Source organism: Pelobates fuscus, chromosome 9, assembly GCF_036172605.1.
Source record: "Pelobates fuscus isolate aPelFus1 chromosome 9, aPelFus1.pri, whole genome shotgun sequence".
NCBI lineage: Eukaryota > Metazoa > Chordata > Amphibia > Anura > Pelobatidae > Pelobates > Pelobates fuscus.
This window is the reverse complement of record NC_086325.1, coordinates 172,355,634-172,643,991: the sequence shown is the minus strand read 5'-3', so window position 1 is coordinate 172,643,991 and position 288,358 is coordinate 172,355,634. Positions and strand designations below refer to the sequence as shown.

Sequence of the window (288,358 nt, the reverse complement as noted above, 5' to 3'; positions counted from 1 at the left end):
ATCAGAATAAATGTGGTTACTGAATATCGTGCAAGAATAGTTAACAAAGTTAAATCGTTGCCCGTCGGCTAAACCGATACAATGCTAAACCGATACAATGCTAAACCGATACAATGCTAAACCGATACAATGCTAAACCGATACAATGCTAAACCGATACAATGCTAAACCGATACAATGCTAAACCGATACAATGCTAAACCGATACAATGCTAAACCGATACAATGCTAAACCGATACAATGCTAAACCGATACAATGCTAAACCGATACAATGCTAAACCGATACAATGCTAAACCGATACAATGCTAAACCGATACAATGCTAAACCGATACAATGCTAAACCGATACAATGCTAAACCGATACAATGCTAAACCGATACAATGCTAAACCGATACAATGCTAAACCGATACAATGCTAAACCGATACAATGCTAAACCGATACAATGCTAAACCGATACAATGCTAAACCGATACAATGCTAAACCGATACAATGCTAAACCGATACAATGCTAAACCGATACAATGCTAAACCGATACAATGCTAAACCGATACAATGCTAAACCGATACAATGTAACCATTCTGAGATAACTAGGTGAAAATTGATATCCCTACGTGTGGTTACAAATAAGGGTATATCAAATACAATGTTACAAAGTACAGAGATTTTCAATAATACCACCTTGGAGAGAAAACCGTGATTGCTGGTGGAACGAAAAAGTGCTTCCTATTTTAATAAATAATTAGACTAGCAAGATAACTAGAGATATATAAAGAAAAAAGCCCTCATCGTCTGAATGGCAATGACAGTTTTAAAAGGTATAACTCAGGGCACAAGCTAGGCATGGTTCCAAAAGTACAGATGATTCATGTTTAGTAAATTTCTTGTCCCTGAGTGCCCCTGACGCGCGTTTCGACCACAACTCATCAGAGGGGAACTTTAGAATGTAATTTAGAAGAACTTACGCACACTGAGTTCTAAACACATTTATTTTAATTTAAAGACACATTACTGGGAGTATTATTACTGTGGGGCTCTGTTATACACTCAGACACATTACTGGGAGTATTATTGCTGTGGAGCTCTGTTATACACTCAGACACATTACTGGGAGTATTATTGCTGTGGAGCTCTGTTATACACTAAGACACATTACTGGGAGTATTATTACTGTGGAGCTCTGTTATACACTCAGACACATTACTGGGAGTATTATTGCTGTGGAGCTCTGTTATACACTCAGACACATTACTGGGAGTATTATTGCTGTGGGGCTCTGTTATACACTCAGACACATTACTGGGAGTATTATTGCTGTGGAGCTCTGTTATACACTCAGACACATTACTGGGAGTATTATTGCTGTGGAGCTCTGTTATACACTCAGACACATTACTGGGAGTATTATTGCTGTGGAGCTCTGTTATACACTCAGACACATTACTGGGAGTATTATTGCTGTGGGGCTCTGTTATACACTCAGACACATTACTGGGAGTATTATTGCTGTGGAGCTCTGTTATACACTCAGACACATTACTGGGAGTATTATTGCTGTGGAGCTCTGTTATACACTCAGACACATTACTGGGAGTATTATTGCTGTGGAGCTCTGTTATACACTCAGACACATTACTGGGAGTATTATTACTGTGGAGCTCTGTTATACACTCAGACACATTACTGGGAGCATTATTACTGTGGAGCTCTGTTATACACTCAGACACATTACTGGGAGTATTATTGCTGTGGAGCTCTGTTATACACTCAGACACATTACTGGGAGCATTATTGCTGTGGGGCTCTGTTATACACTCAGACACATTACTGGGAGTATTATTGCTGTGGAGCTCTGTTATACACTCAGACACATTACTGGGAGTATTATTACTGTGGAGCTCTGTTATACACTCAGACACATTACTGGGAGTATTATTGCTGTGGAGCTCTGTTATACACTCAGACACATTACTGGGAGTATTGTTGATGTGGAGCTCTGTTATACACTCAGACACATTACTGGGAGTATTATAGCCGGGGAGCTCTGTTATACACTCAGACACATTACTGGGAGCATTATTGCTGTGGGGCTCTGTTATACACTCAGACACATTACTGGGAGTATTGTTGATGTGGAGCTCTGTTATACACTCAGACACATTACTGGGAGTATTATAGCCGGGGAGCTCTGTTATACACTCAGACACATTACTGGGAGCATTATTGCTGTGGGGCTCTGTTATACACTCAGACACATTACTGGGAGTATTGTTGATGTGGAGCTCTGTTATACACTCAGACACATTACTGGGAGTATTATTGCTGTGGAGCTCTGTTATACACTCAGACATTACTGGGAGTATTATTGCTGTGGAGCTCTGTTATACACACAGACACATTACTGGGAGTATTATTGTGTGGAGCTCTGTTATACACTCAGACACATTACTGGGAGTATTGTTGATGTGGAGCTCTGTTATACACTCAGACACATTACTGGGAGTATTATAGCCGGGGAGCTCTGTTATACACTCAGACACATTACTGGGAGCATTATTGCTGTGGGGCTCTGTTATACACTCAGACACATTACTGGGAGTATTGTTGATGTGGAGCTCTGTTATACACTCAGACACATTACTGGGAGTATTATTGCTGTGGAGCTCTGTTATACACTCAGACATTACTGGGAGTATTATTGCTGTGGAGCTCTGTTATACACACAGACACATTACTGGGAGTATTATTGTGTGGAGCTCTGTTATACACTCAGACACATTACTGGGAGTATTATTGCTGTGGAGCTCTGTTATACACTCAGACACATTACTGGGAGTATTATTGCTGTGGAGCTCTGTTATACACTCAGACACATTACTGGGAGTATTATTGCTGTGGGGCTCTGTTATACACTCAGACACATTACTGGGAGTATTATTGCTGTGGGGCTCTGTTATACACTCAGACACATTACTGGGAGTATTGTTGATGTGGAGCTCTGTTATACACTCAGACACATTACTGGGAGTATTATTGCTGTGGGGCTCTGTTATACACTCAGACACATTACTGGGAGTATTATTACTGTGGAGGTCTGTTATACAAACACATTACTGGGAGTATTATTGCTGTGGAGCTCTGTTATACACTCAGACATTACTGGGAGTATTATTGCTGTGGAGCTCTGTTATACACACAGACACATTACTGGGAGTATTATTGTGTGGAGCTCTGTTATACACTCAGACACATTACTGGGAGTATTATTGCTGTGGAGCTCTGTTATACACTCAGACACATTACTGGGAGTATTATTGCTGTGGAGCTCTGTTATACACTCAGACACATTACTGGGAGTATTATTGCTGTGGGGCTCTGTTATACACTCAGACACATTACTGGGAGTATTATTGTGTGGAGCTCTGTTATACACTCAGACACATTACTGGGAGTATTATTGCTGTGGAGCTCTGTTATACACTCAGACACATTACTGGGAGTATTATTGCTGTGGAGCTCTGTTATACACTCAGACACATTACTGGGAGTATTATTGCTGTGGAGGTCTGTTACACACTCAGACACATTACTGGGAGTATTATTACTGTGGGACTCTGTTATACACTCAGACACATTACTGGGAGTATTATTGCTGTGGAGGTCTGTTACACACTCAGACACATTACTGGGAGTATTATTGCTGTGGGACTCTGTTATACACTCAGACACATTACTGGGAGTATTATTGCTGTGGAGGTCTGTTACACACTCAGACACATTACTGGGAGTATTATTGCTGTGGGACTCTGTTATACACTCAGACACATTACTGGGAGTATTATTGCTGTGGAGGTCTGTTACACACTCAGACACATTACTGGGAGTATTATTGCTGTGGGACTCTGTTATACACTCAGACACATTACTGGGAGTATTATTACTGTGGAGCTCTGTTATACACTCAGACACATTACTGGGAGTATTATTGCTGTGGAGCTCAGTTATACACTCAGACACATTACTGGGAGTATTATTGCTGTGGGGCTCTGTTATACACTCAGACACATTACTGGGAGTATTATTGCTGTGGAGCTCTGTTATACACTCAGACACATTACTGGGAGTATTATTGCTGTGGAGCTCTGTTATACACACAGACACATTACTGGGAGTATTATTGCTGTGGAGCTCTGTTATACACACAGACACATTACTGGGAGTATTATTGCTGTGGGGCTCTGTTATACACACAGACACATTACTGGGAGTATTATTGCTGTGGAGCTCTGTTATACACTCAGACACATTACTGGGAGTATGATTGCTGTGGAGCTCTGTTATACACACAGACACATTACTGGGAGTATTATTGCTGTGGAGCTCTGTTATACACTCAGACACATTACTGGGAGTATTATTGCTGTGGAGCTCTGTTATACACACAGACACTTACTGGGAGTATTATTGCTGTGGGGCTCTGTTATACACTCAGACACATTACTGGGAGTATTATTGCTGTGGAGCTCTGTTATACACTCAGACACATTACTGGGAGTATTATTGCTGTGGAGCTCTGCTATACACTCAGACACATTACTGGGAGTATTATTGCTGTGGAGCTCTGTTATACACTCAGACACATTACTGAGAGTATTATTGCTGTGGAGCTCTGTTATACACTCAGCCACATTACTGGGAGTATTATTGCTGTGGGGCTCTGTTATACACTCAGACACATTACTGAGAGTATTATTGCTGTGGAGCTCTGTTATACACTCAGACACATTACTGAGAGTATTATTGCTGTGGAGCTCTGTTATACACTCAGCCACATTACTGGGAGTATTATTGCTGTGGAGCTCTGTTATACACTCAGACACATTACTGGGAGTATTATTGCTGTGGAGCTCTGGTATACACTCAGACACATTACTGGGAGTATTATTGCTGTGGGGCTCTGTTATACACTCAGACACATTACTGGGAGTATGATTACTATGGAGCTCTGTTATACACTCAGACACATTACTGGGAGTATTATTGCTGTGGAGCTCTGTTATACACTCAGACACATTACTGGGAGTATTATTGCTGTGGGGCTCTGTTATACACTCAGACACATTACTGGGAGTATTATTGCTGTGGAGCTCTGTTATACACTCAGACACATTACTGGGAGTATTATTGCTGTGGAGCTCTGTTATACACACAGACACATTACTGGGAGTATTATTGCTGTGGAGCTCTGTTATACACACAGACACATTACTGGGAGTATTATTGCTGTGGGGCTCTGTTATACACACAGACACATTACTGGGAGTATTATTGCTGTGGAGCTCTGTTATACACTCAGACACATTACTGGGAGTATGATTGCTGTGGAGCTCTGTTATACACACAGACACATTACTGGGAGTATTATTGCTGTGGAGCTCTGTTATACACTCAGACACATTACTGGGAGTATTATTGCTGTGGAGCTCTGTTATACACACAGACACTTACTGGGAGTATTATTGCTGTGGGGCTCTGTTATACACTCAGACACATTACTGGGAGTATTATTGCTGTGGAGCTCTGTTATACACTCAGACACATTACTGGGAGTATTATTGCTGTGGGGCTCTGTTATACACTCAGACACATTACTGGGAGTATTATTGCTGTGGAGCTCTGTTATACACTCAGACACATTACTGGGAGTATTATTGCTGTGGAGCTCTGTTATACCCTCAGACACATTACTGGGAGTATTATTGCTGTGGGGCTCTGTTATACACTCAGCCACATTACTGGGAGTATTATAGCCGGGGAGCTCTGTTATACACTCAGACACATTACTGGGAGTATTATTGCTGTGGAGCTCTGTTATACCCTCAGACACATTACTGGGAGTATTATTACTGTGGGGCTCTGTTATACACTCAGACACATTACTGGGAGTATTATTGATGTGGAGCTCTGTTATACACTCAGACACATTACTGGGAGTATTATTGCTGTGGAGCTCTGTTATACCCTCAGACACATTACTGGGAGTATTATTGCTGTGGAGCTCTGTTATACACTCAGACACATTACTGGGAGTATTATTGCTGTGGAGCTCTGTTATACACTCAGACACATTACTGGGAGTATTATTGCTGTGGGGCTCTGTTATACACTCAGACACATTACTGGGAGTATTATTGATGTGGAGCTCTGTTATACACTCAGACACATTACTGGGAGTATTATTGCTGTGGAGCTCTGTTATACCCTCAGACACATTACTGGGAGTATTATTGCTATGGGGCTCTGTTACACATTCAGACACATTACTGGGAGTATTATGGCTGTGGAGCTCCGTTATACACTCAGACACATTACTGGGAGTATTATTGCTGTGGAGCTCTGTTATACACTCAGACACATTACTGGGAGTATTATTGCTGTGGAGATCTGTTATACACTCAGACACATTACTGGGACTATTATTACTGTGGAGCTCTGTTATACACTCAGACACATTACTGGGAGTATTATTGCTGTGGAGCTCTGTTATACACTCAGACACATTACTGGGAGTATTATTGCTGGGGAGCTCTGTTTTACACTCAGACACATTACTGGGAGTATTATTGCTGTGGGGCTCTGTTATACACTCAGACACATTACTGGGAGTATTATTGTGTGGAGCTCTGTTATACACGCAGACACATTACTTGGAGTGTTATTGCTGTGGAGCTCTGTTAGATCTTCACACATTACTGGCAGTATTATTGCTGTGGAGCTCTGTTATACACTCACACATTACTGGGAGTATAATTGCTGTGGAGCTTTGTTAAATCACATTACTCTGCGTATTGTTGCTGTGGAGCTCTGTTACTGGGAGTATTATTGCTGTTGAGCTCTGTAACTGGGAGTGTAGCGGAGTAGTAGTATTATCCAAGGTATCTCCGCTGGTAGACAGGATAAGCAGATCCAAAACAGGCAAAATGCAGGTAGCGTAGTTACAATCCCTTCCTCCCAAGAACTAGATGACACATAGCTTGGAGTTCAACTGAGGTTTTTAATTACTGGAACAGTATTTATGAGGTTGCAGATGTACAGGGTTTCCCAAGTCCCAATGCAGGGATTGTCCAGTAGGGGACTACATGGGGGACTGGGTTTTACACCTACAATACCCATCATACATTGCTGTACCAAGGAGATACTTATCCCAGAATGCATTGCTAATGGGAGTATCCCTTGGTACAGAGGAACACAGTTTTTATATTAACCCCTTAAGGACCGGTGACGGTTCAGGATCGTCATCGGCATTTTACCGTTGCCGACCGCTGACGGTCTTGAACCGTCACAGCGGTCTTATGTACTTACCCGATCGCCGTCGTTCCCCCGGCGGTGATCGGCGTTGGTCCCGGTGTGGAGAGACTGCCTGCAGCCCAGACAGTCTCCCCATGGCGGATTAGGACCCCTGTGGCCATGTGATCGCCCAATAGGGCGACCACATGGTCGCAATAGGTGTCCTAGTCTCTGCCTGCAGGGGGACTGTCTGTGCTGACAGGCAGTCTCCCTGCCAGTGTAAAATCATAAAAAAAATTAAAGTTAATGTTAATTAAAATATATATATATTATATATATATATATGACATATAGGCATATTATATCTATATAATATATGTCTATATATCATATATATAATGTCATGCCAAGTGTATTTCTATATTAATATGTACATATATTAATATAAAAATACACGTATAATTAAACTACACACGTGTATATATATAATATATATAATAACTATATATATTGTATATATATATTATTATAAAATACAAATAATAAGTAATTTAAATTAAATTAAAAAATTTAAAAATAATAATAAAAAATTAAAAAAGAACTATATATCTATATGAAATTTTATTCTAATTGTATTTTGATATTAATATATATTGTGTCGAAACCGACCTCGCCACGTGTCCTTGGAGGGGGCTGATTGCCCGCCTCTTGCCTTTGGACTATGGACCAGACTTTATGGGAATGTGATACCCCAGATAGCTATACCATGGAGCCTATTCATATAATGAAAGACTATGGGAAAGACTTTAGCTCCATGGCAATTGTACTGTGTGAATAGGATCTGCGCGCTATTCGGTAGTTTTGTGCGCTCAGATCCCAGCTATCTGGGGATATGTGAAATGTCTGTGTGTTATGGATAAAAAGTAACTTTCTGTATTTTAAAGTGTTTTATGTCTTTCTGTAACCATGTGGTTAATGGAGTCTGTCTCTGTGCTGGGAGGTAATTGGATTACTTCTCCAGCACAGAGAAGGCCCTGGAAAGCTAGGGGTTTTAAAAGATACTTTACTAACTTTTGAACCCCTGGTCTGATCCATTGTGCTGGACAAGCCATGCGGTCAAGCAGGAAGTTAATTCTTATTTGTGTTGATTGGTTAAGAGAATGTGCGGGTGGAGCTTAATATGGGAGGAGTTATGTGCCTATATAAGGAGCCTGCACTATTGTCCGGGGCTCAGAACTTGCTGTATTTTGGTGACGCTAGTCCCTCTGAGTCCCGATCGGTGATCCAATAAAGAATCTCTTCCTTCCTGAAGAAACCTGTGTCCATCTCTCTGTGCTTGGCTTCCGTCAGTTTCTCCGGTATCAGTTAATGGAGTCTGCCTTTAGTCCTGGGTAATTGGATTACTTCTCCAATTAACTCCAGGGCAGAAGGGAGGAAACCAGGGTGCATTGTGGGGATGTTTTTCAGCCAGCCAGAAAGGAACAAAAGATACTTTTAGTAACTTTTGAACCCCTGGTGGGATTCATGCCATTTTTAAATATGTTGTTCCCCTGAATGGATTGATTGTGGATATGTATTTTTATGTGAATGTGATGTATGGTTTTAAAGTTATGAAAGTTGTGTAAAAGTATATTTTACTCTGTATGCATAATGGGATTATGTGTCACACTAAGGGGAGGGGATGTGTGGGAGGTAACATCTATGTCATTGGTTCTTTTATGCCTCCCCCTGGGTGTGGCCTGTATGTGTGAGTTGGAAATAAAAGCCAGGCTGGATGAGCCAGTCCTCAGTTCCTGTTTAACCCTCAAAATGAAGTGTCGTCTCGTTCTTGGGGGGAATTGGATTGTAAGCTGACTGCCAGGAGTGTAAGTGGATTGTATGCTTTTCTTGTTCAGCTGTTCCAGTTCGGAGTGTTATCTTGTATCCAGTTCGGGAGTTTGGTGTTCTGCAGTAGCTGTGCCTGTCTCTCAAAAAGGGGATTATCGCCTAACCTGGGTTTTATCCTCTTGTAAGCGAAATGGTCCGTTACATATATATATATTTATATCAAAATACACTTAGAACAAAATTGTATATATATCTATGTATATATAAATAAATAATAATAATACAAAATATACATATGTCCATATACAAAATTACATAAATAATTATATAAATATACACGTAGACTTCAAATATATAAATATGCATATATATTTAAATTCTACATGCGTATTTATGTAATATTTTTACATAATTAAGTAATTTTATTGATTGCAATTTGAGGGACCTTGCTGCCAACCCAGGACGAAAGACCGGAGAATTTAATTTGCTAGCACTGTATTTTACCCTGTAACTTTCTATGACACCCTAAAACCTGTACATGGAGGGTACTGTTTTACTCAGGAGACTTCGCTGAACACAAATATTAGTGATTCAAAACAGTAAAAAATATCACAGCCATGATATTGTCAGTGAAAGTGACTTTTTTTGCATTTTTTACACCCAAACAGCACTTCTACTGATGATATAATTGTTGTGATACGCTTTCCTGTTTTGAAACATTAATATTTGTGTTCAGAAAAGTCTCCCGAGTATCACAGTACCCCCCATGTACAGGTTTTATAGCGTTTTTGAAAGTTACAGGGTCAAATATATGGGTCACATATTTTTACGTTGAAAATGGCCAGGTTGGTTACGTTGCCTTTGAGAGCGTATGTGTAGCAGTACTTACCCTCTCCAGGGGCCGGCCGGGGTCCTCTCTTCTCGCCGCGCGCGGTCCTGCTCCTGCACGAGCCGCGCGCGGCTCATCCCAAGATGAGATCAGTCGGGCGGGCAGTGACCGCGAGAAGCGGTCACGTGTCCCGCCTGACACTAAGAGCGCGCTGCGCGTTTCGGGCGCGCTCTTAAAGGGACAGTGGGAGACAAAATTAGAATCAGTCTCCCATTGGCCCCTGTCATGCCACGTTCCCCATACACTCACGTTTTGGGGGCGTGGATATGACAGGGGCCAATCAAAGTGAACATTAGGGTATTTATACTCGCCTGTTTCCTTTGCACCTTGCCCTATCGTGGTTTCTGTCCAGTTCCCTTTAGTGCTTGTATCGTGCAGTTGTTTTTTTGGTGCTTGACCTTGGCTTTGTTCCTGACTCCGCTCTCTCTTTATCCTTGCTTGTTTATCCGCCGGTTTGCTCTCCTGTGCACCAGTCCCTGGCTTGTTCTACTTTACGCTGTCTCTCCGTTCCCTTGACCTCGGCTTGTTCTGGACTCTGTCTTTTCTTGTACTCGTCTAGTCCGGCCATTCTAAGGTCCGGTAAGACGAATCCTGCTTTCTTGTCTCTTGACTATCTGGACTATTCCTGCGTGTTGGGGTATATTACCGTGACAGTATGGTAGCCCAGGAATGAGAATTACTCCCATGATGGCATACCATTTGCAAAAGAAGACAACCCAAGGTATTGCAAATGGGGTATGTCCAGTCTTTTTTAGTAGCCACTTAGTCACAAACACTGGCCAAAATTAGCGTTCAATTTAGTTTTTTACTTTTTTCACACACAAACAAATATGAACGCTAACTTTGGCCAGTGTTTGTGACTAAGTGGCTACTAAAAAACACTGGACATACCCCATAACCACATATTGAATACCCTGGGTTGTCTACTTTAAAAAAAATATGTACATGTGGGGTGTTTTTCAGAGATTTATGACAGATAATAGTGTTACAATGTCACTATTGATAAATTTAAAAATTGTATGTTTTGAAACCGCTATATCCCACTTGTACTTATTGCCCTATAACTTGCAAAAAAGCATGTAAACACTGGGTATTTTTAAACTCAGGACAACATTTTTAATCTATTTAGCAGTTTTTTTTCATTCGCTTTTGTAGATGAATAAATGATTTTTCAAGTAAAAGTCAAAAAACATGTATTTTTTTAAATTTTGTATCATATTTTTTTATTTTATTTTAATTAAATTACATGAGATTATATAAATAATGGTATGTAAAGAAAGCCCTTTTTGTCCTGAAAAAAACAATATATAATTTGTATGGGAACAGTAAATGAGAGAGCGGAAAATTACAGCTAAACACAACCACCACAAAAGTGTAAAAAGATGCCTGGTCGCAAATGTACAACATCGCAAAAACAGTCCAGTCCTTAAGGGGTTAAAATCCGTAACTAACATAATATTTATGCTATACAGATAGTTAACCATTTATTACATAGCTGGGACCTGGGCGCACAGTTAAGTGAACTTGCGCTCAGATCCCAGCACAGACAACCGAACGCCGTTCAGTTTCCCTTATCAGGACCAATTCGTTTAAACGATTGCCTGAACTGAGGGAATGAAAGTCCCGAAACCGGTAAACTCCCGAACGGCTCGGAAGTCCAGCAGGGCTTGTGTTGTCGAGTAGCCGATTTTAGTTCCAGGCACTCGACGACAAAACCCCGCTGGCTTTCCGCGAACAAAGATGGCCGCCACCTCGTGTTCGGTACACGAATGGCGGCTACCTGCAACAAACCGCAATTAGCTTTGACACAATGTTGCAAAGTACCTAATTGGAGACACACGACCGTCTATGGGTGGTCTCCCATTCGGTACTTTGCTTAACTCACGAACAGTGCGGTGATTTACTGTTCGTGGATACTCAGGTTTAACATTAGCGGTATTCGAGTGCTGTAACACACGAATGCCGCATACATTTCAGAATACAAAACATAGCAGGAAAATTATACCATTCATCTTAAAACTACAATTTAGATTTGCCACAGGGAGTATTATTGTTGTGGAGCTCTGTTATTAGGAGTATTATTGCTGTGGAGCTCTGTAACTAAGAGTATTGTTGCTGTGGTGCTTTGTTACTGGGAGTATTATTGCTGTGGTGCTCTGTTATTAGGAGTATTATTGCTGTGGAGCTCTGTTACCGGGAGTATTATTGCTGTGGTGCTCTGTTACTGGGAGTATTATTGCTGTGGAGCTCTGTTACTGGGGGTATTATTGCTGTGGAGCTCTGTTAATAGGAGTATTAATGTTGTGGAGCTCTGTTACTGGGAGTATTATTGATGTGGAGCCCTGTTACGGGGGTATTATTGCTGTGGAGCTCTGTTACTGGGAGTATTATTGCTGGGGAGCTCTGTTACGGGGGGATTTTTGCTGTGGAGCTCTGTTACTGGGAGTATTATTGCTGTGGAGCTCTGTTACTGGGGGTATTATTACTGTGGAGCTCTGTTACTGGGAGTATTGTTGCTGTGGAGCTCTGTTATTAGGAGTATTATTGCTGTGGAGCTCTGTAACTGGGAGTATTATTGCTGTGGAGCTCTGTTACTGTGGGTATTATTGCTGTGGAGCTCTGTTACTGGGGGTATTATTGCTGTGGAGCTCTGTTACTTGGAGTATTATTGCTGTGGAGCTCTGTTACTGGTGGTATTATTGCTGTGGAGCTCTGTTACTGGGGGTATAATTGCTGTGGAGCTATGCTACTGGGAGTATTATTGCTGTGGAGCTCTGTTACTGGGGGTATTATTGCCGTGGAGCTCTGTTACTGGGAGTATTATTGCCGTGGAGCTCTGTTACTGGGAGTATTATTGCTGTGGAGCTCTGTTACTGGGAGAATTGTTGCTGTGGAGCTCTGTTATTAGGAGTATTATTGCTGTGGAGCTCTGTTACTGTGGGTATTATTGCTGTGGAGCTCTGTTACTGGGGGTATTATTGCTGTGGAGCTCTGTTACTGGGAGTATTATTGCTGTGGAGCTCTGTTACTGTGGGTATTATTGCTGTGGAGCTCTGTTACTGGGGGTATTATTGCTGTGGAGCTCTTACTGGGGGTATTATTCCTGTGAGCTCTGTTACTGGTGGTATTATTGCTGTGAAGCTCTCTTACTGGCAGTATTATTGCTGTGGAGCTCTGTTACTGGCGGTATTATTGCTGTGAAGCTCTGTTACTGGGAGTAGTATTGCTGTGGAGCTCTGTTACTGGGGGTATTATTGCTGTGGAGCTCTGTTACTGGGAGTATTATTGTTGTGGAGCTCTGTTACTGTGGGTATTATTGCTGTGGATCTCTGTTACTGGGGGTATTATTGCTGTGGAGCTCTGTTACTGGGAGTATTATTGCTGTGGAGCTCTGTTACTGGGAGTATTATTATTGCTGTGGAGCTCTGTTACTATAAGTATTATTGCTGTGGAGCTCTGTTACTGAGGGTATTATTGCTCTGGAGCTCTAATACTGGGAGTATTATTGATGTGGAGCTCTGTTACTATGAGTATTATTGCTGTGGAGCTCTGTTACTAGGAGTATTATTGCTGTGGAGCCCTGTTACTGGGGGTATTATTGCTGTGGAGCTCTGTTACTGGGAGTATTGTTGTTGTGGAGCTCTGTTACTATGAGTATGATTTCTGTGGAGCTCTGTTACTGAGAGTATTATTGCTGTGGAGCTCTGTTACTATGAGTATTATTGCTGTGGAGCTCTGTTGCTGGGAGTATTATTGCTGTGGAGCTCTGTTACTATGAGTATTATTGCTGTGGAGCTCTGTTACTGGGAGTATTATTGCTGTGGAGCTCTGTTCCTATGAGTATTATTGCTGTGGAGCTCTGTTACTGGGAGTATTGTTGCTGTGGAGCTCTGTTATTATGAGTATTATTGCTGTGGAGCTCTGTAACTGGGAGTATTATTGCTGTGGAGCTCTGTTACTGTGGGTATTATTGCCGTGGAGCTCTGTTACTGGGGGTATTATTTCTGTGGAGCTCTGTTACTTGGAGTATTATTGCTGTGGAGCTCTGTTACTGGTGGTATTATTGCTGTGGAGCTCTGTTACTGGGAGTATTATTGCTGTGGAGCTCTGTTACTGGGAGTATAATTGCTGTGGAGCTATGCTACTGGGGGTATTATTGCCGTGGAGCTCTGTTACTGGGAGTATTATTGCTGTGGAGCTCTGTTACTGGGAGTATTATTGCTGTGGAGCTCTGTTACTGGGGTATTATTGCTGTGGAGCTCTGTTACTGGGAGCATTATTGCCGTGGAGCTCTGTTATTAGGAGTATTATTGCTGTGGAGCTCTGTTACTGGGAGTATTATTGCTGTGGAGCTCTGTTACTGGGAGTATTATTGCTATGGAGCTCTGTTACTATGAGTATTATTGCTGTGGAGCTCTGTTACTGGGAGTATTATTGATGTGGAGCTCTGTTACTGGGAGTATTATTGCTGTGGAGCTCTGTTACTATGAGTATTATTGCTGTGGAGCTCTGTTACTGGGGGTATTATTGCTGTGGGGCTCTGTTACTGGGCGTATTATTGCTGTGGAGCTCTGTTTTGGGAGTATTATTGCTGTGGAGCTCTGTTACTATGAGTATTATTGTTGTGGAGCTCTGTTACTGGGGTATTTTTGCTGTGGAGCTCTGTTACTGAGGGTATTATTGCTGTGGAGCTCTGTTACCATGAGTATTATTTCTGTGGAGCTCTGTTACTGGGAGTATTATTGCTGTGGTTCTCTGTTACTGGGGGTATTATTGCTGTGGAGCTCTGTTACTGGGGGTATTATTGATGTGGAGCTCTGTTACTGTGAGTATTATTGTTGTGGAGCTCTGTTACTGGGAGTATTATTGCTGTGCTGCTCTGTTACTGTGAGTATTATTGCTGTGGAGCTCTGTTACTATGAGTATTATTGCTGTGGAGCTCTGTTACTGGGAGTATGATTGCTGTGGAGCTCTGTTACTGGGGGTATTATTGCTGTGGAGCTCTGTTACTGGGGGTATTATTGCTGTGGAGCTCTGTTACTGGGAGTATTATTGATGTGGAGCTCTGTTACTGGGAGTATGATTGCTGTGGAGCTCTGTTACTGGGGGTATTATTGCTGTGGAGCTCTGTTACTGGGAGTATTATTGCTGTGGTGCTCTGTTACTGGGAGTATTATTGCTGTTGAGCTCTGTTACTGGGAGTATGATTGCTGTGGAGCTCTGTTACTGGGGGTATTATTGCTGTGGAGCTCTGTTACTGGGAGTATTATTGATGTGGAGCTCTGTTGCTGGTAGTATTATTGCTGTGGAGCTCTGTTACTGGGAGTATGATTGCTGTGGAGCTCTGTTACTGGGGGTATTATTGCTGTGGAGCTCTGTTACTGGGGGTATTATTGCTGTGGAGCTCTGTTACTATGTGTATTATTGCTGTGGAGCTCTTTTACTGGGAGTATTGTTGCTGTGGAGCTCTCTTACTGGGGGTATAATTGCTGTGGAGCTCTGTTACTGGGAGTATTATTGCTGTGGAGCTCTGTCACTGGGAGTATTATTGCTGTGGAGCTCTGTTACTGTGGGTATTATTGTAACGGATCACCTGGCACCCCGACTGGATACCTCCGTTAAAGGATGCTCCTACCGCTTCCTGAGGACTACAAGCACTCTGGCAGACACCACAATCACCGAATCCGAGAAACCTTTTAAATTCTCCCAAGCATATGAATGCTGTAGACCATTGAATAGGAACCATACGAATAGGCTTGTACTCCTAGCAGTCAACTGGAACAGCATGCAATAAATCCTTCCCCCAATAATGAGACGACACATCACTTTGAGGGTAAAACAGGAACTCTGGACTGGCTCATCCAGCCTGGCTTTTATTTCCAACTCACACATACAGGCCACACCCAGGGGGAGGCATAAAAGAACCAATGACATAGATGTTACCTCCCACACATCCCCTCCCCTTAGTGTGACACATAATCCCATTATGCATACAGTGTAAAATATACTTTTACACAACTTTCATAACTTTAAAACCATACATCACATTCACATAAAAATACATATCCACAATCAATCCATTCAGGGGAACAACATATTTAAAAATGGCATGAATCCCACCAGGGGTTCAAAAGTTACTAAAAGTATCTTTTGTTCCTTTCTGGCTGGCTGAAAAACATCCCCACAATGCACCCTGGTTTCCTCCCTTCTGCCCTGGAGTTAATTGGAGAAGTAATCCAATTACCCAGGACTAAAGGCAGACTCCATTAACTGATACCGGAGAAACTGACGGAAGCCAAGCACAGAGAGATGGACACAGGTTTCTTCAGGAAGGAAGAGATTCTTTATTGGATCACCGATCGGGACTCAGAGGGACTAGCGTCACCAAAATACAGCAAGTTCTGAGCCCCGGACAATAGTGCAGGCTCCTTATATAGGCACATAACTCCTCCCATATTAAGCTCCACCCGCACATTCTCTTAACCAATCAACACAAATAAGAATTAACTTCCTGCTTGACCGCATGGCTTGTCCAGCACAATGGAGGAGGGGGAATACTACATCCTGTATTCTTGCACATGCTCCGTACACTACTGATCGTATCTTGCCTCGTGCAACCAACTGATCGATACGTCAGCATATGCACGTACACATGCCACGTGGTAATCTCGGCCTACTAAATTTATTTTTACCGAGATTCCACCACATTCCCCCCTTTGATGCCTCTTGATATTTCACAATTACTTGAGGCATCACTTAACCTTGGTTTGCATACACCGCAAGTTACCATGAACCAGACCAGACTTATCTTATGATGTGAATCTTCAACACTCATCTTCCTGCATTGGTTCTCCCTGATCTAAAGCCTTATACTTATAAATCGCCATTATCTGTGCAGCAGCCTTCCTCTCTGCTATATTTTCTATCAGGCTTTGCACAGACCTAACTACTAAGGGTATAAGACACGGCAGGAGTAGGCACAACATTAAAATCAGTAGGACTCCACCTACCACTGCCTTAAGCCCTCCAAACCACTCGTACCAGCTACCAAACCAACTACTTGGATTATACCCTTTCCATACCTGAGTAGGCACATGCGCTAGTTTAACCATATGGCTAGTAAGCTCAGCTATTGCTTGCCCTTCGTCATCTATTTGAAGACAGCAATTGCTCAGGTTAAACTTCCCACATACACCTCCCTCTACTGCCAAAAGGTAATCCAAGGCTAATCTATTTTGGTAGACTGCTGTCCTCATCCTGGTGTTATGCTTCGCTAGAAGATTGAGCGCTTGTGATGTCTCGTTAGTAATAATCTCAACCACCGCCTGTAATCTTATAATACGGTTTAACATATAAATAGGGGTTCTGTAACCAAAGGTACCATCCTCAGCCCACGTGGCTGGCCCATAATAATCTATGATACGCTGGGGAGGCCATTCATTATCTTCCCAGGTGCCTATCTCTATGGGTCCCCTTTTCTTCCTATGATTCACATCATACACTTTAACACCTAAAGTCTCACCTGTTTCAATCGGTAACAAGAAGAAGGATGGTTTGAGCATACCCAACACACATGCCCCTTCCCAGTCCTGTGGCAACTCCGAATAGGCTTTCTTACCACAGATCCAGTACAAATTTGCTGGGGCTCTCCAGGTAGATGTGATGGATAAATCAAACCACACATCCTTTAAATTGGCGTATCTAGCAAACGGGTTAGATGGTTCTGAGACATTTGAAGCCGACCACCAAGTTGTATTCTTTGTATCATCATCATAAGCTTTTTGCCCTAGACAAGTTAATTCTCCTACAGAAGTATTATACATTATTCCTTTCCTTGCTATGCAAACATAACCTATGATGGAGGTCTTTAATCTCCACTCAGATTTACCTCTAACACTCATATGATAATCGGCTTGTGTAGATATTAGTTGGTCAACTGCCTCAGAACCGGACATTACCTCCTTTGCTTCCCAAGGCCATTGGTCTCCCATGTTAGTACCTCCACACACATAGCAGTTGGTAACATTAAGACTACCGGCAATACTTTCAGCTAAGTCAATGAACAGGTTTTTAGCATTATGGGGGATCTTATTATCTATACTCATCTCTTCATAAAAGGAATGGTATACTTGATGAGTTTGGGAGGATACCGTATCAGTCTCTATCCCTATGAACAATACTGTCCCAGGATCTAAACCCGTCCCGTATATTTGAAACCCAAATAAATTGCCATATTTGTCTAAGAACTTATCGGGGTTATTTATAAGTATATGGATGGGATTACATTCCATAGACTTACAATATGGGCTAGTCGGCAACTTAGTCACTATCATGTCTTTGTCTACTGTCTGTCCCCAAGTCGCCCACCCCACACAAGACCAATATGGGCAGAAGTTATAGTCTTTATTTGGGCATCTAGGACTCACATATTTATTTTTGCTACTGGGACAAATATATTTATCATTAGACCCATACGTCCTCTCCCATCTAAGATCCCCACATACATTCCACGGCTTTCTACCACTCGATATCGCTTTACATGCATCAAATAGCAGAACACCCGAAGAATGTACGGATTCTAACACCGTCTTATTAATTAGGGTCCCCTGAGGATCTCCATTCCTGAGAGTCAACCAAATTGTACGAGGTTGATACTCCGGACTGAAGCACTTAGGTTCTCCTACTCCTAAATGGCACACACTATAGTCTATATTTAGGTATCTACATCTCGATACATCTCCTTTACACTCGTATTGTGAATACCAAACTAGGGTTTGGGAAATATGGTTACCTGTTCTCGTAGTCTTAATGCATACCTCACAGCTAGGAGTGTCGGTACCTCTACCTTCCTGAATATAAAAACACATATAAATAAACACTATCAAAAACACATCTTTCGCCGTCATCCTCAGTCTTCGTCCGTGCGAAGGCACCTCAGCTTCCAGGATGTAAGGGCTGCAGGGAATGGAGTTCTGCTCGTCTTCACAGGAGTCCCTTCGAGACTTTCCCTGGCTTATAAACTATACGTCGGTGGGCGGACAGGCTTTATTATGGCCTTCTCACTCACGCACCAAATCCCAAAAATAATAAAATTTGTAATCCACAATAGTTCCTCGTTACTCCGACTGAGTAGTGCGTTTTAACCGGATCTTGCAGGGATTCTCTGGATCTGCTGTAACTTGCCAAGAATCGACTGCTGCTGGTTTAACCCTGGAGTGATGTATCCACGGAGTCACTTCGGCTACTTTTATCGCTGTAGGGGTAGACAAAAGAACAACATAAGGACCTCTCCACTTGGGCCCTAACGGTACATTATTCCACTCTTTAATCCACACTTGATCTCCTGGATGATAACTATGAACAGGGGGATAAATATTCACAGGTAATCTATCTTGTACCCATTTCTGTACCTCCTCCATAGTCTTACCCAACTCTACAACCTGCTGCCGGGTAATTCCTTCTCCCAACTGACTCAAATCCCCCCTTAAGTTACCAAGTACGGGAGGTGGTCGCCCATACATGATTTCAAAAGGAGAGAGGCCCATCCTTCTGGTAGGGGTACTGCGGATTCGCAATAGAGCTATGGGTAAAAGAACGTTCCACTTAAGTTGGGTTTCCTGACACATTTTAGCCAACTGGTTCTTAATAGTTCTATTCATTCTCTCTACCTTACCAGAGCTCTGGGGTCTATATGCAGTATGAAGCCTCCACTTTATACCAAGCATATGAGTCAGTTGTTGTAGGCACTGATGAACAAAAGCTGGACCATTGTCCGATCCTATAGAACAGGGTAGTCCATATCGGGGTATTATTTCTCGTAGCAGGAATCTCACAACTTCTCCTGCTTTCTCTGTACGAGTAGGACATGCTTCTACCCAGCCTGAATAGGTGCACACAATTACCAGCAGGTAACGATGTCCACCCGATTTAGGCATCACTGTAAAGTCTATTTGTAGATCGGACATGGGGAGTCCCCCCATAAACTGGACTCCTGGTGGCTTTACTGGTCCTTGTCTTGCATTATTTTTAGCACACGTTACACATCTTCGTACAATGGCCTGAGTCAAGTTGGACAATCTTGGTATGTAGAAATGTTTTCTGAGAGATTCTTCAGTACTGTTTCTCCCAGAATGTGTCCCGTTATGATAATTTTGGACAATTTCTACCGCTAGTGATGCTGGTATGACTATTCTTCCATCTTCTAGCTGATACCATTTGTTCTCCAAATACTTTCCTGGTTCAGTCTTTAACCACTCCTCTTCTTGAGCTGTATAAACTGGAGTCCATTGGGACAGTGGAGTTGGTATAAGAGCAGCTATATGCCCCACATACTCCTGTCTTCCTGATTCAGCAGCACGCTTAGCTGCACTATCTGCCATCCGATTTCCCTTAGTTACATCACCATCTCCTCTCAGATGCGCTCGACAATGTATGATACCGACTTCTTTCGGCTCCCACACTGCTTCCAATAGTTGTAAGATTTCAGCTGCGTATTTGATTTCTTTGCCTTCTGAATTCAGTAGTCCTCTTTCTTTATACAAAGCTCCGTGGGCATGAGTGGTTAAAAACGCATATTTGGAGTCCGTGTAGATGTTTACTCTTAAACCTTCAGCCAATTGTAACGCTCGTGTCAGTGCTATCAATTCTGCCTTTTGTGCTGATGTTCCTTTCGCCAGTGGCCGAGCTTCTATCACCTTGTCTATTGTTGTCACTGCATATCCTGCATAGCGGATCCCTTCTTTCACATAACTACTGCCGTCGGTATAATATTGAACATCGGGGTTCTGGATGGGAAAATCACGAAGATCTGGTCTACTTGAGAATACTTCATCCATTACTTCCAAACAATCATGTTGACTTTCAGTAGGTTGTGGCAAAAGGGTAGCTGGATTCAAGGTGTTTACAGTCTCTAAATGCACTCTTGGGTTTTCACACAACATTGCTTGATACTTGGTCATACGGCTGTTACTAAACCAATGATTTCCTTTGTAATCCAACAACGTCTGTACTGCATGTGGGACTCGTACATAAAGTTCTTGACCCAGAGTGAGTTTATCGGCTTCAGCTACTAGCAGGGCGGCTGCAGCTACGGCTCTTAGACAAGGTGGAAGTCCGCTGGCCACTGCATCCAATTGCTTAGACATGTAGGCAACAGGTCTTTGCCATGATCCCAAGTACTGTGTCAATACTCCCACAGCCATTCTTCTTTGCTCGTGTACATACAGGTAGAATGGTCGTGTGTGATCAGGTAGACCTAATGCTGGGGCACTCATCAAAGCCTTCTTCACATCTTCAAATGCCGTTTGCTGTTCTTGGGTCCATAAGAAGGGGTCGTGCTCTGTACCTTTGATAGCTGCGTACAGAGGTTTTGCCAGTATCGCGTAGCTGGGAATCCATATCCTACAGAAGCCTGCTGCCCCCAAGAATTCTCGCACTTGTCTTCTATTCTTGGGTATTGGTATTTGGCAGACAGCTTCTTTTCTCTCTGGCCCCATAATTCTTTGACCTTCAGAGATATGGAATCCCAGATATTTGACAGTTGGCAAACACAACTGAGCCTTCTTTCTAGACACCTTGTATCCTGCCTTCCAGAGAATGTGTAGTAGATCGTGCGTTGCTTGCTGACAGATTTCTTTTGTAACTGCTGCTATCAACAAGTCATCTACATATTGTAACAATACACACTCTCCTGGGATGGACTCGAAATCCAGTAGATCTTGACTTAGGGCTGAACCAAATAGGGTAGGTGAATTTTTAAACCCTTGGGGCAGTCTTGTCCAAGTCATTTGGCGTTTTGAGCCCGTTACAGCGTTCTCCCATTGGAAAGCGAAAATACATTGACTTTCTGCGGCAATTCGGAGGCAAAAGAAGGCATCTTTGAGATCTAAGACTGTAAAGTAGGTAGCCCCGCCCGGAATTAAAGCAAGCAGGTTATATGGATTGGGTACAACTGGATGTATACTAACAACCGCATCATTGACTGCTCTCAAGTCCTGCACAGGTCGATACTCATCTGTACCAGGCTTTTGAACAGGCAGCAATGGGGTGTTCCAGGGGGAAGTACAGAATTTTAGGATACCATACCGTATGAACTTATCCAGATAGGATTGGATGTTCTTCTTAGCCTTCTGCGGGATGTGGTATTGTCTTAGGCTCACTGGATAAACCCCAAGTTTTAGTTCAATTTTTATAGGTGGAATATTGCGGGCCAGTCCTGGTGGGTTGTTCTCTGCCCAAACTCCTGGTATGTTAAATAATGTCTCATCACTCCTAGGGTTTTGGCTAGTCAACACTGTATAAAGTCGCCACTCTTCTTCCTTTGGTACGGATAATGTCATGATACCTGAAGGTCCATTAAACTTTAAGGATGTTGTTCCATTTGGTAGGAACGTAATCTGCGCTTGTAATTTTGATAGCATATCACGTCCCAGCAATTGGACTGGACATTCAGGCATATAAAGGAATTGATGTCTTACTACGTGGCCTCCCAATGTACAGAGTCGACTTTTAAGAACCGGTTTTTCAGCACTTCTTCCAGTTGCTCCTATCACAGTAATAGTCCTTCCAGATGGAGGAGCAACTAGATTAGTCACCACTGAATGTTCAGCACCAGTGTCGATCATGAACGCACTCCTTTTTCCCCCTATTGATACATCGACCATAGGCTCCGCTCGACCAAGGGGGATGGAGCCCGGTCGGTATCAATAGTCCTCCATGACCGTGTCAGCCAATCCCACAAAGTCCCTACCTTCTCTATCGCGGGACCTTTGCGCTGCTGGAATATACCTGTCTTCCCTAACACTTCCTCTGTTCCCATTACTCCCTCTATTACCATTACTCCCTCCGGGGCCTCCTCTACCTCTCGCTCTGCCTCTAAAGTTTCCGTAACCTGTCCTAGGTCTGTCTCTCTCACACTGTTCTCTTCGAGGACACTCATTCTCCAATGCCCTTCTTCCCTACAGTATGCGCACTGATTTCTACTTAGAGGTTCCTCATTCCATCTACTATCGCCTCTATCTGGGCCCCGTCTATCTACGCCTGCGATCGCTACCGCTAGCATATCAGCCTTTTTACGCATCTTGCGCTCTTCCTCTTTCTTACTTTCTGTTTCCCTATTCATATAAACCTTATTCGCTACCTCCATTAGTTGGGTGATTGACATACCTGCAAACCCTTCTAACTTTTGTAGCTTGCGCTTAATATCTCCGTAAGCTTGGCTGACAAAGGCGGAGTTCACCATTCGGGAATTGTCTGCGTCTTCCGGATTAAAGGGGGTATACAAGCGGTATGCCTCCAATAATCGGTCATAAAAGACACTGGGCGCTTCATCACTTTTCTGAATCACCTCAACTGTCTTTGACATGTTAATAGCTTTCTTTCCTCCGGCTTTCATGCCAGCAATTATAGCGTCTCTATAGGCTCTGAGTTGAACCATATCAGCACCATTTACATTCCAATCGGGATCGGTGTTGGGATAATGTGTTGCGGCCCATGCTGATGGATTGGCTTGGTTTAAAGTACGGGCTTTATCCTCTAGTGCTTTAATGGCCGCTTGGTTAATCCTTGTCCTTTCCTCATTGTTGAATAAAGTCATTAATAACTGCTGGCAATCAGCCCATGTCGGGTTATGTGTCTGTACTATTGAGGTGAACAGATCAGTCATAGCTTGTGGTTTCTCAGTATACGAGGAATTGTGGGTCTTCCAATTTAAGAGATCGGTTGTCGTGAATGGGACATATACAAAGACTGGGTCAGCATGTGCCATTTGGCCTGCGGCATCGATATAGGCTGACCCAGGATTCAGACGAAGAGGCATCTGATAGTGTTTTAATTGTTGGGCACCGGTCAACTGTCGGGTCTGTATGGGGCTACGTGGAGGGGCGTCAGTCATAGGTTCCAGTCGGGGAGAAATAGGGTATGGGGATGTGGGAGCTTGGTTTTGGGAAAAGGTTGTAAATAAAACACTTCGAGCCGAGCTAGATGAAGCTTGACCGGAAGTCTGAAGTGGCGCCAAATCAGGATATTCGTTTTTAATGGGGGTTGGTTCTGATTCCGGAAGGGGAGATTTAGTACGAGGGGGGGTGGATCCTGTACTGGAGGAGGAAGCGGAAGTGGATGGGGGTAATGAGGGGAGGGTTGCAGGACTTCCTGCATTTGCGTCACTTCTTCTTAACGGAAAGTAAGGGGGCGGCAAAGGGATCTCGGACTCAGGGGGCGTGTCCAAAATGGGCCTAACACCAGTCCTAGTGGACGAACAAGTCCTAGCTACCATGAGGCGACATTGCTCCTCGTGGCATGTCCGGAGCCATTTTGGCGAGTCATTTACGGCCTGTCTCCAACAATCAATATAAGGAAACTGGCCGTAAAGTTCAGGCCTACCTGATACAGCCACGTGTAAGCGCTGTACCAGAGTTGGATCCAAACTGCCACGTGGCGGCCATGCCGCAACCAAAGTGGGCCACTCCCTAGTACACAAAGTGACCAAACGTACAGGAGACATTTTAACCCCAAAATCACATGTCTTGAATCCCTTTTTAAAATTCTTCACCATACAACCTAAGGGATCCGGAATCGTTGACTGCGACGCACCCATACTTAACAATGGAACGTCGTCGACAACGAATACTATACACGCGTACTATTCAACAGTCACACCCGTTTCCTCTGGCAACAGCACCACGTGGTACGGTTACCAAGTGAAACGTACACAATAACACAATAAACACTCAGGGAATTCCCGTACACACACAGCTGTTACACCAGTCACTAGATAATCAATATTATGCCCTTTGGCGTAACTATACAGTCACCCACGCTATAATTCTCTATATACGAATTACCCGTCTATAACACACCCAGTAACATCGTCTTTTACAAATAGCGGTTACAGTACGGTTAGCATAGGTCAAAGCACAAGTTAAGGTCACAATACAATTATTAGTGGTTATGGTGTTAAACATGCAATGGACGACAATGATTAGTACTTATATACAGTGTCAGTAAATATACAGGGTTATGGTACCGTGCACTATAATACAGCAACACACTATTAACACTCTCGCTAGACGGCTGAGCTCGCGCTATCTAACAAGATATACACTTTACTAAACAATCTTTATCACATTTACAATTCCCAACTAAACTATTGGCCAGTACCTTGAATGGACTACCTAAAAACAATCTACATACGTTTTGGTTAGCCACACTGCCCAATCACCATATATAGCGAGCTAGAGGACCGAATTTACACAGACGCCTCTTAGTCGCACTATCAAAAGTCTAGTGGGTACCAAATTTACACGCCTTCCCACTTAGCCCAGATAGGATGAGAGCTAGCGAACCGAATTTACACAGACGCCGCTTAGTCTCCCGGTCCCTCCGACCTAGCGAACAAAATATACACCCTAGAACGCTAGTCTAGACAAGACACCGGTGTCCGGCTAGGGCTATTTACACCAGAGCCCCGCCTGACTAACAAAATCAAACGGTCTGACTAAAGAGCGTTCGATCGAGCGGTGCGCCTTCGCTCCTTCCCTCCGACAGAGGGGGCAGATACACAGATTCAAACCCCTTTGGGCCTACCGCACAATCGGTATACCCCTAGTGGGTCCTGCCGTCTAAAACAGCAGTTGTCTTACCTCCTCGTTCCTGAACCTGAGTTCACACTCATCGACGGGGACACCCCAGCACTTCTCACGTAGAGGCCGATGATCTCCTGGACAACAGACCAGTGGCGCCGAGACGAAGGGAGGTCCACGCAGAAGTTCAGGGGTGCAGCCGTAGAGAACGTGGGCAAAGATAGACCGTCTCACGCCTCTGCCTCTCAGCTACCGTTGAACGATGAGCTTCCCGGCCAATGCACCAAATGATACCGGAGAAACTGACGGAAGCCAAGCACAGAGAGATGGACACAGGTTTCTTCAGGAAGGAAGAGATTCTTTATTGGATCACCGATCGGGACTCAGAGGGACTAGCGTCACCAAAATACAGCAAGTTCTGAGCCCCGGACAATAGTGCAGGCTCCTTATATAGGCACATAACTCCTCCCATATTAAGCTCCACCCGCACATTCTCTTAACCAATCAACACAAATAAGAATTAACTTCCTGCTTGACCGCATGGCTTGTCCAGCACAATGGAGGAGGGGGAATACTACATCCTGTATTCTTGCACATGCTCCGTACACTACTGATCGTATCTTGCCTCGTGCAACCAACTGATCGATACGTCAGCATATGCACGTACACATGCCACGTGGTAATCTCGGCCTACTAAATTTATTTTTACCGAGATTCCACCACATAACCACATGGTTGCAAAACAACATAAAACACTTTAAAATACATAAAGTCACATTTACACATAACACACAGACATTTCACCTATCCCCAGATAGCTGGGATCTGCACGCACAAAACTACCGAATAGCGCGCAGATCCTACTCATACAGTACAATTGCCATGGAGCTAAAGTCTTTCCCATAGTCTTTCATTATATGAATAGGCTCCATGGTATGGCTATCTGGGGTATCACATTCCCATAAAGTCTGGTCCATAGTCCAAAGGCAAGAGGCGGCCAATCAGCCCCCTCCAAGGACACGTGGCGAGGTCGGTTTCGCCACAATTATTGCTTTGGAGCTCTGTTACTGGGAGTATTGTTGCTGTGGAGCTCTTACTGGGGGTATTATTGCTGTGGAGCTCTGTTACTGGGAGTATTATTGCTGTGGGGCTCTGTTATTAGGAATATTATTGCTGTGGAGCTCTGTTACTGGGAGTATTATTGCTGTGGAGCTCTGTTACTGGGAGTATTATTGCTGTGGAGCTCTGTTACTGTGGGTATTATTGCTGTGGAGCTCTGTTACTGGGAGTATTGTTGCTGTGGAGCTCTTACTGGGGGTATTATTGCTGTGGAGCTCTGTTACTGGGGGTATTATTGTTGTGGAGCTCTGTTACTGGGAGTATTGTTGCTGTGGAGCTCTGTTACTGGGGGTATTATTGCTGTGGAGCTCTGTTACTGTGGGTATTATTGCTGTGGAGCTCTGTTACTGGGAGTATTATTGTTGTGGAGCTCTGTTACTGGGAGTATTATTGCTGTGGAGCTCTGTTACTGGGAGTATTATTGCTGTGGAGCTCTGTTACTGGGAGTATTATTGTTGTGGAGCTCTGTTGCTGGGAGTATTATTGTTGTGGAGCTCTGTTACTGGGAGTATTATTGCTGTGGAGCTCTGTTACTGGGAGTATTATTGCTGTGGAGCTCTGTACTGGGAGTATTATTGCTGTGGAGCTCTGTTACTGGGAGTATTATTGTTGTGGAGCTCTGTTACTGGGAGTATTATTGCTGTGGAGCTCTGTTACTGGGGTAATTATTGCTGTGGAGCTCTGTTACTGGGGGTATTATTGCTGTGGAGCTCTGTTACTGGGAGTATTATTGCTGTGGGGCTCTGTTATTAGGAATATTATTGCTGTGGAGCTCTGTTACTGTGGGTATTATTGCTGTGGAGCTCTGTTACTGGGAGTATTGTTGCTGTGGAGCTCTTACTGGGGGTATTATTGCTGTGGAGCTCTGTTACTGGGAGTATGATTGCTGTGGAGCTCTGTTACTGGGAGTATTATTGCTGTGGAGCTCTGTTACTGGGGGTATTATTGTTGTGGAGCTATGTTACTGGGAGTATTGTTGCTGTGGAGCTCTGTTACTGGGGGTATTATTGCTGTGGAGCTCTGTTACTGTGGGTATTATTGTTGTGGAGCTCTGTTACTGGGAGTATTATTGGAGCTCTGTTACTGGGAGTATTATTGCTGTGGAGCTCTGTTACTTGGAGTATTATTGCTGTGGAGCTCTGTTACTGGGAGTATTATTGTTGTGGAGCTCTGTTACTGGGAGTATTATTGCTGTGGAGCTCTGTTACTGGGAGTATTATTGTTGTGAAGCTCTGTTACTGGGAGTATTATTGGAGCTATGTTACTGGGAGTATTATTGCTGTGGAGCTCTGTTACTGGGAGTATTATTTGTTGTGGAGCTCTGTTACTGGGAGTATTATTGCTGTGGAGCTCTGTTACTGGGAGTATTATTGCTGTGGAGCTCTGTTACTGGGAGTATTATTGCTGTGGAGCTCTGTTACTGGGGGTATGATTGCTGTGGAGCTCTGTTACTGGGGTATTATTGCTGTGGAGCTCTGTTACTGGGAGTATTATTGCTGTGGAGCTCTGTTACTGGGGGTATTATTGCTGTGGAGCTCTGTTACTGGGAGTATTATTGTTGTGGAGCTCTGTTACTGGGAGTATTATTGCTGTGGAGCTCTGTTACTGGGGGTATTATTGCTGTGGAGCTCTGTTACTGGGGGTATTATTGCTGTGGAGCTCTGTTACAATTAGTATTATTGCTGTGTAGCTCTGTTACTGGGGTATTATTGCTGTGGAGCTCTGTTACTGGGAGTATTATTGCTGTGGAGCTCTGTTACTGGGAGTATTATTGCTGTGGAGCTCTGTTACTGGGGGTATTATTGCTGTGGAGCTCTGTTACTGGGAGTATTATTGTTGTGGAGCTCTGTTACTGGGAGTATTATTGCTGTGGAGCTCTGTTACAATGAGTATTTTTTGCTGTGTAGCTCTGTTACTGGGGTATTATTGCTGTGGAGCTCTGTTACTGGGGGTATTATTGCTGTGGAGCTCTGTTACTGGGAGTATTATTGCTGTGGAGCTCTGTTACTGGGGGTATTATTGCTGTGGAGCTCTGTTACTGGGGGTATTATTGCTGTGGAGCTCTGTTACTGGGGGTATTATTGCTGTGGAGCTCTGTTACTGGGAGTATTATTGCTGTGGAGCTCTGTTACTGGGAGTATTATTGCTGTGGAGCTCTGTTACTGGGGGTATTATTGCTGTGGAGCTCTGTTACTGGGAGTATTATTGCTGTGGAGCTCTGTTACTGGGGGTATTATTGCTGTGGAGCTCTGTTACTGGGAGTATTATTGCTGTGGAGCTCTGTTACTGGGGGTATTATTGCTGTGGAGCTCTGTTACTGGGAGTATTATTGCTGTGGAGCTCTGTTACTGGGAGTATTATTGCTGTGGAGCTCTGTTACTGGGGGTATTATTGCTGTGGAGCTCTGTTACTGGGGGTATTATTGCTGTGGAGCTCTGTTACTGGGAGTATTATTGCTGTGGAGCTCTGTTACTGGGAGTATTATTGCTGTGGAGCTCTGTTACTGGGGGTATTATTGCTGTGGAGCTCTGTTACTGGGAGTATTATTGCTGTGTAGCTCTGTTACTGGGGGTATTATTGCTGTGGAGCTCTGTTACTGGGAGTATTATTGCTGTGGAGCTCTGTTACTGGGGGTATTATTGCTGTGGAGCTCTGTTACTGGGAGTATTATTGCTGTGGAGCTCTGTTACTATGAGTATTATTGCTGTGGAGCTCTGTTACTGGGAGTATGATTGTTGTGGAGCTCTGTTACTGGGAGTATTATTGCTGTGGAGCTCTGTTACTGGGAGTATTATTGCTGTGGAGCTCTGTTACTGGGGGTATTATTGCTGTGGAGCTCTGTTACTGGGAGTATTATTGCTGTGGAGCTCTGTTACTGGGGGTATTATTGCTGTGGAGCTCTGTTACTATGAGTATTATTGCTGTGGAGCTCTGTTACTGGGAGTATTATTGCTGTGGAGCTCTGTTACTGGGAGTATTATTGCTGTGGAGCTCTGTACTGGGAGTATTATTGCTGTGGAGCTCTGTTACTGGGAGTATTATTGTTGTGGAGCTCTGTTACTGGGAGTATTATTGCTGTGGAGCTCTGTTACTGGGGTAATTATTGCTGTGGAGCTCTGTTACTGGGGGTATTATTGCTGTGGAGCTCTGTTACTGGGAGTATTATTGCTGTGGGGCTCTGTTATTAGGAATATTATTGCTGTGGAGCTCTGTTACTGTGGGTATTATTGCTGTGGAGCTCTGTTACTGGGAGTATTGTTGCTGTGGAGCTCTTACTGGGGGTATTATTGCTGTGGAGCTCTGTTACTGGGAGTATGATTGCTGTGGAGCTCTGTTACTGGGAGTATTATTGCTGTGGAGCTCTGTTACTGGGGGTATTATTGTTGTGGAGCTATGTTACTGGGAGTATTGTTGCTGTGGAGCTCTGTTACTGGGGGTATTATTGCTGTGGAGCTCTGTTACTGTGGGTATTATTGTTGTGGAGCTCTGTTACTGGGAGTATTATTGGAGCTCTGTTACTGGGAGTATTATTGCTGTGGAGCTCTGTTACTTGGAGTATTATTGCTGTGGAGCTCTGTTACTGGGAGTATTATTGTTGTGGAGCTCTGTTACTGGGAGTATTATTGCTGTGGAGCTCTGTTACTGGGAGTATTATTGTTGTGAAGCTCTGTTACTGGGAGTATTATTGGAGCTATGTTACTGGGAGTATTATTGCTGTGGAGCTCTGTTACTGGGAGTATTATTTGTTGTGGAGCTCTGTTACTGGGAGTATTATTGCTGTGGAGCTCTGTTACTGGGAGTATTATTGCTGTGGAGCTCTGTTACTGGGAGTATTATTGCTGTGGAGCTCTGTTACTGGGGGTATGATTGCTGTGGAGCTCTGTTACTGGGGTATTATTGCTGTGGAGCTCTGTTACTGGGAGTATTATTGCTGTGGAGCTCTGTTACTGGGGGTATTATTGCTGTGGAGCTCTGTTACTGGGAGTATTATTGTTGTGGAGCTCTGTTACTGGGAGTATTATTGCTGTGGAGCTCTGTTACTGGGGGTATTATTGCTGTGGAGCTCTGTTACTGGGGGTATTATTGCTGTGGAGCTCTGTTACAATTAGTATTATTGCTGTGTAGCTCTGTTACTGGGGTATTATTGCTGTGGAGCTCTGTTACTGGGAGTATTATTGCTGTGGAGCTCTGTTACTGGGAGTATTATTGCTGTGGAGCTCTGTTACTGGGGGTATTATTGCTGTGGAGCTCTGTTACTGGGAGTATTATTGTTGTGGAGCTCTGTTACTGGGAGTATTATTGCTGTGGAGCTCTGTTACAATGAGTATTTTTTGCTGTGTAGCTCTGTTACTGGGGTATTATTGCTGTGGAGCTCTGTTACTGGGGGTATTATTGCTGTGGAGCTCTGTTACTGGGAGTATTATTGCTGTGGAGCTCTGTTACTGGGGGTATTATTGCTGTGGAGCTCTGTTACTGGGGGTATTATTGCTGTGGAGCTCTGTTACTGGGGGTATTATTGCTGTGGAGCTCTGTTACTGGGAGTATTATTGCTGTGGAGCTCTGTTACTGGGAGTATTATTGCTGTGGAGCTCTGTTACTGGGGGTATTATTGCTGTGGAGCTCTGTTACTGGGAGTATTATTGCTGTGGAGCTCTGTTACTGGGGGTATTATTGCTGTGGAGCTCTGTTACTGGGAGTATTATTGCTGTGGAGCTCTGTTACTGGGGGTATTATTGCTGTGGAGCTCTGTTACTGGGAGTATTATTGCTGTGGAGCTCTGTTACTGGGAGTATTATTGCTGTGGAGCTCTGTTACTGGGGGTATTATTGCTGTGGAGCTCTGTTACTGGGGGTATTATTGCTGTGGAGCTCTGTTACTGGGAGTATTATTGCTGTGGAGCTCTGTTACTGGGAGTATTATTGCTGTGGAGCTCTGTTACTGGGGGTATTATTGCTGTGGAGCTCTGTTACTGGGAGTATTATTGCTGTGTAGCTCTGTTACTGGGGGTATTATTGCTGTGGAGCTCTGTTACTGGGAGTATTATTGCTGTGGAGCTCTGTTACTGGGGGTATTATTGCTGTGGAGCTCTGTTACTGGGAGTATTATTGCTGTGGAGCTCTGTTACTATGAGTATTATTGCTGTGGAGCTCTGTTACTGGGAGTATGATTGTTGTGGAGCTCTGTTACTGGGAGTATTATTGCTGTGGAGCTCTGTTACTGGGAGTATTATTGCTGTGGAGCTCTGTTACTGGGGGTATTATTGCTGTGGAGCTCTGTTACTGGGAGTATTATTGCTGTGGAGCTCTGTTACTGGGGGTATTATTGCTGTGGAGCTCTGTTACTATGAGTATTATTGCTGTGGAGCTCTGTTACTGGGAGTATTATTGCTGTGGAGCTCTGTTACTGGGAGTATTATTGCTGTGGAGCTCTGTTACTGGGGGTATTATTGCTGTGGAGCTCTGTTACTATGAGTATTATTGCTGTGGAGCTCTGTTACTGGGAGTATTATTGCTGTGGAGCTCTGTTACTGGGAGTATGATTGCTGTGGAGCTCTGTTACTATGAGTATTATTGCTGTGGAGCTCTGTTACTGGGAGTATTATTGCTGTGGAGCTCTGTTACTGGGAGTATTATTGCTGTGGAGCTCTGTTACTGGGAGTATTATTGCTGTGGAGCTCTGTTACTGGGGGTATTATTGCTGTGGAGCTCTGTTACTATGAGTATTATTGCTGTGGAGCTCTGTTACTGGGAGTATTATTGCTGTGGAGCTCTGTTAGTGGGAGTATTATTGCTGTGGAGCTCTGTTACTGGGAGTATTATTGCTGTGGAGCTCTGTTACTGGGGGTATTATTGCTGTGGAGCTCTGTTACTGGGAGTATTATTGCTGTGGAGCTCTGTTAGTGGGAGTATTATTGCTGTGGAGCTCTGTTACTGGGAGTATTATTGCTGTGGAGCTCTGTTACTGGGGGTATTATTGCTGTGGAGCTCTGTTACTATGAGTATTATTGCTGTGGAGCTTTGTTACTGGGAGTATTATTGCTGTGGAGCTCTGTTACTGGGAGTATGATTGCTGTGGAGCTCTGTTACTGGGGGTATTATTGCTGTGGAGCTCTGTTACTGGGAGTATTATTGCTGTGGAGCTCTGTTACTGGGAGTATTATTGCTGTGGAGCTCTGTTACTATGAGTATTATTGCTGTGGAGCTCTGTTACTGGGAGTATTATTGCTGTGGAGCTCTGTTACTATGAGTATTATTGCTGTGGAGCTCTGTTACTGGGAGTATTATTGCTGTGGAGCTCTGTTACTGGGAGTATTATTGCTGTGGAGCTCTGTTACTGGGAGTATGATTGTTGTGGAGCTCTGTTACTGGGAGTATTATTGCTGTGGAGCTCTGTTACTGGGAGTATTATTGCTGTGGAGCTCTGTTACTGGGGGTATTATTGCTGTGGAGCTCTGTTACTGGGAGTATTATTGCTGTGGAGCTCTGTTACTGGGGGTATTATTGCTGTGGAGCTCTGTTACTATGAGTATTATTGCTGTGGAGCTCTGTTACTGGGAGTATTATTGCTGTGGAGCTCTGTTACTGGGAGTATTATTGCTGTGGAGCTCTGTTACTGGGAGTATTATTGCTGTGGAGCTCTGTTACTGGGGGTATTATTGCTGTGGAGCTCTGTTACTATGAGTATTATTGCTGTGGAGCTCTGTTACTGGGAGTATTATTGCTGTGGAGCTCTGTTACTGGGAGTATGATTGCTGTGGAGCTCTGTTACTATGAGTATTATTGCTGTGGAGCTCTGTTACTGGGAGTATTATTGCTGTGGAGCTCTGTTACTGGGAGTATTATTGCTGTGGAGCTCTGTTACTGGGAGTATTATTGCTGTGGAGCTCTGTTACTGGGGGTATTATTGCTGTGGAGCTCTGTTACTATGAGTATTATTGCTGTGGAGCTCTGTTACTGGGAGTATTATTGCTGTGGAGCTCTGTTACTGGGAGTATTATTGCTGTGGAGCTCTGTTACTGGGGGTATTATTGCTGTGGAGCTCTGTTACTATGAGTATTATTGCTGTGGAGCTTTGTTACTGGGAGTATTATTGCTGTGGAGCTCTGTTACTGGGAGTATGATTGCTGTGGAGCTCTGCTACTGGGGGTATTATTGCTGTGGAGCTCTGTTACTGGGGGTATTATTGCTGTGGAGCTCTTTTACTGGGAGTATTATTGCTGTGGAGCTCTGTTACTGGGAGTATTATTGCTGTGGAGCTCTGTTACTGGGAGTATTATTGCTGTGGAGCTCTGTTACTGGGGGTATTATTGCTGTGGAGCTCTGTTACTGGGAGTATTATTGCTGTGGAGCTCTGTTACTGGGGGTATTATTGCTGTGGAGCTCTGTTACTGGGAGTATTATTGCTGTGGAGCTCTGTTACTGGGAGTATTATTGCTGTGGAGCTCTGTTACTGGGGGTATTATTGCTGTGGAGCTCTGTTACTGGGGGTATTATTGCTGTGGAGCTCTGTTACTGGGAGTATTATTGCTGTGGAGCTCTGTTACTGGGGGTATTATTGCTGTGGAGCTCTGTTACTGGGAGTATTATTGCTGTGGAGCTCTGTTACTGGGAGTATGATTGCTGTGGAGCTCTGTTACTGGGGGTATTATTGCTGTGGAGCTCTGTTACTGGGGGTATTATTGCTGTGGAGCTCTGTTACTGGGAGTATTATTGCTGTGGAGCTCTGTTACTGGGAGTATGATTGCTGTGGAGCTCTGTTACTGGGGGTATTATTGCTGTGGAGCTCTGTTACTGGGGGTATTATTGCTGTGGAGCTCTGTTACTGGGAGTATTATTGCTGTGGAGCTCTGTTACTGGGGGTATTATTGCTGTGGAGCTCTGTTACTGGGAGTATTATTGCTGTGTAGCTCTGTTACTGGGAGTATGATTGCTGTGGAGCTCTGTTACTGGGGGTATTATTGCTGTGGAGCTCTGTTAGATTCTCCCCATGTCCTGTTTCTGTGTTTTCTAACCTGCAATGTGTTGGAATCGCCAGCAGGTGGCGCGGTTACAGAAAGAGGAACCCGCCTCTTTCCAATGACGTTTTGTTTATACAGCCAATAGGAACGCTGGAAGTTGCAGTCACGTGACATGTAGCTGCTGAGAGTCACATGATGACAGACAGAAGCGGCAAGATGGCGGATAGATCACTTCTGTTTCTCTTCAGCTTCCTCTGGCCATGGCTGCCGCTCACAGCCTCCACCCAGCAGGTCCCCGTCCTCCTGTGGTCCAGCGAGAGGTAACTGCAGGGGCTGGAGACAGGGGGGCAATGGGGGTCTTAATATCCAACAGGGGGGCAGGAGAGAGAGAGGGGCCAATGGGGGTCTTAATACCCAACAGGGGGGCAGGAGAGAGAGAGGGGCCAATGGGGGTCTTAATACCCAACAGGGGGCAGGAGAGAGAGGGGGTAATGGGGGTCTTAATATCCAACAGGGGGGCAGGAGAGAGAGAGGGGCCAATGGGGGTCTTAATACCCAACAGGGGGCAGGAGAGAGAGGGGGTAATGGGGGTCTTAATATCCAACAGGGGGGCAGGAGAGAGAGAGGGGCCAATGGGGGTCTTAATACCCAACAGGGGGCAGGAGAGAGAGGGGGTAATGGGGGTCTTAATATCCAACAGGGGGGCAGGAGAGAGAGGGGCCAATGGGGGTCTTAATACCCAACAGGGGGGCAGGAGAGAGAGGGGCCAATGGGGGTCTTAATACCCCACAAGGGGCAGGAGAGAGAGGGGCATTGGGGGTCTTAATATCCAACAGGGGGGCAGGAGAGAGAGGGCCCAATGGGGGTCTTAATACCCAACAGGGGGCAGGAGAGAGAGGGGGTAATGGGGGTCTTAATATCCAACAGGGGGGCAGGAGAGAGAGAGGGGCCAATGGGGGTCTTAATACCCAACAGGGGGCAGGAGAGAGAGGGGGTAATGGGGGTCTTAATATCCAACAGGGGGGCAGGAGAGAGAGGGGCCAATGGGGGTCTTAATAGCCCACAAGGGGCAGGAGAGAGAGGGGCATTGGGGGTCTTAATATCCAACAGGGGGGCAGGAGAGAGAGGGGCCAATGGGGGTCTTAATACCCAACAGGGGGCAGGAGAGAGAGGGGGTAATGGGGGTCTTAATATCCAACAGGGGGCAGGAGAGAGAGGGGCCAATGGGGGTCTTAATACCCAACAGGGGGCAGGAGAGAGAGAGAGGCGATGGGGGTCTTAATACCCAACAGGGGGCAGGAGAGAGAGGAGGTAATGGGGGTATTAATACCCAACAGGGGGCAGGAGAGAGAGGAGGTAATGGGGGTATTAATACCCAACAGGGGGGCAGGAGAGAGAGGGGGTAATGGGGTCTTAATACCCAACAGGGGGCAGGAGAGAGAGGGGCCAATGGGGGTCTTAATACCCAACAGGGGGCAGGAGAGAGAGGGGTCAATGGGGGTCTTAATACCCAACAGGGGGCAGGAGAGAGAGGGGCCAATGGGGGTCTTAATACCCAACAGTGGGCATCAGAGAGAGGGGCAATGGGGGTCTTAATACCCAACAGGGGGGCAGGAGAGAGAGGGGGCAATGGGGGTCTTGATACCCCACAGGGGGCAGAAGAGAGAGGGGCAATGGGAGTCTTAATACCCAACAGGGGGCAGGAGAGAGAGGGGCAATGGGGGTCTTAATACCCAACAGGGGGCAGGAGAGAGAGGAGGTAATGGGGGTATTAATACCCAACAGGGGGGCAGGAGAGAGAGGGGGTAATGGGGTCTTAATACCCAACAGGGGGCAGGAGAGAGAGGGGCCAATGGGGGTCTTAATACCCAACAGGGGGCAGGAGAGAGAGGGGTCAATGGGGGTCTTAATACCCAACAGGGGGCAGGAGAGAGAGGGGCCAATGGGGGTCTTAATACCCAACAGTGGGCATCAGAGAGAGGGGCAATGGGGGTCTTAATACCCAACAGGGGGGCAGGAGAGAGAGGGGGCAATGGGGGTCTTGATACCCCACAGGGGGCAGAAGAGAGAGGGGCAATGGGAGTCTTAATACCCAACAGGGGGCAGGAGAGAGAGGGGCAATGGGGGTCTTAATACCCAACAGGGGGGCAGGTAGAGTGGGGCAATGGGTTTCTTTATAACCAGCAGTAGCGAGGGGTGATGGGGGTCTTTATACCCAGCAGGGGGGCAATGGGAGTCTATAATACACTGTGCTGGTAAATAGGGAACTCCTTACACCATAACCTTATAGATGCAGTTATAATACACTGTGAGCAGGGAGACATGGGACCTCCTTACACCATAACCTTATAGCTGCAGTTATAATACACTGTGAGCAGGGAGACATGGGACCTCCTTACACCATAACCTTATAGCTGCAGTTATAATACACTGTGAGCAGGGAGACATGGGACCTCCTTACACCATAACCTTATAGCTGCAGTTATAATACACTGTGTGCGGGGAGACAGGGGACCTCCTTACACCATAACCTTATAGCTGCAGTTATAATACACTGTGTGCGGGGAGACAGAGGACCTCCTTACACCATAACCTTATAGCTGCAGTTATAATACACTGTGAGCAGGGAGACATGGGACCTCCTTACACAATAACCTTATAGCTGCAGTTATAATACACTGTGTGCGGGGAGACAGGGGACCTCCTTACACCATAACCTTATAGCTGCAGTTATAATACACTGTGTGCGGGGAGACAGAAGACCCCCTTACACCAGCAGTCCCTGCCTCTGGTCAGGAGGTTCTGGTTATCTCAACATGCAGGACAGTGTCAATTGACTCAGAGCACTTAGTGCTGACTGCTTACTTTGCCAAGGATCTTCTGCCACCATAATCACAGTGGGTGATGGTGTTTACAATGTTCCTTAAAGTTACTGGGCTGTCTTTGTGAACTGTAATCAGAATATTGTGTGTTTCTTTGGATGTCCTACACCGTAATCTGATTGGATGCATAATATGGGTACTTTCTCCCAGCACTGTGTGTTTGTATAATCATATATTTCTTTGTGCATTTAAATGTATCTTTATAGCTCATTGTGGATGTCACAGCCTAGTGCACATCGAGGGCATGTTACCACGGATATTGAACTCGGCCAGTATCTGGACCCGGCGCTAGTCACTGGCCCACGGAATGTTCTGCTCTTTCTTCAGGAGAAGGTATGGGCGGGTTAGCATTAAAGAAATAACCTACGGTTTGAATTCTCTGACCTTACTGTGCAGACACATGGTATTCTGCTATGTTTAGGCTAGCAGTGCTCAAAATGCAAATCCCTTCAATAAATTCTTCGTTTTTTTTGTTGTCAATTTTTTATTTTATTTATTGAGATGATAGCAAATAACATATGTCAAGAAAGACTAGAATGTGACAAAACAAATGGTGAATAGAAAAGAACATAATGGGAAAGGCCTGGCTGGTAGAGGAGAAAATCTAATTTTATATTGAGTAAATTGGGAAGAATAAACAAATGTGCGAGTATGCAAGCAAATAGTTAACAGAAGAACATCCCAACAAGGACAACCGTACTAAAAGAAAGTGGCACTGCATTGAACGCTAGCCTGGACCATCCGATTCCAAATCTGCAGGATGAAGACCGGCCTATAACCGTGCAGTCCCATGTAGCTCAGATTAACCTGCTGCAGCCCTGCTCCCATCTTCCACCAGGTTTCCAAAGCAGTAGCTGCAATTTTGGGGGGCAGTGGAAAAGGAATTTACACATTTCCGGGCCCAAGTCTTACTCCAAACCCCAACAGGCCCAGTCCAGTGTTTTCTGCTCCCAATATACATGTAGTAGTAGAATTTGTCTGCATTAGCCAGGTAGGGAGAGCTTTCTGCTTGCCATCAGACCTAGTGAAAGTCCGCACTGTAGAATTACTCACAGTTGTAGTGATTGGTTGCTACAATACTTTTTTGCCTACTCAGTTGAGGAGACTGCATTCTGTTTTGCGTGGCTGCCAATCGAGACGGGAAACCAGTGAAAATGAGGTCCAGTTTGGACATCGTAGTCCGTGTGTGTCATCTCTGGTTTCCCCTATACCATCTTGAAATTGACAAGGCCCCGTCAAGACTATAAGATGCAGGTATATCAGTCGAAAGGGAGATCAATTTGCTAGCGCCGAACAGTTGGGTAAGTCGCCAAGAGAGCGGCCGTCGTTCCCACGCCAGCCCTTTCATGATCCGGGCAATTAGTTTGAGCACCGCATGAAATGTGGTGTCATCAGGTTCAGGGAAGAGCCCTCTCTCAGCTAGATGCTTTAATTTTTTAACCCACGCCGGGCACAGGAGCTCGCTCAACATGCGTCTGCACCTCTTGGATGTCAGGCCCATCCCCCATAAATTCTTACTTTAACCACCTTCTTCACTAAGCAGAGTTCCTTGAGAATGTTTGGCCAATTCATTTCTTCCTCTTTATTTTATTTTTTTTCTTTCAGTTAGACAATTTTTGAGAGGGTTTTATTCACAAACAAGTCACTTCTGTCTGGTAGGGTTAGTCAACTCTGAAACCATTCATTTCTCCCAACCCCCACTACATTCAAGATCTAACTTCCTCTTTTTGTGATTTTGTCAGTTAGGTTAGTGACAGATTTGTAAAGTGAAATTCTAACATGCATTACCTAGAATCACCATTAATTTCTGACCTTGCTGTATAAGAATAATTATAAGTGGTTGTAGAGAGTGGTCTAGTAATAATTGGTGAACTCTTTTGCCAGAGGTGCTAAAGCAGCATTGTCACTCCTAGAATGCCCCACCTCCCCCCAAGGTGACATTCCTGTAATGGGGGGTGCAGCATTTTAACCTGAAAGGTTCTATGGAAACACAGAAGTGTTTTTTTTTTTTTTTCATTCTATATTGCTTGTTTACTATGTCATGTGTGCATGGTATGACTCCAATTCCTACCATCCATCAAGTTAGCTCTGGTGGAAAATATTACGTTGGAGCGAACAGAAAGTGACGCGTCCAGGTATAGAGCACTTTGATTTCTGTATTTTGTTGGAATTTCAGTAAAAATTACTTTCTGGGTGGGTTATAAATATTATGCATGGAAAAATGTAAAACGAACTCTACAAAAAATACACTAAAATCACAGAAATAACGAAAATCTGCTGAACATTAATTTTTTGGGGTGTTTAATAATCCTTCATTTAACCTCCTCCTAGTGGGCACATCTTTACATATCTGGTTCCTTGTTGGAGCCTGGGGGTTGTGCCTGTACATCTTATTTCTGTATTTCATTTTCTTAATATGTTTCTTTTTTGTGGCAGCTGAGCATTGAGGACTTCACGGCATTTGGGGGAGTTTATGGAAACAAGCAGGACAGTGCTTTTCCAAACCTTGAGGTCAGTGTCTATTTGTGGCTGTATGTACATCGCTTTTAGTGTTGCATCTTCTGAAAACACTAAATGTAGCTAATGGTGGGGCTTTCACAATTAATAGGAAGGGTGGGGGTGACATTGACAAGGAAAAGTGTCAGTTTCAGATATAGAGGTTAATAGATTGAGGGTCTCGTAGCCTTGATAGGTGAGGGCTAGCGATATGGGAAGAGGAGCAAATACACCACATTCACACAAACACATTGCTGCATTCACTTACAGAACTGTCCCCAGCATTCATCCACACCGACACTTCACACAAACACATTGCTGCATTCATCCACACCGACACTTCACACAAACACATTGCTGCATTCATCCACACCGACACTTCACACAAACACATTGCTGCATTCATCCACACCGACACTTCACACAAACACATCGCTGCATTCATCCACACTGACACTTCACACAAACACATCGCTGCATTCATCCACACCGACACTTCACACAAACACATTGCTGCATTCATCCACACCGACACTTCACACAAACACATCGCTGCATTCATCCACACCGACACTTCACACAAACACATCGCTGCATTCATCCACACCGACACTTCACACAAACACATCGCTGCATTCATCCACACCGACACTTCACACAAACACATCGCTGCATTCATCCACACCGACACTTCACACAAACACATCGCTGCATTCATCCACACTGACACTTCACACAAACACATCGCTGCATTCATCCACACTGACACATCACACACATGTCCTCTCACAGTGGCTTTCTATTTACCCGGGGGGTTCGTTGTGTATTTTTACTGCAGCACAATCCATGTTCAATTGTTTTTTAGAGCATTATGGAATCCTCTCCATCTTCCCTGGTTCTCCCAGCAGTGGATTGGTATGCGGCTAACATCCTCTCCACCTATCTGAAAGAGAAGATTGGGGTCAGTCCTCTGCATGTTGATCAGTCCACACTACTAGAGCTAAAATTAAACGAAAGTATTCCATCTCTGCTTGTGGTCAGGTTGCCATATGCTAATAGGTAAGGATGCCGAGGGAAATTAGGGACATGAATTTTGCATTTAATAGACTGTTGCATTGTGATCTTTTTCATGCTTCTCATACACAGCGTTTAAAGATACTCTGTATCAATATATCACAATATACAGAGCGCCGACACACCATATAAAGATATTCCACACTCTGTATCAATATATCACAATATACAGAGCGCCGACACACCGTATAAAGATATTCCACACTCTGTATCAATATATCACAATATACAGAGCGCTGAGACACCGTATAAAGATATTCCACACTCTGTATCAATATATCACAATATACAGAGCGCTGAGACACCGTATAAAGATATTCCACACTCTGTATCAATATATCACAATATACAGAGCGCCGACACACCATATAAAGATATTCCACACTCTGTATCAATATATCACAATATACAGAGCGCCGACACACCATATAAAGATATTCCACACTCTGTATCAATATATCACAATATACAGAGCGCCGACACACCGTATAAAGTTATTCCACACTCTGTATCAATATATCACAATATACAGAGTGCCGACACACCGTATAAAGTTATTCCACACTCTGTATCAATATATCACAATATACAGAGCGCCGACACACCGTATAAAGATATTCCACACTCTGTATCAATATATCACAATATACAGAGCGCCGACACACCGTATAAAGATATTCCACACTCTGTATCAATATATCACAATATACAGAGCGCCGACACACCGTATAAAGATATTCCACACTCTGTATCAATATATCACAATATACAGAGCGCCGACACACCGTATAAAGATATTCCACACTCTGTATCAATATATCACAATATACAGAGCGCCGACACACCGTATAAAGATATTCCACACTCTGTATCAATATATCACAATATACAGAGCGCCGACACACCGTATAAAGATATTCCACACTCTGTATCAACATATCACAATATACAGAGCGCTGATACCCTGCATATACAAGGTGTTCCTTGGTATTAGAGTGGACCGATTGCCAGAAATTGCATGTTAGTGTGAGATATTGCCCCATAATTTTTATGTTTACATTTTATTAAAATGTGAGAATGAATGTGCAGATTTAATGAACATATTGTCTTTTGTAGTGCTGGAATAATGACTGCTAAAGATGTCCTGAGAGCCAATGGTAAGCTTTACATCGTATATGTCTTAGTGATGTAGCTTCCAGTTTGGGAGGTTTTTCAAAATCCAAGGGTTTCTAGGGCAGCTGTGAACTGGTTCCTTCTCGAATTGCTAACTCAGAACTTCCACTTATCATTTTCTTTGTCCATATTTTGATGCTATTCATAGCCCGAATGTTAAACCTCTCAGTTATCGATAATTTAACTATTTGCTTTTGTCAAAGATGTAAATGTGAACACCAAAGCTTAGTATCCCTATTTTGGATTTACTGTAGATGTTTACATGTTTCTGGATCTCTTCTTGCAGATGAGGTGATTGGTCAGGTCCTGAGCACGCTGAAATCTGAGGGTGTTCCCTATACTGCAATACTGACAGCACTCCGACCATCACGGGTAGGTCTGGTGTAAATTTAAGGGACTCTAAGCACAAAAACAACTTGAAAGGTTACACCAACCAAAATTTGCGTTTTCTTAAAAATATAAAAAACTGTTTTTGTAGTAGCCCTTTCTATGGTGGTTTGCCAAAAACAAAACTATTCATATCAACTTGTTCTACATTGTCCTATTTATTCTCCTTTAGAACTTTACTAAGGGAAGAGAATTGGAGGACATACATTAGGTTCTGTGTATCTGTAACTCTGGGGGATTGGAGGGTGTACATTAGGTTCTGTGTATCTGTAACCCTGGGGGATTGGAGGACATACATTAGGTTCTGTGTATCTGTAACTCTGGGGATTGGAGGACATACATTAGGTTCTGTGTATCTGTAACTCTGGGGGATTGGAGGGTGTACATTAGGTTCTGTGTATCTGTAACCCTGGGGGATTGGAGGGTGTACATTAGGTTCTGTGTATCTGTAACCCTGGGGGATTGGAGGGTGTACATTAGATTCTGTGTATCTGTAACTCTGGGGGATTGGGGGGTGTACATTAGGTTCTGTGTATCTGTAACTCTGGGGATTGGAGGGTGTACATTAGGTTCGGTGTATCTGTAACTCTGGGGGATTGGGGGGTGTACATTAGGTTCTGTGTATCTGTAACTCTGGGGGATTGGAGGGTGTACATTAGGTTCTGTGTATCTGTAACTCTGGGGATTGGAGGGTGTACATTAGGTTCTGTGTATCTGTAACTCTGGGGATTGGAGGGTGTACATTAGGTTCGGTGTATCTGTAACTCTGGGGATTGGAGGGTGTACATTAGGTTCGGTGTATCTGTAACTCTGGGGATTGGAGGGTGTACATTAGGTTCGGTGTATCTGTAACTCTGGGGGATTGGGGGGTGTACATTAGGTTCTGTGTATCTGTAACTCTGGGGGATTGGAGGGTGTACATTAGGTTCTGTGTATCTGTAACTCTGGGGGATTGGAGGGTGTACATTAGATTCGGTGTATCTGTAACTCTGGGGGATTGGAGGGTGTACATTAGATTCTGTGTATCTGTAACTCTAGGGGATTGGAGGGTGTACATTAGATTCTGTGTATCTGTAACTCTGGGGGATTGGAGGGTGTACATTAGATTCGGTGTATCTGTAACTCTGGGGGATTGGAGGGTGTACATTAGGTTCTGTGTATCTGTAACTCTGGGGGATTGGAGGGTGTACATTAGGTTCTGTGTATCTGTAACTCTGGGGGATTGGAGGGTGTACATTAGGTTCTGTGTATCTGTAACTCTGGGGGATTGGAGGGTGTACATTAGATTCGGTGTATCTGTAACTCTGGGGGTTTGGAGGGTGTACATTAGATTCTGTGTATCTGTAACTCTAGGGGACTGGAGGGTGTACATTAGGTTCTGTGTATCTGTAACTCTGGGGGATTGGAGGGTGTACATTAGATTCGGTGTATCTGTAACTCTGGGGGATTGGAGGGTGTACATTAGGTTCTGTGTATCTGTAACTCTGGGGGATTGGAGGGTGTACATTAGATTCTGTGTATCTGTAACTCTGGGGGATTGGAGGATGTACATTAGGTTCTGTGTATCTGTAACTCTGGGGGATTGGAGGGTGTACATTAGGTTCTGTGTATCTGTAACTCTGGGGGATTGGAGGGTGTACATTAGGTTCTGTGTATCTGTAACCCTGGGGGATTGGAGGACATACATTAGATTCTGTGTATCTGTAACCCTGGGGGATTGGAGGGTGTACATTAGGTTCTGTGTATCTAACTCTGGGGGATTGGAGGGTGTACATTAGGTTCTGTGTATCTAACTCTGGGGGATTGGAGGGTGTACATTAGGTTTTGTGTATCTTTATCTTCTTAAGCAATTTGTCACTGTAGCAGAATCCCTTTTTGGCTGTTCCATCTATTGTTTTATTGTTGGCACTGCAGAGGTTTTTCATTTGCCTGGAATACACAGATTTACATTGCACCATCTATGGCCATACTTTGTTCGGTATACGAACAAAGTACCGAACAACCGGACCACCCTGATGTACAGTATTCATGTAATTTACCTCCCTGATCGCTTCTCCTATTCCCTTTTGTTCATACGAACACGCTGCTATATTCCCTGGGAGGCCGCCATTTTGGCAGCCGAACACGTGGTGGCGGCCATCTTAAACCCACGAACAGCAGTGTTTGGTCGTCGAGTGTCTGGAACTCAAAACGGACACTCGACTAGCCAAACACCGCTAAGACCTCCAGGGCGGCAGAAACTACCGAAAGAAACCCACGAACGGCCCGTCGTTCGGTAGGATGAATCCCACGAACTAGGGGATTCATCCGGTTACCAACTCCATTATGTGTGGTATAGCCTTTCGGGACTTTTGGGGCACGAATAGAGACCGACCACAGGGCCAGATCTCATGGAACTATTTTCGGCTTCTTTACCCATGCGGTCGGTCAAAACTTTACCTTCCTATAACTCCCGAACCCCTGGTCTGATCTGGGTGATTTTTGGATATGTTTCTCACCCAGATCAGGGGTACCATATTTAAAGGTAAATCACACATATTTGGGGTACATCTAGAAAGTGGGGAAAAGTATGTATATTATAATTGTATTATCTGTAAAGCTAAGTGGAGGAGATGTGTGGGAGGTAACGTCTATATGATTGGTGTAATGTGTAATTGATGTGAATCCCTCCCTTGCCTGGGAGGATCTCATAAAAGCAGGAATGTTGCCATTAAACTTCAGTTCTACTCCTGATACTGTGTGTCGTCCAGTGATTGGGAAAGGTGATGGGATACTATTGGATTTTATTGCTGATTGTGCTGGATATTCTCTTGGATTTACTACTTGTTCCTGCATCCTCTTAATATATTGGTGGAGTTAAGCTGTGGAAAATCAGCTCTCTGCTACAGTCACGTTTACTTGAAGCCTTATTAGATGGATATGCCTACGTCTAGACAATCTAACATTCATTATTACTGCTGTAAACTGAATGTGTTAATAGCATGTTTTATTTAAGGCACACTGCTTGACCATGAATGACCCTTAACGTGGCCATTGTGGATATGGTATTGTGAACCTCTGTAATTATCGGTTATTGTCTGTCTTATATCCAGGTGATCCAGGAATCTGCATTTGCTGTGGGTAATTTGGGTCGACAGCTACTTGAGACAGCACAGCAAAACAATAGCTACCCCCCCGTGTTCTTTAATGGTTCAGATAACACTCCGTGCATCCTATTCTGGGCCACCAATATTTCTGTTGTAGTGAATGGTTCGAGGCTGGACCTGACAAACAGGACATTTATGACAAAGGATGTAGATGTGACTGATTCCCACTGCAACACTAGCAGTGCCAAGTAAGTGATCGGCGTTGATCTGTTTAAAATAAGGTAGTGAAGTAAGGGCTGTGTATTACTCACACCTTCATGTCCACACCCGTGACCATAGCATGTGATTTAGTAAATGTCATGGAGTGGCCCCTTCGTCTTTAATACACATTTTTTTTTTCCTTTTCAGGCTGGTGCTGAAGTACAATAATGCTGTTGGGAGTAACACTTTGACATTATCGTAAGTGCTGGGGGTGGTAAATTGTGGGCTTATTGTATGCATTTTGTGTTTTTTTTTTTTTTTTTACTTTCTATATTCAAACAGGAAATTGTTCAGCTGTTTATTAAAAGGTTTTTGCGTGGAAGTGGGTAAATAGATCTGATACAGCACAATGTTCTTTACTTTGTCATGGGAGGGTGAGAGGTTAGCCATAACACACTGTTCATTAGACAGGGGTTGGTAGCTGTAGCGGAGAGGCAGTATAATCCACAAGATATCCGCTGGTAGGAACACAGGCAATAATCAGCATAGGCAGGTACAGCATACAATATTCCAGGTAGCGTAATAAGAATCCTTCCCTCCCAAGAACTAGACGAGACATAGGCTGGGAGTCAACTGAGTGCTTTATTCACAGGTCACAGTATTTATGGGATTCCCCATGCAAGGGGTTTCCCTACTGACATTGCATGGGTTGTACAGTAGGGGACTACATGGGGAACTTAGCAACCTGGACATTTCTCCCACAATACACTGCTGCACGAGAGGGACACTCCCACCAGAATATACAGTTAAGTGGATTATCCCCTCGTGCAGCAGAACCAATATTTCACATAAAAATATACAATTTCCACAATATTCGTCTGATTTCAATGAATGGACGTTCGGTAGATAGCTGGGGTCTGAGCGCACGTTTCGTGAAAGTGTCGCTCATATCCCAGCTTAAATAACCGAACGCCGCACGAAATACATATATTTTCTAAGTTGCCTTCAAACTACCGAATGACTATGTAGAAACACATTACCGAAGGACCGGGGCTCCCGAACGGCTTGGAAGTCCAGTGGTATTCGTGCCGTCGAGTAGTTCCAGGCGCTCGATGACCAAGTACCGCTGAACTTAACAAAGGATCCAAAATGGCCGACCGCCGCGTGGTCGGTAGCCGAACGACGGCCACCCTGAATCCTCTTAATTGCAACAATGTTGCAATCCTTAATGGGCGCCACACGACCTCCTGTGTGTGGTCTCCATTCGGTAGTTTGTTCGTTTCACGAAGGGTGTTGAAATTCACTGTTTGTGAAACGATTACATGAATGCTGGCGGTTTTCGTATGCCGGCAGCATATGAACGCTAGGATTCCTTTGAACACCGAATACATACGCTTGGTTCTTAAAGGTATATACACGTATGCATAACATTACATATACATAAAGGACAATGAACAGTGGCTGGATTTGCCACAGTAGCCATTATACGCTGTTCATTAGGCGGGGGGGTTTGTAGCCATTATACGCTGTTCATTAGGCGGGGGGTTTGTAGCCATTACACGCTGTTCATTAGGCGGGGGGTTTGTAGCCATGACACGCTGTTCATTAGGCGGGGGGTTTGTAGCCATGACACGCTGTTCATTAGGCGGGGGGTTTGTAGCCGTGACACGCTGTTCATTAGGCGGGGGGTTGTAGCCATGACACGCTGTTCATTAGGCTGGGGGTTTGTAGCCATGACACGCTGTTCATTAGGCTGGGGGTTTGTAGCCATGACACGCTGTTCATTAGGCTGGGGGTTTGTAGCCATGACACGCTGTTCATTAGGCGGGGGGTTTGTAGCCATGACACGCTGTTCATTAGGCGGGGGGGTTTGTAGCCATGACACGCTGTTCATTAGACGAGGGTTGGTAGCCATGACACGCTGTTCATTAGGCGGGGGGTTTGTAGCCATGACACGCTGTTCATTAGACGAGGGTTGGTAGCCATGACACGCTGTTCATTAGACGAGGGTTGGTAGCCATGACACGCTGTTCATTAGACGAGGGTTGGTAGCCATGACACGCTGTTCATTAGGCGGGGGGTTTGTAGCCATGTCACGCTGTTCATTAGGCGGGGGGTTTGTAGCCATGACACGCTGTTCATTAGGCTGGGGGTTTGTAGCCATGACACGCTGTTCATTAGGCGGGGGGTTTGTAGCCATGACACGCTGTTCATTAGGCGGGGGGGTTTGTAGCCATGACACGCTGTTCATTAGGCAGGGGGGTTTGTAGCCATGACACGCTGTTCATTAGGCGGGGGGTTTGTAGCCATGACACGCTGTTCATTAGGCGGGGGGTTTGTAGCCATGACACGCTGTTCATTAGACGAGGGTTGGTAGCCATGACACGCTGTTCATTAGACGAGGGTTGGTAGCCATGACACGCTGTTCATTAGACGAGGGTTGGTAGCCATGACACGCTGTTCATTAGGCGGGGGGTTTGTAGCCATGACACGCTGTTCATTAGACGAGGGTTGGTAGCCATGACACGCTGTTCATTAGACGAGGGTTGGTAGCCATGACACGCTGTTCATTAGACGAGGGTTGGTAGCCATGACATGCTGTTCATTAGACGAGGGTTGGTAGCCATGACACGCTGTTCATTAGACGAGGGTTGGTAGCCATGACACGCTGTTCATTAGGCGGGGGGTTTGTAGCCATGACACGCTGTTCATTAGACGAGGGTTGGTAGCCATGACACGCTGTTCATTAGACTAGGGTTGGTAGCCATGACACGCTGTACATTAGGCGGGGGGGTTTGTAGCCATGACACGCTGTTCATTAGGCGGGGGGTTTGTAGCCATGACACGCTGTTCATTAGGCGGGGGGGTTTGTAGCCATGACACGCTGTTCATTAGGCGGGGGGTTTGTAGCCATGACACGCTGTTCATTAGACGAGGGTTGGTAGCCATGACACGCTGTTCATTAGACGAGGGTTGGTAGCCATGACACGCTGTTCATTAGACGAGGGTTGGTAGCCATGACACGCTGTTCATTAGACTAGGGTTGGTAGCCATGACACGCTGTTCATTAGACTAGGGTTGGTAGCCATGACACGCTGTTCATTAGACTAGGGTTGGTAGCCATGACACGCTGTTCATTAGGCGGGGGGTTTCTAGCCATGACACGCTGTTCATTAGGCGGGGGGTTTGTAGCCATGACACGCTGTTCATTAGGCGGGGGGGTTTGTAGCCATGACACGCTGTTCATTAGGCGGGGGGTTTGTAGCCATGACACACTGTTCATTAGACGAGGGTTGGTAGCCATGACACGCTGTTCATTAGACGAGGGTTGGTAGCCATGACACGCTGTTCATTAGACGAGGGTTGGTAGCCATGACACGCTGTTCATTAGACGAGGGTTGGTAGCCATGACACGCTGTTCATTAGACTAGGGTTGGTAGCCATGACACGCTGTTCATTAGGCGGGGTGTTTGTAGCCATGACACGCTGTTCATTAGGCGGGGTGTTTGTAGCCATGACACGCTGTTCATTAGGCGGGGGGGTTTGTAGCCATGACACGCTGTTCATTAGGCGGGGGGTTTGTAGCCATGACACGCTGTTCATTAGACGAGGGTTGGTAGCCATGACACGCTGTTCATTAGACGAGGGTTGGTAGCCATGACACGCTGTTCATTAGACGGGGGGTTTGTAGCCATGACACGCTGTTCATTAGACGAGGGTTGGTAGCCATGACACGCTGTTCATTAGACTAGGGTTGGTAGCCATGACACGCTGTTCATTAGACTAGGGTTGGTAGCCATGACACGCTGTTCATTAGACGAGGGTTGGTAGCCATGACACGCTGTTCATTAGACGAGGGTTGGTAGCCATGACACGCTGTTCATTAGGCGGGGGTTGGTGGCCATGACACGCTGTTCATTAGGCGGGGGGTTTGTAGCCATGACACGCTGTTCATTAGGCGGGGGGGTTGTAGCCATGACACGCTGTTCATTAGGCGGGGGGTTTGTAGCCATGACACGCTGTTCATTAGGCGGGGGGGTTTGTAGCCATGACACGCTGTTCATTAGGCGGGGGGTTTGTAGCCATGACACGCTGTTCATTAGACGAGGGTTGGTAGCCATGACACGCTGTTCATTAGACGAGGGTTGGTAGCCATGACACGCTGTTCATTAGGCGGGGGGTTTGTAGCCATGACACGCTGTTCATTAGACGGGGGGTTTGTAGCCATGACACGCTGTTCATTAGACGAGGGTTGGTAGCCATGATACGCTGTTCATTAGACGGGGGGTTTGTAGCCATGACACGCTGTTCATTAGACGAGGGTTGGTAGCCATGACACGCTGTTCATTAGACTAGGGTTGGTAGCCATGACACGCTGTTCATTAGACGAGGGTTGGTAGCCATGACACGCTGTTCATTAGGCGGGGGTTGGTGGCCATGACACGCTGTTCATTAGGCGGGGGGTTTGTAGCCATGACACGCTGTTCATTAGGCGGGGGGTTTGTAGCCATGACACGCTGTTCATTAGACGAGGGTTGGTAGCCATGACACGCTGTTCATTAGACGAGGGTTGGTAGCCATGACACGCTGTTCATTAGACGAGGGTTGGTAGCCATGACACGCTGTTCATTAGACGAGGGTTGGTAGCCATGACACGCTGTTCATTAGACGAGGGTTGGTAGCCATGACACGCTGTTCATTAGACGAGGGTTGGTAGCCATGACACGCTGTTCATTAGACGAGGGTTTGTAGCCATGACACGCTGTTCATTAGACGGGGGGTTTGTAGCCATGACACGCTGTTCATTAGGCGAGGGTTGGTAGCCATGACACGCTGTTCATTAGACGAGGGTTGGTGGCCATGACACGCTGTTCATTAGACGAGGGTTGGTAGCCATGACACGCTGTTCATTAGACGAGGGTTTGTAGCCATGACACGCTGTTCATTAGACGGGGGGTTTGTAGCCATGACACGCTGTTCATTAGACGAGGGTTGGTAGCCATGACACGCTGTTCATTAGGCGGGGGGGTTTGTAGCCATGACACGCTGTTCATTAGACGAGGGTTGGTAGCCATGACACGCTGTTCATTAGGCGGGGGGGTTTGTAGCCATGACACGCTGTTCATTAGACGAGGGTTGGTAGCCATGACACGCTGTTCATTAGACGAGGGTTGGTAGCCATGACACGCTGTTCATTAGACGAGGGTTTGTAGCCATGACACGCTGTTCATTAGACGAGGGTTGGTAGCCATGACACGCTGTTCATTAGACGAGGCTTGGTAGCCATGACACGCTGTTCATCATAATAAAAATTAAGTCCATATTAGTCCAGTACAAATACTGCATACTCAGGATATTTATACAATATAATTTTACACATTTTCAAAAATTAAAAAAAGATCCTCAGCCATGTGTCCTAATTTCTGAAATCCACAAAAAAGGAAGCCACACTCTTACTTATAGAACCTAGGTGCTCCTAATTTCTGGAGACCTCATTGTAAAACCTGATTTCTCTGCCAAGCCTGGTCCTCCCGATGCATTCTGTCTTTCGCAAAGTGCTCATGGGATATGTCCGGCAGTAATGAGGACAGAGTATTCTATACAGATAATGCGTGTAGTCCTCAAACGACAGCTTCTCGATGTCTCTCAATTATTCTTTAGAGAAGCGCATGTGTTGCAAGCACAGTGCGTTCCTATGAGTGGCATTCGATGAGCTCATGGACATTAATTGTCACGTGATTACATCAGAACCACCTCTACTGGAAGCTGGTCAATGGAAACATTGCTATTCTACAATACACCATGTTTTACATTGCAAGGTTCAAACTATATTCATTGAGATTGCATGGTCTTGAGTGTCTTTCGTGGTCTTATAAATGAAAGAAATGGATTGTCAATGTGAAGACCTAATACTCAATACAGAAGGTCCAGCAGTTGGTACCTGCTGTAGACTTCATTGGCATGTGTATGTATATCAATGATTAAATCCAGTGTGAGATTTCACATTCTGGTGCACCTTGATTGTCTTCTGCCATAATCTGTGTTTCTATATTTCTCTACAGCTTCCAATTTTCCAGCCGCTTTTACTCGGTGTCTGGTCGCTTCTGGTTCACATTGAACCAAGTGCAGATAGATTACAACAGCCAGAATGCTACCTTCCTGGCTCCGCAAGTCACCGCGCCCAGCAATTATTCTTTCCACTGCCAGTATGTCAATGACAATGCGTTGTACGGTGGTCTTCTTGTGAGCAACACCAGCAAAGCATCCACTTCCTCCAACTGGAATCTGGAGATGGTTGACTTCCAGGTATGTGTGTGTGTGTGTGTGTGTGTGTGTGTGTAGCGGAGTAGTAGTATTATCCACGGTATCTCCGCTGGTAGACAGGATGAAGCAGGTAAAATGCAGGTAGCGTACTTAAAATCCTTTTCTCCCAAAAACTAGACGACCCATAGCTTGGATGTTAAAACACTGGCATCTCACCAGGCTGAGTCACACTCTTTAATGATTACAGCTTACTTTAAAAGCACAGACCTCCGCAGGGGGGTCTGCATTCCACACAATACACTTCCCAGGCAGGAGGGGGTTTGGTTACAGATAGCCATCTCCTGCCTTAGGAGATACCAAGCAGTACACAGGGATACACTTTACATCATATTACATTCGGGGGGGGGTTACACTTTAAGTGGCTGGTTTGGCCACAGATAGGAATAGCAATGCAGTAATAGCAATATATATTCAAGTACATTCTGTAAGTGGCGAGGTTTGCCACAATATGTGTGTGTGTATATAATTTTATTTTTTGTGCTAGGTGTTTTGTAAATGGGTAGATGTTCAAAGTCGCACAGTCTGGTAATTGTTTTATTTATTTTTGTTGTGTAAATTTTCCTTCCCAGATCCAGGCTTTCAATGTGACAGGCATGAAATTTTCTTATGCAAGTGACTGTGCCAGTTTCTTCTCCCCTGGAATCTGGATGGGTCTCATCACAACACTGCTGTTCGTCTTTATTCTTACCTTTGGACTGCACATGGTCATGAATTTGAAGACTATGGATCGGTTTGATGACCCGAAGGGCCCAACAATATCTGTTCCCCAGACAGAGTGATACTGAGCTTAGCCCATTCATTGAAACCTTTTCATATCTTCTATCATCAGCTCCTCCTCTCCTCTAAGCCTTTATCATAATGAATGTTGATGTCTTGTGATCTTGATTTGAGAGTTGTGTATCTTTGCTTAAAGTACTGTAAATTGTAAGAATTTTGTTTTATAGTAGCTACATCTATTGAAAACACTGCTGATACGGAGTTAGTTTAAAGGGGTAATTATTCCACATTGCTAAGGGGTGTAAACATCAGGCAATGTTTATTATTAAAATATCTGCTTCTTCAGGAATAGCATTGGGAAGGAGCGTCACATCCACCATAAATGACCGAATAGAGGAAAACCGAATTCCCACTCTGCCCCCACGTTACTCTATGAAGCTGCCATCGCATGCTAGTTTGCTGGAAGTTATATTTAATGGGCTATTGGATATATAAGTAGCGATTGACTGATTCTTTATGTGTATATATGGTGTCACTTGGCGTAAAGTAATTTATTTGTTTGAACCTTTGTAGCTGTCAGTATGTGTAAAGTGGGAGCATTTTCATACATTTTACCTTTCTGCTGTAAACCATTCACTGTAATAAACATGTTCTACAAATATGATATTACTTGTGATATCCCCAGATTTAATCTGTTTACACATACAAATGATGAAAGCGTGAAATTATATTACGGAAGGAAAACATTACGTCATTGGAATTCTATTCTTTCTCAGTGCAACGTTTTATGGAATTTAAAAAATTACTTTTGAAAAATTTTGTATGGGCTGTTTCCAAATAGTGAAAAATGATATGGGAGTAAAAAAAATGATATGGGCAGGAAATATTCCAGGTAAGGTATATTACATAAAGCCCAGCGTGACACTTTCTGATAGGAAGTTATCTTTTCCGCACATAAGCACTTTCCGTTCATTGCAGGACCTATCACGGCTAGTAGGAACGAGTGTATAGTATAGGACAGCATAGTAATGGATGGGAAATGTCCGGGGACAGTATAGTAATGGATGGGAAATGTCCGGGGACAGTATAGTAATGGATGGGAAACGCCATGGGGGCAGTATAGTAATGGATGGGAAATGTCCCAGGGGCAGTATAGTAATGGATGGGAAATGTCCCAGGGGTAGTATAGTAATGGATGGGAAATGTCCCAGGGGTAGTATAGTAATGGATGGGAAATGCCCCAGGGGCAGTATAGTAATGGATGGGAAATGTCCCAGGGGCAGTATAGTAATGGATGGGAAATGTTCCAGGGGCAGCATAGTAATGGATGGGAAATGCCCCAGGGGCAGTATAGTAATGGATGGGAAATGTCCCAGGGGTAGTATAGTAATGGATGGGAAATGCCCCAGGGGCAGTATAGTAATGGATGGGAAATGTCCCAGGGGCAGTATAGTAATGGATGGGAAATGTCCCAGGGGCAGTATAGTAATGGATGGGAAATGTCCCAGGGGCAGTATAGTAATGGATGGGGAAATGTCCCAGGGGCAGTATAGTAATGGATGGGAAATGTCCCAGGGGCAGTATAGTAATGGATGGGGAAATGTCCCAGGGGCAGTATAGTAATGGATGGGGAAATGTCCCAGGGGCAGTATAGTAATGGATGGGAAATGTCCCAGGGGTAGTATAGTAATGGATGGGAAATGTCCCAGGGGCAGTATAGTAATGGATGGGAAATGTCCCAGGGGCAGCATAGTAATGGATGGGAAATGTCCCAGGGGCAGCATAGTAATGGATGGGAAATGCCCCAGGGGCAGTATAGTAATGGATGGGAAACGCCATAGGGGCAGTATAGTAATGGATGGGAAACGCCATAGGGGCAGTATAGTAATGGATGGGAAACGCCATAGGGGCAGCATAGTAATGGATGGGAAATGTCCGGGGGCAGTATAGTAATGGATGGGAAATGTCCCAGGGGCAGCATAGTAATGGATGGGAAATGTCCCAGGGGCAGCATAGTAATGGATGGGGAAATGTCCCAGGGGCAGTATAGTAATGGATGGGGAAATGTCCCAGGGGCAGTATAGTAATGGATGGAAAATGTCCCAGGGGCAGTATAGTAATGGATGGGAAATGTCCCAGGGGCAGTATAGTAATGGATGGGGAAATGTCCCAGGGGCAGTATAGTAATGGATGGGGAAATGTCCCAGGGGCAGTATAGTAATGGATGGGAAATGTCCCAGGGGCACTATAGTAATGGATGGGAAATGTCCCAGGGACAGTATAGTAATGGATGGGAAATGTCCCAGGGACAGTATGTGACGAAACCAATCTCGCCACATTGTATTGGAGGAGCCTGGTTGCCTGCCTGCTGCCTTTGGACTATGGCCCTGGGAGATTGGGCCCTTTACAAACAGTATTCGGCCCTAACAGAGTGCATGTCACTCATTCTGGCCCTTTAAATACAGTGGGGCCATTCGGTGCTTGCCCTGTGTGAGCAGTGATACCCCCCAGATGGCTATGCCATGGAGCCTATTCATATAATGAAAGACTATGGGAAAGACTTTGGCTCCATGGCAATTAAACTGTATTTGTGTGGTCTGCGTGCCATTCACCTAATAATGTGCACGCAGACCTGAGCTATCTGGGGATATGTTAAATGTCTGTGTTTAATGTATAAAATGTGACTTTATGTATTTTAAAGAGTTTGATGTTGTTTTGCAACCATGTGGTTAATGGAGTCTGCCTCTAGTCCTGGATAATTAGATTCCTTCTCCAATTATCTCCAGGGCAGAAGGGAGGAAGCCAGGATGCATTGTGGGGATGTTTTACTTTTACTGTTTGAGCCAGGGGGAATAAAAGATACTTTTACTAACTTTTGAACCCCTGGTCTGATTCATGCAATTTTTTAATATGTTGTTCCCCTGAATGGATTGATTGAGGATATGTATTTTTATGTGAATGTGATGTATGGTTTTAAAGTTATGAAAGTTATGTAAAAGTATATTTTGAACTGTATGCATAATGGGATTATGTGTCACACTAAGGGGAGGGGATGTGTGGGATGTAACATCTATGTGATTGGTTATTTTATGCCTCCCCCTGGGTGTGGCCTGTATGTGTACTCATGTAATAAAAACCAGGCTGGGTGCCCCAGCACTTGAGACCACTGCTTGACCCTCAACACGGAGCCTTGTCTCGTTCTTGGGGGGATTCACTGTATGCTGTTGGAGATCGATTGCTAGGAGTGTAAGCTGATGTCTGCTTTTCCTGTTCGTCTGCTAGCAGCTATTTGTGAGGTTCCAGCTTGAAGTGCTATTTTGTATCCAGTTCTGGAGTTTGGTGTTCTGCAGTAGCTGTGCCTGTCTCTCAGAAAGGGGCATATCGCCTAAACGAATTTTAACCCCTTGTCTGCTGAAACGGTCCGTTACACAGTATAGTAATGGATGGGGAAATGTCCCAGGGACAGTATAGTAATGGATGGGAAATGTCCCAGGGGCAGTATAGTAATGGATGGGAAATGTCCCAGGGGCAGTATAGTAATGGATGGGAAATGTCCCAGGGGCAGTATAGTAATGGATGGAAAAATGTCCAGGGGCAGTAGTAATGGATGGGAAATGTCCCAGGGGCAGTATAGTAATGGATGTGAAATCTCCTAAGGGCAATATAGTAAAGGATGGGAAATATCCTAGGGGGAGTATAGTAAGAGGGACATTGTAACGGATCGCCTGGCACCCCGACTGGGTACCTGCAATAAATCCTCCCCCAATAATGAGACGACACTTCACTTTGAGGGTTAAACAGGAACTCTGGACCCACACATCCCCTCCCCTTAGTGTGACACATAATCCCATTATTCATATAGTTTAAAATATACTTTTTACACAATATTTATAACTTCAAAACCATACATCACATTCACATAAAAATACATATCCACACTCAATCCATTCAGGGGAACAACATATTAAAAAAATGGCATGAATCAGACCAGGGGTTCAAAAGTTAGTAAAGTATCTTTTAAAACCCCTGCCAGCATGTCTTTCCAGCTCAGACCGGTTTTACAGAGCCTTCTCTCCTGGAGAAGTAATCCAATTACCTCCCAGGACAGAGACAGACTCCATTGAGCACATGGGGACACAAAGACAGTAAAACACTTTAAAATACATAAAGTCACCTTTTACACATAACACACAGACATTTCACATATCCCCAGATAGCTGGGATCTGAGCGCACAAAACTACCGAATAGCACGCAGATCCTATTCACACAGTTCAATTGCCATGGAGCCGAAGTCTTTAACTACACGAATGGGCTCCATGGCATAGCTATCTGGGTTAACACATTCACATAAAGTCTGGTCCATAGTCCAAAGGCAAGAGGCGGGCAAGCAGCCCCCTCCAAGGACACGTGGCGAGGTCGGTTTTGCCACACTTCTCCCCTTTACCCCCCAGACTAACAGGGTATCTGACCTCCTGCCGGTCAGTGCCCTGGTTAGTCCAGCAACCCACCCACAAAACAGAAACAGCAGTACAGCCCACCCACAATAACTGGTTACTACACCTGGGTAGAGGTGTCTCACCACGGCTGTGTGGGGGACTGGTAGTCTGCCTTGGTGGGTTGCTGAGTGGGCAGAGACCAGCGGTACTCTTCCCTGGTGCCAGCGCTACCACTGAAGTAGCCTGATTGGAGCCTGGTTGTGGGAGGGGGAGACCGACCTTCTCCCCTCTGGGTACACAGCTCTGGGGCTGGGGGACAGGACTGACCGTCCCTACCCCTTGTGCTGCAAGTGCAGAGACTACGGTCCCATCTGCACTGCTGGGGGGTGTAACATCTCCCCTTGGTGGGTTAGGCTGCCGCTGGAGAGAGGGTGTAACAAGCTCCTCTCTCTGGACTGTCAACTGCCGCTGGGGAGAGGGGTTAGCAGGCTCCTCTCCCTGACACTCTCTCTGCTGGTGGAGAGGGGGACCAGCTGTCTCCCCTTTCATTATTTTGTCCTGCTGCTGGGGTGCGAGACTGACGGTCTCAGCTCCCTGCAGGACACACTGCCGCTGGGGAGGAAGGACGACACCTTCAGCTCCCTGGGGTACACACTGTCGATGGGGAGGAAGGATTGCACCCTCAGCTCCCTGGGGTACATACTGCTGCCGGGGAGGAAGGATTGCACCCTCAGCTCCCTGGGGTACACACTGCCGCTGGGGAGCAAGGACGACACCTTCGGCTCCCTGGGTTACACACTGCCGCTGGGGAGGACGGACGACACCATCAGCTCCCTGGGGTACACACTGCCGCTGGGGAGGAAGGACGGCACCTCCAGCTCCCTGGGGTACACACTGCCGCTGGGGAGGAAGGACGGCACCTTCAGCTCCCTGGGATACACACTGCCGCTGGGGAGGAAGGACGGCACCTTCAGCTCCCTGGGGTACATACTGTTGCCGGGGAGGAAGGACTGCACCTTCAGCTCCCTGGGATACAATCTGCCGCTGGGGAGGAAGGACTGCACCTTCAGCTCCCTGGGACTTACTCGGCTGCTGGGGAGGAAGGACGGCACCTTCAGCTCCCTGGGATACACACTGCCGCTGGGGAGGAAGGACGACACCTTTGGCTCCCTGTAACTTGCTCTGCCGCTGGGGAGGAAGGATGGCACCTTTGGCTCCCTGTAACTCACACTGCCGCTGGGGAAGAAGGATTGCACCTTCAGCTCCCTGGGGTACACACTGCCGCTGGGGAGGAAGGATTGCACCTTCAGCTCCCTGGGGTACACACTGCCGCTGGGGAGGAAGGATTGCACCCTCAGCTCCCTGGGGTACATACTGCTGCCGGGGAGGAAGGATTGCACCCTCAGCTCCCTGGGGTACACACTGCCGCTGGGGAGCAAGGACGACACCTTCAGCTCCCTGGGGTACACACTGCTGCCGGGGAGGAAGGACTGCACCTTCTGCTCCCTGGGATACAATCTGCCGCTGGGGAGGAAGGACTGCACCTTCAGCTCCCTGGGACTTACTCGGCTGCTGGGGAGGAAGGACGGTACCTTCAGCTCCCTGGGATACACACTGCCGCTGGGGAGGAAGGATGGCACCTTTGGCTCCCTGTAACTCACACTGCCGCTGGGGAGGAAGGACGGCACCTTCAGCTCCCTGGGATACACACTGCCGCTGGGGAGGAAGGATTGCACCTTCAGCTCCCTGGGGTACACACTGCCGCTGGGAAGGAAGGACGGCACCTCCAGCTCCCTGGGATACACACTGCCGCTGGGGAGGAAGGATTGCACCTTCAGCTCCCTGGGGTACACACTGCCGCTGGGGAGGAAGGACGGCACCTCCAGCTCCCTGGGATACACACTGCCGCTGGGGAGGAAGGACGACGCCATCAGCTCCCTGGGATATACACTGCCGCTGGGGAGGAAGGATTGCACCTTCCGCTCCCTGGGGTACACACTGCCGCTGGGGAGGAAGGATTGCACCTTCCGCTCCCTGGGGTACACACTGCCACTGGGGAGGAAGGATTGCACCTTCAGCTCCCTGGGGTACACACTGCCGCTGGGGAGGAAGGATTGCACCTTCAGCTCCCTGGGGTACACACTGCCGCTGGGGAGGAAGGACGGCACCTCCAGCTCCCTGGGATACACACTGCCGCTGGGGAGGAAGGACGGCACCTTCAGCTCCCTGGGATACACACTGCCGCTGGGGAGGAAGGACGGCACCTTCAGCTCCCTGGGATACACACTGCCGCTGGGGAGGAAGGATTGCACCTTCAGCTCCCTGGGGTACACACTGCCACTGGGGAGGAAGGACGGCACCTCCAGCTCCCTGGGATACACACTGCCGCTGGGGAGGAAGGATTGCACCTTCAGCTCCCTGGGATACACACTGCCGCTGGGGAGGAAGGACGGCACCTCCAGCTCCCTGGGATACACACTGCCGCTGGGGAGGAAGGATTGCACCTTCAGCTCCCTGTGATACAATCTGCCCCTGGGGAGGAAGGACGGAACCTTTAGCTCCCTGTGATACAATCTGCCGCTGGGGAGGAAGGACGGCACCTTTAGCTCCCTGGGACTTACTCTGCCGCTGGGGATACTCTCCGTCCATCCTTGAGTTTCGCTTAGCCATGACCTGGTTCCAGATCCCCTGGAATATCTCCATGGATACATAACCCCCATACTGGGCCACTCGCTGCCTTACCTCGGCCAGCCCATAATCTTCAGCGTCAGAGCCTTCCATACTTGTCTGCTCCAAGTCGCTGGATACCTCTGCTGCCAGGGGCGCTGCACGAGTGCTAACATTGCCCTCAATTTGTAACTCCAAGGAATTGGTGTTCTGTAGCTGTCCTTCTGGCTGTAGGAACGATCCCGCCGCTTGCCACCAATTGTAACGGACCGTTTAACCCACAAGAGGATAAAACCCAGTTTAGGCGATATCCCCCTTTTTCATAGACCAGCAGCTACAGCAATCACCAATCTCCCGAACTGCAAACTGTACGAATTCTGGAAACTCCTGAACTGGAAACACACGAACCCTGGAATCAGCCGAACAGGAAAAGCATACAATCCGCTTACACTCCTGGCAGTCAGCATACAATCCAATTCCCCCAAAAACGAGACGACACATCGGTTTGAGGGTCAAGCAGAATCTGAGGTCTGGAACACCCAGCCTGCTTTTTATTACAGTTGTGCACATACAGGACACACCCAGGGGGAGGCATAAAACAACCAATCAAGTAATAGAACAACCCACACATCCCCTCCCCTCAGATAAGCAGTTAACATAATTTATTACATATAGTAAAAATACAGTTTCCACACATACTCTGTAGCTTTAAAACCATACATCACATTCACATAAAAACACATACCCACAATCAATCCATTCAGGGGAACAACATATTAAAAAATGGCATGAATCAGACCAGGGGTTCAAAAGTTAGTAAAAGTATCTTTTGTTCCCCCTGGCTGGCAGTATTTTAATCTGGCTCAAACAGTAAAAGTAAAACATCCCCACAATGCATCATGGCTTCCTCCCTTCTGCCCTGGAGATAATTGGAGAAGTAATCCAATTATCTCCCAGGTCAAAGACAAAACTCCATTACACATGTCGGGACCTAAATACAGGATTATGTTTTAAAATATATAAAGTTACTTTTTATACATTAAACACAGACATGTTACATATCCCCAGATAGCTCAGGTCTGGGTGCACATTATTAGGTGAATGGCACCCAGACCACACGAATACAGTTTAATCGTCATGGAGCTAAAGTCTTTCCCATAGTCTTTCATTATATGAATAGGCTCCATGGCATAGCTATTTGGGGGTATCACTGCTCACACAGGGCAAGTACCGAATGGCTCCACTGTATTTAAAGGGCCAGAATGAGTGACATGCACTCTGTTAGGGCCGAATACTGTTTGTAAAGGGCCCAATCTCCCAGGGACCATAATCACATGGCAAGAGGCTGGCAAGCAGTCCTCTCCAGGCCCAAGTGGCGAAGTCGGTTTCGCCACACAGATATACAGCAACTACTGTAGACAACAATCCACCGAACCGGAGAAGCATACGAATGCTCTCAAACATACGAATGCTGTAAACAGCCGAATAGGAAAATCCATACGAATAGGTTTACACTCCTAGCAGTCGAAGTGGAACAGCATACAATAAATCCCCCCCCAAGAACGAGACAAGGCTCCGTTTTGGGGGTCAAGCAGGAACAGACAGAGCTGTGGGTTTATTGTTCTTATAAAACACGTAATATGCGGTTTTTGTCAATCTTTCTTTTATTGAGGCATGTGATTATGGTGGTACAGAATAAAAGGAGGGAGACTTGCAGGGATTATACAGGTTATAGACATCATTACACATTGCAATATCTCCTAAGATTAACAACCTCGTTTTATATTTTATAAACATGCTTAAAACAGGCGATTAATTGTTATACTTAAATAAAAGTTTAAACAAGCTGAGAATTAACATCTGGCTTAACAACATGCAGATCTCGAGGATCAACAATAAGGTAGCTGCCCGAGCCCAAGATTATGACAAATGAAAAGACTGCAGAGTGACATGCATAGAGACAACGTGAATGGTAGGGCCATAAGCACTTATTAAGAAATTGCAAGTTTAGTTAGTCTAGCTAATATAGTATAAGGGTCGATTTGGACATCATGCTGTGTGAGTTACTAAAATTAAAAAGATTATCAATGGACTAAACCACTTCGTCTACCCCAGCTTCGGCTGAGTGAGGATGATTAGACTGATAAGGTTAAGTTGGTAGCATGAGAAGGGGCAAATACCACCAATGGTCTGCCACACAGGCTAGTCCTCAACATGTCCAGTGACAGGGGGCCAGATCTGGACCCAGAGTCCCGCTTGCTTCCGATGCCTTTAAGCCGCTGACCAGAGTCTCTGTTATGGCTATGCTGCTTTCGAGGGCCGCCCGTCCTCTGCCTGAGGCCTTGATGGATGCTGGTCTCCGCCATCTTGTGTGCGGGTCCAGGCTGCATGTCGGTGCTTGTGTGGAGAGCTGGTAAGCGTGGACCTTGCATCCGCAATTTCTCTGGACTTTAATGCTGCTTAATAATGTGGGTCGTGAAGTTCAGGCAACCCTGTGTACCGTGCCAGGTCGTTTCTGTTGTCGGCTTCATGCGATCACCGCTCTCGTGGCCTCCGCCATCTTGGCCGCGTGTCTGAGGCCTGCATGGTGGTCTGCTAGCGCCTCCGCGTGTAGCTTAAAGCATGGACCGGGATCACCCCCCGGTCCAGTGGGGGGGGGGGAACAGGACCGGGTCCGCCGTTGCGCTTTGTGTGCTCCGGGCTCCGTTGGGCAGGATAGTGGAGCGGCGGCCGTCCACTCCACTCACCGCCAGGCAGGCACCCGCTGGTTGCTGCAGGGTACCCCTCCTCCGGGGGACTAGAACTCCGCGAGCAAGCCTCTCCCCGGCTCCGGTAGCCCGTGTGCTTTGCGGGTCGAGGTTGGTGGTCGCTGATTTCAGTTTAATTAACGATTTTCAAGTTAAATTGATTATCTCGTGCGGGAGCTGTGCTTGCCTGCGACTGCTAGGCTCGGCGGCCCGGCCCCGCCCCCCGTAATATACGCTTTAATATACAATGAACACTGTAACGGACCGTTTCACTTACAAGAGGATAAAACCCAGTTTAGGCGATAATCCCCTTTTAGAGAGACAGGCACAGCTACTGCAGAACACCAAACTCCCGAACTGGATACAAGATAACACTCCGAACTGGAACAGCTGAACAAGAAAAGCATACAATCCGCTTACACTCCTGGCAGTCAGCTTACAATCCAATTCCCCCCAAGAACGAGACGACACTTCATTTTGAGGGTTAAACAGGAACTCTGGACTGGCTCATCCAGCCTGGCTTTTATTTCCAACTCACACATACAGGCCACACCCAGGGGGAGGCATAAAATAACCAATGACATAGATGTTACCTCCCACACATCCCCTCCCCTTAGTGTGACACATAATCCCATTATGCATACAGTGTAAAATATACTTTTACACAACTTTCATAACTTTACAACCATACATCACATTCACATAAAAATACATATCCACAATCAATCCATTCAGGGGAACAACATATTAAAAAATGGCATGAATCCGACCAGGGGTTCAAAAGTTACTAAAAGTATCTTTTGTCCCTCCTGGCTGGCAGAAAAACATCCCCACAATGCACCCTGGTTTCCTCCCTTCTGCCTTGGAGTTAATTGGAGAAGTAATCCAATTATCCAGGACTACAGGCAGACTCCATTAACCACATGGTTGCAAAATGACATAAAACACTTTAAAATACATAAAGTCACATTTACACATAACACACAGACATTTCACCTATCCCCAGATAGCTGGGATCTGAGCGCATAAAACTACCGAATAGCGCGCAGATCCTACTCACACAGTACAATTGCCATGGAGCTAAAGTCTTTCCCATAGTCTTTCATTATATGAATAGGCTCCATGGTATAGCTATCTGGGGTATCACATTCACATAAAGTCTGGTCCATAGTCGAAAGGCAGCAGGCGGGCAACCAGGCTTCTCCAGTTCACAGTGGCGAAGTTGGTTTCGCCACAAACACTCCCATTCATTCCAGCAAAATCCTCCTCTCTGCCTGTGATATAATTACTGAACACAATGGGCTAACGTAACAGGCAGGAAAATACACAGTTTTACACAATATTCATAACTTTAAAAGTATACATCACATAAATTGGTCCAGTGGTTCAAAAGTTAGTTGGAAATCCCTTTTTAAACCACTGACCATGGCTTTTCCAGCCCAAACAAGTTCCATAGAGTCCTCTATCCTGGAGATAATTGACTTAACTGGGTGTGGTAAGCCAACTATGTCCAGGCACAGAAAATGTATCTATTCACAACAACAGCAAAAATACACAAAAATACATAACTCCTATTATACTGAACAGAACCCCTATCCCCATATGGCTTGGATCTGAGCGCTCAATCTATCCAAACAGCGCTCAGATCCCACAAACACAGTCACATCGCCATGGGGTTTAAGTTTAGCATGGGCTGATGAGAGGCACAATAGTCATAAGGCAGGAGGCTGGCAATCAGGCGTCTCCATAACTCAGTGGCGAGGTTAGTTTTGCCAAAAGCATTTATTATATATGAGTACTGAAATAATAACATTATTAGTATTATTATTATTATTAATAATAACACTATAATAATCATTTATAATATATGAAGGCTGATATAATAAAATAATAATAATAATAATAATATAATACATTATTAAATACAATGGTTGATATAATAACATTAATAATAATAATAATAATAATAAATAATATAATGTATTATATATGAGAACTAAAATAATAACATTACTAAGAATAATCAATATATAATAATTTGTTATATTTAGACTGATAGAATAATAATGATATAATTTATCTTGTATTTAGACTGATAACATTAATAATAATGATATAATTAGTTATATTTAGACTGATAGAATAACATTAATACTAATAATAATATATGTGATATTTAGATTTATTTAATAATAATAATAATAATAATAATAATAATAATAATAATATATGTGATATTTAGATTTATTTAATAATAATAATAATAATAATAATAATAATAATAATAATATAAATGATTTATTATCACTGGGCCCATCCCTCCATCCCATCCTGGGGAAGATGCTGCTGCTGCCGCCGCGGAGTGATACCGTTTGGGCCGAATCACCCATGTACCCCACCCTGTCTATCACTGAGTGTCTGGGCCGGTTCTGACTCCGGGGGATGTAGTTGGAGTGAGGGCCCCTTCCTGTCCATGTGGGGCCCCGGCAAAGCGTCATGTCTGACCCGGTGTGAGGGCAATCCTGGAAGGGACTATTTGCCGTCGCGGATGCAGACAGGGCGGTGTTGTGCGCCATCTTTGGTCCATTCAGCTGGAGGAACCAGGAGCAGAGAGGATGGATGAGGAATATGATGTGATCGTGCTGGGCACCGGCCTGACAGTGAGTGGGGCCCCCGGGGGCCAGGCTGCACAGTGCTGGGTGATACAGTGTGTGTAGAGGGACACAGTGCTGGGTGATACAGTGTGTGTAGAGGGATGCAGTGCTGGGTGATACAGTGTGTGTAGAGGGATGCAGTGCTGGGTGATACAGTGTGTGTAGAGGGATACAGTGCTGGGTGATACAGTGTGTGTAGAGGGATGCAGTGCTGGGTGATACAATGTGTGTAGAGGGATACAGTGCTGGGTGATACAGTGTGTGTAGAGGGATAGAGTGCTGGGTGATACAGTGTGTGTAGAGGGATACAGTGCTGGGTGATACAGTGTGTGTAGAGGGATACAGTGCTGGGTGATACAGTGTGTGTAGAGGGATGCAGTGCTGGGTGATACAGTGTGTGTAGAGGGATACAGTGCTGGGTGATACAGTGTGTGTAGAGGGATACAGTGCTGGGTGATACAGTGTGTGTAGATGGATACAGTGCTGGGTGATACAGTGTGTGTAGAGGGATACAGTGCTGGGTGATACAGTGTGTGTAGATGGATACAGTGCTGGGTGATACAGTGTGTGTAGAGGGATACAGTGCTGGGTGATACAGTGTGTGTAGAGGGATGCAGTGCTGGGTGATACAGTGTGTGTAGAGGGATACAGTGCTGGGTGATACAGTGTGTGTAGAGGGATAGAGTGCTGGGTGATACAGTGTGTGTAGAGGGATACAGTGCTGGGTGATACAGTGTGTGTAGAGGGATAGAGTGCTGGGTGATACAGTGTGTGTAGAGGGATACAGTGCTGGGTGATACAGTGTGTGTAGAGGGATGCAGTGCTGGGTGATACAGTGTGTGTAGAGGGATACAGTGCTGGGTGATACAGTGTGTGTAGAGGGATACAGTGCTGGGTGATACAGTGCTGGGTGATACAGTGTGTGTAGAGGGACACAGTGCTGGGTGATACAGTGTGTGTAGAGGGATACAGTGCTGGGTGATACAGTGTGTGTAGATGGATACAGTGCTGGGTGATACAGTGTGTGTAGAGGGACACAGTGCTGGGTGATACAGTGTGTGTAGAGGGATACAGTGCTGGGTGATACAGTGTGTGTAGAGGGATACAGTGCTGGGTGATACAGTGTGTGTAGAGGGATGCAGTGCTGGGTGATACAGTGTGTGTAGAGGGATACAGTGCTGGGTGATACAGTGTGTGTAGAGGGATACAGTGCTGGGTGATACAGTGTGTGTAGAGGGATGCAGTGCTGGGTGATACAGTGTGTGTAGAGGGATAGAGTGCTGGGTGATACAGTGTGTGTAGAGGGATACAGTGCTGGGTGATACAGTGTGTGTAGAGGGACACAGTGCTGGGTGATACAGTGTGTGTAGAGGGATGCAGTGCTGGGTGATACAGTGTGTGTAGAGGGATACAGTGCTGGGTGATACAGTGTGTGTAGAGGGATACAGTGCTGGGTGATACAGTGTGTGTAGAGGGATGCAGTGCTGGGTGATACAGTGTGTGTAGAGGGATGCAGTGCTGGGTGATACAGTGTGTGTAGAGGGATACAGTGCTGGGTGATACAGTGTGTGTAGAGGGATGCAGTGCTGGGTGATACAGTGTGTGTAGAGGGACACAGTGCTGGGTGATACAGTGTGTGTAGAGGGATGCAGTGCTGGGTGATACAGTGTGTGTAGAGGGATACAGTGCTGGGTGATACAGTGTGTGTAGAGGGATGCAGTGCTGGGTGATACAATGTGTGTAGAGGGATACAGTGCTGGGTGATACAGTGTGTGTAGAGGGATAGAGTGCTGGGTGATACAGTGTGTGTAGATGGATACAGTGCTGGGTGATACAGTGTGTGTAGAGGGATACAGTGCTGGGTGATACAGTGTGTGTAGAGGGATGCAGTGCTCGGTGATACAGTGTGTGTAGAGGGATACAGTGCTGGGTGATACAGTGTGTGTAGAGGGATGCAGTGCTGGGTGATACAGTGTGTGTAGAGGGATGCAGTGCTGGGTGATACAGTGTGTGTAGAGGGATACAGTGCTGGGTGATACAGTGTGTGTAGAGGGATGCAGTGCTGGGTGATACAATGTGTGTAGAGGGATACAGTGCTGGGTGATACAGTGTGTGTAGAGGGATAGAGTGCTGGGTGATACAGTGTGTGTAGATGGATACAGTGCTGGGTGATACAGTGTGTGTAGAGGGATACAGTGCTGGGTGATACAGTGTGTGTAGAGGGATGCAGTGCTGGGTGATACAGTGTGTGTAGAGGGATACAGTGCTGGGTGATACAGTGTGTGTAGAGGGATACAGTGCTGGGTGATACAGTGCTGGGTGATACAGTGTGTGTAGAGGGATACAGTGCTGGGTGATACAGTGTGTGTAGAGGGATACAGTGCTGGGTGATACAGTGTGTGTAGAGGGATGCAGTGCTGGGTGATACAGTGTGTGTAGATGGATACAGTGCTGGGTGATACAGTGTGTGTAGAGGGATACAGTGCTGGGTGATACAGTGTGTGTAGATGGATACAGTGCTGGGTGATACAGTGTGTGTAGAGGGATGCAGTGCTGGGTGATACAGTGTGTGTAGAGGGATACAGTGCTGGGTGATACAGTGTGTGTAGAGGGATACAGTGCTGGGTGATACAGTGTGTGTAGAGGGACACAGTGCTGGGTGATACAGTGTGTGTAGAGGGATAGAGTGCTGGGTGATACAGTGTGTGTAGAGGGATAGAGTGCTGGGTGATACAGTGTGTGTAGAGGGATACAGTGCTGGGTGATACAGTGTGTGTAGATGGATACAGTGCTGGGTGATACAGTGTGTGTAGAGGGATACAGTGCTGGGTGATACAGTGTGTGTAGAGGGATACAGTGCTGGGTGATACAGTGTGTGTAGAGGGATACAGTGCTGGGTGATACAGTGTGTGTAGAGGGATACAGTGCTGGGTGATACAGTGTGTGTAGAGGGATGCAGTGCTGGGTGATACAGTGTGTGTAGAGGGATGCAGTGCTGGGTGATACAGTGTGTGTAGAGGGATGCAGTGCTGGGTGATACAGTGTGTGTAGAGGGATACAGTGCTGGGTGATACAGTGTGTGTAGAGGGATGCAGTGCTGGGTGATACAGTGTGTGTAGAGGGATGCAGTGCTGGGTGATACAGTGTGTGTAGAGGGATGCAGTGCTGGGTGATACAGTGTGTGTAGAGGGATACAGTGCTGGGTGATACAGTGTGTGTAGAGGGATGCAGTGCTGGGTGATACAATGTGTGTAGAGGGATACAGTGCTGGGTGATACAGTGTGTGTAGAGGGATAGAGTGCTGGGTGATACAGTGTGTGTAGATGGATACAGTGCTGGGTGATACAGTGTGTGTAGAGGGATACAGTGCTGGGTGATACAGTGTGTGTAGAGGGATGCAGTGCTCGGTGATACAGTGTGTGTAGAGGGATACAGTGCTGGGTGATACAGTGTGTGTAGAGGGATGCAGTGCTGGGTGATACAGTGTGTGTAGAGGGATGCAGTGCTGGGTGATACAGTGTGTGTAGAGGGATACAGTGCTGGGTGATACAGTGTGTGTAGAGGGATGCAGTGCTGGGTGATACAATGTGTGTAGAGGGATACAGTGCTGGGTGATACAGTGTGTGTAGAGGGATAGAGTGCTGGGTGATACAGTGTGTGTAGATGGATACAGTGCTGGGTGATACAGTGTGTGTAGAGGGATACAGTGCTGGGTGATACAGTGTGTGTAGAGGGATGCAGTGCTGGGTGATACAGTGTGTGTAGAGGGATACAGTGCTGGGTGATACAGTGTGTGTAGAGGGATACAGTGCTGGGTGATACAGTGCTGGGTGATACAGTGTGTGTAGAGGGATACAGTGCTGGGTGATACAGTGTGTGTAGAGGGATACAGTGCTGGGTGATACAGTGTGTGTAGAGGGATGCAGTGCTGGGTGATACAGTGTGTGTAGATGGATACAGTGCTGGGTGATACAGTGTGTGTAGAGGGATACAGTGCTGGGTGATACAGTGTGTGTAGATGGATACAGTGCTGGGTGATACAGTGTGTGTAGAGGGATGCAGTGCTGGGTGATACAGTGTGTGTAGAGGGATACAGTGCTGGGTGATACAGTGTGTGTAGAGGGATACAGTGCTGGGTGATACAGTGTGTGTAGAGGGACACAGTGCTGGGTGATACAGTGTGTGTAGAGGGATAGAGTGCTGGGTGATACAGTGTGTGTAGAGGGATAGAGTGCTGGGTGATACAGTGTGTGTAGAGGGATACAGTGCTGGGTGATACAGTGTGTGTAGATGGATACAGTGCTGGGTGATACAGTGTGTGTAGAGGGATACAGTGCTGGGTGATACAGTGTGTGTAGAGGGATACAGTGCTGGGTGATACAGTGTGTGTAGAGGGATACAGTGCTGGGTGATACAGTGTGTGTAGAGGGATACAGTGCTGGGTGATACAGTGTGTGTAGAGGGATGCAGTGCTGGGTGATACAGTGTGTGTAGAGGGATGCAGTGCTGGGTGATACAGTGTGTGTAGAGGGATGCAGTGCTGGGTGATACAGTGTGTGTAGAGGGATGCAGTGCTGGGTGATACAGTGTGTGTAGAGGGATACAGTGCTGGGTGATACAGTGTGTGTAGAGGGATGCAGTGCTGGGTGATACAATGTGTGTAGAGGGATACAGTGCTGGGTGATACAGTGTGTGTAGAGGGATAGAGTGCTGGGTGATACAGTGTGTGTAGATGGATACAGTGCTGGGTGATACAGTGTGTGTAGAGGGATACAGTGCTGGGTGATACAGTGTGTGTAGAGGGATGCAGTGCTGGGTAATACAGTGTGTGTAGAGGGATACAGTGCTGGGTGATACAGTGTGTGTAGAGGGATACAGTGCTGGGTGATACAGTGCTGGGTGATACAGTGTGTGTAGAGGGATACAGTGCTGGGTGATACAGTGTGTGTAGAGGGATACAGTGCTGGGTGATACAGTGTGTGTAGAGGGATGCAGTGCTGGGTGATACAGTGTGTGTAGATGGATACAGTGCTGGGTGATACAGTGTGTGTAGAGGGATACAGTGCTGGGTGATACAGTGTGTGTAGATGGATACAGTGCTGGGTGATACAGTGTGTGTAGAGGGATGCAGTGCTGGGTGATACAGTGTGTGTAGAGGGATACAGTGCTGGGTGATACAGTGTGTGTAGAGGGATACAGTGCTGGGTGATACAGTGTGTGTAGAGGGACACAGTGCTGGGTGATACAGTGTGTGTAGAGGGATGCAGTGCTGGGTGATACAGTGTGTGTAGAGGGATACAGTGCTGGGTGATACAGTGTGTGTAGAGGGATACAGTGCTGGGTGATACAGTGTGTGTAGAGGGATGCAGTGCTGGGTGATACAGTGTGTGTAGAGGGATAGAGTGCTGGGTGATACAGTGTGTGTAGAGGGATACAGTGCTGGGTGATACAGTGTGTGTAGAGGGACACAGTGCTGGGTGATACAGTGTGTGTAGAGGGATGCAGTGCTGGGTGATACAGTGTGTGTAGAGGGATACAGTGCTGGGTGATACAGTGTGTGTAGAGGGATACAGTGCTGGGTGATACAGTGTGTGTAGAGGGATGCAGTGCTGGGTGATACAGTGTGTGTAGAGGGATGCAGTGCTGGGTGATACAGTGTGTGTAGAGGGATACAGTGCTGGGTGATACAGTGTGTGTAGAGGGATGCAGTGCTGGGTGATACAGTGTGTGTAGAGGGACACAGTGCTGGGTGATACAGTGTGTGTAGAGGGATGCAGTGCTGGGTGATACAGTGTGTGTAGAGGGATACAGTGCTGGGTGATACAGTGTGTGTAGAGGGATGCAGTGCTGGGTGATACAATGTGTGTAGAGGGATACAGTGCTGGGTGATACAGTGTGTGTAGAGGGATAGAGTGCTGGGTGATACAGTGTGTGTAGATGGATACAGTGCTGGGTGATACAGTGTGTGTAGAGGGATACAGTGCTGGGTGATACAGTGTGTGTAGAGGGATGCAGTGCTCGGTGATACAGTGTGTGTAGAGGGATACAGTGCTGGGTGATACAGTGTGTGTAGAGGGATGCAGTGCTGGGTGATACAGTGTGTGTAGAGGGATGCAGTGCTGGGTGATACAGTGTGTGTAGAGGGATACAGTGCTGGGTGATACAGTGTGTGTAGAGGGATGCAGTGCTGGGTGATACAATGTGTGTAGAGGGATACAGTGCTGGGTGATACAGTGTGTGTAGAGGGATAGAGTGCTGGGTGATACAGTGTGTGTAGATGGATACAGTGCTGGGTGATACAGTGTGTGTAGAGGGATACAGTGCTGGGTGATACAGTGTGTGTAGAGGGATGCAGTGCTGGGTGATACAGTGTGTGTAGAGGGATACAGTGCTGGGTGATACAGTGTGTGTAGAGGGATACAGTGCTGGGTGATACAGTGCTGGGTGATACAGTGTGTGTAGAGGGATACAGTGCTGGGTGATACAGTGTGTGTAGAGGGATACAGTGCTGGGTGATACAGTGTGTGTAGAGGGATGCAGTGCTGGGTGATACAGTGTGTGTAGATGGATACAGTGCTGGGTGATACAGTGTGTGTAGAGGGATACAGTGCTGGGTGATACAGTGTGTGTAGATGGATACAGTGCTGGGTGATACAGTGTGTGTAGAGGGATGCAGTGCTGGGTGATACAGTGTGTGTAGAGGGATACAGTGCTGGGTGATACAGTGTGTGTAGAGGGATACAGTGCTGGGTGATACAGTGTGTGTAGAGGGACACAGTGCTGGGTGATACAGTGTGTGTAGAGGGATAGAGTGCTGGGTGATACAGTGTGTGTAGAGGGATAGAGTGCTGGGTGATACAGTGTGTGTAGAGGGATACAGTGCTGGGTGATACAGTGTGTGTAGATGGATACAGTGCTGGGTGATACAGTGTGTGTAGAGGGATACAGTGCTGGGTGATACAGTGTGTGTAGAGGGATACAGTGCTGGGTGATACAGTGTGTGTAGAGGGATACAGTGCTGGGTGATACAGTGTGTGTAGAGGGATACAGTGCTGGGTGATACAGTGTGTGTAGAGGGATGCAGTGCTGGGTGATACAGTGTGTGTAGAGGGATGCAGTGCTGGGTGATACAGTGTGTGTAGAGGGATGCAGTGCTGGGTGATACAGTGTGTGTAGAGGGATACAGTGCTGGGTGATACAGTGTGTGTAGAGGGATGCAGTGCTGGGTGATACAGTGTGTGTAGAGGGATGCAGTGCTGGGTGATACAGTGTGTGTAGAGGGATGCAGTGCTGGGTGATACAGTGTGTGTAGAGGGATACAGTGCTGGGTGATACAGTGTGTGTAGAGGGATGCAGTGCTGGGTGATACAATGTGTGTAGAGGGATACAGTGCTGGGTGATACAGTGTGTGTAGAGGGATAGAGTGCTGGGTGATACAGTGTGTGTAGATGGATACAGTGCTGGGTGATACAGTGTGTGTAGAGGGATACAGTGCTGGGTGATACAGTGTGTGTAGAGGGATGCAGTGCTCGGTGATACAGTGTGTGTAGAGGGATACAGTGCTGGGTGATACAGTGTGTGTAGAGGGATGCAGTGCTGGGTGATACAGTGTGTGTAGAGGGATGCAGTGCTGGGTGATACAGTGTGTGTAGAGGGATACAGTGCTGGGTGATACAGTGTGTGTAGAGGGATGCAGTGCTGGGTGATACAATGTGTGTAGAGGGATACAGTGCTGGGTGATACAGTGTGTGTAGAGGGATAGAGTGCTGGGTGATACAGTGTGTGTAGATGGATACAGTGCTGGGTGATACAGTGTGTGTAGAGGGATACAGTGCTGGGTGATACAGTGTGTGTAGAGGGATGCAGTGCTGGGTGATACAGTGTGTGTAGAGGGATACAGTGCTGGGTGATACAGTGTGTGTAGAGGGATACAGTGCTGGGTGATACAGTGCTGGGTGATACAGTGTGTGTAGAGGGATACAGTGCTGGGTGATACAGTGTGTGTAGAGGGATACAGTGCTGGGTGATACAGTGTGTGTAGAGGGATGCAGTGCTGGGTGATACAGTGTGTGTAGATGGATACAGTGCTGGGTGATACAGTGTGTGTAGAGGGATACAGTGCTGGGTGATACAGTGTGTGTAGATGGATACAGTGCTGGGTGATACAGTGTGTGTAGAGGGATGCAGTGCTGGGTGATACAGTGTGTGTAGAGGGATACAGTGCTGGGTGATACAGTGTGTGTAGAGGGATACAGTGCTGGGTGATACAGTGTGTGTAGAGGGACACAGTGCTGGGTGATACAGTGTGTGTAGAGGGATAGAGTGCTGGGTGATACAGTGTGTGTAGAGGGATAGAGTGCTGGGTGATACAGTGTGTGTAGAGGGATACAGTGCTGGGTGATACAGTGTGTGTAGATGGATACAGTGCTGGGTGATACAGTGTGTGTAGAGGGATACAGTGCTGGGTGATACAGTGTGTGTAGAGGGATACAGTGCTGGGTGATACAGTGTGTGTAGAGGGATACAGTGCTGGGTGATACAGTGTGTGTAGAGGGATACAGTGCTGGGTGATACAGTGTGTGTAGAGGGATGCAGTGCTGGGTGATACAGTGTGTGTAGAGGGATGCAGTGCTGGGTGATACAGTGTGTGTAGAGGGATGCAGTGCTGGGTGATACAGTGTGTGTAGAGGGATGCAGTGCTGGGTGATACAGTGTGTGTAGAGGGATACAGTGCTGGGTGATACAGTGTGTGTAGAGGGATGCAGTGCTGGGTGATACAATGTGTGTAGAGGGATACAGTGCTGGGTGATACAGTGTGTGTAGAGGGATAGAGTGCTGGGTGATACAGTGTGTGTAGATGGATACAGTGCTGGGTGATACAGTGTGTGTAGAGGGATACAGTGCTGGGTGATACAGTGTGTGTAGAGGGATGCAGTGCTGGGTAATACAGTGTGTGTAGAGGGATACAGTGCTGGGTGATACAGTGTGTGTAGAGGGATACAGTGCTGGGTGATACAGTGCTGGGTGATACAGTGTGTGTAGAGGGATACAGTGCTGGGTGATACAGTGTGTGTAGAGGGATACAGTGCTGGGTGATACAGTGTGTGTAGAGGGATGCAGTGCTGGGTGATACAGTGTGTGTAGATGGATACAGTGCTGGGTGATACAGTGTGTGTAGAGGGATACAGTGCTGGGTGATACAGTGTGTGTAGATGGATACAGTGCTGGGTGATACAGTGTGTGTAGAGGGATGCAGTGCTGGGTGATACAGTGTGTGTAGAGGGATACAGTGCTGGGTGATACAGTGTGTGTAGAGGGATACAGTGCTGGGTGATACAGTGTGTGTAGAGGGACACAGTGCTGGGTGATACAGTGTGTGTAGAGGGATAGAGTGCTGGGTGATACAGTGTGTGTAGAGGGATAGAGTGCTGGGTGATACAGTGTGTGTAGAGGGATACAGTGCTGGGTGATACAGTGTGTGTAGATGGATACAGTGCTGGGTGATACAGTGTGTGTAGAGGGATACAGTGCTGGGTGATACAGTGTGTGTAGAGGGATACAGTGCTGGGTGATACAGTGTGTGTAGAGGGATACAGTGCTGGGTGATACAGTGTGTGTAGAGGGATACAGTGCTGGGTGATACAGTGTGTGTAGAGGGATGCAGTGCTGGGTGATACAGTGTGTGTAGAGGGATGCAGTGCTGGGTGATACAGTGTGTGTAGAGGGATGCAGTGCTGGGTGATACAGTGTGTGTAGAGGGATACAGTGCTGGGTGATACAGTGTGTGTAGAGGGATGCAGTGCTGGGTGATACAGTGTGTGTAGAGGGATGCAGTGCTGGGTGATACAGTGTGTGTAGAGGGATGCAGTGCTGGGTGATACAGTGTGTGTAGAGGGATACAGTGCTGGGTGATACAGTGTGTGTAGAGGGATGCAGTGCTGGGTGATACAATGTGTGTAGAGGGATACAGTGCTGGGTGATACAGTGTGTGTAGAGGGATAGAGTGCTGGGTGATACAGTGTGTGTAGATGGATACAGTGCTGGGTGATACAGTGTGTGTAGAGGGATACAGTGCTGGGTGATACAGTGTGTGTAGAGGGATGCAGTGCTCGGTGATACAGTGTGTGTAGAGGGATACAGTGCTGGGTGATACAGTGTGTGTAGAGGGATGCAGTGCTGGGTGATACAGTGTGTGTAGAGGGATGCAGTGCTGGGTGATACAGTGTGTGTAGAGGGATACAGTGCTGGGTGATACAGTGTGTGTAGAGGGATGCAGTGCTGGGTGATACAATGTGTGTAGAGGGATACAGTGCTGGGTGATACAGTGTGTGTAGAGGGATAGAGTGCTGGGTGATACAGTGTGTGTAGATGGATACAGTGCTGGGTGATACAGTGTGTGTAGAGGGATACAGTGCTGGGTGATACAGTGTGTGTAGAGGGATGCAGTGCTGGGTGATACAGTGTGTGTAGAGGGATACAGTGCTGGGTGATACAGTGTGTGTAGAGGGATACAGTGCTGGGTGATACAGTGCTGGGTGATACAGTGTGTGTAGAGGGATACAGTGCTGGGTGATACAGTGTGTGTAGAGGGATACAGTGCTGGGTGATACAGTGTGTGTAGAGGGATGCAGTGCTGGGTGATACAGTGTGTGTAGATGGATACAGTGCTGGGTGATACAGTGTGTGTAGAGGGATACAGTGCTGGGTGATACAGTGTGTGTAGATGGATACAGTGCTGGGTGATACAGTGTGTGTAGAGGGATGCAGTGCTGGGTGATACAGTGTGTGTAGAGGGATACAGTGCTGGGTGATACAGTGTGTGTAGAGGGATACAGTGCTGGGTGATACAGTGTGTGTAGAGGGACACAGTGCTGGGTGATACAGTGTGTGTAGAGGGATAGAGTGCTGGGTGATACAGTGTGTGTAGAGGGATAGAGTGCTGGGTGATACAGTGTGTGTAGAGGGATACAGTGCTGGGTGATACAGTGTGTGTAGATGGATACAGTGCTGGGTGATACAGTGTGTGTAGAGAGATACAGTGCTGGGTGATACAGTGTGTGTAGAGGGATACAGTGCTGGGTGATACAGTGTGTGTAGAGGGATACAGTGCTGGGTGATACAGTGTGTGTAGAGGGATACAGTGCTGGGTGATACAGTGTGTGTAGAGGGATGCAGTGCTGGGTGATACAGTGTGTGTAGAGGGATGCAGTGCTGGGTGATACAGTGTGTGTAGAGGGATGCAGTGCTGGGTGATACAGTGTGTGTAGAGGGATGCAGTGCTGGGTGATACAGTGTGTGTAGAGGGATACAGTGCTGGGTGATACAGTGTGTGTAGAGGGATGCAGTGCTGGGTGATACAATGTGTGTAGAGGGATACAGTGCTGGGTGATACAGTGTGTGTAGAGGGATAGAGTGCTGGGTGATACAGTGTGTGTAGATGGATACAGTGCTGGGTGATACAGTGTGTGTAGAGGGATACAGTGCTGGGTGATACAGTGTGTGTAGAGGGATGCAGTGCTCGGTGATACAGTGTGTGTAGAGGGATACAGTGCTGGGTGATACAGTGTGTGTAGAGGGATGCAGTGCTGGGTGATACAGTGTGTGTAGAGGGATGCAGTGCTGGGTGATACAGTGTGTGTAGAGGGATACAGTGCTGGGTGATACAGTGTGTGTAGAGGGATGCAGTGCTGGGTGATACAATGTGTGTAGAGGGATACAGTGCTGGGTGATACAGTGTGTGTAGAGGGATAGAGTGCTGGGTGATACAGTGTGTGTAGATGGATACAGTGCTGGGTGATACAGTGTGTGTAGAGGGATACAGTGCTGGGTGATACAGTGTGTGTAGAGGGATGCAGTGCTGGGTGATACAGTGTGTGTAGAGGGATACAGTGCTGGGTGATACAGTGTGTGTAGAGGGATACAGTGCTGGGTGATACAGTGCTGGGTGATACAGTGTGTGTAGAGGGATACAGTGCTGGGTGATACAGTGTGTGTAGAGGGATACAGTGCTGGGTGATACAGTGTGTGTAGAGGGATGCAGTGCTGGGTGATACAGTGTGTGTAGATGGATACAGTGCTGGGTGATACAGTGTGTGTAGAGGGATACAGTGCTGGGTGATACAGTGTGTGTAGATGGATACAGTGCTGGGTGATACAGTGTGTGTAGAGGGATGCAGTGCTGGGTGATACAGTGTGTGTAGAGGGATACAGTGCTGGGTGATACAGTGTGTGTAGAGGGATACAGTGCTGGGTGATACAGTGTGTGTAGAGGGACACAGTGCTGGGTGATACAGTGTGTGTAGAGGGATAGAGTGCTGGGTGATACAGTGTGTGTAGAGGGATAGAGTGCTGGGTGATACAGTGTGTGTAGAGGGATACAGTGCTGGGTGATACAGTGTGTGTAGATGGATACAGTGCTGGGTGATACAGTGTGTGTAGAGGGATACAGTGCTGGGTGATACAGTGTGTGTAGAGGGATACAGTGCTGGGTGATACAGTGTGTGTAGAGGGATACAGTGCTGGGTGATACAGTGTGTGTAGAGGGATACAGTGCTGGGTGATACAGTGTGTGTAGAGGGATGCAGTGCTGGGTGATACAGTGTGTGTAGAGGGATGCAGTGCTGGGTGATACAGTGTGTGTAGAGGGATGCAGTGCTGGGTGATACAGTGTGTGTAGAGGGATACAGTGCTGGGTGATACAGTGTGTGTAGAGGGATGCAGTGCTGGGTGATACAGTGTGTGTAGAGGGATGCAGTGCTGGGTGATACAGTGTGTGTAGAGGGATGCAGTGCTGGGTGATACAGTGTGTGTAGAGGGATACAGTGCTGGGTGATACAGTGTGTGTAGAGGGATGCAGTGCTGGGTGATACAATGTGTGTAGAGGGATACAGTGCTGGGTGATACAGTGTGTGTAGAGGGATAGAGTGCTGGGTGATACAGTGTGTGTAGATGGATACAGTGCTGGGTGATACAGTGTGTGTAGAGGGATACAGTGCTGGGTGATACAGTGTGTGTAGAGGGATGCAGTGCTCGGTGATACAGTGTGTGTAGAGGGATACAGTGCTGGGTGATACAGTGTGTGTAGAGGGATGCAGTGCTGGGTGATACAGTGTGTGTAGAGGGATGCAGTGCTGGGTGATACAGTGTGTGTAGAGGGATACAGTGCTGGGTGATACAGTGTGTGTAGAGGGATGCAGTGCTGGGTGATACAATGTGTGTAGAGGGATACAGTGCTGGGTGATACAGTGTGTGTAGAGGGATAGAGTGCTGGGTGATACAGTGTGTGTAGATGGATACAGTGCTGGGTGATACAGTGTGTGTAGAGGGATACAGTGCTGGGTGATACAGTGTGTGTAGAGGGATGCAGTGCTGGGTGATACAGTGTGTGTAGAGGGATACAGTGCTGGGTGATACAGTGTGTGTAGAGGGATACAGTGCTGGGTGATACAGTGCTGGGTGATACAGTGTGTGTAGAGGGATACAGTGCTGGGTGATACAGTGTGTGTAGAGGGATACAGTGCTGGGTGATACAGTGTGTGTAGAGGGATGCAGTGCTGGGTGATACAGTGTGTGTAGATGGATACAGTGCTGGGTGATACAGTGTGTGTAGAGGGATACAGTGCTGGGTGATACAGTGTGTGTAGATGGATACAGTGCTGGGTGATACAGTGTGTGTAGAGGGATGCAGTGCTGGGTGATACAGTGTGTGTAGAGGGATACAGTGCTGGGTGATACAGTGTGTGTAGAGGGATACAGTGCTGGGTGATACAGTGTGTGTAGAGGGACACAGTGCTGGGTGATACAGTGTGTGTAGAGGGATAGAGTGCTGGGTGATACAGTGTGTGTAGAGGGATAGAGTGCTGGGTGATACAGTGTGTGTAGAGGGATACAGTGCTGGGTGATACAGTGTGTGTAGATGGATACAGTGCTGGGTGATACAGTGTGTGTAGAGGGATACAGTGCTGGGTGATACAGTGTGTGTAGAGGGATACAGTGCTGGGTGATACAGTGTGTGTAGAGGGATACAGTGCTGGGTGATACAGTGTGTGTAGAGGGATACAGTGCTGGGTGATACAGTGTGTGTAGAGGGATGCAGTGCTGGGTGATACAGTGTGTGTAGAGGGATGCAGTGCTGGGTGATACAGTGTGTGTAGAGGGATGCAGTGCTGGGTGATACAGTGTGTGTAGATGGATACAGTGCTGGGTGATACAGTGTGTGTAGAGGGATACAGTGCTGGGTGATACAGTGTGTGTAGAGGGATGCAGTGCTGGGTGATACAGTGTGTGTAGAGGGACACAGTGCTGGGTGATACAGTGTGTGTAGAGGGATACAGTGCTGGGTGATACAGTGCTGGGTGATACAGTGTGTGTAGAGGGATACAGTGCTGGGTGATACAGTGTGTGTAGAGGGATGCAGTGCTGGGTGATACAGTGTGTGTAGAGGGATGCAGTGCTGGGTGATACAGTGTGTGTAGAGGGATACAGTGCTGGGTGATACAGTGTGTGTAGAGGGATACAGTGCTGGGTGATACAGTGTGTGTAGAGGGATGCAGTGCTGGGTGATACAGTGTGTGTAGAGGGATGCAGTGCTGGGTGATACAGTGTGTGTAGAGGGATGCAGTGCTGGGTGATACAGTGTGTGTAGAGGGATGCAGTGCTGGGTGATACAGTGTGTGTAGAGGGATACAGTGCTGGGTGATACAGTGTGTGTAGAGGGATGCAGTGCTGGGTGATACAGTGTGTGTAGAGGGATGCAGTGCTGGGTGATACAGTGTGTGTAGAGGGATGCAGTGCTGGGTGATACAGTGTGTGTAGAGGGATACAGTGCTGGGTGATACAGTGTGTGTAGAGGGATGCAGTGCTGGGTGATACAATGTGTGTAGAGGGATACAGTGCTGGGTGATACAGTGTGTGTAGAGGGATAGAGTGCTGGGTGATACAGTGTGTGTAGATGGATACAGTGCTGGGTGATACAGTGTGTGTAGAGGGATACAGTGCTGGGTGATACAGTGTGTGTAGAGGGATGCAGTGCTCGGTGATACAGTGTGTGTAGAGGGATACAGTGCTGGGTGATACAGTGTGTGTAGATGGATACAGTGCTGGGTGATACAGTGTGTGTAGAGGGATACAGTGCTGGGTGATACAGTGTGTGTAGAGGGATACAGTGCTGGGTGATACAGTGTGTGTAGAGGGATACAGTGCTGGGTGATACAGTGCTGGGTGATACAGTGTGTGTAGAGGGATACAGTGCTGGGTGATACAGTGTGTGTAGAGGGATACAGTGCTGGGTGATACAGTGTGTGTAGAGGGATGCAGTGCTGAGTGATACAGTGTGTGTAGATGGATACAGTGCTGGGTGATACAGTGTGTGTAGAGGGATACAGTGCTGGGTGATACAGTGTGTGTAGAGGGATACAGTGCTGGGTGATACAGTGCTGGGTGATACAGGGGGTGTAGAGGGATACAGTGCTGGGTGATACAGTGTGTGTAGAGGGATACAGTGCTGGGTGATACAGTGTGTGTAGAGGGATGCAGTGCTGGGTGATACAGTGTGTGTAGATGGATACAGTGCTGGGTGATACAGTGTGTGTAGAGGGATACAGTGCTGGGTGATACAGTGTGTGTAGATGGATACAGTGCTGGGTGATACAGTGTGTGTAGAGGGATGCAGTGCTGGGTGATACAGTGTGTGTAGAGGGATACAGTGCTGGGTGATACAGTGTGTGTAGAGGGATACAGTGCTGGGTGATACAGTGTGTGTAGAGGGACACAGTGCTGGGTGATACAGTGTGTGTAGAGGGATAGAGTGCTGGGTGATACAGTGTGTGTAGAGGGATAGAGTGCTGGGTGATACAGTGTGTGTAGAGGGATACAGTGCTGGGTGATACAGTGTGTGTAGATGGATACAGTGCTGGGTGATACAGTGTGTGTAGAGGGATACAGTGCTGGGTGATACAGTGTGTGTAGAGGGATACAGTGCTGGGTGATACAGTGTGTGTAGAGGGATACAGTGCTGGGTGATACAGTGTGTGTAGAGGGATACAGTGCTGGGTGATACAGTGTGTGTAGAGGGATGCAGTGCTGGGTGATACAGTGTGTGTAGAGGGATGCAGTGCTGGGTGATACAGTGTGTGTAGAGGGATGCAGTGCTGGGTGATACAGTGTGTGTAGATGGATACAGTGCTGGGTGATACAGTGTGTGTAGAGGGATACAGTGCTGGGTGATACAGTGTGTGTAGAGGGATACAGTGCTGGGTGATACAGTGTGTGTAGAGGGATGCAGTGCTGGGTGATACAGTGTGTGTAGAGGGATACAGTGCTGGGTGATACAGTGTGTGTAGAGGGATGCAGTGCTGGGTGATACAGTGTGTGTAGATGGATACAGTGCTGGGTGATACAGTGTGTGTAGAGGGATACAGTGCTGGGTGATACAGTGTGTGTAGAGGGACACAGTGCTGGGTGATACAGTGTGTGTAGAGGGATACAGTGCTGGGTGATACAGTGTGTGTAGAGGGATACAGTGCTGGGTGATACAGTGTGTGTAGATGGATACAGTGCTGGGTGATACAGTGTGTGTAGATGGATACAGTGCTGGGTGATACAGTGTGTGTAGAGGGATACAGTGCTGGGTGATACAGTGTGTGTAGAGGGATACAGTGCTGGGTGATACAGTGTGTGTAGAGGGATACAGTGCTGGGTGATACAGTGTGTGTAGAGGGATGCAGTGCTGGGTGATACAGTGTGTGTAGAGGGATACAGTGCTGGGTGATACAGTGTGTGTAGAGGGATACAGTGCTGGGTGATACAGTGTGTGTAGAGGGATACAGTGCTGGGTGATACAGTGTGTGTAGAGGGATGCAGTGCTGGGTGATACAGTGTGTGTAGATGGATACAGTGCTGGGTGATACAGTGTGTGTAGAGGGATACAGTGCTGGGTGATACAGTGTGTGTAGAGGGATACAGTGCTGGGTGATACAGTGTGTGTAGATGGATACAGTGCTGGGTGATACAGTGTGTGTAGATGGATACAGTGCTGGGTGATACAGTGTGTGTAGAGGGATACAGTGCTGGGTGATACAGTGTGTGTAGAGGGATACAGTGCTGGGTGATACAGTGTGTGTAGAGGGATACAGTGCTGGGTGATACAGTGTGTGTAGAGGGATACAGTGCTGGGTGATACAGTGTGTGTAGAGGGATACAGTGCTGGGTGATACAGTGTGTGTAGAGGGATGCAGTGCTGGGTGATACAGTGTGTGTAGATGCATACAGTGCTGGGTGATACAGTGTGTGTAGAGGGATGCAGTGCTGGGTGATACAGTGTGTGTAGAGGGATACAGTGCTGGGTGATACAGTGTGTGTAGAGGGATACAGTGCTGGGTGATACAGTGTGTGTAGAGGGATGCAGTGCTGGGTGATACAGTGTGTGTAGAGGGATACAGTGCTGGGTGATACAGTGTGTGTAGAGGGATACAGTGCTGGGTGATACAGTGTGTGTAGAGGGATGCAGTGCTGGGTGATACAGTGTGTGTAGAGGGATGCAGTGCTGGGTGATACAGTGTGTGTAGAGGGATACAGTGCTGGGTGATACCGTGTGTGTAGAGGGATGCAGTGCTGGGTGATACAGTGTGTGTAGAGGGATACAGTGCTGGGTGATACAGTGTGTGTAGAGGGATGCAGTGCTGGGTGATACAGTGTGTGTAGATGCATACAGTGCTGGGTGATACAGTGTGTGTAGAGGGATGCAGTGCTGGGTGATACAGTGTGTGTAGAGGGATGCAGTGCTGGGTGATACAGTGTGTGTAGATGCATACAGTGCTGGGTGATAGTGTGTGTAGAGGGATACAGTGCTGGGTGATACAGTGTGTGTAGAGGGATGCAGTGCTGGGTGATACAGTGTGTGTAGATGCATACAGTGCTGGGTGATACAGTGTGTGTAGAGGGATGCAGTGCTGGGTGATACAGTGTGTGTAGAGGGATGCAGTGCTGGGTGATACAGTGTGTGTAGAGGGATACATTGCTGGGTGATACAGTGCTGGGTGATACAGTGTGTGTAGAGGGATGCAGTGCTGGGTGATACAGTGTGTGTAGAGGGATGCAGTGCTGGGTGATACAGTGTGTGTAGAGGGATGCAGTGCTGGGTGATACAGTGTGTGTAGAGGGATACATTGCTGGGTGATACAGTGCTGGGTGATACAGTGTGTGTAGAGGGATGCAGTGCTGGGTGATACAGTGTGTGTAGAGGGATGCAGTGCTGGGTGATACAGTGTGTGTAGATGGATACAGTGCTGGGTGATACAGTGTGTGTAGAGGGATACAGTGCTGGGTGATACAGTGTGTGTAGAGGGACACAGTGCTGGGTGATACAGTGTGTGTAGAGGGATACAGTGCTGGGTGATACAGTGTGTGTAGAGGGATACAGTGCTGGGTGATACAGTGTGTGTAGATGGATACAGTGCTGGGTGATACAGTGTGTGTAGATGGATACAGTGCTGGGTGATACAGTGTGTGTAGAGGGATACAGTGCTGGGTGATACAGTGTGTGTAGAGGGATACAGTGCTGGGTGATACAGTGTGTGTAGAGGGATGCAGTGCTGGGTGATGCAGTGCTGGGTGATACAGTGTGTGTAGAGGGATACAGTGCTGGGTGATAGTGTGTGTAGAGGGATACAGTGCTGGGGGATACAGTGTGTGTAGAGGGATACAGTGCTGGGGGATACAGTGTGTGTAGAGGGATACAGTGCTGGGGGATACAGTGTGTGTAGAGGGATGCAGTGCTGGGTGATACAGTGTGTGTAGAGGGATGCAGTGCTGGGTGATACAGTGTGTGTAGAGGGATGCAGTGCTGGGTGATACAGTGTGTGTAGAGGGACACAGTGCTGGGTGATACAGTGTGTCTAGAGGGATACAGTGCTGGGGGATACAGTGTGTGTAGAGGGATACAGTGCTGGGTGATACAGTGTGTGTAGATGGATACAGTGCTGGGTGATACAGTGTGTGTAGAGGGATGCAGTGCTGGGTGATACAGTGTGTGTAGAGGGATACAGTGCTGGGTGATACAGTGTGTGTAGAGGGACACAGTGCTGGGTGATACAGTGTGTGTAGAGGGACACAGTGCTGGGTGATACAGTGTGTGTAGAGGGATGCAGTGCTGGGTGATACAGTGTGTGTAGAGGGATACAGTGCTGGGTGATACAGTGTGTGTAGAGGGATACAGTGCTGGGTGATACAGTGTGTGTAGAGGGATACAGTGCTGGGTGATACAGTGTGTGTAGAGGGATGCAGTGCTGGGTGATGCAGTGCTGGGTGATACAGTGTGTGTAGAGGGATACAGTGTGTGTAGAGAGATACAGTGCTGGGTGATAGTGTATGTAGCGGGATGCAGTGCTGGATATGGTCGAGGTGTATCTGTACACGTTGTGTATATGGTGGAGGTGTGTTGTAACGGACCGTTTCACTTACAAGAGGATAAAACCCAGTTTAGGCGATATCCCCCTTTCCCATAGACCAGCAGCTACTGCAAGCACCAATCTCCCGGACTGCAAACTGTACAAATCTTCCAACTCCCGAACTGGAAACACACGAACCCTGGAATCAGCCGAACAGGAAAAGCATACAATCCAATTCCCCCAAAAACGAGACGACACATCGGTTTGAGGGTCAAGCAGAATCTCAGGTCTGGAACACCCAGCCTGCTTTTTATTACAGTTGTGCACATACAGGACACACCCAGGGGGAGGCATATAACAACCAATCAAGTAATAGTACAACCCACACATCCCCTCCCCTCAGATAAGCAATTAACATAATTACTACATACAATAAAAATACAGTTTCCACACATACTCTGTAACTTTAAAACCATACATCACATTCACATAAAAATACATATCCACAATCAATCCATTCAGGGGAACAACATATTAAAAAATGGCATGAATCAGACCAGGGGTTCAAAAGTTTGTAAAAGTATCTTTTGTTCCCCCTGGCTGGCAGTATTTTAATCTGGTCACACTGTAAAAGTAAAAACATCCCCACAATGCATCCTTGTTTCCTCCCTTCTGCCCTGGAGATAATTGGAGAAGTAATCCAATTATCTCCCAGGTCAAAGACAAAACTCCATTACACATGTGGGGACCTAAATACAGGATTATGTTTTAAAATATATAAAGTTACTTTTCATACATTAAACACAGACATGTAACATATCCCCAGATAGCTCAGGTCTGCGTGCACATTATTAGGTGAATGGCACGCAGACCACACAAATACAGTTTAATTGCCATGGAGCCAAAGTCTTTCCCATAGTCTTTCATTATATGAATAGGCTCCACGGCATAGCTATCTGGGGGTATCACTGCTCACACAGGGCAAGTACCGAATGGCCCCACTGTGTTTAAAGGGCCAGAATGAGTGACATGCACTCTGTTAGGGCCGAATACGTTTTGTAAAAGGGCCCAATCTCCCAGGGCCATAGTCCAAAGGCAAGAGGCGGGCAAGCAGCCCCCTCCAAGGACACGTGGCGAGGTCGGTTTCGCCACACTTCTCCCCTTTACCCCCCAAACTAACAGGGTATCTGACTTCCTGCCGGTCAGTGCCCTGGTTAGTCCAGCAACCCACCCACAAAACAGAAACAGCAGTACAGCCCACCCACAATAACTGGTTACTACACCTGGGTAGAGGAGAACTTTGTCCAGGTGTCTCACCACGGCTGTGTGGGGGACTGGTAGTCTGCCTTGGTGGGTTGCTGAGTGGGCAGAGACCAGCGGTACTCTGCCCTGGTGCCAGCGCTACCACTGAAGTAGCCTGATTGGAGCCTGGTTGTGGGAGGGAGAGACCGACCTTCTCCCCTCTGGGTACACAGCTCTGTGGCTGGGGGACAGGACCGACCATCCCTACCCCTTGTGCTGCAAGTGCAGAGACTACGGTCCCATCTGCACTGTTGGGGGGTGTAACATCTCCCCTTGGTGGGTTAGGCTGCCGCTGGAGAGAGGGTGTAACAAGCTCCTCTCTCTGGACTGTCAACTGCCGCTGGGGAGAGGGGTTAACAGGCTCCTCTCCCTGACACTCTCTCTGCTGGTGGAGAGGGGGACCAGCTGTCTCCCCTTTCATTATTTTGTCCTGCTGCTGGGGTGTGAGACTGACGGTCTCTGCTCCCTGCAGGACACACTGCCGCTGGGGAGGAAGGACGACACCTTCAGCTCCCTGGGGTACACACTGTCGCTGGGGAGGAAGGATTGCACCCTCAGCTCCCTGGGGTACACACTGTCGCTGGGGAGGAAGGATTGCACCCTCAGCTCCCTGGGGTACATCCTGCTGCCGGGGAGGAAGGATTGCACCCTCAGTTCTTTGGGGTACACGCTGCCGCTGGGGAGGAAGGACGACACCTTCGGCTCCCTGGGTTACACACTGCCGCTGGGGAGGACGGACGACACCATCAGCTCCCTGGGGTACACACTGCCGCTGGGGAGGAAGGACGGCACCTTCAGCTCCCTGGGATACACACTGCCGCTGGGGAGGAAGGATTGCACCTTCAGCTCCCTGGGGTACACACTGCCGCTGGGGAGGAAGGACGGCACCTTCAGCTCCCTGGGGTACACACTGCCGCTGGGGAGGAAGGACGGCACCTTCAGCTCCCTGGGATACACACTGCCGCTGGGGAGGAAGGATTGCACCTTCAGCTCCCTGGGGTACACACTGCCGCTGGGGAGGAAGGATTGCACCTTCAGCTCCCTGGGATACACACTGCCGCTGGGGAGGAAGGACGACACCTTCAGCTCCCTGGGATACACACTGCCGCTGGGGAGGAAGGACGACACCTTCAGCTCCCTGGGATACACACTGCCGCTGGGGAGGAAGGACGGCACCTTTGGCTCCCTGGGGTACACACTGCCGCTGGGGAGGAAGGACGGCACCTTCTGCTCCCTGGGACACACTGCCGCTGGGGAGGAAGGATTGCACCTTCAGCTCCCTGGGGTACACACTGCCACTGGGGAGGAAGGACGACACCTTCAGCTCCCTGGGATACACACTGCCGCTGGGGAGGAAGGATTGCACCTTCAGCTCCCTGGGACACACACTGCCGCTGGGGAGGAAGGACGGCACCTTTAGCTCCCTGGGACTTACTCTGCCGCTGGGGAGGAAGGACGGCACCTTTAGCTCCCTGGGTTACACACTGCCCCCTCAGGGGAAGACGGCTAACCTCCTCGGATGCAGCCTCTACTCTGCTGCTGTAACACTCTTTCCGCTAAGCATACTCTCCGTCCATCCTTGAGTTTCGCTTAGCCATGACCTGGTTCCAGATCCCCTGTAATATCTCCATGGATACATAACCCCCATACTGGGCCACTCGCTGCCTCACCTCGGCCAGCCCATAATCTTCAGCGTCAGAGCCTTCCATACTTGTCTGCTCCAAGTCGCTGGATACCTCTGCTGCCAGGGGCGCTGCACGAGTGCTAACGTTGCCCTCAATTTGTAACTCCAAGGAATTGGTGTTCTGTAGCTGTCCTTCTGGCTGTAGGAACGATCCCGCCGCTTGCCACCAATTGTAACGGACCGTTTCACTTACAAGAGGATAAAACCCAGATTAGGCGATATCCCCCTTTCCCATAGACCAGCAGCTACTGCAAGCACCAATCTCCCGGACTGCAAACTGTACAAATCTTCCAACTCCCGAACTGGAAACACACGAACCCTGGAATCAGCCGAACAGGAAAAGCATACAATCCGCTTACACTCCTGGCAGTCAGCATACAATCCAATTCCCCCAAAAACGAGACGACACATCGGTTTGAGGGTCAAGCAGAATCTCAGGTCTGGAACACCCAGCCTGCTTTTTATTACAGTTGTGCACATACAGGACACACCCAGGGGGAGGCATAAAACAACCAATCAAGTAATAGTAGAGCCCACACATCCCCTCCCCTCAGATAAGCAATTAACATAATTACTACATACAGTAAAAATACAGTTTCCACACATACTCTGTAACTTTAAAACCATACATCACATTCACATAAAAATACATATCCACAATCAATCCATTCAGGGGAACAACATATTAAAAAATGGCATGAATCAGACCAGGGGTTCAAAAGTTAGTAAAAGTATCTTTTGTTCGCCCTGGCTGGCAGTATTTTAATCTGGTCGCACAGTAAAAGTAAAAACATCCCCACAATGCATCCTGGTTTCCTCCCTTCTGCCCTGGAGATAATTGGAGAAGTAATCCAATTATCTCCCAGGTCAAAGACAAAACTCCATTACACATGTGGGGACCTAAATACAGGATTATGTTTTAAATATATAAAGTTACTTTTCATACATTAAACACAGACATGTAACATATCCCCAGATAGCTCAGGTCTGCGTGCACATTATTAGGTAAATGGCACGCAGACCACACAAATACAGTTTAATTGCCATGGAGCCAAAGTCTTTCCCATAGTCTTTCATTATATGAATAGGCTCCATGGCATAGCTATCTGGGGGTATCACTGCTCACACAGGGTAAGTACCGAATGGCCCCACTGTGTTTAAAGGGCCAGAATGAGTGACATGCACTCTGTTAGGACCGAATACGTTTTGTAAAAGGGCCCAATCTCCCAGGGCCATAGTCCAAAGGCAAGAGGCGGGCAAGCAGCCCCCTCCAAGGACACATGGCGAGGTCGGTTTCGCCACATGTGTCTGTACACGTTGTTGTGTAAATGGTGGAGGTGTGTCTGTACACGTTGTTGTGTATATGGTGGAGGTGTGACTGTACACGTTGTTGTGTAAACGGTGGAGGTGTGTCTGTACACGTTGTTGTGTAAACGGTGGAGGTGTGTCTGTACACGTTGTTGTGTAAATGGTGGAGGTGTGTCTGTACACGTTGTTGTGTATATGGTGGAGGTGTATCTATCAGGGCCGCCATCAGGGGGTGACAACCGTGACGGTTGTGACAACCGTGACGGTTGTCACGGGCCCGACGGTCCTGGGGGACACGTGGCGAGGTCGGTTTCGCCACATGTGTCTGTACACGTTGTTGTGTAAATGGTGGAGGTGTGTCTGTACACGTTGTTGTGTATATGGTGGAGGTGTGACTGTACACGTTGTTGTGTAAACGGTGGAGGTGTGTCTGTACACGTTGTTGTGTAAACGGTGGAGGTGTGTCTGTACACGTTGTTGTGTAAATGGTGGAGGTGTGTCTGTACACGTTGTTGTGTATATGGTGGAGGTGTATCTATCAGGGCCGCCATCAGGGGGTGACAACCGTGACGGTTGTGACAACCGTGACGGTTGTCACGGGCCCGACGGTCCTGGGGGGCCCGGACTGCTTTGGCAGTCCAGGGCCCCACAATTACACTCTGCACATATATATAGCGATCATCGCTATATATATGTGCAGCCGCGGGCCCCCCCCGGCTCCCTGTATTTGCAGAGGGGGCCCAGCGGACTGCAGGAGCACTTTCCAGCATTTGCCTGTCTCTAACTCCCGCGAGATGTGCGGTCGGTAGAGCGTTGCCATGGGTTACCATGGCAACGCTCCGCGCGACGCGCAAACCACGTCTCGCGGGAGTTAGAAACAGGGAAATGCTGGAAAGTGCTCCTGCAGTCTGCTGGGCCCCCTCTGCAAATACAGGGAGCCGGGGGGGGGGGGGGGCAGAATGCCATCGGACCACCAAGGATCAAAGAATCTTCCCCACTCCCTGAACCAGGTAAGAAACAGGGAGGGGGGAATAACTTTCATTGCATTACATTCATACACTAGTAAACACACTAACACACACACACTGCATTCATTACACTGACACACACACTGCATTCATTACACTAACATACACACTGCATCCACTACACTAACACACACAATGCATTCACTACACTAACACACACACTGCATCCACTACACTAACACACACAATGCATTCACTACACTAACACACACACTGCATCCACTACACTAACACACACAATGCATTCACTACACTAACACACACACTGCATCCACTACACTAACACACACAATGCATTCACTACACTAACACACACACTGCATCCACAACACTAACATACACACTGCATTCACTACACTAACACACACACTGCATTCACTACACTAACATACACACTGCATTCACTACACTAACACACACTGCATCCACAACACTAACATACACACTGCATCCACTACACTAACATACACACTGCATTCACTACACTGACACACACACTGCATCCACTACACTAACATACACACTGCATTCACTACACTAACACACACTGCATCCACAACACTAACATACACACTGCATCCACAACACTAACATACACACTGCATCCACTACACTAACATATACACTGCATTCACTACACTGACACACACTGCATCCACTACACTAACACACACACTGCATCCACTACACTAACACACACACTGCATCCACTACACTAACATACACACTGCATCCACAACACTAACATACACACTGCATCCACACCACTAACACACACACACTGCATCCACTACACTAACACACACACTGCATCCACAACACTAACATACACACTGCATCCACTACACTAACATACACTGCATCCACAACACTAACATACACACTGCATCCACAACACTAACATACACACTGCATCCACTACACTAACATATACACTGCATTCACTACACTGACACACACTGCATCCACTACACTAACACACACACTGCATCCACTACACTAACACACACACTGCATCCACTACACTAACATACACACTGCATCCACAACACTAACATACACACTGCATCCACACCACTAACACACACACACTGCATCCACTACACTAACACACACACTGCATCCACAACACTAACATACACACTGCATCCACTACACTAACATACACACTGCATTCACTACACTGACACACACACTGCATCCACTACACTAACACACACACTGCATCCACAACACTAACATACACACTGCATTCACTACACTGACACACACACTGCATCCACTACACTAACACACACACTGCATCCACAACACTAACATACACACTGCATTCACTACACTAACACACACACTGCATTCACTACACTAACACACACTCTGCATTCAGTACCCTAACACACACTGCATTCATTACCCTAACACACACACTGCATTCACTACACTAACACACACACTGCATCCACTACATTAACACACACACTGCATCCACTACACTAACACACACTGCATCCACTACACTAACACACACACTGTATTCACTAAACTGACACACACACTGCATTCACTACCCTAACACACACACTGCAGTCATTACACTAACACACACTGCATCCACTACACTAACACACACACTGCATCCACTACACTAACACACATACTGCATCCACAACACTAACATACACACTGCATTCACTACACTGACACACACACACTGCATCCACTACACTAACACACACACACACTGCATCCACAACACTAACATACACACTGCATTCACTACACTAACACACACACTGCATTCACTACACTAACACACACTCTGCATTCACTACCCTAACACACACACTGCAGTCATTACACTAACACACACAATGCATTCACTACACTAACACACACTGCATCCACTACACTAACACACACACTGCATCCACTACACTAACACACACACACACACACACTGCATCCACAACACTAACATACACACTGCATCCACAACACTAACATACACACTGCATTCACTACACTAACACACACACTGCATTCACTACACTAACACACACACTGCATCCTCTACATTAACACACACACTGCATCCACTACACTAACACACACTGCATCCACTACACTAACACACACACTGTATTCACTACACTGACACACACTCTGCATCCACTACACTAACACACACTGCATTCACTACACTAACACACACTGCATCTACTAAACACAATGTATTCACTACACTAACACACTGCATTCACTACACTGACAACCCACACTGCATCCACTACACTGACACACACACTGCATCCACTACACTAACACACACACTGCATTCACTACACTAACACACACACTGCATTCAATACACTAACACACACACTGCATCCACTACATCAACACACTCACTGCATCCACTACACTAACACACACTGCATCCACTACACTAACACACACACTGTATTCACTACACTGACACACACTCTGCATCCACTACACTAACACACACACTGCATCCACTACACTAACACACACACTGTATTCACTACACTGACACACACTCTGCATCCACTACACTAACACACACACTGCATTCACTACACTAACACACACTGCATCTACTAAACACACTGTATTCACTACACTAACACACTGTATTCACTACACTGACACACACTCTGCATTCACTACACTGACACACTCTGCATTAACTATACACACAGCATCCACTACACAAACATCCTGTATTCACAGTACACACACTACATCCACCACACATTTAAACATTCTGCATTCACTATACAGAGACACTGCATCTAAAACACACACTACATCCACTAAACACATTGCATCTAGTACACACAAAAACTACATCCACTACACAAACACACTACATCCACTACACACACTGCATCCGCTACACAAACACAGACTCTGCATTCACTGCACAAACAGTATCTAATACACACAAACACTACATCCATTACACACATTCTAATTCACTTCCACTATACACACCACATTCAGTCCTGCATCATTGTCTGCGGACTAGGTAAGAGTCCTGTGGGCGGACTCGTGGGCGGGCCTGGGGGGATGGGGCGGGCCGGGGGGATGGGGCGGGGGGGCCCAGACCTTGTGCTTTGTCAGGGGCCCCAAAATTTCTGGTGGCGGCCCTGGTATCTATACACGTTGTGTTTGTGGTGGAGGTGTATCTGTACACATTGTTGTGTATATGGTGGAGGTGTGTCTGTACACATTGTTGTGTATATGGTGGAGGTGTGTCTGTACACGTTGTTGTGTTTATGGTGGAGGTGTGTCTGTACACGTTGTTGTGTTTATGGTGGAGGTGTGTCTGTACACGTTGTTGTGTTTATGGTGGAGGTGTGTCTGTACACATTGTTGTGTATATGGTGGAGGTGTGTCTGTACACGTTGTTGTGTTTATGGTGGAGGTGTGTCTGTACACATTGTTGTGTATATGGTGGAGGTGTATCTGTACACGTTGTGTATATGGTGGAGGTATATCTGTACACTTTTTTGTGTATACGGTGGAGGTGTATTTGTACACGTTGTTGTGTATCTGTGATGATGAGAATAGGCACCTGGTGATGAGAATAGGTACCTGGATCTCTCTATCTCTCTCTCTATATATATTTAGACAGTGGGTCGCTGGGTGTTAACAATGAATGCTAAGGATCTAGAGATTGATATTTGCCATTTCTGTTCTAGGAATGTATTCTGTCGGGAATTATGTCGGTAAATGGGAAAAAAGTTCTGCACATGGACAGGAATCCTTATTATGGGGGTGAGAGCTCATCGATTACCCCCCTGGAAGAGGTACATTTCACAGACGCACTTATTAGCCATTTGCTCTATCAATAAGCCCAACTCATGAAATAAAGCAGAAATGATTCAATGTCTGAAGCAGAAGCAAGACCTCTAACCAACATTGTAAACAAATTGTTTGGATTCCAGGCCAGAACGGCACAGCTTGGAATATTTCTCATAGAATGGAGATGTTGGCCAGTTGACTGTTTTGTCATATGTTTGGTAGTTCCCTTTTTATTTCACAAATGTCCTGGTTTGATGTATAAAGATCTATCATATAGATCTTTGAAATATACAATAAATGGGCAAAACTATGTGGGCCCTGCTATCATTGAGTTCAGGTGTTTGAGCCTCAGCCATTGCTAACAGGTGTATAAATGCCATCAACAAACACTGGCAGTACAGTGGGCCTTACTGAGGAGCTCAGTGACGTCACGTGTGACACTGTCACAGAATGTCACATTTGCCACAAGTCAGGTTATTTTTTTAGTATTTTTTTTTTAATTCTTTATTTTGGTTGTGCAAGCATTACATCAAACTTGAGTAGCCACGACAGCTATATCAAGCTACATAACAGTAACAGTTGAAAACAATATCATGGCATAGGAGGTACTGCACATTTTTTTTTTAAAAGGAGAGCATGTGATAAAAAGAGAAAGAAAAACTCAGCGTGACAACATCTTATTTATCTTAGGTTAGTGCCGTAGGCCAGTGGTAATGGGCCTAGTGAGCGTCCCATGTGAGTCTTAAAGTGCGGCTTTGCTTGGTCTGCTTTCTTGTTAGTTGGGACTGGTGAGTCTGTGCTGTTAAAGTGTGGGAAACAGCCTAGGTATGCCAACTGGTGTGGTCCGGCGTTGTGCCGTCAGTGGGGGCGAGTGTAAGGCCCAGAGTTGTGTAGGCTTGCAAGATAAAAGAAAAATAATAAAAAGAAGAGGTACAGAACGAAATCTAGTGTATAAACAAGCACGTCAGTTAAAGTAGGGCATTTCGGTGGAGGATCTTTATGGCTTAGGAGCCAGCTCCGTGTAGTGAGGCTGAGATATGTTGGGAGCTGTTTGGAGCTGGGGGGGGGGGGGGGGTAAGGTGGTATATAGGAGCCAATTGCCCGGGTTATTCCCAGTGTCTATAGTGGGTGCCTATTATCCCTTTAAATAAGTAGTCAGAGCATATGAAACATATGAAACATGGGAGATAGGTGTGGGAAGTAAATAACAACATATAAAACATAGGTATACAGCCGGCAGCCGGTAGTTCAGGTCTTTTTCCCGGCGGCACCATCACTGGTCAGAACAAACGGGATGACATTTGCCGGATCCCAAGCCGTTGTTTTCGGAGGGGTTGCAAGTCCAAGTTTAGCCACCACAGTGTCCATCTCTGCTATGTCTTTGACCCGCTGTTCAGTGCCCTGGTGTTGTATTATAAGCACATGAGCTGGTCCCCATCGGTATGGTATCTCTGAGTAATGCAGCATGGTATCTTCTGAACTATCAGAGTAGTCATCGAAGTCGGCAAAGTCGGCCGCCATCTTGGGTCCCGCCGCGCCATGCGGCCTCCGCAAGAGATCGCCTATATCGGCAGATTGCCTGGGCCGATCTGGTCGCAGTTTTTTCGTTTTCTTCCCCATTAGTGTTGGGGTGTCGTCTGGCCTTCTGTCAGTGCCAGTGGCAGTGTTTTCGGGCTGAATTTGGGGCTTTCGGGTTCCTGCTTGCCGGAGCACTGTGAGTGTGCGACCGTTCAGGTTAAGCGTTGGCTCCGCCCCCCTTTTTAGTATTTTTTTAGTTATTTAGAGCTCTTTAAATAATTGATCACTTCTTTGCCATGGACATCTATGTCATTTAGCAATCTCTGGTTTTTACTACAATCTTTTTCCAGTGCCGGGGAGGCCATCATGAACTCACACAGACACAGTGTGTGTTCAGTGACCTCAAAAGATATATTGCATATCACACATTATATTGTATTCATTAACAGGATGTGCAGGGTGTGTTTTTATTCTTTATCCAATCAGATAGTTACACCTGGTCTTAATGTATAGAGAGGGTAGTAAAAGGGGGGTGATTATTTTGGACTTTACTGCAGTTACTAGGCAGATCAGCAGTTTGAGGGGCGGTGTGGGTAGGGGGCAGGAAAGAAGGTATAAAGTCCAAACTTGTAAATAACAAACACCCTCTATACATTGAACAGAACTTATGTTGTTAGTCCAGGGGATTATTTACTAAATGTCGCTAAACAAGTCAGATACCTTTAATTCCTCTCACAATACTAACACTATCACCATCTTACCTCAGCAGGGCGTGAAACCAGTTAAGCATTCCCTACATGTAACCTCTCAAGTACAATGCCCATCGTAAAGTACGTATGGATGCCATGGTGTGTCTTACTACAGTCAGTATTGTACTGTGCTCATATAGTTATGTACTAGCAAAACCATTAACAGATTTGTAACGGCACCCCCAGGCATAAAAGGGGTTAACCCGCCGTTTAGAAGATCTTCCCCTTCCAGAGACACAGGCACAGCTACCGCAGAACCCCAAACTCCCGAACAGGATACAAAGTAGCATTCCAAACTCCCGAACTGGAACCTCACGAATAGCTGCTAGCAGCTGAACAGGAAAAGCACCCTAGCGGCTTACACTCCTGGCAATCAGTCTCTAACAGCATACAGTAAATCCCCCCAAGAACGAGACAAAGCTCCATGCTGAGGGCCAAGCAGTGAACAGACAGAGCTGTGGGTTTATTGTTCTTATATACACATTAGTACCACCCACAGGGTTTTGGAAAACAACCAATAAACACGTACAATACACTCAGACACTCCCACACAAAATCCTCCCCTCTGCCTGTGATACAATTACCTTACACAATGGGTTAATGTAATTATCACAGGCAGAGAAATACAGTTTTTCCACATTATTCATAACTTTAAAAGTATACATCACATTCACATAAAACTTACATTTTCAGCATACTCCAAATACAAACATATGTCAAAATCATCCAAATTGGTCCATTGGTTCAAAAGATAGATCGAAGTCCTTTGTGACCAAATGAAGCATGGCTTTTCTGCCCAAAACCAGTTCCACAGAGTCTTCTATCCTGGAGATAATTGGGAGGTAATCCAATTATCTCCAAGGGCAGAGGCAAAACTCCATTGAACACATGGTAACAAAAGACAATAAAATACATAAAAATATATAACTGTGCAGCTATTGCATAAAACAGGTACATTCAACATATCCCCAGATATTTTAGTTCTGAGCGCACATTATTACTGAATGGCGCTCAGATCTCATACATACAGTTCAATTGCCATGGAGCCAAAGTCTTTCACATAGTCTTTTGTTATACGAATGGGCTTCATGGCATAGCTATCCTGGGTATCACTATTCAAATAGGGCAAGTACCGGCTTTCGTGTCTTTGCAGGGGAAAATCAAGCATTTGAACATGGGGCCGTAGTCTAAAGGCAGCAGGCTGGCAACCACACTCCACCAATGCACAGTGGCGAGATTGGTCTCGTCACAAGATTTATTTAACCGATCATTGTTAACAGGAGTAGTCCCAGAAGATTGGAAGTTAGTGAAGGTTGTGCCCATTCACAAGAAAGGTAGTAGGGAGGAGTCGGGCAACTATAGGCCAGTAAGCCTTACTTCAGTAGTGGGGAAAGTAATGGAAACTATGTTAAAGGATAGGATTTTTGGGGGGCGGGGCCGGACCGCCATGCTAACTGGTCGCATGCCGGAGGGACTCCGGAGACACCGGGCCTCTTAGGCTACAAAGAGCAAGACTATGCAACAAAAGTGAACTCACGATATGCCCATGGCTGTGTGAGAGGTAGCGTACCCCGAGATCAGGAGTTTTGTACCCCCTGGGGAGCACACGAAGCTTCGGGGACCTCGGGGGGGAGAGCGAGGTGGACGGCCGCTGCCTGGTCTCCCCTCACGGCTACCACATGCCAAATGCCTGGGTTGCCAGCCGGTCCCGTTACCCCCCCCCGGACCGGGGGGGTCATCCCGGTCCCCACTGGAGAGGGCCCAAGCTGTGGGGCGTCTGAGGGACACAGCAAACTTAAGGCCTACCTCACAAAATGGCTGCGGCTCGCTGCACTTTGCCATCTACTGCCGCACCATGGAGATCCTGAGGCCATGGTGGAACAAATTGAGGCAGGGCATCTGAAAGATCCACTGACCACCTCTGTCTGGAGGAGAGAGATCCCCCGCCCGAACTGGACGCCCAATGCTGAGCGGGAAGCGAGCGACGATCCCAAGCTGTGGGGGACCTCCATACCACCCACACGCAGGACAAGTGTGATGCTCCACTGGACATTATGCCTGTCAAAGGTAGGAGACCCACCTCAATCGGCAGAGCACCTGAGACACCCAGATGGACTGGAAGGTCCCTACTACCCCCATCAGGCATCTGAACTGCCGGGCTACCAAACAAGTGTCTCAGTGGACCAAGCACAGAGACACTCAAAACCCACAGCACGCGGACTTTACCAGAAACAGCAGCCTCAGGTCCATAACCAGCAGCCTAAGACCTAGTGCGCCCGATAATAAATTGCAGCCAAATATTCTCTCCCCTGCAATTACCCTACACCTGCCTTGCATAGACCATAACAGCGGTATAGGGGTTAACTCAACCCCAGTGGTCATATATAAGCTTGTTTACTCAATTGCCTATCATACACAATAATTTACATGTCTATTGCTTCATAAATGTGACTACTAACTGACATCACATGTATGTTTTAGCTAGTTTGAGCAAGTACAACAACACATTGTCTTATAGTGATGTTCTCTCACACCATCAGCATCCTACACAACAAAGTGGTAGTTAGTCAGCTATGTTAAGCATGTACTAAATATGTTCCTACCCTTATGTCTCCACTTACTTATAAAACATTGTGCACGTAACCAAGAATACCCCACTGTTATCTATGTTGTACCCACGCATGAGGACTGCCGTTGGGGCACCTCCCGTGTATGTTATATTGAATCGCACTGCAAAAAAAAAAAAAAAAGGATAGGATTGTTGAACATCTAAAATCACATGGATTTCAAGATCAGAGACAACATGGGTTTACTTCAGGGAGATCATGCCAAACTAATCTTACTGATTTGTTTTGATTGGGTAACTAAAATAATGGATTAGGGTGGTGCAGTAGACATTGCTTACCTAGATTTCAGTAAGGCTTTTGACACTGTCGCACATAGAAGGCTTATCAATAAACTGCAATCTTTAAGTTTGGGTTCCAATATTGTTGAATGGGTAAGGCAGTGGCTGAGTGACAGGCAACAGAGAGTTGTAGTCGATGGAGTATATTCAAAGCATGGGCTTGTCACCAGTGGGGTACCTCAGGGATCTGTACTTGGACCCATTCTCTTTAATATTTTTATTAGTGATATTGCAGAAGGTCTTGATGGTAAGGTATGTCTTTTTGCCGATGATACTAATATATGTAACAGGGTTGATATTCCAGTAGAGATAAACCAAATGGCAAATGATTAAGGTAAACTAGAAAAATGGTCAGAGTTGTGGCAACTGACATTTAATGTGGATAAGTGCAAGATAATGCATCTTGGACGTAAAAACCCAAGGGCAGAGTACAGAATATTTGATAGAGTCCTAACCTCAACATCTGAGGAAAGGGATTTAGGGGTGATTATTTCTGATGACTTAAAGGTAGGCAGACAATGTAATAGAGCAGCAGGAAATGCTAGCAGAATGCTTGGTTGTATAGGGAGAGGTATTAGCAGTAGAAAGAGGGAAGTGCTCATGCCATTGTACAGAACACTGGTGAGACCTCACTTGGAGTATTGTACGCAGTAATGGAGAACCTATCTCCAGAAGGATATCGATACTTTAGAGAGAGTTCAGAGAATGGCTACTAAACTGGTTCATGGATTGCAGGATAAAACTTACAAGGAAAGATTAAAGGATCTTAACATGTATAGCTTGGAGGAAAGACGATATTATAGAAACATTTAAATACATAAAGTAAAGGAGGAGACTATATTTAAAAGAAGAAAAATTACCACAACAAGAGGACATAGTCTTAAATTAGAGGGGCAAAGGTTTAAAAATAATATCAGGAAGTATTACTTTACTGAGAGGGTAGTGGATGCATGGAATAGCCTTCCAGCTGAAGTGGTAGAGGTTAACACAGGAGTTTAAGCATGCGTGGGATAGGCATAAGGCTATCCTAACTATAAGATAAGTCCAGGGACTAATGAAAGTATTTAGAAAATTGGGCAGACTAGATGGGTCGAATGGTTCTTATCTGCGGTCACAGTCCATGTTTCTATTCTGCAACACTTTTATTCCAGAAGTTTGGTCCTTAAGGGGTTAACCAACTTTATACAGGTTTGGTAGTGGTGGACATTCTGCCACAGATCTTCAATGTTCAAACATTGTGTTACTAAAGAAGATCTGTGAGAATAGCCATCAAATTAAGCACTCCATAATCACAACAAAATATATTAAAACTAACATAAACCTCTAAAATAGACACCTTTAACCCCTTAAGGATCAAACTTCTGGAATAAAAGGGAATCATGACATGTCACACATGTCATGTGTCCTTAAGGGGTTAAGACAATTTATAGCACTACATATAACAAAATGTATATTAAAAATATGTGTATGTACTATATATATAGGAAGAGAAAGATTAGACTAGGCATGCAAAAAACAAGACCAATACTAATCCTATCACCCTTCTTTGTATAAACTAAACAGGGCTAAGAGCCTTGATTAAAAACACAAACTGTATTGAATCCTAATCAATAAAGTTTATATTTTTAATCAAGGCACCTAGCCTAATACCTGTTAAGTTAATTCAAACAATGGTAATATGATTAGTATTGGTCTTGTTTTTTGCATGCCTAGTCTAATCTTTCTCTGCATCTTCATTTTGGGTTATATATATATGGGTTATATATATATATTTTTTTGTAAATATGATTTTTATTGTTGGCAAAGCATATATACTGTAACAAACTGATCTAGGAGAAAATGTCGGGATCCCGCGGGCGGCTGCGAGGGGAGGCTACACTCCGCTCGCAGTACTCACCCTCCCGCCGTCCGCGGTCCCCTCCTCCTCGTGGGCTCGGCGAGCGGCATCCTTCCAGCCTCGGATGCCGCCCGCGTCTTCCTCCACGTCCCCCAGCGGCAGCATGCATGACGCTGCACGCTGGGAGACCGCCCAATGTATTACACGCCGGGGTCAGTCACCTGACCCGGCGTTAAAGGCACAGTGCCTCAATCACAGTGGGAGGTCTAGATACCTCCCACGTGTGATTGTTAATTCTGATTGGAAATTATCCAATCAGAATTAACCTTATGGTTTAAATACTTACCTTTCCTGTTCCTCCCTGCCCTGTTGTGGTCTTTGCTTGCTAGTATTGCTACTGAACTTGTGTTTCTGGTTACGTACTCTCTGGCTTGTTAATCTGACTTTGTGACTTTCTCCTACCCTTTGACCTCGGCTTGTTTCTTGTTATTCTGTCTTCTGGTTCCCCTTACTCGGCTTGTCTCCTGACTATTCTTTGTGTTCTTAGCCCGGCCACTCTAAGGTCCGGTACTGCACCTTTTCTGTGTGTGTGTGTGTGTTAGCGTGTTGGGTTCCCAGAATCGTGACAGAAAGACGCGCAGGTCTCAGGTATGTGTTCATGCAACAATGCCAATGGTATAACAACATTTTACGGGCTCGCAGGCTCCAATAGTAGTGGGTTCCCTTTCGGTTCTCTTGCCCCCTCCGACTCCTTCCCTTGGCTATTACCCTATCCAGTCCCGCTGTCTCTTGTGAATTCCCGTGTCTCTCTTGCTACAAGTCGTCTATCCAGGGTAGGTTGTTTCGTCGGTTGGCAAGCTAGGGAGCTCTATATAAGCAACCGTAAGGTGTTTGCGGTCGTAGTATTGTTCCCATGCGTGATTTATGATCCCTTTACCGGGTCGTGGGCTAGTGTCGTACTATGGAACGTCATTGGCTCTTCGGGGGAACGTCACGTCGAAAAGATGTCTAATGTGTGCGTTTCGCATCCGTTAGTTGTAATGCGTTACCTGAGTATTGTGTGCTCAGTCCTCCATAGTTTTTTTTTTGTTTTTTTTTTGGTGTCTCCCCTTTCCAGGGATCTCTTCCCCTTCGTTTCTGCCTGCTAGTAGCTCGTGTCAGCTGTTATCGTCTTCTAGTTTGTACTGTCATTATTGGCCCCCCTTCGAGCAAAGCCTAATGTTGCCATGTGTATTCGTGACTAACAATTGTGTGATTGCTCATTGGGGTTCCAAGTGAGGCTATGAGGTTATTAGGTTAAGTGTGGGTGGTCGATGGGTCCCTTAGGTATGGGTTATATATATATATATATATATATATATATGGGTTATATATATGTTAAGGCTGTGGTCTGGAATTGTGGAAGGGGTTACCCCGCTATTTACCCAGTCAACGCCACTTACCTGGCCGTTGCTGCTCAATTAATCCTTAGCTAGGTGATCAAGACACTTCCGGTTCCGGTTCCTGACTGAGCGGCAAAATTATACTGGGATCAGTTCCCCAACTCCTCATCGATCTCCACAATGAGGACAAACCATTTTTTTCTCAGGCCTTGTTCGGCCACAATTGTAGATTATGCTAGCGTTAGTGTACCTATAATCTTAATTTTATTAATGACAGGAGGCGAGTATAAGACTTTCTTTACTTAAGCTTCACAGCAGCACTTTTTTACATAGTAACAGGGTAACCAATCAGAAAAAAGATAACAAGGTATAAATGTCCCTCCCCGTAATGTCACTTCCTCTTTCTGGCTGCGAACAAACAGGAACAGCAAACTGTAAATGAACCAGATGAGAGTTTCAGAATGCCAGACGAGAAAGTTGATGCTTGAGAGGGAACAGGAACATAAACATGTCTTCTTTGGAAAGCTGAGATGATGCTTGAGATGGAACAGCAACTAGACTTTTCCTCTTGAGGGAGCTTTACGCTGAAACGAGAGAGCAGAGTTGAAACCAAGGATTAATCCGTGAATTGGACTTCTAAAATTATATCATCCAGTAGTTAGAAATCATATATTATAGCCCGTCTCCAAACCTAGCCTTAATCTATCCACCCATAGGGTGTAACCATTTGCCCCCCCATAGCAGAAAGACATTGTGTATTTACTCTTGTCGTAGATAAACTTACCTACAGAGGCGACCCTAGAGGGGGAAAAAATGACAGTGAAGGGTGGGAAATACTCGCCTCCGGTCATTAATAAAATTAAGATTATAGGTACACTAAAGCTAGCATAATCTACAATTTTATGACATGACAGGAGGCTTCGTATTTGCTGTTTTAACGCTCCCCGAGAAGGGCTAAGGAAGCGTGCACAGCCGGACGAAAATAGAAGTTGCGGAACGTCTGTTCCCGGGACCAGTCTGCTGAGTGAAGAATGTCCCGAAGTGAGGCTCCAGCATTGAATGCCCCCGGTGCTGCTGCTCCTCTGATGGAGTGGGCTCCGAAGGAGGCTTCAATCCCGGCCAGGGAGAGCAACCACCTAACCCATCGGGCAAGGGTCATGGTTGACACCGGATTATGTGGTCGGACGTATGAGACCAATAGTTGGCTGGAGGAGGTTGAACGGAGAGTGGAGGTGAGTAATAAATAACGAGAGAGAAGTTATACCACACACAATTTTGGATGGTTAGGGAAATAAGGGTAAAAAACCGAAGAGGAGTTTGATTTTGTCCGTCTGGACACGGAGAAGGTGACACCTTCTGGGGAAAAGTTGATAGCGTCATGGTCAAATGCTTGAACATCCGACACTCGTCGGAAGGACACTAAGCAAAGTAACAGGGTGAATTTCGCTGAGAGTTGATGAAGAGAGAGATCTTCGTTGCTCGGCCAAGTTTCTAGGAAACAAAACATTAACGTCCCATAGATGGGGGTATTTCGGTGTTGGGGGGCGAGCCGTTTTAATGCCCTGCAATAGTCTACAAACCAGCGGGTCCTGGCCAACTGGAGCTCTGTGTAGAGGAACATGGGCTGCCGAGATTGCCGACCGGGCAACGTTGATGGATCGGTAGGTTCGGCCTAGGTCGAACAGATGCAAGAGGAAATTCAATATGAACTGTCTTGGGGCTGTAAGGGGATCGGTATTCCGTTCCAGGCACCAATTGCACCAAGCACCCCAGGAGGAAAGGTAGCATCTTCTGGTTCCAGGGGCCCAAGAATCCCAGAGGAGTTCCTTAGATCTCTGCGATAACTCTCCAAAATTCCAGGATCCCCTGAAAGAGTGCAAGCCACTAAGTGGAGGTGGCCTTGTATTATCATCGGATGAGGGTTACCTTGAGGGTCCTCTAGAAGGTTGGGCCACGGTGGGAGAAGGAGGGGATGTTGGCAGGAGAGGTCCAGGAGATCTGGGAACCATGCTTGGCCCTGCCAGAGCTGGGTGAGTAGTACCAGCGAGACCTGTTGTCTGCGAATCGGGAGAAGGATTCTTGGAATCATCGCAAACGGAGGGAAGGCGTAGGCTCCCGTCATCGGCCACTTCTGAAGGAAGGCATCTACTGCCGAGCATTCTGGGTCTGGTAGCCAGCTGAAGAAACGTGGGACCTTAAAATTCGTCCGGGAGGCGAACAGGTCCAGAATAAACGGGCCCCTGAGTTTGGACACGAGGAAGAAAACTGATCTGTGTAGGCGCCAGTCGCTGCCGTCTCTTCAATGTCGGGAGAACCAATCTGCGGTAATGTTCGTCTCCCCCGGGAGATATTCTGCCTGAAGCGTTATGTTGCGTTGGAAACAGAAATTGTAAATGCCCTTTGTCCCTTCGGATAGGGTGCGAGATCTGGCCCCGGCCAATTTGTTGATGTATTGGACAGCTGAGATATTGTCCATTCGAAGGAGAATACAACAGTCTAAGAGGGGATTGGCCAGACTGCGGATTGCAAATGAGCCTGCGATTAACTCCAGACAATTGATGTGGAGAAAGTGTTCTGCAGCGGTCCATGGTCCCCCGGTGAAGGTTGTATGACAAGTTGCGCCCCAGCCTTGGAGGCTTGCGTCTGATTCCACCACAAAGTCCAGAGTGGGGCCGAAAATTGCTTTGCCGTTCCAGGCAGACATGTGGCGGAGCCACCAGTAGAGTTCCTCCCTCACCTCGGCAGTGATCGGGACCCTCTGGTCATCTGAAGGATGGGTCTGGAGGAATTGAGCTTTCAATCATTGCATGGCCCGATAGTGAAGGGGGCCTGGGTAGATTGCCTGAATGGAAGCAGAAAGCAGGCCTACAATCCGAGCTAAACCCCTGAGAGGTAGATCCACTTGTCGAAGTGTCTTGCGTAGTTCCTTCCTGATCGCAGTTAACTTGGATTGAGGAATGCGAAGAACACAGGTGGAGGAGTCGTTCTCGAAGCCGAGAAATTGTATGATTTGGGATGGATACAGTGATGATTTCACTTGGTTGATGACAAACCCCAAGGATTCGATCAATGAGGATGTGTAGTTCGTCTGTGATCGCAGTCTGGATGCGTCGTCGCAGAGTAGTAAGAGGTCGTCGAGGTAGATTAAGCAGCGAATGCCCCTTGCTTGAAAATGTGCGGTGACTGGCTTGAGCAGTTTGGTGAAGCACCACGGAGCGGAACTCAGGCCGAATGGAAGGCAGGTGAATTGGAAAATCCGGTGGTGCCAAAGAAAGCGGAGAAAACGTCGACTGGATGGATGTACTGGTACGGAGAGGTAAGCATCCTTGAGGTCGAGTCGGGTGAACCAATCGCCTGGTCAGAGAATGTCTCTGAGGAGATGTATCCCTTCCATTTTTAAATGCCTGTATATCACAAAGGTATTCAATTAGCGAAGGTTGATTACCGGGTGGAATTCCCCTGACTTCTTTTTGACCAAGAAGATGGAACTTAGAAAACCTTAGAAAACCTTCGTCGTGTGAAGCGAGTTGAATCGCTTCTTTGGTTAGTAGGGAACGTAGTTCTGAATCGAGAAGGACTTCATTAGCCAGTAGTAGAATTCTTGCCAGGGGCCCCAGGATATCTAACATCTTGTCGTGGGTGAGGCGGAGACTGCGTTCGATGCCCTTTTTTGGGTCACGGACAGATCTGGCTAGATATGTGTACAGCAGCGTATCAAACTCTGGGGTCATAGAGACCTTGTCCGGCATAGTAGGCCTAGGACATTCGGCTCTTAGGCGCTTGCGGACCTCCCGGTCTAGGGGTCTCCTGATCCAGAAATGGATATACTGGGAGAGATGGTTTGGGAGTGACCATTCTGAAGACCGAGGATATCTGATCTTTCGCGGGTCAAACACGGGTTGACCAAGCGTATCCAGAAAGGATTCAGCGTCCCCTGAAGGATTCAATTTGGGTACTGTATCCTCAGTCGTGGGGTCTCCCATGATATCTTGAGGGAAAGGTGCTCCTCTGAAAGATGTCTCAGGCCAGTTCTCTTCGTCTTCTGAAGAGTGGCCAGTTTGCCATTCATCTAGAATGGCCAAGGGGTGTAAGTCGAAAGAGTCCTCCTCCTCTTCCAACAGAGTAGGTTGTACGGAGTGTTTCTCTTTGGCGTCCGCCTGTTTGGGGCGTTTCGCTGGTTCTTTTCCCTTGCGTTTGAGTGGTTCTGGCCCATCCCCTTTCCAATATCGTTTATTGGGTTTGGAAGGGTTCCTTTTTGTGGAATCGGAATCATCCGCATCTTCATCAGAAGGCGGGGGCCAGGGCCGGCGCTTCCTATAAGGCGAACTAGGCAGCCGCCTAGGGCGCCATATAGGAGGGGGCGCCCTGCGCCCCCATCGCCGGCCCTTTAAATGCTGCAGCCGCCTGAGCGCTCTATAGGGTCAAAATACTAACTTGCATATATAGTGTTAAAAGCCCTGTTTGGGTCACCAACACACCCCTTCCCCTCTAAAAAAAGTAAACTTACCTTTATTCCAGTTCAGCCGGTGCTGGCTCAGCCCATGCTCTGCCCCTTGGTTGAGATCTCAGCCTTTCCATTGCTTTCTCATAGGAAAGCATTGGGAAGCTAATGCGCACGCATGTTAAAACGCTGCTTACGCCAATTAGCATGTACTCATAGAGATGTGTTGAATCAATGCATCTCTGTTGGGAAAGTTCAGCGCCTCCATGCAGAGCATGGAGACACTGAACATCAGTGCTGCTCATTGCCTATCACTGACCCAGGAAGCACATCTAGTGGCCTTCTGAGTGACTGCCACTGGAGGTGTCCCTAGTCAGCAATGTAAGCACTTTTCTCTGAAAAGGCAGGGTTTACATTAAAATGCCTGCAGAGACTGACTATACACACCAGAACAACTAAATTAAGCTGTAGTTGTTTTGGTGACTATAGTAGTTGGTACAGCCATGCTACACAAACACACATAAATACTACCCTAAAAAAAACATACTCTTAATCCACGGATCCTGATACAACACACAAAAATACACATATAAATACATATATTAGCTTACACCAGGGCTCACAGTGAATAGTGTGCATTCACTTTACATGCACATATAATCAAATACACAGTACATCTACACTAGCATGTGTACCAGCATAGATATTAATATGTAAGGGGCCCAGGTCCTAGTTTTGCCCGGGGGCCCGAGGCACTGTCAGTCCACCCCTGATCCCTACACACACAGAAACACAACATGCTTTCCTTACACACAGAGAAACACACAATGCATCCATTACACACACACACACACACACACACAATGCAACCCTTACACATAAAGACAATGCATAATTTGCACCCCTTACAGACACACACGCTGCATCCCTTACACACACATGCAAACACACATTGCTTCTCTTACACATAGAAACACAATGCATCTCTTACACACACTCAACGCACCCCTTACAGACACACACACTGCATCCCTTACATACACAGAAACACACTTTGCATCCCTTAAGCATACAAACACGGATTCACACAATGCATCCCTTACACATAACGAGAAACACACAATACATCCCTTATACACAAACACACACTGCTTTCTATCCCTTACACAAAAACACACTGCTTCCACTACACACAAACACACTGTATCACCTACACAAACTGGTATCCCTATACACTACATTCCATAAGCACACATATTAGATCCTCTACCATAACACATCCCCTACACACTCCACTTCTTGTGAGCGAACATATAGGTGGACCTTATGGGCATACTCACCGTCAGGCCCTGGGGCCCAGACCTTGAGCTATGTAAGGAGCCCCAAAAAATGGAGCTGCTTCCCGTTCTCCCAGAACATTGAATTTTGTGACCACAGTTACAAACAGCCTCCAGAGATCCTGTTCTACACCAGACCAGTGGAGCCAGACTGCAGCCAAAGCCCATCACCATCCTCATCTGGTTGTAAGTAGGCAATCTAGTATATTATTAGTGACACTAATCTCTAATTTACCTCACATTAAAGGGACACTTTAGTCCCCAGAACAACTGCAGCTTAATGAAGCGGTTCTGGTGTCTATAGCTGGTCCCTGCAGGCTTTTTAATGTAAACACACACTGTGTGCAGCACTGGCGTTAGTTCATATTGCAGATCATATGGGTAGGGCATTGTGATGTCACTGGGGGGCGGCAAATCTTTCTTTTGCCTAGGGCGGCAAAAATCCTTGCACCGGCCCTGGCGGGGGCTCAGAGATTTTAAGATAATTTCTAGTGAAGCGGCAACAACCGCATTTATAATTGCTTGCAAGTTTTGATCTTGGTTTGAAGCCTCCATAGCAATAGTGTTGGTACCTATGGGGCAGAATAGGCCAGCATTAAAACGTAAGGCCGTCTTTGTATATCACAATATTTTAAAATTCCACAGTGCAAGCTATAATTGGGGGTCACCCAGTATAAATAACCTCCGGGAGTAATTATTCAAACCCGGTGGCACAGGAAAAGCGGGCCAATCATGGGCTGTATAACTTAACAGCAATCATAAATCATATTTAGGGATTTACCCTTAAAAAACTCACAGTATTAATGTGATAAAATATTTGGCTGAATGATATTGGGGGTTTCTCCCAACAGTATTGAAGTAGTTTAACATGTATTCAATAATATTATTTGGTCAATGTGGTATTTTCAATTCACCACCAGGGGGAGTTAGTATATGCCATAACTCTCATGGAACTGATATTACAGTGTGAAACATCTCTATGGTGAGTAGAGAAGTAAAATCTACTCTGTGAGGGAAGATTTTCCTGGGGGTATGAACAAGAGCATAAGATGAGGAGTTTTAAACTTTATTATTCATATATTTGTTTTAAAACATTGCAATCCTGCCGCGATGAGCGGTAAAATGGCCGCCGTGCGGTTAGAATGGGCGCCGATCGCGGTTCCAAGATGGCCGGCGTGCGCACTCAGGGCCGTTGGAGGCGTTCTCCACGGCCCAGAAAGCCCGGGAAAAACGGGGCAGAGTATGCCGACCACAATCCGGACTAAATGAGGTACAAAATTAAATAAAATACACAGAAAATAAACGGAACTGGCAAAAATGACAGTTAAAGGAACACTATAGTCACCTAAATTACTTTAGCTAAATAAAGCAGTTTTAGTGTATAGATCATTCCCCTGCAATTTCACTGCTCAATTCACTGTCATTTAGGAGTTAAATCACTTTGTTTCTGTTTATGCAGCCCTAGCCACACCTCCCCTGGCTATGATTGACAGAGCCTGCATGAAAAAAAAAACTGGTTTCACTTTCAAACAGATGTAATTTACCTTAAATAATTGTATCTCAATCTCTAAATTAAACTTTAATCACATACAGGAGGCTCTTGCAGGGTCTAGCAAGCTATTAACATAGCAGGGGATAAGAGAATCTTAATTAAACAGAACTTGCAATAAAGAAAGCCTAAATAGGGCTCTCTTTACAGGAAGTGTTTATGGAAGGCTGTGCAAGTCACATGCAGGGAGGTGTGACTAGGGTTCATAAACAAAGGGATTTAACTCCTAAATGGCAGAGGATTGAGCAGTGAGGCTGCAGGGGCATGTTCTATACACCAAAACTGCTTCATTAAGCTAAAGTTGTTCAGGTGACTATAGTGTCCCTTTAAAAATTAGGTAATAGGAAAAAAAGAGACAGTAAATAGGTATGGACAAAATAAGTTGAGAGAATTTTTTAGCAAGATTAAATAAGGTAGCAAAAACACCTTAGTTATAAGATACAAAATAAGATCGATAAAATATGAGAGAAACAGATAGGAAAAATAAAAGAATAAACCACAGAAACCCACAGAAACTAGGAGACAGTGGCACTCTGACCTGTACTGGTGTGAAGCAGCAAAGAAAGAGGAAGTGACATCACGGGGAGGGGACTTTTATACCTTGTTATCTTTTTTCTGATTGGTTACCCTGTTACTATGTAAAAAAGTGCTGCTGTGAAGCTTAAGTAAAGAAAGTCTTAAGCAAATACAAAGCCTCCTGTCATGTCATAAAATCAGCAAACATCAGGGACTCCAACTGCATTACTCCTCCGATCCCAAGGACCTTATCACAGGTCCGAAGCTCCATCAAATATTGTAAGTAACCCGGTTTTTATTTGGACTCGTTCAGCCTTTTAGTATATCCCATATTATGTTCTGCCACATTTGGCCTCTTTAACATTCACGGCCATATTTGGCCATTTCATCATGAATCTTGTTTGCTGTAAGGCCCTTGATTGGCCAAATCAAATGTTAGTCATTTCCCAAGTGCAGGCCTTATTAGGTAGTAGGTATGGAGAAGGTTAGTAAGTAAAGCAGGAATGCAGAGTTCTTCAGGCAAGTCTGGAGCAGGTTGGTATGGAGCAGGTTTGAAGCCAAGAAGGTAAGTCCACAGGTTAGTTCACAGGAGCCAGGATTTGAGGTGTTTCAGGTAAATCAACAGCTTCAATGTAAAAGCGATGTGGTGAATTGGGCGTCACCTTTTAGACTGACTGCGTACCCCGTTACCTCTCACACAGACTGACTGCGTACCCCGTTATCTCTCACACAGACTGACTGTGTACCCATTGTCTCTCACACAGACTGACTGCGTACCCCGTTATCTCTCACACAGACCGACTGTGTACTTCGTTATCTCATACACAGACTGACTGCGTACCCTGTTATCTCACACAGAGACTGACTGCGTACCCCTTTATCTCACACACAGACTGACTGTGTACCCGTTATCTCACACACAGTCTGCGTACCCCGTTATCTCACACACAGACTGCGTACCCCGTTATCTCTCACACAGACTGACTGCGTACCCTGTTATCTCTCACACAGACCGACTGTGTACTTCGTTATCTCATACACAGACTGACTGCGTACCCTGTTATCTCACACACAGACTGACTGCGTACCCCGTTATCTCTCACACAGACTGACTGTGTACCCATTGTCTCTCACACAGACTGACTGCGTACCTCGTTGTCTCTCACACAAAAACTGACTGCGTAACTCGTTATCTTACACACAGACTGATTGCGTACCCCTTATCTCTCACACAGACTGCATACCTCGTTATCTCACACACAGACTGACTGTGTACCCTGTTAGTGATGAACTAAAACTCGTCACAGGTTCTTGGAGGGGCATACTTGCCAGCCTCTTGCCCTGTGACTATGGCCCCTGTAAGGAACTTTGGGTTAAAGACGCTCTATGATTGGGCGGGCGGGGCCGGACCGCCATGCTGCATAGTAGCATGGAAGAACAGCTCCCATAATTTTAAGACCTTTTGGTTCACAAATGCTGCAAAACCCCTATATGACACTGAGAAGAGACAGGTTAATGCACGGTGGGGTGCTGGTCCCGAAGTTCGGCCCGAACGTGGAAATATTAACGCTCTATGATTGCGGCCTATCCAGGTGGTGAGTGAGGTGGACGGCCGCTGCCCTGCTATCCTGCCTGCAACAAGCTGGACCCTTAGAACTTCAGAGACGCCGGCCCTGTTCCCCCCTTTGGACCAGTGGGTGTCAGCCCGGTCCACGCTGGTGCGCTGCTGTCGGCCTGGACGGTTGGTGGACTTACCCACATCGCAAGGTGGCTGCCGAACCTGCCACAAAACACAGGCAGGTGCTGGAGATGGCGGTCAATGTCTTCTGCACACAATTCTGGGCGATCCTACCTGATAGAAACATACAGATCAAGTGGCCCAGATCAGAACGCAGCTATCTGGCGCTGAGGCCCATTTATTGGATGACGCAGCTTCCATCATCAACGAGCCACTGGCTGAAGTGACCCCCACAACTGGGTTATACCTCTTCCTCTGCCGACCCTTGGCAACTTACCACCAGGGGAGAATCTGCTCCTGCATGAAATAGGCTCTACCACAGCATCAAGCGACAACCTACACCCGGAGTGGACTTGTGCCTGACACTTTCTGCCTCAAGCTGGCGTTACAAAAGCGGCAAAATGGCTCACACTGAGGAGACAGATCCGTGTCTGCATCTTGGGACTGTGATGGGGGTGAGATCCCTACCTGACCCTAACAGATCTGTAACATGGTCCATCTTTCCCTCCAGCTATTAACCTGTCTCGGGCTGTCTGTGGGGTTCAGGGGTCTATCCTTCATATGGCATGCTCTTAACAGTTTTTTCTATGCCATGTTTAACAGCTTTCTATAAGTAATGCCCAGATCTTCAACATGTTTTTCTAGCATACTTTAAAGGACCACTCTAGGCACCCAGACGACTTCAGCTTAATGAAGTGGTCTGGGTGCCAGGTACCTCTAGGATTAACCCTTTTTTTTATAAACATAGCAGTTTCAGAGAAACTGCTATGTTTATAATGAGGGTTAATCCAGCCTCCAAATCCTCTAGTGGCTGTCTCACTGACAGCCGCTAGAGGCGCTTGCGTGATTCTCACTGTGAAAATCACAGTGAGAGCACGCAAGCGTCCATAGGAAAGCATTATGAATGCTTTCCTATGCGACCGGCTGAATGCGAGCGCGGCTCCTGCCGCGCATGCGCATTCAGCCGATGACGTCGCGATCAAGATGGAGAGGAGGAGGAAAGCTCCCCGCCCGGCGCTGGAAAAAGAGGTAAGTTTAACCCCTTCCTCTCTCCAGAGCCCGGCGGGAGGGGGTCCCTGAGGGTGGGGGCACCCTCAGGGTACTCTAGTGCCAGGAAAACGAGTATGTTTTCCTGGCACTAGAGTGGTCCTTTAATATAAAAAAAATGTGCAGTCTATCTGAATGTCACTGTTCCAAAAACCTGTTTTATATATGCTTGTGAACGCTGTTGTGGCTTACCAAGCTTTCTGTTATCAATTGAACACCATAAATAAAGAATATATAAAAAAAAAAAAGACTCTGATTGGGCCTCTTGTATTATTATTATTATTATTATTATTGCAATTTATATAGCGCCAACAGATTCCGTAGCGCTTTACAATATTATGAGAGGGGATTTAACTCTAAATAGGACAATTACAAATAAACTTACAGGAACAATAGGTTGAAGAGGACCCTGCTCGATCGAGCTTACATTCTATAGGAGGTGGGGTGTAAAACACATTAGGACAGGAATTTGCAATCAAATAAGGTGGACTGCCCTTTAGGAGAGGGCAAGAGACAGGTATGTGAGGTATTGGTTAGTCTTGGAGGCCATAAGCTTTCCTAAAGAGATGTTTTTGCAAGACTAGGGGTGAGTCTGATGGCGGTAGGCAGGCTATTCCATAGGAAGGGAGCCGCCCGCGAGAAGTCCTGCAAGCGCGAGTTGGCCGTACGAGTGCGGACAACGGACAGGAGGTGGTCACGGGCAGAGCGGAGAGACCGAGAAGGGACATACCTATGGATCTGTGAGGAGATATAAGAGGGGCTAGAGTTGTTCAGTGCTTTATAGGTGTGAGTTAGTACCTTGAATTGACTCCTATAGCATATAGGAAGCCAATGTAAGGACTGGCAGAGGGGTGAGGTGTGAGAGAAACGACTAGAGAGGAAAATCAGTCTAGCAGCAGCGTTCATTACGGACTGTAGGGGTGCAGTACGGCTTTTGGGAAGACCAATCAGGAGAGGGTTACAGTAATCCATGCGGGAAATTACTAGAGCATGGACAAGCTCCTTGGTAGTATCTGGTGCAAGAAAGGGGCGGATGCGGGCTATGTTTTTAAGATGGAGTCTACAGGATTTGGCAACATGCTGGATGTGAGGCTCAAAGGTGAGACCAGAGTCAAGTATGACGCCAAGACAGCGCGCTTGCAAGGATGGACTGATGTTGGTACCACAAACTTGAAGGGAGAGCGAAAGAGGAGGATCAGTATTAGGAGGAGGAAAGACAAGGAGCTCAGTTTTTGATAGATTGAGTTTCAGAAAGCGGGAGGACATCCAGTCAGAGATGGAAGAAAGGCAAGCAGTGACACGTTGCAGGACGGCAGGGGAGAGGTCCGGGGAGGTAAGATATAGCTGGGTGTCATCAGCGTACAGGTGGTAGTGGAATCCAAAAGAGGTAATACGTTTGCAGAGAGACATTGTAAAGAGAAAATAGAAGGGGACCAAGGACGGAGCCTTGGGGGACTCCAACCGAGACAGGGCGAGGGGAGGAGGTATCATTAGAAAAGGAGACACTGAATGAGCGTTGGGAGAGATAACAGGCTCTGTTCGTGCAATTGGGACTATTTGGTTAGTTTATCGAACAGCCGCACGAACTGAAGACCACCCTGGAGCTTGTTAAGCTTAATTGATACATTATTGCAATTTCCACCGCAGTGGTCTAAGTGTTCGTTTGGGTGGCCGCAATTCCTATGGACGACCACTAGGTGGCGGCCATCTTGTTCGCATGGAAAAAAACGTGAATAGACTTCAGGGGGACTTAGCCGCGAATGCCCTGGAACTATTTTCGGCATGAAAACTTTGCGGTTCCCGTCGGTCCTCCAGCGGCACTTAGCTGCGATTCTATGGAACTATTTTCAGCTATGGGACCATGCCCGCAGTTGGTAAAAATTATGACTTCCTTAAAATTTCTGAACCTCTGAACTGATCTGGGTGATTTTTTGATATGTTGGTCACCCAGATCAGGACTATCAGGGGATTTAACTTTTATGGGGATTTTATGTTTTTGAAGGTATTTTTAGGGTTTTGTAAAAATGTTTGTTTTTTTGTGTTTGGAGATAATTGAGTTTAGTATAGTGTTTAACTCAATTATCTCCTAAGTAAAGGGGAAGGCTCATTCTTTGACTGAAGAAATGGTTTTATTAGAGTCCATACAGATGTTCAAACAGCTGCTAGATGCATACTTGCAAAAACAGAATATTCAAGGATATAATCTCTCAATGTAGGGTAATAACTGCTTGATCCAAGGATAAATCTGACTGCCATTCAGGGGTCAAGAAGGATTTTTTTTCCCTAGCTTGTTGACAAATTGTGCTTCAAACTGGGTTTTTTTGCCTTCTTTTGGATCAACAGCAAAAAACAAATGTGAGGAAGGCTAAACTCGATGGACGCAAGTCTCTTTTCAGCTATGTAACTATGTAACTATGTAACTCTGTTATTATTGGGTTGTCAGTTTGTGTGCCTGTCCCCATTAAGGTCCAGGGTGGTCTTTATGGGGACTGTCCTTTCATGCGGACTGTCATAAAAGGACAGTGTGGCTACCATTAAACCATTCCTGCTTAACCCTCAACACATAGCCTGGTCTCGTGATTGTAGGGAACCTGCTATACAGCTATACCACTAGCTCTTATAAGAGCTTCACAGCTATACTCTCTTGGAGGAGAGGCATTTCCACTGAATCCCTGGATCCTAGAGTTTGGTCCAGGACGGGAAGGGACGGCTAGACCCCAACCAACTGCGGCGGTTCGTGGGGTCTAAGATGCTTATGGTGTCCGGTGCGGTGCTTATGGTACTCAGAGTCAGCTAGGAAGCATCGATTGGCAGAGGTACCCAGTCAGGGTGCCAAGTGATCCGTTACACCGTTATCTCACACAGACTGACTGCGTACCCCGTTATCTCACACACAGACTGACTGCGTACCGCGTTATCTCATACACAGACTGACTGCGTACCCCGTTATATCTCACACAGACTAATTGTGTACCCTGTTTTCTCAACACAGACTGATTGCTAATTGTGTACCTGTATTTAATTTCAGCTCTATAAAAGATTTGATATTACTGACGGACCTTCTGACAGCATGGGGAGGGGGCGTGACTGGAATGTGGATCTGATCCCTAAATTTCTCATGGCAAACGGTGAGTAAGTTTAGTTAATGTGTGTGTGTGTGTACTATATAGCTCTGGGTGTATTTAAAGTGTCACTATATATCTCAGTGTGTATATAAAGTATCACTATATAGCTCTGGGTGTATATAAAGTGTCACTATATAGCTCTGGGTGTATATAAAGTGTCACTATATAGCTCAGTGTGTATATAAAGTATCACTATATAGCTCTGGGTGTAAATCGAGTATCACTATATAGCTCTAAGTGTATATGAAGTGTCACTATATAGCTCTGGGTGTATATAAAGTATCACTATATAGCTCTGGGTATATATAAAGTGTCACTATATAGCTCAGTGTGTATATGAAGTGTCACTATATAGCTCTGGGTGTATATAAAGTATCACTATATAGCTCAGTGTGTATATAAAGTATCACTATATAGCTCAGTGTGTATATAAAGTATCACTATATAGCTCAGTGTGTATATAAAGTGTCACTATATAGCTCTGGGTGTATATAAAGTGTCACTATATAGCTCTGGGTGTATATAAAGTATCACTATATAGCTCAGTGTGTATATAAAGTATCACTATATAGCTCAGTGTGTATATAAAGTATCACTATATAGCTCAGTGCGTATATAAAGTATCACTATATAGCTCTAAGTGTATATGAAGTGTCACTATATACAGTTGTAATCATAATTATTCAACCCCCATTGAAAATCTGTTTTTTTTGGTCAAGATTTACAGACTTTCAGCTGTTTGCAATGAACAAATCAATCAAAAGCTATTGAAATAGCATAACACAACAAATGCTTCAAGTGGGTTTCCCAAATTCAACTGGAAATGTAACTTATAATGACTTCTCCAGTCTCAAAATTATTCAAACCTGTAACGGACCATTTCAGCATAAAAGGGAATACAATCCGTTTAGGCAATAATCCCCTTTTCTCAGAAAGGCACAGCTACTGCAGAACATCAAAACTCCCGAATTGGATATAGGTGAATACATCAAACTCCCGAACTGCATACCAGGGAATAAGATAGCACCTTTCAAACTGGAACCTCACGAATAGCTGCTAGCAGATGAATAGGAAAAGCATACATCAGCTTACACTCCTAGCAATCAATCTCCAACAGCATACAGTGAATCCCCCCAAGGACGAGACAAGGCTCCGTGTTGAGGGTCAAGCAGTGGTCTCAGGTGATGGCACACCCAGCCTGGTTTTTATTACAAGTGTACACATACAGGCCACACCCAGGGGGAGGCATAAAATAACCAATAGTATCACGGGTGCAACCCACACATGCCCTCCCCTTAGTGTGACACATAATCCCATTATACATACAGTAAAAATACAGTTTCCACACATACTCTGTAACTTTAAAACCATACATCACATTCACATAAAAATACATATCATCAATCAATCCATTCAGGGGAACAACATATTAAAAAATGGCATGAATCAGACCAGGGGTTCAAAAGTTAGTAAAAGTATCTTTTGTTCCCCCTGGCTGGCAGAAAAAACATCCCCACAATGCATCCTGGTTTCCTCCCTTCTGCCCTGGAGATAATTGGAGAAGTAATCCAATTATCTCCCAGGTCAAAGACAAAACTCCATTACACATGTGGGGACCTAAATACAGGAATATGGTTTAAAATATATAAAGTCACTTTTATTACACCAAACACAGACATGTTACATATCCCCAGATAGCTCAGGTCTGGGTGCACATTATTAGGCGAATGGCACCCAGACCACACGAATACAGTTTAATCGCCATGGAGCCAAAGTCTTTAATCACACGAATAGGCTCCATGGCATAGCTATCTGGGTTACCACAGTTCACATAGAAATACCGAAGGTATGGCTGTTCAGCTACATCCTCACGAATGGGAACCAGGAGACGGACGGCTCAGCAGTGTTTGTGCAGATAAGTGTCCGTTTATAGTACCATAGTTTAGGTGCCGAACACTGTTTTTAAAGGGCCCAATATCCCAGGACCATAGTCCAAAGGCAGCAGGCGGGCAACCAGGCTCCTCCAATGCAATGTGGCGAGATTGGTCTCGTCACATCTCTCCCCCTTTCCAAAAAGACTAACAGGGTACCTGATCTCCTGCCGGTCAGTGCCCTTGTTAGTCCAGCAGCCCACCCACAAAGCAGAAAAAACAGTACAGCCCACCCAAAATAAATGGTTACTACACCTGGGTAGAGGAGAAACTTGTCCAGGTGCCTCACCACGGCTGTGTAGGGGACTGGTAGGCTGCCTTGGTGGGTTGCTGTGTGGGCAGAGACCAGCGGTACTCTGTCCTGGTGCCAGCACTACCACCGGAGTAGTCTGGTTGGAGCCTGGTTGCTGGAGACGGACTGTCTCCCCCTTGGATACACAGCTCTGTCGTGGGGGGGTAGGACCGACCATCCCTACCCCCTGTGTGGTAAGTGCAGAGACCCTGGTCCCATCTGCACCGGTGGGGGCCTTACAGTCTCCCCCTGGTACGTTAAGCTGTTGCTGGGGAGAGGGGGTAACAAGCTCCTCTCCCGATAGAACACTCTGCCGCTGGGGAATGGAGCCTGAGCTCTCTATTCCCTGCCCATTAATGATCCGCCGCTGGGGAGAGGTGGTAACAAGCTCCTCTCCCATACATACTTCCAGTCTTTGCGGAGGGAGACCGACTGTCTCTCCTCCCAATACAGAGTCCTGCTGCTGGGGAAAGGAGACTGGGCTCTCTATTCCCTGCTGGATATTCTGCCGCTGGGGACTGGAGACTGGGCTCCCAATTCCCTGCAATTCACACTGCCGCTGGGGAATGGAGACTGGGCTCCCAATTCCCAATAAATCACGCTGCTGCTGGGGGGTAGGACCAACTACCTCTGCCCCTGTAACTCAGCCTGCCGCTGGGGAATGGAGACTGGGCTCCCAATTCCCTGCAGGACCGGTGGAGAGACCTCGGTCCCATCTCTACCGGCCACCTGGGGTTCTTCCCAGTAAATCTCTACAATATCTTCCCAGCGGAAGGGGTCTGGATCTGGGTCTGTCACCTTACTGTCCTGCTGAGCCTTCCCAATGAAGTGGAAGAGATCTCGGTAGTTTTGCTCCAGTTCCCACTCCAGGGTTGCTAGGTGAGCCAGGTCTTGCTCTACCTCATGGGGGTCATCCCACTCATGCCTAGCCTCCCTCTCATAGAAAATGTCCTGCAGTCTGGTTTGCGCAGGGCTCCCGAAGCCAGGCTCTGCAAAGGACTCCCATAACAAGCCAGGACCATCAAATTCTTCTCCCTCTGGCTTGTCATGTTCGGCTGTCCAGGGTATATACTGTGCCATATACCACCAGAGCGCCTGGTAGGCATCCTCCAGCCATAGCTCCTGCCATACCCGGTGCTCTAGTTCCTTCACCCATCCCTTCAGGGGCTGCTCTCCCAGGAAGGGCATCCGCAGTGCCAGTCGTGTCTGCCATCGCTGCTCTTCACTGGGGAGACTCTTGCCCCGCTGGTACTGTACATTATCCAGGGCCTGGTACCAAATGCCTTTCCTCAATGCATCCCGGTCATCCATGTCACCCTCCTCGTATAACACTGCTGGTTCCATCCTGGTGCTGTCAGGGTCGCTGTACTCAGACATGCGTTGCCCTCAAATTGTAAATCCAAAGAAATGGTGTTCTGTAGCTGTCCTTCCGGCTGTAGGAACGATCCCACCGCTGACACCAATTGTAACGGACCGTTTCAGCATAAAAGGGAATAAAATCCGTTTAGGCGATAATCCCCTTTTCTCAGAAAGGCACAGCTACTGCAGAACATCAAAACTCCCGAATTGGATATAGGTGAATACATCAAACTCCCGAACTGCATACCAGGGAATAAGATAGCACCTTTCAAACTGGAACCTCACGAATAGCTGCTAGCAGACGAATAGGAAAAGCATACATCAGCTTACACTCCTAGCAGTCAATCCCCAACAGCATACAGTGAATCCCCCCAAGGACGAGACAAGGCTCCGTGTTGAGGGTCAAGCAGTGGTCTCAGGTGATGGCACACCCAGCCTGGTTTTTATTACAAGTGTACACATACAGGCCACACCCAGGGGGAGGCATAAAATAACCAATAGTATCACGGGTGCAACCCACACATCCCCTCCCCTTAGTGTGACACATAATCCCATTATACATACAGTAAAAATACAGTTTCCACACATACTCTGTAACTTTAAAACCATACATCACATTCACATAAAAATACATATCCTCAATCAATCCATTCAGGGGAACAACATATTAAAAAATGGCATGAATCAGACCAGGGGTTCAAAAGTTAGTAAAAGTATCTTTTGTTCCCCCTGGCTTGCAGAAAAAACATCCCCACAATGCATCCTGGTTTCCTCCCTTCTGCCCTGGAGATAATTGGAGAAGTAATCCGATTATCTCCCAGGTCAAAGACAAAACTCCATTACACATGTGGGGACCTAAATACAGGAATATGGTTTAAAATATATAAAGTCACTTTTATTACACCAAACACAGACATGTTACATATCCCCAGATAGCTCAGGTCTGGGTGCACATTATTAGGTGAATGGCACCCAGACCACACGAATACAGTTTAATCGCCATAGAGCCAAAGTCTTGAATCACACGAATAGGCTCCATGGCATAGCTATCTGGGTTACCACAGTTCACATAGAAATACCGAAGGTATGGCTGTTCAGCTACATCCTCACGAATGGGAACCAGGAGACGGACGGCTCAGCAGTGTTCGTGCAGATAAGTGTCCGTTTATAGTACCATAGTTTAGGTGCCGAACACTGTTTTTAAAGGGCCCAATATCCCAGGACCATAGTCCAAAGGCAGCAGGCGGGCAACCAGGCTCCTCCAATGCAATGTGGCGAGATTGGTCTCGTCACAAAACCCTTCATGGGAAACATCTTCAAGACTTAGTAAGGTACCCTTTTGCTGTTATGAACTGCTGCAAACAACATGCATTGCCAGACACCATGAGCAATGGCCTCCAGTTTAGTAATGTTCCTGGGTTTCCATGCTGCAACTGCCTTCTTCAAATCCCAAATTTTCTATGGGGCTCAAGTAAGGTGACTGTTATGGACACTGTAGAATTTTCCAGGACTAGTTCTGTAACCAAGCCTTAGTGGAGTTTGAGGTATACTTTAGATCAGCTCGCGTCTTGGGACCGCTAGTGTGCGGCCCAGATGCAGTCCGGGCTGCCGGAAGGCAGGGAGCCCTTTACATACTGTGCTCCTCCTGGACATCTCCCTTGTGCGCCTGGATATGATGTCATCCCAGCATCGGCATCACTGCTGGGCATGCGAGGGACCTGTGCTTGAAGAGCACAAAGATAGATCCCAGCCCAGCAGCAATCGCTAGCCATCAGGGACAGAGAATCCACTCCAGCCCTCCCAGAGCATGGTAGACAGTCTGGGTGGACCTCTTAAGTACTTGTGTATGTTTTATCAGTGATTTTGTTTTGTGGGGACCCGGGGGGTGGTCTGTGTATATGTCTGTGATTGTGGGTGTGTATATCTGTGATTATGTGTTTGTATGTATGTGATTGTGTGTATAGGTCTGTGATTTTATGTGTGTGGATCTGTGATAATGTGTGTATGTATGTGATTGTGTGTATAGGTTTGAGATTTTTAGGTGTGCGTGGATCTGTGATTGTGTGTGTGTACAGGGAGTGCAGAATTATTAGGCAAATGAGTATTTTGACCACATCATCCTCTTTATGCATGTTGTCTTACTCCAAGCTGTATAGGCTCGAAAGCCTACTACCAATTAAGCATATTAGGTGATGTGCATCTCTCTAATGAGAAGGGGTGTGGTCTAATGACATCAACACCCTATATCAGGTGTGCATAATTATTAGGCAACTTCCTTTCCTTTGGCAAAATGGGTCAAAAGAAGGACTTGACAGGCTCAGAAAAGTCAAAAATAGTGAGATATCTTGCAGAGGGATGCAGCACTCTTAAAATTGCAAAGCTTCTGAAGCGTGATCATCGAACAATCAAGCGTTTCATTCAAAATAGTCAACAGGGTCGCAAGAAGCGTGTGTAAAAACCAAGGCGCAAAATAACTGCCCATGAACTGAGAAAAGTCAAGCATGCAGCTGCCAAGATGCCACTTGCCACCAGTTTGGCCATATTTCAGAGCTGCAACATCACTGGAGTGCCCAAAAGCACAAGGTGTGCAATACTCAGAGACATGGCCAAGGTAAGAAAGGCTGAAAGACGACCACCACTGAACAAGACACACAAGCTGAAACGTCAAGACTGGGCCAAGAAATATCTCAAGACTGATTTTTCTAAGGTTTTATGGACTGATGAAATGAGAGTGAGTCTTGATGGGCCAGATGGATGGGCCCGTGGCTGGATTGGTAAAGGGCAGAGAGCTCCAGTCCGACTCAGAAGCCAGCAAGGTGGAGGTGGAGTACTGGTTTGGGCTGGTATCATCAAAGATGAGCTTGTGGGGCCTTTTCGGGTTGAGGATGGAGTCAAGCTCAACTCCCAGTCCTACTGCCAGTTTCTGGAAGACACCTTCTTCAAGCAGTGGTACAGGAAGAAGTCTGCATCCTTCAAGAAAAACATGATTTTCATGCAGGACAATGCTCCATCACACGCGTCCAAGTACTCCACAGCGTGGCTGGCAAGAAAGGGTATAAAAGAAGAAAATCTAATGACATGGCCTCCTTGTTCACCTGATCTGAACCCCATTGAGAACCTGTGGTCCATCATCAAATGTGAGATTTACAAGGAGGGAAAACAGTACACCTCTCTGAACAGTGTCTGGGAGGCTGTGGTTGCTTCTGCATGCAATGTTGATGGTGAACAGATCAAAACACTGACAGAATCCATGGATGGCAGGCTTTTGAGTGTCCTTGCAAAGAAAGGTGGCTATATTGGTCACTGATTTGTTTTTGTTTTGTTTTTGAATGTCAGAAATGTATATTTGTGAATGTTGAGATGTTATATTGGTTTCACTGGTAAAAATAAATAATTGAAATGGGTATATATTTGTTTTTTGTTAAGTTGCCTAATAATTATGCACAGTAATAGTCACCTGCACACACAGATATCCCCCTAAAATAGCTAAAACTAAAAACAAACTAAAAACTACTTCCAAAAATATTCAGCTTTGATATTAATGAGTTTTTTGGGTTCATTGAGAACATGGTTGTTGTTCAATAATAAAATGAATCCTCAAAAATACAACTTGCCTAATAATTCTGCACTCCCTGTATATATGTGATTGTGTGTATATCTGTGATGATGTGTTTGTATGTGATTGTGTGTATAGGTCTGTGATTGTGTGTGTCTGTGTGGGTCTGTAATTGTGTATGTTTGGATTGTGATTATATGTGTATGTATGTGATTGTGTGTATAGATCTGTCATTTTATGTGTGTGGATCTGTGATAATGTGTGTATGTATGTGATTGTGTGTATAGGTTTGAGATTTTTATGTGTGCGTGGATCTGTGATTTGTTTGTGTGTATTTCTGTGATTGTGTGTATATCTGTGATGATGTGTTTGTATGTGATTGTGTGTATAGGTCTGTGATTGTGTGTGTGTGGGTCTGTGATTGTGTGTATAAGTCTGTGAGTGTATGTATGTGACTGTGTGTATAGGTGTGTGATTTTGTGTGTCTGTGTGGGTCTGTAATTGTGTATGTTTGGATTGTGATTATGTGTGTATGTATGTGATTGTGTGTATAGATCTGTAATTTTATGTGTGTGTGGGTCTTTGATTATGTGTGTATGTATGTGATTGTGTGGATTGGTAGAGAAATATTCAGTTCCAGATGGTCTGCAGCTGCAGAGCCTCTCACCCTAAATATTGTCACCAAAATGACACTCCAGTGGTGTCTGGGGCTTAACCCCTATTTAATGTACGGAAAAATTTAGAAAATCCTCATTTAAAACAGAACAAAAAAACTGATTTAAATGTAGATATAATCTGGATATTAGTAGAAAGCTATTCACAGTAGTTAGCCTTTCTTGAAACCAAATAGTAGATGAGTCAGGGTGAGTACAAAAGCAAATTTGCTTTTCTCTGACTGAAAATTAACTCAAAAGAATCCCTTTTTGTTTAGGCTTTATTCAGAGTTGGCCAAGTAAGGGGGCATTCAAATGGTTAATTTGTAGTCTGATTAGCAAGGTAGAGGGAGAAAATATATTTTCTATAGTGAATGTTCAGTCCGGTATGTGAACATGATAGGTAGGAGGCTAGGCTGATGATAATCTTAGATGGTTGATATTTGCCTTCAAGCATATACTAAGTAGTTATGTAATGGCTGTAAGCAGCACTTGTTAAAAACTGGCTGAAAGATAATGCAGCATAGAAATAAGGTAAAGCCTCTCTCCCCGGTAAGCTTGCTAGACAGTCAGAGTATGAAAAAGAAAACGGAAACGTTGTGTGCTAATAAAATTCCATGCTTAGATGTGCATGGTATAATACACCAATATGATAGTGAGTGCCCTGTGAATTAAAAAAAGTTGCCCGACGCGCGTTTCGGTGCACTACATGTGCACCTTCGTCAGGGGTCACCGCAGTTTTTTGTTCTGTTTTGAATGAGGATATTCTACATTTCTCCTTGATTGTGTGGATTGGTGTGTGGATCTGAGATTGTATGTGTTTGTGATAGTGTGCGTATGTATGTGTTTGCATCTGTGTGTATGTATGTGATTGTGTGTGTGTAGCGGATACCATCTGGCTGTACCTCTCCTAGACAAACTGACCTGGAAAAATGATCTGTGAGCAATCACAGACATCCCCAAGCCGATCCGTGCTGGGTGCTTGTGGGCAAGGGGGAGCAGTGTAGCGGATACCATTTGGCTGTCCCTCACATTTTCATTTGGCAATAATATGTTCTTTTGTTTTCATTGTGTGCAAGCAAATTGTGACTAAGCATTCGTCTGGTTGTTCAGTAGAAAGCCCTGGAGACTAAAGTGAATCACCCCGTTCGACATACGAACAATCTACCGAACAACCAGACCACCCCTGAGAGAAGTGTGGCCCCAATTTACCTCCCCAGCCGTCTTTATTGCCATCTAATTAAAAAATGTATTTCCTGGGTGGCCTCCATTCGGCATACGAACACGTGGCGGTGGCCATCTTGCCATACGAACGCCCAGCGGTCGAGTGTCGAGTGTCTGGAACCCAAATCGGAAACTCGACCACGCGAACACCGCTGAGACCCCCAGACTTCCATCTCTGTGGGAGGAAACACACGAACGGCCTGACGTTCGGTAAAAAGAATCCCACAAACAATGGGATTCATACGAATACAAGCACAGCCCATTCTATTCAGTATGTTTGACTTTTATTCCACGAACAGAGGCCGACTGTTTTCGGCTACTGCCTCGTGTGCGGTCGGTTAAACAAACACATTCCCGAACCCCTGATCCGATCTGGGTGAGTTTTGAGTATGGGTGTAGGATTTAGGGGTGTATCTTATGTATTTGGGGTACATCCAGAAAATGGTGAAAAGTGTGGTTTGTAACCTGTATATGATTGGTTACTGTATAATTTTCTGTGGGTGTCTCCCTTGCATGGGAGAGATGCATAAAAGCAGGGTATGTGGCATTAAACATGAGTTCTGCTCCTGATACTGTGTGTCGTCCAGTTATTGGGAATGGTGGTGGGATATTCCTGGATTATTTACTACTGATGCTGTTTTTCCTGTGTTAAAGCGGCACTGTCATGCCGAATCCCGTTTTTTTTTTTTTTAACCCCCCTCCTGCCTTCACTACATCCAACTGACCCCTTAGTCAACATCAAATGCCCCTAAGCCCCCCACATTACCTATTTTTTATTCTTTATCTTCTGCCCCGATCTTTATTCAGGGCGCCGCCATCTTTGTGTGGGTAGGTGAAGTCCCTGTGGGACACGTCATCTGCCCACACTAGACAGACTGTGAGATTCCCGCACATGCCCAGTGAAACACCTGGACATGCGAACGGGAATTTCACCTATTCATTCATTCATCAGACAGATGAATGAATAGAAAAAATCAAACGAACAAACACCGAATATCAGTGTTCATTTGTTTGTTCGGTTTATTACAAGGAGGGAGCTACCAGCGTGCAGCTCCTTCCTTGTAATATGTAAAGACAGAAGCGGCAGGGAGCAGTGCTCCCCACCACTTAATAAGCCCCCCCAGGTCCCCCTCTCACTCTATGGGGGTCAATATGACCCCCATAATAGCATAAGGGAGATTAAAATCTCCCCAATGCCCCTACTCGCTATACCGCAAGTAGGGGCATGTCCACTAAACAGTGAGCAGCCTGTGGCTGCTCACTGTAAAAAAAAATGGTAATAAGGGGGGGGGACCTACTGTCCTCCCCCGCTGGCCCCCACTGCTGGGCGGCGGGTGGGGGCCATAATGGTAATGAGGGGGGGACCTACTGTCCTCCCCTCCCAGCTCCCACCCCTGGGCGGCGGGTGGGGGCCATAATGGTAATAAGGGGGGGGACCTACTGTCCTCCCCCCCGGCCCCCACCCCTGGGCGGCGGGTGGGGGCCATAATGGTAATAGGGGGGGGACTTACTGTTGTCCCCCCCGGCCCCCACCCCTGGGCGGCGGGTGGGGGCCATAATGATAATGGGGGGAGACCTACTTTCCTCCCCCCGCCCCCACCCCTGCGCGGCGGGTGGGGGCACTAAGTCAATTCCACCCCCCCATCAAGGTGACTAGGGGTCCCCAAGCCCCTAGTCACCCACCCCCCACCCAAATAAAAATGCCCCTACCTACCCCCCTCACCCTAAAAAATAGTGAGGGGGGAATAAAATTGCTAACCTGTAAAGTAAAATTAAACTTACCATTCAACGTCTTCTTTTTTCTAAAATCTTCATTTTTCAGCCCCAAAAAAGGCCAAATAAAAAACCATCATACCCGTCGAACTAAAAATAAAAAGAAAAAACCCGAGCGCAAAAAAAATAATCCATCTTCACCCATGGAGGGCTCCACGCAGACTGGGCTCCGCAGGGCGGGGCAAGGCTTATAAAGCCTTGCCCCGCCCTGCAATTAGGCTAAGAACACTCTGATTGGTGGTTTTAAGCCAATCAGAGTGCTCTTTGTCATTTTACAAGCGTGGGAAAGTTCTTTGGAATTTTCCCACGCTTGTAAAATGACACAGAGCACTGTGATTGGATGGCTTGAAATCCATCCAATCACAGTGCTCTGTGTCATTTTACACAGCGTGGGAAAGTTCTTTGGAATTTTCCCACGCTGTGTAAAATGACACAGAGCACTGTGATTGGATGGATTTCAAGCCATCCAATCACAGTGCTCTGTGTCATTTTACAAGCGTGGGACAGTTCTTTGGAATTTTCCCACGCTTGTAAAATGACACAGAGCACTGTGATTGGATGGATTTCAAGCCATCCAATCACAGTGCTCTGTGTCATTTTACACAGCGTGGGAAAGTTCTTTGGAATTTTCCCACGCTTGTAAAATGACACAGAGCACTGTGATTGGATGGCTTGAAATCCATCCAATCACAGTGCTCTGTGTCATTTTACACACTTTCCCACGCTGTGTAAAATGACACAGAGCACTGTGATTGGATGGATTTCCAGCCATCCAATCACAGTGCTCTGTGTCATTTTACAAGCGTGGGAAAGTTCTTTGGAATTTTCCCAGCTGTGTAAAATGACAAAGAGCACTCTGATTGGCTTAAACTCACCAAGCCTTCCCCCGCCCTGCGGAGCTCAGTCTGCACGGAGCCCTCCATGGGTGAAGATGGATTATTTTTTTTGCGCTCGGGTTTTTTATTTTATTTTTAGTTCGACGGGTATGATGGTTTTTTATTTGGCCTTTTTTGGGGCTGAAATATGAAGATTTTAGAAAAAAGAAGACGTTGAATGGTAAGTTTAATTTTACTTTACAGGTTAGCAATTTTATTCCCCCCTCACTATTTTTTAGAGTGAGGGGGGTCGGTAGGGGCATTTTTATTTGGGTGGGGGGTGGGTGACTAGGGGCTTGGGGACCCCTAGTCACCTTGATGGGGGGGTGGGGGGGGAATTGACTTAGTGCCCCCACCCGCCGCGCAGGGGAGGGGGCGGGGGGAGGACAGTAGGTCGTCCCCCCATTATCATTATGGCCCCCACCCGCCGCCCAGGGGTGGGGGCCGGGGTGGGGAGGACAGTAGGTCCCCCCCCCCTTATTACCATTATGGCCCCCACCCGCCGCCCAGGGGTGGGGGCCGGGGGGGAGGACAGTAGGTCCCCCCCCATTGTAAGTAATGGCCCCCACCCACCGCGCAGGGGTGGGGGCCGGGGGGGAGGACAGTAGGTCCCCCCCCCTTATTGTTTTATTAGGGCCCCCAGCCACCGCGCAGGGGTGGGGGCCAGGGGGGAGGACAGTAGGTCCCCCCCTTATTGTTTTATTAGGGCCCCCACCCAGCGCGCAGGGGTGGGGTCAGGGGGGAGGACAGTAGGTCCCCCCCTTATTGTTTTATTAGGGTCCCCACCCACCGCGCAGGGGTGGGGGCCGGGGGGGAGGACAGTAGGTCCCCCCCTTATTGTTTTATTAGGGCCCCCACCCACCGCGCAGGGGTGGGGGCCAGGGGGGGAGGACAGTAGGTCCCCGCCTTATTGTTTTATTAGGGCCCCCACCCACCGCGCAGGGGTAGGGGCCAGGGGGGGAGGACAGTAGGTCCCCCCCTTATTATTTTATTAGGGCCCCCACCCACTGCGCAGGGGTGGGGGCCAGGGGGGAGGACAGTAGTTCCCCCCATCTTTATTTAGGGCCCCCACCCACCGCGCAGGAGTGGGGGCAGGACACCAGCCGTGCAGGGGGGGAGGGGTTATTAGGTTTTTTGATTTTTTTACAGTGAGCAGCTATAGGCTGCTCACTGCTTACTACACATGCCCCTACTCGCAATATAGCGAATAGGGGCATATTATTTACTAATACTAAGTAATCTTTACTTAGTATTAGTAAATTTGGCTGAAAGACCAATTTAGGTCTTTCAGCCTTTTAGTAAATAGCTCCCTGATACCGTGGGAATTAGGGGGTTATCTACTAAGCGGCTGCAAGATGCAGCCGCGGCAATGAATAGGATCGGAGTTTCATTCATTAGAATGAAATTCCGATACGAACAAAGTACCGAATTGCATCCTAACACGAATGGAGAAACTCTTCTCATTTTGTTAGGATGCAATTCGGCAGTTTTGCCGGCGTTCTGTCTAAGTGACAGGACGTTCGGCAATACTGACAGGAAGCATTGTGGGAACAGGGGGGGAAGCTAGGGATCATGGGAAAATTGCTCTTACCAGCGGAAATGAAGCACACTTTGCTCCTCCGCTGGTCAGAGCTGGTCAAGAGGAGGAATCCTCCATAAGGCAAAGAGTCCCTACTTTGTCTTATGATTTTAAAGAAAACTAAAGAAGACAGGAAGAAAAGAATAACAGATCCCGAGAGAGGGGGAGAAGAGGAAGAGATTGAGGAAAGGTAAGTTCGGCATGACAGTGCCGCTTTAAACCCTTGTTCCTGAAATACTATTGGATTATTAGCGGAGAAAGCCTATGGGAAACGAGTGCTCCGCAACATTGTTTGGCAGCGGCGGGACCCACAAAGGAACAAGTACCAAGGAAAGCAGCAATACAAATTAATTGTGGATGGAGATTGACTACTCTGTTCTCAAGCGGTCCACGTTAAAAGACCTTCTGGAAGCAAGGGGTATTCCAGCAAGCTACAAGAAAAAGGCAGTGCTTGTCTCAGAAGTGATGGCGGAATACCGTATTAAGGGCGGTTCGGTTCCCAAACGGAGTGGTTCGGCAGACGAACAGGAACAATCAGAGTTTCAAAGACCGCTACAATTTAGGCTGTCACTTTATGGGGAAATTCCACCGGCGGACATAATCTCCAGAACAATGACTGAAGTTCAGGAGTTTGTGCTACGACAAAGAAACCAGCAAACCCCAGAAAGAAACCCAGCAATGACTACGATCCAAGAGGGTAAGCCTAAGATACTCTACCAGGCTTTCAAAAACAAAAATGTAGAGGCAGAGGAAGACATAGATGCATTCCTCCAGGACTTTGAAAGACTGTGTGCCCTACATAAAATCAGTGCAGAGGATTGGGTCCCCATCCTAGCAGGTCGGATAACCGAGAGAGCAGTGGAGGCGTATCGCACTGTACCCGACGAAGAAATTCGCAACTACAGTCGGGTAAAAGAAGTAATCTTGGCCCGGTATGCCATCACATCCGAGGCGTACTGGAGGCGGTTCAGGGAGCTGAGGAAGGCGGAAAAAGTCTTGCGCGTTGAATGGGCTTGTCGACTGCACCAGGCAGCCTTAGGATGGGTACGAGCTAACCAAGCACGGTCCATGGAGGACCTATTACAAATGTTATTGTTGGAGCAATTTTATGACGGGGTCCCAACAGATGTTCAGGAATGGGTAAGAGACCCCACGTCCCTCACCGAAGCGGCCAGGAAAGGTGATGACTATATGGATGCTTGCAGGCAACAGAAAACTGTGCCAGCCAGTACTGCAGTGGGGACTACCTACCCCACCAGCTCAGCTGCACCTCCTCGGCAGCTTCCACCACCCTAACCAGCCACCTCACAGCAGCGGTTCCGCCAGCCCAGCACTGTACAGTGCCACCAATGCCAAAAATGGGGCCAGTACAAAAGAGACTGCCCGCAACTTCGAGACAGAACCACATGGATCCGACCCGGTCCACCACCACCACCACAAGCAGCAGCGCATTATTATCAAACCGAAACACCAACACCATATGCTGCAACCGTACCCAACCCAGTAGTCGAACAATGGGAGGTACTACATGAGGTGGATCCACTCCAAGCAGATGCCGATAACCGCCAACACCATCGACAGGTCGTACACCTGGAGGGGAAGGCGGTGCAGGGACTACGCGATTCGGGAGCAACCATTACGCTGGTAAAGAGCCATCTTGTCCGCGAAGTAGCTAAGACCAACCGGACAGTGGCCATTAGGGTAGCTGGGGGAGCAGTATATCGGCTACATACAGCAAGGGTACATTTTAATTGGGGAGCGGGGTCTGGAAATGTGGAGGTGGGGTTGATGCCACAGTTCACAAACAAAACAAAACTCTTAAGAGTTTGAAAGGTGTCTAGGCGCTTCAAGTTCTTTAAAGGGTGTGTATAGCTACAGGTGTTCCCAATCACCTTAAAAATATACAAAACAAAACTGGTAATAGTAACACTACCACATCAATACAACACCCAATGTGGCACTTATAGATAATATATATAATAATACTTCCGAGCAATCCTGTCTTGTGGTAAAAAAAACAGCTTCCTCTCATAGAATCTACAAGAAATAAATTATACAGTACATAGTGAAACCTGTATGGTAACAATATAAAACAGGAAAATATGACGTTTTCACTCACAAGTGTAGAGGCCCATATAGCGGTTCTAGACATGATCAGGGAGGCAGGCTTAACGTTGAAGCCTGCCAAGTGTAATATAGGGATGGCCGAGGTCCAATAACTCGGACATAGAGTAGGCTGTGGGAAGCAAAAACCTTAGCCAGCGAAGGTAGAGGCCGTAGCCCAGTGGCCAAATCCCAGGACTAAGACGAGGCCCTCTAGACCTTATCTAGCTTTTTTACTATAGGAAGTTTGTCCCCAACTATAGCGCCCTGGCCAAGCCCCTTACTGACCTTACCCAAAAGAACCTTCCCCGCCAAGTAACCTGGACCACGGAGTGTGAGCAGGAATTCCAACAGTTGAAAAATGCACTTATAAATGCCCCTGTCTTGGCAGCTCCCAATCCAACTTAACGTTTTCTTGTTCACACAGACGCTTCTATATTTGGATTGGGGGCAGTACTGAGCCAAGTCGGGGCCAATGGCGGAGAACATCCCGTAGCTTACATCAGTTGGAAGCTGTTACCAATGGAAGTAAGCTACGCCACCATCAAGAAGGAATGCCTGGCTGTGGTATGGGCCCTGAAAAAGTTGCAACCCTACTTGTATGGACAGCCCTTTTCTTTGCTCACGGATCACAACGCTTTGGTCTGCCTAAACCGGGTGGCTGTGGACAATGCCCGGCTGCTACACTGGAGTTTGGTGCTGCAGCCATTTGACTTCAACATCCAGTACCGCCTGGGAAAACAGAACTGAAATGCTGATGGGTTGTCTAGACAAACTGACCTGGAAAAATGATCTGTGAGCAATCCCAGACATCCCCAAGCCGATCCGTGCTGGATGCTTGTGGGCAAGGGGGAGCAGTGTAGCGGATACCATTTGGCTGTCCCTCACATTTTCATTTGGCAACAATATGTTCTTTTGATTTTATTGTGTGCAAGAAAATTGTGACTAAGCATTCGTCTGGTTGTTCGGTAGAAAGCCCTGGAGACTAAAGTGAATCACCCCGTTTGACATACGAACATACTACCGAACAACCAGACCACCCCTGAGAGAAGTGTGGCCCCAATTTACCTCCCCAGCCGTCTTTATTGCCATCTAATTGAAAAAGATACGAACATACGGTGTATTTCCTGGGTGGCTGCCATTCGGCATATGAACACCCAGCGGTGTTTGGTCGTCTCTGTGCGAGGAAACACACGAGCAGCCCGAAGTTCGGTAAAATTAATACCACGAACAAGGGGATTCATACGAATACAAGCACAGCCCATTCTATTCAGTATTTCCGTGACTTTTACTCCACAAACAGAGACTGACCGCAAGGCCAAAATACATGGAACTGTTTCGTGTGCGGTAATTCCCGAACCCCTGATCCGATCTAGGTGATTTTTTAGTATGTTGCTCACCCAGATCAGGGCTACCAGGGGATGTAGGATTTAGGGGTGTATCCTATGTATTTGGGGTACATCCAGAAAACGGGGAAAAGTGTGTGCTGAATAATTGGATTATCTGTCAGGCTGAGGGGAGGAGATGTGTGGGTTGTAACTTATGTATGATTGTTTACTGTATCATTTTCTGTGGGTGTCTCCCTTGCATGGGAGAGATGCATATACGCAGGGTATGTGGAATAAAACATCAGTTCTGCTCCTGATACTGTGTGCCGTCCAGTTATTGGGAAAGGTGATGGGATATTCCTGGATTATTTTATTTATTACTGCTGCTGTTTTTCCTGTGTTAAACCCTTGTTCCTGAAATACTATTGGATTACCAGCGGAGAAAGCCTATGGGAAACTAGTTCTCCGCAACAGTGTGTATATCTGTGATTGTGTGTGTGGGTCTGTGATTGTATGTGTGTGTATGTCTGTCTGTGTGTGTACATCTTTGATTATGTGTGTATGTATGTGACTGTGTGCATAGATCTGTAATTGTGTGTGTGTGTGTGTGTACAACTGTGATTATTAGGTCTGTGATTGTGTGTGTGTATATTTGTGATTGTGTGTATAGGTCTGTGATTGTATGTGTGTGTTTTTGATTGTGTGTATAGGTCTGTCATTCTATGTGTGTGGGTCTGTGATTGTGTGTATATATTTGTGATTGTGCATATAGGTTTGTGATTTTGTGTGTGTGTCTGTGATTGTGTGTGTATAGGTTTGTGATTGTGTGTGTATCTGTGGTTATGTGTGCATATGTATATACATGTGTATGTGTTTAAGGATAACAGATTAGGACGCTATCTACTAAATATGGCAATCCCACATAAGGATCACAAATAAGGGAGTTATCTACTAAACAACTGAAATATTTCAACGTTTTATTACTTATTTACATTATCTATATTATATGCTTGATGTGTGGCCCAAGACAATTCCTCTGCACTCAATGTGGCCCAGGTAAGTCAAAAGGTTGGACACCCATGTTTTAGATCATTATCTTGTTGAAGGTCCAATAACGCCCAAGCTTCAGCTTCCTCACAGACGGCATGATGTTGTGACAAAGCCCCATCTTTCTTTGTCCCAGTTATTTTTCCCTGCATTCGGTAGACTAATCTACCGAATACCGACCACCCCCTGGCTCATTTAACTTCAAAGAACCCACAAACTTAAGTGCTCTCTCTGTATGGCCGCCATTCGGATAACCGAACAACACGTGTGCTGTAAAATGGCGATCATCTTGTCTCACGAAAGCAGGCAGCGGAACCTGGTCGTCGAGTATTTGGAACTCTAATGCAGACACTCGACCCCGTGAACACCGGTGATTTGGTACGAACACCTGCTTCCTTCCACTACAAGCCATGAGAGTGCTGTTCGGTAGGATTGTTCGCACGAACAAGGCGAACAATTGCTACCTATGAGCCAGGGGAACCGTTAGGTATTTCTTTCGTTTTGGGACTCCCGAAAGTGATTGACCGCTACCACTTTTCTCATGGAACTATTTTGGGCAGACTCCACATGTGTGGTCAGTCAAAACTTTACCCCGGTGGCTATATTCATGGGATCTGAGTGCTATTTGGACACTTTGGGCGCTCAAATCCAGGCTATCCAGGGATATAGGATTTGTGGTATATGTATTTTGGGGTATTTTATGTTTTATGATTTGTACCTATAGTGCCTGGGAGATAATTAGTTTAAGCAAAGTACACTAAATTATCTCCCAGACACAGAGACTCCGAGGCATGTTGTGGGAGTGTTTTATTATGTCTTTCCTTCAGACACCATGCTGGTGGGTCTGTGTGAATAAGTGGGCCATTTGGCTAGAATAAAGCATTACAGTGGTACCCTTTATCAAATCTCGACTGATGTTTGGGTATGCGAACGGCGAACCGATTGATTTCTCCCACGACCGTAGGATTTTGAGAGAGTACGAACCAGCGTACTATGCGAACAGGCTATAATCACTTAAGCCTCTAGCATTTTGGGAGCATGCAAACGAACGGAGTATACGAAATACAAGGAGTTAGTTAAAGATGTCTTCTCCTAGGATTTCCAGATACTTCAATTAATCCATCTTGCCTTCCACACGCTACAGATTTCCAGTGTCAGAGGATGCAAAGCAGCCCAAGAGCATCACTGAGCCAGCACCATACTTAACTGTAGGCAGTGTTCTTTTCAGCGTATGCTTCATTCTTCTTCCAGAGATGCTGCTGATCCATTAGGCTGAAAAGTTCCAGTTTTGTTTAATTGCTCCAAAGAACAGAATCCCAAAATTTCTGTGGCTTATTTATATGAATTTGAGTGTATTGGAGCTGACTTTTCTTGTGCTTTTGGGTCCGTAGTGGTGTACATCTTGGAGTTCTGGCATGGAAACCTTCTGCTTTTAGTAAGGGGTAGGATAATTTTGATTACAACTGTAGCTCTAGGTGTATATAAAATATCAATAAACGGTTCTGGTTTACAAGAGTTAGGGCATGCTAGTAAAAAGCATGCCGGTTATAGGTTGATAAAGGCAGCTTCACTCTTGAGAGATATGCCAATGTTCTCACATAATGTGCGTGCTGTCATTCATAGTGTTTGATATCAGCTTAGATTCCTGAACTCCCATCATGCTGATCCTGGGAATTGGCCAGTAATGTAAAAAATATTTACAGTCTGATTCTATTTCTTCTCTTGTTTTTAGGCCAACTTGTCAGGATGCTGCTATATACTGAGGTGACTCGTTATCTGGACTTTAAGGTCGTGGAAGGAAGTTTTGTGTACAAGGGTGGCAAGATCTACAAGGTTCCTTCCACAGAGACAGAAGCTCTGGCTTCCAGTAAGCGCCACTGAAAAACCTCACATTCCATCCAGCCTACATACACCTTTTCCACAAGGACATGTGAAATCCAGCCTACATACACCTGTTCCACGATGACATGTAAAATCCAGCCTACATACACCTGTTCCACGATGACATGTGAAATCCAGCCTACATACACCTGTTCCACGATGACATGTAAAATCCAGCCTACATACACCTGTTCCACAAGGACATGTGACATCCAGCCTACATACACCTGTTCCACAAGGACATGTGAAATCCAGCCTACATACACCTGTTCCACGATGACATGTAAAATCCAGCCTACATACACCTGTTCCACAAGGACATGTGACATCCAGCCTACATACACCTGTTCCACAAGGACATGTGACATCCAGCCTACATACACCTGTTCCACAAGGACATGTGAAATCCAGCCTACATACACCTGTTCCACGATGACATGTAAAATCCAGCCTACATACACCTGTTCCACGATGACATGTGAAATCCAGCCTACATACACCTGTTCCACGATGACATGTAAAATCCAGCCTACATACACCTGTTCCACGATGACATGTAAAATCCAGCCTACATACACCTGTTCCACGATGACATGTAAAATCCAGCCTACATACACCTGTTCCACGATGACATGTAAAATCCAGCTTACATACACCTGTTCCACAGGGACATGTGACATCAAAACTACATACACCTGTTCCACAGGGACATGTGACATCCAGCTTACATACACCTGTTTCACAATAACATGTCACATCCTGCCTACACAGGCATGCAGTCACATATACACACACACACAGGCAGTCAAACACACACAGGCAGTCCCTCTCAAACACATGCCCAGACATACACGGACAGTGACACACACACACAGTTACTTATTTCCATTATGGGGTGGAAGACAGGAGTGGATGCAGTGCAACTCCTATAGTCTAGTTGTTGGGGAAGCAGGAACTCCTTCCTGTTGCCATGGTGCCCTGTGCAGCTGCACAGCTCGCACACCCCTGTCAAATATAAACACCTGTTTCCTAGATTTCACACAGCTTTCCTATATAGACACCTGCTTCCTAGATTTCACACACCTGTCCCATATACACACCTGCTTCCTAGATTTCACACACCTGTCCCATATAGACACCTGCTTCCTAGATTTCACACACCTGTCCCATATAGACACCTGCTTCCTAGATTTCCCACACCTCTCCCATATAGACACCTGCTTCCTAGATTTCACACACCTGTCCCATATACACACCTGCTTCCTAGATTTTACACACCTTTCCCATATAGACACCTGCTTCCTAGATTTCACACACCTGTCCCATATAGACACCTGCTTCCTAGATTTCACACACCTGTCCCATATAGACACCTGCTTCCTAGATTTCACACCCCTGTCCCATATAGACACCTGCTTCCTAGATTTCACACACGTGTCCCATATAGACACCTGCTTCCTAGATTTCACACACCTTTCCTATATAGACACCTGCTTCCTAGATTTCACACACATGTCCCATATAGACACCTGCTTCCTAGATTTCACACACCTGTCCCATATAGACACCTGCTTCCTAGATTTCCCACACCTCTCCCATATAGACACCTGCTTCCTAGATTTCACACACCTGTCCCATATAGACACCTGCTTCCTAGATTTCACACACCTCTCCCATATAGACACCTGCTTCCTAGATTTCACACACCTGTCCCATATAGACACCTGCTTCCTAGATTTCACACACCTGTCCCATATAGACACCTGCTTCCTAGATTTCACACACCTGTCCCATATAGACACCTGCTTCCTAGATTTCACACACCTGTCCCATATAGACACCTGCTTCCTAGATTCCACACACCTTTCCCATATAGACACCTGCTTCCTAGATATTACACCCCTGTCCCATATAGACACCTGCTTCCTAGATTTCACACACCTCTCCCATATAGACACCTGCTTCCTAGATTTCACACACATGTCCCATATAGACACCTGCTTCCTAGATTTCACACCCCTGTCCCATATAGACACCTGCTTCCTAGATTTCACACACCTGTCCCATATAGACACCTGCTTCCTAGATTTCACACACCTGTCCCATATAGACACCTGCTTCCTAGATTTCACACACCTGTCCCATATAGACACCTGCTTCCTAGATTTCCCACACCTCTCCCATATAGACACCTGCTTCCTAGATTTCACACACCTCTCCCATATAGACACCTGCTTCCTAGATTTCACACACCTGTCCCATATAGACACCTGCTTCCTAGATTTCCCACACCTCTCCCATATAGACACCTGCTTCCTAGATTTCACACACCTGTCCCATATAGACACCTGCTTCCTAGATTTCACACACCTGTCCCATATAGACACCTGCTTCCTAGATTTCACACACCTCTCCCATATAGACACCTGCTTCCTAGATATTACACCCCTGTCCCATATAGACACCTGCTTCCTAGATTTCACACACCTGTCCCATATAGACACCTGCTTCCTAGATTTCACACACCTGTCCCATATAGACACCTGCTTCCTAGATTTCCCACACCTCTCCCATATAGACACCTGCTTCCTAGATTTCACACACCTCTCCCATATAGACACCTGCTTCCTAGATTTCACACACCTGTCCCATATAGACACCTGCTTCCTAGATTTCACACACCTGTCCCATATAGACACCTGCTTCCTAGATTTCACACACATGTCCCATATAGACACCTGCTTCCTAGATTTCCCACACCCCTGTCCCATATAGACACCTGCTTCCTAGATTTCACACACCTCTCCCATATAGACACCTGCTTCCTAGATTTCACACACCTGTCCAATATAGACACCTGCTTCCTAGATTTCACACACCTGTCCCATATAGACACCTGCTTCCTAGATTTCACACACCTTTCCCATATAGACACCTGCTTCCTAGATTTCACACACCTTTCCCATATAGACACCTGCTTCCTAGATTTCACACACCTGTCCCATATAGACACCTGCTTCCTAGATTTCACACACCTGTCCCATATAGACACCTGCTTCCTAGATTTCCCACACCTCTCCCATATAGACACCTGCTTCCTAGATTTCACACACCTCTCCCATATAGACACCTGCTTCCTAGATTTCACACACCTGTCCCATATAGACACCTGCTTCCTAGATTTCACACACCTGTCCCATATAGACACCTGCTTCCTAGATTTCACATCCCTGTCCCATATAGACACCTGCTTCCTAGATTTCCCACACCCCTGTCCCATATAGACACCTGCTTCCTAGATTTCACACACCTCTCCCATATAGACACCTGCTTCCTAGATTTCACACACCTGTCCAATATAGACACCTGCTTCCTAGATTTCACACACCTGTCCCATATAGACACCTGCTTCCTAGATTTCACACACCTTTCCCATATAGACACCTGCTTCCTAGATTTCACACACCTTTCCCATATAGACACCTGCTTCCTAGATTTCACACACCTGTCCCATATAGACACCTGCTTCCTAGATTTCACACACGTGTCCCATATAGACACCTGCTTCCTAGATTTCACACACCTTTCCTATATAGACACCTGCTTCCTAGATTTCACACACATGTCCCATATAGACACCTGCTTCCTAGATTTCACACACCTGTCCCATATAGACACCTGCTTCCTAGATTTCACACACCTGTCCCATATAGACACCTGCTTCCTAGATTTCACACACCTGTCCCATATAGACACCTGCTTCCTAGATTTCACACACATGTCCCATATAGACACCTGCTTCCTAGATTTCACACCCCTGTCCCATATAGACACCTGCTTCCTAGATTTCACATCCCTGTCCCATATAGACACCTGCTTCCTAGATTTCCCACACCTCTCCCATATAGACACCTGCTTCCTAGATTTCACACACCTCTCCCATATAGACACCTGCTTCCTAGATTTCACACACCTGTCCCATATACACACCTGCTTCCTAGATTTCACACACCTGTCCCATATAGACACCTGCTTCCTAGATTTCACACACATGTCCCATATAGACACCTGCTTCCTAGATTTCACACACATGTCCCATATAGACACCTGCTTCCTAGATTTCACACACATGTCCCATATAGACACCTGCTTCCTAGATTTCACATCCCTGTCCCATATAGACACCTGCTTCCTAGATTTCCCACACCTCTCCCATATAGACACCTGCTTCCTAGATTTCACACACCTCTCCCATATAGACACCTGCTTCCTAGATTTTACACACCTGTCCCATATAGACACCTGCTTCCTAGATTTCACACACGTGTCCCATATAGACACCTGCTCCCTAGATTTCACACACCTGTCCCATATAGACACCTGCTTCCTAGATTTCACACACATGTCCCATATAGACACCTGCTTCCTAGATTTCACATCCCTGTCCCATATAGACACCTGCTTCCTAGATTTCACACACCTTTCCCATATAGACACCTGCTTCCTAGATTTCACACACGTGTCCCATATAGACACCTGCTTCCTAGATTTCACACACCTGTCCCATATAGACACCTGCTTCCTAGATTTCACACACCTCTCCCATATAGACACCTGCTTCCTAGATTTCACACACCTCTCCCATATAGACACCTGCTTCCTAGATTTCACACACCTGTCCAATATAGACACCTGCTTCCTAGATTTCACACCCCTGTCCCATATATACACCTGCTTCCTAGATTTCACACACCTGTCCCATATAGACACCTGCTTCCTAGATTTCACACACCTGTCCCATATATACACATGCTATCTAGATTTCACACACCTCTCCCATATAGACACCTGCTTCCTAGATTTCACACACCTGTCCAATATAGACACCTGCTTCCTAGATTTCACACACCTGTCCCATATAGACACCTGCTTCCTAGATTTCACACACCTCTCCCATATAGACACCTGCTTCCTAGATTTCACACCCCTGTCCCATATATACACCTGCTTCCTAGATTTCACACACCTGTCCCATATAGACACCTGCTTCCTAGATTCCACACACCTTTTCTATATAGACACCTGCTTCCTAGATTTCACACACATGTCCAATATAGACACCTGCTTCCTAGATTTCACACCCATGTGCCATATAAACACCTTCCTAGATTTCACACACCTTTCCCATATAGACACCTGCTTCCTAGATTTCACACACCTGTCCCATATAGACACCTGCTTCCTAGATTTCACACACCTTTCCCATATAGACACCTGCTTCCTAAATTTCACACACGTGTCCCATATAGACACCTGCTTCCTAGATTTCACACACCTGTCCCATATAGACACCTGCTTCCTAGATTTCACACACCTTTCCCATATAGACACCTGCTTCCTAGATTCCACACACCTGTCCCATATAGACACCTGCTTCCTAGATTTCACACACCTGTCCCATATAGACACCTGCTTCCTAGATTTCACACACCTTTCCCATATAGACACCTGCTTCCTAGATTTCACACACGTGTCCCATATAGACACCTGCTTCCTAGATTCCACACACCTTTTCTATATAGACACCTGCTTCCTAGATTTCACACACATGTCCCATATAGACACCTGCTTCCTAGATTTCACATCCCTGTCCCATATAGACACCTGCTTCCTAGATTTCACACCCCTTTCCCATATAGACACCTGCTTCCTAGATTTCACACACCTGTCCCATATAGACACCTGCTTCCTAGATTTCCCACACCTCTCCCATATAGACACCTGCTTCCTAGATTTCACACACCTCTCCCATATAGACACCTGCTTCCTAGATTTCACACACCTGTCCCATATAGACACCTGCTTCCTAGATTTCACACACCTGTCCCATATAGACACCTGCTTCCTAGATTTCACACACCTGTCCCATATAGACACCTGCTTCCTAGATTTCACACACCTGTCCCATATAGACACCTGCTTCCTAGATTTCACACACCTGTCCCATATAGACACCTGCTTCCTAGATTTCACACACCTGTCCCATATAGACACCTGCTTCCTAGATTTCACACACCTGTCCCATATAGACACCTGCTTCCTAGATTTCCCACACCTGTCCCATATAGACACCTGCTTCCTAGATTTCACACACCTGTCCCATATAGACACCTGCTTCCTAGATTTCACATCCCTGTCCCATATAGACACCTGCTTCCTAGATTTCCCACACCTCTCCCATATAGACACCTGCTTCCTAGATTTCACACACCTCTCCCATATAGACACCTGCTTCCTAGATTTCACACACCTGTCCCATATAGACACCTGCTTCCTAGATTTCACACACCTGTCCCATATAGACACCTGCTTCCTAGATTTCACACACCTGTCCCATATAGACACCTGCTTCCTAGATTTCACACACCTGTCCCATATAGACACCTGCTTCCTAGATTTCACACCCCTGTCCCATATAGACACCTGCTTCCTAGATTTCACACACCTGTCCCATATAGACACCTGCTTCCTAGATTTCACACACCTTTCCCATATAGACACCTGCTTCCTAGATTTCACACACGTGTCCCATATAGACACCTGCTTCCTAGATTTCACACACCTGTCCCATATAGACACCTGCTTCCTAGATTTCACACACCTTTCCCATATAGACACCTGCTTCCTAGATTCCACACACCTGTCCCATATAGACACCTGCTTCCTAGATTTCACACACCTGTCCCATATAGACACCTGCTTCCTAGATTTCACACACCTTTCCCATATAGACACCTGCTTCCTAGATTTCACACACGTGTCCCATATAGACACCTGCTTCCTAGATTCCACACACCTTTTCTATATAGACACCTGCTTCCTAGATTTCACACACATGTCCCATATAGACACCTGCTTCCTAGATTTCACATCCCTGTCCCATATAGACACCTGCTTCCTAGATTTCACACCCCTTTCCCATATAGACACCTGCTTCCTAGATTTCACACACCTGTCCCATATAGACACCTGCTTCCTAGATTTCCCACACCTCTCCCATATAGACACCTGCTTCCTAGATTTCACACACCTCTCCCATATAGACACCTGCTTCCTAGATTTCACACACCTGTCCCATATAGACACCTGCTTCCTAGATTTCACACACCTGTCCCATATAGACACCTGCTTCCTAGATTTCACACACCTGTCCCATATAGACACCTGCTTCCTAGATTTCACACACCTGTCCCATATAGACACCTGCTTCCTAGATTTCACACACCTGTCCCATATAGACACCTGCTTCCTAGATTTCACACACCTGTCCCATATAGACACCTGCTTCCTAGATTTCACACACCTGTCCCATATAGACACCTGCTTCCTAGATTTCCCACACCTGTCCCATATAGACACCTGCTTCCTAGATTTCACACACCTGTCCCATATAGACACCTGCTTCCTAGATTTCACATCCCTGTCCCATATAGACACCTGCTTCCTAGATTTCCCACACCTCTCCCATATAGACACCTGCTTCCTAGATTTCACACACCTCTCCCATATAGACACCTGCTTCCTAGATTTCACACACCTGTCCCATATAGACACCTGCTTCCTAGATTTCACACACCTGTCCCATATAGACACCTGCTTCCTAGATTTCACACACCTGTCCCATATAGACACCTGCTTCCTAGATTTCACACACCTGTCCCATATAGACACCTGCTTCCTAGATTTCACACACCTGTCCCATATAGACACCTGCTTCCTAGATTTCACACACCTGTCCCATATAGACACCTGCTTCCTAGATTTCACACACCTGTCACATATAGAAACCTGTGTTGAACTGTTTGTTTCAGACTTCTACTTTATTACATATCCCAATATTATGTAACTATCTACTTGTCACAGACCTCATGGGCATGTTCGAAAAACGGCGTTTCAGAAAATTCCTCGTATTTGTGGCCAACTTTGATGAGAACGACCCCAAAACATTTGAGGGTGTTGATCCAAAAAGTAGCACGATGCGTGACGTGTACAAGAAATTTGACCTGGGACAGGATGTCGTTGACTTTACTGGACACGCACTGGCTCTGTATCGGACTGATGAGTATGCATCTTTTAATGCATGCACAAAAACCCTAACTGTAATGTGTCTGAGTGGATAGCATATATTTGTGTAAAGTGTTAGTGTGTAAGTCTTTTGAGGGTCAGTTTGTGGACCAATATTTTCACCCATCTCTTTGTCATGGTCATAGCTCAGTGATTATTACTAAGTGTGTTGGTGAGGTAATGAGATTACCAACAACAACTACCACAATAGGGGACATAGTTTTAAATTAGAGGGGCAAAGGTTTAAAAATAATAACAAGGAACACCGAGCTGCAGCAGCAGATTGCGGAAGTAGCGTGGAGCAGCCTTGGCTTGGTTTTGTCTGGCTATGAAGTGCTTTTTGAAAAGTGTTGATGGAAGACATGATCCCATTCCTCTTTCCGATGGTGTTGAAGTTATTCTTGGGAGAGCACCACAAACTTGTATAACCGACAGGAAATGTTCTAAAGAACAAGTTGAGCTTGTGGCGAATTTTGAGAAACGAGTGCTACGTGTCAAACAGCTTGCAGGAAACCCAACAATGGTTGGAGAAGTAAGGCTGAAGAAGGGGGAGAGTGCGTTGATGAAAGAAGATCAGGTTCTTCTCATGGTAAATCCCCTTCACCCTTACACTATGGTCTTTGAAGAAGACAATACCAAGGGACCAACTACCTCTAGGAAATCCAGAGCAGCTGCTAAAGTTACCAAGCCTCCAGCTCATACTGGATCTCCAAGGAAGACAATAGTAGATTTCTTTGGTGCCTCTGCATCTGAAAGTCAAAAAAGGCGTCCTCGAGGTGAAGAAAATTCCAAACCTGTCAGCAAGAAGCCAAAGTATCAAGAAAATGCTTCAGAGGCTACAGAAAAGCAAGAAGATTCAGACGATGAAGAGGAGATTGCTAAGAAACTGAAAGACCTGCAGGAGACTGCTGCCAAGGCCAACACGACAAAAATAAGTACGAGCCAGACATCGTCTGAAGTATCGAGAGGAAATCCATGCAGCAAGGATTCCTGGGAGGAACACGGAAAACTTCTGGTGTTTAGCAAGAAAGGTGTTCAGGCCTCTTCCAAGATTGCGGGGTTTGACATTGATGGAACAATAATTACTACCAAGTCAGGAAAAGTCTTCCCCACCAGCCCTAATGATTGGAGAATTTTATATCCAGAGGTGCCAAGAAAATTGAAAGAGCTTCTGGTTGAAGGGTATAAGGTGGTCTTCATTACTAATCAGATGGGAATTAGCCGTGGTAAACTGCGCCCCGAAGTTTTTAAAGCCAAAGCTGAAGCAATTTTAGATAAATTGGGAATTCCTGTACAGATCTTTGTTGCAGCAGGTATGGGAATGTACCATAAACCTGTGACTGGAATGTGGGATTACCTGTGTGAAAAGGGTAATGATGGGATCCCTGTACAGAAGGAAGACTGTCTTTATGTGGGAGATGCTGCTGGACGTCCTGCAAACTGGGCTCCTGACCGCAAAAAGAAAGATTTCTCCTTCAGCGACCGTCTGTTTGCATTGAATATTGGATTAAAGTTCTCAACACCAGAAGAGTTTTTCTTGGGCTGGAAGACTGCTCCGTTTCAGTTACCTAATTTTGATCCGAGGACTTTAGATCCAAATGCACCACTGCACGATCCAGCTGCTCGTCTGGTTTCCCCATCTACAGAAGTGGTAGTCACAGTTGGTTGTCCTGCAGCTGGAAAGTCCAAATTTGTAAAAGATTACCTTGTTCCAAAGGGTTACGTTTGTGTCAACAGGGATACACTTGGGACTTGGCAAAAATGTGTGGCCGGCTATGAAGAGGCTTTGAGAAATGGAAAGAGCGTAGTCGTTGATAACACAAATCCTGACCTGGAGTCTCGCAGCAGATACATCAATTGTGCGAAAAATGCTGGCGTACCGGTGAGGTGTTTTGAGTTAACAACCACGGTAGAGCAGGCGAAGCACAACAACCGGTTCCGAGAGATGAGTCAGAAGGGACACGTATCTGTGAATGATATGGTCATCAACAGCTACAAGAGTAAGTTCGTAGCACCCTCTGTGAGTGAAGGCTTCAGTGAAATTGTGAAAATCCATTTTGTGCCCCGTTTTAAGGATGCGTTGAAAGAATCTTTGTATCGCCAATTCTCAGAGGGCTGAGAGTTCAAACCCCCCATGTATTTCAAAAATGTTTGTGTTGCCACTCAGAAATACTGTGCTAAAATGTGAACAGTAATCAAAGTCAAATCTATCCACGCAGCAGTAGGACAAAAACAAACAAAATTATTGTAATAAATAGAATGTCTTTCCAAGACATATAATCTTCCTATAGTGGTGATATCAATTCTTCTATAAATAATTTAAGGAGACACTCCAGGTAAACACTTATTTTATCTTTTTAATACATTCCCAAAACGCACGTTTCCGTTGAAATAAATCCTGTTAAAAGGTAATAGTTTATGCCACTCACAGCTTTTCTCTTGGTCCAATCTACCGCTCTTCTGCCAAAATCTTCATACAATATGCTGCATCACAAGCCAATGCTGTTGCTCCCATTGAGATTATTTGGACAGCACACTTGGTTTCAGTTGGAAGCTTTACCAGTGTGCTGTATATGCACTTATTGATCCTATAGAAACCAGTGATGTTGGCATGCCTATCAGTGAGTGTATTTCTATGCTGCCGGGCTCTGGTGTTCACTCAAGGCAAAGGGTAAAGCAAATCCCGAGTCGCATACTAAGTAACTTTATTCATGATTCCATTTTCGAGTCTGCATAATTTCCTTATGTAAGCCCCCCTCTTTTTTTTATATCTTCATCTGACATTGGAATCTAATTATTAACTCTTTGAGTACTAGGTTGTTATTTTGCATTGTCACCTAATAAACTGTACCGTTATAAACCAAAAAAAAAAGATTAAAAAAAAATGATAATATCAAGAAGTATTACTTTACTGAGAGGGTAGTGGATGCCTGGAATAGCCTTCCAGCTGAAGTGGTAGAGGTTAACACAATGAAGGAGTTTAAGCATGCGTGGGATAGGCATAAGGCTATCCTACAAAGAAAAAATAGGCGCTTGCTATAGTGTTTAACAAAAAATAAATACAGGCAGCAGTAAACAATTCAAGGATTCCCAGACCTTGTGAGTGGATAAAATGCAAGAAAAAAACAGAGTAAACCACACCCAAGGTGTATGTACAGAATATTATACGTAAATAGATCTTCAAGGAGTTATACACAATTGGCCTCAAAGATAAAGACATGCATCTCTGCATACTGCACTTTATTTGAAGCATCCGTGGTGACCACACCATTATACATCCTTAGATGGGGATTGTTCCGTCCATGCACAACACAGCAGAGCTCCAAGTTAGCTCAAACAAATGTGAGTGGAAGTGACACAAGACTATCTACCACATATACATTGTATATACTGTACTGCACTATTATTTTTGTCTTTATCTTTGAGGGCAATTGTGTATAAGTCCTTGAAGACCTATGTAAGTATAATATTCTGTACATACACCTTTGTATGCGGTTTACTCTGTTTTTTTTTTCTTGCATAAGGCTATCCTAGCTTAAAGATAAGGCCAGGAACTAATGAGAGTATTTAGGAAATTGGGCAGACTAGATGGGCCAAATGGTTCTTATCTGCCATCACATTGTATGTTTCTAAGGCACACTGATTGGACGGGGTTGAGGGAAGGTACATCTTATCACGAAGGATCAAAGGACAGAAGTAGTGATTGTTAACAGGTGGGTCACAATGTTGTGTTTGTGGAATGTCAACGAAAGCTGTCATGGACAGGCATACTGCAGAGACAGCTATCAGAGACAGGCATGGTGCAGTGATAGCTATCAGAGATAGGCAGGGTGCAGAGACAGCTATCGGAGACAGGCATGGTGCAGTGACAACAAGGGGAGATAGGCAAGATGCAGTGACAGCTATCAGAGACAGGCAGGGTGCAGAGACAGCTATCGGAGACAGGCAGGGTGCAGAGACAGCTATCGGAGACAGGCAGGGTGCAGTGACAACAAGGGGAGATAGGCAAGATGCAGTGACAGCTATCAGAGACAGGCAGGGTGCACAGGCAGCTATTGGAGACAGGCAGGGTGCAGAGACAGCTATCGGAGACAGGCAGGGTGCAGTGACAACAAGGGGAGATAGGCAAGATGCAGTGACAGCTATCGGAGACAGGCAGGGTGCAGAGACAGCTATCGGAGACAGGCAGGGTGCAGAGACAGCTATCGGAGACAGGCAGGGTGCAGTGACAACAAGGGGAGATAGGCAAGATGCAGTGACAGCTATCGGAGACAGGCAGGGTGCAGAGACAGCTATCGGAGACAGGCAGGGTGCAGTGACAACAAGGGGAGATAGGCAAGATGCAGTGACAGCTATCAGAGACAGGCAGGGTGCACAGGCAGCTATTGGAGACAGGCAGGGTGCAGTGATAGTTATGGGAGACAAGCAGGGTGCAGTGCAGACCGGAGTGCGGTGATTAGATTGTTACTGCAGACAGTCAGGACGTGGTGATTAGATTGTTATTGCGGACGGTTGGAGTGCAGTGATTAGATTGTTTTTGTAGATGGTCAAAGTGTGGTGATTAAATATTTATTGTAGACGGCCACAGTCCAGTGATTAGATTGTTATTGTTGACGGTCACACTCCGGTGATTAGATTGTTATTGTAGACGGTCACAGTGCAGTGATTAGATTGTTATTGTAGACGGTCACAGTGCAGTGATTAGATTGTTATTGTAGACAGTCACAGTGCAGTGATTAGATTGTTATTGTAGGTGTCGGAGCGCTGTGATTAGATTGCTTTTGCAAATGTTTGAAGCACCGTGATTAGATTGTTATTGCAGACAGTCCGAGTTTGGTGATTAGATTGTTATTGCAGACAGTCGGATTGCGGTGATTAGATTGTTATTGCAGACCGTCGGATTGCGGTGATTAGATTGTTATTGCAGACAGTCCGAGTCTGGTGATTAGATTGTTATTGCAGACAGTCGGAGTGCGGTGATTAGATTGTTATTGCAGACTGTCGGAGTGCGGTGATTAGATTGTTATTGCAGACAGTCGGAGTGCGGTGATTAGATTGTTATTGCAGACAGTCGGAGTGCGTGATTAGATTGTTATTGTAGACAGTCAGAGTGTGGTGATTGGATTGTTATTGCAGACGGTCGGATTGCAGTGATTAGATTGTTATTGCAGACATTCGGAGTGCGGTGATTAGATTGTTATTGCAGACAGTCGGAGTGCGGTGATTAGATTGTTATTGCAGACAGTCGGAGTGCGGTGATTAGATTGTTATTGCAGACAGTCGGAGTGCGGTGATTCGATTTTTATTGCAGACAGTCGGAGTGCGGTGATTAGATTGTTATTGTAGACAGTCGGAGTGCGGTGATTAGATTGTTATTGCAGACAGTCGGAGTGCGGTGATTCGATTTTTATTGCAGACAGTCGGAGTGTGGTGATTAGATTGTTATTGCAGACAGTCGGAGTGCGGTGATTAGATTGTTATTGCAGACAGTCGGAGTGCCGTGATTAGATTGTTATTGCAGACGGTCGGAGTGCGGTGATTAGATTGTTATTGCAGACAGTCGGAGTGTGGTGATTAGATTGTTATTGCAGACGGTCGGAGTGCGGTGATTAGATTGTTATTGCAGACAGTCAGAGTGCGGAGATTAGATTGTTAATGCAGACAGTTGGAGTGTAGTGATTAGATTGTTATTGCAGACAGTCGGATTGCGGTGATTAGATTGTTATTGTAGGCTGTTGGAGCGCGGTGATTAGATTGTTATTGCAGACGGTCGGAGTGTGGTGATTAGATTGTTATTGCAGACAGTCGGATTGCGGTGATTAGATTGTTATTGCAGACACTCGGAGTGTGGTGATTAGATTGTTATTGCAGACAGTTGGAGTGTGGTGATTAGATTGTTTTTGTAGGCTGTTGGAGCGCGGTGATTAGATTGTTATTGCAGACAGTCAGATTGCGGTGATTAGATTGTTATTGCAGACAGTCGGATTGCGGTGATTAGATTGTTATTGTAGACGGTCGGAGCACTGTGATTAGATTATTGCAGACAGTCGGAGTGCGGTGATTAGATTGTTATTGTAGACAGTCGGAGTGCGTGATTAGATTGTTATTGTAGACAGTCGGAGTGTGGTGATTAGATTGTTATTGCAGACAGTCGGAGTGCGGTGATTAGATTGTTATTGCAGACAGTCGGAGTGCGGTGATTAGATTGTTATTGCAGACGGTCGGAGTGCGGTGATTAGATTGTTATTGCAGACAGTCGGAGTGTGGTGATTAGATTGTTATTGCAGACAGTCGGAGTGTGGTGATTAGATTGTTATTGCAGACGGTCGGAGTGTGGTGATTAGATTGTTATTGCAGACAGTCAGAGTGCGGTGATTAGATTGTTATTGCAGACAGTCGGAGTGTGGTGATTAGATTGTTATTGTAGACAGTCGGAGTGTGGTGATTAGATTGTTATTGCAGACAGTCGGAGTGTGGTGATTAGATTGTTATTGCAGACGGTCGGAGTGCGGTGATTAGATTGTTATTGCAGACAGTCGGAGTGTGGTGATTAGATTGTTATTGCAGACAGTCGGAGTGCGGTGATTAGATTGTTATTGCAGACAGTCGGAATGCGGTGATTAGATTGTTATTGCAGACAGTCGGAGTCTGGTGATTAGATTGTTATTGCAGACGGTCGGAGTGCGGTGATTAGATTGTTATTGCAGACAGTCGGAGTGCGGTGATTAGATTGTTATTGCAGACAGTCGGAGTGTGGTGATTAGATTGTTATTGCAGACAGTCGGAGTGCGGTGATTAGATTGTTATTGCAGACAGTCAGAGTGCGGAGATTAGATTGTTAATGCAGACAGTTGGAGTGTAGTGATTAGATTGTTATTGCAGACAGTCGGCTTGCGGTGATTAGATTGTTATTGTAGGCTGTTGGAGTGTGGTTATTAGATTGTTATTGCAGACAGTCGGAGTGTGGTGATTAGATTGTTATTGCAGACAGTCGGAGTGTGATGATTAGATTGTTATTGCAGACGGTCGGAGTGCGGTGATTAGATTGTTATTGCAGACAGTCGGAGTGTGGTGATTAGATTGTTATTGCAGACAGTCGGAGTGTGGTGATTAGATTGTTATTGCAGACAGTCGGAGTGTGGTGATTAGATTGTTATTGCAGACGGTCGGAGTGCGGTGATTAGATTGTTATTGCAGACAGTCGGAGTGCGGTGATTAGATTGTTATTGCAGACGGTCGGAGTGCGGTGATTAGATTGTTATTGTAGACAGTTGGCTTGCGGTGATTAGATTGTTATTGCAGACAGTCGGAGTGTGGTGATTAGATTGTTAATGCAGACAGTTGGAGTGTAGTGATTAGATTGTTATTGCAGACAGTCGGAGTGCGGTGATTAGATTGTTATTGTAGGCTGTTGGAGTGCGGTGATTAGATTGTTATTGCAGACGGTCGGAGTGCGGTGATTAGATTGTTATTGTAGACAGTTGGCTTGCGGTGATTAGATTGTTATTGCAGACAGTCGGAGTGCGGTGATTAGATTGTTATTGCAGACAGTCGGAGTGCGGTGATTAGATTGTTATTGTAGACAGTTGGCTTGCGGTGATTAGATTGTTATTGTAGGCTGTTGGAGTGTGGTGATTAGATTGTTATTGCAGACAGTCCGAGTCTGGTGATTAGATTGTTATTGCAGACAGTCGGAGTGCGGTGATTAGATTGTTATTGCAGACGGTCGGAGTGCGGTGATTAGATTGTTATTGCAGACAGTCGGAGTGCGGTGATTAGATTGTTATTGTAGACAGTTGGCTTGCGGTGATTAGATTGTTATTGCAGACAGTCGGAGTGCGGTGATTAGATTGTTATTGCAGACAGTCGGAGTGCGGTGATTAGATTGTTATTGTAGACAGTTGGCTTGCGGTGATTAGATTGTTATTGTAGGCTGTTGGAGTGTGGTGATTAGATTGTTATTGCAGACAGTCCGAGTCTGGTGATTAGATTGTTATTGTAGACAGTTGGCTTGCGGTGATTAGATTGTTATTGTAGGCTGTTGGAGTGTGGTGATTAGATTGTTATTGAAGACAGTCCGAGTCTGGTGATTAGATTGTTATTGCAGACGGTCCGAGTCTGGTGATTAGATTGTTATTGCAGACAGTCCGAGTCTGGTGATTAGATTGTTATTGCAGACAGTCGGATTGCGGTGATTAGATTGTTTTTGTAGGCTGTTGGCGCGCGGTGATTAGATTGTTATTGCAGATAGTGGGAGAGTGGTGATTTGAAGGTGGTATGCACTTACTTCTACTTTTTTTGTGGTATTTTATCATTTTTGGTGAATACTTCCTGGAATTTTAACATTTACATTTACCTTTGTCATGTTTTAAGTGGAATGTTACATAAAAGAATTGATAACCCTGTATTTTTATGTTTAACCCTTTACTTCTATAATTTCAGTTACTTGGACCAGCCATGCCTAGAAACGATCAATCGAATCAAACTGTACAGTGAGTCTCTGGCTAGATATGGCAAAAGTCCTTATTTATACCCTCTGTATGGACTTGGAGAACTACCACAGGGTTTTGCCAGGTGAAGACGAACCTTCCACCTCTCTTTTGTAAAGATTTCCTTCTCTCACTTTGCTGTATGCTTCCTCTATCTCCGCTCAGCACTGTATGTAAATCTCTGCTTCCTCTCTCTCAGCTCAGCGCTGTATGTAAATCTCTGCTTCCTCTATCTCCGCTCAGCGCTGTATGTAAACCTCTGCTTCCTCTATCTCTGCTCAGCGCAGTATGTAAACCTCTGCTTCCTCTATCTCTGCTCAGCGCTGTATGTAAACCTCTGCTTCCTCTATCTCTGCTCAGCGCAGTATGTAAACCTCTGCTTCCTCTATCTCCGCTCAGCGCTGTATGTAAACCTCTGCTTCCTCTCTCTCCGCTCAGCACTGTATGTAAATCTCTGCTTCCTCTATCTCCACTCAGCACTGTATGTAAATCTCTGCTTCCTCTATCTCCGCTCAGCACTGTATGTAAATCTCTGCTTCCTCTATCTCTGCTCAGCGCTGTATGTAAATCTCTGCTTCCTCTATCTCTGCTCAGCGCAGTATGTAAATCTCTGCTTCCTCTCTCTCAGCTCAGCGCTGTATGTAAACCTCTGCTTCCTCTATCTCTGCTCAGCGCAGTATGTAAACCTCTGCTTCCTCTATCTCTGCTCAGCGCTGTATGTAAATCTCTGCTTCCTCTATCTCCGCTCAGCGCAGTATGTAAATCTCTGCTTCCTCTATCTCTGCTCAGCGCAGTATGTAAATCTCTGCTTCCTCTATCTCCGCTCAGCACTGTATGTAAACCTCTGCTTCCTCTATCTCTGCTCAGCACTGTATGTAAATCTCTGCTTCCTCTATCTCTGCTCAGCACTGTATGTAAATCTCTGCTTCCTCTATCTCCGCTCAGCACTGTATGTAAATCTCTGCTTCCTCTATCTCTGCTCAGCGCAGTATGTAAATCTCTGCTTCCTCTCTCTCAGCTCAGCGCTGTATGTAAACCTCTGCTTCCTCTATCTCTGCTCAGCGCAGTATGTAAACCTCTGCTTCCTCTATCTCTGCTCAGCGCTGTATGTAAACCTCTGCTTCCTCTATCTCTGCTCAGCGCAGTATGTAAACCTCTGCTTCCTCTATCTCCGCTCAGCGCTGTATGTAAACCTCTGCTTCCTCTCTCTCCGCTCAGCACTGTATGTAAATCTCTGCTTCCTCTATCTCCACTCAGCACTGTATGTAAATCTCTGCTTCCTCTATCTCCGCTCAGCACTGTATGTAAATCTCTGCTTCCTCTATCTCTGCTCAGCGCTGTATGTAAATCTCTGCTTCCTCTATCTCTGCTCAGCGCAGTATGTAAATCTCTGCTTCCTCTCTCTCAGCTCAGCGCTGTATGTAAACCTCTGCTTCCTCTATCTCTGCTCAGCGCAGTATGTAAACCTCTGCTTCCTCTATCTCTGCTCAGCGCTGTATGTAAATCTCTGCTTCCTCTATCTCCGCTCAGCACAGTATGTAAATCTCTGCTTCCTCTATCTCTGCTCAGCGCAGTATGTAAATCTCTGCTTCCTCTATCTCCGCTCAGCACTGTATGTAAATCTCTGCTTCCTCTATCTCCGCTCAGCACTGTATGTAAATCTCTGCTTCCTCTATCTCCGCTCAGCGCTGTATGTAAACCTCTGCTTCCTCTATCTCTGCTCAGCACTGTATGTAAATCTCTGCTTCCTCTATCTCCGCTCAGCGCTGTATGTAAACCTCTGCTTCCTCTATCTCCGCTCAGCACTGTATGTAAATCTCTGCTTCCTCTATCTCCGCTCAGCGCTGTATGTAAACCTCTGCTTCCTCTATCTCTGCTCAGCGCAGTATGTAAACCTCTGCTTCCTCTATCTCTGCTCAGCGCTGTATGTAAACCTCTGCTTCCTCTCTCTCCGCTCAGCGCTGTATGTAAATCTCTGCTTCCTCTCTCTCCGCTCTGCGCTGTATGTAAATCTCTGGTTCCGCTCAGCGCTGTATGTAAACCTCTGCTTCCTTTCTCTCTCCGCTCAGCGCTGTATGTAAATCTCTACTTCCTCTCTCTCCGCTCAGCGCTGTATGTAAACCTCTGCTTCCTCTCTCTCCGCTCAGCGCTGTATGTAAATCTCTGCTTCCTCTATCTCCGCTCAGCACTGTATGTAAATCTCTGCTTCCTCTCTCTCCGCTCAGCGCTGTATGTAAACCTCTGCTTCCTCTCTCTCCGCTCAGCGCTGTATGTAAACCTCTGCTTCCTCTCTCTCCACTCAGCGCTGTATGTAAATCTCTGCTTCCTCTATCTCCGCTCAGCGCTGTATGTAAATCTATGCTTCCTCTTCCTTAGCGCTGTATGTAAATCTCTACTTCCTCTCTCTCTGCTCAGCGCAGTATGTAAATCTTTACTTCCTCTCTCTTCGCTCAGCGCTGTATGTAAACCTCTGCTTCCTCTCTCTCCGCTCAGCGCTGTATGTAAATCTCTGCTTCCTCTCTCTCCGCTCTGCGCTGTATGTAAATCTCTGGTTCCGCTCAGCGCTGTATGTAAACCTCTGCTTCCTTTCTCTCTCCGCTCAGCGCTGTATGTAAATCTCTACTTCCTCTCTCTCCGCTCAGCGCTGTATGTAAACCTCTGCTTCCTCTCTCTCCGCTCAGCGCTGTATGTAAATCTCTGCTTCCTCTATCTCCGCTCAGCACTGTATGTAAATCTCTGCTTCCTCTCTCTCCGCTCAGCGCTGTATGTAAACCTCTGCTTCCTCTCTCTCCGCTCAGCGCTGTATGTAAACCTCTGCTTCCTCTCTCTCCACTCAGCGCTGTATGTAAATCTCTGCTTCCTCTATCTCCGCTCAGCGCTGTATGTAAATCTATGCTTCCTCTTCCTTAGCGCTGTATGTAAATCTCTACTTCCTCTCCACTCAGTGCTGTATGTAAATCTCTGCTTCCTCTCTGCTCGGGGCTGTATGTAAACCTCTGCTTCCTCTATCTCCGCTCAGCGCTGTATGTAAACCTCTGCTTCCTCTATCTCTGCTCAGCGCTGTATGTAAACCTCTGATTCCTCTCTCTCCGCTCAATCTAAATCTCTACTTCCTCTCTACTCAGTGCTGTATGTAAATCTCTGCTTCCTCTCCACTCAGTGCTGTATGTAAATCTCTGCTTCCTCTCTGCTCGGGGCTGTGTGTAAATCTCTACATTCTCTCCGCTTAGTGCTGTAAATCTGTTTCCTCTGCAAGTGGGGCTGTTTCCCCTCTGCTCAGTGCTGTATGTAAATCTGTTTCCCCTCTGCTCAGCTTTGTATGTAAATCTCTACTTCCTCTCCGCTCAGCACTGTATGTAAATCTTTACTTCCTCTCCGCTCAGTACTCTATCTAAATCTCTACTTCCTCTCCAATTGGGGCTGTATGTAAATCTCTGCTTCCTCTCTGCTATGCACTTTATGGAAATCTCTACTTCCTCTCCGCTCAGCGCTGTATGGAAATCTCTACTTCCTCTCCACTCAGCTCTGTATGTAAATCTCTGCTTCCTCTTCACTCAGCGCTGTATGTAAATCTTTTTTCTCTTTGCTCAGCGCTGTATGTAAACTTTTTTCTCTTTGCTCAGCGCTGTATGTAAACTTTTTTCTCTTTGCTCAGCGCTGTATGTAAATCTGTTTTCTCTCTCCTCAGCGCTGTATGTAAATCAGTTTTCTCTCTCCTCAGCGCTGTATGTAAATCTGTTTTCTCTTTGCTCAGCGCTGTATGTAAATCTGTTTTCTCTTTGCTCAGCCCTGTATGTAAATCTGTTTTCTCTCTCCTCAGCGCTGTATGTAAATCTGTTTTCTCTCTCCTCAGCGCTGTATGTAAACTTTTTTCTCTTTGCTCAGCGTTGTATGTAAATCTGTTTTCTCTCTCCTCAGCGCTGTATGTAAATCTGTTTTCTCTCTCCTCAGCGCTGTATGTAAATCTGTTTTCTCTTTGCTCAGCGCTGTATGTAAATCTGTTTTCTCTCTCCTCAGCGCTGTATGTAAATCTCTACTTCCTCTCCGCTCAGTATGTAAATCTCTACTTCTTCTCCGCTCTGCGCTGTATGTAAATCTCTGCTTCCTCTCTGCTCAGAGCTGTCTGTAAATCTCTACATTCTCTCCGCTTAGTGCTGTATGTAAATCTGTTTCCTCTGCAAGTGGGGCTCTATGTAAATCGCTACTTCCTCTCTGCACAGCGCTGTTTGTAAATCTCTACTTCCTCTCTGTTCAGTGCTGTATGCAAATCTGTTTCCTCTCTGTTCAGTGCTGTATGTAAATATGTTTCCTTTCTGCTCAGCTTTGTATGTAAATCTCTACTTCCTCTCCACTCAGCACTGTATGTAAATCTTTACTTCCTCTCCGCTCAGTACTCTATGTAAATCTATACTTCCTCTCCAATTGGGGTTGTATGTAAATCTCTGCTTCCTCTCAGCTCAGTGCTCTATGTAAATATTCTTCCTCTCCAATTGGGGCTGTTTTTAAATCTCTACTTCCTCTTCACTCAGCGCTGTATGTAAATCTCTGCTTCCTCTTCACTCAGCGCTGTATGTAAATCTGTTTTCTCTCTGCTCAGCACTGTATTTAAATCTGTTTTCTCTCTGCTCAGATCTGTATGTAAATCTCTACTTCCTCTCCGCTCTGTATGTAAATCTCTGCTTTCTTTCCGCTCTCCGCTGTATGTAAATCTCTGCTTCCTCTCCATTCTATGTAAATCTCTGCTTCCTCTCCGCTCTGTATGTAAATCTATACTTCCTCTCCGCTCTGTATGTAAATCTCTGCTTTCTTTCCGCTCTCCGCTGTATGTAAATCTCTGCTTCCTCTCCACTCTATGTAAATCTCTGCTTCCTCTCCGCTCTGTATGTAAATCTCTACTTCCTCTCCGCTCAGCGCTGTATGTAAATCTGTTTCCTCTCTGCTCAGCTCTGTATGTAAATATCTGCTTTCTCTCTGCTCAGCACTGTATGTAAATCTCTACTTCCTCTCCAGTTTGGGCTGTATGTAAATCTCTGCTTCCTCTCTGCTCAGTGCTATATGTAAATCTCTACTTCCTCTCCAATAGGGTCTGTATATAAATCTCTGCTTCCTCTCAGCTGAGTGCTCTATGTAAATCTCTACTTCCTCTCCAGTTTGGGCTGTATGTAAATCTCTACTTCCTCTCCAGTTTGGGCTGTATGTAAATCTCTACTTCCTCTCCGCTGAGCGCTGTATGTAAATCTCTACTTCCTCTCCGCTCAGCGCTGTATGTAAATCTCTACTTCCTCTCCAGTTTGGGCTGTATGTAAATCTCTACTTCCTCTCTGCTGAGCGCTGTATGTAAATCTCTACTTCCTCTCCGCTGAGCGCTGTATGTAAATCTCTACTTCCTCTCCAGTTTGGGCTGTATGTAAATCTCTACTTCCTCTCCAATAGGGTCTGTATGTAAATCTCTGCTTCCTCTCAGCTGAGTGCTCTATGTAAATCTCTACTTCCTCTCCAGTTTGGGCTGTATGTAAATCTCTACTTCCTCTCCGCTGAGCGCTGTATGTAAATCTCTACTTCCTCTCCAGTTTGGGCTGTATGTAAATCTCTACTTCCTCTCCAATAGGGTCTGTATGTAAATCTCTGCTTCCTCTCAGTTGAGTGCTCTATGTCAATCTCTACTTCCTCTCCAGTTTGGGCTGTATGTAAATCTCTACTTCCTCTCCAGTTTGGGCTGTATGTAAATCTCTACTTCCTCTCCGCTGAGCGCTGTATGTAAATCTCTACTTCCTCTCCGCTCAGCGCTGTATGTAAATCTCTACTTCCTCTCCGCTAAGCGCTGTATGTAAATCTCTACTTCCTCTCCGCTGAGCGCTGTATGTAAATCTCTACTTCCTCTCCGCTGAGCGCTGTATGTAAATCTCTACTTCCTCTCCGCTGAGCGCTGTATGTAAATCTCTACTTCCTCTCCGCTGAGCGCTGTATGTAAATCTCTGTTTCTTCTCCAATTGGGGCTGAAGGTAAATCTCTACTTCATCTCCGCTCAGCACTATGTGTAAATCTCTACTTTTTTTCTGTTTAGACTCAGTGCCATATACGGCGGCACCTACATGTTGAACAAGTCTGTGGATGAGATTGTGATGGAGAAAGGGAAAGTGGTTGGGGTGAAGTCAGAGGGAGAGGTGGGTTACTGTTCATTGTGTACTATTTACATCCTGGGATATATCTGATTGTTAAATGATTGATGTATTGTTAGTAGGACATGTGTTTTTGAATTTATTGTATGAATTGCAGGATGAAAGTCTGGTAGAACTGGTAAATCGTATCCATTGACATGGTGCCATATCTTCTCACTCTAAATTTGCATTTCATATGCATAAAACATACAAAATGTTAGGGGAACCGCTCTGGTAATGTAAGGTTCACAATATAGATTTTTTTTGAGTTTTGTTAGAACGATTTGGTCTCTGATTACTTCCCTTGTCTCCCGGCATCGCAGGGTTTTATGATTCTAGTGATTGGGTCTTCATGGTGTCCACCAACTCTGTGTCATGATTATCAGGATTTACATTTCTTTTTCTGCTTCTTGGAAGGTGGCAAGGTGCAAACAGCTAATATGTGACCCCAGCTACATTCCCGATCGAGTACGCAAGGCTGGGCAGGTGATTCGTGTAATTTGTATCCTGAGTCATCCCATCAGGAGCACCAATGATGCCAATTCATGTCAAATTATCATACCACAGAATCAAGTCAACAGGAAATCAGGTGATGAGAGAAAGGCATGTAGATAGCAGTGATGGAGTGAGAAATCAGTAACTGTACAGTAACAAACGTGTACTGTTCTTGCAGATATCTATGTTTGTATGATCTCATATGCACACAACGTGGCGGCTCAGGGAAAGTACATTGCTATTGCAAGCACCACTGTTGAGACCAGTGAGCCTGAAAAAGAGATTGAGCCTGCGTTGGACTTGCTGGAGCCTATCGACCAAAAGTAGGTGTACCTGGGGCCTCAGTCAGCCGATTCAGGGAAAATTAAAACTTTTACGGGCTCTTGTGCTAGTTATAAGGCCACTAAACATGTTGAGCTACAATAAGCTCTCTGGCTGTTTCTTATTCTCCCCTTCCCAGCTGATACATACACTATCTGTCTGCATGCTGTGCCTTGAACCAAAGCTGCTCTACATGACACTACACTAAAGGGATGTGGCTACTACCTTTGTAAGGCAGGCAAGGGAAATAAGAAAGGTAACTAGAAAAGCTACAATTTCTGGGGAAATTGTGTGAAGTGTTCTTGCCTCCACCAGTAGTCTACAACTGGAGTGGGGGGAGTAACTGTTATTATTTATTTATATAGCACATTTAATTGCAACGTTGTTGCCCAAAGTGCTTCACAGTTACATTAAAACATACAGTTATAAAAACATTAGCAGGTGTACAAAAGATGTATGTCTCTGAAGTATTAAAAATGAAGGCACAGTTGCAGTTTAGAAATTGCCCTTCAAGTTTGAACTGGCTAGAGTGGAGTTTCAATGAATGTCAATGGACGGCGTGAGTTGCAAACAAATGGTCATATTGTGAAAACTATAAGGACTATGGCTTAGCCGTGGACATTTCTATTGGCAGCAGGGATAGCTGAACGTTTTGATATAAGATTTGTGTAGGTGGGCTTGAAAATGAGGGAGTGGTGGCAGTTTAGAAATCATGTCCTGATTTTTCTGCTTTTGCCAGCTCCCACTCTAGCTTTGCCATTCATTCCTATGGGACAAATTTCGCCACAAGAACGACGATATTCCGAGAACCATTCGCCGAAACGTTCCACAAAGTAATAGCAATCCGATCGGGAACAATCCGCACGTTTTGGTATATTTTTGTCTATGTAGTGTAAAAACTGTGGAAGGAGTTAGGGTGGCAAATTTGGCTATAATAATAATAATAATAACTAGAAAAGCTACAATTTCTGGGGAAATTGTGTGAAGTGTTCTTGCCTCCATCAGTAGTCTACAACTAGAGTGGGCGGAGTAACTGTTAGTATTTATTTATATAGCACATTTAATTGCAATGTTGTTGCCCAAAGTGCTTCACAGTTACATTAAAACATACAGTTATAAAAAATTAGCAGGTGTAAAAGGCTTTGTCTATGACATCACTTGCTGCTGCAGCCTTGCACAGGTCAGAGTATTTTGGCGGTTGCCATCTTCAAACGGTCGTATTTTAAAAACTATAATTCCTACAGTGAAGAGCTTCATATTGTGAGAATCACAAGACCCAGACCTACATTTTGATGTATAGTATGTCTCTGAGATATTAACAATGAAGGCACAGTCGCAGTTTAGAAATTGCCCTTCAAATGTGAGCTTTGCAGAGTGGAGTTTCAATGAATGTCAATGGAAGGCGTGAGTTGCAAACAAATGGTCATATTGTGAAAACTATCAGGACTATGGCTTAGCTATGGACATTTCTAGTGGCAGCAGGGATAGCTGAACGTTTTGATATAAGATTTGTGTAGGTGGGCCTGAAAATGAGGGAGTGGTGGCAGTTTAGAAATCATGTCCTGATTTTTCAGCTTTTGCCAGCTCCCACTCTAGCTTTGCCATTCATTCCTATGGGACAAATTTCGCCACAAGAACGACGATATTCCGTGAACCATTCGGCGAAACGTTCCACAAAGTAATAGCAATCCGATCGGGAACAATCTGCACGTTTTGGTATATTTTTGTCTATGTAGTGTAAAAACTGTGGGAGGAGTTAGGGTGGCAAATTTGGCTATAATAAGAATAATAATAATAACTAGAAAAGCTACAATTTCTGGGGAAATTGTGTGAAGTGTTCTTGCCTCCACCAGTAGTCTACAACTGGAGTGGGCGGAGTAACTGTTATTATTTATTTATATAATGCAAATGAGACAAGGTGGGCACACTCGACTAAACGACAAAATAGCCCCAGGAGAAGGCTAATTCAATAAATACTGGGTGCTCACCCACATAAGGCTCTATCCCCTGAAGAACCCAAAATACATAACAATGTGAATAGAGTAAGGAGCACAACCATAAATCTTTATATATATGAAAAAATCTTTATTAAATGGGTATATACTATAGGAATGTCTCTTTAAATTTTATCAACAAAGATACAAAGTCATACTATTGTAAAGCATTTACCAGAAAAAAAATCTGGACATATATAAATGCGCAATGCATGATATATACTGCCTCTCTTGGAAAACGTGTTGCCTCTTTTGGATTCCACTACCACTTGTACGCTGATGACACTCAGATATACCTCTCCTCCCCAGACCTCTCCCCTGCCGTCCTCCAACGTGTCACTGCTTGCCTTTCTTACATCTCTGACTGGAGGTTGTCACGCTTTCTCAAACTTAACCTCTCTAAAACTGAACTCCTTGTCTTTCCTCCTCCTAATACTGATCCTCCTCTCTCACTCTCCCTTCAAGTCAGTGATATCCACATAAGTCCATCCCTGCAAGCGCGCTGTCTTGGCGTCATACTTGACTCTGGTCTCACCTTTGAGTCTCACATCCAGTTTGTTGCCAAGTCCTGTAGGTTCCAACTCAAAAACATAGCCCGCATCCGCCCCTTTCTTACGCAAGATTCTACCAAGGCGCTTGTCCATGCTCTAGTAATTTCCCGCATGGATTACTGTAACCCTCTCCTGATTGGTCTCCCCAAAAGACGTATTGCCCCGCTACAGTCTGCAATGAATGCTGCAGCTAGACTGATTTTCCTCTCTAGTCGGTCCTCTCACACCTCACCCCTCTGCCAGTCCTTACATTGGCTCTGTGTATCCTATAGGAGTCAATTCAAAGTGCTAACCCATACATTTAAAGCACTGAACAATTCCAGCCCCTCTTATATCTCTTCACTGACCCCTCCTCGTACCCTCCGCTCTGCCCGTGACCACCTCCTGACCGCTGCTCGCACCCGTACGGCCAACTCACGCTTGCAGGACCTCTCGCGGGCGGCTCCTCTCCTATGGAATAGCTTGCCTACTGCCATCAGACTCTCCCCTAGTCTTCAATCATTTAAGAAGGGCCTTAAAACCCATCTCTTCAGGAAAGCTTATGGCCTCCCAGAATAATCTCTACCTTACATACCTGTCTCTTGCTCTCTCCTATGGGACAGTGCTTTGCTCTCTCCTCCAGCTCTGCTTCACTCCTACTTGATATTTCCTGTCCTAATGTTTCTAATACCCCACCTCCTATAGTCTGTAAGCTCGTTTGAGCAGGGTCCTCTTCAACCTATTGTTCCTGTAAGTTTTCTTGTAATTGTCCTATTAATTGTTACATCCCCCCTCTCAAAATATTGTAAAGCGCTACGTAATCTGTTGGCGCTATATAAATGGCAATAATAATAATAATATACTAGAAAACCTACAATTTCTGGGGAAATTGTGTGAAGTGTTCTTGCCTCCACCAGTAGTCTACAACTGGAGTGGGCGGAGTAACTGTTATCATTTATATAGCACATTTAATTGCAACTTTGTTGCACAGTTACATTAAACCATACATTTATAAAAACACTAGCAGGTGTACAAAAGGCTTTGTCTATGACATCACTTGCTGCTGCAGCCTGGCACAGGTCAGAGTATTTTGGCGGTTGCCATCTTCAAACGGTCGTATTTTAAAAACTATAAATCCTACAGCGAAGAGCTTTATATTGTGAGAATCACAAGACCAAGACCTACATTTTGATGCATAGTATGTCTCTGCAATATTAACAATGAAGGCACAGTCGCAGTTTAGAAATTGCCCTTTAAATGTGAGCTTTGCAGAGTGGAGTTTCAATGAATGTCAATGGACGGCGTGAGTTGCAAACAAATGGTCATATTGCGAAAACTATCAGGACTATGGCTTAGCTGTGGACATTTTTAGTGGCAGCAGGGATAGCTGAACGTTTTGATATAAGATTTGTGTAGGTGGGCCTGAAAATGAGGGAGTGGTGGCAGTTTAGAAATCATGTCCTGATTTTTCAGCTTTTGCCAGCTCCCACTCTACCTTTGCCATTCATTCCTATGGGACAAATTTCGCCACAAGAACGACGATATTCCGTGAACCATTCAGCGAAACGTTCCACAAAGTAATAGCAATCCGATCGGGAACAATCTGCACGTTTTGGTAAATTTTTGTCTATGTAGTGTAAAAACTGTGGGAGGAGTTAGGGTGGCAAATTTGGCTATAATAATATATATTATATAATAATATATATATATGTGAGATAACACTTAATAAATGAAAGGAGTATCATGCAAACAGACCACTGTAATACTAGTATTATCAACCCAAACATATAAAAAAAAAATGCAAAAACCATACCAAGTTCAGTGAGAAGCAGGGACAGAGTCAATCAAAAAAACGCCAACGTTTCGGCTAAGAAGCCTTTATCAAGGGAGCATGTTGAGAAACTGAGTTCTCCCCTTATATACCCACAAGAAACACCAAGATTAAAAACACCTGAAAATAATGGGTGGCCACCCATAGTGATTGAGATCCTCCCAACCATCAAACACCTGTTTATGGTTACCAATGAAACCAACTTAGTAGTATATACACCTATCATACACATATAACATCAAAAGAAACTAGAAAAGCTACAATTTCTGGGGAAATTGTGTGAAGTGTTCTTGCCTCCACCAGTAGTCTACAACTGGAGTGGGCGCAGTAACTGTTATCATTTATATAGCACATTTAATTGCATCTTTGTTGCACAGTTACATTAAACCATACATTTATAAAAACTCTAGCAGGTGTACAAAAGGCTTTGTCTATGACATCACTTGCTGCTGCAGCCTTGCTCAGGTCAGAGTATTTTGGCGGTTGCCATCTTCAAACGGTCGTATTTTAAAAACTATAAATCCTACAGTGAAGAGCTTTATATTGTGAGAATCACAAGACCCAGACCTACATTTTGATGCATAGTATGTCTCTGAGATATTAACAATGAAGGCACAGTCGCAGTTTAGAAATTGCCCTTCAAATGTGAGCTTTGCAGAGTGGAGTTTCAATGAATGTCAATGGAAGGCGTGAGTTGCAAACAAATGGTCATATTGTGAAAACTATCAGGACTATGGCTTAGCCGTGGACATTTCTAGTGGCAGCAGGGATAGCTGAACGTTTTGATATAAGATTTGTGTAGGTGGGCCTGAAAATGAGGGAGTGGTGGCAGTTTAGAAATCATGTCCTGATTTTTCAGCTTTTGACAGCTCCCACTCTAGCTTTGCCATTCATTCCTATGGGACAAATTTCGCCAGAAGAACGACGATATTCAGTGAACCATTCGGCGAAACGTTCCACAAAGTAATAGCAATCCGATCGGGAACAATCTGCACGTTTTGGTATATTTTTGTCTATGTAGTGTAAAAACTGTGGGAGGAGTTAGGGTGGCAAATTTAGCTATAATAAGAATAATAAGAATAACTAGAAAAGCTACAATTTCTGGGGAAATTGTGTGAAGTGTTCTTGCCTCCATCAGTAGTCTACAACTAGAGTGGGCGGAGTAACTGTTAGTATTTATTTATATAGCACATTTAATTGCAATGTTGTTGCCCAAAGTGCTTCACAGGAGTTAGGGTGGCAAATTTGGCTATAATAAGAATAATAAGAATAATAATAATAATATATATGTGAGATAACATTAAGTGGTCTTGCTATGCAAGAACACTTAATAATAATAATATATATGTGAGATAACATTAAGTGGTCTTGCTATGCAAGAACACTTAATAATATATATGTGAGATAACATTAAGTGGTCTTGCTATGCAAGAACACTTAATAATAATATATATATGTGAGATAACATTAAGTGGTCCTGCTATGCAAGAACACTTAACTAGAGAGGATTAGGAGGGAAGAGGGCCATGATAAGGTGACTGGAAACCGATACGAAAAAAGAGGACAGAAGAGGAAAAATGTGTCTGACAGAGGTGAAAAGGGAACCGGAGATATGACTGATGGGGAGGGAAGGGAACCAGAGATATTATGATGGGGAGGGAAGAGAACCAGGGATATGGCTGGCACAGGAAAGAATCGGAAATATGGCTGATGGGAGGAAAAGGAACCTGAGATATGGCTCACAAGGGTGGGAACCGAAGATATAGTTGACAGGGAAGTGTAAGGGAGCCGGAGATATGGCTGAAAGGGAAGGAAACCGAAGATATAGCTGATGGGGAAGCGAACCGGAGAGATGGCTGACAGGGGAGGGAAGGGAACCGGAGATATGGCTGACAAGGGAGGGAAGGGAACTGGAGATATGGCTGGCAGGGGAGGGAAGGGAACCGGAGATATGGCTGACAGGGGAAGGAAAACGGAGGTATGGCTGACTAGGGAGGATAGGGAGCCGGAGATATGACTGGCAAGGGAGTGAAGGGAACCGGATATATGGCTCACAAGGGAGGATAAGGAACCGGAGATATGGCTGGCAAGGTAGGGAAGGAAACCGGAGATATGGCTCACAAGGGAGGATAAGGAACCGGAGATATGGCTGACAGGGGAGTGAAGTGAATCAGAGCTATGGCTGACGGAAAGATATAGCTGACGGGGAAGGGAACCAGAGATATGGCTGACAAGGGAGGGAAGTGAATCAGAGATATAGCTGACGGGAGGGAAGGGAACCGAAGATATAGCTGACGGAGAAGGGAACTAGAGATATGGCTGACAGGGGAGGGAAGGGAACCAGATATATGGCGCACAAGGGAGGATAAGAAACCGGATATATGGCTCACAAGGGAGGGAAGGGAACCGGATATATGGCTCACAAGGGAGGGAAGGGAACCGGATATATGGCTCACAAGGGAGGGAAGGGAACCGGAGATATGGCTCACAAGGGAAGATAAGAAACCGGAGATATGGCTGACAGGGGATGGAAGTGAATCAGAGAGATGGCTGATGGGAGAGAAGGGAACCAGAGATATGGCTGACGGGAGGGGAGGGAACCAGAGAAATGGCTGTCAAGGAAGTGAAGGGAACCGGATATATGGCTCACAAGGGAGGATAAGGAACCGGATATATGTCTTACACGGGAGGAGAAGGAACCGAAGATATAGCTGGCAAGGGAGGGAAGGGAACCAGATATATGGCTCACAAAGGAGGATAAGAAACTGGAGATATGGCTGACGGGAGGGGAGGGAACCAGAGATATGGCTCACAGGGGAGGATAAGGAACCAGAGATATGGCTGACAGGGGAGGGAAGTGAATCAGAGATATGGCTGACGGGAGGGAAGGGAACCGGAGATATGGGTGACAGGGGAGGGAAGGAAACCAGAGATATGACCGACAGGGAAGGGGAAGAGAATCTGCCACACAGAAATTCAATAATATTTCAGTACACCTCCTGATCCACTTCTGCCAGGAGCATATTATAAAGTATATTTAAATGTATAATAATTTAGGACTATTTGTTTGCAGGTTTGTGGCAATCAGCGACCTGTTTGAACCGACAGATGATGGAGCAGAAAGCCAGGTGAGATCAAATCCAATATTATACGCATATAAATCACCCGGAATTAGTCACTGCAGAGCCTCGATATGAAAAACGATATTCTTGGTTTATTGAATGCAGAAAAGGCCACCTCTGTCTAAGTGGACAGACTGACTGTAAACATATAGCACAAGTGGTGATGCAGGCTCTATTGGTGAAACCCTACATTTAATTCCAAAGAGCAAGAGCAAACAGAAACACCAACAATCGTACCTGGTTTAGTTATTAAAGGATAATCTTTAGATGTTTGAGCAGCAAACTCTAATTATTGTAAACACAAAGAGACTAAAAATCCAACCTTAAATGCTTTTTACACGTAAAACCCTACCTTTTACATTTTACATTTCAAAGATTTTACTGCATTCACAACGTAAAGTCATGATTTTATTAAAAGTGCAACTCAGGGAACGCTCTATTCCGAATGTTGGCTGGAGGAAGCCGGGTAGGCATTAATGGAATATAACTCTCTTTGTAATATATCTTTGTGTAATTTTATTAAAGGCTTAGCTCTCTCTTTCCTAACGCCCCAGCAGCATAAAAAGCCTTGCATGCAATGAAATCTAATAGAAAAGGCTAGTGTGTAACATTGTGAGACCCATTCAGCCATACCATGAAGCCTATAAAATGCAGACCCAACATACCAACATACAAATACAAAACAAACAATGAAACTTGTATGAATTATATTTATAGAATGGTTGAAATCAAAAGCAAAGTAATGTGAAAAGACAGCCCAAAAGAACCAAGAAACTATTTTACTCTAAAAAGAAACAGATAGAAATGTATACTTAGTGACAAACGGTAAATATAATCTAAAATGATTGTATGCATTGTTTGTACATAAATACCACATATTGAATGTAAAAACAGGTTTTTAAAGTAGACCATTTAGACCTGTAACGGCACCCCCAGGCATAAAAGGGGTTAACAGGCACAGCTACACAGGCACAGCTACTGTAGACACCAATACACTGAACCGGACAAGCATATGAATGCCGTAAACAGCTGAATAGGAAAAACCATACGAAAGGTTTACACTCCTAGCAGTCGAACTGGAACAGCATACAATAAATCCCCCCAAGAACGAGACAAAGCTCCGTGTTGAGGGTCAAGCAGTGAACAGTTTTTACACATACCCTGTAACTTTGAAACCATACATCCAATCTCCATAAAAATTACATATTACATATTACATATTTGAACTCAGCATATTTTAAACATAAACACTCTTAAAAATCATACCAATCCCTGCAGTGGATAAAAAGATAGACGGAGGTCCTTTATGACCGCAAGCACATTTTCCTGCCCAGAACAGTTCCATAGATTTGGGCTGTGCGGTCGGTCAATTTCCTGCAGAAAAACGGCTAAGTCCCCTTCGAATGCACGAACGGGTGCAAATAGCACATTGTAACAGGAGGTTCGAATTGTCGAACGTACTTCGACTTTAACCGAAATGTCGAGGTGGAGGCGACGGTAAGGGTCAGCGGTGTTCGTGTATTTGCGTAGCCGATTTTAGTTCCATAGATTCTTTAGCATACACCGCTGACCGCGTTCGACTAAATTAAAATGGCCGCGTGTTCCTTTGTCGAATGGCGGCCACTTCGACGACTTCGGCACTTCGGCTGCATCCGAAGTGCCATATAAAAAGTACCAATCCTTCCCCACCGTATTTAAAGGGCCAGAATGAGTGACATACACTCTGTTAGGGCCGAATACTGTTTTTAAAGGGCCCAATCTCCCAGGGCCATAGTCCAGAGGCAACAGGCGGGCAACCAGGCTCCCCAATGCAATGTGGCGAGATTGGTCTCATCACAAGACCAATCTGTTAAAATGTACTTAAGAGCAAAGTATCTAGAGGGTTAGAGATAGGAACATAAAATGCAGAACATCAAGGAGAAGACATGGAGTCGCAACAAGGGGCAAATCAGAGAGGCGTAAACCAGAGACAGTCAGAGGGAAAATATCATAGTTATATAGGCTGAAAATAAGTGCAAGGTACAGTATCTCAACAAGTGAGTAGATCCCTCACATTTTTGTAAATATTTTATTATCTTTTCATGTGACAACACTGAAGAAATGACACTCTGCTACAATGTAAAGTAGTAAGTGTACAGCCTGTATAACAGTGTACATTTGCTGTCCCTTCAAAATAACTCAACACAGCCATTAATGTCTAAACCATTGGCAACAAAAGCTAGTACACTCCTAAGTGGAAATGCCCAAATTGGGCCCATTTAGCCATTTTCCCTCCCCGGTGTCATGTTACTCGTTAGTGTTACAAGGTCTCAGGTGTGAATGGGGAGCAGGTGGGTTAAATTTGGTGTTATCGCTCTCACACTCTCTCATACTGGTAACTGGAAGTTCAACATGGCAGCTCATGGCAAAGAACTCTCCGATGCTCTGAAATTAAATTTGTTGCTCTACATAAAGATGGCCTAGGCTATAAGAAGATTGCCAAGGTCCTGAAACTGAGCTGCAGCACGGTGGGCAAGACCATACAGCGGTTTCATAGGACAGATTCCACTCAGAACAGGCCTTGCCATGGTCGACCACAGAAGTTTTTTTTTTTTTTTTTATTCTTTATTTTTGTAGTGCGTAGGAAAATAACAGTTGCATGTGAGGTACCCCAAAGGTAGTCCTCTAGCACAATACGAACAGCTGAACATAGGGGTACAGGGTAGATCAAGCAAATTTTTTGTATATAACGATAGAAATGGTATAGCTTTACTTTGTTTAGACATTTGCGTTACTTAACGTAGAGCGATATAGTTTTGCATATATGATTTGCATATAACGATTGTGTAGAATATTAACATAAAATAGTTGCATATATCACGGTTGCATAGGATGTTTGCATAAAACGTTTGCATAGATCGGTTGCCCCCCCAGCCTAGTGGTAAGCATGGCAGGTTGTTGAGCTATTATCGGTAGCTTTCTGCTTTACCCAACAGATTAGTCGTTAGGTTATAGGCTTATGCAGCATATTGAAACAACAGAAACAAACAAAATAAAACAACAAATAAAATATAAAATTACAACAGATTGCTTTGCTGGGGAGCTCAGTATGCGTTTAAAATTATGCTGGAGGTTTTCGCACCAAGCTCGTATCTTGCCAATAATATATACTAAGCTGCATCATACATTACACTGAGAGTCCCTGCTGTTACATTGGAACCGTCTCCAGAGCTTGGGGGCGGTATCCAGGCCTCAGTCCAATGGGTTAAATTAAGGTAAACGGTGTAATAAACTCCCCTCCGTTGGGATTGTCCATCGCTCAGGTGGTTGCTAGGAAATAGGATTCCGGCGTGGATGTTCGTGGCACAAACTCGGAGACTCCACGTGTGTCTTCGTGTAGGGGTATCATTTGGGTCGTGGTGTGTCAGCGAGTCGGCCGGGAGGCCCAGTTTCAGTAGGAGCGCCTTGCTCTCATGAGGCTCCTGGATTACGTGTGTTGAGTCCTTGTGGAAGACTGCCATGGCTCGGGACGAGCGCCACTGGTAGCGGATGTTGTGATGTTGCAAAAGAGTGGTAAGTGGTTTTAGTGAGCGTCTCCATGCTAGAGTGCTCCCGGACAGGTCCGAATAAAAGGTTAAGTCCATCTCCACGAAGCGGTAATATGATTGACCGCTGATGGCGGACATTACCGCTTGTTTATCTTTGGCGTTCTGAAATTGGACTATCAGATCTCTCGGGGCTGTGTCAGGTGCTTTGGCTGGTCGTGGCACTCGGAACATGCCAGTGAGAATCGTAGTTTTGGCACTCCTCTGTGTCAGCATGGCCGTAAGAAGGCGCCTAATAAAATGCGGCAGCTCAGCGTCTACAACCGACTCCAAGACACCCCTTACTTTTATGTTGTTACGCCGCTTGGCATCTTCTTGGGCTGCTAGACGGTGTTCAAAGGAGCGGTTCTGCTGTTGTAGTTCTGTCACTGCATGCTGAAGTGCAGCGATCTGCTGGGCGCCTGTGTGGGTGGTGTGTTCCACCTTGGTGAGTCTGCCTGTCAGGCCCTGCAAGTCTCCCCGCAGCGCTGTCACGTCGGCTGATATTTTTTTGTGATGGTCTGCGAGGAGATCCCTTAGCACTGCTGTAGTCACCGGAGCGGTGTCAGGGTTTGTTGGCGGGGCTGCCGGCTGGCTTGGTGAGGGTGGAATCAAGGCCGGCACTGTGCCCGTTTCAGTGTCATAGGAGTAGTCATCCGAGAAATCGGAGCAATCCTCTGCGAAGGACGCCATTTTAGGTCCCTGTGCGCACTGGGCCTGCCGCCATAGGTCTCCTATTGTTAGCCCTTCCCTAGGTTTGACTGGCTTTGGCTTCTTCGTTTTGCGCCCCATGGGGTCTGTACAAGCCAGGGGTCCCCCCCGGGTACCGTCTAGGTGGTTTTGGTGGGAGATTTTGGTCGTTGAAGGGCTGTATAGCTCGGAGCTCGGCAGACATGCGACCGGCTGCTTTTGTGGCTAGGCTCCACCCACGACCACAGAAGTTGAGTGCACATACTCAGCGTCATATCCAGGTTGTCTTTGGGAAATAGACGTATGATTGCTGCCAGCATTACTGCAGAGGTTGAAGTGGTGGGGGATCAGCCTGTCAGTGCTCAGACCATATGCCACACATTGCATCATATTGGTCTGCTTGGCTGTCTTCCCAGATGGAAGCCTCGTCTAAAGATGATGCACAAGAAAGCCGGCAAATAGTTTGCTGAAGACAAGCAGACTAAGGACATGTATTCCTGCAACCATGTCCTGTGTTCCGATGAGACCAAGAGAAACTTATTTGGTTTAGATGGGGTCAAGCGTGTGTGGCGGCAACCAGGTGAGGAGTTTAAAGACAAGCATGGCCGTCTTGAACGTGGGCCAAACGGGGCAGCTGCCCCGTGGCCCCGCCACCCATATCCTGCATAACCCCCCCCAACGTGCCCGCGTTGCTGGTATAGTGGCTGCACCGAGGGCCGATAATCTAAGGGGTCTCACTGGGTGGCCAATACACTTAGGGCCACCCGGAGAGCACATTTCAGCAGGGGCCCGGTCGGGTGCTGTGGCCCTTTAACATCACGACCGGGCACCTTGCTTAACGGCAGCCTGGGAGGACTTCCTCCCTCAAAGATGATGAGCCACACGGGAGGGAGGCTGAGCCAGGAGGCAGCGAGGAGGGGGACTGAGCAAAGAGAGCCAGTCCTCAACTCCCAACCCAGCACACTGGACCCCAGGGAAGGTAGAAAACTGGAAGGGGGCTTTAAAGTGTAAAGTTTGCATATGTGTGTGTCAGTATGTCTCTGTGTGTGTGTCTGTCAGTAGTTATGTGTGTGTCTGTCAGTAGTTCTGTGTGTGTGTCAGTGGGTCTGTGTGTGTGTGTCAGGAGATCTGTGTGTGTGTCTGTCAGTAGGTCCGTGTGTCTGTGCCATTATGTCTGTCTGCTTGTGTCAGTATGTCTGTCTGTGTGCCAGTATGTCTGCGTGCCAGTGTGCCAGTATGTCTATCTGTGTGTGTGTGCCACTATGTCTGTGTGTGTGTCAGTATGTGTCCGTCAGTAGGTCTGTATGTCTGTGTGTACCTGTATGTCTGTCAGTAAGTCTGTGTAGCGGCCACCCCGATAGAGTGAGGGGTTTTCGCCGCCACGAGAGATGTCCTTTCTCCCCTGTAGTGAGAGGGAGGTTGTAGAGCAGAGCAGGAACAGCTCTTAGAAGAGCTAGTGATTATAATGCTATCCCAAGAGCAGGGATTATCGCTGGTATCACTTTTCCCTACAAGCACGAGACGAGGCTCTGTGTTGAGGGTAAACTACTGATGCTGTGAGCCGGAATATGACATCATATTCCGGGTCATGCCATCAACAAACGATGCGCGAGGGAGCAGAGCTGGGAGAGCACAGCTCCCTTGTCGCGTCTGACAGGGAGACAGGCGCCGGGGGGGGGGGTCCATCAGGTGGCCATCAGGCCACCTCTTGGGCCCCCCCATGACAGGGGGAATACAGAGGGCATTTGGGGGCGGCATTTTTTGCCAGCCCCTGAGTGCCTGCAGGAGCAATGGGAACGCCGTTCCTGCTGTAAAAAAAGTGCAGGAACACCGTTCCTGCAGGACTCGAACCCTGTGTCAGCATGTCTGTTAGTGTATGTGTCTGTGTCCATATGTCAGTATGCATGCGTCAGTATGTCTGTCAGTTTGTCTGTCTCTATATGTGTCTGTATATCTGTGTGTGGATCTGTATGAAGTCTGTGTGTCTATCTGTGTGTCAATGTGTATTTGTATGCTGTCTTGTGTGTGTTTTTTGTATCGGTGTGTGTTTGTGTATCTGCATGTGTGTCAGTGTTTGTATATGTGTCTGTATATCTACATGTGTGCTAATGTGTATATCTGTGTGTCTGCATGTGTTATCAGAAAGTATTACTTTACTGAGAGGGTAGTGGATGCATGGAATAGCCTTCCAGCTGAAGTGGTAGAGGTTAATACAGTGAAGGAGTTTAAGCATGCGTGGGATAGACATAAGGCTATATTAGATATAAGACTAATGAACGTATTTTATAAAATTGGGCAGACTAGATGGGCCGAATGGTTCTTATCTGCCGTCACATTCTATGTTTCAGTGTGTATATATATATATATATATATATATATATATATATATATGTGTGTGTGTATATGTGCATACATCTCAGCATTCACAAACTAACACTACATATAAATACACCCCTGCATTCAAACTCCAACACTACGTACAAACACATGTCTGTGTTACACACCGAAATTATATGTAAACATACCCCTGCATTCAAAAACCAACACTACACATAAATACATGCTTGCAAGTACGCCAACACCACATACAAACATATTCCATACAAAAACCTGTTTACATTCAAACACACAAAAACAGCTTAGTGCTAAATACAAACCTTTAAACATGGGTAAATGGTAGAGCCCCAGCTGGCAATGCATTGCTGGAGTTGCACGACAGATGGGGATCTACCTTTTAATCACCCGTGAGATTGGGAGGCCTAAAAAAATTCTTGCACCTCTCTACTTTAGGTCTGCCACTGTGTTGGGGTGGAGGACATGATTGCACGACTGGGGACAGGTTCCAGGTGGCCCAAGCAAATGCTTTGCCCAGGGTCCCAATCAATATTAAAGATGGCCCTGAAGACAAGTGTGTCTTGCCTACAGTCAAGCATGGTGTGTCATGGTCTGGGCCTGGCTCACCCCAGGAGTATGCAACCAGCAGTAATGGGTGTTGAGTATGGATGGTTGGAAACCGACAATGGGGTCCACCGCAAATCACCCAGTACAGTGACAGTCCAGGCTAATAGAATAGGCATAGAAGCTATACGTTCAATGGAATGTAGGATGCAAAGCTATTGTTGTGTGAATATACTGAAAAGACAGACAAACAAAAGAAATAAGCGGGGCAGCAGCACCGCATAAATTCAGCCCTACCGGAAGGAAATTAAATTAAAGCACCCCTTAAACTGACGGGAGAATTATGAAATTAAATTAAAGCGCCCCTTAAACTGACATTATAATTATGAAATTAAATTAAAGCACGCTGTAACTGATGTAATACTGATTAAATTAAATTAAAGTGCGCTGTAACTGACAGGAGAATTATGAAATTAAATTAAAGCGCACTGTAACTGATGGGAGACTGATTAAATGAAAGCGCACTGTAAGTGATGGGAGACTGATTAAATTAAATTAAAGCACACTGTAACGGGAGAATGATGAAATTAAATTAAAGCGCACTGTAACTGACAGGAGAATTGTGAAATTAAATTAAAGCACCCCTTAAACTGATGGGAGACTGATTAAATGAAAGCGCACTGTAACTGATGTGAGACTGATTAAATGAAAGCGCACTGTAAGTGATGGGAGACTGATTAAATTAAATTAAAGCACACTGTAACGGGAGAATGATGAAATTAAATTAAAGCGCACTGTAACTGACAGGAGAATTGTGAAATTAAATTAAAGCACCCCTTAAACTGATGGGAGACTGATTAAATTAAATTAAAGCGCACTGTAACTGATGGGAGACTGAGTAAATTAAAGCGCACTGTAACTGACAGGAGACTGATTAAATTAAATTAAAGCGCACTGTAACTGACGGGAGACTGATTAAATTAAAGAGCACTGTGTAACGGAGCTCCGTGTACTCCGACCGAGTACCCTCCGTTGATGGATGCTCCTAGCGCTCTCAGAGGACTCCAAGCACTGCAGACGACACCACAACCACCGCAGGTTCCACAACCGCCGTAGCTTAACTGGAGCCGCGCCGTCTTCCTTCCACCCTGGATCGGCTTCTGTCCTCCAGGACCGTGTGGGGAAGACCTCTCCTCCAGGAGAGCGTATCCGGAACAAGCTCTTACAAGAGCTAAGTGATTGAGAGCTCAGGGGAATATGCAGCACATAGCAATCCCCAGTGTGATATAGCAGTTCCCTCCAATAACGAGACAAGGCTACGTATTGAGGGTCAGAAGAGGTCTCAGGACTGGAACACCCAGCCTGCTTTTTATTAGGATCAGGTACATACAGGACACTCCCAGGGGGAGGATGAAATTGACCAATCACATGCATGGTAACACCCCCACGTCTCCTCCCCTCAGATAAACACATAACCCAATTAAAACATACATTATTTTACCCAAGTTCTGGATGTACCCCAAAAACAGGGGGTACAGCTTTAAATCTGGTATCCCCAAATAGCCCTTGTTCAGGGGAACAGTCTGTCCAAAAATCAGCCCATTCGGATGGATGGTTCGGGAGATACAGAGCTCCAAAGTTTTGACCGACCGCACAGACCAACTAGCCGAAAATAGTTCCATGAGTTTTGGCCTTGCGGTCGGTCTCCGTTCGCACGGTAAAATAGACGAAATTCTTGCCATCCATTCGCATCTTTGTGGTCGCTAGAATCCCCATACTAAGTTAAGTATAACTACCGAACGGCCGGTCGTTCGGTAGTTTCCGTACGTAGTTCTGGATGTCTGGAGGTCTTAGCGGTATTCGCCTGTTTGCGCTTCCGATTTCAGTTCCATGCGTTCACAGGCAAACACCGCTGTTCGCACGCAAGATGGCCGCGAACACGTGTAAAAGTCCCGAAATGGCGGCCACCTATTCAGAGCACAAAGAATTCGCATGAAATCATACGAACGGCTGTATTCTCCAGTAATGGGATTCTCATGCAATATATTCGCCTAAATCCCCTGGCTGTTAGGTTATATTAGCAGTCCAAACCTACAGCATAGATAAAGGGTAAAAGACAGTCTAATACAAATCCATATGCCTGAATACAGGGTTTACAGTGTAATATAGTCCAGGACCATAGTCGCAGGGGAGGAGGCAGGCAAGCATGCCTCTCCAGGACAAAGTGGCGAAGGGCACTTCGTCACACATCTCCCCTTTGGGGGGAAGACTAACCAGGCACCTGACCTTCTGTCGGTCAGTGCCTCCGTTAGTCGATCCACCAACCCACAATAAACAGATGCCCGAGTAGCCCCCCCACAACATCAAAGTACAGGAACAGCCCACCCACAACATACAGTCACTGCACCTGGGTATTTGGCTGTGGTAATGAGGCCACATGCCGAGGGTACTTGAAGGGCAGAGGCCAACTGCGCTCTGTCCAGCTGCCAGCTCTTCCGCTGGGGTAGCCTGCAGGACATCAGGCTCTGGACCAGGGACAAAGGTAGGGCAGAGGCCGACTGCGCTCTGTCCAGCTGCCAGCTCTTCCGCTGGGGTAGCCTGCAAGACATCAGGCTCTGGACCAGGGAAAAAGGTAGGGCAGAGGCCGACTGCGCTCTGCCCAGCTGCCAGCTCTTCCGCTGGGGTACTGAGACCATAGTCCGGCTCAGTAGTCAAGGGAACATGGACGTCAGTAGGGGTTAGCATCGCCTCCGTTAACCCTGGTGCCACGCTAGGAGTTAGCTGGGGAGGGGAATTTGTACTTACCCCCTCCTCTGGGTGTCCCGGTGAGGGTAGTTGGGGATCTGGAAAGGCTGTCCAGCATCCCTGTAGGTCAGGCACAGAGACCACGGTCCCATCTGCGCCGTCTGGGGGATTGGTGTCTCCCCTTGTTAGGGGAAGCTGCCGCTGGGGAGAGGGGGTGCTGTGCTCCTTTCCCGGAAACACAGGCTGCCGCTGGAGAGGGAGACCGCCTGTCTCCACTCCCTTACCATTGTCCTGTTGCTGTAGAGAGGGACCAACTGTCTCCGCTCTCTGTAGGACACACTGCTGCTGGGGGGGAAGGACGGCACCTTCTGCCCCCTGGGGTATACACTGCCGCTGAAGAGGGAGACCGCCTGTCTCCACTCCCTTACCATTGTCCTGTTGCTGTAGAGAGGGACCAACTGTCTCCGCTCTCTGTAGGACACACTGCTGCTGGGGGGGAAGGACGGCACCTTCTGCCCCCTGGGGTATACACTGCCGCTGAAGAGGGAGACCGCCTGTCTCCACTCCCTTACCATTGTCCTGTTGCTGTAGAGAGGGACCAACTGTCTCCGCTCTCTGTAGGACACACTGCTGCTGGGGGGGAAGGACGGCACCTTCTGCCCCCTGGGGTATACACTGCCGCTGAAGAGGGAGACCGCCTGTCTCCACTCCCTTACCATTGTCCTGTTGCTGTAGAGAGGGACCAACTGTCTCCGCTCTCTGTAGGACACACTGCTGCTGGGGGGGAAGGACGGCACCTTCGGCCCCCTGGGGTACACACTGCCACTGTGGATCTGGGCCGACTGCCCAGCATCCCTGTAGGGCCGGTAGAGAGACATCGGTCCCATCTCTACCTGCCATCTGAGGTTCATCGCCGGACCAGTCAGGGAGGTCTGGTTCTGCTTGTCGGGTAGGTTGGGGCTGCACGAAGCTGAGTAGGTGTATGTAGTCCTGCTCCAGCTCCCACTCCCTTGTTGCCAGGTGGGTCATGTCTTTTCTCACCTCGCGTTCGTCAGCCCAGACATACATGCCCATCCGGTAGTCGTAGATGTCCCAAAGCCTAGACTCCTCCGTGCTGCCGAAATCAAGATCCTCCTCCATGGCATCCATAAGTAGACCAGGACCATCATAATCATCCCCCTCCGGTAGGTCGTGCTCGGCCGTCCAGGGAGTAAGTCGAATGGTATGCCACCAGAGGGCCTGGTATGCGTTGTCTAGCCCGATCTCTCGCCATACCAGGGTCTCTAGTCTTGCCACCCACTCATCCAGGGGCTGCTCCCCCAGTAGACATATTCGCATTGCCACACGCTTCTGTAGCCGCTGCTCATCACTGGGGAGCCTCTCACCTCGCCGCCACTGGGCATCTTCCAGGGCATCATACCAGAGTTCCCTTCTGGCTGCATCCCTGTAATCTGCGGCCTCCTTCTCCTCCTCATCATGGAACGCTGTCCGCAAACCAGCGGATTCCATCCTGTTGTCGCCAGGGGCGCTGCCCAATGGCTAGCGTTGCCCTCAATTGTAACTCCAAACGTTACCAGTGTCTCTGAGCTGCTTCTCCTCGCACTAGGACGCCATCCCACCGCTGCCACCACTGTAACGGAGCTCCGTGTACTCCGACCGAGTACCCTCCGTTGATGGATGCTCCTAGCGCTCTCAGAGGACTCCAAGCACTGCAGACGACACCACAACCACCGCAGGCTCCACAACCGCCGTAGCTTAACTGGAGCCGCGCCGTCTTCCTTCCACCCTGGATCGGCTTCTGTCCTCCAGGACCGTGTGGGGAAGACCTCTCCTCCAGGAGAGCGTATCCGGAACAAGCTCTTACAAGAGCTAAGTGATTGAGAGCTCAGGGGAATATGCAGCGCATAGCAATCCCCAGTGTGATATAGCAGTTCCCTCCAATAACGAGACAAGGCTACGTATTGAGGGTCAGAAGAGGTCTCAGGACTGGAACACCCAGCCTGCTTTTTATTAGGAACAGGTACATACAGGACACTCCCAGGGGGAGGATGAAATTGACCAATCACATGCATGGTAACACCCCCACGTCTCCTCCCCTCAGATAAACACATAACCCAATTAAAACATACATTATTTTACCCAAGTTCTGGATGTACCCCAAAAACAGGGGGTACAGCTTTAAATCTGGTATCCCCAAATAGCCCTTGTTCAGGGGAACAGTCTGTCCAAAAATCAGCCCATTCGGATGGATGGTTCGGGAGATACAGAGCTCCAAAGTTTTGACCGACCGCACAGACCAACTAGCCGAAAATAGTTCCATGAGTTTTGGCCTTGCGGTTGGTCTCCGTTCGCACGGTAAAATAGACGAAATTCTTGCCATCCATTCGCATCTTTGTGGTCGCTAGAATCCCCATACTAAGTTAAGTATAACTACCGAACGGCCGGTCGTTCGGTAGTTTCCGTACGTAGTTCTGGATGTCTGGAGGTCTTAGCGGTATTCGCCTGTTTGCGCTTCCGATTTCAGTTCCATGCGTTCACAGGCAAACACCGCTGTTCGCACGCAAGATGGCCGCGAACACGTGTAAAAGTCCCGAAATGGCGGCCACTTATTCAGAGCACAAAGAATTCGCATGAAATCATACGAACGGCTGTATTCTCCAGTAATGGGATTCTCATGCAATATATTCGCCTAAATCCCCTGGCTGTTAGGTTATATTAGCAGTCCAAACCTACAGCATAGATAAAGGGTAAAAGACAGTCTAATACAAATCCATATGCCTGAATACAGGGTTTACAGTGTAATATAGTCCAGGACCATAGTCGCAGGGGAGGAGGCAGGCAAGCATGCCTCTCCAGGACAAAGTGGCGAAGGGCACTTCGTCACACACTGTAACTGACAGGAGACTGATTAAATTAAATTAAAGCGCACTGTAACTGACGGGAGACTGGTTAAATTAAATTAAAGCACCCCTTAAACTGATGGGAGACTGATTAAATTAAATTAAAGCGCACTGTAACTGATGGGAGACTGGTTAAATTAAATTAAAGCACCCCTTAAACTGATGGGAGACTGATTAAATTAAATTAAAGCGCACTGTAACTGACAGGAGACTGATTAAATTAAATTAAAGCGCACTGTAACTGACGGGAGACTGATTAAATTAAAGAGCACTGTAACTGACAGGAGACTGATTAAATTAAATTAAAGCGCACTGTAACTGACAGGAGAATTGTGAAATTAAATTAAAGCACCCCTTAAACTGATGGGAGACTGATTAAATTAAATTAAAGCGCACTGTAACTGATGGGAGACTGAGTAAATTAAAGCGCACTGTAACTGACAGGAGACTGATTAAATTAAATTAAAGCGCACTGTAACTGACGGGAGACTGATTAAATTAAAGCGCACTGTAACTGACGGGAGACTGATTAAATTAAAGCACGCTGTAATTGACAGAATTATGAAATTAAATTAAAGCACCCCTTAAACTGACAAGCGACTGATTAAATTAAATTAAAAAGCGCACTGTAACTGACAGGAGAATTATGAAATTAAATTAAAGCGCACTGTAACTGACAGGAGAATTATGAAATTAAATTAAAGCGCGCTGTAACTGACAGGAGAATTATGAAATTAAATTAAAGCGCGCTGTAACTGACAGGAGAATTATGAAATTAAATTAAAGCGCGCTGTAACTGACAGGAGAATTATGAAATTAAATTAAAGCGCGCTGTAACTGACAGGAGAATTATGAAATTAAATTAAAGCGCGCTGTAACTGACAGGAGAATTATGAAATTAAATTAAAGCGCGCTGTAACTGACAGGAGAATTATGAAATTAAATTAAAGCGCGCTGTAACTGACAGGAGAATTATGAAATTAAATTAAAGCGCGCTGTAACTGACAGGAGAATTATGAAATTAAATTAAAGCGCGCTGTAACTAACAGAAATTAAAGCACCCCTTAAGTTGACGGGAGACTGATTAAATTAAAGCGCGCTGTAACTGATGGGAGACTGATTAAATTAAATTAAAGCGCACTGTAACTGACAGGAGACTGATTAAATTAAATTAAAGCGCACTGTAACTGACGGGAGACTGATTAAATTAAAGAGCACTGTAACTGACAGGAGACTGATTAAATTAAATTAAAGCGCACTGTAACTGACAGGAGAATTGTGAAATTAAATTAAAGCACCCCTTAAACTGATGGGAGACTGATTAAATTAAATTAAAGCGCACTGTAACTGATGGGAGACTGAGTAAATTAAAGCGCACTGTAACTGACAGGAGACTGATTAAATTAAATTAAAGCGCACTGTAACTGACGGGAGACTGATTAAATTAAAGCGCACTGTAACTGACGGGAGACTGATTAAATTAAAGCACGCTGTAATTGACAGAATTATGAAATTAAATTAAAGCACCCCTTAAACTGACAAGCGACTGATTAAATTAAATTAAAAAGCGCACTGTAACTGACAGGAGAATTATGAAATTAAATTAAAGCGCGCTGTAACTGACAGGAGAATTATGAAATTAAATTAAAGCGCGCTGTAACTGACAGGAGAATTATGAAATTAAATTAAAGCGCGCTGTAACTGACAGGAGAATTATGAAATTAAATTAAAGCGCGCTGTAACTGACAGGAGAATTATGAAATTAAATTAAAGCGCGCTGTAACTGACAGGAGAATTATGAAATTAAATTAAAGCGCGCTGTAACTGACAGGAGAATTATGAAATTAAATTAAAGCGCGCTGTAACTGACAGGAGAATTATGAAATTAAATTAAAGCGCGCTGTAACTAACAGAAATTAAAGCACCCCTTAAGTTGACGGGAGACTGATTAAATTAAAGCGCGCTGTAACTGATGGGAGACTGATTAAATTAAATTAAAGCGCACTGTAACGGGAGAATGATGAAATTAAAGCGCACTGTAATCATAGAGCATTGCTGGACGAGATATGAAAGCGCAACCAAATGTTGCACTTATCCCTTCAAATGCTACTATGCAAAGCATTTAATAGCATGGCAGAGTTTGACCCGGTTCTGGAGGAGGAAGCACCTCTAGTGGCTGTAAGGAAGACACTCACAAGAGGTGTATTTTATCCTTCAATGTAAACATTACTGTATATTTCATTATGGTCCAAAATTAAATATAAAATACAAAGTTTCGGCCATGAGGTTTTAATGATGGCTTAATGTTAATAATTAAATAGACCTTACTCCTTACCCTGCACTGTATAGCCTGTGCTTCTATACTTATGTCTTTTTCCGTTACCTGCTTTACTCTTGGATCCCATCTGCCAGGATGATGCCTGCTACAGCTGACCGCCATTATGGTGGCTCTATACTTCTGGATTCAAATTGGGGGCTAGGGCTCCAGTTTATCAAGATACTAGTATGCAGCACTCTACTACCTGGGGGAAAACACATAAAAGGGTTAAAAAAAAAAATTGGAGACTCCAGTCCCTAGACCAATTCAAGTTTCAAAAGAAATCGGCACTTTTCTAATTCCTCTAAGTAGCATCTCCCAGTTGTGTCCTGCCTTACTTGCTTTACACTATAGTTGAAGGGAGTGTTTTTAGTGCTTCTCTATAATTGTTGGTGTGTTCCAATGCTTTCTAATGAGAAAAATCAAATTGTATGCAAGTCATCTGTAAAGAATACATGGGAGTTCAATTGTTTTTAACCCTTCAAAGTAAAAGGAGGGAGGAGGGCCAAAATTCAAAAAATTTAAGGGCCACTCCAATCCGCTAGAGGACAGTTAGTGCTGGTTAGGGTGAATCAGATTTAGAAAAGATAAGTGATGGGATTAGAGTTAGAGAGAACATCAAAGTGTGAGACTGGTCAGTATGGTGACAGAGATCGTATCTCCATCAAACAGCCTATATGGGAAGCAAGTAATGAGGCATGTCAAGATTATGACATCTATAATGTGGCAAGGGTGTACATTTTGTATTATTGGTATACTCGGGAGGTAAAACAGAATTCAAATGGAGGGGTCTTTGAACTAGAACACAGGAAGCGTATAAATTTCATTGTAAACATTGAATATATATATGTAGAAAAAATTACTAGTGCTGGCTATGGAGTATAGAAACAGAGTGACCAACACCTCTCTGCTCAGATGTCAGCATGCTGCCGATGAAGCCAGCATGTTGACATCAAAGCGGAGGAAAGCGTTCCCAAGCAGGGTGTGACAGATCCCTCTGTCTTGGATTTACATGGAACTACTATTACTTCATTTGCTTGAATTCATGTTATTTTATTTGATTTGTCTCTTTCCCCATTCGTGTGAAACTCTATATGCTTCCCGGAAACTACCGTACAAAATTTCCGAACGGCCGGCCACCCAGTAGAGAAGTGTGCTGCTGGTTAACCTCTTGGCCCCATTAGAACGTTGAGGTTAACCGCAGACACCTCTTAACTGATGCCTGTAGTTGGGTGGCCGCCATTCGTATCCCGAACACGAGGTTGCGGCCATTTTAAATCCACGAACGCTCACCGGTGTTCGGCGGTAAACTCATGGAACTCAAAACTGACACTTTTTGGCACGAACACCGCTGAAGCCGCCGACCTCCCTTCTCCTTCGGGAAGAAAACTCACAAAGGTCCCTGTATTCGGTATTTTGTCCGCGAATAAGCCGTACCCCAGATAGCCATCCCATGGAGTCTATTCGTATGGAGAACAGACTTTGTGAACACTTTGACTCCACGGCGATTTGACTGTGTGCATAGGATCTGAGCGCTATTCTGTACTTTTGTGCGCTCTGATCGCAGCTATCTGGGGACACGTTGAATGCCTGTATTATGTCCAGTTATTGTAAAGTTATATATTTTTATGCATTTTGTTATAGTCACTTAAAATGGCGTTTGGTCTTTGTCCAGGGAGATAATTGGTCTTTGTCCAGGGAGATAACTGAATTTCAGAGCAGAGGGTCTTGGGTAATTAAAGGGGCATGGCTACATGTGTAACACTCTGATTGGTCAATGTAATGTCCTTGTCACAGTGTCCCATTTGGTCCCTTAGGGGAGTGTCCACCAGGTGGGAGACCTGCATAAATACCGGGCAGGTAGCCCTCAATAAACCAGATTCCTGCTGACCCTACATACGGAGCTTTGTCTCGTCATTGGGGGGATTATTCGTATGGATTACGCTTGTTTGGCTGTTTAGGGGACTAGCTGGTTCGTGTGATTGCTGTTCGGCTGTATGGGAGACTAATTGGTTCGTGTGATTGCTGTTCGGCAGTTTGGAGCGCTCAGTGGCTACCTCTGTATTTGGGAAGGGAACGTCCAATACGGCTGTAACCCCTCTCCTACCGGGGGAGCCGTAACACAGGGTGTTACAGAATGCGAAACGCACCCTTGCAGTGCGCTGAGTCCACCACAGATTCCCTTTAAATACACGCATGGGTCAATTTAATATAAATTATTTTTGTGCAGCGGTTCTGGATTATTTGACTGCTATTAATCTTACACTCATGGCATGGTCAATATGACAGAAGTTTTGTTTTAAAATCTATATTCAACTTACAATGTTTACGGTAGGTATATGTACCAGATGTAAAAAACAATATAAAGTAAGTATAGGTGCACTTAAAGAGAAAGCATAAAATTATTTTGAAATATACACATTGCAAAAGTGACAATAAAGGTTTTGTTAAGTACAGACAGAATCTCGGAAAACCCATTGGTCACGAAGGGGATAAACAAATTAAACTAATATCAAACCAAGAACTCAAAAAAATATAATATATTGAAACAACTAGTATAATTAGGTAAATACTTCAAATAATACATTAAAATACAATAATCTAATGTAGGAATAAAATGTATACTCATCCTGAGGTACCTGCGAAGAAGTGTTGGGGTCAACCTATGTAGGCTATACTTGCAAAGGACAGGCTGGGGGTCTCATGATGTGACATGTTTATTGTGTGCCCATTTTTCTTTCCTCCTACGATAAGGTAAGAATAATTCAATGCATCATGTCTTCAAATAAAATAGTTTATTATAAAAGTCATTATGGTCATATTGCCCTCTCATTTTCTAGGTGTTCTCCTCTCGTTCATATGATGCAACAACACACTTTGAGACTACGTGTAATGACATTAAGGACATCTACAAGAGAATGACTGGAACAGATTTTGACTTCGAGAACATGAAACGCAAACAGAACGATGTGTTTGGGGAGGATGAGCAGTGAAGAAATCAATGAAAACCAAGGGAATGGGGTGGGGGGCAAGAAAGACACTGGACATATGAGGTTGTTTTTAATTGCGGAAAAATAGTGAGAGGGAGTATGAGAGGAAGCCTCGGGAGAAGTGGCAAAGGAACAAAAGAAAGAGATAAATTCCTTATTGCCCCTTTTAACATCATGCTTAGAATTTTAACTTTTTAAGCCTTAGTTTTAACCTACACTGAGTTGGTATTGGTTCTGTTATTGGAGTCTGATTGCTACAAGGAGGTCTGTCATAGAACACAATTTTTTAAATCTGTTATCTCTGATGTTTCATTTTGTCTTGTCCATGAGTTGTGATAAAAGCATAAAGGAGTGTGTTCTAGTGAGACAGTGGGTCCCATTATTCACGTCTGTGTGACATCTATAGGACCTTGGTTAAAGGGTAGAGAGGTTCTGCCACAGAATGTTAGTCGTCTGAGCATCCACACCATAACAACCTCCTCCTGCTAGCACATCTACTGTCTGCCAGGACCTATTATTGGGTTACAGTGCCTGCAATACCTTCTTCCCATTGAGTTTAATTAGTGAAAAAGTTGCTCTGGGGAGGAAGAAGGGTACATTGTAATTCGAAACAATCACTTCTACATAGCAGAAAGAAGTTTAAAGTCCTAGCAACTATAAGAACATCTGTAAGTTAGATATTCTCTTGTTACAGACCCAACAAGAAATAGGTCATTTGTAACATGAGAACCAACATGGAAAACATGACTTGTCACACAGAGACTCAAAATTAACAGATCATTTATCATATAGAGATCATTTACAGGCCATAGGTGCATCATGGCCATGTGATGGGAATGTGCTACAGGTCTTAGGTCTCTAGGTAAGAGCACAGATGCCAATTAATATTGTACCCTTAATTTATTTAACTTATAATTCACCCAATCTTTAGCCGTAGATATAAAACCAGAAAGCACGATGTATATAATTTTACGTGTGCAGTATCATTTACATATTGAGCAGGTATGTACTCACTGGGGATTGTTCTAGATGCACATTAATATCACATTCTTTGCTATAACAAGATACCCATTCAGGAAATTGCCTTGTTGGACTGGCTGATAGTAAGGACTCATGTAGGGTCTTGTGTAGCAGTAAAACATATTGCAGTTTTCTCACATCTGAACCAAACTCTTGCAGTTTAAAGTGACATGCACAATGATTGGTTCAGGTCGGGCCCAATGAGGGCTCACGCTTAGAATAGATACCGTTTCTCAATTAACTGCCTGGTGATTGGTTCAGGTCGGGCCCAATGAGGACTCACGCTTAGAATAGATACCGTTTCTCAATTAACTGCCTGGTGATTGGTTCAGGTCGGGCCCAATGAGGACTCACGCTTAGAATAGATACCGTTTCTCAATTAACTGCCTGGTGATTGGTTCAGGTCGGGCCCAATGAGGATTCACGCTTAGAATAGATACCGTTTCTCAATTAACTGCCTGGTGATTGGCTCAGGTCGGGCCCAATGAGGACTCACTGTTAAAATGAACCACGTTTCTCAGTGAAATGCCTAGAGATTGGTTCAGGTTGGGCCCAATGAGGACTCACTGTTGGAATAAATACTGTTTCTTAATGAAATGCCTGGTGATTGGTTCAGGTCGGGCCCAATGAGGACTCACTGTTGGAATGATTTCTGATTTTCATTAAAGTGTGTTTTGATCTGGGTCCGGATGCTCACTGTAGCAGCTCTAATACTACGTGCCTGCTTTGTGACTTGTATTCCAATATGCAGTCTGTATTAATTGTTCCTTTCTAGATTTGGTTATTTTTCTTGAACTAAATGTCATCCTCAATGCATAAACTGTCCCTGAAAACAGAACATGATATCTTCTGACTAGCTGATATTATTCATTTACTGTGTTTGAGATAAATGATACCAAGTAAATTGTTGTGGAAATTCTGAGTTTTGTGTCCAGTGCATTCTGAGATTTGTACATTATTGCAGGTCTGTAAAATCTTGTGTTTTCCTATAGTAAGCTAAAAGTTGGTTGTGAATTGTGCAATTCAATTTGAAAAAAAAATCACCTGTGTTTACATGCCTTTTTTTTGTTTAATGCTTTATTTTTGTTGTGCAGGATGGTATAAAGATGCTCACAATGCCACTACAGCATAAACAAGCACATATATGTCAATACAATACAGCAACATTTAGACATGATATTTAAGATAACAGAAATTATTTAGAAAAATAAAATAAAATAGAGTAGATTTAACACTTGTGAGTGAGAGCAGAGATAATAGAAGATGGTTTAGCTAAGTTACCGGACTACGCAATCAGTGGTGTACACACAATCTATGCGCCCCCCCCCCCCCCAACAGACACACACACACATACATTAATAGACACATACACACACGACAGACATACATACATAAAGACAGGCACACACACATAAATACAGACCAATACACACACAGACAGGCACACACACATACAGACAGAAACACATCCATCCAAATGCATACACACACACACACATACATACAAGACACACATACATACAAAGACACATACAAACAGACAGGCACACATACACACATACATGTTTGACCCTGGGAAGAAAGCAAAAAGACAGGAATGATCTTTTAGTGCAGATGTCGCTCTGCTGACACACAGACAGGCAGACACACAGACAGATACATACAGGGCCGGCCTTAGGGGTGTGCGAGCTGTGCGGCCGCACAGGGCGCCATAGACCAGGGGGCGCCCTGACAGCCGACACAGCTCGCACTGTCTCCCAGTGACAGCCTGTGAGGGAGAGCTCAAAGCTCTCCCCTAATGCAGGCTGCGCTCCGCCCCCCCTGCCTCTTAACGCTGCCCTCACTGACAGACCCCACTTGGGTCTATCAGTGAGGGCAAAGGGGGCGGAGTTAAGCGGCAATCGGAGGAGGAGCTACATGGCAAGCAGGGGTGGAGCTACACTGCAAGCGGGGCGGAACTACATGCAGGTGAACCCTCTGCCTGGTAAGTTAAGGGAAGCAGTTCCTGCTCCCCCCCACCTAGCCCAACTGTGCCCTCTGCCCCCCACCTAGCCCATCTGTGCCTTCTGCCCCCCCCACCTAGCCCATCTGTGCCCCCTGCCCCCCACCAAGCCCAACTGTGCCCCCTGCCCCCCACCAAGCCCAACTGTGCCCCCTGCCCCCCACCTAGCCCAATAATGCCCCCTGCTCCCTCACCCAGCCAATCTGTGCCCCCTGCCCCCCACCAAGCCCAACTGTGCCCCCTGCCCCCTCACCAAGCCCAACCGTGCCCCCTGCCTCCCCAACCGTGCCCCCTACCTAGCCCATCTGTGCCCCCTGCCCCCCCAACCTAGCCCAATAATGCCCCCTGCTCCCTCACCTAGCCCATCTGTGCCCCCTGCCCCCCACCAAGCCCAACTGTGCCCCCTGCCCCCTCACCAAGCCCAACCGTGCCCCCTGCCCCCCACCTAGCCCATCTGTGCCCCCTGCCCCCCCAACCTAGCCCAATAATGCCCCCTGCTCCCTCACCTAGCCAATCTGTGCCCCCTGCCCCCCACCAAGCCCAACTGTGCCCCCTGCCCCCCACAAGCCCAACTGTGCCCCCTGCTCCCCCACTTAGCCCATCTGTACCCCCTGCCCCCCCACCTAGCCTAACTGTGCCCCCTGCTCCCCCACCTAGCCTAACTCTGCCCCCTGCTCCCCCACCTAGCCTAACTGTGCCCCCTGCTTCTCCACCAGGCCTAACTGCGCCCCTGCTACCCACTGTGCCCTCTGCTCCCCCACCTACCCACTGTGCCCCAGCTACCTACTGTGCTCCTGCTCCCCAGCTACACACTGTGCTCCTTCTCCCCCACTTACCCACTGTGACCCTTGCTTCCCCAGCTACCACCACTGTGCCCTCTCTCACCCAGCTACCTTCTGTGCTCCTGCTCCCCCACCTTCCCACTGCCCCTGCTCCCCCAGTTACCCACTGTGTCCCTGCTCTCCTACCTACTACTACACTACCCCTGCTCCCCCAATGTGCCCCCTGCTTCTCCACCCACCACTACACTACCTATGCTCCCCCACCTACCACTACTGTGCCCCTGCTCCCCAGCCTACCAATACACCACCACTGTGCCCCCAGCTACTACCACCTTGCCCCCTGGTCCCCCACCTACCACCACTGTGCCCCCTGCTCCCCCACCTACCACTACACTGCCCCTGCTCCCCCAGCTACCACTACACTACCACTGCTCCCCCACCCTCCTCCACTGATCCCCCTGCTCCCCACCTACCACTACACTACCTATGCTCCCCCACCTACCACTACTGTGCCCCTGCTCCCTAGCCTCCCAATACACCACCACTGTGCCCCCAGCTACTACCACTGTGCCCCCTGGTCCCCCACCTACCACCACTGTGCCCCCTGCTCCCCCACCTACCACTACACTGCCCTGCTCCACCAGCTACCACCACTGTGCCCCCTGCTCCCCCAGCTACCCACTGTTCCCCCTGCTCCCCCAGCTACCACTACACTACCACTGCTCCCCCACCCTCCTCCACTGATCCCCCTGCTCCCCACCTACCACTACACTACCTATGCTCCCCCACCTACCACTACTGTGCCCCTGCTCCCCAACCTAACAATACACCACCACTGTGCCCCCAGCTACAACCACTGTGCCCCCGCTCCCCCATCTACCACCACTGTGCCCCCTGCTCCCCCACCTACCACTACACTACCGCTGCTCCCCCACCCTCCTCTACTATGCCTCCTGCTCCCCACCTACCAGTACACGACCTCTGCTCTTCATATTAGCACACATATCAAACGCATCCAATACAACAATTACAAATATTACTCACAGCCATCACTCGTATCACACACAGACACCACACACTACATCATATTATTATGAGATTTATCACAGCAGAGCTCTCTTATACAAAATACAATATGTAGCGGTCCTCCGAGTTCCGGCCAATCAGAACGTTGCCACGGATTACTACAGGAAAGCTCTGACACTGTAAGTGCCTGAGCTCACAATACAGTTACTTATGGTCTTGCACCCGGTGGAGGCGCCGACCAGATTCCCAGCATACTGGATCACCAGAGTTCAGCATGGCAACCTCCATGCAAGGTAACAACAGAGAAGGGGGAATCATTTTTGTTTTTAAATAATTATTAGTTTAATAAATTCTATATACAAACACTACACACCTATTGACATGGGGTATGATGGGGGGGGGGGGTGCTGTTAAGATTTTTCGCACAGGGCGCCTTAAGGCCTAAGGCCGGCCCTGGATACATACAGACACACACACACACAAAGACACATACACACATACAATGTTTAAGTCACCCTCCTGTTTCCTACCTTTTACCTCTTGGATGGCAAAAGATGGCGGCGGATACCCGGTCGCTGGGTTGCCCGGGGCGCGCGGGGGGGGGGGCCAGGAGTGACAGGCCCCTATGTACGCCACCAAGCAACCTAAATACTGGGCTAAGATATTGAACCTCGACATTGATATCAAGTAAAAGAGCACAGGAAATGCGAACGAAAGGAAAGCTGCAGTTAGTAGCTAGGTAAACAACGACAATAAATCCAAGGAAATAGCCTAGTTTCGCTCTCAGACCGGATGAAGATGTATTCTCAGCCCATGCACATGGTGGCCAGGCTGAGTCCAAACAGATACAGTAGGGAATTCTCGACTCATGTGGCGCTGCAATGTGCAACATCACAACAGCCCCACTTTTTATTAGGACCCATTTCTCAACGTCCACAGGCCTCTCTAACTTTCCCTGGGAGAGGGCTTCGAAGTCATGGGTGGCGATGTTGTATCCCAGAGTGTGGACTACGGGCAGTTACATAAACCTTCTGGGTTCCCCACCATGGAGGGAAACTACCAACTGAAGATGGCATCATAGATGGCAGTTGCCGATCCTCCCAGCGTCTCCAAAACCGCTGGCACAAGGTGTAACACTTTCGTAGGAATTACGCTTCCCAGCTTCTGAGATGCAGTTGAGTATGTGTAGTGTTGCTGCTGGCCATTTTGGATAGGCGGAGTGTAGACCGCCTTCACTAGATTTGCCCAGGAACATTGTAAAGGTAAGTGCTTGCTTGGTGGGGGCCAGGATATCCCAAAGCGGAAGAGTGTGAGGCTAAGACTATCCGTAAAAGCTCAAGTCATCCCTGACATAGAGATTGTTTGCTTCTCCCGCCAGGGAAACAGCAGGTCGCAACAAGGTGGAGGCCGCAGTCGCTGCTTTACATGGATGGTAAGCCTGGAACTTGCTTCAAAGTTGCCCCAGCAGTGCCAGATTAGGTTATCGATGTGGGAGTGATCGATCACTTTTAAATCAAGTTTAGGCATGAGTTTAAACTGCCTGCAACCTTCCAGTACGGCGTCCAAGCTTCGCAAACCATATTTATTTTCTTTAATCTGCAATGTATGTCTGGTTATTCTGGGTGAGGAACTGGCATGCTAAAAATTATATTTAGTTTTAATGTTTGCAGTGTGCCTTTAACTCTCAAAATGCCAATTGTCTCTTCCCCATAAATAAAATAAACAGAGATCACTGACATTTTTCCCCAGCTGCGAGTCCTCTCTTGCCACTGCTTCACTCTGCACCAGGAGGCTGTTAGTGTCGAAAGTCTCCCAAAAGAATGCTTCTCATAGGAAAGCATTGCAATAAGAATGCTTTCCTAGGGAACACTTGTTCAAATGGATTGAGTATGATGCCCTCCAGACTTGCAGCTTGACTGCCATAGGTACTCCTACATTAATTCATAAAAGTGCTGATTTCCCTTTTATGAATTAGAACTAGGGATGTAATGTAGTTGAAAGGGTCTGGATTGTCCCTTTAAAAGGACAAATACAAGAAAATTAAAAAAATTAAATGGTGTTTAAAATGAGTGTGTTCTATGGAAAAATCATGCAGAGTGATTTTCAAAAAGCCTTATTTTGACCAGTTTAATATGTGCAGAAGATGTGCGCTGGGACCACTGATAAGTGGAATGAAGCAGGAGGCTTTGATACCTGGGTTTGAAGTCTTTGTAAGAAAAGGCAATTCAATTCAGGATCTGTCAGCTTTTTACTGGTGTGGATATATATATAGGGAACTTTACAGGGCCACATATAATCTATGTGTACACAGCATTCCCTGAATTCTTCTCACAAGGCTGGGTTTTACTGGTGAAAGATTTACCCAGTCATGATGTATGTGTAATTCTAAACCGGAGAGGGGAACACGCTGTATGCAGGATATATGTGTAAATCTAAACCGGAGAGGGGAACACGCTGTATGCAGGATATATGTGTAAATCTAAACCGGAGAGGGTAACGCGCTGTATGCAGGATATATGTGTAAATCTAAACCGGAGAGGGGAACACGCTGTATGCAGGATATATGTGTAAATCTAAACCGGAGAGGGGAACACGCTGTATGCAGGATATATGTGTAAATCTAAACCAGAGAGGGGAACACGCTGTATGCAGGATATATGTGTAAATCTAAACCAGAGAGGGGAACGCGCTGTATGCAGGATATATGTGTAAATCTAAACCGGAGAGGGGAACGCGCTGTATGCAGGATATATGTGTAAATCTAAACCGGAGAGGGGAACACGCTGTATGCAGGATATATGTGTAAATCTAAACCGGAGAGGGAACGCGCTGTATGCAGGATATATGTGTAAATCTAAACCGGAGAGGGGAACACGCTGTATGCAGGATATATGTGTAAATCTAAACCGGAGAGGGGAACACGCTGTATGCAGGATATATGTGTAAATCTAAACCGGAGAGGGGAACGCGCTGTATGCAGGATATATGTGTAAATCTAAACCAGAGAGGGGAACACGCTGTATGCAGGATATATGTGTAAATCTAAACCGGAGAGGGTAACGCGCTGTATGCAGGATATATGTGTAAATCTAAACCGGAGAGGGGAACACGCTGTATGCAGGATATATGTGTAAATCTAAACCGGAGAGGGGAACGCGCTGTATGCAGGATATATGTGTAAATCTAAACCGGAGAGGGGAACGCGCTGTATGCAGGATATATGTGTAAATCTAAACCAGAGAGGGGAACACGCTGTATGCAGGATATATGTGTAAATCTAAACCGGAGAGGGGAACGCGCTGTATGCAGGATATATGTGTAAATCTAAACCGGAGAGGGGAACGTGCTGTATGCAGGATATATGTGTAAATCTAAACCGGAGAGGGGAACACGCTGTATGCAGGATATATGTGTAAATCTAAACCGGAGAGGGGAACGCGCTGTATGCAGGATATATGTGTAAATCTAAACCGGAGAGGGGAACGCGCTGTATGCAGGATATATGTGTAAATCTAAACCGGAGAGGGGAACACGCTGTATGCAGGATATATGTGTAAATCTAAACCGGAGAGGGGAACGCGCTGTATGCAGGATATATGTGTAAATCTAAACCGGAGAGGGGAACACGCTGTATGCAGGATATATGTGTAAATCTAAACCGGAGAGGGGAACGCGCTGTATGCAGGATATATGTGTAAATCTAAACCGGAGAGAGGAACGCGCTGTATGCAGGATATATGTGTAAATCTAAACCGGAGCGGGGAACACGCTGTATGCAGGATATATGTGTAAATCTAAACCGGAGAGGGGAACACGCTGTATGCAGGATATATGTGTAAATCTAAACCGGAGAGGGGAACACGCTGTATGCAGGATATATGTGTAAATCTAAACCGGAGCGGGGAACACGCTGTATGCAGGATATATGTGTAAATCTAAACCGGAGAGGGGAACACGCTGTATGCAGGATATATGTGTAAATCTAAACCGGAGAGGGGAACGCGCTGTATGCAGGATATATGTGTAAATGTTGCGGTCACCGGCCCGCCGAGCCTCACGGTCGTGCCCGACCGGCACGACCGCTCCGACTACACAAGCTTACCTGCTCGTCGGCGAGCCGGGAACCGCGCATGTAGTTCTTCCAGGCATCACGCCCGAATCCAATATGGCGCCGACCACGTGGTCGCGTCTATGGATAGCCCCGCCCCCGAGAATTATACTAACGTGTGCGTGACGTCACGACGTCAACGCACACGCACGTTCTGGGGTCAGAGGTCGCCCTCTGACCAATCATAGCTTAGAGAGGGGTATTTAAACCCCTAATTCACCCTAGTACTTTGCCATGTCGTGGTTTCAGTTTCCTGGTTTCCTGAAAGTGCTAGTTTCGTGTTTCTGATTTCCTGGTATCCTGATCCTTGGCGTTTCCCTGGTTATTCTGATCTCTGGTTTCCCTGACTTGGCTTGTTTTATCGGTATTGAGTATTTTCTGGCTTCCTTGACCTCGGCTTTCCCTTTGACCATTCTCTGTCTCTAGCGTATTAGTCCGGCCATTCTAAGGTCCGGTTTACGCTCTGTCCTGTTATTTTTCCTTTTCTGACTTATGTATATGTTTACATAGTTTCTGCGTGCTGGACCACATTACTAGTTGTGACATTACGACATGGCCATGGATCCTGCAGAACTATGCAAACATATGATCGCCTGTGAAAATAGGGTGGAGGATATGGACCACAGGTTAGACCAATTTGCCCAGGCATTTCAGACCTTGCTCCAGAGGACTGCCTATTTAGAGGTCCCTCCTGTACCACCTGTGGTTCCGCCACCTGTAGTGGTTCCCGTACCACATAAACCACCGTCCATAACCTTGTCACCGCCCCCTCGTTATGGAGGTGATTCTAAGGAATTTAGAGGTTTTTTAAACCAAATAGAATACCACTTTGAGGCCTCCCCAGGTTCATTCCCAACAGATAGATCTAAAATAGGCTATCTGATGAACCAATTAACTGGAAAAGCCTTGACTTGGGCAAACCCCTTATGGGAAAGTGGTGACGCAATAGCCCGTGATTACAGTACCTTTCTTACGGCCTTTAAGGCTACATTTGAACCTAAAGGCAGGGAGAAGAACGCTGCCAAAGCCCTTATGAGAATCAAGCAAGGCAGTCGTTCTGTAGCCGATTATGCAATAGAGTTCAGGACATTAGCGTCTGAGGTTGATTGGACCAATAGTGGTCTGGTGGCTGCTTTCTCTGAAGGTTTAGCTGAGAATATACAAGATGAGACTGCAGCTAGAGACCTTCCGGTTAATCTTAATGAGTTTATTGCCTACATGATAGACATTGATAACCGGCTCAGAGAGAGAGAGAAAAACAAACAACGTAACAGACGTTCTAATTTGTCCATAGCTCCTCGTTTCTCTAACCCAGTGGTGAGTAGCCAAACGCCTCTTCCAGAACCTGAACCCATGCAATTGGGTAGTGCTAAACTCACTGAGGCAGAGAGACAACACAGACATAATGAGGGGTTATGTATGTATTGTGGCAAGAAGGGACATCTAAGATCGTCATGCCCGGTTCGGCCGGAAAACTTGCACACCTAAGGCACGTACGGGGACCGACCTTAGGTGTGATGTATATGTCCCCTAAATTGACTAAGAACCGTTTCCTTGTCAAAGTAACCTTATCTTTCGAGAACACTACTGTTCAGTGTGAGGCTATGATTGACTCTGGGGCAGCGGAGAATTTCCTAGACAAAGAATTCTCTGCAAAACATCTCCTGCCCTTAAGACATAAAGAGAAACCTATAGCAGTCGAGGCCATTGATGGAAGGCCTCTTACCCAGCCTTTCATCACACACGAAACTCTGCCAATCACTGTTTCAGTGGGTATTCTCCACTCTGAAGAAATGACCTTTCAAATCATATCTTCACCTACAGTTCCGATAATACTCGGTTTCCCTTGGCTCCTGAAACACAATCCACGTTTGGATTGGATTGAAGGAGAGATTGTGAGTTGGGGTGAGAGATGCAAAGGTGTTTGCTTTAAGCAAATCCCACAACCTATTGGCACCATTAATGTTCCTGTTACACCTCCCTTGACCACACAAATTCCTCAGCAGTATATGGATTTGAAAGAGGTATTTAACAAGGTCCAGTCAGAAGGGTTACCTCCTCATAGACCTTATGACTGTACTATAAACTTATTACCAGGGACTATGCCTCCCAAGGGAGGAGTCTATGCCTTGTCCCCCCAGGAAAATCTTTGTTTGGAGGAATATATTAAGGATGCTCTCAGAAAGGGTCATATCCGTAGGTCCTCCTCACCAGCCGGGGCTGGATTCTTCTTTGTCTCTAAAAAAGAAGGAGACCTACGCCCTTGTATTGATTATAGGGGTTTGAATAGGATTACCATAAAAAAATGCCTACCCTATTCCCCTTATATCAGAGCTATTTGACAGATTGAAGGGAGCTCGAGTCTTTACCAAGCTCGATCTCCGAAGTGCATACAATCTAGTCAGGATTAAGGACGGTCACGAATGGAAGACCGCATTTAACACCAGAATGGGACATTATGAATACCTGGTTATGCCGTTTGGATTATGTAACGCTCCAGCGGTATTCCAGGATTTTATTAACGATGTCCTAAGAGAGTACCTTCACATGTTCGTTCTAGTGTATTTGGACGACATTCTCATCTATTCCCCAGACCTAGAGACACATCACGAACATGTGAGAATTGTACTGAAAACCCTGTTACAGAACGGCCTTTACTGTAAACTGGAGAAATGCCAGTTTGACCAAACGGAGATACAATTCCTTGGATACGTTATATCTCCGTCTGGTTTCCAGATGGATCCTCGCAAACTGGAGGCAGTCTTACAGTGGCCATTACCCAAGGGCCTTAAAGCTACTCAACGCTTGATAGGTTTTGCGAATTACTACCGCAAATTCATAAGGGGATTTTCCTCCGTGATTTCCCCTATAACCAATTTAACAAAAAAAGGAGCAAATTGTATATCTTGTATATTGTATATCTTGGCCCAAAGAAGCAAGAGAGGCATTTGAACGATTAAAATCTTTATTTTCCTCAGCACCTGTCCTGACCCATCCTGATCCATCCAAACCATTTATCCTAGAGGTGGATGCATCAGAGACAGGAGTTGGAGTCATTCTGTCTCAAAGAGAAAGTCCTGATACGCCTTTACATCCCTGTGGATTTTACTCTCGCAAACTCACACCTGCAGAGAGGAATTACGACATAGGGAATAGGGAACTTTTGGCCATTGTACTTGCCCTTAAGGAATGGAGGCATCTCTTGGAAGGTTCCAAAGAGCCACTTTTGATCTTTACTGATCATAAGAATTTGGCTTATATTGGGGACGCTAAGAGACTGTCCTCTCGTCAGGCTAGGTGGTCATTGTTCCTCTCCCGATTCAATTTCGTAATTACATACAGACCTGGTACTAAAAACACCAAGGCAGATGCACTTTCTCGGCAGTTTGAGACAGATGAAGTTCCGGAACAGGTGATATATCCCATTGTACCTCCTGAATGCCTCATTGCCACTACAGTTTCCGAAGTGTCTTCTCCACTCTTCTGTGCCATAATAGCAGATCAAACTCAGGCACCTGTGGGAAAACCTCCGGACAAACTGTATGTGTCACCTCAGTTTCGAAAGAAGGTACTAGATTTGTTCCATGACAGCCTCACAGCGGGCCATCCTGGAGTCCATAAAACTCTCTCTGCCATCTCCAGGAGATTTTGGTGGCCTGCTCTTAGAAACGATATCAAAGATTATGTTGGGGCATGTCAAATATGTGCCGTTTCTAAAGTTCCTCCTAGGTCACCTCCTGGACTGTTACAACCACTGCCCATACCTAGTGCTCCATGGACCCACTTGGCCATGGATTTCATTGTGGATCTACCCAGTTCAAACGGGTTTAATACAGTCCTTATGGTTATTGATAGATTCACGAAGATGGCACATTTCGTCCCACTTAAAAAATTACCATCTGCTCAAGATCTAGTTCAAATATTCTTGAGAGAGATCTTTCGGTTGCACGGTGTACCCAAAAGCATAGTATCTGACAGAGGTACCCAGTTTGTTTCTAGGTTTTGGCGTTCCTTTTGCAAACAATTGGGCGTCGAACTCTCCTTTTCGTCAGCATATCACCCTCAAACAAATGGAGCAGCAGAGAGGGCGAATCAGTCTTTAGAAGCCTATTTACGTTGCTTTATAAATGCCAATCAATCTAACTGGTACGAGCTCTTACCCATGGCTGAGTTCGCCAGAAACAACGCCACTCATGAATCTTCTAATCACAGTCCATTCTTTGTTAATCAGGGTTATCACCCCACTGTTTTTCCTTCTGCATTCTCAGACACAGAAATCCCCGCTTTGAACACCCGTTTAGAATCGATTCATGATACCTGGGATTCCGTCCATTCAGCTCTGCAAAAAGCCTCATTACGAGCAAAGGTCCAAGCTGACAAGAAACGGGGCGCTAATCCTGTCTATCTTCCAGGTGACAGGGTGTGACTCTCCACAAGACATATCAAGCTTAAGGTCCCGTCCATGAAATTTGCCCCTCGGTACATTGGTCCCTTTCGAGTTACCCAACGTATTAATCCAGTGACCTATACTTTGGCACTACCGGCTCATATGAGAATAGCGAATACTTTCCATGTGTCTCTGCTCAAGCCCCTTACTTGCAATCGCTACACCAGGGTATCCACTCCTCCTCCGCCCTTGGTAGTGGGTGATCAAGAAGAATACGAAGTCCGTTCTATCATGGACTCCAAATTATCCAGAGGTGTCTTGTCCTATCTCGTTGACTGGAAGGGTTATGGTCCCGAGGAACGTTGTTGGGTTCCTGCTGACCGGGTCCATGCGCCCCGTCTTATCCGGTCATTTCACAACCGCTTTCCTCTTAAGCCAGGTCCTTCCCGCCCGGTGCGCGGTCTTCGAGTGGGGGGTACTGTTGCGGTCACCGGCCCGCCGAGCCTCACGGTCGTGCCCGACTGGCACGACCGCTCCGACTACACGAGCTTACCTGCTCGTCGGCGAGCCGGGAACCGCGCATGTAGTTCTTCCGGGCATCACGCCCGAATCCAATATGGCGCCGACCACGTGGTCGCGTCTATGGATAGCCCCGCCCCCGAGAATTATACTAACGTGTGCGTGACGTCACGACGTCAACGCACACGCACGTTCTGGGGTCAGAGGTTGCCCTCTGACCAATCATAGCTTAGAGAGGGGTATTTAAACCCCTAATTCACCCTAGTACTTTGCCATGTTGTGGTTTCAGTTTCCTGGTTTCCTGAAAGTGCTAGTTTCGTGTTTCTGATTTCCTGGTATCCTGATCCTTGGCGTTTCCCTGGTTATTCTGATCTCTGGTTTCCCTGACTTGGCTTGTTTTATCGGTATTGAGTATTTTCTGGCTTCCTTGACCTCGGCTTTCCCTTTGACCATTCTCTGTCTCTAGCGTATTAGTCCGGCCATTCTAAGGTCCGGTTTACGCTCTGTCCTGTTATTTTTCCTTTTCTGACTTATGTATATGTTTACATAGTTTCTGCGTGCTGGACCACATTACTAGTCGTGACAGTAAATCTAAACCAGAGAGGGGAACGCGCTGTATGTAGGATATATGTGTAAATCTAAACCAGAGAGGGGAACGCGCTGTATGCAGGATATATGTGTAAATCTAAACTGGAGAGGGGAACGCGCTGTATGCAGGATATATGTGTAAATCTAAACCGGAGAGGGGAACGCGCTGTATGCAGGATATATGTGTAAATCTAAACCAGAGAGGGGAACGCGCTGTATGCAGGATATATGTGTAAATCTAAACCGGAGAGGGGAAAACGCTGTATGCAGGATATATGTGTAAATCTAAACCGGACAAGGGAACGCGCTGTATGCAGGATATATGTGTAAATCTAAACCGGAGAGGGGAACGCGCTGTATGCAGGATATATGTGTAAATCTAAACCAGAGAGGGGAACGCGCTGTATGCAGGATATATGTGTAAATCTAAACCGAAGAGGGGAACGCACTGTATGCAGGATATATGTGTAAATCTAAACCGGAGAGGGGAACGCGCTGTATGCAGGATATATGTGTAAATCTAAACCGGAGAGGGGAACGCGCTGTATGCAGGATATATGTGTAAATCTAAACCAGAGAGGGGAACGTGCTGTATGCAGGATATATGTGTAAATCTAAACCGGAGAGGGGAACGTGCTGTATGCAGGATATATGTGTAAATCTAAACCGGAGAGGGGAACACGCTGTATGCAGGATATATGTGTAAATCTAAACTGGAGAGGGGAACACGCTGTATGCAGGATATATGTGTAAATCTAAACCTGAGAGGGGAACACGCTGTATGCAGGATATATGTGTAAATCTAAACCAGAGAGGGGAACGCGCTGTATGCAGGATATATGTGTAAATCTAAACTGGAGAGGGGAACGCGCTGTATGCAGGATATATGTGTAAATCTAAACCGGAGAGGGGAACGCGCTGTATGCAGGATATATGTGTAAATCTAAACCAGAGAGGGGAACGCGCTGTATGCAGGATATATGTGTAAATCTAAACCGGAGAGGGGAACACGCTGTATGCAGGATATATGTGTAAATCTAAACCGGAGAAGGGAACGCGCTGTATGCAGGATATATGTGTAAATCTAAACCGGAGAGGGGAACGCGCTGTATGCAGGATATATGTGTAAATCTAAACCAGAGAGGGGAACGCGCTGTATGCAGGATATATGTGTAAATCTAAACCGAAGAGGGGAACGCACTGTATGCAGGATATATGTGTAAATCTAAACCGGAGAGGGGAACACGCTGTATGCAGGATATATGTGTAAATCTAAACCGAAGAGGGGAACGCACTGTATGCAGGATATATGTGTAAATCTAAACCGGAGAGGGGAACGCGCTGTATGCAGGATATATGTGTAAATCTAAACCGGAGAGGGGAACGCGCTGTATGCAGGATATATGTGTAAATCTAAACCAGAGAGGGGAACGTGCTGTATGCAGGATATATGTGTAAATCTAAACCGGAGAGGGGAACGCGCTGTATGCAGGATATATGTGTAAATCTAAACCGGAGAAGGGAACGCGCTGTATGCAGGATATATGTGTAAATCTAAACCGGAGAGGGGAACATGCTGTATGCAGGATATATGTGTAAATCTAAACCGGAGAGGGGAACGCGCTGTATGCAGGATATTTATGTAAATCTAAACCAGAGAGGGGAACGCGCTGTATGCAGGATATATGTGTAAATCTAAACCGGAGAGGGGAACGCGCTGTATGCAGGATATATGTGTAAATCTAAACCGGAGAGGGGAACGCGCTGTATGCAGGATATATGTGTAAATCTAAACCGGAGAGGGGAACGCGCTGTATGCAGGATATATGTGTAAATCTAAACCGGAGAGGGGAACGCGCTGTATGCAGGATATATGTGTAAATCTAAACCGGAGAGGGGAACACGCTGTATGCAGGATATATGTGTAAATCTAAACCGGAGAGGGGAACACGCTGTATGCAGGATATATGTGTAAATCTAAACCGGAGAGGGGAACGCGCTGTATGCAGGATATATGTGTAAATCTAAACCGGAGAGGGGAACGCGCTGTATGCAGGATATATGTGTAAATCTAAACCGGAGAGGGGAACGCGCTGTATGCAGGATATATGTGTAAATCTAAACCGGAGAGGGGAACACGCTGTATGCAGGATATATGTGTAAATCTAAACCGGAGAGGGGAACACGCTGTATGCAGGATATATGTGTAAATCTAAACCGGAGAGGGGAACACGCTGTATGCAGGATATATGTGTAAATCTAAACCGGAGAGGGGAACACGCTGTATGCAGGATATATGTGTAAATCTAAACCGGAGAGGGGAACACGCTGTATGCAGGATATATTTGTAAATCTAAACCGGAGAGGGGAACGCGTTGTATGCAGGATATATGTGTAAATCTAAACCGGAGAGGGGAACGTGCTGTATGCAGGATATATGTGTAAATCTAAACCGGAGAGGGGAACGTGCTGTATGCAGGATATATGTGTAAATCTAAACCGGAGAGGGGAACGCGCTGTATGCAGGATATATGTGTAAATCTAAACCGGAGAGGGGAACGCGCTGTATGCAGGATATTTGTGTAAATCTAAACCGGAGAGGGGAACACGCTGTATGCAGGATATATGTGTAAATCTAAACCGGAGAGGGGAACACGCTGTATGCAGGATATATGTGTAAATCTAAACCGGAGAGGGGAACACGCTGTATGCAGGATATATGTGTAAATCTAAACCGGAGAGGGGAACACGCTGTATGCAGGATATTTATGTAAATCTAAACCAGAGAGGGGAACGCGCTGTATGCAGGATATATGTGTAAATCTAAACCGGAGAGGGGAACGCGCTGTATGCAGGATATATGTGTAAATCTAAACCGGAGAGGGGAACGCGCTGTATGCAGGATATATGTGTAAATCTAAACCGGAGAGGGGAACGCGCTGTATGCAGGATATATGTGTAAATCTAAACCGGAGAGGGGAACGTGCTGTATGCAGGATATATGTGTAAATCTAAACCGGAGAGGGGAACGCGCTGTATGCAGGATATATGTGTAAATCTAAACCGGAGAGGGGAACACGCTGTATGCAGGATATATGTGTAAATCTAAACCGGAGAGGGGAACCCGCTGTATGCAGGATATATGTGTAAATCTAAACCGGAGAGGGGAACACGCTGTATGCAGGATATATGTGTAAATCTAAACCGGAGAGGGGAACACGCTGTATGCAGGATATATGTGTAAATCTAAACCGGAGAGGGGAACGCGCTGTATGCAGGATATATGTGTAAATCTAAACCGGAGAGGGGAACACGCTGTATGCAGGATATATGTGTAAATCTAAACCGGAGAGGGGAACACGCTGTATGCAGGATATATGTGTAAATCTAAACCGGAGAGGGGAACACGCTGTATGCAGGATATATGTGTAAATCTAAACCGGAGAGGGGAACACGCTGTATGCAGGATATATGTGTAAATCTAAACCGGAGAGGGGAACACGCTGTATGCAGGATATATTTGTAAATCTAAACCGGAGAGGGGAACGCGTTGTATGCAGGATATATGTGTAAATCTAAACCGGAGAGGGGAACATGCTGCATGCAGGATATATGTGTAAATCTAAACCGGAGAGGGGAACGCGCTGTATGCAGGATATATGTGTAAATCTAAACCGGAGAGGGGAACGCGCTGTATGCAGGATATTTGTGTAAATCTAAACCGGAGAGGGGAACACGCTGTATGCAGGATATATGTGTAAATCTAAACCGGAGAGGGGAACACGCTGTATGCAGGATATATGTGTAAATCTAAACCGGAGAGGGGAACACGCTGTATGCAGGATATATGTGTAAATCTAAACCGGAGAGGGGAACACGCTGTATGCAGGATATATGTGTAAATCTAAACCGGAGAGGGGAACACGCTGTATGCAGGATATATGTGTAAATCTAAACCGGAGAGGGGAACGCGCTGTATGCAGGATATATGTGTAAATCTAAACCGGAGAGGGGAACGCGCTGTATGCAGGATATATGTGTAAATCTAAACCGGAGAGGGGAACACGCTGTATGCAGGATATATGTGTAAATCTAAACCGGAGAGGGGAACACGCTGTATGCAGGATATATGTGTAAATCTAAACCGGAGAGGGGAACACGCTGTATGCAGGATATATGTGTAAATCTAAACCGGAGAGGGGAACACGCTGTATGCAGGATATATTTGTAAATCTAAACCGGAGAGGGGAACGCGTTGTATGCAGGATATATGTGTAAATCTAAACCGGAGAGGGGAACGTGCTGTATGCAGGATATATGTGTAAATCTAAACCAGAGAGGGAAACGCGCTGTATGCAGGATATATGTGTAAATCTAAACCGAAGAGGGGAACGCACTGTATGCAGGATATATGTGTAAATCTAAACCGGAGAGGGGAACGCGCTGTATGCAGGATATATGTGTAAATCTAAACCGGAGAAGGGAACGCGCTGTATGCAGGATATATGTGTAAATCTAAACCGGAGAGGGGAACATGCTGTATGCAGGATATATGTGTAAATCTAAACCGGAGAGGGGAACGCGCTGTATGCAGGATATTTATGTAAATCTAAACCAGAGAGGGGAACGTGCTGTATGCAGGATATATGTGTAAATCTAAACCGGAGAGGGGAACGCGCTGTATGCAGGATATATGTGTAAATCTAAACCGGAGAGGGGAACGCGCTGTATGCAGGATATATGTGTAAATCTAAACCGGAGAGGGGAACGCGCTGTATGCAGGATATATGTGTAAATCTAAACCGGAGAGGGGAACGCGCTGTATGCAGGATATATGTGTAAATCTAAACCGGAGAGGGGAACACGCTGTATGCAGGATATATGTGTAAATCTAAACCGGAGAGGGGAACACGCTGTATGCAGGATATATGTGTAAATCTAAACCGGAGAGGGGAACACGCTGTATGCAGGATATATGTGTAAATCTAAACCGGAGAGGGGAACGCGCTGTATGCAGGATATATGTGTAAATCTAAACCGGAGAGGGGAACGCGCTGTATGCAGGATATATGTGTAAATCTAAACCGGAGAGGGGAACACGCTGTATGCAGGATATATGTGTAAATCTAAACCGGAGAGGGGAACACGCTGTATGCAGGATATATGTGTAAATCTAAACCGGAGAGGGGAACACGCTGTATGCAGGATATATGTGTAAATCTAAACCGGAGAGGGGAACACGCTGTATGCAGGATATATGTGTAAATCTAAACCGGAGAGGGGAACACGCTGTATGCAGGATATATTTGTAAATCTAAACCGGAGAGGGGAACGCGTTGTATGCAGGATATATGTGTAAATCTAAACCGGAGAGGGGAACGTGCTGTATGCAGGATATATGTGTAAATCTAAACCGGAGAGGGGAACGTGCTGTATGCAGGATATATGTGTAAATCTAAACCGGAGAGGGGAACGCGCTGTATGCAGGATATATGTGTAAATCTAAACCGGAGAGGGGAACGCGCTGTATGCAGGATATTTGTGTAAATCTAAACCGGAGAGGGGAACACGCTGTATGCAGGATATATGTGTAAATCTAAACCGGAGAGGGGAACACGCTGTATGCAGGATATATGTGTAAATCTAAACCGGAGAGGGGAACACGCTGTATGCAGGATATATGTGTAAATCTAAACCGGAGAGGGGAACACGCTGTATGCAGGATATATGTGTAAATCTAAACCGGAGAGGGGAACACGCTGTATGCAGGATATATGTGTAAATCTAAACCGGAGAGGGGAACACGCTGTATGCAGGATATATGTGTAAATCTAAACCGGAGAGGGGAACGCGCTGTATGCAGGATATATGTGTAAATCTAAACCGGAGAGGGGAACGCGCTGTATGCAGGATATATGTGTAAATCTAAACCGGAGAGGGGAACGCGCTGTATGCAGGATATATGTGTAAATCTAAACCGGAGAGGGGAACGCGCTGTATGCAGGATATATGTGTAAATCTAAACCGGAGAGGGGAACGCGCTGTATGCAGGATATATGTGTAAATCTAAACCGGAGAGGGGAACGCGTTGTATGCAGGATATATGTGTAAATCTAAACCGGAGAGGGGAACGCGCTGTATGCAGGATATATGTGTAAATCTAAACCGGAGAGGGGAACGCGCTGTATGCAGGATATATGTGTAAATCTAAACCGGAGAGGGGAACGCGCTGTATGCAGGATATATGTGTAAATCTAAACCGGAGAGGGGAACGCGCTGTATGCAGGATATATGTGTAAATCTAAACCGGAGAGGGGAACACGCTGTATGCAGGATATATGTGTAAATCTAAACCGGAGAGGGGAACACGCTGTATGCAGGATATATGTGTAAATCTAAACCGGAGAGGGGAACACGCTGTATGCAGGATATATGTGTAAATCTAAACCGGAGAGGGGAACACGCTGTATGCAGGATATATGTGTAAATCTAAACCGGAGAGGGGAACGCGCTGTATGCAGGATATATGTGTAAATCTAAACCGGAGAGGGGAACACGCTGTATGCAGGATATATGTGTAAATCTAAACCGGAGAGGGGAACACGCTGTATGCAGGATATATGTGTAAATCTAAACCGGAGAGGGGAACACGCTGTATGCAGGATATATGTGTAAATCTAAACCGGAGAGGGGAACACGCTGTATGCAGGATATATGTGTAAATCTAAACCGGAGAGGGGAACACGCTGTATGCAGGATATATTTGTAAATCTAAACCGGAGAGGGGAACGCGTTGTATGCAGGATATATGTGTAAATCTAAACCGGAGAGGGGAACGTGCTGTATGCAGGATATATGTGTAAATCTAAACCGGAGAGGGGAACACGCTGTATGCAGGATATATGTGTAAATCTAAACCGGAGAGGGGAACGCGCTGTATGCAGGATATATGTGTAAATCTAAACCGGAGAGGGGAACGTGCTGTATGCAGGATATATGTGTAAATCTAAACCGGAGAGGGGAACGCGCTGTATGCAGGATATATGTGTAAATCTAAACCGGAGAGGGGAACGCGCTGTATGCAGGATATATGTGTAAATCTAAACCGGAGAGGGGAACGTGCTGTATGCAGGATATATGTGTAAATCTAAACCGGAGAGGGGAACGTGCTGTATGCAGGATATATGTGTAAATCTAAACCGGAGAGGGGAACACGCTGTATGCAGGATATATGTGTAAATCTAAACCGGAGAGGGGAACACGCTGTATGCAGGATATATGTGTAAATCTAAACCGGAGAGGGGAACACGCTGTATGCAGGATATATGTGTAAATCTAAACCGGAGAGGGGAACACGCTGTATGCAGGATATATGTGTAAATCTAAACCGGAGAGGGGAACACGCTGTATGCAGGATATATGTGTAAATCTAAACCGGAGAGGGGAACACGCTGTATGCAGGATATATTTGTAAATCTAAACCGGAGAGGGGAACGCGTTGTATGCAGGATATATGTGTAAATCTAAACCGGAGAGGGGAACGTGCTGTATGCAGGATATATGTGTAAATCTAAACCGGAGAGGGGAACGTGCTGTATGCAGGATATATGTGTAAATCTAAACCGGAGAGGGGAACGCGCTGTATGCAGGATATATGTGTAAATCTAAACCGGAGAGGGGAACGCGCTGTATGCAGGATATTTGTGTAAATCTAAACCGGAGAGGGGAACACGCTGTATGCAGGATATATGTGTAAATCTAAACCGGAGAGGGGAACACGCTGTATGCAGGATATATGTGTAAATCTAAACCGGAGAGGGGAACACGCTGTATGCAGGATATATGTGTAAATCTAAACCGGAGAGGGGAACACGCTGTATGCAGGATATATGTGTAAATCTAAACCGGAGAGGGGAACGCGCTGTATGCAGGATATATGTGTAAATCTAAACCGGAGAGGGGAACGCGCTGTATGCAGGATATATGTGTAAATCTAAACCGGAGAGGGGAACGTGCTGTATGCAGGATATATGTGTAAATCTAAACCGGAGAGGGGAACGCGCTGTATGCAGGATATATGTGTAAATCTAAACCGGAGAGGGGAACGCGCTGTATGCAGGATATATGTGTAAATCTAAACCGGAGAGGGGAACGCGCTGTATGCAGGATATATGTGTAAATCTAAACCAGAGAGGGGAACGTGCTGTATGCAGGATATATGTGTAAATCTAAACCGGAGAGGGGAACGTGCTGTATGCAGGATATATGTGTAAATCTAAACCGGAGAGGGGAACACGCTGTATGCAGGATATATGTGTAAATCTAAACCGGAGAGGGGAACGCGCTGTATGCAGGATATATGTGTAAATCTAAACCGGAGAGGGGAACGCGCTGTATGCAGGATATATGTGTAAATCTAAACCGGAGAGGGGAACACACTGTATGCAGGATATATGTGTAAATCTAAACCGGAGAGGGGAACGCGCTGTATGCAGGATATATGTGTAAATCTAAACCGGAGAGGGGAACAAGCTGTATGCAGGATATACACCCTGTTCCAAATTATTATGCAAATTCTATTTAGGTGTCACAAAGATTAAATCTATTTTGTTTTTCATGGATGGCATTGTGTCTCAGGGCTCTTTTGATCACTGAAAACAATCTCGGACACCTGTGATAATTAGATTGCCAGGTGAGCCCAATTTAAGGAAAAACTACTAAGCAGAGCACCATTTTCATGCAATATGGGGAAGAAAAAGGATATCTCTGCTGCCGAAAAGAGTGAAATAGTTTAATGCCTTGGACGAGGTGTGAAAACATTAGATATTTCACGAAAACTTAAGTGTGATCATCGCACTATTAAGAGATTTGTGACTGACTCAGAGCACAGACGGGTTTGTGCAGATAAAGGCACATTGAGGAAGATTTCTGCCAGATCCATTCATCGGATCAAGATAGCAGCTGCTAAAATAGCATTACATAGTAGCAAACAGATATTTGAAGCTGCTGGTGCCTCTGGAATCCCACAGACATCAAGGTGTAGAGTCCTCCAGAGTCTTGCAACTGTGCATAAACCTTCTATTCGGCCACCACTAACCAATGCTCACAAGTAGAAACGGCTGTATTGGGCAGAAAAATACATGAAGACTAATTTTCAAACAGTCCTGTTCACTGATGAGTGCCGTGCAACCCTGGATGTTCCAAATGGATGGAGTAGTGGATGGTTGGTGGACGGCTACCCTTTTCCAACAAGGCTGCAACGTCAGCAAGGCGGTGGTGGAGTCAGGTTTTGGGCTGGAATCATGGGAAGAGAGCTGGTCGGCCCCTTTAGGGTCCTCGAAGGTGTAAGGATGACCTCTGCAAAGTATGTGGAGTTTCTGACTGACCACTTTCTTCCCTGGTACAGAAGGAAGAACTATGCTTTCCGTAATAAAATTCCAAGATTTTACTAGTAACATGATGTAAAGTCATGATTTTATTAATGACATATGATCTAGCCACCACACTTGCTCTTCCCGTGATTCCATATCCAGGTCTAGTGTGGATTCGTATGAATGGCTGGATCTGAGGTGAGAGCCTTTTAGACGTTGTAGTGCACGGTAATGCAGGGGCCCTGGGAATATAGCTTGTATTGAGGAAGCTAGTAGTCCTATTACCCGGGCTAGTTGTCGAATGGAAAGGGACTGAGCTCGTAATGTGCGTCTGATCTCTTTTTTGATGGCCTTCAATTTAGTTTCTGGGAGGGACAGGAATTGTGAGATGGCGTCGATCGGAAATCCCAGGAATTCTATCTGTTGTACCGGAGTGGTTATGGATTTCTCCCAATTTATCATAAAGCCCAGGGCCTCGAGTAACTGTATGGTCCCTTGTAGGTGGCTCAGTACTTGGTCTGGTGAGGATGCCATGATCAAAATATCGTCTAGATATATGATCATACGAACGCCTCGCGCTCTGAGAAAAGCTACCACAGGCTTCATGAGTTTTGTGAAGCACCAAGGTGCTGAGGATAACCCGAAGGGTAGACATGTAAACCTCCAACGACGCCCTTGCCATGTGAAGTGCAAGAGGTCCCAGTGTTCCTCCGCAATAGGGACGGTGAGATACGCGTCTTTGAGGTCTAACTTGACCATCCAAACTCCTTGTCGTAATAAGTCTCTGAGGCAATGAATGCCTTCCATTTTGAAGTGTTGAAACGCGTTGAGTTCCCTTAAGTTTATAACTGGTCGCATACCCCCGCCTTGTTTGGCTACCAAAAATAGGTTGCTGGTAAAACCTGGGGTATCGTATGGGATCTCTTGGATCGCTTGTTTGGTGTGGAGTTCTGTAATCTCCTTGGCTATGAGTTTGGCTTGGTCTGGGGGTAACGTCAGTTCCCGTGGGGCATGTGTTTGGAATGGGGTAGATATTAGGTTGAGGTGAAAACCCCTGACTGTGCTCAAAACCCATGCATCTTTGGTGATCTTGTCCCATGTGTGTGTAAATCTTGCCAGTCTGCCCCCTATATGTGACTGTGAAGGATGGTGAGATATTGTACTTACCGTAGGGACATCTGTATGTTGATTGCCTACGGCTTCCCCGAGTTGTCCATGGACGTCCTCTGGATGGGAAGAAGGTCGGGTCGGGATTCCTGATAGGTGCAGGGTGCACCAAAAGAGCCTCTATGGATCCTGGGGGGACCCCTGTAGCTTCGGCCGGGTGGACGGCTCCTAGATCTCCCCGTGTAAAATCTTGGGGCTGAATACCCGTTTTAGGTTGGCCTGTGCCTTGTCTAAAGTGGTGAAGGTTTTTACAAACGCTCCAATGTCCTTGACAAAGGAGTCTCCAAACAGCATCCCTTTTGCTGTGGGCCCGGGTTCTCTAATTATTAAGCTTTGGCTCAATCTTTAGTAGAATAGATTTTCGGCGTTCCGCCGAAATGGCCGTGTTGGCATTACCCAACAGACAGATGATTCGCTGGACCCAACCAGTGGCTTCATCGAAGTCCATTGTGGTCTCTCCTGCTTTAGTGGCTTCAAGTAACTCATATAATTTCGTGGTTGGCCCCAGGGTGTCTAGTATTTTGTCCTGGCAGCTGTGGAGCGAGAACTCCAGTCCCCTCTTGGGCTTCCGGACAGATTTTGACAGGAATTGGGAGATATGGGGATCCACCATTGGGGTCTTGCATGCCAGGTCTGGCACTGATGGTCTTGGACACTCCGCTCGGAGTTTGTTCCTACTCTCATTAGAGAGAGGAGTACACATGCGGAGCGCCAAGTACTGCGCGATATGCGTCGGTGGATCCCACTCCGCCGAGCGAGGATGGTGGAGGTTGTCCGGGTCGAACCGGGGGTATCCCTGTGGGTCCCGAATACCATCCTCCATCCCCGTCGGCTCTTCCTGAGGGCTAGACACCTTCTCCGAGTCGGAAGCCATCTCCTGATAAATATAGTCTGGGTCATCCGACACCAACTCCTCACTTTGGTCAGAGTCTGACCCTTCATATTGGGCCCATGCCCGTTTCCAATTTCTGGCCGCTTGTGCCCGGCCAGTGGCTCTTGTGCGTGGCAACACGCCATCTGGGACCGCCATAGGCGGGTCAGTCAGGGCAGGTAATACCTGCATCAGTGGGAGTGGAGAGGCATGTTTGGTCTTTGCTTTTGCCTTGCAGGCCGCAGGGACTGATGTATCAGTCTGGGCCGGTAGAGGTGGCTGTAAGAGTGCTTGCGCCAGGGAGTGTGAAATTGAGGAGGACATTGTCCCCATGGCCAATGCCAGGGCTCGCTGGACCGAGCCGGCCATGGTAGACTCCAGGAGAGCCTGGAATTCCTGAGAGGGCAATATACCTGTCAGGGTGGTAGTCCGGTGCCCGGAACCCAGACACAGTGTCCAGGCGGCGGTGCGTGGCCCGGGACCCAATATGCCTGATGTTAAGTGGGAGTCTTCAGCGAGGAGGTGGATTAGCAGGGTCTGGTGCAGGGTAACCGCACGTCCCCTGGTGTTGAGCACCAGCGTTTGTGCAGCCACATACCAAGACCCTGAATCAGTTTCTGCGAATACCAGGAACTAGGAGCTTGGAAATTAAGCAGACCTCCCAGGAGCTGAATAGGGAGGCTCTGCAGCAAGATTGTATCCAGTACTAGAAACAAGGCTAGACTAGAGATAGGCACCAAACATGAAAACAAGACAGAACTAGTAGAACCCAGAACCAGAGAAGGATAGTAAGCTAAACCCAGAACATATACACAAGACATGAGGAAAACATGAACATAACATGGGCATGACTGGACAGGACTGTACATGGGCTGGGTATACAAACTAAAACAAGACAATATAACATAGGCAAAACAAGAGGAGAAATAACTAAGTACTACATATGAAAATCATGGGGATTTAGTCACACTATTTGATCATGTTGTAGAATTATTAAATTACCTATTATTGATTGACTATTATTCTTTTTCCTAACAGTATTTAGAATATTAGAAGGAAATGCTTTTCTAGAAGGTTATGAGCAGCACCGGAACAGTCAAGTTCCTGTAGTATGAAACATTGTATGCCATAGTTAGATCATGAGAACTGTACTAATAAAATGTCTATTCACTAAAGCTTGAGAAACTAACCTTGAAGCTAAATGGTGCCAAGTACTCAAAATGGCTGGCTGTCAGATCCACCCTCCCATCGCGCGAGCTTCGTGCTAAACAACAATGGCGCTTGTATCTTATGTCCACTCCCGTGTCAAAGATGACGACATCCCATGATGGGAGGATGCCCAACTAGCCACTTAACACCTAAACCAATTAATAATATTGATGGGAGGGTATTGACTTAACCACTTAACACCTAATCCAATTAATAATGTTTATTTGTTGTTATCTTGATATTCTATGATGATGTAATATTGCTTTTATAAGGGTCTGCGAGCCCGCTTTTTAACCAGATGCCATTAAATTTTCTCGAAGTTCTTTTAACCTGAACTCCGTGTGTCAGTGTGAATTTACTTCTGCGTATACGCAATTTAATCATCTCAAATTTGGACAGGAACAGATAGTCATTCAAACTTATTTGCTTGCTTAAAAGAATCTATATCAATTTGGCGCATCCAACGTGGAGCTCTGGGTTATGACCTATCTGGCAGCTGTCCAAGAAGACGCTGGGTGGATGAATCCTGGGGGAAGGAAGGAGATTGATCACCTCTGAATACACGGTAGAGTTTGCTGCAGCACCTGGCCTGGCCGGTATGTTCCTTTTCCCTGTGATTTACCTGTCCCAGTGTCTGTGATTGGCTGCCAAGAGGACATCAAAGACAGGTAATATCTTGCCCAGAGAACCTATACCTTATTTGTTAATACCTATTTTACCTGCATGTTGACTATCTGTTGCCTGGGTGTGTTTGTATTGGTCTGTCCTTAGCTTAGTGCCCGGGTAGAGTGCTTGCCTGTTTACCCCTTTTAGGAGCCACGTGGCTGTAAGGAAAAAGGGGGGTGGACCTGTGGAAGTTTTCCTGGGGGTCCTCTATTGCCTGTTTACCCCTTTTAGGAGCCACGTGGCTGTGGCTGTAAGGAAAAAGGGGGGTGGACCTGTGGAAGTTTTCCGGGGGGTCCTCTATTGCCTGTTTACCCCTTTTAGGAGCCACGTGGCTGTGGCTGTAAGGAAAAAGGGGGGTGGACCTGTGGAAGTTTTCCTGGGGGTCTTCTTTTGCCTGTTTACCTCTTTTAGGTGCCGGGTAGCTGCGGCAGTAAGGAAAAAGAGGAGGGGGGAATCTGTGGAGGGGTGTAGACTCACTGCTTCCTAGGGATTCCCCATAGTGTCGCTTTGACAGCTTAGCTAGCCTCATTGGACACTTATTTTCTCTGCTTGCAGAGGACAGGACACTTCAGCCTCGAGCGCTGATGCTGGTAGTGTTCCAGTTTTTATTTTTGTGGTGGGTGGATTCAAGCAGGCATTGCTGTCTCCAGCACCACGTGGTAGTGGGACTTACGGGTGGGTCCGTAGGGGCACTACGGGAGTAAGGGAAGTGGTGGTCACGGGTACCGGACCACTGTAACAAGGGAGGCTACACTGGATTCGGGTCGGAGATGGTTGCCGTTTCCTGTGGCCGCTGGTAGTGAGACTTACGAAAGTCGTTCTCCGAGCGGGGACACTACGAGGTTGAGGGAGGTGGCTTTGGCCACATGAGTAAAGGAAAGGGATTACTGTTGAATTTATTTGAACTGTGATGCATGCACTGTATTTCTAATTGAAATGTTGTCTTAATTGGGAGTCATTCAAACTCCTGTGTCTATCTCTACTTTCACTTTTTACTTTTACTCTACTTCCTGTGTTATTGACACTTTCCCCTCCTATTTCTCTTTGTGAGAGAAGTGATTGGTCACACACTTCTCACCTCGCTCCAATCCGTGGCTACCTCGGGTAGGCGGAATAAGTGACTAGTCTACGTTTTGGGAAGACGTACGTAGGGACCCACCCTTACGTAGCAGTCGAGCATTGTAGACACTCTGTTTCCCTATCTTCCTCTATATCTGGGACGCCTTTTATAGGGGGAATGGGTCAGGGGTTAGATAAGCCCAGTAAGGGCTGGTTAGCGTGTGATCTAGTTGAAGACAGAGAAGGTGGAGAGATGGTTAAGAGAGTTGAAAAGATTGCTAAAGTGTGTGGAATTGCTGTACCTTCATGTGGTAGATGACAGCCAGAGAGCTGGTGCAGATTACTGACAGAGAAGAGAGGCAAGCTTACAGATAATGATTTGCTTCGCACAGCAGAAGCCTGGTACAGAGTAGCAAGAGCTATTCAGCAGGAAGGTTGGGTTAAGGAAGAAATTGATCACAAAGGGTTAAGAATGTATGTATATCATAATAATTGCGTTACTGGGAAGTTCTCCCAGCCAGCTCCCTATTATTACATTATTATGTCCGGGAGGTGACCACTCCCATCATCCCGTCAGTAATGACCGAAATGTAGCTGACCACGGTCACCATCCCTGGTCCCCACCCTACCCCAATCTTAAATGCTGTGGGTTTTTGTATTTTGTGTTAGCCATTAGATGGCAGAGGACCACCCTAGTAGAGGGTTGGGGTTTTGTATTGAGCTTCACTGAGATTATTACTATATTATGATTGACCTGACTGGATCAGGAGCGATTTGCTGTTTCTTACTGTTTATATGATTATTCTAATGTGTACATGGCCATATTACTTTCTACTATAGTATGGGTAAATGTTGTGTTTTTGTGTCTCTTTGCTTGCAATAATTGTAATGTAATTGTCCTTCTGTCTTGTTACTGTACAGCGTTAACATGGTTAAATTCATGCTGCTCTCTCTCTCTTGTTCCTCTCCCCCTCTTCCTCCCACCACTCCCTCCTTGCCTTCTGTGAGACGCGAGGGGGGGATGACATGCTTGCGATTCAGATCTGTCTCTTCAGTGTTCCGTAGAGTTATTCAGAAGCTACTGATAAGAGTTAGCAATGGAATTTTTGCTAGAAAATATTCTAATTGTGTATTTTGTTATTTACATAGGAGTTGATAGGATGGTTAAGGAGTGATGTGTCGTATAAGAGGTTTCTAGGGTTTGTATATTGTTGTCACGTTTAAACATTTGTTATGAAGGAACACAACTGCAGATTTCGTATAGTTGAATATTTATTAAAGAAAGTAAAAGGTAAAAACTTTAATTCCAAATTACAGGCACTGTAGCTTAAGTAGTAAATGATAACTGAAGTCCACAGTTAAAGGCACTGTAGCTTTAAGTAGCAAATGATAACTGAAGTCCACAATTACAGGCACTGTAGCTTTAAGGAGTAAACGATAGAAAATTGCAGACACTGAATCAATAAAGAGTCTCTTAATAGAGTTAACGGTTTAGGTGAGCAGTAATTACAATAGCTGTTCCATACTTTAACTTAAGCAAGCCAGATGCAGATAACTGATATGAAGTATGAGTTGAGTTTAGCTGTAACAGGATTGTTTTTACCGAAGGACTTTTGGAGACAGGTAATAACAGCTTTTAGATGCAACGCTTATCACATTGGTTTTACTTAGCTTCCTGCACATAGAACACTGGTTCCCGAGATATCCTCAGAGGCGTATGAAGATTGTTTAATCTTTAGTCTTGGATGAGGAGAGGTGAAGGGAACTTTGCAGAGTCTTTCAGTCCGGTTTGGTAGCAGAGGCTTTCACAATGAAGTTGTAGCCTGGTTGTGAGTAAGGAACGTAGTTCAATAATCCAGCCCTGATCAACTGGTGCAGTCAGATTAAATAGGCAGACCGTGTCATAAAGGGGTGTGGCTAGGCTCCGTGGAACCAGGAAGTAAGAGGATACCATAGTTAAGGCATGACAGTACCCCCTCTTTAATGAGCAACCTCTGGGTGCTATTGACTTGGTTTAGAAGGGTAACTCTTGTGAAATTTGGAAACCAATTTGTCGGCATGAACGTCCGAGGAGTTTTCCCATGTATCTTCATCAACTCCATATCCTTTCCATCTGATGAGGTATTGTAAGGAGCCACGATGGATCCTTGAATCCAGTATACTTTGAATCTCGTATTCTTCTTCACCCTGGACCAATATGGGATCAGGAGAAGTAGTGAGATTTCTTTGGAAAGGGTCAGGATGATGAGGCTTCAACAAGGACAATTGATTGGATCTTTGGCATACAGAACAAGATTTGACATAAGATTCGATAGTTTGGTCTTGACGAGGCCACCAACAGTATCTTTTAGACAATTCAAGGGTCCTTTTCATATCTGGATGACCTGCCAGAGGAGAATCATGAATTAATTCAAGTATTTTAATCCTGAAGGAGGGAGGCACGTAAATCCGGTCTTTGAAATAGTAGAGACCGTTTTTCTTAGATAATTTCATTGATTTAGGAAGTTCAAGAGCATCTTCACTGAGACCTTTAATGTCGTCAATAAGAGAAGATAAGATTCCAATGACTTTAGGCGAAGGAGGTACTTGAGGAGTTTTGTGTTGAGAAAGGACAGCTCCAATTGCAAATTCCGAAGCATCCGTTTCAAGGACATAAGGATATGAAGGATTTGGAAGTTGAAGGATAGGAGCTGTTGTAAACTTTCTCTTTAATTCACCAATGATTGTAGGAGGAGGAGACTCCAGTTCGGTGTCAGAACAACATGAGGTTTTAGCTAGTTCTTTCGTAGACTGAAGAATTGGAATACGTTGCAAGCATGTTTTCTTGCAATAATCAGAATCAAATGCAAGAGAGAAGGGAAACCATGAGATTTGAGGGTTGTGGTTCCTTAACCAGTTGATCCCCAATATAATAGGAAAAAATGGTGATGAGATGACATCAAATATAAGACTTTCCGTATGAGTATGATTGATGGTTACTTTTAGAGGGATGGATTCATGAAGTATTGGTCCCGATGAGATGAGGGACCCGTCAATCACTTTAACAGGTACAGAAGTTCTTTTACGAACACAAGGAATTTTATTCTTTGTTACAAAGGCTGAGTCGATGAATACTCCATTTGCACCGGAATCGATAACAGCCTTGGTTATGATTCTTTTATTGTCCCACTGTAATACAAGAACGATAGGGGACATTTGAGTATTTGCTGTAGAGGGAAGTACACTTAGGATGGAAGAGGCATGAGACTGCCTTCTGCCTTTTGTCCGTTTCAATGAAGGACAATCAGAGACTGAATGAACTTGAGAGGCACAATACATGCAGAGGTTTAACATACGTCTTCGATTTTTCTCTTCAGGAGTGAGGGGACTTCTTATTATCCCTATTTCCATAGGTTCGATTGGTTCAGATGGGTTGTCAGGAGGCTTTGGAGCCCCTAGTTCCATAGGTTCACTTGTTAAGGAAGTCTTTTCTGGAGCTTTTGAGGGAGTGAAAGGTTTGCGGTCTTTTGAAAGAAAAAGAGACTTTTCGGCCTTTCTTTCTCTTAATCTTCTGTCAATGCTGATTGATAGGCGAATTAGAGCGTTCAAATTAGTAGGGAGTTCTGTTCTAGATAATTCATCTTTTACAGCTTCCGATAAACCAATTCGAAACTGGTTGCGCAATGTGATGTCATTCCATTGCGTTTCTATAGCCCATCTTTTGAATTCAGCAATGTAATCTTCAACGGGTCTATTTCTTTGCTGTAGTGTTCTGATTGTTAAATCAGCTGTAGCTTGTTTGTTATGATCTTCATAGAGAAGAGACATGGCTTCAAAAAATTCATCCAGTGAATCTAAGATGGGGTCATCTTTTTCCAGAAAGGAATGAGCCCATGACATAGGTTCACCTCTTAGAAAGGAAATAACCGAACAAACTTTAGTTCTTTCTGTAGGGTAGGATCGAGGTTTCAAAGCAATTAACAATTTGCAAGAGTTGAGGAACTCCCTGTATCTGGAACGATCTCCATAGAACTTTTCAGGGTTACACACAGCAGGATCACTAGCCGAGTGCAGAGTAGTATGAGGAGTATGAGTTTGTAAATCTCTGATATAAGTGAGAAGTCTTTCGTTAGTAACTTGCAGGTCTTGCACACTTTGGGCTAGTGCATTAACTCTTTGATTCAACGTAGTTATAGTAGAATCGAAATCTGCTGGATCCATTACAATGGCTGGATTATTCTGTCACGTTTAAACATTTGTTATGAAGGAACACAACTGCAGATTTCGTATAGTTGAATATTTATTAAAGAAAGTAAAAGGTAAAAACTTTAATTCCAAATTACAGGCACTGTAGCTTAAGTAGTAAATGATAACTGAAGTCCACAGTTAAAGGCACTGTAGCTTTAAGTAGCAAATGATAACTGAAGTCCACAATTACAGGCACTGTAGCTTTAAGGAGTAAACGATAGAAAATTGCAGACACTGAATCAATAAAGAGTCTCTTAATAGAGTTAACGGTTTAGGTGAGCAGTAATTACAATAGCTGTTCCATACTTTAACTTAAGCAAGCCAGATGCAGATAACTGATATGAAGTATGAGTTGAGTTTAGCTGTAACAGGATTGTTTTTACCGAAGGACTTTTGGAGACAGGTAATAACAGCTTTTAGATGCAACTCTTATCACATTGGTTTTACTTAGCTTCCTGCACATAGAACACTGGTTCCCGAGATATCCTCAGAGGCGTATGAAGAGTGTTTAATCTTTAGTCTTGGATGAGGAGAGGTGAAGGGAACTTTGCAGAGTCTTTCAGTCCGGTTTGGTAGCAGAGGCTTTCACAATGAAGTTGTAGCCTGGTTGTGAGTAAGGAACGTAGTTCAATAATCCAGCCCTGATCAGCTGGTGCAGTCAGATTAAATAGGCAGACCGTGTCATAAAGGGGTGTGGCTAGGCTCCGTGGAACCAGGAAGTAAGAGGATACCATAGTTAAGGCATGACAATTGTTATTGTTGTTGCCATTTATATGACGCCAACAGATTCCGTAGCGCTTTATATATATATTGTGTTTTGTGATAAGGCAGTGAGGATTGTGGGGGAGACTAGCTCACAAGAATGCATTCCACCTTTCTGAGGCTGTATTTTCTTTCGCGATGCAAAGTAAAGACTGGTGTATATGATTACGGAGGTTAGGAAAATGAATCTGCTACAAGAATAGAGGAATATTTGGACGTGTTAAGTGATTAATGTCTGGTGAATGATGGGGGAGATTGGTTGAATTCCGTGAGTTTATTTTGCATCATGTTATTTTAAAGTATAGAGACAGCTTTACGGGCTGTTAGATGCATGTTGTTTTCAACTGTCTTACTTAACCTGTCAGGTTTGTTTATAGTTTAGTATTTCATTTTGCTGAACAGAATGTTGCTTCTCTGATTTATTTTATTAGCTATAATATAGTGTAATGTTGAAACGCCCTAAAAGAAAATGGCCCCTAGTACAAAAGAAGGTTGGCCCTAAGGTGACATCACTTCTGCCCTTACTTCTGCCCTTACCTCCAGTCTCTTCCTTTCTCATCATTTCCTTCCACGCCCCTGTCATGGCTGCCTCTATCAAGAGGCCTACCCCAATCATGCTAATCCTGTCTTATGATATGTTGTTTTCCTTGTACTCTACATATTATGAACAAGAAAATTACAATTACTAAAAATAATCCTGCTATTTGTTTCCCTATATCAGAAATGTGTCTGTGACAAGTGATGGTTAATATGTAGATAGAAAATATATATATATATCGATTCACGTGTAAGTAACAAATGTGTTTTAACTTTGTGTACAAAAATTGATAACATGCTGGAAAAAGGGTTATCTTAAAGAATATTTACTAAAAGAAATTTCTAATAAACAAAGATTTCTTGAACAAATGGTAATACAATTAAAGATTGGTCTCAAAATGTTTTGATCTAATTAAAAAGGAACCAGAAAACATTATAAGCCTAACTATTAACAAATGGAATAAGGATTTGGGTACTGGCATAAACTATGGAGAATGGATAAGGTGGGAGTGTGCTCCAATCTGTCTTTATTGGATAATGATAGCCTCCAAGATTAAAGACTGACTAACATAATTTTTGATGTAAGCCCAGATATTTTATTATTGCATATACATATAAGTCAAAACTTTGGGCATTATAGTGTATTGATTCCAGATCTGTTACTAGCAGCAAGTGCATTACATAGAAACATAGAATGTGACGGCAGATAAGAACCATTCGGCCCATCTAGTCTGCCCAGTATTCTAAATACTTTCATTAGTCCCTGGCATTATCTTATAGTTAGGAAAGCCTTATGCCTATCCCATGCATGCTTAAACTCCTTTACTGTGTTAACCTCTACCACTTCAGCTAGAAGGCTATTCCATGCATCCACTACCCTCTCAGTAAAGTAATACTTCCTGATATTATTTTTAAACCTTTGCCCCTCTAATTTAAGACTATGTCCTCTTGTTGTGGTAGTTTTTTCTTCTTTTAAATATAGTCTCCGCCTTTACTGTGTTGATTCCCTCTTTATGAATTTAAATGTTTCTATCATATTCCCCCTGTCTCGTCTTTCCACCAAGCTATACATGTTAAGATCCTTTAACCTTTCCTGGTAAGTTTTATCCTGCAATCCATGAACCAGTTTAGTAGCCCTTCTTTGAACTCTCTCTAAGGTATCAATATCCTTCTGAAGATATGGTCTGCAGTACTGTATACAGTACTCCAAGTGAGGTCTCACCAGTGTTCTGTACAATAGCATGAGCACTTCCCTCTTCCTACTGCTAATACCTCTCCCTATACAACCAAGCATTCTGCTAGCATTTCCTGCTGCTCTATTACATTGTATATTGTCATTAACAGCCAGAAACTGGAAAACAAGAAAGGTGAATTAATGTATAGCTATTTATAAAGCTTAACAAAATCTCCATTATCTTTTTCATTTATTTCGCAGAAGACAATGTTATTTGTCTATTTTGTATGTTTTAATACATTATCAGTGAAGAGTAGAATAAGTTTTATCCCTTTTGCGAGACATAAAATTGTGATAATGTATATTTGTGATGTATGTAAGAATTATATTTTGAGATGTTAGAAATAAAATAAAGAACGAGAGTCAGGGATAGCGTCTGTCTCCACGGGCACAAGTCTGGTGTGGGAGATGTAGTGGGTTAGCCACTGCGGGATACCCACGGAGTGAAGCGTTCGAGGCCTGTTCAGACAGATGAGCATGTTAGCCTTTTATTATTTTTCTCTAGGGAAAGCATAGGGTCAGTTAATAGTTATTGTAAATTGGCTATTTGCGGCCTTCTACCTGGTCTTGAATGCTGATGGATCCTTATTCTTCTCCCCCCATTAGTCCTATAGATCTCGTCACCCTCATCCTCTCCTTTACCACCCTCCCCCTCTAATCCATCTCTGCCGTCCACTTTTCCTCCCTTCAAACCCATCCACAACCCTGCCCACCTCCACTGCTTCATCACCTGTCTGCTCCCTTACCTGCCCACCTCCTCTTACTCCTTCCACCGATCCCTCCTCCTCCATCATCTCCTGTCCTTCCGACTCCACCTTCTCCTCCTCCCGTCCTTCCTACTCCACCTTCTCCTCCTCCTCCTCCTCCTCCAGTCCTTCCTACTCCACCTTCTCCTCCTCCTACTCCTTCCGTCCTTCCTACTCCACCTTCTCCTCCTCCTCCCTCATCTCATGGCCTTCCTACCCCACCTTTTCCCCCTCCTACTCCACCCGCTACTCATTCCTACATCTCCCCACCACCATATCTATATCCTTTATATGCTTCCTCCTTTCTTAATCCCTACCCATCTCCTCTGCCCTACCCGTGCCCCGCCCTGGCATCTGCCCAAATGGCCTGGCCATTCTCCTACCCTTACCATGCAACTCCGGCCTATTCAGCCACTTGCCACTTCCCATGTACCTTCCATTGCCACACCCCCTACCCAGATCACGCCTACCCTGCCTCAACTTGCTCAAGTCGTGCCCACATCCAATATGGCAGCCCCCAGTGGTGTGGCACCTCTAGTTCCGGTCCTAATAATTCTTGCTCCTCATGATATTAATTCTATTCTCTATTGTATCCAGCCAATGCACCTTACTTCTCTAAGACATTTCCGCCCACAGACAACTCTGCCTCTACCTGACATCATATTTTGAAGAAAAGTTGCTCCGGCCACTCTTCCACCACTTCCCAGGGGGGAATACCACACTACGAAAAATTATTCAGACTGGTGGAGGTACACCTCATCATGACAGACCTGGTTTGGGGACTCTGGAAGTAAGACACATGTGTCATCACTGGGGGGTGGCTGTCCCTCATGTTTTCTTCACTAAGTCCCCAGAAATCTCATGAAAGGAACCTGACTCAGAACAAAAACATGAAACACTAAAATTCGATATCAGCTCTCTACAGAGGGGGGTCAGCAAGAGAACTATAAATGGAAAGACAAATACCCTCCATCTCACACAGAAATAGGTGAGGATACCTCTCCTACTGCTCCTCATGGTTGCTTTGAACAGATGAAAGAGGAAACAAGACACCTCTCAACAGGGCATGCAGTAGCTTTGCCAGATCCTGACTCCACTCTGTTTGCGGATGAAGAAGGAAGGTACCATACTGGATTTGCTGTTGCTACAGAAGATCAGGTACGTCAAGCATCTTCACTTTCCTCACCCACATCTGCTCAAGATGCCGAATTGACAGCCTTCTCAGTGGCATACAAAATGTCAAACTGGAAGACAAGAAGATTTCACACAGCGACTGGCACGCCAGTTAAGCATAGCATGGCTATTAAGAAGTTGGTGGATGCCCTACTCCTGCTGAAGAAGTGGCCATACTGAAGGTAAAGGCCCACGGAAAACTGAATTTAGAAGAAGCACCACTCAGCTGACCAAGCTGCCAACCAAGCCACAAGTGCACCAAGGGAAGTGGACAGAAGGGTGTCCGCTGAAGAAACTTCTATACTCACCATGTAGATCCTATCCACAGATCTCAAGCTCCTGAAAGAATGACAAGCAGCTGCTGACCCTGAAGAAATACAAAGCTGGAAAACAGAAAGGGGCAACCCTTGAAGACGGGCTGTACTCCAACACTCTCAAGTTCTGTTTACCCAAAAACATGTACTGGGCAGTGGGCCCATGGAGTTTTATACCTATCCAAGACCCTCATGAACTCTTTGATCTCTAAATACTCTGAAGCACCTAGAATTACTCCTCTAATCAATAGTTACTGCCGATCCTGTGTCATTTGTGCCAAGGACAGCTCAGGCAGAAGAGGAGGAGAATCCTAAGCATCTAGCTAACTCTCACTATCCCTTTCAAGAATCCAAGTGAGTATATCCAGGTGCCAGAGAGTTGCCGGTTCAAATATGCTATATTTATAATAGACATTTTGTCAGGATGACCAGAAGCCTAGCCGGTCATCAATGTGACAACCAAGACCATATACCCAGTAATGCATCGTGAAAGTTGCAGAGATCACTCAGTGGATTCACCATTCCAGATTCAAGACTATCTCTGCAACATGGGAAGTAACATTTGTTGATCTTGACAAACCTTTGATTCTAAAGGAAAAGTTGCTTAAAATGATATCAACGAGTAGGTGTTTTGATGGACATAATAACGCCTGACCACCTGCCATGGATGGAAAGCCGAGGACCCCAAAAGGAGACCTCGTGAAGCTAAAGAGATTCAAACTCCAAGCTTCTTCAGGATTATCTGCCCATCCTGAGTTTGTGGTGATATTAATATTGACTAAATGATCCGAGTCCACCTACACTGATGTAGCATGGGACGGGTTTAATACTATGATGAATAAGTAAATGTGCCCTAGCCAAGGTTATTATGTACATACACATAATACATGACAAGGTACTCTTGACACACCACATTCATGCTTCAGAACAAAAAAAGGAGCACCCCTCTAAAGGGAAGTTTGACACATATATACATATATATTTATGCCATAGGTGTGCCAAGGGGGGTACCAGATGATTTTGCAGTTAAAGAAAAGTTTGAGTCCATTTTCCCAACCGTCACTGCCAATAATAATATTTTGATTTGCATTTATTATATCTATTACAACCAACAACGTTTTGTCAACTACACCAGAGATGCCCTCCAGGGCTTGGCCGAACAGTTGCAGGCCACATCCCAGATGACCTTCCAGAACAGAATGGCCTTAGACATGATTCTAGCTGAGAAGGGGGGTGTATGTAAAATACTAACTGTCACCATGACTTGTTGTGCCTATATTCCAGATAACACAGGTCCATATGGTAATGTAAGCTTGTTTATTTTATGATGTCCCTCTGAAGAACTAAAAAGACTTTAGGAACCGTTACTTCATAGGGTTTTGTGCCTTTGGGCTAACATGTCTTCTGGAACTAACATATATAGTTTATCTTTTAGTGACTAACATTTTATAGGGGGGACTGTTGTAGAATTATTAAATTACCTATTATTGATTGACTATTATTCTTTTTCCTAACAGTATTTAGAATATTAGAAGGAAATGCTTTTCTAGAAGGTTATGAGCAGCACCGGAACAGTCAAGTTCCTGTAGTATGAAACATTGTATGCCATAGTTAGATCATGAGAACTGTACTAATAAAATGTCTATTCACTAAAGCTTGAGAAACTAACCTTGAAGCTAAATGGTGCCAAGTACTCAAAATGGCTGGCTGCCAGATCCCCCCTCCCATCGAGCGAGCCTCGTGCTAAACAACAATGGCGCTTGTATCTTATGTCCACTCCCGTGTCAAAGATGACGACATCCCATGATGGGAGGATGCCCAACTAGCCACTTAACACCTAAACCAATTAATAATATTGATGGGAGGGTATTGACTTAACCACTTAACACCTAATCCAATTAATAATGTTTATTTGTTGTTATCTTGATATTCTATGATGATGTAATATTGCTTTTATAAGGGTCTGCGAGCCCGCTTTTTAACCAGATGCCATTAAATTTTCTCGAAGTTCTTTTAACCTGAACTCCGTGTGTCAGTGTGAATTTACTTCTGCGTATACGCAATTTAATCATCTCAAATTTGGACAGGAACAGATAGTCATTCAAACTTATTTGTTTGCTTAAAAGAATCTATATCAATCATACATTGCATAAGCCTGCCAACAACGTCAATGTACCCCATATCTGGCAGGTCCTACACTGCCTAATGTATGCTAAACCATCCTAAGTAGACATACTGCAGGACTCTGAAACAGAAAGGAATGATGGAAAACAAACGGGTGTGGCAACATAAAACAAACATTTAAAGGAAACCTGGAGACTGGGAAATCCAGGGACGAACTATAGGAATGAACCCAGAAATCCCAGCATAAAGAAAACCAGACATAGAATAGAAAACCAAAAAACCAAGGAAAACTAAGCAAGAATAGCAAAAAGAGTACTGGATACCAGAAGCCAAGTCCAGACATCAGAACAGAGCAGAGCAAATCATGACAATAGCCAGGTCTAGGCCAGGGGGGAGTCAAAGTAGCCTCGGTGTTAGGGCAACCAGGGCCCTCAGTTCTCTCCCCGTGATTCTGCATCTTATAGGTTACGTACAGCAGAATGGCCGATTAGATGTAAATAAATGTGCTAGGGCAGGCAAAGTCAAATATATGGATTCCTTTACCAGTTTATGCAAACACTGGGTAGGTGAGTTCCCACTTTATTGATAATGGACTTAATATGTTTCTTGGTGAGGTACCTTTAATTAGAACCTACCTAAGTTTTACCACACAGCCAGCAATAACTGTTCTGTGTACAGTGTTGTTTTACAGGAGAAAAATGGAGGGAAAAGAACCCTCAAGGGTTAAGAGAGTATACTGTAGTGCTAAATTAACCCTTAAAAAAAGAAAAGAGACCCAGGGGTTGATTAACCCCAACCGAAATAATAATATTATTACAATAATACACTTGCGTTTATGGGGACAGCAGGATCCGAACTAGGAGCCGTTCAGCCTTCCCGCGCTTCAGAAGGGAGAAGGGCGCCGAAGGTGAGTAGCTCCGCCCCCTCTGCAATGGCTGCGAGTGTGGGGAAGAGTGCTCGCGGTTGCAGACCGCCGGGTAGGGTAAGCCCGGGGAGAGGACAGTGTTGCTCGGCACCCGCGGTGTCTAATCGGGTGCCGGCATGTTACAGTGGGGGAAAAACTAGTGAGACCGCCAGGCGCACGGCCGGTGAGGTCTCACAGCCTGTCAGACCCCTCTCAGCCCTGTGCGGATGGAGATCACAGAGAGAGAGGGAAAAAGGTGTCTGACACAAGTGCAGCAGTGTGGGAGACACTGCTTCACGGTGGTCCCGCACAAGGGATACAAACAGCAATCAGCACAAACTATTTTCAATATAAATCCATCAATTAAAAACAGAAACATTTAATAAAATCTGTGGAGTACAATAAAATCTACTTAGCTGGTCTGAGGAGCAGCAAAGAAAGAGGAAAGTAGAGGATTGGTCAAGACAAATAATGTATATAAATGTATATGATTGGCTGCCCTGTTAGGCAGATTACTTATTTTATTTCGTTTTATTCTCTTTCAAGTTAAAAAAAAATTTGCTGCTGAGGAGATTAATAAAGATAGAGAAAGCATAATAGGAGCTTCCATGTCCTTAATAAAATCATCTTTGTAGCGGAGAGCTGATTTCTCACAGCTATTCTCCACTTTAGATCCAAGGAAGGCTCAGGAACAAGTCATTAGTAAATCCACAACAGAGTTTCCAGCAGGTAAAAAGGTACAGCAATATCCCCACAGCACTCCCAATAACTGGACGACACACAGTTTCAGGAGTAGAACTGACAATCGTTTATTCCAAGGTTTCTTATAAAGCCTGCTCCCATGCAAGGGAGGGAACTACAGTAATTAGGACAGTAACCAATACAGTGCTTGTTACCTCCCACACATCTCCTCTCCTCAGAGTGAGTCATAATCCCCTTAACTTGTACAGTACTTTACCCCAAACTTGGATGTACCCCTAAACCATCACATATCCTTAATATTAGGGTACCGCTAGGTAGCCCTGATCTGGGTGAATATAATATCCAAAATTCACCCAGATCGGACCAGTGGTTCGGTAGTTACAGGAAGGTGAAGTTTGACCGACCGCACACGAGTTGGTATCCGAAAAGGGTTCCATGAGAATGGGCCCTGCGGTCGGTCTCCGTTCGGCAGTTAAAACAGACATTTATAATTGCCATCCATACTTTAATTCACCTAGATAGTGATTCCCTCATTCGGTACTTTGTTACTACCGAATGGGGATTCGTTAGGTCTCTCCGTTCGGCAGTTACGGAGCTCTGGAGGTCTCAGCGGTGTTCGGTTGTTTGAGTGTCCGATTTGAGTTCCGGACACTCGACGACCAAACACCGCTGAGATTTTCATGCGTAAGATGGCCGCCGCCACGTGTACGCATGCCGAATGGCGGCCACCCAGATACAATGTTAATGAGCCGGTTAACTTGCGGTTTGGAAAGAATGTGAACCTTAATTGCTGGCACACTTCTCTCCGGGGTGGTCCCTCTATTCGGTAGTTTCCATAAGCATATAGTACGGATGGAAACTACCGAATAACATACAATTCACATTTTAAATAGACGAATAGCAATTCAACACAGGCAAAATTATAACGAATATAGTCACACAGGCATTTTGCAGGACAGGCTTACTGCGTTCCGCTACAATCTTCATGCATGACAATGCATTATCTCATGCTGCAAAGAATACCTCTGCATCAATGGCTGCTATGGGGATAAAAGGAGAGAAAGTCTTGGTGTGGCCTCCATCCTCCCCTGACCTCAATCCTATTGAGAACCTTTGGAGCATCCTCAAGCAAAAGATCTATGAGGGTGGGAGGGAGTTTACATCCAAACAGCAGCTCTGGGAGGCTATTCTGACATCTTGCAAACAAATTCAAGCAGAAACTTGTGATGCAAGACTTGTGAAGCTGCTATCAAAGAAGGGGTCCTATGTTAAAATGTAACGTGACCTGTTAATATGTTTAAAAAGTTAAAATGTTGTTATAAGTTTGATTGAAATAGCTTTTGATTTTCATTAAATATGCTGCAAACACAACAAATGACAATTTTCAGTTCTTTACAACCTATAAAGTGTTGTGAAACTTACTGTGCGTAATAATTTGGAACAGTGCATTGTACGTTTTTTATGTTTAAAAAAGATACTGTTATTAGGAGGTTTGTTCAATAAAATTTGAATTGTACCCTTAATAGTTGATAACATGAGAATTATGCTGACTGTTATTTACATCAATTATTTAGGTAAATGAGAAAAATATCATTTGCATAATAATTTGGAACAGGATGTATGTGTAAATCTAAACCGTAGAGGGGCACGCGCTGTATGTATCTCAGTGTCAGTCAGTCAGCCAGTATCTCGGTGTCAGTCAGTCTCTCAGTGTCAGTCAGTCTCTCAGTGTCAGTCAGTCTCTCAGTGTCAGTCAGTCTCTCAGTGTCAGTCAGTCTCTCAGTGTCAGTCAGTCTCTCAGTGTCAGTCTCTCAGTGTCAGTCAGTCAGTCTCTCAGTGTCAGTCAGTCAGTCTCTCAGTGTCAGTCAGTCTCTCAGTGTCAGTCAGTCTCTCAGTGTCAGTCAGTCTCTCAGTGTCAGTCAGTCTCTCAGTGTCAGTCAGTCAGTCTCTCAGTGTCAGTCAGTCAGTCTCTCAGTGTCAGTCAGTCAGTATCTCAGTGTCAGTCAGTGTCAGTCAGTCAGCATCTCAGTGTCAGTCAGTCAGCATCTCAGTGTCAGTCAGTCAGCATCTCAGTGTCAGTCAGTCAGCATCTCAGTGTCAGTCAGTCAGTATCTCAGTGTCAGTCAGTGTCAGTCAGTATCTCAGTGTCAGTCAGTATCTCAGTGTCAATCAGTATCTCAGTGTCAGTCAGTCAGCATCTCAGTGTCAGTCAGTCAGTATCTCAGTGTCAGTCAGTCAGCATCTCAGTGTCAGTCAGTCAGTATCTCAGTGTCAGTCAGTCAGCATCTCAGTGTCAGTCAGTCAGTATCTCAGTGTCAGTCAGTCAGTATCTCAGTGTCAGTCAGTCTCTCAGTGTCAGTCAGTCTCTCAGTGTCAGTCAGTCTCTCAGTGTCAGTCAGTATCTCAGTGTCAGTCAGTATCTCAGTGTCAGTCAGTCAGTATCTTAGTGTCAGTCAGTCAGTATCTCAGTGTCAGTCAGTCAGTATCTCAGTGTCAGTCAGTCTCTCAGTGTCAGTCAGTCTCTCAGTGTCAGTCAGTCTCTCAGTGTCAGTCAGTCAGTATCTCAGTGTCAGTCAGTCAGTATCTCAGTGTCAGTCAGTCAATATCTCAGTGTCAGTCAGTCAATATCTCAGTGTCAGTCAGTCAATATCTCAGTGTCAGTCAGTCAGTATCTCAGTGTCAGTCAGTATCTCAGTGTCAGTCAGTATCTCAGTGTCAGTCAGTATCTCAGTGTCAGTCTCTCAGTGTCAGTCAGTCAGTCTCTCAGTGTCAGTCAGTCAGTCTCTCAGTGTCAGTCAGTCTCTCAGTGTCAGTCAGTCTCTCAGTGTCAGTCAGTCTCTCAGTGTCAGTCTCTCAGTGTCAGTCAGTCTCTCTCTCAGTGTCAGTCAGTCAGTATCTCAGTGTCAGTCAGTCAGTATCTCAGTGTCAGTCAGTCAGTCTCTCAGTGTCAGTCAGTCAGTCTCTCAGTGTCAGTCAGTCAGTCTCTCAGTGTCAGTCAGTCAGTCTCTCAGTGTCAGTCAGTCAGTCTCTCAGTGTCAGTCAGTCTCTCAGTGTCAGTCAGTCTCTCAGTGTCAGTCAGTCTCTCAGTGTCAGTCAGTCTCTCGGTGTCAGTCAGTCTCTCAGTGTCAGTCAGTCTCTCAGTGTCAGTCAGTCTCTCAGTGTCAGTCAGTCTCTCAGTGTCAGTCAGTCTCTCAGTGTCAGTCAGTCTCTCAGTGTCAGTCAGTCTCTCAGTGTCAGTCAGTCAGTCTCTCAGTGTCAGTCAGTCTCTCAGTGTCAGTCAGTCAGTCTCTCAGTGTCAGTCAGTATCAGTCAGTCTCTCAGTGTCAGTCAGTCTCTCAGTGTCAGTCAGCATCTCAGTGTCAGTCAGTCAGCATCTCAGTGTCAGTCAGTCAGCATCTCAGTGTCAGTCAGTCAGTATCTCAGTGTCAGTCAGTCAGTATCTCAGTGTCAGTCAGTATCTCAGTGTCAGTCAGTATCTCAGTGTCAGTCAGTATCTCAGTATCAATCAGTATCTCAGTGTCAGTCAGTCAGCATCTCAGTGTCAGTCAGTCAGCATCTCAGTGTCAGTCAGTCAGCATCTCAGTGTCAGTCAGTCTCTCAGTGTCAGTCAGTCTCTCAGTGTCAGTCAGTCACTCAGTGTCAGTCAGTCAGTCTCTCAGTGTCAGTCAGTCAGTATCTCAGTGTCAGTCAGTATCTCAGTGTCAGTCAGTCAGTCTCTCAGTGTCAGTCAGTCAGTATCTCAGTGTCAGTCAGTCAGTATCTCAGTGTCAGTCAGTCAGTATCTCAGTGTCAGTCAGTCAGTATCTCAGTGTCAGTCAGTCAGTATCTCAGTGTCAGTCAGTCAGTATCTCAGTGTCAGTCAGTCAATATCTCAGTGTCAGTCAGTCAATATCTCAGTGTCAGTCAGTCAATATCTCAGTGTCAGTCAGTCAGTATCTCAGTGTCAGTCAGTATCTCAGTGTCAGTCTCTCAGTGTCAGTCAGTCAGTCTCTCAGTCTCTCAGTGTCAGTCAGTCTCTCAGTGTCAGTCAGTCAGTCTCTCAGTGTCAGTCAGTCTCTCAGTGTCAGTCAGTCAGTCTCTCAGTGTCAGTCAGTCTCTCAGTGTCAGTCAGTCTCTCAGTGTCAGTCAGTCAGTCTCTCAGTGTCAGTCAGTATCTCAGTGTCAGTCAGTCTCTCAGTGTCAGTCAGTCTCTCAGTGTCAGTCAGTCAGTCAGAATCTCAGTGTCAGTCAGTCAGTATCTCAGTGTCAGTCAGTCAGTATCTCAGTGTCAGTCAGTCAGTCTCTCAGTGTCAGTCAGTCTCTCAGTGTCAGTCAGTCAGTCTCTCAGTGTCAGTCAGGCTCTCAGTGTCAGGCTCTCAGTGTCAGTCAGTCTCTCAGTGTCAGTCAGTCTCTCAGTGTCAGTCAGTCTCTCAGTGTCAGTCACTCAGTGTCAGTCAGTCACTCAGTGTCAGTCAGTCTCTCAGTGTCAGTCAGTCAGTATCTCAGTGTCAGTCAGTCAGTCTCTCAGTGTCAGTCAGTCAGTCTCTCAGTGTCAGTCAGTCAGTCTCTCAGTGTCAGTCAGTCAGTATCTCAGTGTCTGTCAGTCAGTCAGTATCTCAGTGTCTGTCAGTCAGTCAGTATCTCAGTGTCTGTCAGTCAGTCAGTATATCAGTGTCAGTCAGTCAGTATCTCAGTGTCTGTCAGTCAGTCAGTATATCAGTGTCAGTCAGTCAGTATCTCAGTGTCAGTCAGTCAGTATCTTAGTGTCAGTCAGTCTCTCAGTGTCAGTCAGTCTCTCAGTGTCAGTCAGTCTCTCAGTGTCAGTCAGTCTCTCAGTGTCAGTCAGACTCTCAGTGTCAGTCAGTCAGACTCTCAGTGTCAGTCAGTCAGTATCTCAGTGTCAGTCAGTATCTCAGTGTCAGTCAGTCAGTATCTCAGTGTCAGTCAGTATCTCAGTGTCAGTCAGTATCTCAGTGTCAGTCAGTCTCTCAGTGTCAGTCAGTCTCTCAGTGTCAGTCAGTCTCTCAGTGTCAGTCAGTCAGTCAGAATCTCAGTGTCAGTCAGTCAGTATCTCAGTGTCAGTCAGTCAGTATCTCAGTGTCAGTCAGTCAGTCTCTCAGTGTCAGTCAGTCTCTCAGTGTCAGTCAGTCAGTCTCTCAGTGTCAGTCAGGCTCTCAGTGTCAGGCTCTCAGTGTCAGGCTCTCAGTGTCAGTCAGTCTCTCAGTGTCAGTCAGTCTCTCAGTGTCAGTCAGTCTCTCAGTGTCAGTCACTCAGTGTCAGTCAGTCACTCAGTGTCAGTCAGTCTCTCAGTGTCAGTCAGTCAGTATCTCAGTGTCAGTCAGTCAGTCTCTCAGTGTCAGTCAGTCAGTCTCTCAGTGTCAGTCAGTCAGTCTCTCAGTGTCAGTCAGTCAGTATCTCAGTGTCTGTCAGTCAGTCAGTATCTCAGTGTCTGTCAGTCAGTCAGTATATCAGTGTCAGTCAGTATCTCAGTGTCTGTCAGTCAGTCAGTATATCAGTGTCAGTCAGTCAGTATATCAGTGTCAGTCAGTCAGTATCTCAGTGTCAGTCAGTATCTCAGTGTCAGTCAGTCTCTCAGTGTCAGTCAGTCTCTCAGTGTCAGTCAGTCAGACTCTCAGTGTCAGTCAGTCAGTATCTCAGTGTCAGTCAGTATCTCAGTGTCAGTCAGTCAGTATCTCAGTGTCAGTCAGTCAGTATCTCAGTGTCAGTATCTCAGTGTCAGTCAGTCTCTCAGTGTCAGTCAGTCTCTCAGTGTCAGTCAGTATCTCAGTGTCAGTCAGTATCTCAGTGTCAGTCAGTCAGTCAGTATCTCAGTGTCAGTCAGTATCTCAGTGTCAGTCAGTATCTCAGTGTCAGTCAGTCTCTCAGTGTCAGTCAGTCTCTCAGTGTCAGTCAGTCAGTCTCTCAGTGTCAGTCAGTCAGTCTCTCAGTGTCAGTCAGTCAGTCTCTCAGTGTCAGTCAGTCTCTCAGTGTCAGTCAGTCTCTCAGTGTCAGTCAGTCTCTCAGTGTCAGTCAGTCAGACTCTCAGTGTCAGTCAGTCAGTATCTCAGTGTCAGTCAGTATCTCAGTGTCAGTCAGTCAGTATCTCAGTGTCAGTCAGTCAGTATCTCAGTGTCAGTCAGTCAGTATCTCAGTGTCAGTGTCAGGATCGGCACAGGGATCCAACACGCAGAGTACAAACAGGTACAAGGTACGTATACCGGACCTTAGAATGGCCGGACTAACGTAAGTAGTAAGTAAAGAATGGTCTAGAGACAAGCCGAGGTCGAGGGAACGAGAGAGCAGGTAAGCGAGAGACAAGCCGAGTCAAAGGGTAATAGAGGTAAACAAGGTAGAACAGACAAGCCGGGTCAAAACCAAAGAAACTAACAGAATACAAGAGCACTGAGAGACTAGACAAGCTAGAACCACGACAGGGCAATGAACAAATGTAGAAAGCCCTATTTTATATCCTGGTTCCAAACAGGTAATCACGCCCCCGGCGAATCCTCATTCGTGCTTGGGGCTTGATTGACAGATCGGGTTGGGTTGCCGTCATGACGTCGGCTACTGAACGCCGCGTCATAAAAGGAAGTGGATCCCTCGCGGCCGGTGTGTAAACGACCGAGGGAACCGCGAGGAACGAGTGATTCAACCCTTTTGCGAGGAAGAACGTCCAAGTGTCTCACCTCCACAGAGGTAGAGACAACAGGTACCCTGACAGTCAGTCAGTCAGTATCTCAGTGTCAGTCAGTCAGTATCTCAGTGTCAGTCAGTCAGTATCTCAGTGTCAGTCAGTCAGTATCTCAGTGTCAGTCAGTCAGTATCTCAGTGTGTGTCAGTCAGTATCTCAGTGTGTGTCAGTCAGTCTCTCAGTGTGTGTCAGTCAGTCTCTCAGTGTCAGTCAGTCTCTCAGTGTCAGTCAGTCAGTCTCTCAGTGTCAGTCAGTATCTCAGTGTCAGTCAGTCAGTATCTCAGTGTCAGTCAGTATCTCAGTGTCAGTCAGTATCTCAGTGTCAGTCAGTATCTCAGTGTCAGTCAGTCAGTATCAGTCAGTATCTCAGTGTCAGTCAGTATCTCAGTGTCAGTCAGTCAGTCAGTATCTCAGTGTCAGTCAGTCAGTCAGTCAGTATCTCAGTGTCAGTCAGTCAGTCAGTATCTCAGTGTCAGTCAGTATCTCAGTGTCAGTCAGTCAGTATCTCAGTGTCAGTCAGTCAGTATCTCAGTGTCAGTCAGTCAGTATCTCAGTGTCAGTCAGTCAGTATCTCAGTCAGTCAGTATCTCAGTGTCAGTCAGTCAGTATCTCAGTGTCAGTCAGTATCTCAGTGTCAGTCAGTATCTCAATGTCAGTCAGTATCTCAGTGTCAGCCAGTCAGTCTCTCAGTGTCAGTCAGTCAGTCTCTCAGTGTCAGTCAGTCAGTCTCTCAGTGTCAGTCAGTCAGTCTCTCAGTGTCAGTCAGTCAGTCTCTCAGTGTCAGTCAGTATCTCAGTGTCAGTCAGTCAGTCTCTCAGTGTCAGTCAGTCAGTCTCTCAGTGTCAGTCAGTCAGTCTCTCAGTGTCAGTCAGTCAGTCTCTCAGTGTCAGTCAGTCAGTCTCTCAGTGTCAGTCAGTCAGTCTCTCAGTGTCAGTCAGTCTCTCAGTGTCAGTCAGTCTCTCAGTGTCAGTCAGTCTCTCAGTGTCAGTCAGTCTCTCAGTGTCAGTCAGTCTCTCAGTGTCAGTCAGTCTCTCAGTGTCAGTCAGTATCTCAGTGTCAGTCAGTATCTCAGTGTCAGTCAGTCTCTCAGTGTCAGTCAGTCAGTCTCTCAGTGTCAGTCAGTCTCTCAGTGTCAGTCAGTCAGTATCTCAGTGTCAGTCAGTCAGTCTCTCAGTGTCAGTCAGTCTCTCAGTGTCAGTCAGTCTCTCAGTGTCAGTCAGTCAGTCTCTCAGTGTCAGTCAGTCAGTCTCTCAGTGTCAGTCAGTCAGTATCTCAGTGTCAGTCAGTCAGTCTCTCAGTGTCAGTCAGTCAGTATCTCAGTGTCAGTATCTCAGTGTCAGTCAGTCAGTATCTCAGTGTCAGTCAGTCAGTATCTCAGTGTCAGTCAGTCAGTCTCTCAGTGTCAGTCAGTCAGTCTCTCAGTGTCAGTCAGTCTCTCAGTGTCAGTCAGTCTCTCAGTGTCAGTCAGTCAGTCTCTCAGTGTCAGTCAGTCTCTCAGTGTCAGTCAGTCTCTCAGTGTCAGTCAGTCTCTCAGTGTCAGTCAGTCTCTCAGTGTCAGTCAGTCTCTCAGTGTCAGTCAGTCTCTCAGTGTCAGTCAGTATCTCAGTGTCAGTCAGTATCTCAGTGTCAGTCAGTCAGTCTCTCAGTGTCAGTATCTCAGTGTCAGTCAGTCAGTATCTCAGTGTCAGTCAGTCAGTCTCTCAGTGTCAGTCAGTCAGTCTCTCAGTGTCAGTCAGTCAGTATCTCAGTGTCAGTCAGTCAGTCTCTCAGTGTCAGTCAGTCTCTCAGTGTCAGTCAGTCAGTCTCTCAGTGTCAGTCAGTCAGTCTCTCAGTGTCAGTCAGTCTCTCAGTGTCAGTCAGTCTCTCAGTGTCAGTCAGTCAGTCTCTCAGTGTCAGTCAGTCAGTCTCTCAGTGTCAGTCAGTCAGTATCTCAGTGTCAGTCAGTATCTCAGTGTCAGTCAGTATCTCAGTGTCAGTCAGTCTCTCAGTGTCAGTCAGTCTCTCAGTGTCAGTCAGTCTCTCAGTGTCAGTCAGTCTCTCAGTGTCAGTCAGTCAGTATCTCAGTGTCAGTCAGTCAGTCTCTCAGTGTCAGTCAGTATCTCAGTGTCAGTCAGTCTCTCAGTGTCAGTCAGTCAGTATCTCAGTGTCAGTCAGTCTCTCAGTGTCAGTCAGTCAGTCTCTCAGTGTCAGTCAGTCAGTATCTCAGTGTCAGTCAGTCAGTATCTCAGTGTCAGTCAGTATCTCAGTGTCAGTCAGTCAGTATCTCAGTGTCAGTCAGTCAGTCTCTCAGTGTCAGTCAGTATCTCAGTGTCAGTCAGTCTCTCAGTGTCAGTCAGTCAGTATCTCAGTGTCAGTCAGTATCTCAGTGTGTCAGTCAGTCTCTCAGTGTCAGTCAGTCTCTCAGTGTCAGTCAGTCAGTCTCTCAGTGTCAGTCAGTCAGTATCTCAGTGTCAGTCAGTCAGTCTCTCAGTGTCAGTCAGTCTCTCAGTGTCAGTCAGTCTCTCAGTGTCAGTCAGTCTCTCAGTATCTCAGTGTCAGTCAGTCAGTCTCTCAGTGTCAGTCAGTCTCTCAGTGTCAGTCAGTCAGTATCTCAGTGTCAGTCAGTCAGTCTCTCAGTGTCAGTCAGTCTCTCAGTGTCAGTCAGTCAGTCTCTCAGTGTCAGTCAGTCAGTATCTCAGTGTCAGTCAGTCAGTATCTCAGTGTCAGTCAGTCAGTCTCTCAGTGTCAGTCAGTCAGTCTCTCAGTGTCAGTCAGTCTCTCAGTGTCAGTCAGTCAGTCTCTCAGTGTCAGTCAGTCTCTCAGTGTCAGTCAGTCAGTATCTCAGTGTCAGTCAGTCAGTCAGTATCTCAGTGTCAGTCAGTCTCTCAGTGTCAGTCAGTCAGTCTCTCAGTGTCAGTCAGTCAGTCTCTCAGTGTCAGTCAGTCAGTATCTCAGTGTCAGTCAGTCAGTATCTCAGTGTCAGTCAGTCTCTCAGTGTCAGTCAGTATCTCAGTGTCAGTCAGTCAGTCTCTCAGTGTCAGTCAGTCAGTATCTCAGTGTCAGTCAGTCAGTCTCTCAGTGTCAGTCAGTATCTCAGTGTCAGTCAGTCTCTCAGTGTCAGTCAGTCAGTATCTCAGTGTCAGTCAGTCTCTCAGTGTCAGTCAGTCAGTCTCTCAGTGTCAGTCAGTCAGTATCTCAGTGTCAGTCAGTCAGTATCTCAGTGTCAGTCAGTATCTCAGTGTCAGTCAGTCAGTCTCTCAGTGTCAGTCAGTCAGTCTCTCAGTGTCAGTCAGTCAGTCTCTCAGTGTCAGTCGGTCAGTATCTCAGTGTCAGTCAGTCAGTCAGTATCTCAGTGTCAGTCAGTCTCTCAGTGTCAGTCAGTCAGTATCTCAGTGTCAGTCAGTCTCTCAGTGTCAGTCAGTCTCTCAGTGTCAGTCAGTCAGTATCTCAGTGTCAGTCAGTATCTCAGTGTGTCAGTCAGTCTCTCAGTGTCAGTCAGTCTCTCAGTGTCAGTCAGTCAGTCTCTCAGTGTCAGTCAGTCTCTCAGTATCTCAGTGTCAGTCAGTCAGTCTCTCAGTGTCAGTCAGTCTCTCAGTGTCAGTCAGTCAGTATCTCAGTGTCAGTCAGTCAGTCTCTCAGTGTCAGTCAGTCTCTCAGTGTCAGTCAGTCAGTCTCTCAGTGTCAGTCAGTCAGTATCTCAGTGTCAGTCAGTCAGTATCTCAGTGTCAGTCAGTCAGTATCTCAGTGTCAGTCAGTCAGTCTCTCAGTGTCAGTCAGTCAGTCTCTCAGTGTCAGTCAGTCTCTCAGTGTCAGTCAGTCAGTATCTCAGTGTCAGTCAGTCAGTCTCTCAGTGTCAGTCAGTCAGTCTCTCAGTGTCAGTCAGTCAGTCAGTATCTCAGTGTCAGTCAGTCAGTCAGTATCTCAGTGTCAGTCAGTCTCTCAGTGTCAGTCAGTCAGTATCTCAGTGTCAGTCAGTCAGTCTCTCAGTGTCAGTCAGTCAGTATCTCAGTGTCAGTCAGTCTCTCAGTGTCAGTCAGTCTCTCAGTGTCAGTCAGTCTCTCAGTGTCAGTCAGTCAGTCTCTCAGTGTCAGTCAGTCAGTCTCTCAGTGTCAGTCAGTCAGTATCTCAGTGTCAGTCAGTCTCTCAGTGTCAGTCAGTCAGTATCTCAGTGTCAGTCAGTCAGTCTCTCAGTGTCAGTCAGTATCTCAGTGTCAGTCAGTCAGTCTCTTAGTGTCAGTCAGTCAGTCTCTCAGTGTCAGTCAGTCTCTCAGTGTCAGTCAGTCAGTATCTCAGTGTCAGTCAGTCAGTCTCTCAGTGTCAGTCAGTCAGTCTCTCAGTGTCAGTCAGTCAGTCAGTATCTCAGTGTCAGTCAGTCTCTCAGTGTCAGTCAGTCAGTCTCTCAGTGTCAGTCAGTCAGTCTCTCAGTGTCAGTCAGTCAGTATCTCAGTGTCAGTCAGTCTCTCAGTGTCAGTCAGTCTCTCAGTGTCAGTCAGTCAGTCTCTCAGTGTCAGTCAGTCAGTATCTCAGTGTCAGTCAGTCAGTCTCTCAGTGTCAGTCAGTCAGTATCTCAGTGTCAGTCAGTCAGTCTCTCAGTGTCAGTCAGTCAGTATCTCAGTGTCAGTCAGTCAGTATCTCAGTGTCAGTCAGTCAGTCTCTCAGTGTCAGTCAGTCAGTATCTCAGTGTCAGTCAGTCAGTCTCTCAGTGTCAGTCAGTCTCTCAGTGTCAGTCAGTCAGTATCTCAGTGTCAGTCAGTCAGTCTCTCAGTGTCAGTCAGTCAGTCTCTCAGTGTCAGTCAGTCAGTCAGTATCTCAGTGTCAGTCAGTCTCTCAGTGTCAGTCAGTCAGTATCTCAGTGTCAGTCAGTCAGTCTCTCAGTGTCAGTCAGTCAGTATCTCAGTGTCAGTCAGTCTCTCAGTGTCAGTCAGTCTCTCAGTGTCAGTCAGTCAGTATCTCAGTGTCAGTCAGTCAGTCTCTCAGTGTCAGTCAGTCAGTATCTCAGTGTCAGTCAGTCAGTCTCTCAGTGTCAGTCAGTCAGTATCTCAGTGTCAGTCAGTCTCTCAGTGTCAGTCAGTATCTCAGTGTCAGTCAGTCAGTCTCTTAGTGTCAGTCAGTCAGTCTCTCAGTGTCAGTCAGTCTCTCAGTGTCAGTCAGTCTCTCAGTATCTCAGTGTCAGTCAGTCTCTCAGTGTCAGTCAGTCTCTCAGTGTCAGTCAGTCTCTCAGTGTCAGTCAGTCAGTCTCTCAGTGTCAGTCAGTCAGTCTCTCAGTGTCAGTCAGTCTCTCAGTGTCAGTCAGTCTCTCAGTGTCAGTCAGTCAGTCTCTCAGTGTCAGTCAGTCTCTCAGTGTCAGTCAGTCAGTCTCTCAGTGTCAGTCAGTCAGTCTCTCAGTGTCAGTTAGTCAGTATCTCAGTGTCAGTCAGTCAGTCTCTCAGTGTCAGTCAGTCTCTCAGTGTCAGTCAGTCTCTCAGTGTCAGTCAGTCAGTATCTCAGTGTCAGTCAGTCAGTCTCTCAGTGTCAGTCAGTCAGTCTCTCAGTGTCAGTCAGTCAGTCTCTCAGTGTCAGTCAGTCAGTATCTCAGTGTCAGTCAGTCAGTCTCTCAGTGTCAGTCAGTCAGTCTCTCAGTGTCAGTCAGTCAGTCTCTCAGTGTCAGTCAGTCAGTATCTCAGTGTCAGTCAGTCTCTCAGTGTCAGTCAGTCAGTCTCTCAGTGTCAGTCAGTCAGTCTCTCAGTGTCAGTCAGTCAGTATCTCAGTGTCAGTCAGTCAGTATCTCAGTGTCAGTCAGTCAGTCTCTCAGTGTCAGTCAGTCAGTCTCTCAGTGTCAGTCAGTCAGTCTCTCAGTGTCAGTTAGTCAGTATCTCAGTGTCAGTCAGTCAGTCTCTCAGTGTCAGTCAGTCTCTCAGTGTCAGTCAGTCTCTCAGTGTCAGTCAGTCAGTATCTCAGTGTCAGTCAGTCAGTCTCTCAGTGTCAGTCAGTCAGTCTCTCAGTGTCAGTCAGTCAGTCTCTCAGTGTCAGTCAGTCAGTATCTCAGTGTCAGTCAGTCAGTCTCTCAGTGTCAGTCAGTCAGTCTCTCAGTGTCAGTCAGTCAGTCTCTCAGTGTCAGTCAGTCAGTATCTCAGTGTCAGTCAGTCTCTCAGTGTCAGTCAGTCAGTCTCTCAGTGTCAGTCAGTCAGTCTCTCAGTGTCAGTCAGTCAGTATCTCAGTGTCAGTCAGTCAGTATCTCAGTGTCAGTCAGTCAGTATCTCAGTGTCAGTCAGTCAGTCTCTCAGTGTCAGTCAGTCAGTATCTCAGTGTCAGTCAGTCAGTCTCTCAGTGTCAGTCAGTCAGTCTCTCAGTGTCAGTCAGTCAGTCTCTCAGTGTCAGTCAGTCAGTCTCTCAGTGTCAGTCAGTCAGTCTCTCAGTGTCAGTCAGTCTCTCAGTGTCAGTCAGTCTCTCAGTGTCAGTCAGTCTCTCAGTGTCAGTCAGTCAGTCTCTCAGTGTCAGTCAGTCAGTATCTCAGTGTCAGTCAGTCAGTCTCTCAGTGTCAGTCAGTCAGTATCTCAGTGTCAGTCAGTCAGTCTCTCAGTGTCAGTCAGTCAGTCTCTCAGTGTCAGTCAGTCAGTCTCTCAGTGTCAGTCAGTCTCTCAGTGTCAGTTAGTCAGTATCTCAGTGTCAGTCAGTCAGTCTCTCAGTGTCAGTCAGTCTCTCAGTGTCAGTCAGTCTCTGTGTCAGTCAGTCAGTATCTCAGTGTCAGTCAGTCAGTCTCTCAGTGTCAGTCAGTCAGTATCTCAGTGTCAGTCAGTCTCTCAGTGTCAGTCAGTCAGTATCTCAGTGTCAGTCAGTCAGTATCTCAGTGTCAGTCAGTCTCTCAGTGTCAGTCAGTCTCTCAGTGTCAGTCAGTCAGTCTCTCAGTGTCAGTCAGTCAGTCTCTCAGTGTCAGTCAGTCAGTATCTCAGTGTCAGTCAGTCAGTATCTCAGTGTCAGTCAGTCAGTCTCTCAGTGTCAGTCAGTCAGTATCTCAGTGTCAGTCAGTCAGTCTCTCAGTGTCAGTCAGTCAGTCTCTCAGTGTCAGTCAGTCTCTCAGTGTCAGTCAGTCAGTCTCTCAGTGTCAGTCAGTCTCTCAGTGTCAGTCAGTCTCTCAGTGTCAGTCAGTCTCTCAGTGTCAGTCAGTCTCTCAGTGTCAGTCAGTCTCTCAGTGTCAGTCAGTCTCTCAGTGTCAGTCAGTCAGTCTCTCAGTGTCAGTCAGTCAGTATCTCAGTGTCAGTCAGTCAGTCTCTCAGTGTCAGTCAGTCAGTCTCTCAGTGTCAGTCAGTCAGTCTCTCAGTGTCAGTCAGTCAGTATCTCAGTGTCAGTCAGTCAGTATCTCAGTGTCAGTCAGTCAGTCAGTCTCTCAGTGTCAGTCAGTCTCTCAGTGTCAGTCAGTCTCTCAGTGTCAGTCAGTCAGTCTCTCAGTGTCAGTCAGTCAGTCTCTCAGTGTCAGTCAGTCTCTCAGTGTCAGTCAGTCTCTCAGTGTCAGTCAGTCAGTCTCTCAGTGTCAGTCAGTCAGTATCTCAGTGTCAGTCAGTCAGTCTCTCAGTGTCAGTCAGTCAGTATCTCAGTGTCAGTCAGTCTCTCAGTGTCAGTCAGTCAGTCTCTCAGTGTCAGTCAGTCAGTATCTCAGTGTCAGTCAGTCAGTATCTCAGTGTCAGTCAGTCAGTATCTCAGTGTCAGTCAGTCAGTCAGTCTCTCAGTGTCAGTCAGTCTCTCAGTGTCAGTCAGTCTCTCAGTGTCAGTCAGTATCTCAGTGTCAGTCAGTCTCTCAGTGTCAGTCAGTATCTCAGTGTCAGTCAGTCAGTATCTCAGTGTCAGTCAGTCAGTATCTCAGTGTCAGTCAGTCAGTATCTCAGTGTCAGTCAGTCAGTATCTCGGTGTCAGTCAGTCAGTCAGTATCTCAGTGTCAGTCAGTCAGTCAGTCTCTCAGTGTCAGTCAGTCAGTATCTCGGTGTCAGTCAGTCAGTCAGTATCTCAGTGTCAGTCAGTATCTCAGTGTCAGTCAGTCAGTATCTCAGTGTCAGTCAGTCAGTATCTCAGTGTCAGTCAGTCAGTATCTCGGTGTCAGTCAGTCAGTCAGTATCTCAGTGTCAGTCAGTATCTCAGTGTCAGTCAGTCAGTATCTCAGTGTCAGTCAGTCAGTCTCTCAGTGTCAGTCAGTCAGTATCTCGGTGTCAGTCAGTCAGTCAGTATCTCAGTGTCAGTCAGTATCTCAGTGTCAGTCAGTATCTCAGTGTCAGTCAGTCAGTATCTCAGTGTCAGTCAGTCAGTATCTCAGTGTCAGTCAGTCAGTATCTCAGTGTCAGTCAGTCAGTATCTCAGTGTCAGTCAGTCAGTATCTCGGTGTCAGTCAGTCAGTCAGTATCTCAGTGTCAGTCAGTCAGTCAGTCTCTCAGTGTCAGTCAGTCAGTATCTCGGTGTCAGTCAGTCAGTCAGTATCTCAGTGTGGCAAACCTAGCCACTTACAGAATGTACTGCATTGCTATTCCTATCTGTGGCCAAACCAGCCACTTAAAGTGTAACCTCCCCTGAATGTAATGTGATGGAAAGTGTATCCCTGTGTACTGCTTGGTATCTCCTAAGGCAGGAGATGGCTATCTGTAACCCATCCCCCTCCGGCCTGGGAAGTGTATTGTGTGGAATGCAGACCCCCCTGCGGAGGTCTGTGCTTAAGTAAGCTGTAATCAATAAAAGAGAGTGTCTCAGCCTGGTGAGTTGCCAGTGTTTAAACCTCCAAGCTAGGTGTTGTCTAGTTCTTGGGAGAAAAGGATTGTAACTACGCTACCTGCATTTTACCTACATTTTACCTGCTTCATCCTGTCTACCAGCGGAGATACCGTGGATAATACTACTACTCCGCTACAATTGGTGGCAAGCGACGGGATTTAAAACCACACAGCAAATCCACATTCGGCAGTAACTACACGAATAAAGAGGAGAGGCAGCAGCACAACGGAACAAACCATTCGGATAAAACCAGTGTTCGGTAAATATGTCAAAGTATACGAACGATTGGTGAATGGAGGCAAACTATGCAGCATTGAAAAGAGCTACATTGAAAGAATTATTGCAAGCAAGGGGAAGAAACGCCAGCAATAAGACAAAAGCAACCCTTGTGGCAGAGCTCATGGAGGGAGACAGAGCAACCTCTGCAGCAGCCCCACAGGAGGCAGAACGCAGTGAATTTGACAAGGAGCTACAGGGCAGACTAGCCTACTACCCAGAGCCCCACACGAGAGAAATAATAGACCGACTGATGGCGGACGTGCAAGAATACCTGGTGGTCAAACACCAAGCAAGTCAGCAAGCCGGGGAGAGAGCTCCAACGCCTGTCCACATTACCCAGGGGAAGGCCAAGATTCCGTACCAAGCTTTTAAAAGCTATACGGAAGCGGACGGCGAGGTAGATGACTACCTTCAAGATTTTGAGAGGTTATGCCATCTGCACAACATCAGTGCGGCGGATAGGGTACCTCTACTGGCAGGGAGATTATCTGGCCGCGCAGCAGAGGCATATCGTGCCGTACCAGATGAGGACAGTACAGACTATGCAAAGGTGAAAGAGGCCATTCTAGCCAGGTATGCGATTACCTCAGAGGCCTACCGCCTAAAGTTCCGAGACATTAAAAAGCTCACCAAAGACACGCACACAGAATGGGCACACCGCCTACAACGAGCTGCAAAAGGGTGGTTGGAAGCCACTCAAGTCACCACCCTAGAGGACCTGTTCCAGTTAATGGTAATGGAACAGTTCTTTGGCGGGCTACCCCCCCATCTGCAAAATTGGGTGAGAGATCGGAAGCCCCGCACCCTACAAGAAGCAGCCAAGTTAGCAGATGAGTTCCAGGATACCAGGAGAGAGCAGCGCCCTCAACCAAGAGCAGCTTATGGACCTACAGCGCCATTACCAGCCGCAGCCACAGCCGTCCCCCCACGACCGGGGGTAGGCAATACCAACTACACCCCCAGGTACCAGACTCGCTCCCTGATACGGTGTCACACCTGCAACCAGCAAGGGCACATACAGCGGGACTGCCCCCGCAACCGACCACGGCCAAGCTGGAATAGCCTGGCCCCTAACAACCGGACAGCTGTGCACTGTATCCAAGCAGAACAGTACAGAGCACCTGAGGCACCAACTCCACTGGAAGAACCTCTGGGGACTCTACATGAGGTAAACCCTATTCAAGCCGCCTCTGACAACCGACAAGGGCACCGGCAAGAGGTACAGATGGAGGGGAAAAGGGTGCAAGGGTTACGAGACTCTGGAGCTACTCTAACGCTGGTCCGAAACCACCTGGTACCAAAGACCAACCTAACGGGAGAATGTGTAGCAGTACGGGTGGCAGGGGGAGCGATTTACAAGGTTCCCACTGCCAAGGTACACCTGAATTGGGGAGCGGGGCACGGGAATGTGGAGGTGGGGATGATGCAGGATTTACCCGCAGACGTCATTTTGGGCAACGACCTGGGGGAGCTGACTTCAGCTTTTGTTCCCCAACCTACCATCCAAGAAGCATATCCGGTTGTGACCCGGCAGCAGGCTCGCACCACAGCACCACCTAACCACTCTGAGGCTCAGGTAAGCAATGTACCCCCCATGCCTAATGTCACTCCCTGGGCGTCCCCCCTAGAATTTGGGTCTGAAGTGGCCCTAGATCCCTCTTTGCAGCTTTACAAAGACCGTATAGATAAAGACCAGGCAGGGTTAGAAGGGGAAAGATACACCTGGGACAAGGGGCTCCTATATCGCCATGCCGAGAAGGTAATAGCCGGATCTATCCCTATACCCATTAAGCAATTAATCGTGCCCCGGAAATATAGATTAGAGTTGCTACGCATAGCTCATGATATTCCCCTTTCCGGACACTTAGGGATCAGCCGCACTAAACACAGGCTGACCCAGAATTTCTTTTGGCCAGGTATTTCACAGGATGTGCGACGATATTGTCAGACCTGTGATACCTGCCAGAGGGTAGGGAAGAGGGGCGACCGATACAAGGCCCGGCTCCGTTCTCTTCCCATAATTGAGGAACCCTTTAGTAGGGTAGCAGTAGATATAATAGGACCCCTAGCTAAACCTAGTCCCTCCGGCAAGAAATATGTCCTAACAGTGGTGGACTACGCCACTAGATACCCTGAGGCAGTGGCCTTAACCAATGTGCACGCGGAAACGGTAGCTGATGCCCTGATGCGAATATTCTCCCGCGTGGGATTTCCCCGGGAGATTATTTCGGATAGGGGCACGCAGTTCACCGCCGAAGTGACGCACCAGCTCTGGAAGATATGTGGGGTACAACAGATCTTGAACTCCGCATATCACCCCCAGTCCAATGGGCTCTGTGAACGATTTAACGGAACCCTCAAACAGATGATCCGTACGTTCATGGATACCCAAAAAGACTGGGAAAGGTTCCTTCCCCACTTATTGTTTGCGTATAGAGAAGTACCCCAAGAGTCCACAGGGTTCTCCCCTTTTGAACTACTATTCGGGAGGAGGGTGAGAGGCCCCCTTGATTTAATCCGGGAACATTGGGAAGGAGAAGGGACTATTAATGGGACACCTATCGTACCCTATGTACTGGAGTTTAGGGAACGCTTGGAGGCTCTGACCCAGACTGTACGCAACAACCTCCAGGCGGCTCAACAACGACAGAGCAGATGGTACGATAGGGGAGCCAGGGACCGCAGCTTTCAAGTCGGACAAAAAGTATTAATTCTACGACCCGTCCACAAAGACAAGCTGCAGGCTTCCTGGCAGGGCCCATACAAGGTGGTGGAACAAATATGTGATACCACCTATGTGATCGGTCCAGCCACTGGTGTAGGGGCCAAACGCATGCTCCATGTGAACATGCTCAAGCCCTACCAGGAGCGTACAGAAGAGGTAACCGCAATCTGCGCATCCGCTGCAGAGGACTTTGATAATCTACCTCTCCCAGATCTCCTAGACCAAGAGGGCCTGAACGGAGACCTGGGAGAAGTACAGTTAGGGGAGCGGTTAAGTTTACAGGAGCGTACCCAAGTCCACAGCCTAATTAGGGAGAAAGGGGCCACCGTCTCCAACTTACCCGGGTACACCCCATTGGCCACCCACAAGGTAGAAACCTTAGAACAGACCCCACTTCGTCAACCTCCTTACCGCATCCCAGAATCCGTAAAAGAAAGCATGCGTAAGGAGATTAATGAGATGCTACAGTTAGGGGTGATAGAACACTCTAATAGCCCTTGGGCCTCCCCAGTAGTGCTAGTACCGAAACGAGACGGGACGACCCGTTTCTGCGTAGACTACCGGAGGCTCAACGACAAAACGACCTCCGACGCTTACCCTATGCCCCGGATAGATGAGCTCCTAGATAAAATGGCCAGGGGCCAGTACCTCACCACCATAGATTTGTGCAAGGGGTACTGGCAAATTCCACTAGCCGAGGACGCCATCCCCAAGTCAGCGTTTGTCACCCCATTTGGCCTGTACCAGTTTAAGGTCATGCCCTTCGGGATGAAAAACGCCCCGGCTACCTTTCAGAGGATGGTGGATCGGCTACTGGATGGTTTCCAGGAGTATGCTTGCGCCTACTTAGATGATATAGCCATTTTTAGCTGCTCCTGGGCCGAACACTTGACCCACATAGGAGCCGTACTAGACCGGATTAGGGAGGCGGGATTGACCCTCAAACCCAGTAAATGCCACATAGGGATGGCAGAGGTGCACTACCTAGGACACCGGGTAGGCAGCGGTCAACAAAAGCCAGAACCCGCCAAGGTAGAGGCCGTAGCCAAATGGCCAACCCCCCGTACCAAAACCCAGGTCCTGGCGTTCTTGGGTACCGCAGGGTACTATCGGAAGTTTGTGCCTGATTACAGCACCCTGGCCAAACCCCTCACCGATTTAACCCGCAAAAACCTTCCTAAGTTAGTAGTATGGGCCCCAGAGTGTGAACGGGCATTCCAGCAACTAAAAACTGCTCTTGTTAACGCACCTGTACTTGCTGCTCCTGATCCAACTAAATGTTTTCTCGTCCATACAGACGCTTCTATGTTTGGATTGGGAGCAGTACTGAGCCAAATCGGAGCAGATGGCAGCGAGCATCCAGTGGCTTACTTAAGCAGAAAACTTTTACCCCGGGAAGTAAGCTACGCCGCCATCGAAAAGGAATGCCTGGCTGTGGTGTGGGCCCTCAAGAAGCTGCAGCCCTATTTGTACGGACAACCATTCTCGCTACTCACAGATCACAACCCGTTGGTGTGGTTGAACCGGGTGTCAGGAGACAATGCCAGGCTGCTGCGCTGGAGTTTGGCGCTGCAGCCTTTTGACTTTACCATCCACTACCGCCCTGGGAAGCAAAATGGCAACGCCGACGGGTTATCCAGACAAACTGAACTTGAAAAGTGATCTGTGAGTACTCCTCCGGACATCCCCAAGCCGATCCGTTGGGATCAGACTGTGTATGCCGGCTTGGTTCTGGGGGAGCATTGTGGCAAACCTAGCCACTTACAGAATGTCCTTGTATATATCTTGCTATTACTGCATTGCTATTCCTATCTGTGGCCAAACCAGCCACTTAAAGTGTAACCTCCCCTGAATGTAATGTGATGGAAAGTGTATCCCTGTGTACTGCTTGGTATCTCCTAAGGCAGGAGATGGCTATCTGTAACCCATCCCCCTCCGGCCTGGGAAGTGTATTGTGTGGAATGCAGACCCCCCTGCGGAGGTCTGTGCTTAAGTAAGCTGTAATCAATAAAAGAGAGTGTCTCAGCCTGGTGAGTTGCCAGTGTTTAAACCTCCAAGCTAGGTGTTGTCTAGTTCTTGGGAGAAAAGGATTGTAACTACGCTACCTGCATTTTACCTACATTTTACCTGCTTCATCCTGTCTACCAGCGGAGATACCGTGGATAATACTACTACTCCGCTACACTCAGTGTCAGTCAGTATCTCAGTGTCAGTCAGTCAGTATCTCAGTGTCAGTCAGTCAGTGTCAGTCAGTCAGTCAGTGTCAGTCAGTCAGTATCTCAGTGTCAGTCAGTCAGTATCTCAGTGTCAGTCAGTCAGTCTCTCAGTGTCAGTCAGTCAGTCTCTCAGTGTCAGTCAGTCAGTCTCTCAGTGTCAGTCAGTCAGTCTCTCAGTGTCAGTCAGTCAGTCTCTCAGTGTCAGTCAGTCTCTCAGTGTCAGTCAGTCTCTCAGTGTCAGTCAGTCTCTCAGTGTCAGTCAGTCAGTCTCTCAGTGTCAGTCAGTCAGTATCTCAGTGTCAGTCAGTCAGTATCTCAGTGTCAGTCAGTCAGTCTCTCAGTGTCAGTCAGTCAGTCTCTCAGTGTCAGTCAGTCAGTATCTCAGTGTCAGTCAGTCTCTCAGTGTCAGTCAGTCAGTATCTCAGTGTCAGTCAGTCAGTATCTCAGTGTCAGTCAGTCAGTATCTCAGTGTCAGTCAGTCAGTCTCTCAGTGTCAGTCAGTCAGTCTCTCAGTGTCAGTCAGTCAGTCTCTCAGTGTCAGTCAGTCAGTATCTCAGTGTCAGTCAGTCAGTATCTCAGTGTCAGTCAGTCAGTCTCTCAGTGTCAGTCAGTCAGTATCTCAGTGTCAGTCAGTCAGTATCTCAGTGTCAGTCAGTCAGTATCTCAGTGTCAGTCAGTCAGTATCTCAGTGTCAGTCAGTCAGTATCTCGGTGTCAGTCAGTCAGTCAGTATCTCAGTGTCAGTCAGTATCTCAGTGTCAGTCAGTCAGTATCTCAGTGTCAGTCAGTCTCTCAGTGTCAGTCAGTCAGTCTCTCAGTGTCAGTCAGTCAGTATCTCAGTGTCAGTCAGTATCTCAGTGTCAGTCAGTCAGTATCTCAGTGTCAGTCAGTCAGTATCTCGGTGTCAGTCAGTCAGTATCTCGGTGTCAGTCAGTCAGTCAGTATCTCAGTGTCAGTCAGTCAGTCTCTCAGTGTCAGTCAGTCAGTATCTCGGTGTCAGTCAGTCAGTCAGTATCTCAGTGTCAGTCAGTATCTCAGTGTCAGTCAGTGTCAGTCAGTCTCTCAGTGTCAGTCAGTCAGTCTCTCAGTGTCAGTCAGTCAGTATCTCAGTGTCAGTCAGTCAGTATCTCAGTGTCAGTCAGTCTCTCAGTGTCAGTCAGTCAGTCTCTCAGTGTCAGTCAGTCAGTATCTCAGTGTCAGTCAGTCTCTCAGTGTCAGTCAGTCAGTCTCTCAGTGTCAGTCAGTCTCTCAGTGTTAGTCAGTCAGTCTCTCAGTGTCAGTCAGTCAGTATCTCAGTGTCAGTCAGTCAGTCTCTCAGTGTCAGTCAGTCAGTATCTCGGTGTCAGTCAGTCAGTCAGTATCTCAGTGTCAGTCAGTATCTCAGTGTCAGTCAGTATCTCAGTGTCAGTCAGTCAGTCAGTGTCAGTCAGTCTCTCAGTGTCAGTCAGTCAGTCTCTCAGTGTCAGTCAGTCAGTATCTCAGTGTCAGTCAGTCTCTCAGTGTCAGTCAGTCAGTATCTCGGTGTCAGTCAGTCAGTCAGTATCTCAGTGTCAGTCAGTCAGTCAGTATCTCAGTGTCAGTCAGTCAGTCTCTCAGTGTCAGTCAGTCAGTCTCTCAGTGTCAGTCAGTCTCTCAGTGTCAGTCAGTCTCTCAGTGTCAGTCAGTCTCTCAGTGTCAGTCAGTCTCTCAGTGTCAGTCAGTCTCTCAGTGTCAGTCAGTCTCTCAGTGTCAGTCAGTCTCTCAGTGTCAGTCAGTCTCTCAGTGTCAGTCAGTCAGTATCTCAGTGTCAGTCAGTCAGTCTCTCAGTGTCAGTCAGTCTCTCAGTGTCAGTCAGTCAGTCTCTCAGTGTCAGTCAGTCAGTATCTCAGTGTCAGTCAGTCAGTCTCTCAGTGTCAGTCAGTCAGTATCTCGGTGTCAGTCAGTCAGTATCTCAGTGTCAGTCAGTCAGTCAGTCAGTCTCTCAGTGTCAGTCAGTCAGTCTCTCAGTGTCAGTCAGTCAGTATTTCAGTGTCAGTCAGTCTTTCAGTGTCAGTCAGTCAGTCTCTCAGTGTCAGTCAGTCAGTCTCTCAGTGTCAGTCAGTATCTCAGTGTCAGTCAGTCAGTCTCTCAGTGTCAGTCAGTCAGTCAGTATCTCAGTGTCAGTCAGTCAGTCTCTCAGTGTCAGTCAGTCTCTCAGTGTCAGTCAGTCTCTCAGTGTCAGTCAGTCTCTCAGTGTCAGTCAGTCTCTCAGTGTCAGTCAGTCAGTCTCTCAGTGTCAGTCAGTCTCTCAGTGTCAGTCAGTCAGTCTCTCAGTGTCAGTCAGTCAGTATCTCAGTGTCAGTCAGTCAGTATCTCAGTGTCAGTCAGTCTCTCAGTGTCAGTCAGTCAGTATCTCAGTGTCAGTCAGTCAGTATCTCAGTGTCAGTCAGTCAGTATCTCGGTGTCAGTCAGTCAGTCAGTATCTCAGTGTCAGTCAGTATCTCAGTGTCAGTCAGTCAGTATCTCAGTGTCAGTCAGTCTCTCAGTGTCAGTCAGTCAGTCTCTCAGTGTCAGTCAGTCAGTATCTCAGTGTCAGTCAGTATCTCAGTGTCAGTCAGTCAGTATCTCAGTGTCAGTCAGTCAGTATCTCGGTGTCAGTCAGTCAGTATCTCGGTGTCAGTCAGTCAGTCAGTATCTCAGTGTCAGTCAGTCAGTCTCTCAGTGTCAGTCAGTCAGTATCTCGGTGTCAGTCAGTCAGTCAGTATCTCAGTGTCAGTCAGTCAGTCAGTATCTCAGTGTCAGTCAGTATCTCAGTGTCAGTCAGTGTCAGTCAGTCTCTCAGTGTCAGTCAGTCAGTCTCTCAGTGTCAGTCAGTCAGTCTCTCAGTGTCAGTCAGTCAGTCTCTCAGTGTCAGTCAGTCAGTATCTCAGTGTCAGTCAGTCTCTCAGTGTCAGTCAGTCAGTCTCTCAGTGTCAGTCAGTCAGTATCTCAGTGTCAGTCAGTCTCTCAGTGTCAGTCAGTCAGTCTCTCAGTGTCAGTCAGTCTCTCAGTGTTAGTCAGTCAGTCTCTCAGTGTCAGTCAGTCAGTATCTCAGTGTCAGTCAGTCAGTCTCTCAGTGTCAGTCAGTCAGTCAGTATCTCGGTGTCAGTCAGTCAGTCAGTATCTCAGTGTCAGTCAGTATCTCAGTGTCAGTCAGTATCTCAGTGTCAGTCAGTCAGTGTCAGTCAGTCTCTCAGTGTCAGTCAGTCAGTCTCTCAGTGTCAGTCAGTCAGTATCTCAGTGTCAGTCAGTCTCTCAGTGTCAGTCAGTCAGTATCTCGGTGTCAGTCAGTATCTCAGTGTCAGTCAGTCAGTCTCTCAGTGTCAGTCAGTCTCTCAGTGTCAGTCAGTCTCTCAGTGTCAGTCAGTCTCTCAGTGTCAGTCAGTCTCTCAGTGTCAGTCAGTCTCTCAGTGTCAGTCAGTCAGTCTCTCAGTGTCAGTCAGTCTCTCAGTGTCAGTCAGTCTCTCAGTGTCAGTCAGTCAGTCTCTCAGTGTCAGTCAGTCTCTCAGTGTCAGTCAGTCAGTCTCTCAGTGTCAGTCAGTCAGTATCTCAGTGTCAGTCAGTCAGTCTCTCAGTGTCAGTCAGTCAGTATCTCGGTGTCAGTCAGTCAGTATCTCAGTGTCAGTCAGTCAGTCAGTCAGTCTCTCAGTGTCAGTCAGTCAGTCTCTCAGTGTCAGTCAGTCAGTATCTCAGTGTCAGTCAGTCTTTCAGTGTCAGTCAGTCAGTCTCTCAGTGTCAGTCAGTCAGTCTCTCAGTGTCAGTCAGTATCTCAGTGTCAGTCAGTCAGTCTCTCAGTGTCAGTCAGTCAGTCAGTATCTCAGTGTCAGTCAGTCAGTCTCTCAGTGTCAGTCAGTCTCTCAGTGTCAGTCAGTCTCTCAGTGTCAGTCAGTCTCTCAGTGTCAGTCAGTCTCTCAGTGTCAGTCAGTCTCTCAGTGTCAGTCAGTCAGTATCTCAGTGTCAGTCAGTCAGTCTCTCAGTGTCAGTCAGTCTCTCAGTGTCAGTCAGTCAGTCTCTCAGTGTCAGTCAGTCAGTATCTCAGTGTCAGTCAGTCAGTCTCTCAGTGTCAGTCAGTCAGTATCTCGGTGTCAGTCAGTCAGTCTCTCAGTGTCAGTCAGTCTCTCAGTGTCAGTCAGTCAGTCAGTCAGTCTCTCAGTGTCAGTCAGTCAGTATCTCAGTGTCAGTCAGTCAGTCTCTCAGTGTCAGTCAGTCAGTATCTCGGTGTCAGTCAGTCAGTATCTCAGTGTCAGTCAGTCAGTCAGTCAGTCTCTCAGTGTCAGTCAGTCAGTCTCTCAGTGTCAGTCAGTCAGTATCTCAGTGTCAGTCAGTCTTTCAGTGTCAGTCAGTCAGTCTCTCAGTGTCAGTCAGTCAGTCTCTCAGTGTCAGTCAGTATCTCAGTGTCAGTCAGTCAGTCTCTCAGTGTCAGTCAGTCAGTCAGTATCTCAGTGTCAGTCAGTCAGTCTCTCAGTGTCAGTCAGTCTCTCAGTGTCAGTCAGTCTCTCAGTGTCAGTCAGTCTCTCAGTGTCAGTCAGTCAGTCTCTCAGTGTCAGTCAGTCAGTCTCTCAGTGTCAGTCAGTCAGTCTCTCAGTGTCAGTCAGTCAGTATCTCAGTGTCAGTCTGTCTGTCAGTCTGTTTCTCTGTAATTTTATTTCTCTATTTGAGGCGGTAAAACCCTCTCAGGTTCGCAGCACTTTAGTCTATTTAATTGTGGCCCCGCCTACTGACAAGCCGCTCTCTGTATGTCTATGTGTGCGCTGACACTCTCAGCCAATCAGCAGCTTCGCACTCACCCAGACTAGGAAGGATTAGCATAGCCTCACTCTCAGCGAGCACCGGGCGATATGATTGGCTATATAGTGTGTGACGTCAGAAGACCACGCCCATCTCCCAGCGAGCACCGGGCGATATGATTGGCTGTATAGTGTGTGACGTAAGAAGACCACGCCCATCTCCCAGCGAGCACCGGGCGATATGATTGGCTGTATAGTGTGTGACGTACAGAGACCACGCCCATCTCCCCAGCGAGCACCGGGCGATATGATTGGCTGTATAGTGTGTGATGTAAGAAGACCACGCCCATCTCCCAGCGAGCACCGGGCGATATGATTGGCTGTATAGTGTGTGACGTAATAAGACCACGCCCATCTCCCAGCGAGCACCGGGCGATATGATTGGCTGTATAGTGTGTGACGTACAGAGACCACGCCCATCTCCCCAGCGAGCACCGGGCGATATGATTGGCTGTATAGTGTGTGATGTAAGAAGACCACGCCCATCTCCCAGCGAGCACCGGGCGATATGATTGGCTGTATAGTGTGTGATGTAAGAAGACCACGCCCATCTCCCAGCGAGCACCGGGCGATATGATTGGCTGTATAGTGTGTGAGGAGGGAGACCCCGCCCATCTCCCGTCGTGCACCGGGCGGTCGCACAGTGAGTGACGCGGTTGGCAGTGGTCGCAGAGGGTTAGCAGTAGGTTCGAGGAAGGCCGGAGTCCGCAGACATGGCGCAGTACAAGGGAGCAGCCAGCGAGGCCGGCCGGGCCATGCAGCTCATGAAGAAACGCGAGAAACAGCGGGAACAGCTCGAGCAGCTAAAGCAGAAAATCGCCGAGGTAACAGCCTGACCGAGTGGCCACGCCCCCTGATCACAGGCCACGCCCCCTGGTGACAGTCCACACCCCTGCACAGTGACCACACCCCCTGGGGACAGTCCACACCCCCTGCATAATGGCCACACCCCTATCGCAACCACACCCTTTACTAACTACGCCCTTATCTGTGACCACACCCTCTACACAGTAACTGCACCCCACCGCCTCCCCCACAGTAACCGCCTCCCCCACAGTAACCGCCTCCCCCACCGTAACCGCCTCCCCCACCGTAACCGCCTCCCCCACCGTAACCGCCTCCCCCACCGTAACCGCCTCCCCCACCGTAACCGCCTCCCCCACCATATCCCCTTCCCCCACAGTAACCGCCTCCCCCACAGTAACCGCCTCCCCCACAGTAACCGCCTCCCCCACAGTAACCGCCTCCCCATCGTAACCGCCTCCCCATCGTAACCGCCTCCCCCATCGTAACCGCCTCCCCCATCGTAACCGCCTCCCCCATCGTAACCGCCTCCCCCATCGTAACCGCCTCCCCCACCGTAACCGCCTCCCCCACCGTATCCCCCTCCCCCACAGTAACCGCCTCCCCCACAGTAACCGCCTCCCCCACAGTATCTGCCTCCCCCACAGTATCCGCCTCCCCCCCCACAGTAACCGCCTCCCCCCCCACAGTAACCGCCTCCTCCCCCACAGTAACCGCCTCCTCCCCCACAGTAACCGCCTCCCCCCCACAGTAACCGCCTCTCCCCCACAGTAACCGCCTCCTCCCCCACAGTAACCGCCTCCTCCCCCACAGTAACCGCCTCCTCCCCCACAGTAACCGCCTCCTCCCCCACAGTAACCGCCTCCTCCCCCACAGTAACCGCCTCCTCCCCCACAGTAACCGCCTCCTCCCCCACATTTACCGCCTCCTCCCCCACATTTACCGCCTCCTCCCCCACATTTACCGCCTCCTCCCCCACAGTAACCGCCTCCTCCCCCACAGTAACCGCCTCCCCCCCCACAGTAACCGCCTCCCCCCCCACAGTAACCGCCTCCTCCCCCACAGTAACCTCCTCCCCCACAGTAACCGCCTCCCCCCCCACAGTAACCGCCTCCTCCCCCACAGTAACCGCCTCCTCCCCCACAGTAACCGCCTCCTCCCCCACAGTAACCGCCTCCTCCCCCACAGTAACCGCCTCCTCCCCCACAGTAACCGCCTCCCCCTGCACAGTAACCGCCTCCTCCCCCACAGTAACCTCCTCCTCCCCCACAGTAAGCGCCTCCCAGGGCCGGACTGGGAATTAAAAGCAGCCCTGGAAAAAAAATATTTACCAGCCCCATAATGCGTTGCGCCAGCATAGTGTGCAGATACAGAGTTAGAAAAGATAACTTAAAATTAAAAATTATTACTCCAACGTGGAAAAAAAGCACATATAAGCTTAAAAAAAAAACAAGAGTGCAGATTTATTTTAAGCAGACGTGCCTTTGCATGTAATCAATGTTTCAGTCCAACTACCATGACATATTAAGGGAAGCTTGGTAATGGGACTGAAATGGTGAATGTATGTAGGGCACAACTGTGAAAATTTGACGTTCTCTTGTTTATTTTGAAGTCCTGTGGGTGCGCTCTTCACTTTAAATATGTTATTGTGCTGGAGTATGCACCTAGCAACAAGACTAGGTCAATATCTGCTCATTACATATGGTACATATTAATGACATTTCTCTGTGTATTATGCATATGTAAATGTACATTAATATATGTGTAAATATTAAAGGCATAATTATTTATATATATATATATATATATATATATCTCTCTTGTGTCTTTCTCTCTCTCTCTCTCGTGTCTCTCTCTCTCTCTCTCGTGTCTCTCTCTCTCTCTCGTGTCTCTTTCTCTCTCTCTCTCGTGTCTCTTTCTCTCTCTCTCTCGTGTCTCTCTCTCGTGTCTCTCTCTCTCTTGTGTCGCTTTCTCTCTCTCTCTTGTGTCGCTTTCTCTCTCTCTTGTGTCGCTTTCTCTCTCTCTCTTGTGTCGCTTTCTCTCTCTCTTGTGTCTCTCTCTCTCTCTCTTGTGTCTCTCTCTTTCTTTCTCTTGTCTCTTTCTCTTGTGTCTCTTTCTCTCTCTCTCTCTTGTGTCTCTCTCTTTCTTTCTCTTGTGTCTCTCTCTCTCTCTTGTGTCTCTTTCTCTTGTGTCTCTTTCTCTTGTGTCTCTTTCTCTTGTGTCTCTTTCTCTCGTGTCTCTTTCTCTCGTGTCTCTTTCTCTCGTGTCTCTTTCTCTCGTGTCTCTTTCTCTCGTGTCTCTTTCTCTCTTGTGTCTCTCTTTCTTTCTCTTGTGTCTCTCTCTTTCTTTCTCTTGTGTCTCTCTCTTTCTTTCTCTTGTGTCTCTCTCTTTCTTTCTCTTGTGTCTCTCTCTTTCTTTCTCTTGTCTCTCTCTTTCTTTCTCTTGTGTCTCTCTCTTGTGTCTCTCTCTTTCTTTCTCTTGTGTCTCTCTCTTTCTTTCTCTTGTGTCTCTCTCTTTCTTTCTCTTGTGTCTCTCTCTTGTGTCTCTTTCTCTCTCTCTTGTCTCTTTTTCTCTCGCTTGTCTCTCTCTCTCGTGTCTCTTTCTCTCTCTTTCTGTGTCTCTTTCTCTCTCTCTTTCTGTGTCTCTTTCTCTTTCTGTGTCTCTTTCTCTTTCTGTGTCTCTTTCTCTCTCTCTTTCTGTGTCTTTCTCTCTCTCTTTCTGTGTCTCTTTCTCTCTCTCTTTCTGTGTCTCCTTCTGTGTCTCTTTCTCTCTCTCTCTTTCTGAGTCTCTTTCTCTCTCTCTTTCTGTGTCTCTTTCTCTCTCTCTTTCTGTGTCTCTTTCTCTCTCTCTTTCTGTGTCTCTTTCTCTCTCTCTTTCTGTGTCTCTTTCTCTCTCTCTTTCTGTGTGTCTCTCTCTCTCTCTTTCTGTGTGTCTCTCTCTCTCTCTTTCTGTGTGTCTCTCTCTCTCTCTTTCTGTGTCTCTCTCTCTCTCTTTCTGTGTCTCTCTCTCTCTCTTTCTGTGTCTCTCTCTCTCTTTCTGTGTCTCTCTCTCTCTTTCTGTGTCTCTCTCTCTCTCTTTCTGTGTCTCTCTCTCTCTTTCTGTGTCTCTCTCTCTCTTTCTGTGTCTCTCTCTCTCTCTTTCTGTGTCTCTCTCTCTCTTTCTGTGTCTCTCTCTTTCTGTGTCTCTTTCTCTCTCTTTCTGTGTCTCTTTCTCTCTCTTTCTGTGTCTCTTTCTCTCTCTTTCTGTGTCTCTTTCTCTCTCTTTCTGTGTCTCTTTCTCTCTCTTGGGTCTCTTTCTCTCTCTCTTGGGTCTCTTTCTCTCTCTCTCTTGGGTCTCTTTTTCTCTCTCTCTTGGGTCTCTTTCTCTCTCTCTTGGGTCTCTTTCTCTCTCTCTTGGGTCTCTTTCTCTCTCTCTTGGGTCTCTTTCTCTCTCTCTTGGGTCTCTTTCTCTCTCTCTTGGGTCTCCTTCTCTCTCTCTCTTGGGTCTCTTCTCTCTCTCTCTTGGGTCTCTTATTCTCTCTCTTTCTGGGTCTCTTATTCTCTCTCTTTCTGGGTCTCTTATTCTCTCTCTTTCTGGGTCTCTTATTCTCTCTCTCTTTCTGGGTCTCTTTTTCTCTCTCTCTTTCTGGGTCTCTTTTTTTCTCTCTCTCTTTCTGGGTCTCTTTTTTTCTCTCTCTCTTTCTGGGTCTCTTTTTTTCTCTCTCTCTTTCTGGGTCTCTTTTTTTCTCTCTCTCTTTCTGGGTCTCTTTTTCTCTCTCTCTCTTTCTGGGTCTCTTTTTCTCTCTCTCTTTCTGGGTCTCTTTTTCTCTCTCTCTCTTTCTGGGTCTCTTTTTCTCTCTCTCTTTCTGGGTCTCTTTTTCTCTCTCTCTTTCTGGGTCTCTTTTTCTCTCTCTCTTTCTGGGTCTCTTTTTCTCTCTCTCTTTCTGGGTCTCTTTTTCTCTCTCTCTCTCTTTCTGGGTCTCTTTTTCTCTCTCTCTCTTTCTGGGTCTCTTTTTCTCTCTCTCTCTCTTTCTGGGTCTCTTTTTCTCTCTCTCTCTTTCTGGGTCTCTTTTTCTCTCTCTCTCTTTCTGGGTCTCTTTTTCTCTCTCCCTCTCTCTCTTTCTGGTTCTCTTTTTCTCTCTCTCTCTCTCTTTCTGGGTCTCTTTTTCTCTCTCTCTCTTTCTGGGTCTCTTTTTCTCTCTCTCTTTCTGGGTCTCTTTTTCTCTCTCTCTTTCTGGGTCTCTTTTTCTCTCTCTCTCTCTCTTTCTGGGTCTCTTTTTCTCTCTCTCTCTCTTTCTGGGTCTCTTTTTCTCTCTCTCTCTCTTTCTGGGTCTCTTTTTCTCTCTCTCTCTCTGGGTCTCTTTCTCTCTCTCTCTCTCTGGGTCTCTTTTTCTCTCTCTCTCTCTGGGTCTCTTTTTCTCTCTCTCTCTCTGGGTCTCTCTTTCTCTCTCTCTGGGTCTCTCTTTCTCTCTCTTTTTCGCTGTCTCTTTCTCCCCCCCAATTTACCTTAGAGGAGTCAGGGGACCGGCCGTGTTCCACGCTGGAGCTGCCGGGCTGCAGCCTCGCCGGACCGGCGGCACTCCTAATGCTGAGGACTGAAGGAGGAGGGAGCATGTCTCTCTACCATGCTCCCTCGCGGTTCCCACAATTCACAGCAGCTGCTGCTGTGAATTGTGGGAACCGCGAGGGAGCATGGTAGAGAGACATGCTCCCTCCTCCTTCAGTCCTCAGCATTAGGAGTGCTGGCGAGGCTGCAGCCCGGCTGCTCCAGCGTGGAGCACGGCCGGCCCCCTCTAAGTGTGCCACCGGACCGGCCACCCGGTGGCACATACCTGCGCAGCCCCCCAGATGCCGCGGCCCACTGGGAAATTTCCTGGTATCCCGGTGGGCCAGTCCAGCCCTGCCGCCTCCTCCCCCACAGTAACCGCCTCCTCCCCCACAGTAACCGCCTCCTCCCCCACAGTAACCGCCTCCCCCACAGTCCCACAGTAACCGCCTCCTCCCCCACAGTAACCGCCTCCCCCACAGTCCCACAGTAACCGCCTCCTCCACAGTAACCGCCAGTCCCACAGTAACCGCCTCCCCCACAGTCCTACAGTAACAGCCTCCCCCACGGTAACCCCCTTCAGTAACCGCCTCCCCCACAGTCCCACAGTAACTGCCTCCCCCACAGTCCCACAGTAACTGCCTCCCCCACAGTCCCACAGTAACTGCCTCCCCCACAGTCCCACAGTAACTGCCTCCCCCACAGTCCCACAGTAACTGCCTCCTCCACAGTCCCACAGTAACTGCCTCCTCCACAGTCCCACAGTAACTGCCTCCTCCACAGTCCCACAGTAACTGCCTCCTCCACAGTCCCACAGTAACCGCCTCCTCCACAGTAACCGCCAGTCCCACAGTAACCGCCTCCCCCACGGTAACCCCCTTCAGTAACCGCCTCCCCCACAGTCCCACAGTAACCGCCAGTCCCACGGTGACCGCTTCCCCCACGGAGACCGCACCCCCACAGTAACTGCACCCCCACCGCCTCCCCCACAGTAACTGCACCCCCACCGCCTCCCCCACAGTAACTGCACCCCCACCGCCTCCCCCACAGTAACTGCACCCCCACCGCCTCTCACACTGTCTGTGTGTGTGTGTGTGTGTATGACTGTGTGCGTGTGTGTATGACTGTGTGCGTGTGTGTATGACTGCCTGCCTGCCTGTGTGTGTATGGCCGTCTACCTATGTGTTTGTGTGTGTGGCTGCCTGCCTGTGTGTGTGGCTGTCTGCGTCATTACAAATATCACACACAGCCAACACATAGCATACATATCACACACAGTCATCACACCTATCGCATACACAGACAACCCCCATTACATCATACATGAATGGGGGTGGCGCTGCAAAGATTTTTCACATAGGGCGCCTAAGGCCGGCCCTGCTTGTAACCTTTTGCTGCAACATTTCGACAAGTGTGTCTTTTTCAAGCAATCTAATTTGAATCTGAACAATGCCTAATTTTAAACCTTGGTCACATGCCTAATTAAGATATTTTAATATTAGACGTTCACATTAGATTACTTGATAAAGACACACTTGTTAGCTGCAACGTTTCAACAGGTTAAAAACAAAGGGATATCAATTTTTATAGAGAATGCTGGACTTTCTATTGGATTTAGAACCGAAGTCCTTGCTCCCTTTAATGAAAACTATTCAGGTTATATTTTAAGGATCATTATAGGGTCAGGAACACAAACCTGTATTCCTAACCCTATAGTGTTAACGCCACCATCTAGCCCCCCCTGGGCTCCTCATGCCTCCATAATTATAGCAAAATCTTACTGTATTCAATCCTGAAGCTGTAACTCTGCATGCTGTTACTCAGAAAAACAAGCAGTCTGTTGACATCATCAGAAGTGGTAGCCTGATCCAATCACAATACTTCCCCCATAGGATTGGCTGAGTGACAAAGAGGCAGATCAGGGGCAGAGCCAGCATGATTCAAACACAGCCCTGGCCAATCAGCATCTCCTCATAGAGATGAATTGAATCAATGAATCTCTATGAGGAAAGTTCAGTATCTGCATACAGAGGGAGGAGATACTGAATGTTTGGATGCATTTTAGGCAGCCATGGCCCAGGAAGGATCTCTAACAGCCATCTGAGGAGTGGCCAGTGAAGTTATCACTAGGCTGTAATGTAAACACTGCATTTACTCTGAAAATACCGTGTTTACAGCAAAAAGCCCGAAGGGAATGATTCTACTCACCAGAACTAATTCAATAAGCTGTAGTTGTTCTGGTGACTATAGTGTCTCTTTCAGGTTAGTGCTCTTCCCTAATTCACTCTTTTGGGGAGGTGGAAACAGGCTTTGATTTCATGTCTGATGTGGAACAGACAGGTTTGTGACTTCCCTGCCTAATTGGGGCCATGTGGGAGTCCTTGGTGTGTGCTGGGGGAGTGAGTACTGAATTACAGGTTCCAACCTGGGGAAAAGGCTGTGGCTCCCTTCATGTTTGAGTTTATGGCTTGCCTGACATTTTATTGTTATTACGTAGGAGAATGTCGTCAAAGCAAATATCAACAAGAAATTCTCAGCTCATTACGATGCTGTGGAGGCGGAGCTTAAATCCAGCACTGTGGGTAAGCATGGCAATTTCTTTGTCTTTCATAGGTCCAAGAGACCCAGGTTTTCCATCACTGCCCATTCATTTCTCCAAGAAAGGCATTGGACCAGTAGCTAAAATGTGTTCTCCAGATGTTATCAAAGTACAATTCCAAGCCCAGAGAGTCGGCCATCAATGTATCTAGGACTCCTTGGTGGGTTCCATCAAACTTTTACTTTTTTCCACACGAATTTGTACCTATATTCAAATGCTCTGTTCAGACCCATCATTAACCCGGGGCTGTGTTGGTCATTTCCTGCAAATCTATGCGCATCTAAATGAGGAACATGGCCAGTATGATGAACATGGGGACCTTTTTAATGTGTTCTAGGTCTGGTGACTCTTAATGACATGAAGGCCAAACAGGAGGCCCTAGTGAAAGAGCGAGAGAAGCAGCTTGCCAAGAAGGAGCAGTTTAAAGATCTCCAGCTGTAAGTGGGGTTGGCAAACTCAAGCTGCAAGTGTGGGTAACGGAGCAGGCAGGCCCGAGCAGTATGTGTCAGGAGCAGGGTGGGTAGGCTTGCCCTGTATGTGTGGGGGGGGGGAGACAGGCTCGAGCTGTAAGTGTGGGGAACAGGCAGGCAGACTCGTCCTGTATGTGTTGGGGCGGGCAGGCTCGAGCTGTAAGTGTGGGAGTGGGTAGGCTTGAGCTGTACGTCTCGGGAACGGACTGGCAGACTCGGCCTGTATGTGTTGGGAGCAGGGCGAGTAGGCTTGCATTGTACGTGTTGGGAGCGGAGCGGGGTGGGTAGGCTTGAGCTGTACGTGTCGGGAGCGGGGTGGGTAGGCTTGAGCTGTACGTTTCGGGAGCGGGGTGGGTAGGCTTGAGCTGTACGTGTCGGGAGCGGGGTGGGTAGGCTTGAGCTGTACGTGTCGGGAGCGGTGTGGGTAGGCTTGAGCTGTACGTGTCGGGAGCGGGGTGGGTAGGCTTGAGCTGTACGTGTCGGGAGCGGGGTGGGTAGGCTTGAGCTGTACGTGTCGGGAGCGGGGTGGGTAGGCTTGAGCTGTACGTGTCGGGAGCGGGGTGGGTAGGCTTGAGCTGTACGTGTCGGGAGCGGGGTGGGTAGGCTTGAGCTGTACGTGTCGGGAGCGGGGTGGGTAGGCTTGAGCTGTACGTGTCGGGAGCGGGGTGGGTAGGCTTGAGCTGTACGTGTCGGGAGCGGGGTGGGTAGGCTTGAGCTGTACGTGTCGGGAGCGGGGTGGGTAGGCTTGAGCTGTACGTGTCGAGGGCAGGCAGGCTCGCTCGAGCTGTAAGCTTGGGGGGGGGGGAGCGAGCAGGCTCAAACTATAAGTGGGGGGAGCAGGATGGGTATTTGAAGCCCTTGGCATGTATGTTTTGATAATCAGATTCCGTGATAATATTGTAGCAAATTGTCCCAGAGGGGGAACTGGCATTCTCTATGCCACAGCTGCAGTAATTATGCTAATTCACATTTATGTTGGCATTCCCAACAGGAAACTGGAAAAACAGAGGGAGAGAGAGCGGAAAAAAGAGCAAAAAAGGAAGATTGCCAGCTTGTCCTTCAACCTAGAGGAGGATGAGGAAGATGAAGATGAAGATTATGAGGAGGAGGATGATGATGAAGTAATAGATAAAGGTAAATGCATTGTACATTATACTTGTACCATAGAAAATACACAGAAAAAGAACCTCTGTTGTTTTGAAAACAAATATGAATGAGTTTTGCCATAAAATATTTTGAAAGTAAATTGCATTCCGTTAGCACACACATAGTCGATGAGGTAATCGATGGAGTTTGTCAGCAGGAAAAATGGTTGCTCTTATAATTTTATAAAAGAGCCAATCTCTAATGAAATCTGCATTGTTAGAAATGAACCAAGTTACCTCCTCGTTTGTCAATCACTCAGCCGCCCAGTCAGTTTCTTTCCTCACTCGCCTTGAGTGCTTGGTCTAAGCAGCTTGGCCTGGGACTGCTTCACTGGGGATAATCTAAGAATGGAACACCCCAGAGATAAAAAAAATATATATATCTTGTTTTCGAGTTGCTTTCATTATCACTCTTTTTGTTTTTCTTTTCATTTTCAAGTGTCAAAAGGGCAGATATTACCATCATTTTTCAGCTCTGTTTTTTTCCAGCTCATCTTTTTTTCTAGAAAACTAACATTTTTATTCTTCATTTGTAGAGCTGCCAAAAAAGAAAAAGAAACTGGGAAAAAATCCTGATGTAGACACAAGCTTCCTGCCAGACAGAGACCGGGAGGTACAATAACCATACTGTCACTATACTTAATGACCCAATACATAATAATATGACCGTAGATTGACAACATTTACCGGTCCTCAGAATGGCCAGGTTATACATTCTTAGAGAAAGAATGGTCAAAGACAAGCCGAGTCAGGTAAGCCAGAAATCAGGGAAGCGAGAAAACCAGCAGCCAAGTAAAGGAGAACGGAAAGTAGAGTAGTCAGGAGAAAGCAGAGATCAAAATACCAAAGTAGACCCAGAAATACAACGCACTCGTGGGAACTGATAAGCGAATACAGAACAGAGCAACAATCCATACCCTGAGTGTTTCTTTTATAACCTATGCCTTTAATTTATAGCCACGCCCCCAAAACGTTTAAATTCAAACGTTTTGGCGGGCCATGACATCGGCGCACACGTGCTGCGTCGTAAAAGGGGTCGGAGCTATAGCGGCCATCGTCAGAACCGCTGGAGACATGAGCAGGACCATGTGAAATAAGGTAATGTGACATGACCCTCCATTCGAGAACCGCCCACCGGGAGGTAGGAACCAGGGCGAGTAGGAAAGCGGGCATGCAACGACCTGAGGAAACGAGGGGCATGTATGTCAGAAGAACTGAACCAAGACCGTTCTTCGGGACCATACCCCTTCCAGTCAGCCAAATACTAAAAGCGATCCCTAGAAACACGTGAATCAAAAATGGCCTTCACTTCGTATTCCTCCTGACCCTCAACATGGACAGGAGGAGGAATGTCAATGAGCTTAGTGTATCGATTACATGTTAGAGGTTTCAATAAAGATACATGGAAAGAATTAGGAATCTGCAAAGTGGGAGGTGCCAAGCCACAGGATTCATACCTTGTATAACCTTGTATGGACCAATATATCTGGGGGCAGGTTTCATCGATTGTACTTTGTGCTCAGCCAGACTTTATCACGCAATTGATATACAGGAGCAACTTGCAGGTGTTTATCAGCATGTTTTTTGTGTAAACCAGAAGTCTGTGAAATTATATGATGTGCTTGTTCCCATGTCCTCTTCAGGTTTGCCACATGTTCCTCCACCAGTGGCAGTTCCTGTGAAGGAAATGTGGATCGAAGAATGAGTGCATTAAAACCAAAATTAATAAAGAACGGACTGTAACGAGTAGCCTCACAGACATCATTTATTATGCGCAAATTCAGCCCAGGGAACAATGACAACCCAATTGTCCTAAAGATCAGAGACAAAACATCTTAAATATTGTTCCAACTTTTGATTGGTACGTGGTTAATGGCATTTACTGTCCTGATAGGAAAAGTTGTGCCGAGCAGCAATAATGCACATGGAAACCTGGTAATTACTTTTGGGGGTCAAAGCCGGTCATGGCCAATCAAATCCACAGGAGGGGAATTTAGGCCCAGTTCTCCTCTTGCTCAGTGCCCTGTCGTGGTTTCATGCCTATGGTTATCCGAGAGTGCGTTCCTGATCTTGATTTTCTGGTATTTGACATCCCTGAAATCTGGTATCCTTGACTTTTGGCTCTCCGTCATCTTTGTGTCTGATTCTGTGTCCCTGACCTCGGCAAGTATTTTGACTATTCTTGGAGATGTTAAGTCCGGCCATTCTAAGGTCCAGTTATACGTTATCCTTAGTCCTAGGTGTGAAACCGTACTGCGTGCTGGATCAACTTGTAATCCTGAAATTCTTTGGGTATACCATTTAACCGAAACACCTCTTTGGCAAAGATCGTGGCCAATTCAGGTGAAGGTAATTTTCTTAAGGGAACAAAATGAGCCATTTTGGAAAACCTGTCAACGATCGTTAAGCTGACAGTATGTTTCTCTGATACAGGCAAGTCCACTATAGAACCGATAGCAATGCTTTCTAATGGCTTGTGTAGTATCTCCTAACGGTTGTAACAATTCAAATGTTTTGGCGGGAAGTGACATCATCGACGAGGCATCATTAAAGGGACTCTATAGTCACCATATAAAAGCAAGAAAGACAGGTCCCCCAGCCTTCCTTCTTGCTTTTATATGAACTTTCATTCATTAAAAAAAAAAAAAACGGTGTTTTTATATTAAAAACTTACCTCCGTTCCAGCGCCGAGCTCCCCGCTCGGCCGCGCCCCCTTTTTCGTCAAAATGACGAAATCGCGGGGCCCAATGGGACGGCTTCGCGCTGCACCAATCGCGTTCTTCATAGAGCGGCATTGAATGCCGCCCTATGAAGAACCTGAGCGCTTTACCGCGCATGTGCGCGGAATGCGCGTTCGCGAGCTGAGCTGTCTGACTGACAGCTCAGCTCGCTTTCTAAAATTATCAATGAGGGGGGGGACCTACTGCCCCCCCCCGGCCCCCACCCCTGAGCGGCGGGTGGGGGCCCTAAAATGATCAATGAGGGGGGGACCTACTGTCCCCCCCCGGCCCCCACCCCTGTGCGGCGGGTGGGGGCCCTACAATTATCAATAAGGGGGGGGGACCTACTGTCCCCCCCGGCCCCCACCCCTGTGCGGCGGGTGGGGGCCCTAAAATTATCAATGAGGGGGGGGACTTACTGCCCCCCCCCGGCCCCCACCCCTGAGCGGCGGGTGGGGGCCCTACAATTATCAATAAGGGGGGGACCTACTGTCCCCCCCGGCCCCCACCCCTGTGCGGCGGGTGGGGGCCCTAAAATTATCAATGAGGGGGGGGACTTACTGCCCCCCCCCCGGCCCCCACCCCTGAGCGGCGGGTGGGGGCCCTACAATTATCAATAAGGGGGGGACCTACTGTCCCCCCCGGCCCCCACCCCTGTGCGGCGGGTGGGGGCCCTAAAATTATCAATGAGGGGGGGGACTTACTGCCCCCCCCCCCGGCCCCCACCCCTGAGCGGCGGGTGGGGGCCCTACAATTATCAATAAGGGGGGGACCTACTGTCCCCCCCGGCCCCCACCCCTGTGCGGCGGGTGGGGGCCCTAAAATTATCAATGAGGGGGGGGACTTACTGCCCCCCCCCCCGGCCCCCACCCCTGAGCGGCGGGTGGGGGCCCTACAATTATCAATAAGGGGGGGACCTACTGTCCCCCCCGGCCCCCACCCCTGAGCGGTGGGTGGGGGCCCTAAATACAAAGGGGGGGGGGACCCTAGTTAACCCTCCCCCCCCCCCCCCCAAAAAAAAATATCTCCCTACCTACCCCCCTCACCCTAAAAATAATGAGGGGGGGAACATTAACTAAAAACCTGTAAAAAAAAAAAAAAAAAAAAAAGAGATAAAAAAAAACTTACCATTCGATGTTTTCTTTCTTCTAAAATCTTCTTTCTTCAGCCCAAAAAAGGCCAAATAAAAATCCATAATAACCGACGCAATTAAAAAAAAAAAAAAAAAAAACCGAGCGCAAAAAAAAATAATCCATCTTCACCCATGGAGGGCTCCGCGCAGACTGAGCTCCGCAGGGCGGGGGAAGGCTTATAAAGCCTTGCCCCGCCCTGCAATTATGCTAAGAACACTCTGATTGGTGGGTTTAAGCCAATCAGAGTGCTCTGTGTCATTTTACAAGCGTGGGAAAGTTCTTTGGAATTTTCCCACGCTTGTAAAATGACACAGAGCACTGTGATTGGATGGATTTCAAGCCATCCAATCACAGTGCTCTGTGTCATTTTACAAGCGTGGGAAAATTCCAAAGAACTTTCCCACGCTTGTAAAATGACAAAGAGCACTGTGATTGGATGGCTTGAAATCCATCCAATCACAGTGCTCTGTGTCATTTTACAAGCGTGGGAAAATTCCAAAGAACTTTCCCACGCTTGTAAAATGACAAAGAGCACTGTGATTGGATGGCTTGAAATCCATCCAATCACAGTGCTCTGTGTCATTTTACAAGCGTGGGAAAATTCCAAAGAACTTTCCCACGCTTGTAAAATGACACAGAGCACTGTGATTGGATGGCTTGAAATCCATCCAATCACAGTGCTCTGTGTCATTTTACAAGCGTGGGAAAATTCCAAAGAACTTTCCCACGCTTGTAAAATGACACAGAGCACTCTGATTGGCTTAAACCCACCAATCAGAGTGTTCTTAGCATAATTGCAGGGCGGGGCAAGGCTTTATAAGCCTTCCCCCGCCCTGCGGAGCTCAGTCTGCGCGGAGCCCTCCATGGGTGAAGATGGATTATTTTTTTTTGCGCTCGGTTTTTTTTTTTTTTTTTTTTTAATTGCGTCGGTTATTATGGATTTTTATTTGGCCTTTTTTGGGCTGAAGAAAGAAGATTTTAGAAGAAAGAAAACATCGAATGGTAAGTTTTTTTTTATCTCTTTTTTTTTTTACAGGTTTTTAGTTAATGTTCCCCCCCTCATTATTTTTAGGGTGAGGGGGGTAGGTAGGGAGATATTTTTTTTTGGGGGGGGGGGGGTTAACTAGGGTCCCCCCCCCCCCTTTGTATTTAGGGCCCCCACCCACCGCTCAGGGGTGGGGGCCGGGGGGGACAGTAGGTCCCCCCTTATTGATAATTTTAGGGCCCCCACCCGCCGCACAGGGGTGGGGGCCGGGGGGGACAGTAGGTCCCTTATTGATCATTTTAGGGCCCCCACCCACCGCTCAGGGGTGGGGGCCGGGGGGGACAATAGGTCCCCCCCTTATTGATAATTTTAGGGCCCCCACCCGCCGCACAGGGGTGGGGGCCGGGGGGGGACAGTAGGTCCCCCCCCCTTATCGATAATTTTAGGGCCCCCACCCACCGCTCAGGGGTGGGGGCCGGGGGGGGACAGTAGGTCCCCCCCCTTATTGATAATTTTAGGGCCCCCACCAGCCGCACAGGGGTGGGGGCCGGGGGGGGGACAGTAGGTCCCCCCCCCCCTTATCGATAATTTTAGGGCCCCCACCCGCCGCACAGGGGTGGGGGCTGGGGGGGGTACAGTAGGTCCCCCCCCCCCTTATCGATAATTTTAGGGCCCCCACCCACCGCTCAGGGGTGGGGGCCGGGGGGGACAATAGGTCCCCCCCTTATTGATAATTTTAGGGCCCCCACCCGCCGCACAGCGGTGGGGGCCGGGGGGGGGGGAGGAGAGTAGGTCTCCCCCCCCCCTTCAACCACTATTGTGGACAGTATGCGTCCCTGTGGGTTCGGGCTTCAGCTGTCAGCTGAAGCTGAAGCTGTCAGCTGAAGCCACGCCCACAGCAGTGCTGACAGGCTGTCAGCACACAAAGCGCGTTCACAGTGCTTTGTGTGCTGATAGCCCGTCTGATGCATTCACCCAGAATGCATCGGACGAGAGGCCTTTTTAGGGCCTCTGAACTCGGAAGTCCCTCTGGTGGCCGTCTGATTGACTGCAACAAGAGGTGTTCCAAGCTTCCAATGTAAACACTGCATTTTCTCAGAAAATACAGTGCTTACAAGAAAAAGGCTCCGGGTAGCTGTAGCACTCACCTGAACAACCTCATTAAGCTGAAGTTGTTCAGGTGACTATAGTGTCCCTTTAAGGGGGGCGGGGCTGTAGCAGCCAGCTTGGGAACTGCTGGAGACATGAGAGAGACCGTGGGAAGGGTCCCTCTCCCCTTCCTGGACCACCTCAGGCTGTGTCACATCCTGGGCAACATAAGGTAATGTGACACATACATATTAAAATCCACATTTATTGCAAGGACTGAAATGCATACACCAATCCTTGACATTGTTTGACTCTTAATCTCTTCACATCAACAGTCGTGTAAATCAAATTTGTTTATTTTGTGAGGATATTTATGGGGTGATTAATATGAAAATTAATATTCTGTCAAAATTATAAAAAAAAATAATTTGTAATTATATTGGCAATGATTCCCTGGATTGATTTTAAAGCGAAGAGTTACCCACTATTTTAACTTATAGGCCCTGGAGTATGTTTATTAGAGAATTTGTAATTCACACATTAATCACAAACTATTATTAAAATATAATTTATTATGATAATAATTAATAATATGAAACATGCGTGACAATAATCATTGAATATTTAGGTATAACATAAGTTTACAATATGGCAGCAGTTTTGACACAATTACAGACAGCTCAATAGCAACAGTTATGTCCATATAGATGCAGTTATAGCAAGATTACAGGAATCCTTCAACTTGGGAATTCCTTAACACAGAACTTTTCGCAGCATCTCCTAGCAGCACAGATTCCAGCCATATAACTTTTGCTGTATGTTTAAATCGCACTGATATCATTCACTCACTGCTGGCTACAATTCTCACATGAAAAGAACTTTTAACATTGTAACTAACAGATACAAAATTTCTCACGCCTATAAGCTAATTAACTAATTTTCTTTCCATCCAGTAAGTCAAAATAATAATCCAACCAAAATTTTACACTGCAGATGATTAACTTTTCTGATGAAAGGTTAACTATCCCTAAATTCAGATAGGTCAATGTCTCTGGATAATAGCTTGATATGCTATACTTGGCAAATTTACATGTAAATATATTGATCATTTATTCCACCTGCAGAAATGGAATGTGGAACCATATATTTCCTCAGCTAATTATGATTTCAAAGGTTTGAAATCTAACCAGCCTTATCCAGGTATATTTCCACTTTTAGTAAACCTGAATTAAATTAATTTAAACCAGCATATTTACCAGCTTTCTTGGTAGAAATTATTTAGGCTTGGAGATGTATTCCATGAATGGTGGATGCAAGTATGAGAGTTTTTAAATGGAGATTGAGTGAATAAGAACGTTATCAGAGTTCTGATTATTAAAGAATTTCAGATTCAGTTGGAAAAGACAGTGTGTTATGACTTTAAAGTTCCAGAATTTAGTTGGAAAAGATACAGAGACTTAGATGTGTCCAGCTTTTGGTTACTGATTAAAAACCTCTTGTCTCCGGCTCTCCTCCAGTTTTAAGGAAGAGCTTCTCTTAACTTTGTTTACGTCACTAATTTAAGGTGGCCGATGGGACTAGGTGGGTGTCCCTTCTCTACAGGTTGTAATCTAGACTTTGATCAATAGATGGCGATGTAACACCACAAGAAATTCTCATCAAGAATTCCAATTACCACTTTGTATTAAGGGTTAATTGAATTTCGTGATGCGTTTGAATTTGTAAGTCTTATCTTTATGGATACCTTTCCATTAGATATGTCAGTCTTCAAAAGGACTTTAGCAGACTGGCCGTCTGGGTTTTGAGCCATAAAGTATATTTTTGACGCATTTGTTGACTTTTTTTATTACAATGGAGCCTTGTAGAAATCTATTAAATTTAAAAAAAATAACATTTACAGCTTGCATTTACTGCCGATCCTCTAATGTTGTATCGTAATTTATTTTCTGTGCCTAGATTTAACCTGTCTGAAAAGCCTAGCTAGATATGACTCGTTGCATATGCCTTAAAGGACCACTCTAGGCACCCAGACCACTTCAGCTTAATGAGGTGGTCTGGGTGCCAGGTCCTTCTAGGGTTAACCCATTTTTTCATAAACATAGCAGTTTCAGAGAAACTGCTATGTTTATGAATGGGTTAAGCCTTCCCCCTATGTCCTCTAGTGGCTGTCTCATTGACAGCCGCTAGTGGCGCTTGCGTGCTTCTCACTGTGAAAATCACAGTGAGAGCACGCAAGCGTCCATAGGAAAGCATTATGAATGCTTTCCTATGTGACCGGCTGAATGCGCGCGCAGCTCTTGCCGCGCGTGCGCATTCAGCCGACGGGGAGGAGAAGAGGAGGAGAGCAGGAGGAGATCTCTCCGCCCAGCGCTGGAAAAAGGTAAGATTTAACCCCTTTCCAGAGCCGGGCGGGAGGGGGTCCCTGAGGGTGGGGGCACCCTCAGGGCACTCTAGTGCCAGGAAAACGAGTATGCTTTCCTGGCACTAGAGTGGTCCTTTAACCCTCAAAAATTGCCTGTATGCAGATATGGCTAAGATCCGTTGTATTACTTGGTGGCATGGGCAGGAATAGTGTTCGTGTCACGTTACCTGGGTTAATTTTCTCACTTTTTCAACGTATGACAATCTTGACAAGCATTCTATTGTATATACCATTCGTGTTAATCCTGCATGCTAACTGAAAACACAGTGAAGCAAAACCAGGGTCATTCACTCAGTCATTCAATTTACATAATCGACTTAGCCTATCTAGAATCCAACGACCCACTTCACTCTGTCTAGCAGACACTGTAAGCGATGAATTAACATATCCTGCTTGTGACGAGAGCAATCTCGCCACATTGCATTGGAGAAGCCTGGCTGCCCGCCTCCTGCCTTTGGACTATGGCCCTGGGAGATTGGGCCCTTTAAAAACAGTATTCGGCCCTAACAGAGTGCATGTCACTCATTCTGGCCCTTTAAACACAGTGGGGCCATTCGGTACTTGCCCTGTGTGAGCAGTGATACCCCCAGATAGCTATGCCATGGAGCCTATTCATATAATGAAAGACTTTAGCTCCATGGCAATTGAACTGTGTGAATAGGATCTGAGCGCTATTCGGTAGTTTTGTGCGTTCAGATCCCAGCTATCTGGGGATATGTGAAATGTCTGTGTGTTATGTGTAAAAGGGGACTTTATGTATTTTAAAGTGTTGTATGTCTTTTTGCAACCATGTGGTTAATGGAGTCTGCCTCTATCCCTGGATAATTGGATTACTTTCCCCTTTGTCTCCAGGATAGAGGCCCCTGTAAAACCTGCTCCATGTCAATACCATGCACATCATTTAATCATACTTGTTTATCCTGCAACCTTCCTTTTTTATAATAAGGAGGAAGAAAATAAACTTCGTGAAGAACTCCGGCAAGAATGGGAGCGCAAGCAGGAAAAGATTAAAAGTAAGTACTGTTTGCATCGCATTGGTCCAATGCAGGCCGTGCCAATGGTAAGACTCTGTATAGTCACTGTCACTATGAGCCAGTATATTTAGACCCTCTCCCTGTACTCTGTATAGTCCCTATGAGCCAGTATAGACCCTCTCCCCATGTACTCTGTATAGTTACTATGAGTCAGTATAGACCATCTCCCCATGTACTCTGTATAGTCACTATGAGCCAGTATAGATCCTCTCTCCCTGTACTCTGTATAGTCACTGTCACTATGAGACAGTATATTTAGACCCTCTCCCTGTACTCTGTATAGTCCCTATGAGCCAGTATAGACCATCTCCCCATGTACTCTGTATAGTTACTATGAGCCAGTATATACCCTCTCCCCCTGTACTCTGTATAGTCACTATGAGCCAGTATAGATCCTCTCTCCCTGTACTCTGTATAGTCACTGTCACTATGAGACAGTATATTTAGACCCTCTCCCTGTACTCTGTATAGTCCCTATGAGCCAGTATAGACCCTCTCCCCATGTACTCTGTATAGTTACTATGAGTCAGTATAGTCCCTCTATCCCTGTACTCTGTATAGTCCCTATGAGCCAGTATAGACCCTCTTCCCATGTACTCTGTATAGTCACTGATGCTATGAGCCAGTATATTTAGACCCTCTCCCCATGTACTCTGTATAGTTACTATGAGTCAGTATAGTCTCTCTCCTGTACTCTGTATCGTCACTGTCACTATGAGCCAGTATAGTCCCTCTCCCACTGTACCCTGTATAGTCACTGCTACTATGAGCCAGTATAGACCCTCTCTCCCTGTACTCTGTGTATAGTCACTGTCACTATGAGCCAGTATAGACCCTCTCCCCCTGTACTATGTATAGTCACTGTCACAATGAGCCAGTATAGACCCTCTGTACTCTGTATAGTTACTATGAGCCAATATAGTCCCTCTCTCCCTGTACTCTTTATAGTCACTGTCACAATGAGCCAGTATAGACCCTCTGTACTCTGTATAGTTACTATGAGCCAATATAGACCCTCTCCCCCTGCACTCTGTGTATAGTCACTGTCACTATGAGCCAGTATAGACCCTCTCCCCCTGCACTCTGTGCAGTTGCAAGCAGTGTGAGGCATTCCACACTTTCTTTGGGATATACCGTAGCTGTGAATGTGCTGTGTGAGCCACAGATTCATTAACCCTAATGTTTATCTACTCAGGTGAAGAAATTGAAATCACATTTAGTTACTGGGACGGCTCAGGGCACAGGAGAACAGTGAAGGTATGTTTCAAACATGGGTACACTGCCTACATTAATCTCTGCCATGTATATTAGGGAGTTGTTTGTTACTGTGTGTATAATATAGGGAACAAATGTTCTGTGGCTTTCTGCACTGTAAGTCCCCCCCTCCCCCTTAGCAATGTTTCATCTCATTTTTATTGGTTGGGGTGCACAGAAATTTTATCTTGTGCAATTTTTTCCTGATCCAAAGTTGTGTGCGTGCTGAATGTTTGTGTTAATGTTTTCTTGATTATTTTGTCCAGTGCAACACCTCTTTAATGGTTTATTACATTACAGTATTACTGCATACAGACAGGCCTCTTTAATGGTTTATTACATTACAGTATTGCTGCATACAGACGGGCCTCTTTAATGGTTTATTACATTACAGTATTACTGCATACAGACGGGCCTCTTTAATGGTTTATTACATTACAGTATTACTGCATACAGACGGGCCTCTTTAATGGTTTATTACATTACAGTATTACTGCATACAGACGGGCCTCTTTAATGGTTTATTACATTACAGTATTGCTGCATACAGACGGGCCTCTTTAATGCTTTATTACATTACAGTATTACTGCATACAGACGGGCCTCTTTAATGGTTTATTACATTACAGTATTACTGCATACAGACAGACCTCTTTAATGGTTTATTACATTACAGTATTACTGCATACAGACAGACCTCTTTAATGGTTTATTACATTACAGTATTACTGCATACAGACAGGCCTCTTTAATGGTTTATTACATTACAGTATTACTGCATACAGACGGGCCTCTTTAATGGTTTATTACATTACAGTATTACTGCATACAGACAGACCTCTTTAATGGTTTATTACATTACAGTATTACTGCATACAGACAGGCCTCTTTAATGGTTTATTACATTACAGTATTACTGCATACAGACGGGCCTCTTTAATGGTTTATTACATTACAGTATTACTGCATACAGACGGGCCTCTTTAATGGTTTATTACATTACAGTATTACTGCATACAGACAGGCCTCTTTAATGGTTTATTACATTACAGTATTACTGCATACAGACAGACCTCTTTAATGGTTTATTACATTACAGTATTACTGCATACAGACGGGCCTCTTTAATGGTTTATTACATTACAGTATTACTGCATACAGACGGGCCTCTTTAATGGTTTATTACATTACAGTATTACTGCATACAGACGGGCCTCTTTAATGGTTTATTACATTACAGTATTACTGCATACAGACGGGCCTCTTTAATGGTTTATTACATTACAGTATTACTGCATACAGACGGGCCTCTTTAATGGTTTATTACATTACAGTATTACTGCATACAGACGGGCCTCTTTAATGGTTTATTACATTACAGTATTACTGCATACAGACGGGCCTCTTTAATGGTTTATTACATTACAGTATTACTGCATACAGACGGGCCTCTTTAATGGTTTATTACATTACAGTATTGCTGCATACAGACGGGCCTCTTTAATGCTTTATTACATTACAGTATTACTGCATACAGACGGGCCTCTTTAATGGTTTATTACATTACAGTATTACTGCATACAGACAGACCTCTTTAATGGTTTATTACATTACAGTATTGCTGCATACAGACGGGCCTCTTTAATGCTTTATTACATTACAGTATTACTGCATACAGACGGGCCTCTTTAATGGTTTATTACATTACAGTATTACTGCATACAGACAGACCTCTTTAATGGTTTATTACATTACAGTATTACTGCATACAGACAGACCTCTTTAATGGTTTATTACATTACAGTATTACTGCATACAGACAGGCCTCTTTAATGGTTTATTACATTACAGTATTACTGCATACAGACGGGCCTCTTTAATGGTTTATTACATTACAGTATTACTGCATACAGACAGACCTCTTTAATGGTTTATTACATTACAGTATTACTGCATACAGACAGGCCTCTTTAATGGTTTATTACATTACAGTATTACTGCATACAGACGGGCCTCTTTAATGGTTTATTACATTACAATATTACTGCATACAGACAGGCCTCTTTAATGGTTTATTACATTACAGTATTACTGCATACAGACAGGCCTCTTTAATGGTTTATTACATTACAGTATTACTGCATACAGACAGACCTCTTTAATGGTTTATTACATTACAGTATTACTGCATACAGACGGGCCTCTTTAATGGTTTATTACATTACAGTATTACTGCATACAGACGGGCCTCTTTAATGGTTTATTACATTACAGTATTACTGCATACAGACGGGCCTCTTTAATGGTTTATTACATTACAGTATTACTGCATACAGACGGGCCTCTTTAATGGTTTATTACATTACAGTATTACTGCATACAGACGGGCCTCTTTAATGGTTTATTACATTACAGTATTACTGCATACAGACAGGCCTCTTTGGTTATCCCCAATACCAAATTTGGGTCTGTCAGTCCATAGAAAGCAATAGGGGGGCAACTGCGCAGACAAGCGAACACACAATTAAAATTTTTCAAGATTATTGTTCAAGCTTTTTGCCTATATACTTTACCAGAAAGCTTTAGCATCACCTTCACAACAGTAAATAGCAATTTAACCATAAAACTAAGTGACCTTTCATTCAGACTGTATTTGGGCAAGCAAGTTCCACAACTTGGACAGTTAATGCAGTCCAATAAATGGGGATTTATACATAAATGCGTCTTACTCATGATTCACATTCAGCGGACACAATTGCAGCAAACATTATATGGAGAGGAGGAGAGATGTCACCCATAGAATTTGCCATAAGAGTTCATTGCCCAATAAATTATGTTATACATATGCTTCTTAAAAACAAAAAACAACCTTGTGTAATTTGAATATGTCCAAAGTACACAGGAGGAACAAACAACCCAAGAACAAGCATTATATGGAGAAATGTCACCCATAGATTTAAAAGGAGCTCTTTGCCCAATTAAAGGACCACTCTAGGCACCCAGACCACTTCAGCTTAATGAGGTGGTCTGGGTGCCTGGTCCCTCTAGATTTAAACCTTTTTTTTTTTTTTTTTTTTTTTATAAACATAGCAGTTTCAGAGAAACTGCTATGTTTATACTGAGGGTTAAAGGGACTCTCTAGGCAGCTGAATTTACTTACCTGGTTCCAGCGCCGGGAGCCTCGTGAAGCCGCGCCCCCTATTTCGTCAAAATGACAAAATAGGCGGGCGCGAGCAGGGAGCAATCAAGACGCTTCCATATTTTAATACGTCTGACGTGTACAGGGCCTTTTTAGGGCCCTGCATGATAGGAAGTCCCTCTGGTGGCCGTTTGAGTGACGACCACTGGAGGTATTCCTATCAATCAATGTAAACACTGTATTTTCTCTGAAAATACAGTGTTTACATTAGATTGCCTGCAGGGAGCTATAGATCATCCCTGAACAACTACATTAAGCTGTAGTTGTTCAGGTGACTATAGTGTCCCTTTAATCCCGCCTCTAGTGGCTGTCTAATTGACAGCCGCTACAGGCGTTTGCATGCTTCTCACTGTGAAAATCACAGTGAGAAGATGCCAGCGTCCATAGGAAAGCATTGTAAATGCTTTCCTATGCGACTGGCTGAATGCGCTCGCGGCTCCTGCCGCGCATGCGCATTCAGCCGATGACGTCGCGAGGGAGGAGAGGAGGAGGAAAGCTCCCCACCCGGCGCTGGAGAAAGGTAAGTGTTTAACCCCTTCCTCTCTCCAGAGCCCGGCGGGAGGGGGACCCTGAGGGTGGGGGCACCCTCAGGGCACTATAGTGCCAGGAAAACGAGTATATTTTCCTGGCACTATAGTGGTCCTTTAATAGTGACATATACATTAATACTTCTTAAACACACAGACGCACAGAAATTTGTCTATCCCATTGTAAATACCGTAGCAGGTGTAGTTTCCCGGATATACAGTAATGCCCTCGGCTGGCTTAACACTCTTGGTGATCATAGGATATTCTTTCTTCCATGACTCACGCTGACCAATTAGGTCTATAATAGGCATAGAGGCTTAAGAAACATGTCTCTACGTCGGGGGGTACGTTTAGTGGTACAGTGCCTAGATGGGGTCAGGCTCCTCCACAGACATAGCAGTTAGTTTTGTTATGTTTGTTAGCATTATATCTCATCTATTCAAGCCATAGGTTAGTGTCTGAAAAACCCGTCTCTACGGCCATAGTGTCTTCGAATGTGGGGTTTGCTATGGTTACCATGTCCTTGAAAGTCTTAATGTAGGGTTTAAGAGGGTTGACAGTCATTTATCAGGAATCTATCCACTCAGGTGACTTCTAGGTAGAAGGTTCCTTGTTTATTAGAGGAGCCCCCCCCCCTCCAATACATACCCATTATATATTCTCCAGCATTCCCGGGACTGGGGTGTTCTATATTTAGGGTGAGTTTCATTGGGGTCGCCCCACCTGGCTTCCATAACGTCATTCTACGCAATAAGGATTTCTCATTTCTGTCCACCCTATCTAGGACACTTTGTGGTTTGTAGCCCCATGCTGGCCCTGCATTCCAACCCGCCACCCTTCAGGAACTGCAGTCATGTCCCCAATACTCGTCTGTCACACATATATATTGGGCTGAACCAAACAGAATCTCATAAGGGGATAGAGCAAACCTCCCTCTTAGTGTGTACCTTACACTAAACAGAGATATGGGGAGACTCTCGGGCCAGGGCATGTTAGTTTATTGGGCCATCTTAAGCATTCTGGCTTTTAAGGTGCCATTCATGCATTCTACCTTGCCACTACTCTGTGGGTGGTAGGGTGTGTGGAATGCAAGGGTCACCCCCAGTGCTGCCCAGACTTCTTTGGTTACTGATGCAGTGAAGGCCAGGCCTTGGTCGCTCTCTATAACTTCTGGAACCCCGTATCTCCATACTACTTCGGTGAGCAGGCGTTTGGCGGTACTCTTGGCTGTCATGTTAGTGACTGGGTAGGCTTCTGGCCATCCTGAGAACATATCCACTACGACTAGTGCATATTCATACCGGCCACTCTTTGGCATTTGGATGTGGTCAACTTGGATCCTCTGGAAGGGGTAATGGGGTTTGGCCAGATGTTTCGGGGGGGCTTTCACCACCCTGCCCGGGTTGCATTTGGCACAGACCGTGCAGGATCTGCAGTAACTGTCTGTCAGAGAGGTGATCCCAGGTGCTTCGTAGTATTTACTAATCAGGGAATTCATAAGGGTCTTGGACAGGTGTGCAGTCCCGTGTGTCACGTATTCATCCGCTTATAAAAATGTGGTTAATGGCATTTACTGTCCACACATGAAAAGTTGTGCCGAGCAGCAACCAAATCCACAGCAGCAATTATGCAAATAGGAACCTGGTAACTGCCTTTACAGCCTATCCGATCTAGAGGAGGGTTATTTAGGCCCAGTTCTCATCCTGCTCAGTGCCCTGTCGTGGTTGTCCGAGAGCGCGTTATTGATTTTGGTTATTCTGTTTTTTTGACTTTGGCATTGTTTTTGACTTCCCTGTTTTCTGGCATCCCTGACTCCTGGCTTTTCCTTATCGTTGTGTCTCTTTCTGTATCCCTTGACCTCGGCTATTTCTGACTATTCTTTGGTACTTTAGTCCAGCCATTCTAAGGTTCAGTATACGTTACCCATCAGTCCTGTGTTACACAGTTCTACGTGCTGGATCATTCTGTAATCCTGACACCGTGGGCCCACTGGACCACTGCTGAGTACATGCTTCTGGGTAAACAGAACTTGAGATTGTTGGAGTACAGCTCATCTTTAAGAGTTGCCTTTTTCTGTTTCCAGCTTTGTCTTTCTCCAGGATCAGCAGCTGCTTGTCGTTCCTTCAGGAGCTTGAGGCCTGTAGGTAAGGTCAGCATGGTGAGTATGGGATTTTCTTCAGGGGGCACTCTTCTGTCCACTTCCCTTGGCACATCCGCAGCCTGTTTGGCGGCTGCATCAGCTACATAGTTGCCCTGCGCTTCCTCAGAGTTCAGTCTTCAGTGAGCCTTTACCTTTAGTATGGCCACTTCTTCAGGGAGAAGTAGGGCGTCCATCAACTCCTTGATAGCCGTGCTGTGCTTAACTGGTGTGCCAGTTGCTGTGAGGAATCCCCTTGTCTTCCAGATTAGTCCGAAGTCATGTGCCACGCCTAGTGCATATCTTGAGTCAGTGTAGATATTGGCGCGCTTTCCCTCAGCGATCCTGCATGCTGTGGTGGGAGCATGTAGCTCAGCTTCTTGGGCTGACATGGATGAGTGAGGTGGGGATGCTTGGAGCACTATGTCCACTGTAGTGACGGCAAATCCGGTGTGATATCCTCGTTGTTTATCAGCATACCTGGAGCCATCCACAAACAGGGTGAGGTCAGGTTCTAGTAAGGCAGTTTCATGCACCGTTGGGAGATGTGTTGTTTCCATTTTCATTTGTTCAAAGCAATCATGAGGTGCATCTGGATCCTGGTCTGTGGGAGGGGCGTCAGTGCAGGAGGATTGCGGCTAGGCAATTGCCTTTGAGGTCACAGAACAGATCAGTTATGGTAAGACGTATCTCCACCAGCTGGAACAGTTCTTCGTAATGGGGTTCGGGTCCTGGGGTGTTTCTGAACCACAGTGTGCAATGGGGGAAATACTGGGTATCATGCGGGGCAGGGGGCTTGCGCACCTCCATGCGAATAATGGAATCTGGGTCTATGTCGAGGCTGTACCAGTAGTGGGGAATTCCCCCCCCTGAGAAGTGGCAGAAGAGTGGCCGGGTTGAGGTAGTAGCATCTCTGCAAGGATACATTATCTGGCAACATAAGGGAGCATTGTAAGCAGAAATGGTGAGCAGCCGAGAGATGTTTGGGCTGGACTTGATTGAGGATGGCGGCAATGTCATGGGGTGCAAGAATGGTGAGTTTATGCCCAAGGATCAAATCACTTGTTTGGTCAATGAGGGCCTGTACTGCGAAGACTGCTCGAAGACAGGAGGGGCCCTCTCTTGCCACGGGGTCTAGTTGGCATGAGTAGTAGCCAGTGGGGTGTTGGCGGGAGCCATGGGACTGAGTGAGGACTCCAGAGGCATGACCCAACCTTTCAGACACGAACAGCTTAAAAGGTTTCCTATAATCGGGAAGGCCCAGGGCGGGCGCAGTGGAACTGGCACATGCAAAGCAAAGACAGGGTTTTGGGGGTTAGCGAAAATGGTTCGGTCTTTAGGGCAGGTGACTGGTGCCATGGGAGAGGCAATGTCCCAAGAAGACCACGGAGGGCCAGCACAATTGCAGCTTCTTCTTGGAGGCCTTACATCCTTGTTCAGCAAGGTAGCAAAGTAGATCTTCTGAGGTACGTTCACCAGTGGGAAGGTCATCAGCACAGAGGAGGAGGTCATCCACATATTGGAGAACCACATCCGCGTGAGTCTTTTGCCATGAGTCCAGAATGGAAGCCATAGCTTTAGCAAACTGACTTGGTGAGTTTTGTGCTCCTTGAGGCATGACAGTCCAGGTGTATTGCTGACGGTCATGAGTGAATGCAAACCGATATTGACCGGAAGGGTGTAGAGGAACACTGAAGAAGGCATAAGCCAAATCCACCACTGTAAAATACTTTGCCGTAGGTGGAACTCCTTACAGGAGAGTATGAGGGTTAGGTACAATAGGGGTGTCCAGAACGATTGCATCGTTGATAGCTCTGAGGTCTTGGACCATCCTGTACTTTTCTGGATCACCCTTTTCAGTCATCTTCTTCACGGGGAATAGGGGAGTGTTGCAGGGAGATTCACATTTGACCAGGGCACCTTTTGATAACAGACTTTCAACTTGTTTGGAGATAGCAAGGGCCTGGGCAGGCCTCAGAGGATATTGTGGTTTACGGGGTGGATTGACACCTTGGAGTAATTTCACAACGGCAGGGTTTTTTTTAGACGTCCAATGTCACCTGAACCGCTGGACCACAACTTGGCAGGATTTCTGTCAAAGGCACTGTGGGGATCATTTAGGACCCTTACACCCCTTTTAGGAGACTCCATGTGGAGCAGGAGGGGTATGAAGCAGAGGGCTGAAGTGTCAGTAGTGGACAAGGGGGAGGAAAATTGTATCTGGCTGTCTGTGGTAAAAGAGAGAGAGGCTTGGAGATGGGAAAGGACATCTGCTCCTAACAGGTTGATTGGGCAGGTAGAGGAAACCACAAAACGGGCCAGGAGGTCTGGGTAGGTGCCCACTTTTAAAGGCTTGGTTAGTGGGCTACTCTGGGGAGTGCCATCTACACCTACGCATGAAACTTCAATATTGGAGAGGAAAGAGGAGTCAGGCAGGTCTTGTTCTCTAAGGACGCTTCGGGCTGCGCCTGTGTTAACTAAAAAAGTGGTTGGGTGGCCTTCCACAATGCTGGCACATTTTAAAATAAAGGATTACATTCAACCAGCTCTGACCTAAAGTAATTGTGTTTGTGTCATCGTTTGCATAAACTTGAAGCACTCCCGTGTACCACTACTTGTATACAGTGTGGGCCGAATCCAAAATGGATGTTTGTGACGGAACGCTGGCACTCCGACTGAGTATTCCGCCAATCGATGCGCCTAGTGCTCACTGAGGACTCCAACCGACACCATCAGCACTGCAGACCCCACTTCCAGTGATACAGCTGCGCCGGTGTCTCGCCGTCTCCACCCACCCTGGATCCAGGACCAGGATCCAGCTCCCAGTGGGTGAACCTCTCCTAAATCCAGAGAGCGTAGCAGGAACAAATCAAGCTATTGCGAGAGCTTACTTTTTTTTTATTTATTTTTTTATTCTTTATTTTTGTAGTGCATGAAGGTATAACAGTGAGTGTGTGGTACCCTGACTGCATTCCACACACGTTTTAATGACAGTAATAACATTGGGGTATTTAGGTACTTTGCACATTTTTAATATATTAACATGAGGGGTCAACTGCATGCGCTGTAGCTTATAGGAATGTTCAACGCTTGAAACAAGGTAAAAATAGGTTACGTTATGCATCAGGATTGTCAGACATTGCTAAACAGTGGGTCCCGGAGACCTTTTAAGATTCACAAGCATTTACTAGCTGTTCATCTGGCGTGGTTATAGCAGAGTAACTGCTACTAGTAAGGTAATGAATAGGACACCTGTAGTGAGTATTAAGTATGCTAAGATTTGTAGTTAAGAAGTCGTTAGGCTTCAGTGGGATTGTTATAAGTAGTTAAATAAGCCAGTATGCAGGCTATTTAATCAGGCCTAGCTCCCATCGATAGGTACTTATGCTGGTATAGAGTTTTAACTAGCAAGATACATTTTGCAGTGTTGTTGCTTGCCTGATCAGTTATACATGGACAAACATAGATAAACATTCTGCAGAGGGACAGAAAAATCAAATTAAAAATTTCTAGCAAGGGCTTCTGAGCATGTTATGAATCAGGGTAGACCATAGGTAAAAGTACATATCTGTTTGCAAAGCTCTGGCACGAACGGGTAAGTTCGGTTAAAGTTCAGCCGATCCCTGACACTGGGAAGCGCTGGCGCTCTGTCGGGCAGTTCTTCTGGGTCCCGAGCACACACGGGGGTCCCCTCTTTTCCCCAGTGGGTCGTGAAGGGGCTCTCCGCCGGTTTCGTCTCCCTGGGTGTTGTCTCGCTGCTTTTTGGTTTGCGTAGTCTTTGGCTTTGTGGATGGTAGCGTGCAGGCTTGTGCTGTGCCAGTCCTCTGTTTCTGGGACCGCTGTGCGAGGTGTATATCCGAGCTTGTCTCGGGGCCCGGGGCGATGAATTGTGGCAATCGAGGGATCCGGCTTTGTTTCCCGCCTCTTACGTGAGCTTTGGTGCCGCTTGGTTTTGGATGTCGCTCTGTGTTTGCGAGGGGGATGCCATTGCAGGGTGCGTCGCGTGGCCGGGCGGATCCACGCCACCATCTCTCTCATTGCCATCCGATGAGGCTGCCTTCTGGCTTTGAACTTTGCCCAGAGGTAGGAGCATATCAAGATTAGAAAGTCCCCTGTGTGCTTTGGTGCGATGCATGGGTGCTTGGCCCTAGGTCTCGTCCGCGCCGCCATTTTAGCTGGATCCTGCAGTCTTCGTCCGTTTGACGACTGGGTCGCTTGTGCAGGTATGATTGTGGGGGTAGTCGTCCCCAGCGAGGACCGGGATGTCCCCTGCCGGTCCATAGGGGGGGGTAGCAGGGCTGGTTCCCGTTTAGGAGTGAGCCCCTGGCCGGTATATCGGCCGCCATCTTCAGGCTGCAGGCTTTGCTCCGGTTTAGCCCTCATGGTTGTGTGAGGCTTGTCCGCGTTGTGTCGGTGCCGGGGTGGTATCATTGTGTTCCCACTGCTGTTCTGTGACTGTTCCCGGTCACCGGGCGCCGTTTATATTATAGTGTCAGTCGGTATTTCCACGTTTTCGTCCGAGGTTGCTGGAGCTCTCAAATTGTGCGGCTGGCCATCTTGGCTGTCAGGCCCCGCCCCCCGCGAGAGCTTACTTACCCAGACTGTAGGTATCCCTTCCCCCAAACATGAGCCAAGGCTTCAAGAAAGGTTCAAGATGATCTGATTTTAATGACCACACACTGGCTTTTATGCAAGTCCCCATCAAGGGGACATCCCACAGGGTGGGACACAGTACAACCAATCACAGACAATACAAACAAAACACTCACACAGTGACATCACAATCCCTCCTCTCTATCCTGGAGATAATTGGGAAGTAATCAAATTATCTCCCAGGACAGAGGCAAGACTCCATTAACCACATGGTTACAAAAAGACGTAAAATTACACAATGTTACAATTACTACATAAAACATATACATGCAACATATCCCCAGATAGCTTAGATCTGAGTGCACATTATTATTGAATGGCGCTCAGATCACATACATATAATTCAATCGCCATGGAGCCAAAGTCTTTTCCATGTCTTTCGTTACACGAGTAGGCTCCATGGCATAGCTATCTGGGGTAGCACTACTCACATACTGAAAGTCCCGAACACCCCGGCAGAAATACCCAAATAAACCTTATTGCAGGGTAAAATACAGCAATAAGGGGCCATAGTCGGAAGGCAGGAGGCTAGCCAGTAGTCCCCTCCAGGCACAAGTGTCGAAGGGCACTTCGTCACAATGTTAAGAGCCATCTCCAGGAATAACAGAGACAAATTGAAGTTTACCCGAGATGGGAATAAGCATAACTGAGCTGAGTCACCATGATCATAAACCTATCTGCTATTGCTCCATAATCTAAGAGTGTGCTGTCTACAAACACATTGTAACGCAATCTATTCGAACCTAAACAAGTGGTCACACTGACTCTGTCTGGCCAAAACAGGTGGGGGTTTGTGCATGACTGGACATTAGTACTGAGACAGCAGAAGATTAGGAGCTGGGCACAGATATTAACAAAGAAGTTTTTGATAATTTAACCACTGGGGAAATCTAGTTAATTTATTTTGTTGTTGTCTCCTGGCACTAGATGAAGAAAGGAAATACCATCCAGCAATTTCTGCAGAAAGCTTTGGAGATTCTACGCAAGGACTTCAGTGAACTGCGGTAAGAGCTCGGACCCCCTATGTACTCAGTAAATAGACCATCTATTGAGCTGGACCATCGTGCTCTGTCATACGAAGCAATAAACTTGTACTATATCCTACAGATCAGCTGGTGTGGAACAGCTGATGTACATCAAAGAAGATCTAATCATTCCTCATGTAAGTAAATACTTAATGTATCTAAAACACAGGAGGAAAAAATAGCTATATCATGCCTTTGGTGAGATAAAGGCAAGACCTGCTGAACAAACCATTTATTCAGATCTATAGGCCTTTCATGTAGTGTCTTACTGGTATCCTTTGAGGGACCTGACATGCGATTTGTGCTCCGTTTCCTGTGGTCAGAGAAATTTTCCCATAATTCTCACCTTTCCTCCGTGTACTCGCGATGCCTCTTTTCCGTATTCCCAAACGCCGGCAAAACTACAGAATGTCGCCCTGACAGAATGAGAGAAGTTCGTCCATTCGTGTTAGGAAGAAATTCAGGACTTTTGTTTGGATCGGAATTTCATTTGAATGAATGAAATTCCGATCCGTGCTGCAGCTACATCTTACAGCCACTTAGTAGATAGCTCCCTGCGGTATTAGGGCGCTATCTACCAAAAGGCTGAAAGACCAAGACTGGTCTTTCAGACAACTTTACTAATACCAAGTAAAAATTAGTATTGGTAATTAATCTGCCCCTACTCGCTATATCGCCTATTGTCCTCTCTACCCCTGAGCGCTGGCTGGGGCCCTAAATGAAAATGGGGGGGACCTATTGTCCTCTCCCCCTGCACCACCCCTGAGCGGTTAGACCTATTGTCCTCCCCCCAAGACTCCACCCATGGGCAAATGGGGGCTGGGGGGCTAAATAACAAAATACCTCCCCAGGTGACCAGGGGTCCCCAAGACCCTAGTCACCCCTCCCCACCCACCCTAAAAATAGTGAGGCAGAAGACATTAAAACTAAATCCCTGTGAATAAATGTCTTCTTTTTTCTAAAACCTTCTTTTTACAGACCCAAAAAAGGGCAAATAAAAAACCATAATAATCGATGAACTAATAAAATGGGTGGGGGGAACAGAGTGCAAAAAAGTTTAAGCCAACCAATAAGTGCTCTGACAGGTAAGTCTCTACATTTACCTGTCACAGTACTCTGATTGGCTTCTGATCCAACCAATCAGTGCTGAGTAATTTTACATAGCGTGGGAAAGTTCTTTGGAATTTTTCCACGCTGTATAAAATTACTCAGAGCATTGTGATTGGTTGCATTCTATTTTTACATTTTACAAGGAGAGAGCTGCGCGCTGGTAGCTCCTTACTTGTAATAAACTGAACAAACACCCATATTCTGTGTTTGTTTGTTCGTCTGAAACTCCCATTCATTCATTCGTCTTTCTGACAAATGACTGAATAGACAAAATTCCTGTTGCGAATGCCCAAGTTTTTAACTGGGCATGCACAGTAATTTCACAGCGCTATCTAGTGTGGGCAGGTGACATGTCCCAAAGGGACTTCATCTTACCCACACAAAGATGGCAGCACCCAGGACCTAGGTCCGGGCAGAAAATAAAGATTTAAAAATAGGTAATATAGGGGCATTTGGGGGTGATTAGAGGGTCCATTAGATGTAGTGGAGTCAGAAGGGGGGGTTTAAAAAAACCACTGGATATGGCCATGACTGTGCCACTTTAAATAATTACTGGATAAATATGATTTATATTTTGATGTGTGGTTTATAGCTCCCAATGCGCTCACTGTGTCTGTAGGAGAAGCATGTTATTGGACTCCATGCAGCATGAATAGGAAGTTTGTTCTGGGGATAAAAGGATCAGCTAAGTTACAGAACTTGCAGAACAGGTAGGATTTTAGGGAATGAAAAACTGTTACATGCATATTCGTTTAACCCCTTAAGGACACATGGCATGTGTGGCATGTCATGATTTCCTTTTATTCCAGAAGTTTTGTCCTTAAGGGTTTAAATGCCTTGTTTGAGGGCATTAAAAATATGCATTTTATGAACACATAATGACAATCTGTTGAAAATGGCCCCCAGTCCATAATGAGAACGCATGAAGTATGTTGAGAGACGCCATTTGTTATCTATGAGTCTAATTTTTCTCCATTTACTTTCAGCACCATAGTTTCTATGACTTCATTGTGACAAAGGCCAGAGGCAAGAGTGGTGAGTGACTCTCAGCTGCGCTCTGTGCAGGTTTGGCCGTGGTGACTCCCAGCTGCGCTCTGTGCAGGTTTGGCCGTGGTGACTCCCAGCTGCGCTTGTAATAAAGCAGTGCTGCTCATGGGACCAGAAGATGATGTTTTAATGAATTATTTAAAAATGAGTGTATTCTTTGTATCCAGTGCCTTTCCTTCAAATTGTGATGTTGGCCTTTACAGGTCCCTTGTTTAACTTTGATGTCCACGAAGATGTCCGGCTGCTGAGCGATGCCACTGTGGAAAAAGACGAGGTTTGTCTTTTATTCTTTTTCTTTAACCTCCTGTACGTTTCCAATTTTTTTTGTCTAATTTGTATGATAAGTTAAAGATTCTTCTTTATAATGCCTTAGAATTGTGTTACATCCCTGAGTCCATCTTGCATTACAAAGAGAGAGAGAGAGAGAGAGCGAGAGTGTGTGTGTGTTTATTCTCTATCTATGACAATAAGAAACATAAAAATGCATATTTCTCTATTTTTGAATTACTCTGTACTGAACCAGCCTTCAGTGTTGCATGCATTAGATAGAATGTGGATTCAGACATGTATAGAGAGGTCCTAGGGATCCCCCAACTAGGATGTAAGAGGGTCTAAGGGCCCCTGATAATGGGATGTTTCTCAGGTGCCTGACATTCTATACCCTAGCTACTTATTCTATGTGATACCTACTTTCACCCTTTGTCTAAGGAAGCTTTTCATGTTTTCCATTAATGGTCTATCTGCTTAAAGAGTTATCATTTCTGAAAAACGTCTTCCCTGAAGGCCTGTGCACTTAACCCTTAAAACACGTTCATGTTTTCACTTCCTTTTTCTCAGTCGCACGCTGGGAAGGTAGTTCTACGCAGCTGGTATGAAAAGAACAAACATATCTTCCCAGCAAGTCGGTGGGAACCGTATGACCCAGAGAAAAAGTGGGATAAATACACGGTAAGGACACAATTTCCTGTTTGACTTCTTACCTGGAGTTCGCACCAGGCACCACTCCCTGCCTCGATGGGAGCCTGAACATTTGAGCTTAATCTGTTGGTGCGGGGTTTATCTCATTGACTGAGAAATCAGCTGACACACTCAGGGCTTAGCTCAGGAATGCTGATGAAAGCCCCTACTCTCCATATCAGAAGGGATGAGACAGGGAGCCCAGGTTAGTTACTCGTTACATATGGCAATAGGGCTGCCAAGGCATTTCTGACACCATAAACCACTACACTGTCTCATTGTCTTCTGGCTTGTTATGCATGTATATACCCAGCTATTTTTAGGAATGGGTTAGCAAACTTTTCTTTGCGTGGATAATATGACTCTTGGATTCCTTGTGTGTCTGTGTAACAAAATCAGGTTTATGTAAATATTAAAGGGACCCTATAGTCCCCAAACCCACTTAATGAAGCAGTCTTGGTGTATGGATCATGCCCCTGCAGTCTGTTCAGTTCTCTGCCATTTAGGAGTGAAATCACTTGTTTCTGTTTATGCAGCCATAGCCACACCTCCTCTGGCTGTGACTGAGACAGCCTGCATTAAAACAAAATTGTTTCATTTTCAGTCAGATGGTATGAAAAGTTTTTATCTCCTGTCTAAACTTCACACACTGGAGGGCCCCTGCAGGGTCTAGCAAGCTATTAACAGAGCAGGAGATACAAATCTGAATTAAACAGAATTTGCAATAAAGGATATTTATACATTAGATCTCTCTTTACAGGAGGTGTTTAGGAAAGCAGTTTAAGTCACATGCAGCGAGGTGTGACTAGGGCAGCATAAACAAAGAGCTTGAATTCCTAAATGGCAGAGAATTGAGCAGTGAGACTGCAGGGGTGACTATAGTGTCCCTCTAACACATTTAGGTAATAAACCATCAAGACACATCGTGCATGTAGTCACCCTGAAACCTAGATGTTAATCCAGTTATTCTTTTATCTCCCCCAGATTCGGTGATTCCGTTAGCTGCTACCTGTGTCCTCGCAGACTGCACAGCATAGACTTCCTGTTTCTGCGTTTTGAATACATGGTTCACTTGGAATCTTTCTGAATAGCCTTTGTACATAAAGATGTAATATTTCACCAAATTGTCTTTCATTCATGTTGTTTTTGGGTTGTTTTTCTCTCTGCATTTTAAAACAGGAAAATGTTAAAACTTTTTTTGAAAATGTATTTTTTGTCAGAACTGTAATAAATGTACTATATCTGTATATAAATAATACGTTTGGGAAAACAGATTGGGTTATTGAAGCTTTGTTCCCCACCCAGAAAATGTCAATTACAATTGCTCTAATATTCTTTTCTTGCCTATTTCCCATGACTCCACCAAATGTGAGAGACGAGAGAAAGAGAAAGGCTTGCCCAGACCAAAGTATACTGAGAACAAATTTAAAAATGAACTTTTAATAATAATTTTAAAATCAGTAATAGAGAGAAAGTGATTAAACAATGTACAGATTACCTTAAATAGAGTAAAAAATAAAGCACTATATTGTCTAAGGCAGCAATGTTGCAATATAACTCTTAAAGTAATACGTTGTTGCTCTTGCTGGCAGAGACTGGAAAATGTGTCTCAGGCAGCGGACTATAGTGAAATGATTTGTCCCACATTAATAAATCTTACTGTCGCTGGCAGAGAACTATGAAT

At 46.1% G+C, this 288,358-nt stretch overlaps 4 protein-coding genes across 5 annotated transcripts; all 4 read left to right on the top strand.

Annotated features, from left to right (window-relative positions):
• The first annotated feature begins 34,844 nt into the window (after window positions 1–34,844).
• Window positions 34,845–53,666, top strand: ATP6AP1 (ATPase H+ transporting accessory protein 1). Its single transcript, XM_063433180.1, has 10 exons — window positions 34,845–34,984; window positions 37,753–37,879; window positions 39,983–40,057; window positions 40,908–41,101; window positions 42,233–42,273; window positions 42,576–42,661; window positions 45,769–46,010; window positions 46,171–46,221; window positions 52,026–52,269; window positions 52,857–53,666. The coding sequence occupies exons 1-10, from the start codon at window positions 34,857–34,859 to the stop codon at window positions 53,064–53,066; spliced, it is 1,398 nt and encodes a 465-aa protein (XP_063289250.1). The 5' UTR covers window positions 34,845–34,856; the 3' UTR covers window positions 53,067–53,666.
• An 11,587-nt stretch (window positions 53,667–65,253) lies between these two features.
• On the top strand, window positions 65,254–186,901 carry GDI1 (GDP dissociation inhibitor 1). 2 transcript variants are annotated; one of them, XM_063433177.1, is made up of 11 exons: window positions 65,254–65,515; window positions 93,945–94,052; window positions 116,095–116,194; window positions 135,644–135,778; window positions 143,716–143,914; window positions 152,359–152,490; window positions 158,470–158,569; window positions 158,981–159,152; window positions 159,237–159,381; window positions 166,808–166,862; window positions 184,810–186,901. In XM_063433177.1, exons 1-11 carry the CDS (start codon window positions 65,471–65,473, stop codon window positions 184,960–184,962), a joined length of 1,344 nt encoding a protein of 447 aa, XP_063289247.1. In that variant the 5' UTR covers window positions 65,254–65,470; the 3' UTR covers window positions 184,963–186,901. The 2 variants fall into 2 exon arrangements, with proteins under 2 accessions (XP_063289247.1, XP_063289248.1); XM_063433178.1 differs by having other exon boundaries at window positions 65,408–65,515; window positions 93,945–94,020.
• LOC134572724 (bifunctional polynucleotide phosphatase/kinase-like) lies at window positions 144,190–146,216 on the top strand. The gene has a single exon (XM_063431843.1). The coding sequence runs from the start codon at window positions 144,245–144,247 to the stop codon at window positions 146,033–146,035; it is 1,791 nt and encodes a 596-aa protein (XP_063287913.1). The 5' UTR covers window positions 144,190–144,244; the 3' UTR covers window positions 146,036–146,216.
• Window positions 186,902–252,462: 65,561 nt separating the features above from the next.
• On the top strand, window positions 252,463–287,749 carry FAM50A (family with sequence similarity 50 member A). The gene is made up of 13 exons (XM_063433179.1): window positions 252,463–252,663; window positions 259,665–259,749; window positions 260,104–260,203; window positions 261,228–261,370; window positions 261,918–261,994; window positions 270,677–270,743; window positions 271,960–272,021; window positions 283,463–283,539; window positions 283,643–283,697; window positions 285,657–285,705; window positions 285,921–285,991; window positions 286,555–286,665; window positions 287,659–287,749. The coding sequence occupies exons 1-13, from the start codon at window positions 252,553–252,555 to the stop codon at window positions 287,665–287,667; spliced, it is 1,017 nt and encodes a 338-aa protein (XP_063289249.1). The 5' UTR covers window positions 252,463–252,552; the 3' UTR covers window positions 287,668–287,749.
• Window positions 287,750–288,358: the final 609 nt, after the last annotated feature.

What these genes read in the sequence shown, in the direction of transcription:
- FAM50A (XM_063433179.1), top strand. Translation starts at nt 252,553, where the DNA reads ATGGCGCAGTACAAGGGAGCAGCCAGCGAGGCCGGCCGGGCCATGCAG. An exon ending in CAGTTTAAAGATCTCCAGCT is followed by an intron (nt 260,204 to 261,227) that starts GTAAGTGGGGTT and finishes CATTCCCAACAG; the next exon opens with GAAACTGGAAAAACAGAGGG. An exon ending in CCACTGTGGAAAAAGACGAG is followed by an intron (nt 285,992 to 286,554) that starts GTTTGTCTTTTA and finishes CCTTTTTCTCAG; the next exon opens with TCGCACGCTGGGAAGGTAGT.
- ATP6AP1 (XM_063433180.1), top strand. Translation starts at nt 34,857, where the DNA reads ATGATGACAGACAGAAGCGGCAAGATGGCGGATAGATCACTTCTGTTT. An exon ending in AGGTTGCCATATGCTAATAG is followed by an intron (nt 41,102 to 42,232) that starts GTAAGGATGCCG and finishes TGTCTTTTGTAG; the next exon opens with TGCTGGAATAATGACTGCTA. An exon ending in CAGCACTCCGACCATCACGG is followed by an intron (nt 42,662 to 45,768) that starts GTAGGTCTGGTG and finishes TCTTATATCCAG; the next exon opens with GTGATCCAGGAATCTGCATT.
- GDI1 (XM_063433177.1), top strand. Translation starts at nt 65,471, where the DNA reads ATGGATGAGGAATATGATGTGATCGTGCTGGGCACCGGCCTGACA. An exon ending in TAAATTTCTCATGGCAAACG is followed by an intron (nt 116,195 to 135,643) that starts GTGAGTAAGTTT and finishes TCTTGTTTTTAG; the next exon opens with GCCAACTTGTCAGGATGCTG. An exon ending in TCAAGTCAACAGGAAATCAG is followed by an intron (nt 159,153 to 159,236) that starts GTGATGAGAGAA and finishes CTGTTCTTGCAG; the next exon opens with ATATCTATGTTTGTATGATC.
- LOC134572724 (XM_063431843.1), top strand. Translation starts at nt 144,245, where the DNA reads ATGAAGTGCTTTTTGAAAAGTGTTGATGGAAGACATGATCCCATTCCT.